Genomic DNA, 227,674 nt, shown 5'->3' on the forward strand with positions numbered 1-227,674 from the left:
TACATATATATATAATGCATATAATATATTAATTATATATAAAATGTATATATAATTATACAATATATTAATTATATATGTATGTAATGTACATAATTATATATATAAAAGAAAAAAGAGCTCAAAAAAATTGCTCCATGCACACATACATGTCACTCGCATCGTCATCCTAATCAATCTACGTAGATTCGTATCGGTACGAATCGATTCCGAGCACATACGGATACGTAAATCAATCGCCCATCCTGTAATCAAAGTCCATCATTTTTAATGTACGTAAAATTTATTATTTCGTGGAGTGTAATATTCATATAACTTGTATAAAAAAAAAAAAAAAAAAATGAGGCGTTTGCCCGTGCCAACGTTCCAATCGTTCTCGCTCGAATCGTCCACGTTGGAGCATAATCTTAAGAACGAATTTCATTATTTTCTTCGAAAATGGTGACAAACCTTGCACATTTCTAATGTACGCCGACAGCTCTGTACGAATAAAGGTTTAGAAATAATCGAGTTCCCCATCGAGTCTTGCATCCATCTCGTGTAAATCCCTCTTCGAAAAACTATTTATTTCAATGTTTATTAAATTAAGATAATTCTATAATTTTTTTTATTTGTTCAGAAAAAGATTTGAATGCACTGCTTTTATATGATCAAATTTTATTTTAATTATTTTAATTAAAATTTTATTTTAATTATTTAATATATAAATTAATTAAAAGAGATTACTTTTGACGTTGTTTTAAATTTAAACTTTTCAAAAGAGAGAACATGGTCTTTTTGAGATCGACTTAATTCGGCATTGAATGCAAATATGCGAATTTTACAATATCAATATATCATATGTATATCATTAATACATCAATATATACTTATAAATCATACTTGCACGTTCTTTGGAAAACTCACGTTAAAACTCTCTTTTATTTTTCGTTTAATTTACATTATTCATATATACTCTTGCATTGCAAATGCGAATTAAATGGCAAATGAAGTCGTCATCTACATGCAAGTGTTTCAAGAAATAGAAACGTCGTTTTTTTTGCATACACACATGACATGGCAATCAAAGTGTTAAACAATTACTCAGCTACCTTGTTTAAATTATAAATTTACCCATCGTAAAATTTTGCGACTACATCTCGCGAACGCACTTTTCATGCCGCTTATATGGTTAACATATTATTTATTTGTGCTGTCGTTGAATAAATTTAGAATATACTTCGCGCGTTAAGGTGGTACGGACACTGCTCATAAATTCCCAAGCCAAAAGTAAATAAACTTTCATCGTCAGGGAGGTTAAAAAGTACAAAGCAAAACCGCACACAGTTTGCGAATCGTATCCACTGCCTGGTCGACCGGGACTCATTACTGTTTTGCATTGCAAATTTAAATTGTTTTTAGCGACCACGGGATGATGCGGTCTTTGAGGATAAAATGCAAAGATGCACTACGTTCTATCTCTACGTAACACATATTTCAATTTTTCTACGAAACATTGCATCGCAAATGGTCGTCGTCCTTCGTTTGAAGCGCATAGTACCTCGTCACATATTTCTGGCACAATTCTGAAAATAAAGATATAGTTTTTGTGCTATTTCATAGAAATATCTCTAGCATCGTTGCTTTGCACACAGATATTAAATCAAGAAAGCTGGCTGTTACATTCAACAATGAGGCAAAAATTAATTAAAAATATTTAACATTAAAACTCTTAAAAATCTAGGACATTGCATCTCAAGTATGCAAGTAGATAACGAAAGTTTGTTTCGCAGTTAACATTTATCAGGTTTTATCTTAATAGAAATGTAATTAAAATGCTTGAGGCATTATTTTTTCGAGCCAAATGTTTAACAGTGAAAATTAAACATTTACAATAAATAAATTAATTTTTAATTAATTGTTAATTATTTGTTATTATTAATTAATTATTTTTTAAGATTAACTTTTATTGGAAAGAATTTGATTAACCAATAAATTCTGATTATCTCGAAATCCTGTCACAGAATTCTCAATTGAAAAATTAATAAATTATATAATATCATTCTCTAAATTGCACGAATTACTCGAATTATGAAGATATTTATTTCTATAATTTAATGTTTAAATATATATATTATATAATATATTGCTAAAAAATATAGCAAAATTTATAACATTGAAATGATTACAAAATGTATATATATTAATATATTAAGACTTCTATAACTTTATTAAAATTGAAATCACATCGCTTAAAAGTAGCTAAAGCTTACAAATGTGTGATAAAAAATTATAGCCTCATTAATTAATGACGATACTGATGATACAAACTGACCATGAAAAAGTATATCTTACCTTATGATTTTCTTAAGAATAGCAGAGAGAGATATATAGTTTCTAAAAATTTATATTATATATTATTTAAAATATTCTAATTTTAATAATTTTGTAATTATAAATTTTTGCATATATAATTATTTGTACAATATACACATAATCAATAAACTTATTTTTCGATATATACATATGTAAAATGCGAGTTATAGATAGAAAAATTAACTTTAAAAAATTTTAATTTTTTTCATAAAGAGATATTTTCGTATTATCTTATAAATATGATATTATATTTTCTCTGGAAATATTTTAAAATTTATACTGAGAAAGAAGTTGACTCAACAATACGATCCGACAAGAGATTTTCCATAAATATAAATGTATTTGTCTTTACGTGTCGTTGTAGATTTAATGTGAATGAATACATTTATATATTATAGAAGAAAATTTTCTCGTGTCACATTGTGTAATATGAAGAAAACTTTAATTCTTCAGAATTTTCTGCGAAAATATGAATTTTGTACGATTTTTTATTCCTTCTTAAATTTTCAAAAGTTACAATGTTACGAACCTTAAACTTTCAGTTTTTAAAAATGTACGAAATTCTTCATCTTTAGGTTTTTGTAAAGTTTTATATTCTCGAGAGAAACTGCTAATCTCCTCAAATTTGCGTCTTAAAACTTCGATATTCGCCACTGCGTACTCATTTCTTCAGGAGTAGAATATAAAATATTTACAATCTTCGTTCTACAAAAGTTTTAATCTTTGAACTTTAGGCCTGCCTTTGAAAGTCCAGTTCTCAGGAGATTAAAAAGCAACTTTTTTTGTCTTTTAATCTCTTGTTTTTCTTGCACATTTAAATTCAATAAATCTTATTTATTTCATTTAATTGAGATCGCATTAATTTTCTTATTTCAATATAGTTTCGAGGAATCCTTATCTCATTTTTGTTCCACACATCATCGGATATTGTCAGCAATGCATAGCGGATTATTATACGTGTAGAAATCCATGCATATATTTTCACGACAAGTTGAAGAAAATATTTCTTGTCTCTATGAAAAATATCAAAATGATACAGTTTGCGCGCGACTCGTCGCAAGATGGGTTTTATATTATAAATTCAAATTGTTTTCAGCAATCATGGAATGATACGAACTTTGAAGACGAAACATAATGTACATTTTTCACATTATACATATTTCAGTTTCATCACGAAATGTATTTGTCTTTGAATCGCGAATATATTCGTGTTGTTTGCGTTTGAGACTTAACACGCAGTAGGTTGTTATACCGCTAATATTTTTGATTCAAAAGCATAAATTTTTTCTAGTTTTATTTTTATTATTATACGCAATATTTATGAGCCCCTTTTGACAATTCAAAATAATTGATTAAATCAAAACTCTTATAAACATCGAAAAACAATTAATGTCATTTCTTCTATTTGAAGAAATTATTTAAGTTAAAAACTTTCCAAATACATGTATTAATTTTTCTCATCACAATACACTTGGAAATATTTTCTCAGTTATACAGATTTGTCATGAATTATCTCGCACATATAGAATTCTTGCTTCTTTGCATATAGATTACAACTGCGTTTGTTTGCGCGCGCTTGATCTCCTGATGCAGTAGTACATATCTACCTATTTCCAGACGCAGTAGTACATCCTCGTGTCTGAGTGGCCATAGCTGCGTGTGGGCATAACTGTCATGTAGATGGATAGCGGCATTCAACATCGATTTCTATAAAGTTTCGCGCATACTGATCCTATCTATATATTAATTAACGATTTCTTTTCATTAAATGATTAATACGTTGTTTAATTCTAATAATGGCTCACTTCAAAACAAAAGTCCCGAAATTATACCGGAGTTTCAGCATTTCAATGGACTTTAATTAATTGAGTTCAGTTTTAATTTGACGATTAATAAAAATCTTCATTAATTAATCATTTATAGTTGGGATAAAAGACTTTATTGTATAAATTAATATTATCAAAGTTTTTTAATGCACAATATAAATTATAAAATGTTTTTCACAGATTCTGTGAGAAATAGAGATTATTATTGAATATACCACATGATTGTTGATCGGATGAAAAATATATGGTGGAGATAATCAATGTAGTGTCAAGTCCGACACATTTTTCATACATAAAAAAAATGTTTTTTTTACTTCAGTTGAGAGTTTTTCATTTTAATTCTTGCAATATAAAAAATTATAAATAGATTAATTGAGTTCAGCTTTAATTTGACGATTAATAAAAATCTGCATTAATTAATCATTTATAGTTGGGATAAAAGACTTTGTTGTATAAATTAATATTATCAAAGTTTTTTTATGCAATATAAATTATAAAATGTTTTTCACAGATTCTGTGAGAAGTAGAAATTTTAATATTGAATATATTACATTACATGATTGTTGATCGGATGAAAAATATATGGTGGAGATAATCAATGTGGTGTCAAGTCCGACACATTTTTCATACATGAAAAGGTAATATTCTTTTTTATTTTTTTATTTTAGTTGAGTGTTTATCATTTTAATTCTTTTTGCAATATAAAAAATTATAAATAGATTTTTATCACGAATTGTACATACACATATAGTTTGTTTTAAGTTTTTTACATGCCAAAACTATTGAATATAATTTAATTGGCGCTGCCACTCTCTCTATGTATATGATTCCACCGAGACTAATTCCTTCGTAGTGAATAACATTATCTTAGGTTCACGCACTGGGCGCATTGCCGGGAGCATTAAGTCAAGTTAATAGTGATATATGACAACGCTGAGCGTGTGGAGAAGTTGTCTCGCACATACCGAATTACATCCTATATCTTCATATGTCGGCTTACCTTTAGGTAGTGCGCACATCAAAGCGGATAGTATATTGTCTGCTGACAACATAACTTATACAAATAACACTTTGCGTGTGCTCTAGAAAATTTGCGGAAATTCTCGAGAAATTTTATATCAATATATATTTAATTTGTGTCTGTCTTTCAAACTCTTTCATTCGAATTATTCCAATTTAGGGATTCTTTTATTGAAGATATCAAAATTTAATTATAAATTTAATCCGTTCTTTGCACAGTGTCTCGATATCGGTTCAACGTTAGTTTAACGTTAGTGTTCGAGTTCTTTGGTGCTGTAATGTGACATTTTCTTAACATCTTTTTATCGAAGAATATTTATCTTTTAAGAAAGATAAATGAGAATTTTTATACAAGTTAAGAATTATTGGATTTTGTCATTATTGGATAATTTTATTTTTTCCCCGCGTGTGCGTCAATTTTTGTTTCTCTCTCTTTTTCCCTCCCTCTCATAGTTCTTTTTTTTAATATCGAAAAACTTTAAAATCTAATTTAATATGTATTCAATAACGAACGGATGAAATATCTGTCAGTGTGGATGCAGCTTTACAGTTAAAGCGCGATCAATACAGATGTACACGCATAGTTTTGTATACGTGAACTGCATATTTGAAATTGTTTGTTGGAATCGAAATCACAATTATGCGAGACGACAGAGATATTTGTAACAAAATAAATTATATTAATATAATTGAAGCGTATTATAATACGCGGTAAGTCTTTATATATTACAAAACCGCTACAGACTACAAATATGCTTCCATTCAGAGCAAGTTGTGCTTGATCAAATAATAACCTTGTAAGTTTTAATTTTAATGCATGATTATCGGAATTTTAGCACGCCTTGGCACATCTGGTAGCGAACAAAAGTTGTCCGAAAATTATTGTGACAGATTCTCAAATGTAATTTCTACAGTATTGTGAGTTCACAAAATTTTGCAAGCTGCTATTAAAAAAAAAAATTAATTGATTAATTGATTGACGATAAAACTAAAAATATACATATGGACAATATACCATGCTGAGTTTATTTATCGCATTCGATCACTTGTAATTTCAGAATATTTTGACATTTTTATTGGAAATGTCGGTTTGGAAATTGATTAAAACATCCATAGACAAAAAAAGGCAACGCAGAGAGATGCATCCGCAAGCGAAATTCCGCAGATAAGCGAAATGTTTTGATATGAAAAACGCACGGTATCAATTGGTTTCATACCCTCGTAGGCTCCCCGTCGAAGCCGCGCAATCCTTTACTTGATACGCTCTTCCCAGGGGGTGATGTAAAAGGCGAAAATCCGCGGTGCGCAAAGTCCGGATCCGATGGAGCGGGGTAGAAAGACGCGATCCGTGGGACAGCGCGAATAATTTATCGAAATCCAGCGGGATTTAGAGCGGAAGGTGTGTGCTGCCGAGCCCAGGAAGGGGTCGTCATTCTCGACGCGGAGCTTTTCGTTCACGCTCTCGTGTGCCATTAGTCGATACTCTGGCGAACGTCTCCGACAGATGGTCGTTTTGTCGAGCGAGGGAAGAAAAAGAGAGAGGACAGGGGACGGAGGAGAGGGGAAAGTGGCACGATTTCCTCTTGCCTCGATTCCGGATCTCACGTCCGCCTCCTCCGCACATCGCCGTCCAACATTAATATCGCTTCTTCGCGTGATCCTTCATTACGATTACTCTCGGTGAGTTCGCTCGAACGGTTTTCCTCCTTCTGCGAAACGCATCTCTGCGAGCAACTCCGACGATTTCTTGCTGCAACGCGATTCGATCTCGCCGGACTGTGATTTCTCACATGTGTCGGATGATATGCTCGGGAGGAAAAACCGGTTAAAGCATTATATACTCCAGAGTCGCTCTTTTCACACTTTTCAGATGTACTTATTCGTCAAATTATCCCCAAATTTTACGTATTTATTACGCATTATTTTTATCGGATTTTTATCAGTTAGATTCTTACTCAATTATTCTCTTAAAATATATATAAATAATATATATAAATAACCCTTCATCAAGCAATCAATTTTTTAACGCCGCCAGCAAATTGGGTCTTTTAAATTCACCCTATATTATTTTTATGTTCTAAATTTTCAAAAAATCCCCCAAAATTCTGGCTTATTTGTTAATATCTCTACTACAATATCCAATAGATTTTAAAGCCAAATATTAAATCCAATTGTTTATAGAAAGCGAAATTTGAAGAGCAATTTGGAACAAATGGAAATTTGATTGTGCCTTAAAAACTCAGATTGTTGACGAAGGGTTAATAATCTTCAAGAGAAATTATATGACATATAACATATAAAATTGATTGATTGTTAAAAAAAATACGTAGTAGGGGCAATTTTATTTTTAATATTTTATATAGCTGTGAATATCGTCAAACGTGACAACAAATCACGTCGGCCTCGCAAAATCATGCGGCGTAAACAAGCTTAATGCCGCACGTAATAGCACGCATATCCTAAGAGCCGATCGCTTAAATGCCAGTTAATTTCTATCGTTTATATTACCGTATCATTCGGAGCAGCACGTTAACGGAGTTAATTAATCATTGGTCGAGCGACGGCCGTAGACACAACCGAGGTAAATACCTCGACGCTATTCGGAATTAATTAGATTTTGCACGCTAGAGTTAACGTTGAAGGATATCTTAATCCGCCGCGTTTCCGGTCGAGCGTGCAAACGTGTATAGTGGAAATCATCTATCTAACTCGACCGATACCGAGTATATGATTGCATTGATTACACGAAATTTTAAATGTCACGCGATCGCGTCGTATTAAAGTTACACCAATCACCAAGAGTTAAATCAAGAGCTTTCCTTCGTTGACGAGGACATATCTCTTAATTGCATTGAATGTATTTTTTCTTTGCCTTTGAAAATTTTATTTTTGAAAGCAGAAATGCGAAATGTGAGAAAGGAAAGAATTTTATTTGCAAATAAAAAATTGAATTATATTTTTACGACTCTGCGTTTGTTATATTTAACTCTCTATTCGATTAATATGTATGTGGTGTCTTTCGGTCCTCTGAATTCCGTAGATTATCTCCGATATATATGCAATATCGACATGATAATTCGACGTGTAATCGGCAGGTAGCAGTCGGTTCATTTCATGATGCATTGACGTTTCTGTAAAATCTTCCCATCTGCATTCCCGCTAGAATAACGCGATGTTTCGTCCCGAGAATACAAAAAAAAGGCGAAGCATATTGGCGGATAAAATGGGAAAATCTAAAAAAATATGTTATTAACTTTTATTTATATATTTTATATTTATATTTTATAAATTATTTATTGTCGTTATTTATTTTTTTCTATTTATTAAAGTTTGTATGTATACATTATTATTTAAGTAAAATTTCTGATTATTGTGTGTATTATTATATATTTATCTCTTATTATTTCAAAACATCTTTAATTCATATCATATGAATATACCATATGATATTCATGCATGAATTCAGCTGTGCATTTTAGTCAATTGACATGAATGACTGTTATTGTGATACTCGGCAGTACAATGTGCACCATATATATTTACGTTTTATTATGTTCACGACGCTGATTAATAATTATATATAATTGTATATTATATATAATTGTTATATATAATTGATTAATAATTATATATATTGTAGTCGCTAAATGTTTACTATACAAAATATGCTTAAATAAAATATGTGATACGCATGATTTAAATGTTTAAGATCAAATATTTTTATGTTCTTCTATGTGTCATGTAGAACACAAAACAATAAGTATAAAAGGAATAATACAGTATGAGATTTATTCAAAATTAACTAAAACATTATTGCATTAACTAAAACAGTATATCTATTCAAATTTTCTCGAAATTCAATTTGAAAGAAGATAATTTTATTATTAAATAAAATCTTGATTTTTTACTTTAAATAAATCTTTAATTAAGCTCTGCTTAAAACGTTTGTAAAGGAAAAGAGTCACCTAAAAAGGAAAAATCTAACAAAGAGGGATTGTCCTGTCATCTTTTTACATCTCGTTAAACATCTTGTAAACGTTTAATTATATGTTAGCGAACATACAGAATTAGAAATAAAGACACAAGAATTAAAAATTAAAAAAAATCCCAAATTATAAAGCTGATTTTTCTAATTATTCTTTCTTTATAATTTAACCGATAGCAGTTTTAGAATGATTTTTCTCAAAATTTAATCAAAGAACTAATCGCAGAAGTACTTGAAATATTTTAACACAACTTAATCTTCAAAGAATAAATATATACAATGTAAATCTTTATTTCTTTAACTTTAACTATTTCTCTAACTTAAGATTTCGTTATCTCTCGAGAGAAGGATTTCTCAATTAAAACTTTATTTGAATAATATAATCTAACCAAGAATCATACAGATTATATTAATAATCTGTTTAATTTGATTTATAATCATTATCTTAATGAGTATATTATTTATTTTAAAGATTATCATAACTTAAATATTTGCAGTATTTCCTGAAATATATATATATATATATATATATATATATATACATATATTGCAGTGATAATCTCTGTAGTTAAAAGTATGAAAGAGTAAAAGATTTGACATTAAGTCAACTAATGAAAGCTTAAAACTTGCGCTTTAATTACGCCATTGTTTCGTTGTACGATCTTCGATCTCAAAACTCTTCATAATATATTTAAGCTCCAATCTGCTTTCAGCCAATGCACTCACTTGACTTGGCAAAATTTTATTCACATCCGTCACAACAGAAATGCGAGCTTGGGATTATACTTATTGAAATTTTTATTTACTTTATCGTCTACATATTTCGTCCTATTGGATTAAATTTTTATACATTTTGGAAAAAATGGAAACATTTTTTATTCAAACAACACAAAGTAATCATGTATACGTATATATGTATATGTCATAATAGAGAATTAAAAATATTGATAAAACATAAGACGGTTCCATACTCAAACTTTGATTAAATCAAAGAAATTACTAAGGCAAAATCAACTTCAAACTTATTAATTCGACATGTAAAACCAAGAAATAATCTTCATCGTCTGTTACGAATAATAAAAAAATTAATTCAATTAATGTTTACGATCGCAACATATTTGTACATATAGTTTCGAGTTTCCCCCGCGTCTTTTGACTCTCTATCGGTGTCCGTTCAAATTTCCGTTTAATTTTTCGTCCGCAATCTCGGATAAAGTGCTTTGGCGGGCCACTCGAAATTTGATCGATGCAGGGAGCTTCGATGCGCGACAATTGGCGTAGAGAGGAGGGTATTAAAAAGAGGGATGCGAATCTATGTCGACAGCGAATCTGCGGGTAGCACGGCTATCCAGACATTGATTAATCAATAGTGCAAGTGTCCTCGTCGCGAAGATCAAAAAGCGTTAAATGCTAAACCGGCCAAACTTTTTGTTGTGAGTCTTCTGACGTTTTCTATCTATTTGTCTGCTTCAGGTTTCGCAATGACATTTTTCAGCATTGATTACTTTTAAAAAGGCGCTTGGTAAAAATTTCTTGTCAAAAATTTCCAAAAGTTATAGATAAAGAACATGATGATATAAAAATATTAAAAATTATGCGAAAAAAAGGGAAATTGAGAATAGAACTGTGTTTTTCATGAATATAATTTAACACAAAAATAAAACTAGCCCATCAATTTTAATTTTCTATTCGATCTCGCGAGAACGAGATTAAGATGCCTGGGAATACGACTTTGGCCAACTTTTAATTTAGTTGCGTTGCAATAACGAAAATGCATTCTGCGTTTTCTGCGTCGTCGGAGTTCTGTGCTCATTTTTTTTATTTTTGCCTGATTTTTTATTTATTTATTTATTTTTTTATTTTATACTCGATGCTCTTCAATGTTTTAGCTTCTTCAGCAAAGGCTCCGCTTTCTTATATTGCCCGCGGCTCGTAATTTTAATAATTTGTAACTCCATCGCGACGCTTTTCGCAGATCGTTTTCGCGTCGTGCATCCGTGTCGATCGCTTCCATTCGATTCCGCTCATCACGGCCCATTACCTTCTCTCGTAAATATCGTCTTTCGAGCACTCGTCTTGAAAAGGATCGTCAGCGCGCGAGGCTGCAGCCCCGATGCACTCAGCCGCACGACTAATATCTTTCCGTCGCGCGCGCCAGCGGAAATTAATTTATTCTCCTAGACGGCGCGCGTTCGATCGCATTTATCATTCGCGACTATGGGACATTCTCGTTTAAGGGGACACTGTTTTTACTCAAATCCGCGATTAAGCGAAGAAATTTCAAATCACTATTCTCTTAATAAATTTTTTTTTATTAAAATTCATCGGGATTGAACACGTGACATGATAACACTTTTTCTTTCTATTTAATCGTTTACTACGTACTAAGATTGGGATAAACAGTTCATAAAATAGAAAAATTTGATAAAAAAAAACAGATACTTTCCTATAAAATTTATTTTTACGATTTCCTAAAATTTACTCGCATTATTATATTCACAAAATATACGGATAATTGCAGACAATATCTTGCATTACTACTTTCATTCATTTATTGCAATATAAAATTTGAAAGGTTGAAACAGTTGTTTTTAAACAGTTCGCATCATATACACAATATATCCATTGTTAAAAAATCTGCGACATTATACTAAATGCAAAATACAACTCAAAATGCAAAAATAATTAAACACAAACCCAAAAAATTCTTTTTCGTTAAAAATTTATCATCAAAATTTATTGTGCATACGTTATTACGTGCAGTTGCATATTACGCACTGCAATTTACAAACAGATAAAGGGCGAAAAATGAAAAGTGCCTATTTTGAAATAAATTGCAATCGTATTTTATTATTAAATAATGCCGAAAAATTTATATATGTAAATTAATATTATATATTTCTTTAAATTAATATAATAAATATATATAGACAATAGTCGCATGATATCTTAAATAACAAAAATGATGGAGATACGATGGATTATTTGTATCCTGAACATTGCACGCTAAATGAACGCATAAGAGTTTATGATAAAAGGAAAATTATATTAAAATATGAAACTATTCATATAAATATATAATTATATAAAGTTGTTTGTTAAAGTACGAGGGAAAATCTACGAGAGATATACAGTAATCCCCTTTCTAAAAAAGGCATGTTATTGACATTGTTGTCGCTTTTCCGCGATGCTGATTGGCTCTCTGCCGATTCGCGTTGTGTGTTATATTCGTAGCATCGAAAGGCTGTCATCACGAGGGTTAGCAGTTAGCAGTTAGCAGTTTGACAGTTAGTCCAAAATAAAATAAAATAAAATAATAATATGTTTTAAATAATATGTTATAATACTTTAAACTTGATTAATATTTTTGACATTCGCCTTATGTGTTATATTTGTAGCATAAAGAGGCTGTCATCGTGAGGGTTAGCAGTTAGCAGTTTGACAGTTAGTCCAAAATAAAATTAAATAAAATAATGACATGTTTTAAATAATATGTTATAATACTTTAAATTTTGATTAATATTTTTGCGGAAAAGAGGCAACAATATTTGCGAGAATCGACTTAATATGTCTTTTTTAGAAAAAGACTAGAATAACACAAGCGCGCGTTATGCCATTCCTCGATTTTATTAAGAAAAGTATGATGTATTTATATAAAGTTTGTTTAAACTTCATTAATATTTTTTTACAGAAATCAGATGATTAAAGCATTACATTGCCAATTAAATTTTAAAATAAAAATATGTTATAAAAATTAAAATCTATATATAATTCCTTAAACTCGATTAATATTTTTTGACAGAAATCAGCTGATAGCTGTTATAAATATTAATCGAGTTTAAGGAATTATATATTATATTATTTAAAACATATTATTTTAAATGTTATAACATATTCTTATTTTACAAATTAATTAGCAAATTAACGTTTTAATCAGCTGATTTCTGTAACAAAAATATTAATCGAGGATAAGATATTACAACATATTATTTACAATATATTGCTATTTTAATTTTTATAACATATTACTATTTTAAGATTTAATTACCTTACTATATTAATATTTTCTAATATATTTATTTAATTAAGAAGTAGTATATTTATTAAGTTAAGAATAGAAGTGAGACATGAATACAAATTTACAATTAAGGTTTCGTAGATATAATTTTTAAAACAAAAATTATTCTCTTAATTAGAGTCACAAATATATTTCGTCCGACACTTTTCGATAATCTTGATATAATTCGAATTCCGAATGCGCAGTAGAAATGAGTTTCAACATATATTACCGCGATATATGCATGCAGTCACGCATAATTCGTAATAATGTGCACACAATGTTCTGTTAAAATGTATAGAACATTAATTATTTGCACGTTTTAAAATATCGAAAATTAAAATTTTTAAGCCGCAAATCCCATACGGCGAAGATTTACATAACGTATTAGACCAAAAAGGTAGTACGCTGGTATGCTTATAGTACAAAGATAATCTGCAAACAATACACTATTGAAATATATATACGATGAATTTTTGGCTCGCCTTTAAATATTAGAAATCGATACTTTTTTACAGTTGACCCTATGCGACGCAATCTTAATCTATGTATATCAAGTTAAAACATTTGTACGCTGGTGTCTGTTTGGTACCAAATGATTCTGTAATAAATGTACTATTAAAATGTATAATCGATGAAATTTTGGTTCGTCTTAAAATATTAGAAATTGATACATTTTTGCCTCTGACCCTATGCGACGCATCCCTTTTTTATGTATATCATATTAAAAAATTTGTACGCTGGTGTCTGCATGGTACCAAAAGATTCTGTAATCAATGTACTATTAAAATGTATAATCGATGAATTTTTGGCTCGACTTTAAATAATAGAAATCGATACTCTTTTACCGCTGACCCCATGCGACGCATCCTTAATTTATGTATATCAAGTTAAAAAATTTGTACGCTGTTGTCTGCTTGGTACCAAAAGATTCTGTAATCAATGTACTATTAAAATGTATAATCGATGAATTTTTGGCTCGTCTTAAAATATTACAAATTAATATTTTTTTGACGCGGACCCTGTGCGACGCATCTTTATTTTATGTTTATCATATTAAAAAATTTGTACGCTGGTGTCTGTTTGGTATCAAATGATTCTATAATCAATGTACTATTAAAATGTATAATCGATGAATTTTTGGCTCGTCTTAAAATATTAGAAATCGATACTTTTTTACCGCTGACCCTATGCGACGCATCCTTAATTTATGTATAGCAAATGAAAAAGTTTGTACGCTGTTGTCTGCTTGGTACCAAAAGATTATGTAATCAATGTACTATTAAAATGTATAATCGATAAATTTTTGGCTCGTCTTAAAATATTAGAAATCGATACTTTTTTGACGCGGACCCTGTGCGACGCATCCTTATTTTATGTTTATCGTATTAAAAAATTTGTACGCAGGTGTCTGTTTGATACCAAATGATTCTGTAATAAATGTACTATTAAAATGTATCATCGATGAATTTTTGGCTCGTCTTAAAATATTGGAAATCGATACTTTTTACCGCTGACCCTATGCGACGCAACCTTATTTTATGGATATCAAGTTAAAAAACTTGTACGCTGGTGTCTGTTTGGTATCAAATGATTCTGTAATCAATGTATTATTAAAATGTATAATCGATGAATTTTTGGCTCGTCTTAAAATATTAGAAATCGATACTTTTTTACCGCTGACCCTATGCGACGCATCCTTAATTTATGTATAGCAAATGAAAAAGTTTGTACGCTGTTGTCTGCTTGGTACCAAAAGATTATGTAATCAATGCACTATTAAAATGTATAATCGATGAATTTTTGGCTCGTCTTAAAATATTGGAAATCGATACTTTTTACCGCTGACCCTATGCGACGCAACCTTATTTTATGTATATCAAGTTAAAAAACCTGTACGCTGGTGTCTGTTTGGTATCAAATGATTCTGTAATCAATGTATTATTAAAATGTATAATCGATGAATTTTTGGCTCGTCTTAAAATATTAGAAATCGATACTTTTTTACCGCTGACCCCATGCGACGCATCCTTAATTTATGTATATCAAGTTAAAAAATTTGTACGCTGTTGTCTGCTTGGTACCAAAAGATTCTGTAATCAATGTACTATTAAAATGTATAATCGATGAATTTTTGGCTCGTCTTAAAATATTAGAAATTAATATTTTTTTGACGCGGACCCTGTGCGACGCATCTTTATTTTATGTTTATCATATTAAAAAATTTGTACGCAGGTGTCTGTTTGATACCAAATGATTCTGTAATAAATGTACTATTAAAATGTATAATCGATGAATTTTTGGCTCGTCTTAAAAAATTGGAAATCGATACTTTTTACCGCTGACCCTATGCGACGCAACCTTATTTTATGTATATCAAGTTAAAAAATTTGTACGCTGGTGTCTGTTTGGTATCAAATGATTCTATAATCAATGTACTATTAAAATGTATAATCGATGAATTTTTGGCTCGTCTTAAAATATTAGAAATCGATACTTTTTTACCGCTGACCCTATGCGACGCATCCTTAATTTATGTATAGCAAATGAAAAAGTTTGTACGCTGTTGTCTGCTTGGTACCAAAAGATTATGTAATCAATGTACTATTAAAATGTATAATCGATGAATTTTTGGCTCGTCTTAAAATATTAGAAATTAATATTTTTTTGACGCGGACCCTGTGCGACGCATCTTTATTTTATGTTTATCATATTAAAAAATTTGTACGCAGGTGTCTGTTTGATACCAAATGATTCTGTAATAAATGTACTATTAAAATGTATAATCGATGAATTTTTGGCTCGTCTTAAAATATTAGAAATCGATACTTTTTCACCGCTGACCCTATGCGACGCATCCTTAATTTATGTATAGCAAATGAAAAAGTTTGTACGCTGTTGTCTGCTTGGTACCAAAAGATTATGTAATCAATGTACTATTAAAATGTATAATCGATGAATTTTTGGCTCGTCTTAAAATATTAGAAATCGATACTTTTTTGACGCGGACCCTGTGCGACGCATACTTATTTTATGTTTATCGTATTAAAAAATTTGTACGCAGGTGTCTGTTTGATACCAAATGATTCTGTAATAAATGTACTATTAAAATGTATCATCGATGAATTTTTGGCTCATCTTAAAATATTGGAAATCGATACTTTTTACCGCTGACCCTATGCGACGCAACCTTATTTTATGTATATCAAGTTAAAAAACTTGTACGCTGGTGTCTGTTTGGTATCAAATGATTCTGTAATCAATGTATTATTAAAATGTATAATCGATGAATTTTTGGCTCGTCTTAAAATATTAGAAATCGATACTTTTTTACCGCTGACCCCATGCGACACATCCTTAATTTATGTATATCAAGTTAAAAAATTTGTACGCTGTTGTCTACTTGGTACCAAAAGATTCTGTAACCAATGTACTATTAAAATGTATAATCGATGAATTTTTGGCTCGTCTTAAAATATTAGAATTTAATATTTTTTTGACGCGGACCCTGTGCGACGCATCTTTATTTTATGTTTATCATATTAAAAAATTTGTACGCAGGTGTCTGTTTGATACCAAATGATTCTGTAATAAATGTACTATTAAAATGTATAATCGATGAATTTTTGGCTCGTCTTAAAATATTGGAAATCGATACTTTTTTGACGCGGACCCTGTGCGACGCATCCTTATTTTATGTTTATCGTATTAAAAAATTTGTACGCTGGTGTCTGTTTGATACCAAATGATTCTGTAATAAATGTACTATTAAAATGTATAATCGATGAATTTTTGGCTCGTCTTAAAATATTGGAAATCGATACTTTTTACCGCTGACCCTATGCGACGCAACCTTATTTTATGTATATCAAGTTAAAAAATTTGTACGCTGGTGTCTGTTTGGTACCAAATGATTCTATAATCAATGTACTATTAAAATGTATAATCGATGAATTTTTGGCTCGTCTTAAAATATTAGAAATCGATACTTTTTTACCGCTGACCCCATGCGACGCATCCTTAATTTATGTATATCAAGTTAAAAAGTTTGTACGCTGTTGTCTGCTTGGTACCAAAAGATTATGTAATCAATGTACTATTAAAATGTATAATCGATGAATTTTTGGCTCGTCTTAAAATATTAGAAATCGATACTTTTTTGACGCGGACCCTGTGCGACGCATCCTTATTTTATGTTTATCGTATTAAAAAATTTGTACGCAGGTGTCTGTTTGATACCAAATGATTCTGTAATAAATGTACTATTAAAATGTATCATCGATGAATTTTTGGCTCGTCTTAAAATATTGGAAAACGATACTTTTTACCGCTGACCCTATGCGACGCAACCTTATTTTATGTATATCAAGTTAAAAAATTTGTACGCTGTTGTCTGCTTGGTACCAAAAGATTCTGTAATCAATGTACTATTAAAATGTATAATCGATGAATTTTTGGCTCGTCTTAAAATATTAGAAATTAATATTTTTTTGACGCGGACCCTGTGCGACGCATCTTTATTTTAAGTTTATCATATTAAAAAATTTGTACGTAGGTGTCTGTTTGATACCAAATGATTCTGTAATAAATGTACTATTAAAATGTATAATCGATGAATTTTTGGCTCGTCTTAAAATATTGGAAATCGATACTTTTTACCGCTGACCCTATGCGACGCAACCTTATTTTATGTATATCAAGATAAAAAATTTGTACGCTGGTGTCTGTTTGGTATCAAATGATTCTGTAATCAATGTATTATTAAAATGTATAATCGATGAATTTTTGGCTCGTCTTAAAATATTAGAAATCGATACTTTTTTGACGCGGACCCTGTGCGACGCATCCATATTTTATGTTTATCATATTAAAAAATTTGTACGCTGGTGTCTGTTTGATACCAAATGATTCTGTAATAAATGTACTATTAAAATGTATAATCGATGAATTTTTGGCTCGTCTTAAAATATTAGAAATCGATACTTTTTTGACGCGGACCCTGTGCGACGCATCCTTATTTTGTTTATCGTATTAAAAAATTGGTACGCTGGTGTCTGCATGGTACCAAAAGATTCTGTAATCAGTGTACTATTAAAATGAATAATCGATGAATTTTTGGCTCGTCTTAAAATATTAGAAATCGATACTTTTTTACTGCTGACCCTATGCGACGCAACCTTATTTTATGTATATCAAGTTAAAAAATTTGTACGCTGGTGTCTGTTTGGTACCAAATGATTCTGTAATCAGTGTACTATTAAAATGAATAATCGATGAATTTTTGGCTCGTCTTAAAATATTAGAAATCGATACTTTTTTACTGCTGACCCTATGCGACGCAACCTTATTTTATGTATATCAAGTTAAAAAATTTGTACGCAGGTGTCTGTTTGATACCAAATGATTCTGTAATAAATGTACTATTAAAATGTATAATCGATGAATTTTTGGCTCGTCTTAAAATATTAGAAATCGATACTTTTTTACCGCTGACCCTATGCGACGCATCCTTAATTTATGTATAGCAAATGAAAAAGTTTGTACGCTGTTGTCTGCTTGGTACCAAAAGATTATGTAATCAAAGTACTATTAAAATGTATAATCGATGAATTTTTGGCTCGTCTTAAAATATTGGAAATCGATACTTTTTACCGCTGACCCTATGCGACGCAACCTTATTTTATGTATAGCAAATGAAAAAGTTTGTACGCTGTTGTCTGCTTGGTACCAAAAGATTATGTAATCAATGCACTATTAAAATGTATAATCGATGAATTTTTGGCTCGTCTTAAAATATTAGAAATCGATACTTTTTTGACGCGGACCCTGTGCGACGCATACTTATTTTATGTTTATCGTATTAAAAAATTTGTACGCAGGTGTCTGTTTGATACCAAATGATTCTGTAATAAATGTACTATTAAAATGTATCATCGATGAATTTTTGGCTCGTCTTAAAATATTGGAAATCGATACTTTTTACCGCTGACCCTATGCGACGCAACCTTATTTTATGTATATCAAGTTAAAAAACTTGTACGCTGGTGTCTGTTTGGTATCAAATGATTCTGTAATCAATGTATTATTAAAATGTATAATCGATGAATTTTTGGCTCGTCTTAAAATATTAGAAATCCATACTTTTTTACCGCTGACCCCATGCGACGCATCCTTAATTTATGTATATCAAGTTAAAAAATTTGTACGCTGTTGTCTGCTTGGTACCAAAAGATTCTGTAATCAATGTACTATTAAAATGTATAATCGATGAATTTTTGGCTCGTCTTAAAATATTAGAAATTAATATTTTTTTTACGCGGACCCTGTGCGACGCATCTTTATTTTATGTTTATCATATTAAAAAATTTGTACGCTGGTATCTGCATGGTACCAAAAGATTCTGTAATCAATGTACTATTAAAATGTATAATCGATGAATTTTTGGCTCGTCTTAAAATATTAGAAATCGATACTTTTTTGACGCGGACCCTGTGCGACGCATCCTTATTTTATGTTTATCGTATTAAAAAATTTGTACGCAGGTGTCTGTTTGATACCAAATGATTCTGTAATAAATGTACTATTAAAATGTATCATCGATGAATTTTTGGCTCGTCTTAAAATATTGGAAATCGATACTTTTTATCGCTGACCCTATGCGACGCATCCTTAATTTATGTATATCAAGTTAAAAAATTTGTACGCAGGTGTCTGTTTGATACCAAATGATTCTGTAATAAATGTACTATTAAAATGTATCATCGATGAATTTTTGGCTCGTCTTAAAATATTGGAAATCGATACTTTTTACCGCTGACCCTATGCGACGCAACCTTATTTTATGTATATCAAGTTAAAAAACTTGTACGCTGGTGTCTGTTTGGTATCAAATGATTCTGTAATCAATGTATTATTAAAATGTATAATCGATGAATTTTTGGCTCGTCTTAAAATATTAGAAATCGATACTTTTTTACCGCTGACCCTATGCGACGCATCCTTAATTTATGTATAGCAAATGAAAAAGTTTGTACGCTGTTGTCTGCTTGGTACCAAAAGATTCTGTAATCAATGTACTATTAAAATGTATAATCGATGAATTTTTGGCTCGTCTTAAAATATTAGAAATTAATATTTTTTTGACGCGGACCCTGTGCGACGCATCTTTATTTTATGTTTATCATATTAAAAAATTTGTACGCAGGTGTCTGTTTGATACCAAATGATTCTGTAATAAATGTACTATTAAAATGTATAATCGATGAATTTTTGGCTCGTCTTAAAATATTGGAAATCGATACTTTTTACCGCTGACCCTATGCGACGCAACCTTATTTTATGTATATCAAGTTAAAAAATTTGTACGCTGGTGTCTGTTTGGTATCAAATGATTCTATAATCAATGTACTATTAAAATGTATCATCGATGAATTTTTGGCTCGTCTTAAAATATTGGAAATCGATACTTTTTACCGCTGACCCTATGCGACGCAACCTTATTTTATGTATAGCAAATGAAAAAGTTTGTACGCTGTTGTCTGCTTGGTACCAAAAGATTATGTAATCAATGCACTATTAAAATGTATAATCGATGAATTTTTGGCTCGTCTTAAAATATTAGAAATCGATACTTTTTTGACGCGGACCCTGTGCGACGCATACTTATTTTATGTTTATCGTATTAAAAAATTTGTACGCAGGTGTCTGTTTGATACCAAATGATTCTGTAATAAATGTACTATTAAAATGTATCATCGATGAATTTTTGGCTCGTCTTAAAATATTAGAAATTAATATTTTTTTGACGCGGACCCTGTGCGACGCATCTTTATTTTATGTTTATCAAATTAAAAAATTTGTACGCAGGTGTCTGTTTGATACCAAATGATTCTGTAATAAATGTACTATTAAAATGTATAATCGATGAATTTTTGGCTCGTCTTAAAATATTAGAAATCGATACTTTTTTACCGCTGACCCTATGCGACGCATCCTTAATTTATGTATAGCAAATGAAAAAGTTTGTACGCTGTTGTCTGCTTGGTACCAAAAGATTATGTAATCAATGTACTATTAAAATGTATAATCGATGAATTTTTGGCTCGTCTTAAAATATTAGAAATCGATACTTTTTTGACGCGGACCCTGTGCGACGCATCCTTATTTTATGTTTATCGTATTAAAAAATTTGTACGCTGGTATCTGCATGGTACCAAAAGATTCTGTAATCAATGTACTATTAAAATGTATAATCGATGAATTTTTGGCTCGTCTTAAAATATTAGAATTCGATACTTTTTTGACGCGGACCCTGTGCGACGCATCCTTATTTTATGTTTATAGTATTAAAAAATTTGTACGCTGGTGTCTGCATGGTACCAAAAGATTCTGTAATCAATGTACTATTAAAATGTATAATCGATGAATTTTTGGCTCGTCTTAAAATATTAGAAATTAATATTTTTTTGACGCGGACCCTGTGCGACGCATCTTTATTTTATGTTTATCATATTAAAAAATTTGTACGCTGGTATCTGCATGGTACCAAAAGATTCTGTAATCAATGTACTATTAAAATGTATAATCGATGAATTTTTGGCTCGTCTTAAAATATTAGAAATCGATACTTTTTTGACGCGGACCCTGTGCGACGCATCCTTATTTTATGTTTATCGTATTAAAAAATTTGTACGCAGGTGTCTGTTTGATACCAAATGATTCTGTAATAAATGTACTATTAAAATGTATCATCGATGAATTTTTGGCTCGTCTTAAAATATTGGAAATCGATACTTTTTATCGCTGACCCTATGCGACGCATCCTTAATTTATGTATATCAAGTTAAAAAATTTGTACGCAGGTGTCTGTTTGATACCAAATGATTCTGTAATAAATGTACTATTAAAATGTATCATCGATGAATTTTTGGCTCGTCTTAAAATATTGGAAATCGATACTTTTTACCGCTGACCCTATGCGACGCAACCTTATTTTATGTATATCAAGTTAAAAAACTTGTACGCTGGTGTCTGTTTGGTATCAAATGATTCTGTAATCAATGTATTATTAAAATGTATAATCGATGAATTTTTGGCTCGTCTTAAAATATTAGAAATCGATACTTTTTTACCGCTGACCCTATGCGACGCATCCTTAATTTATGTATAGCAAATGAAAAAGTTTGTACGCTGTTGTCTGCTTGGTACCAAAAGATTATGTAATCAATGTACTATTAAAATGTATAATCGATGAATTTTTGGCTCGTCTTAAAATATTAGAAATTAATATTTTTTTGACGCGGACCCTGTGCGACGCATCTTTATTTTATGTTTATCATATTAAAAAATTTGTACGCAGGTGTCTGTTTGATACCAAATGATTCTGTAATAAATGTACTATTAAAATGTATAATCGATGAATTTTTGGCTCGTCTTAAAATATTAGAAATCGATACTTTTTTACCGCTGACCCTATGCGACGCATCCTTAATTTATGTATAGCAAATGAAAAAGTTTGTACGCTGTTGTCTGCTTGGTACCAAAAGATTATGTAATCAATGTACTATTAAAATGTATAATCGATGAATTTTTGGCTCATCTTAAAATATTAGAAATCGATACTTTTTTGACGCGGACCCTGTGCGACGCATCCTTATTTTATGTTTATCGTATTAAAAAATTTGTACGCAGGTGTCTGTTTGATACCAAATGATTCTGTAATAAATGTACTATTAAAATGTATCATCGATGAATTTTTGGCTCGTCTTAAAATATTGGAAATCGATACTTTTTACCGCTGACCCTATGCGACGCATCCTTAATTTATGTATATCAAGTTAAAAAATTTGTACGCTGTTGTCTGCTTGGTACCAAAAGATTCTGTAATCAATGTACTATTAAAATGTATAATCGATGAATTTTTGGCTCGTCTTAAAATATTAGAAATTAATATTTTTTTGACGCGGACCCTGTGCGACGCATCCATATTTTATGTTTATCATATTAAAAAATTTGTACGCTGGTGTCTGTTTGATACCAAATGATTCTGTAATAAATGTACTATTAAAATGTATAATCGATGAATTTTTGGCTCGTCTTAAAATATTGGAAATCGATACTTTTTACCGCTGACCCTATGCGACGCAACCTTATTTTATGTATATCAAGTTAAAAAACTTGTACGCTGGTGTCTGTTTGGTATCAAATGATTCTGTAATCAATGTATTATTAAAATGTATAATCGATGAATTTTTGGCTCGTCTTAAAATATTAGAAATCGATACTTTTTTGACGCGGACCCTGTGCGACGCATCCATATTTTATGTTTATCATATTAAAAAATTTGTACGCTGGTGTCTGTTTGATACCAAATGATTCTGTAATAAATGTACTATTAAAATGTATAATCGATGAATTTTTGGCTCGTCTTAAAATATTAGAAATCGATACTTTTTTGACGCGGACCCTGTGCGACGCATCCTTATTTTGTTTATCGTATTAAAAAATTGGTACGCTGGTGTCTGCATGGTACCAAAAGATTCTGTAATCAGTGTACTATTAAAATGAATAATCGATGAATTTTTGGCTCGTCTTAAAATATTAGAAATCGATACTTTTTTACTGCTGACCCTATGCGACGCAACCTTATTTTATGTATATCAAGTTAAAAAATTTGTACGCTGGTGTCTGTTTGGTACCAAATGATTCTGTAATCAGTGTACTATTAAAATGAATAATCGATGAATTTTTGGCTCGTCTTAAAATATTAGAAATCGATACTTTTTTACTGCTGACCCTATGCGACGCAACCTTATTTTATGTATATCAAGTTAAAAAATTTGTACGCAGGTGTCTGTTTGATACCAAATGATTCTGTAATAAATGTACTATTAAAATGTATAATCGATGAATTTTTGGCTCGTCTTAAAATATTAGAAATCGATACTTTTTTACCGCTGACCCTATGCGACGCATCCTTAATTTATGTATAGCAAATGAAAAAGTTTGTACGCTGTTGTCTGCTTGGTACCAAAAGATTATGTAATCAAAGTACTATTAAAATGTATAATCGATGAATTTTTGGCTCGTCTTAAAATATTGGAAATCGATACTTTTTACCGCTGACCCTATGCGACGCAACCTTATTTTATGTATAGCAAATGAAAAAGTTTGTACGCTGTTGTCTGCTTGGTACCAAAAGATTATGTAATCAATGCACTATTAAAATGTATAATCGATGAATTTTTGGCTCGTCTTAAAATATTAGAAATCGATACTTTTTTGACGCGGACCCTGTGCGACGCATACTTATTTTATGTTTATCGTATTAAAAAATTTGTACGCAGGTGTCTGTTTGATACCAAATGATTCTGTAATAAATGTACTATTAAAATGTATCATCGATGAATTTTTGGCTCGTCTTAAAATATTGGAAATCGATACTTTTTACCGCTGACCCTATGCGACGCAACCTTATTTTATGTATATCAAGTTAAAAAACTTGTACGCTGGTGTCTGTTTGGTATCAAATGATTCTGTAATCAATGTATTATTAAAATGTATAATCGATGAATTTTTGGCTCGTCTTAAAATATTAGAAATCCATACTTTTTTACCGCTGACCCCATGCGACGCATCCTTAATTTATGTATATCAAGTTAAAAAATTTGTACGCTGTTGTCTGCTTGGTACCAAAAGATTCTGTAATCAATGTACTATTAAAATGTATAATCGATGAATTTTTGGCTCGTCTTAAAATATTAGAAATTAATATTTTTTTTACGCGGACCCTGTGCGACGCATCTTTATTTTATGTTTATCATATTAAAAAATTTGTACGCTGGTATCTGCATGGTACCAAAAGATTCTGTAATCAATGTACTATTAAAATGTATAATCGATGAATTTTTGGCTCGTCTTAAAATATTAGAAATCGATACTTTTTTGACGCGGACCCTGTGCGACGCATCCTTATTTTATGTTTATCGTATTAAAAAATTTGTACGCAGGTGTCTGTTTGATACCAAATGATTCTGTAATAAATGTACTATTAAAATGTATCATCGATGAATTTTTGGCTCGTCTTAAAATATTGGAAATCGATACTTTTTATCGCTGACCCTATGCGACGCATCCTTAATTTATGTATATCAAGTTAAAAAATTTGTACGCAGGTGTCTGTTTGATACCAAATGATTCTGTAATAAATGTACTATTAAAATGTATCATCGATGAATTTTTGGCTCGTCTTAAAATATTGGAAATCGATACTTTTTACCGCTGACCCTATGCGACGCAACCTTATTTTATGTATATCAAGTTAAAAAACTTGTACGCTGGTGTCTGTTTGGTATCAAATGATTCTGTAATCAATGTATTATTAAAATGTATAATCGATGAATTTTTGGCTCGTCTTAAAATATTAGAAATCGATACTTTTTTACCGCTGACCCTATGCGACGCATCCTTAATTTATGTATAGCAAATGAAAAAGTTTGTACGCTGTTGTCTGCTTGGTACCAAAAGATTCTGTAATCAATGTACTATTAAAATGTATAATCGATGAATTTTTGGCTCGTCTTAAAATATTAGAAATTAATATTTTTTTGACGCGGACCCTGTGCGACGCATCTTTATTTTATGTTTATCATATTAAAAAATTTGTACGCAGGTGTCTGTTTGATACCAAATGATTCTGTAATAAATGTACTATTAAAATGTATAATCGATGAATTTTTGGCTCGTCTTAAAATATTGGAAATCGATACTTTTTACCGCTGACCCTATGCGACGCAACCTTATTTTATGTATATCAAGTTAAAAAATTTGTACGCTGGTGTCTGTTTGGTATCAAATGATTCTATAATCAATGTACTATTAAAATGTATCATCGATGAATTTTTGGCTCGTCTTAAAATATTGGAAATCGATACTTTTTACCGCTGACCCTATGCGACGCAACCTTATTTTATGTATAGCAAATGAAAAAGTTTGTACGCTGTTGTCTGCTTGGTACCAAAAGATTATGTAATCAATGCACTATTAAAATGTATAATCGATGAATTTTTGGCTCGTCTTAAAATATTAGAAATCGATACTTTTTTGACGCGGACCCTGTGCGACGCATACTTATTTTATGTTTATCGTATTAAAAAATTTGTACGCAGGTGTCTGTTTGATACCAAATGATTCTGTAATAAATGTACTATTAAAATGTATCATCGATGAATTTTTGGCTCGTCTTAAAATATTAGAAATTAATATTTTTTTGACGCGGACCCTGTGCGACGCATCTTTATTTTATGTTTATCAAATTAAAAAATTTGTACGCAGGTGTCTGTTTGATACCAAATGATTCTGTAATAAATGTACTATTAAAATGTATAATCGATGAATTTTTGGCTCGTCTTAAAATATTAGAAATCGATACTTTTTTACCGCTGACCCTATGCGACGCATCCTTAATTTATGTATAGCAAATGAAAAAGTTTGTACGCTGTTGTCTGCTTGGTACCAAAAGATTATGTAATCAATGTACTATTAAAATGTATAATCGATGAATTTTTGGCTCGTCTTAAAATATTAGAAATCGATACTTTTTTGACGCGGACCCTGTGCGACGCATCCTTATTTTATGTTTATCGTATTAAAAAATTTGTACGCTGGTATCTGCATGGTACCAAAAGATTCTGTAATCAATGTACTATTAAAATGTATAATCGATGAATTTTTGGCTCGTCTTAAAATATTAGAATTCGATACTTTTTTGACGCGGACCCTGTGCGACGCATCCTTATTTTATGTTTATAGTATTAAAAAATTTGTACGCTGATGTCTGCATGGTACCAAAAGATTCTGTAATCAATGTACTATTAAAATGTATAATCGATGAATTTTTGGCTCGTCTTAAAATATTAGAAATTAATATTTTTTTGACGCGGACCCTGTGCGACGCATCTTTATTTTATGTTTATCATATTAAAAAATTTGTACGCAGGTGTCTGTTTGATACCAAATGATTCTGTAATAAATGTACTATTAAAATGTATAATCGATGAATTTTTGGCTCGTCTTAAAATATTGGAAATAGATACTTTTTACCGCTGACCCTATGCGACGCAACCTTATTTTATGTATATCAAGTTAAAAAATTTGTACGCTGGTGTCTGTTTGGTATCAAATGATTCTATAATCAATGTACTATTAAAATGTATAATCGATGAATTTTTGGCTCGTCTTAAAATATTAGAAATCGATACTTTTTTACCGCTGACCCTATGCGACGCATCCTTAATTTATGTATAGCAAATGAAAAAGTTTGTACGCTGTTGTCTGCTTGGTACCAAAAGATTATGTAATCAATGTACTATTAAAATGTATAATCGATGAATTTTTGGCTCGTCTTAAAATATTAGAAATTAATATTTTTTTGACGCGGACCCTGTGCGACGCATCTTTATTTTATGTTTATCATATTAAAAAATTTGTACGCAGGTGTCTGTTTGATACCAAATGATTCTGTAATAAATGTACTATTAAAATGTATAATCGATGAATTTTTGGCTCGTCTTAAAATATTAGAAATCGATACTTTTTTACCGCTGACCCTATGCGACGCATCCTTAATTTATGTATAGCAAATGAAAAAGTTTGTACGCTGTTGTCTGCTTGGTACCAAAAGATTATGTAATCAATGTACTATTAAAATGTATAATCGATGAATTTTTGGCTCCTCTTAAAATATTAGAAATCGATACTTTTTTGACGCGGACCCTGTGCGACGCATCCTTATTTTATGTTTATCGTATTAAAAAATTTGTACGCAGGTGTCTGTTTGATACCAAATGATTCTGTAATAAATGTACTATTAAAATGTATCATCGATGAATTTTTGGCTCGTCTTAAAATATTGGAAATCGATACTTTTTACCGCTGACCCTATGCGACGCATCCTTAATTTATGTATATCAAGTTAAAAAATTTGTACGCTGTTGTCTGCTTGGTACCAAAAGATTCTGTAATCAATGTACTATTAAAATGTATAATCGATGAATTTTTGGCTCGTCTTAAAATATTAGAAATTAATATTTTTTTGACGCGGACCCTGTGCGACGCATCCATATTTTATGTTTATCATATTAAAAAATTTGTACGCTGGTGTCTGTTTGATATCAAATGATTCTGTAATAAATGTACTATTAAAATGTATAATCGATGAATTTTTGGCTCGTCTTAAAATATTGGAAATCGATACTTTTTACCGCTGACCCTATGCGACGCAACCTTATTTTATGTATATCAAGTTAAAAAACTTGTACGCTGGTGTCTGTTTGGTATCAAATGATTCTGTAATCAATGTATTATTAAAATGTATAATCGATGAATTTTTGGCTCGTCTTAAAATATTAGAAATCGATACTTTTTTGACGCGGACCCTGTGCGACGCATCCTTATTTTGTTTATCGTATTAAAAAATTGGTACGCTGGTGTCTGCATGGTACCAAAAGATTCTGTAATCAGTGTACTATTAAAATGAATAATCGATGAATTTTTGGCTCGTCTTAAAATATTAGAAATCGATACTTTTTTACTGCTGACCCTATGCGACGCAACCTTATTTTATGTATATCAAGTTAAAAAATTTGTACGCTGGTGTCTGTTTGGTACCAAATGATTCTGTAATCAAAGTACTATTAAAATGTATAATCGATGAATTTTTGGCTCGTCTTAAAATATTAGAAATCGATACTTTTTTGACGCGGACCCTGTGCGACGCATCCTTATTTTATGTTTATCGTATTAAAAAATTTGTACGCTGGTATCTGCATGGTACCAAAAGATTCTGTAATCAATGTACTATTAAAATGTATAATCGATGAATTTTTGGCTCGTCTTAAAATATTAGAAATTGATACTTTTTTGACGCGGACCCTGTGCGACGCATCCTTATTTTATGTTTATCGTATTAAAAAATTTGTACGCTGGTGTCTGCATGGTACCAAATGATTCTGTAATCAATGTATTATTAAAATGTATAATCGATGAATTTTTGGCTCGTCTTAAAATATTAGAAATCGATACTTTTTTACCGCTGACCCTATGCGACGCATCCTTAATTTATGTATAGCAAATGAAAAAGTTTGTACGCTGTTGTCTGCTTGGTACCAAAAGATTATGTAATCAATGTACTATTAAAATGTATAATCGATGAATTTTTGGCTCGTCTTAAAATATTAGAAATCGATACTTTTTTACCGCTGACCCTATGCGACGCATCCTTAATTTATGTATAGCAAATGAAAAAGTTTGTACGCTGTTGTCTGCTTGGTACCAAAAGATTATGTAATCAATGTACTATTAAAATGTATAATCGATGAATTTTTGGCTCGTCTTAAAATATTAGAAATCGATACTTTTTTACCGCTGACCCTATGCGACGCATCCTTAATTTATGTATAGCAAATGAAAAAGTTTGTACGCTGTTGTCTGCTTGCTACCAAAAGATTATGTAATCAATGTACTATTAAAATGTATAATCGATGAATTTTTGGCTCGTCTTAAAATATTAGAAATTAATATTTTTTTGACGCGGACCCTGTGCGACGCATCTTTATTTTATGTTTATCATATTAAAAAATTTGTACGCAGGTGTCTGTTTGATACCAAATGATTCTGTAATAAATGTACTATTAAAATGTATAATCGATGAATTTTTGGCTCGTCTTAAAATATTAGAAATCGATACTTTTTTACCGCTGACCCTATGCGACGCATCCTTAATTTATGTATAGCAAATGAAAAAGTTTGTACGCTGTTGTCTGCTTGGTACCAAAAGATTATGTAATCAAAGTACTATTAAAATGTATAATCGATGAATTTTTGGCTCGTCTTAAAATATTGGAAATCGATACTTTTTACCGCTGACCCTATGCGACGCAACCTTATTTTATGTATAGCAAATGAAAAAGTTTGTACGCTGTTGTCTGCTTGGTACCAAAAGATTATGTAATCAATGCACTATTAAAATGTATAATCGATGAATTTTTGGCTCGTCTTAAAATATTAGAAATCGATACTTTTTTGACGCGGACCCTGTGCGACGCATACTTATTTTATGTTTATCGTATTAAAAAATTTGTACGCAGGTGTCTGTTTGATACCAAATGATTCTGTAATAAATGTACTATTAAAATGTATCATCGATGAATTTTTGGCTCGTCTTAAAATATTGGAAATCGATACTTTTTACCGCTGACCCTATGCGACGCAACCTTATTTTATGTATATCAAGTTAAAAAACTTGTACGCTGGTGTCTGTTTGGTATCAAATGATTCTGTAATCAATGTATTATTAAAATGTATAATCGATGAATTTTTGGCTCGTCTTAAAATATTAGAAATCCATACTTTTTTACCGCTGACCCCATGCGACGCATCCTTAATTTATGTATATCAAGTTAAAAAATTTGTACGCTGTTGTCTGCTTGGTACCAAAAGATTCTGTAATCAATGTACTATTAAAATGTATAATCGATGAATTTTTGGCTCGTCTTAAAATATTAGAAATTAATATTTTTTTTACGCGGACCCTGTGCGACGCATCTTTATTTTATGTTTATCATATTAAAAAATTTGTACGCTGGTATCTGCATGGTACCAAAAGATTCTGTAATCAATGTACTATTAAAATGTATAATCGATGAATTTTTGGCTCGTCTTAAAATATTAGAAATCGATACTTTTTTGACGCGGACCCTGTGCGACGCATCCTTATTTTATGTTTATCGTATTAAAAAATTTGTACGCAGGTGTCTGTTTGATACCAAATGATTCTGTAATAAATGTACTATTAAAATGTATCATCGATGAATTTTTGGCTCGTCTTAAAATATTGGAAATCGATACTTTTTATCGCTGACCCTATGCGACGCATCCTTAATTTATGTATATCAAGTTAAAAAATTTGTACGCAGGTGTCTGTTTGATACCAAATGATTCTGTAATAAATGTACTATTAAAATGTATCATCGATGAATTTTTGGCTCGTCTTAAAATATTGGAAATCGATACTTTTTACCGCTGACCCTATGCGACGCAACCTTATTTTATGTATATCAAGTTAAAAAACTTGTACGCTGGTGTCTGTTTGGTATCAAATGATTCTGTAATCAATGTATTATTAAAATGTATAATCGATGAATTTTTGGCTCGTCTTAAAATATTAGAAATCGATACTTTTTTACCGCTGACCCTATGCGACGCATCCTTAATTTATGTATAGCAAATGAAAAAGTTTGTACGCTGTTGTCTGCTTGGTACCAAAAGATTCTGTAATCAATGTACTATTAAAATGTATAATCGATGAATTTTTGGCTCGTCTTAAAATATTAGAAATTAATATTTTTTTGACGCGGACCCTGTGCGACGCATCTTTATTTTATGTTTATCATATTAAAAAATTTGTACGCAGGTGTCTGTTTGATACCAAATGATTCTGTAATAAATGTACTATTAAAATGTATAATCGATGAATTTTTGGCTCGTCTTAAAATATTGGAAATCGATACTTTTTACCGCTGACCCTATGCGACGCAACCTTATTTTATGTATATCAAGTTAAAAAATTTGTACGCTGGTGTCTGTTTGGTATCAAATGATTCTATAATCAATGTACTATTAAAATGTATCATCGATGAATTTTTGGCTCGTCTTAAAATATTAGAAATTAATATTTTTTTGACGCGGACCCTGTGCGACGCATCTTTATTTTATGTTTATCAAATTAAAAAATTTGTACGCAGGTGTCTGTTTGATACCAAATGATTCTGTAATAAATGTACTATTAAAATGTATAATCGATGAATTTTTGGCTCGTCTTAAAATATTAGAAATCGATACTTTTTTACCGCTGACCCTATGCGACGCATCCTTAATTTATGTATAGCAAATGAAAAAGTTTGTACGCTGTTGTCTGCTTGGTACCAAAAGATTATGTAATCAATGTACTATTAAAATGTATAATCGATGAATTTTTGGCTCGTCTTAAAATATTAGAAATCGATACTTTTTTGACGCGGACCCTGTGCGACGCATCCTTATTTTATGTTTATCGTATTAAAAAATTTGTACGCTGGTATCTGCATGGTACCAAAAGATTCTGTAATCAATGTACTATTAAAATGTATAATCGATGAATTTTTGGCTCGTCTTAAAATATTAGAATTCGATACTTTTTTGACGCGGACCCTGTGCGACGCATCCTTATTTTATGTTTATAGTATTAAAAAATTTGTACGCTGGTGTCTGCATGGTACCAAAAGATTCTGTAATCAATGTACTATTAAAATGTATAATCGATGAATTTTTGGCTCGTCTTAAAATATTAGAAATTAATATTTTTTTGACGCGGACCCTGTGCGACGCATCTTTATTTTATGTTTATCATATTAAAAAATTTGTACGCAGGTGTCTGTTTGATACCAAATGATTCTGTAATAAATGTACTATTAAAATGTATAATCGATGAATTTTTGGCTCGTCTTAAAATATTGGAAATAGATACTTTTTACCGCTGACCCTATGCGACGCAACCTTATTTTATGTATATCAAGTTAAAAAATTTGTACGCTGGTGTCTGTTTGGTATCAAATGATTCTATAATCAATGTACTATTAAAATGTATAATCGATGAATTTTTGGCTCGTCTTAAAATATTAGAAATCGATACTTTTTTACCGCTGACCCTATGCGACGCATCCTTAATTTATGTATAGCAAATGAAAAAGTTTGTACGCTGTTGTCTGCTTGGTACCAAAAGATTATGTAATCAATGTACTATTAAAATGTATAATCGATGAATTTTTGGCTCGTCTTAAAATATTAGAAATTAATATTTTTTTGACGCGGACCCTGTGCGACGCATCTTTATTTTATGTTTATCATATTAAAAAATTTGTACGCAGGTGTCTGTTTGATACCAAATGATTCTGTAATAAATGTACTATTAAAATGTATAATCGATGAATTTTTGGCTCGTCTTAAAATATTAGAAATCGATACTTTTTTACCGCTGACCCTATGCGACGCATCCTTAATTTATGTATAGCAAATGAAAAAGTTTGTACGCTGTTGTCTGCTTGGTACCAAAAGATTATGTAATCAATGTACTATTAAAATGTATAATCGATGAATTTTTGGCTCGTCTTAAAATATTAGAAATTAATATTTTTTTGACGCGGACCCTGTGCGACGCATCTTTATTTTATGTTTATCATATTAAAAAATTTGTACGCAGGTGTCTGTTTGATACCAAATGATTCTGTAATAAATGTACTATTAAAATGTATAATCGATGAATTTTTGGCTCGTCTTAAAATATTAGAAATCGATACTTTTTTACCGCTGACCCTATGCGACGCATCCTTAATTTATGTATAGCAAATGAAAAAGTTTGTACGCTGTTGTCTGCTTGGTACCAAAAGATTATGTAATCAATGTACTATTAAAATGTATAATCGATGAATTTTTGGCTCATCTTAAAATATTAGAAATCGATACTTTTTTGACGCGGACCCTGTGCGACGCATCCTTATTTTATGTTTATCGTATTAAAAAATTTGTACGCAGGTGTCTGTTTGATACCAAATGATTCTGTAATAAATGTACTATTAAAATGTATCATCGATGAATTTTTGGCTCGTCTTAAAATATTGGAAATCGATACTTTTTACCGCTGACCCTATGCGACGCATCCTTAATTTATGTATATCAAGTTAAAAAATTTGTACGCTGTTGTCTGCTTGGTACCAAAAGATTCTGTAATCAATGTACTATTAAAATGTATAATCGATGAATTTTTGGCTCGTCTTAAAATATTAGAAATTAATATTTTTTTGACGCGGACCCTGTGCGACGCATCCATATTTTATGTTTATCATATTAAAAAATTTGTACGCTGGTGTCTGTTTGATACCAAATGATTCTGTAATAAATGTACTATTAAAATGTATAATCGATGAATTTTTGGCTCGTCTTAAAATATTGGAAATCGATACTTTTTACCGCTGACCCTATGCGACGCAACCTTATTTTATGTATATCAAGTTAAAAAACTTGTACGCTGGTGTCTGTTTGGTATCAAATGATTCTGTAATCAATGTATTATTAAAATGTATAATCGATGAATTTTTGGCTCGTCTTAAAATATTAGAAATCGATACTTTTTTGACGCGGACCCTGTGCGACGCATCCATATTTTATGTTTATCATATTAAAAAATTTGTACGCTGGTGTCTGTTTGATACCAAATGATTCTGTAATAAATGTACTATTAAAATGTATAATCGATGAATTTTTGGCTCGTCTTAAAATATTAGAAATCGATACTTTTTTGACGCGGACCCTGTGCGACGCATCCTTATTTTGTTTATCGTATTAAAAAATTGGTACGCTGGTGTCTGCATGGTACCAAAAGATTCTGTAATCAGTGTACTATTAAAATGAATAATCGATGAATTTTTGGCTCGTCTTAAAATATTAGAAATCGATACTTTTTTACTGCTGACCCTATGCGACGCAACCTTATTTTATGTATATCAAGTTAAAAAATTTGTACGCTGGTGTCTGTTTGGTACCAAATGATTCTGTAATCAAAGTACTATTAAAATGTATAATCGATGAATTTTTGGCTCGTCTTAAAATATTAGAAATCGATACTTTTTTGACGCGGACCCTGTGCGACGCATCCTTATTTTATGTTTATCGTATTAAAAAATTTGTACGCTGGTATCTGCATGGTACCAAAAGATTCTGTAATCAATGTACTATTAAAATGTATAATCGATGAATTTTTGGCTCGTCTTAAAATATTAGAAATTGATACTTTTTTGACGCGGACCCTGTGCGACGCATCCTTATTTTATGTTTATCGTATTAAAAAATTTGTACGCTGGTGTCTGCATGGTACCAAATGATTCTGTAATCAATGTACTATTAAAATGTATAATCGATGAATTTTTGGCTCGTCTTAAAATATTAGAAATCGATACTTTTTTACCGCTGACCCTATGCGACGCAACCTTATTTTATGTATATCAAGTTAAAAAATTTGTACGCTGTTGTCTGCTTGGTACCAAAAGATTCTGTAATCAATGTACTATTAAATAGAATATAAAACATATATTATATTACTGTATATCTCGTAAATTTTCCCTCGTCGTATTGATAAGCAGCTTTATATAATTATATGTTTATACGAATTATTTCATATTTTACATAAATTGTTTTGTTTTTTTATATGTGTATATAAAATATTTACTATATTACTGTTGTATCTCTCGTAAATTTTCCTTCGTATTTTAATAAGCAGCTTGATGTAATTATACATATTTTGTATGAATACATAGTTTCATATTTTATATAAATTGTTCTGTTTTTGTTGTAAATTTTTATGCGTTCATTTAGCGTGTGATGTGCAGGATAAGTAATTTTTCATCCATAAAGTATCTCCATCGTTTTTGCCGTTTGACATACACATATCATGTGGCTATTGTCTCCTCTCCGTTTATAGACGGCTAGTTTCGAGCTTGTCAGCTCTAAGACAGTGTTTGCTTGGAACTTGAAATCGATATCGCCACGAAACATGCGGATATTCAGTATCGAACGACTTGTACTAATGTACTCGAACGTATATATATCCGAAAACCCGACTCACGTTTACGTCAAAGTCGTCAAGTCAATGTTTGATAGGTGAGTCGCGATAATCGGAAACCGACTTGCGTTTTTGCGATTTACATAATGAATGACATAAATAAAAAACGACGCTCAATCAAAGATTCATTCGTTAACACGTTTCTTTCAGCAAACCGATTAATTAATTTGCTTCTATAGAGGAGGAAGAAAATCGCGGATTTGGTAGCGCATTTTCGTCTATAAATTTTTTAAGCGACTCGCAAAGTTAAGATTTAACGACGGGGATTGAAGAGTCGTCGCTCGCAAAAAGGCGGGCGTTCGATCGAATCGTCGTTCAACGAAAATCGACTTCAAATTGCTTGTAGAATCCGTTGATGGACGAAACGACGACAGTTTTGGAACATCGCGTACATCTTTCCCGTCGTACTTCCTCGTCAGATATACACGAGTACCGATAACTTTCACCTGTCCGCGTATTTATGTCCCTATCTACCTACCCAAGTTTTAAGACGCGAGTTTTCAGAGTATCAGCCCGAACGAAATCTTCCGCGAAGGGTTATTTGTCAATGAATCTCCGAGAGAGCAAAAGACGCGCAGGCGAAATGAATCTTACAGAGGAGAGATGCTCGATAGAAATATAAATCATACACGTTATTTCTCGCACCGAGATATTTAAATTTTATTAAACCCTCGAAACCTATTCATCTGCCGTAAGTTCTTATATATGAAGAGAGAGGTTTGAATCTTTCATGAATTGTTTCTACGGCGCTTATTTATACAATTCAGACATTCGCCGAAAATTTTCGATTTGAAAGATTCGATGTGTGATAAATAAAAATTAAAATAATATTATATTTTATATATTTTATATTATATATAATATGTTATATATAATATTTTATATATAATACTAGAACAACACACAAGTGCGCGCAATGCGCGCACTATTCTTCGATTTTATATAAAAAAAAATGATATTTTTATATAAAGTTTGTTTCAACTTGATTAATATTTTTTAATAGAAATCAGCTGATTAAAGCGTTAATTTGTTAATTAAATTTTAAAATAATAGTATGTAATAAGAATTATAAAATAATATGTTTTAAATAAAATGATATAGTACATTAAACTCAATTAATATTTTTTGACAGAAATCAGCTGATAATTGTGCACCGTATGGGGTCCGCGGTTTAAAAATATTAATTTTCAATATTTTAAAGCGAGCCAAAAATTAATCTTTCATATATTTTATCAGTACATTGTCTGCACATTTTGATGGTACCATCAGCATACCAGCCTACAAACTTTTTGATCTAATATACGTAAAATGAATCCGCGCCGTAAGGGGTCCGCGATTTAAAAATTTTAATTTCCAATTGTTTAAAGCGAGCCAAAAATTAATCGTATATATATTTCAATAGTGTATTGTTTGCAGATTATTTTGGTACCATAAGCATACCAGCGTACTACCTTTTTGGTCTAATAAACGTAAAATGAATCCGCGCCGTATGGGGTCAGCGGCTTAAAATTTTAATTTTTAATATCATGCGTAACTATATACATATATCGCGGTAATAGATGTCGAAACTCATTTCTACTGCGCATTCGCAATTCGAATTATATTAAGGTTATCGAAAAGTGTCGAACGAAATATATTTATGACTCTAATTAAGGAAATATTTATTGTCCTTAAAAATTGCTATGGAACCTTAATTGTTAATTTGGTCTCACTTTATGTCTCACTTCTATTTTTAACTTAATAAATATATTACTTTATAATTAAATGAATAAATTAAAAAATATTAATATAGCGAGCTAATTAAATTTTAAAATAATATGTTATAAAAATTAAAATAGCAATATGTTGTAATATTTTATCCTGGATTAATATTTTTGTTACAGAAATCAGCTGATTAAAACGTAAAATTGCTAATTAATTCTTAAAATAAGAATATCTTATAACATTTAAAATAATAATATGTTTTAAATAATGTATTATAATTCCTTAAATTCGATTAATATTTATAACAGCTATCAGTTGATTTCTGTCAAAAAATATTAATCGCACAGATAAGGCATTATAACATATTATTTATAACATTATTATATTAATTTTTATAACATATTTTTATGTTAAAATTTAATTAGCAATGTAATGCTTTAATCATCTGATTTCTATCAAAAAATATTAACCAAGTTTAAACAAACTTTATATAAAAATATTATTCTTTTTTATTTAAAATCGAGGAATGGCGTAACGCGCGCTTTTGTTATTCTAATCTTTTTCTAAAAAAGACATTAAGTCGATTCTCGCAAGTATTTTTGCCTTTTTTCCGCCAAAATATTAATCAAGTTTAAAGTATAATAACATATTATTTAAAACATTATTATTTTATTTTTCTTTTTGGACTAACTATCAAACTGCTAACTGCTAACCCTCGCGATGACAGCCTTTCGATGCTAATACGAATATAACACACAACGCGAATGTCAAAAATATTAATCAAGCTTAAGTATTATCACATATTATTTAAAACATATTATTATTTTATTTAATTTTATTTTAGACTAATTGTCAAACTGCTAACTGCTAACCCTCGCGATGACAGTCTTTCGATGCTACGAATATAACACACAACGCGAATCGACAGAGAACCAATCAGCATTGCGGAAAAGAGGCAACAATACTTCGAGACTTTCGAGAATCGACTTAACATGCACTTTTTAGAAATGGATATATTTCATTTATGTATTTGAAGAAATTAATAATTATATATAATTATATTAATAATATTATATATAATATAATTTATTATATTTATATATTATTATATAAAATATATAAAAATTATATAAAAATTTCTTGAGAGAAATGTATACGATAATTAATTAAATATCATAGTTTTTTATTAATTCACGAGCCAAGAGTAAGAATCTTTTGATCGAGCACGTGATGTTTCAAGCGAAAAGAACTATAAGAAACAGGATTCCTCTGGCGAGTCTACTTTTGTTCCCGACGTGAGAGAAAAGTTTCAATTTGTCAATCAATACTTTTTACAGCACAATTTGTTAGGTCGCATCCTGTGCCTTCTCACACATGACGGCTGCAAATCGCATACTTTATAAGAGCGACGTATTCCCGGAGCGCGGCGCGTTGTTCTATATATTTCCAATAAACTTATGCAAATACACGACCGCTTCTTTTTCCCTCGTCCCTCTGCCCTTTCCCTTCCAACCCTCTTTTCGCATCCCCCAATCCGAAGGAGCCTAAACAACCTGTCGTAAGTCAATTCTCTTCAGTAGAGGAATGTCGAATTTCCCCGACGGAGCGGCTTCGCTATTTCCACGGCATTTATGCTCTTTGCCCTTTTTCATCGAGAATTTCCACGACAGAGCCTGGAATTCGAGAGGGACGAATAAATCTCGCACGCAAACGCGACTCTTCGACGTCCGCGATGATCGATGTTAGCCAGCTGTTTAGCTCGGACGTATATAATGTACGCCGTGTTCGATGCTAGGAACACGATTACGATCTTATCGGTCAGCGGGATGACAAATTGTCCCTAAGCTGTCAGATTGGAGCGCCGGATCTGAACTTGAACTATCGGAGAGGAAAAGCAGGTTCGAAGGATAATGTTATTACTTCTGTAAATTCCGGATTTAAGTTCCTGATGATTTTAATCTCGATCAATCTTGCTATACCTTACAACTCGTTTCTCGTAATAAGTTTCCGTAAATGTAACATCTCTATCCTAAACGTATCTCAACAAACTTTTTTTTTCATAAATGCAAGATTTAATCGAGAAATATCTGGGGCATATCGAAAAATCGACGTTAAATTCCTTTTATTTAATCTAAAAGATCCTGTTGGCGATGAGATTTAATCGTAACATATTTTTCGCTGTTTGCGTTTTATACTTTTTCCCATTATGTGATTGCCTAATTAGTAGAATACTAAATAAATACTATCATGTTATTATAACTTGATTATGTTGTGCTATGTTAATAGCTTTGTGATATAATATTCAGGATAAAGGACTTTATGCATGACCGCAAGCAATTTGGCAGCAGGACAAACGCAAAGCAGTCACCGGCAATAATGTAAACTGATTGAAAGTTATTATACAAAGTATATCATAGCAAATTCTCGACGTTGCAAAAAACTTCTAATGCGAAACTTCGATAATCATACTCTATTTCTATTGTTTATTACACTGTACTTTGTAGGAACCGTAGCAAATAATAATTATCGAAACTTGTTGCACGACGACAAACTTCATTTTCGGCGAACGGAATCTAGACAAACGGCGAATAATTCATTTCGCGAAAATTTATGATTTGCTTGCGAAAGCCGTAATGCATTTTAGAAAAATTGCTAGATTATCCGATGCAATGATGTGCACATTATATAGATGTATTAGATGCACATTAAAAGAAGCCTTGAAAAGAGAAGTTTTCTAATAATTTGATAGTTTTTGTTTTATTACATATACTAATAAAAATGTGTAATCATATATAATTTTTTAGTAAACTTCAAAGAATGAGTTCTTTTCTGAATTTGTAAAAGCCCGAAAATCGAAAATTCTTATTAAAAGAGTACAAAGTAGGTTAGCTAGAATCCTCTAAATTTTTGAAAATTAGTAATTTTTTTAATTTTATTAAATTAGATAAACAAAATAAAATATGCAAATTAAATGTTACTAAATTTATACTTTTACATTAAAAGAACTGAAAATTTATAAAAATTGCATAGCCATTAATAAAGAGTGAGAAAGAGAGATATTTACAATAGATTTGAATTATAGGATTAATTAAAATAAAATAATGCGGCAAAATTTCAAGTCTTTCAACATGATTCAATAATGTTGCACGATTAATAAAATTCAAACTGCCCTAAACTGCTATTATCAAGTGATATCTTATATTATATTGCACTCGAAGTGAAGAAGATCGCTCATTTGCATCCTGGTAAATAACTTTCTATCGATTCGTACTCCCTCGAGATGCATCATACTCTTCTACCATTACAAGATTCGAAGGAAGCGGTGCAAAATAAAAAGCAAAAAAATACCAATCGCATATAAAATACGTGCTATCGCGTATAAACAACTCTCTTTCAGATTAATTGCAATCTCTTAGCAAAATTTTCTTTGTAAATTAAAAATAATTATTATTATTATTATCACGAAAGCAAATTAAGATATATTAATAAAACTGGGAATACGCATAAAAAAATTATTGAAAGATCCTAGCATTTTTAGTTAAGATATTATGATATTTGATTATAATTTTCCACTTCGCGATCCTTGAAATATTTTACTGAAAAAAACCTGTATCTTTTACAACTAACTTGTTAATGCTATATGTATGTATATAACGTTTGCTCCATGACGTTACTTGTTATAACTTTACATTACGCTAACGAACTTCTAACGAAACAACAATGTTACGCTTGTAATGTGCGAAACAACGCCCGGCACAAACGAAATTATCTGAAGTGTGTTGCGTAAACTCAATCTGCAATGTACGTACTCTCGGAGAGAAAATCGATATTTATGCGATATTTATCGACGTATATTTTATAACACCCACGAACATAAAGTAAGATCCCACGATGCACGTATAAATATTTATAAAACCGAGACATGAAAATATTGAGACATATTCTTATCACATATAATATTATATAGATACAAAGAATTTCGCCTAATTATTTTCGTGCAACGAAATTATCTCATCATTTCGTCGTATGTCTGACTTAATCTAAACTTAACTCCTTGAATGCGTAATGAGTATAATTTACAGTGTATCTTATACATATATATTGTATATATATTTTATATATATATATATATATATATATATATAAAGAATTTCGCCTAATTATTTTCGTGCATGAAATTATCTCATCATTTCGTCGTATGTCTGACTTAATCTATACTTAACTCCTTGAATGCGTAATGAGTATAATTTACAGTGTATCTTATACTTTTATATATATATATTTTATATATATATATTATATATATTTATATATATATATATTATATATATTTATATATAAAAGTATAAGATACACTGGAAATTATACTCATTACGCATTCAAGGAGTTAAGTTTAGATTAAGTCAGACATACGACGAAATGATGAGATAATTTCGTTGCACGAAAATAATTAGGCGAAATTCTTTATATCTATATAATATATACAATATGTATGTATAAGATACATTGTAAATTATACTCATTACGCATTCAAAGAGTTAAGTATGGATTAAGTCAGACATAGGACGAAATGATGAAATAATTTCATTGCATGAAAATAATTAGACGAGAAATTCTTTATATCTACAATATATAATATATATATATATGTATATATATATACACCCCCCCCCCTTGCAAATTAAAAGAAACAGTTTTACTGAATTTGTTTAAAAAATATAAATAAAGAAAAACAAACGTCAGGATCCGCTAGTAATCTCACTCATATTTAAATTTGCTATTGTATATCTCATATTTAATTAAAATATATGGTTAAAATTATCGCGTTTTCTAAAATTAATATTTAATTTCCTTTACCGATATTATTTTCTTTTTTTAAATGTATCAAAGCGTTCTAATAAGACGCATTTTAAAAAACCAGCTAAAATACTATTGCATATTTCACATTTTAATAAATTACATCTATTAATATTATAATTATTATTAATATTAAATAATAATAAAAATAATAATTATTATTAATATTAATCATATAATCATAAATGTAAAACGCATTTATAGTGAAATCGATAGTAGCCTGAAAACATTTCTCAGGCGTACTCGATCGAAAACAGGGAAATTCGAGAAATCTCGGAACGTTCAATCATCTCTAAGTGGATAACATCTTTTGGTCATCCTAGATATAGATAACGTCTTTTCCCAGGATAACAAACGTTTCTTGACTCGAGCGTACGCGAGGCAGTTTAATCGCTTAACGCGCTTACAGTCGTGTAAAGTTCTGCTGCGGACATGTAACGGGATGCAATTTCTCGTGAGCTACACGAGTTTCTCTCCAATGTGCCATTCCTAAAGTTTCAAAGCTAGTACGCTACGATTTAATGTATCACGTCGTTATTTGAAGATTGTTACTCCAAGACGACTCGCTTCCACTCTGCCACTTGCAGTTTTCATTCAAAAGTCCCGAGGAGGACCCTAACTATTATGCTATTTAGTAATCGCAATGATTACGGTCTCTCGACGCATTGTTACGATCGCATTCGCGTCAAAATTAAGAACGAAAAGAGAAATCGACGATTTTTATCACGATGTGAAAAATAAGGGAGAGAAATATTATTTTTCCGCAGCAAACGAATTATTAACGAAGACGTAAGAATCGTAAAATATATATTATGTTGCAGTCGCAATTATATGCAACTGTATTATACAATTCGAATTTATTCTTCGTTAGTTTGTTTTTTAACATCGTTATTGACTTGTTTCCGAACACAATAAATTCAAGCATTATTATATTTTTCTCGCACGTGTTTTAATTGTAGAATTAATTTGTCATTATCTGTATCATATACTGTTTATCTGTATCATATACTGTTTATTATCGGGGTCATTATTGGATTGAAAATTGCGAGGAATTCATTACATTTAATTAAAATAAATCTAATTACATTCATTGAATATTTCGCATTCATATTATTTTATGATATTATTTATGATAAACTGAATAAATAAAAAACTTTGCCCACTTTGCGCTAATATATATTTCTCTCTTCTCGTTAAATTTTGAATACTAGTACTTACAAACATTAATATTCTCCTTTATAGAAATTTAACAAGTTAATTATAATATGTCATTTATATTATATAATGTTTTTGTAATAATAAATTTCATTTAAAAAATGTGTAATGTAATCAATTTCGCAGTTATGTTTTAGCAAAACCACTACATTAAAAACATAAACATTAAAACAAAATTGTATAACAAGTGTGTTACATGTATCTTTAATTTATAATAAAAAAGATTCACATTTTTAGCAGTGCAAAAAATATCTTATTAAATATAAATATAAAGTTTTCTTCTTATAAATATCTTTTTTTGCTTTTTTATATATTATATAAAATTCTGTGTTATAAATATAAAATGTTTTCTTTGCTTTCTCTTGATAAAGAGATGCGAATTGACAAAGAATTTAAGAAAAGTGCCATCAGAACTAAACCTATTCGCATCGTTTCTATCCACCTACCGAAATACCTGCGAAAAGAGACTCTTAGATGTGGTCATTCCGTACGTTGTAACGCTAAAACTTTGCAGGTAGCTATCTATAGAGTGCTCCCAATAGCATCTAGGCAGCATTAGCGGAAGACCACGAAAGATCTACGAGCGCTCGTGGAATGTTTGAGAGCAAATATGTCACTTACGAAATATAATGGCCCCGCACGCGTAATCATAATACAATATCGGAAAATTTATAGTACTTTGCGCCGCCAACCTACGTTACATTCACTTTTGACCCCTCGCACAATCACAATGTGATATAGAAAAAAAATCAACGTATTTTGTATACTGTTGCAATCAAAACACAAATCTTATAAGATATAGATATGATTTTACAAATATTATTATTATCACGATTTAAGAAACAAATTTGTTATCGTAAATTATGCGATACGACACTCTATTTTAATTATAACACGATGTAATTTCTTCTACTTACTTATACATATATGCAATCGAATAATGCGATCAATAATTAATAATGCTAATAAGTAGTCAATGTTGTTTTCATAAATTTGCATGTTTTGCATTTCATCAGGTAAATTTGTTTGTCTTTATTTCTCATTAGGATTAAAACGCGGAAAAAGGAAGTGGAATTTGTGAAGAGAGAGAGAGAGAGAGAGCGAGAGAGAGGCGCAACACAGCCACACATGTTTGGTTTCTTTTTTTTTTTTATATGAAACAATAGTATACAGATATCTATAGTAAATTACATTCATAATAATTCGTGTTTGACGTTTTTTTTTACAGAAATATATAGATTGGTGAAGTCGTGTATCTCTCGTTTCCTTGTCGTGATTTGGTCTTACGTGAGTCATCGCAATCGTTAAAGCAAAGTGCTCTAAGCAAAGTGTAAGCTCTGCCTGGATGCTGAACCATGCAACATACATTTGTGATAATGTATTCATCGATATATTTTCATTTACTTTTCATTCAGATTAATCCAAACTCGCTGATAATTGGCAATAAGAACGTTATTAATTAGAAAAGAAATTTACACGCTGTAATTACATAGGATGTTTCAAAATTAAACATATTCTAACTTAAAATACAAACTTAGAACTTTAATTTAAGTAAGAAAATTCTGCTGGAGAGATACCCACAAATGTCTTGCTTAAAAGATCAACATTTAAAGTTATAATTAAGAATGATAAATAAAATTGTATATATATATATATATATATATATCTCAGTTTATTTAATGCTTTTATAAATTAAATATAATTATGCCTCGTATTGTTACTTTAATAATAAATATATAGATATGATGTTCGTGCACGGTTTTTGTGGAAATGCTGCTGCATTACGAGAAAAATTATTTAAGCATGTAAAACAATTACAGCTCTCCAACTGCTCGGTCATCAAAAAATGTCAAGCTTGTATTCAAAGCTATCACATTAAAGAAAATTTAAAATTTTGAAGTTCTTATATTTTATAATAATAGAGTAAAACATATTATTAATTTATTTATTATAATCTGATAATAATTTCTTGAATAATAATTTCGTTATATTCAAAATGTTTAGATATCTCTTAAGCAAGGTTTTTTGGAGAGAGAGAGAGAGAGAGAGAGGGGGGGGGGGATAGACAGCTCTAAAGGAATTTTCTTATTTATTTTAAATTCGTAAATTCATATTTTAAATTAGGACTTTTATATCGCAATTATAGTAATTTTCTCAACGTCATTATTATATCGTGTGTGTGGGTGCTTAAATATTAATAAAACATTATTATAATTTTCGTGCGAGATAATAATTACTGAAAAATATTTTTTTTAATTCTACAAAAATTATCTCTGTGCTGTAATATGTATGTTCTTGTTGTCGGATACCGTTGAAATCTTTTGTGATTCCACGCATAAGTTAAAAAGCTTATAAAACAGCTATAAAACAGTAGCATATTATAACAATTTTGCATCAAGTGCGGTTCTGCGCTGCCTCGATTTAAAGTTTAAATTATTCGTAATTCGCAACTCACAGCCTAGAGGCAACTAAGGGCAACTAAAATACGCACTTGTTAGTAATTTCCTAGATTAAACTTCTACTTTAGTTTTAAACGGTGCAAATGCGAGTCAGAGGTATTTAGCGTCGAATTGTACGAAGCATTTAACAAGATGCAACGTAATTCGCAAGTACCTTCATTCCATGTAGTATCCTGCTCGTGGAGCATTTTATCCTTTCAGGCTCATTACAATCACTTCGCAATATTTGCACATTCAATTTTTACACAACGATCGACAAATCTTCGTTATTCGATATCTTGCATTCAGATAGTAATCGAATAATTCAAGATGTCGAAAATTTAAGAAAAACAGTCATTGCCTTACTCATTTTTTCTTGCTAATCGGAATTTATGTGCTTGAAATATGTATTAAAAGAAAGCAAAGCGTTTCGATGGACGAACAGTAAAACTTATTTTCTTTTTATAAAAAAATTTAGTCTTTTCATAAAGCGCCGAACCATTTTAGAGCGAAAATTGAAATCATTTTTTTTTTATCAAAAATATAATTAAATGCGTATATTAATCTTTTAACAAATTTTAAATACATTACGTCACGGATTAAGATCTTCGTAAAGTAAATTTCATTTATAATTCACCAAAAAGTAAGAATTCGCTATTTGCATTCTTGATGCGCAATTTCTGAAAATTGAGAGCCTCGAAACTGCGTGTCCTGACATTTTATGGAAAGATTATCTTATCGTATACACGAAGAACGCGAGCGTCATCTCTTATCAAACCGGTTGTATAAAATATGATTTATAACAATACAGCAATTCGTATTCCGACGAAGTCGGTCCCCCCCCCCCCCCCGATCTCGTCGGATAAACAGCGCACAACCTCCGATTTAATAACGTTCCTTATAATTCCTTATTTCGCGCACGTTCGCTTCTGCAATTAAAGCCCATGGCTGAGCCATGAAAACCGTAATCGTTGCGTTCTCGTCGTTCGCGTCAAGGATATAACAAAAGTCGGTCTCCCCGGATGCGAATTCCGTTCGTTCCTCCGGGCTCTGTTTTCTCGGTCAGTCGTTGTCCTTAAACGGTATAACTGTTTTACGGTGTTCATCTATAAACCGAACGGAGAGATTTACGTCTCGCCGCTTTTTATGCGCGATATATATAAGAACGACAATGTCCTGAAAGGATGTACATCGAATTTACTATGCCAAAACACCTATCGACGTTTAAGAAAATCCTCGCTGTCTCGATACCGTCATTTATTAACAGATATATTGCCTCCATTTTTTTACAACGTTCGAGACTGATTTCAACATTCCAAGAGCGATGGCGAACGCATACAAATCGAAAATTCCGTGAAATAAAGGTATATTGCTCGAATTGTGCGTGTCATATCTCTTGATAAATATAATAAAATACGCGTACTATTTTTGCTACAAAATTTTGGCAATTTTTTTCACCGACATATATTTGCTGAAGGAACAAAAATAGCATCTCGTTGCAATTATCTTGTCAATTATCTTTGCTTAATTCTATTGTAAAGATGCTTATTATATAATCGAGTGTAGAAAATGAATCATATTTGAACAATGTAGAAGTGAAATAAAAATAAAATTCACAAAATATTATATTCTAACTTTTTAAAAATAAAATAAAATAAAATAATTATAAAATCAAATATAAAAAATTAGAAAAATATATATATTATTATTTCTTCCTATACAAAATTCGATATATGTTTTTAATAAAAAAAATTAGATCTAAAATAAAAGTTTGATAAAAAATTAATAAAAAAAATAATACAGATCACAATTGCAATCATTTCGTCTATATATTTTTTTGCGTGCGAAACTGAGAGCCAGAGCCAAATATTAAGAAGATTTAAGAATTACGCGTAATCTCTGTGAAATAATAAACACACAAGCGTACTCGAATTCCGAAATATTTTTCGAGTATCCGTTTTTGTTTTTACAAAATATTTTTCGCATTCAAGATAAGCGCTATATGTGTTTTATTTTTGCGTATCATTAACGCCAGCTGGAAAAGAGCTAAAGCACCAGCGATCCGTTGGCGCAATTAGCTCGCCAATTTACAGAGAGGCCGAGAGAATCAAAGCCGCGATTAAGCACGTAAAAAGGCAAATCGAGCGAGCTCGCAAAACACGCACGAAGGCCTCTATAAAATTCGTATCGCCTCATTAAACGTAGAAAATGGAAACTGTGGACTTGGGGAGAGGATTTCTTGCGAGAACGAATTCTGGAGAATTGAGTGGCAAAGGGACTACCTTTCTCTCTTGCAGCTTCCAGCTGCAATTCCCTCGGTGCTAGTCACAAATACATGAGAATCCCGCGCGCCGCGTCGCGTCGCGTCGGCGGATCTCGATTTTCTCGTGTAAAGCTCTGTACATTACGAATGTGCTTCGAAAGACAAGCGGGCCGGGATCGTTGAATTATACATTCGCCCTTCCGAAACGTTCGGACAAATCTGAGAGATTCGCGACGGTTTGTTTTGACTAATTGAGTAAAACAGTGCACGACTCTCTAATTCCTGTTTCCTAAATCCCGTCGTGACAAAGTTGCTTCTAGAAAGAGACCATTCCTAAATTATGTAAGACTTTTGGGAGAGAGGGAGTTAGAATTTTCTTACATGGGGGAGGATGGGGTTGAAACAGTTTTTACGTAAGCAGATTTTTTTTAATGTTCCTCTGATAGGATAAAATTTAATACAAATTTTTTTCGCCCAAAAATCATAAAAGTTTTTAGTTTCATTCGTTGATTAGTCATCTTTATCAACTAATTTTAACTATTTTATAAAAATAATGAAAATGTTACTTGATAATTTGTGGAAATAGATTTACATTGGTACAATAAGTGTATTCAATTATCACTCACGTTTAACCAATTCTTTATTTCTAAAACAGGATTAAAATATTTAAAAAACCTTATTAGTAAAATTATAAAATATTACATAAGATATAGGGGAAGATCGTAGAAAATCTTAGGTCCCTTATGTGAGGGAAAGAGGGAGAGACTCGAAAATCATAAAAAAAAAGCCTTACGTAATTTAAGAATAGTCCCAAACTAATCTCTGTTACGAGAGGCTCGGAATGAAAGTAGTACAAGTCAAGTATAGTCAGACGTAAGGAAAAATTCATTCGCGTCGTCTTTCCTTTCCAATCGCACGGTCCGAAAATAAAATTTGTCGAAGATCGATCGATTATAAATACCTCTCTTTTTCATCCGATTAGAAATGACCATCTGCACAAAGTGCAAAAATTAAACAGACGAGAATCGGGGAATGTCAATGCGCTCTGAGGCGAAGAGTCCGCTCGATTCGGTGATTAAACACTATATCTGTAATTTTTACACGATTCGATGCGAGGGCACGCACGTCTCGAGATATTTATACACATTGTCTGCTTTATATATTTACATTTTATATTTTATTTATGATTTACCTTAAACTCCCCAAAAATTCGAGAGTAATACTTTATGTATTACGGTCTGTCCGTTGGACAGTTTATCGGATCGGTGAGGTCGCGTTATCACTCGGTTCGTTGTAATAAATATTACCTCCTGGCAGAAATATATTTTTTTGAAAATTATGTAACTCTGTGCTCGAGAGACAGATAAATATACAAGACAACCATTTTTTATTTCCAAATTCTTTAATTAATTACAGATCAAGATCAATTTTATTCCTTTTTTAACCAAATACACGCCAAGAATGCCAAGAGTGTTGCATCATTTAATTTGATAAGAATCTCAAGTAAATTTTATAAAATTAACTTTATAAAGTTCATAAATTTCATAATATAATTATTCTTTGAAAAAAAAGTGTTTAATTTCACGTAAATTTTTTACTCTTTTTAACAGATGATTTTAATAAATTTTTATTACGAAATATTAATTTTTAAATTGATCAAAAAGTTCAAAACTACAAAGAGTAATAATTTCGAGATATTTCGCAGAGTCGATCAATATCGGGTCATTATATTTGGTGATTAATCTTCTCGTGCAAGAATTATCTTTTTCAGAAAGAATAACATAAAAGAAAAATATTTCATATACCAAGTATGATTAATTAATCAGTACAAAATGGAAATGTTTAAAGTATATAAAAAAATATAAATCACAGATATAAAATCTCTGAAAATCTTGAAATAATGTGAGCAAGAAGCTTCGCTTCCTGCCTACTTATCAAAGCTTTTCATTGGAGGAGTTTCAGTCATTAGCGGAAAGTTTGTAGAATCTTTAGGTGACCTCAAAGAAGAACGTGTATCAATTAAACTTGCGTGAAGTATAATACAAGTAATCGCGCGTTCCTTGTGTCCCGAGAGGCAGACACCGAGGCTGAAAATACACGAGGGATTTTAGGAATGATAACCGTCCTCCCGGGTGACGTTTTAGCTCTCTCATCAACGTCGCGCATCGATTTTCTCGTCCGAACATCCGATCCTTCAAGTCGATCCGTCAACCGATTCGAATCTCACGGGAAATGCAGATACGCTTTCATTCTCTTCACGACGAAGATCTCGTCGCGAGGGGAATCGCGGCTTATATTAGGTCCTCGCTCTTTACCGAAAACTCACACGCGTATCTTGCTGGTTGCGCCAACAAACAAACTCCCGGTGACTTTCGTCAACGTAATCGCAAACCGGCGCAAACGATATGTTTAACGGTTCACCAGCGATAACACTTGCCCTCGAAACTCGGCCACTCTCGTCCCGTCGTTCCCGTCCCGTCAAATTTACACTGCGGTCGCTCAATCGACCGTTTATTACCGCATCAGGGCACCCCCGGTACTTGGGTGGCTTCTCCACCGTCCGGTACATATACCTCACACTCTCGGACACGCGGAAGAGGGGGCGCATTAACTCGTCCTTTCGAAGGGATACCGGAGAATCGGCAGAACGGGGGGCAGCAGCATCAACAGCAGCAGCAACGGGGCGGCCAGCGAGGAACAACAAGGTGGACCGGCGGATTTCGTGGGCTGATTTCGCGCCTGGTCATTCATCACGTCGCTGGATATCGCCGCGCTGTTGGGCTCCGCCGAGGGACAGCTTATCGGCGCGGCGCTCATTGTGTCGCTGGCGTTGCCGCCCGCAAGATCCCGTGAGCAACGGCTGGCGTGATGGGCCAGGCAGGCGGCGTAGGCGATCGCGTGCGGGATGTAGCTCTGGTCGATGCTACCGGAGAACAGGGCGCTCGCCAAGGGACCGATGGCGAACACCGGCACGTCCTCGCCCCCGTGCGTCGCCCACGCCCTCGGCACACCCGCCGTCTGTAATTATATAGTCGTGAAGTGCGATTATTGTAGGTACTACCTGAATCGAGAGCCGGGAGGGAAGATTGTTGTGCACCGGGTTTCCGGGGCGTCTCTTCCTTGCCTAAGGAACGTCGGCTTAAAAATCGCCTAGAGCGCTGTAATAGACGTGACACGCGAGGACCGATAAGAGTCGTGTTGATTCGCGCTTGATAGATGAAAATGGTACGCTGAGAGAATTTTCTCTTAGAATTTACCCTGAAAATCATGGTAATCGTGGGATAATATGATAGGGAAAGAATTTTATGAAAATTTCTCTAATTAATATATTTATCACAATAAAATATAAAACATGTTTGATTAATTTTACTAAACAATAAATATTAATCAGAGAAATTTTCATAAAAAATTTCCATACCATATTGTCTCACGATTACCATGATTTTCAGCATAAATTCTAAGAGAAAATTCTCTCAGTGTATTTAACAATTCTTGGATATTTAAAGAAAAATGAGAATAAATCATATTTAATTTAATTTAAGATGCGACCGAAAATTATATTTGTTACATTTATTTAAATTAAAACATTTATTTAATTAAAATTATATTTTTACTATTTTTATTAATTATATTTTTTTATTTTTGTTCTTGCGTAAGAGTGAATGTAATAAAGCCAAAAAAATTATATTAAATATTACTGAATATCATACAGAAAGATGAGAAAAATATATGCGAGAATTCTCGAATTTTTATTCTAATGAGAGCAATAAAACATTCTCGTTAAAGATATAAGCATATTTTTTATGGGTATATATCTTGATGCGCGCAATACTTGTGGCGGAAAAAAATGTTGTCTTAAATGTCTTAAAGGAGTGTTAAAGACCGTTCTCCATTTCGCCCAAGAGTATTATTCTGTAGATTGCTGGGTAGTGAAGCATTATTTTTTTAATGAATCTGAGGCTTTTATAACTGTGGTTATATCTACAGAGTATGACGATAATAAAAAAACGGCAGTATTTTCTACTTCTCATCGTATTTTACATTTATATTGGAACAAGTTATCTTTTTATAGCGAGGAACGTCAAATTGTTGCAGAAACATACATATATGTATGCGTGCATATAAAAGTTATTTCCTAAAAATATATAAAAATATATGTTTTCTTTATTTATACGTACATAGTTTATAACTCGTAAAATAAAATGAAAAAAACTATGTGATAGAGTCTCGTATGCTAAAATCAATAAAGACCGTCCTATTGTGCACGATTAAGCAAATTAAAAAAAGAAACATACGAGACAAGCCTTGATTAAGTATCCATTTTTAAATTTATTTCCATGAAAAGAATTTTTTTCAAGCGAAGCTGTCATGCATTCTCTCGGTGTTTAAATAGAAATTAAACATTGTTTCCTGAACGAATAAAAAACTTCACTTCTTGCATGATTTAAACGAGTAATACACGATAGATAGTTTACTTTGAAAATAGTATATCTATCTTTGCTGTAAAAAAGTTTTGTCTAATATCGACGCTAATTTATATTTACATCGTCGCTGTTGCATTAGATTATTTATTCTACTTCAATTTAATTTTACATTATTTTCACTATTATATTTATCTTTTACGTTTCTTACACGCAGCCCGTTCGAGTATCAGTAAAGACCGGCGATAAATATTGTTTTTTTTTCTCAACAAAACGCATATTGCTTTAAACTTGTACCGCTTCTAACGGAAACGGCTCATTTAGAATTAAAGAAGGATGAAATTAAAATGAGAATAAAATTAAAATAACCCGGTTCGCGAGAGAAAGAGCACCGAGAGCTTCAACTACGCCACTCCAAGTCTTTTCCGCATTGCATTTAGCCAGCGGTTCCGCTGCGCGACTCAAATGAGACGCGTTGCTGCAGCAGAATTCTCTCACAATATTTCCCCTTTTCGTCGGGGACACCGTAAACCCTTTGCCGCGATCTCGCTTCGACAATCGGATGAAAGGTCAGGGAAGGAGGGGATGTCCCGTGATGCGGTCGACCCGAAAGGAAGAAGGTGGTTTTGCACAATGAGAGTGGGAACGATGGTCTGTAGCACGCCTTTAGGAGAGACAACGAATGTAGAGGACGCGGTTAGGGGTTGGCGACGATAATATATTTTATCCTCTTTCTTATTTACTTTCTCTCTACGAACTTATCGGTATTCGAGATACGCGAGAGCGAAATTCTCGTCGCGACGAAGGGTATAGTCAAGTTTGATTGAAACTGATCTATAATGCGTTCATAGGCGTCGCGCCATTGAGAGCTTTCGAATTAGTTTCATCTTCAGCTTTATCTTTGCGTCACACTTTCAGTAAAATAAATACACCATTATTCTTCTTTCTTCTTTGTACAAAATTTATTATATAAATTATGTAAAATTATATGATATAATAAAATGAAAGATGTAGAAACATTGATTATTATTATTATTATTATTATTATATTATAATATATATTATATATATTATATTATATAATATATTATATTATCATTATATTATAATTTTATATATATATATATATATATATATATATATATAATAATTGATGCTTCTATGTATATCCGCAACTAAAATAACAATATAAATCATGATTTAGATATATTTCATATTTAACATTTATACTTCCTTTCAGATGTCGAAATTTAGTTGAGATCGGAAGCAAATTATTAAAGAATTTAAAGTTTTACTAATTAAAAATTTTTAATTATTTACGAAAAAATGTTCACTAATCGAAATATAAATTCTACAAGTATCGCCATAGATACTCTCGGCATTTCTGGAGAAAAAAATGCACTACATTCGAGCCGAAATTTCGAGAGAATAGCGTAAAGTTCGGTCGCGTTGCTTTATCTATAGCTACAATTTGTAAAGACATATAAATACACATGGCTGTAAAAGACAAATAATAGATGTAAAAATAAAAGAAGCGCAGTTTAGCTCTCTCTTTCCTCTCTCTTTTCCAAAGAGAGAACCTTTTCCGCGAGATAGTTGCTGGGCAATAATACTAAAACACGGCGAGAGCAGTCGCCGCCGTGTTTGTTCCAAATAAGCAAATAAAAATCCCGCCAGCGTTCGTTCCACGCATCCTCCCCTGAGAAAAATCCCGCCGGCGGCAATGATTGCGTAAGGCAACGTCCTTACGAGGAATACTAGGGTGGGTTACGTCGGGAGACAAGACGTAGTAACTGGGAGATGGCGTCTTAAGGAATTACAGTCCTCGTCGGAGAGGAGCGTTAAATATCGTAAGAGGTTAGCGTTATCTACCCCATCGTGGTACATCGTAAGGTCGGTGTTTCCATCGGATAAGCTCGAGATATCGCGAGGAGCGAGACTTTATTTCCGGCAACAAAATCTACGGACACCAAGAGAGTGTGCTCTCTCTCTTTTTCTCTCTCATACTAAAGCATACAAACAAGAAAATCAGATATAAAAGCAATGATAGCGATAGTCGTTAGACTTGCTCAAAGGACCTTTAGCACTGCGGCAAATTGGACTGGTTATTTAATTCGCCATTATCTCGCACATATTTATTTTATCTGCAAAATATAGAAGAGGGCGGCGATATAAACACAATGTTTACGAGCTAATTTGTAAACAATTTCTACGAGTTACATTTATACTTTATTTGAGAACACTAATATAGTAAATAATATAAACAACCGCGCATAAAATTCACAACTTTTTATATTTTTCGAAGAAAAAAATGTTGAAAAATCGGGATCTTAAATTTCTATTCCATTCCGTTTCTTTATCGCAAGATAAAGCTTGGCTGGCTGGGCAGAAAATAAAAGGGAATATTCGCTTCGCGCCGAGCAAAAACTCTACGCCAATGAACACGAAGAGAACTACCCTTAAGACATCTGCGAGAGGCGGATATTTCATACGAAGCCGGACGAAGTCGGCGATGCGCAGCCGAGCAGATTTGTACTACTTTTAGGAAGACGCAAGAATGTATGATAATATAATGCGAGCGAAAAAGAAAAGAGAAATGCGAGCGGCGAATTATTGCAGCTGAAGCTGAATTCTCTCATTAATTTGCGTGTCATATTTTGCGCGAACGGGAAGAATCGAATGTAAATTAAAACGGCTCGATATCGACTCGGGTATATGATATTTAATTCGTCCCGGATATCAAGCATTAACTCCTAGCGTGTAATTACTGACACAAATTACTGAGATGAATAATAACGTTTATCTGCTTTTTATTGTACGATATCGGTACATATAAAATGCGCTGTGGGAATTTTGTAGAACGTTTATAAAATATATATAGTGAGACCTCATTGCAAAATTGACCCGAAATTAGCGCAGATAGAATCGCATTTGTTCTCTTTCGCAAAATTCGAAATCGCCTTTTCGACGCCAAAAATATCGAATCGTTAATTGAGCTGCCGATTCAGTATCATCTCGTATATTAAATTGCAATTTTTGTTCCGATAAAGTTTCTCCGGCTTCAAATTGGAACAAATTTTAAATTAAACTCTTACAAATATCACGATTGTATTTTACATGTTCTCTTATAATTTTTTTTTTCAAATTGGTTTGTCATTTCAATTAGTTTAAATAAAGATCACAGAAATAAATGGTAATGTTGTCATTTTGTACATGTCTTCTCGAGATAAACTATTTTGATTGTTGTTTACCTTGTCATCATCGCGTGCACGTTTACCGCGTTTACTTCGTATATGATCATGAGATTTGCTGCTAATACCGCTCGGTAGATCCAGATTTACAGCTTTAATGCATATCTGACATTCATCGTGTAAATCACATTCTCGTAAAACGAAAGCAATCTCCCGATGTAAAATACGGCCGCTTCTTGTTTCGCGAAATATCGATTTATGCGAGGGAGAATTTGCCTTTACATAATAGTCCGGAGAAATGCAACCGAACGTGAGACGGGAGCTGCACGATACTGTCGTAGCAGTATTATACGATATTATCCTAAGCATCTCTCCAGACCGAGCTACGGGAATCGAATTCTTGCATTACATACGTTTTAACAGATGTAATTGGCGAAGTAAGCACAGTTTATGGCGAAACTTATTTCCCAAATACGATACGTAAAACGACCCACTAATAAATCACGCTGCAATGCGTGTTTCAAATAAATAATTTATATTAAATAATTATAATTTATTAAATAATTATGATTATATTTAATAAAACTTGGTCCTTACCTGCTTCCGACATCACCAACTTAACACGTTTTCAAGTAATGACCTAAATAGTCACTAAATATTCAATTTTTATATGGCAATTAATATATTAATATTATTATTTTAAAATATCTAAATAAGGTAAAAAATGGAAGAATTTTATAACATAAATTCTCACTAGAGAGGGTCAAATAATTTTTCCTAGAATAATTTGCAGTGTGGAATAATTTCATTTTATATATTTTTAATGGAAATATATATATTTATAGAAAAATAAATATGAATGCAATTAATTTAGATATGAATATTTATTGATGTTACTCTGCAAAATTTCTAGCTCGACAATCCATCTTTAATGTTTTATTGAAAATTGTTTCTGTCATAAAAATACATAATCTTATATTGGAGCTTTTGTAATGTCTGACTATTATGCTTCAATATCACTTAAGGTGACGAAATATTCCGTCCCCCATCCTTGTAATCTATACGATCGTTGGCGAAGAGAGAGAGGAAGGTCGACGTAATTTATCGTCCTAATAGCCATCCAGATTTTAATCAGTTTCTTCCCGGGCCACTTACCGTTTATGACGATTCACTCCGACGGGACATTTCGAGGAATTGAATAAAATCATGCTGGAGAGTCACCGCCAGATGATATTCTTATAACTTCAGAACGAATTTTCTCAATGCATTTCGAGCATTGTGACCGAGAAGATTGCATGAATTGCTACTCTGTGATCCCGACGAAACGGATTTTTAATATCGCGGATACAATAATAATAGATAACAAATTTGATTGTAAAAGGAAATATATGAAAAATATATGATACGTTTAGATAAGCACTTTCTTAGTGTTGATAAACAAAATTAAGAAAAAGGCAAAATTCATTTTTGTTTGTAACTTTTTCGAATAATTAATTCTTAATAATAAATTAAACATCTTGATAATTAAACTTTCAAAATAATTATTATGATAAGTATCTGTAAAATAAAATCCTTTATAAAAAAGAGAAAATATATACTTTCGACATATTTTGTATATTTCATATTTATATGTCATGGTACTCTCTATTAATCAAGATTAATCTTGCAGTGATGCGTATGGTATGTTATGTTTATATATAAAGTACCATAATTATATACAATGCGCGCAGGATCTGCACAATAAAATTTATTTGTATCCACACGTCGGAGACTAAATTATTGCACATACGTGTTCGGTATGATAATGTAAAGCGATGCGCGAATAAAAGTGCAGAATGATCTACCCCGCGTTTCGCGACGTAACTCACAGCGATGTCAAATGATATCCGTAGTGTAAATATACCGGATACCTCTGCCCTTGGATAGTAAAAACAAAACGGAATAAAACTATACGAGAGAAATTGCGGATAGCTGTTAAAATACGCGGCGAAATATTTTTGTTTACAGATTAATATAAATTCAAATCTTTATGTAAATATACGCTATGTACGAAAATACCTGCCGAGAACACGTCCGCGTGATGTAACATAGTACAATCGAAAGAATAAATACGAATTCGCATAAAGCTATTTTCAGCGAAGGAGATTAAATCAATAAACGACGGGAAAATGCGTAGATAGAATTGTCAGGTATATACATAAATATAGATAGAAAATATGTATATAAGTTATAAATAAAATATAGCACATACATAAAAATAAACAAACCAGGTAAGATATATTAAATTTTTTATAAAAAATGTCTCATGTCCTGCTCTTGCAATTTCTCTTCGTAAATTATTCATTTTCTTTAAAAATATTTTATTTAAAAAAATCACTTTTATCTCTCAGAAATTAGAAAAACTGCAAAATTAATTTTGGCAGAAAAGTAATTATCGCGATCAAGTTCAGAAAATATATAATCCCTTCTTTCGAGCAATTAAGTATATAAAGCTAATTTTTGTCATATAGATTTTGATATATAGAATATTATACAATCTTTACACACATAAATATATCTTTTGAAACTTGCGCTGTAAATAAAATTCAACCCGAATATCCTATGATGTGGACTCTGTCTTCTAATTTTACGGCGAGATTAAAAATTGCCAGCGCACCATCTAACAGCGGTATTTCAAGATCCTCGTGGGAGGGAGTCGGAAGTGTTTGGCGGAATATTTCACGACCGTACAGCGATAGTACGTGATGGATTTTCGAGCGCGGCCTCGATTTCGCCACTCGATCATTCTCCGATCCAATAAACACCGGCGTACTACCTTCCTTCCGCGCGTACGGAAATGAGAATGAGGCCCCTTACCTGAATGGAATCCTTCCCAGCTTCCCGCAGGATATTCCGCGGCTGCGTGTAACCCGGGCCGTTGCTGTACAGCAACGTGGTGTAGGGCTGTCCGTCAATGTCCGACAACTTGCTGTCAGAGCCTGAGGGGGAGAAGAAAAAAAAAGAGAGGAAAAATTAATCGGGTTATCATTTTATTTGTCAGCGATGAATCGTTTCGACAAATCAACGATTTGATGCGAGGGAAGCCTTATAAGTGGCGATTCTAAATTTATCAATCCATCACTCGGTTGATTTATCGATCTAATTCAATTAAATTTCATTTCGTTTAAGCGAGTTCGAGTTTCCCTGCTTATAAAGAAAATCAAATGCGTTAAATATAAATACGGCACGATGACTGTGACACTTTCGGCCACCTGGTTTCCTCGTCCGCGATGGTAAACTTCATTACAGAAGTTTCTCGCAACGCGTTTACCTTATTACCGCCACGGTTTCTCTTATCCTATTACGCGATACGGTCCGAATGATCTTGCGCGCTAAGGACGTTTTTAACGCCCGTAAAATATCAGAATCCAAAAAAAAAAGGAAAAAAAGAAAGCAAAGAGAAAAGAAGATGTAGAGAGAGACTATATAAGGCAAAGGGATGAGTCGAGAGACTCTGAGACATGCCCGCCGGTAGATATGTTTTATTCAAGGTGCTTTTTCTTCCTCTCCAGTAAGAGAGCCACCTTCAAAAAATAGACCACCACCACCAACCACGTCCGCGAATGCCGGTTTCAGCTTTCAGTCCGTCGTTTAACAATGTATAATTCGACCGTTTATTTGCGCGGCGTTTCACTCTAATCGGGGACAGTCGCTCTGCCGCTTCTCTTTAAACTTGCTCTCGCATTTTACGCCCGATAGACCGAAACATATACCTCCTTGTTTCTTCGAGTAATTGCACGTTTGTTGCCGCTGCACGCCATGATTCCTCACTGATGCGGATATACACCTACATCGTTTCGCGTGCCGTTTAGTATCTTGGTAACTAGAAATAACGCGAGACGTCTGCGAAAGGAAATTATTCGTAATGGTTTGTCAATCTATTTGTTAATTGTCCCTTAACTTTAATCTCGACAAGCTGATCGTATTTTTCTCCCCGTTACGGCTTTTAGAGAGGTAATATTTAAAAAGTATCAAAAAGAATATTTTGACAACTTTAGGCTCTTCGTGTGAAATTCATATTTCAATTTAACAGGAAAATAAGAGTCAGACGCAGATGTCAGTATGTCAGCTTCAAGGAAGAATTAATTTTTCATTAAAATTTGAGATTTATTTAATTTTTTGATATCGTACCAAAAAAATTAGTGTTCTGTACACGATAAATTACAAGTTTCAACAAAAGAAATTAATTCTTTTTAAAGAAACTAAATAAATTCCAATTTAAGATTTTATTTTTAATAAACCTCTTTAGAAGGAAATTGAGATTTATTTAATTTCTTGGTATCGTACTAAGGAAAATTAATATCCTGTGCACAACAAAAAATTAATTATTCCTTGAATCTGATACACTGACATCCGCATCTGAGTCTTACTTGCCTGTAAATTTAAATAAGAATATTTTAGCTGGGATTTGATTGTTTCTAAAACACACACAACAAGAATTTAATAATTTTTAATTCATAAAGACAAAAATTCTTGAAAATTATTGTTATAATAGAGTCAATTCATAAGGATCTGAAATACTTAATTGGACTTTTTTGCTTCAGCATCGATCGAGCTCAAGTAGCTCGCTGATAAGGCCTTTGAATTATGCGTGAAAAGAAAAGATGCCCCTCGTTACAGTAAACAGCGGCGCATTCCGCCGGTGCTAAGCACTTCACGGGGGGTAGGTTGTAACACTTTAATTGCCCATCTGTAACGTCCGACCTGACGTGTAATGCCCCACGTCAGGATAGCGAAATGCGCCGCTTACATCAAGCCGTCCTGACAGCGCGTCCGGAACGAAATGAAGCTTTGCGTTCCTTTCGGGGCTGGAACTCGCGAATTACACTTGTACAACTGGAAGGGGGAGATATAGGATCACGAAGTCGGCAAAGTAATATCCTGCAGTCTACCCCTAGAGACCTGGTAAAGTAAACTCGTGCCGGGATAAGTGGGTGTATACGTGCGAGCGTGACTCTCGAGATGCGCGAAACGATTTTCATCGATATAGATAAGTCCCGGCAAAGTTCTCGAGCCCGAAGCCGGGCTCGAAAAATACACGAAGAATATAGTATGGCGATTGCATAAATAAAAACGAGCTCTGTGTGTCTATCAAATCCGCGGAATCAACACGGTTTATTTACAAGATTAACTTGATAAAGCGGTTAACGGGACGGAAATTGTCGTAAATAGTTTTGTTTGCATTCGCATTTATGTTATCGCGATGTTTGCTACGCAACGTTTCAAGCGAACAGGGAAAAATATCAATTAATCGATGCGATATAAACGTTGCTTCTGTTCCAATTTTAAAATACAGAGCATGTTGTAATTAACACGTAGCGTGGCTGAGAAAAAAGCACAAGTAAATTATTCGAAATCGCGTGATCTTCAATTTGACAAATTAATCAAGCTCGAGATCGGTTCACTTAAATGTTTAATGAAAATGGCAGCGAGACATAATATCACGGTGAAGTTCTGCTCGCGAAAGGCATAAATTTTTTACCCCGCTCGTTTACATAGTGAGTTTCTTGGTACTTGAGAATGCCACGAAGAATGCGATGTTTCATCGACACATCGTGCGTTATATAAAATTATGTGAAGTAAAGTTAACGACGACTATCAAACGTGATGCTTGAGCGTCGAGCAATCAAGGATGATCCTTTAATTGGTAAAGAAACGTCATATTGGACGGGATCCACTACCACTACCTAACGATATCGAATTGCGGTTTTAGGCCACGCTGTTACGGTAATGCCTTATGCAATATAGCTGAGCCGATTATGCGGCGATATTGTGCCATTAAGTATTAATTGATGCTCTGAAGTATATCGTGCCATCACATAGGCTATTTCGAAAAGCAAATTCAAGCCCGAGAGGCTATGGGCCGTACGAACTAAATTGCACGTCGATAATAGCAGTGTTATGGCTCGACATTCAGCAAGAAAGAAGGGAGACGATATTTTTGTATAATAATATGCTCTCGGCCCAAATCTAATCCGGTAAGTGAGGCTTTTGAGACATAAAATGTATGATGATAAATGAACAGCTGACGCAGATGGAGAAGACTTCCTCGTAAAAACTTAATTTTTTGTAATTGTACTTAACACTTACAATTAGTTAAAATAAAGAATGACTCGGTGCAAACAAACGTGTAAAAGATATATATTTATTTTATAAAAATATATTATAATTATTTTATAAATATAAAATATTAGTTCTATAAATTATATTTATTCTATACATGTAACATATTTAATTTAAATATATTAAATATAATACATTTAATTATATGAATATATTTTATTCTATAGATATAATGTAATCTTATTTTATAAATACATTATATTTATTATTGATAGATTTTTAATGTCCTTTGCATACATCATTATTTGCACCGAATTATTTTTATTTTAATGAAATATTTAAGTCTGCCAATAAAAAAATTCAATTTTGCGAATAAATTTCTTATGTATAGATTATACGAGTATAGCTAAAAGAATATTACCAATAAATAATAACGAAGAATCGAATCAATTTACAGCATCTATAAAATCATAATCGCATTCACGGAGCTGTGAGGCGCATTTTGCGTCTCGCAGCAGAGAGAAATAAATCTCAGCTAATCGCGAGAGCAAGTCTGCATTTATAAAAATGTTCGTAACGAACGTTACAAGAAATCGAGTGCCCGAGATAGGAATCTCTATCCGCGTTTCAGTTCACGTGATCACGTAAAAGTCGGCGATATCGCCGAATTCGCACATAAAAGAATTCTCATAGTCCCGCCAACACACAAAAGTCGAGGATCCACCGTATAATTTAACTTCCACTCGGAGAAGCCGTGTGCACCTTCGTGAGCGGCCGCTATCGCATAACTTTCCGCAACTCTCCGTGATATGCTTCCGTGATCTTATATATTTCTGAGTTAATAGGTCGCGGGCCTCTCCTGCGTGCCGCGAACTCCCTGTCTCCCTTTCCCCTTTCCACCCCCGACCTGGCACGATAGGTCCGACAGGACATAGCTGAACTGATTTACATATACATTTCGCGAATTCCAACAAAGGACTCCCTAAAATATTCCTGTAACGCGGTTCGATTAGTTTCGTAATCACGTATACACTGAGAGAATTTTCTCTTAAAATTTACCTTGAAAATCATGGTAATCATTACAATAGACAATATGGTATGGAAAGAATTTTGTGAGAATTTCTCTGATTAATATTTATCACAATAAAAATAATAATATCTATCACAATAAAACATAAAACATGTTTGATTAATTTTACTAAACTGCATGGTAAAATTAATCAAACATATTTTATATTTTATTGTAATAGATATTATTTTTATTGTGATAAATATTAATCAAAGAAATTCTCATAAAATTCTTTCCTTGTCCTACGATTACCATGATTTTCAGGATAAATTCTGAAAGAAAATTCCCTCTGTGTATAAGCACGTATTTTCCAATTTTTTTGATATACGAAAAAAGGGGTGAGAATTATTTAGACTATATACCAATCAGTTCTACAACCAATCATTTCTCGTTTGCTTTTTTTTTTCGAATGTAATAACTTTTCGGAAATATTTAAAGCAATTATTGGAGGATTTTTTTAAATTTATAGCTTAAAGCGCACACACGAAAGGTCTGTTCTTTTCAGCTGAACTGGCTGTACTGGTTTAGAATTTATCTTTTTTATTCTACCATTGAAAGAAAAGAGATAAACTCTGAACTAGTGTAGCCAGCTGAAAAGAACAGACCTAAAAACGTCAGATTAATAATTCTTATACTTTAATAAATAATTTTTAATTCCAATCGTTCAAATCACTCTCTTGAGGCATTCTCTCTTCTTTATGAAATTAAAAGTGTTTTTCTAAATGAATATTCATGTGCTGTAGAATTTTTGGGAATTCTGATATATAATTCAAATTCCCAAGTTAATTTCGTCCAGCTAATATCGCATGTCGATGGTATCGCGATATACATAATATATAATGTTCCGCTTTAATGTCCTGCGTGTCGATCTGGGCCTGACGTGCCAGACGACTAATTCGAGGTATTCCAAGAAGTTCACGATTCGCTTAACTGAATTTCGTGCCATTTAGAGTAACGCGCGATACTCCCCCTCCGTTTTTCCTCGCGAAAAACATCACGCCACTTCCTCGCACTCTTCTGAATTTATGGTGATAAATTGTCGCGATAGAGATAAACGCACTCCCCGGATTGCCCGGCCGTTGCTCCTCGCTCTGACCCATTTCTACGGGATACCGGGCAGTCAATGGCGATTGGCATAAGGAAGAAGAGGCACTCTTCCGCTCGAGATGGCAAGCAAGTCCCGTCGTAGCTCTTAGGGAATTAATCGCGGCGCAGTTTTCATCTGTCCTCGAGTGAATCCGTCCGCAGATTCGTTCGCGCGAGACTTTTATTCCAAGTGTAATAAATTCACGATCAAACATTTGAGAAAGAGTTGCATCATTATTTCCATATTTCAATTGAATAATATTCTCGTGCACCGGGATATACAGTATATAGAGTATATTACGGCCCTTCGTAATTGCATTTTACTCGTAATAGGCTGTACCGGAGTGCGCAGCTAGTTATAATCAGTCGAATGTTGCACCAAGATCTTTAATCAAACGCAGCTGAGACGCTGCTGTGTTGCTTTTCGCTTTTCCTGTTGCTTTTGCATTCGCGCTCGTGATTTTCAATGACTCCACGGCGAGGCAGGTCGTAAATAAACTCGCCAGATTTCACTTTATATACGTTATGTGCTCATTAGAAGCTTCACGTCGCGATGCTCTTCGTGAAAGCATTAAGACGTTAACTATCTCGCCAAGAGCTTTGCGAAAAGCTTTTACTTCAAAAGAATACTTTATATGCTGTGTTGCCTGTATATTCGCGCAAACTGCAAGTTTGCATGTCTATTTTAATGTCTTTTATACTGTGCCATTTTTCAACAAAATTTAAAAAATTGGATAAAAAACATATTTTCATGTGTATCTTTCTGTTACACTTTATTTTACATCTTTATTCTTATTTAGCATAAAATAATGTATCTGGAATACTGAGGATCTTTTACTCTTGCATATCTAAAAGCAATTAGGAGAGAGCCGGTGTTTCATTAATTTCCATAAAAAGATTTCAAAGGGGTTTTAATTTCGCGTTTTCAAGAAATTTTTGCGCAGCGCTGATTTCTTTCACGTTTTTGCGTTCATTACTCGTATATATTTAACATTTTATTTATCTTCACATCCAACCAAGAACTTACACATATTGAAGGATTTTATTGTAAAAGAAAAACGTTCATCAAAGAATTCAATGGAATAATTGGTTCCGTTCTTGTGTTTTATGATACTTATTAAGTTTTAATGAGACTACTTTAATGGCTTACGCCAGCTGCAATGCATAGATAGCAGTTGCGAGAATCTTTGGATAAATGTGCGCAACATGTGTTCAAATATCCGGAATTAAAGGGCAGAAGGATTATACAAGCTTTGTTAAAAGGTCACGCGGAAATTATTGCGGTCAAACATTGTGCTGCAAATCACATTAATGCGAACACACGGGGTCTGCATCTCTGGAAAGATCCACAGACTGGAAATGGAATGATTTTAGACGCGAGATATTCTGTATCATATGTGCAACTGTTCTGTCTCTCTCTCTCTCTCTCTCTCTCTCTTTCTTTCTTTATGTGACATTTTAAATTAAATTAAAATTAAATAATCCCCCTATATTTCCGTTTTGAAAAATTGTGGTTTAAGCTTAATTGATTGATGCGCGACGATCGGATCATAAATCTCTTTCCGAGATATTCTATAGGATCCCCCGGCAGGAAGAAATGGCGCCATCCTATGGCCACTCTCTGTATAGGACTCTAAAACCGGTGATACATACGCAAGTGGTGACGCTTTTGTTGAACTTCGAATGACCGCGCTCGTTTCATTCAAACCGCATTGGAGACATCTCAAGCTTATACTTTTTCACGAGGATGGCGATCTTGACAATAACGTCTCTCAGTGTGAAAAGATTTTCTTTAGATATTAAAATAAAGTGTGATAATATTACGATAAATTAATTTGTTTTATCATAATATTAAATTGACGTTAGAGAGAAATCATCTGTCAAAATTTTAGAATATTAAATTATTCAATTCTTTGTTTCATTAATTTTATTAGTCTAATCTTAGTAAAAACACAATCATAAAACTTGCAATTGCTTTAAAAATCATTAGAGAAAATGGGAATGAAAAAATTTCGTATAAAGTCACCGAAAACTCGCTGACATCTATCATATTTTATAATTGAAAAATTATTGCATTCTCTCAATTATATCTCTTTCGCAATTTCACGATATATATCGATATATCGAAAATATTTTGTCTAAAAAAACTTCGAATGACCGCGCTCGTTTCATTCAAACCGTATTGGAGACATCTCAAGCTTATACTTTTTCACGAGGATGGCGATCTTGACAATAACGTCTCTCAGTGTGAAAAGATTTTCTTTAGATATTAAAATAAAGTGTGATAATATTACGATAAATTAATTTGTTTTATCATAATATTAAATTGACGTTAGAGAGAAATCATCTGTCAAAATTTTAGAATATTAAATTATTCAATTCTTTGTTTCATTAATTTTATTAGTCTAATCTTAGTAAAAACACAATCATAAAACTTGCAATTGCTTTAAAAATCATTAGAGAAAATGGGAATGAAAATATTTCATATAAAAGTCACCGAAAAATCGCTGACATCTATCATATTTTATAATTAAAAAATTATTGCATTCTCTCAATTACATCTCTTTCGCGATTTCATGATATATGTATATCGATATATCGAAAATCTTTTGTCTAAAAAAATGCCTATATACGCAAATATAAACGTTAATCTTCTAAGGAATATTTATAAAGTTTGTTACATAGTTTTCTCTCTTCGAGCTAATTAATATAGCGAGAAGTACGAATAATTTCAATGCAGCTCGGACATTTAAATGAGAGCTGCTTCGCTTGCAGAGGAACGAAAAGCGAGTAACTGAAAATTTTCTTGCTCCACTTGCTGTCCCACATAAACGAGTTTAACCATCTCGCCCGAATGCGGATACGCTGCGGGCGAGTTTTGCAAGTCCCTAAGAACTTGCGTTTATTTCCTGCTTCGGTATACATCGGGTACATCAGCCATTCTCACGCCGAGCACCTCGTTTGTCTGATTACTTCGTCGAACTGCAATTCTTATTCAACTTGGACAGTGTTTACCGAACAGTTATATTCCGTAAAATCAAGGTAACGATGCGCTCTGCGCGCGAGAAAAATAATTATTTTAAAATATTTTTAAAATTATTATTCAAATTATTTTTTTAATTTAATTTTAAAAATTATATACATCGAAAATATATACGATGTTATTGTATTCGCAAATATATAAAAGATTAGATGTAAAAGTACGTCATAAAATACGACGCGATATTTGTTTTAGAATCCCATATAGGAAATGGCCAGAGGATAACGCATTTTTCCCATCTGACGGATTCTATAAAAATATATGAGAAAAAAATGTATAACCGTTGCATCGATCAATTAAGCTTAGACCACAACTTTCTAAAATAAAAAAAACGAGTAGAGATTATTTAATATAAATTTTAGTTTGAACATATGCAAAAAAAAGAAAGCCAAAGAGAGAGAACAATTGCAAAAAGTACAGAATATCTCATATCTAAAGCCATTTCTCTTTCAAAGTCTACAAACTTTTTCAGAACCGATGTACTCGCATTTTTATTCTTTATGTGAGAATCGATCACGCTCTATATTAATTGCCCAATTAAAATTTCTAAAAAATTTTGCAACTCAGCTTATTTGATTGTTAACACAATTACTGATTTTGGATCTAATTTTGCGACTTTATGCAGAACTGCGGGATTAAATCTTGCACAACTTTTTCGCGGATTCCAAGAAGGTTTTGCAAGTAAATTAAATTAAGAGACACTGAAAGAGATCTCCCTTCCTTCCCCTGGTCGCACTCCATTTCATTATATCTCGAATCCTGTACTGATGCGCGAGTTGGATAAATCAATGGAAATCAAGCCGCTTGGCGGCAATGTAATCATGAATTCGATTAGTATCGGATAATTACGCGCGCGAGCTTGTATTTTATCACAGACAATAATAAATTTGAATTTATTTAAAGCCTTGTTTAATAGAGAAAAAATTAAAGATTTAAATTAAACTAACTAATCAAATATATTCTTTTTTGTGCGACTAATCGGATATATATAATACATATATGAATTCCCCAATAGATTTAATTTTGATTAAATAAATCGTCAATATATGTCTTTAAATTCATCAAAAAAATATTACATATATATTTTATATATATTTTATTGTCCATAAATCATAATATAATTTATGAAAATGTTATATTTAAAGATGTTATTAGATATTATTGGAGATGATAAATTAATAATAGTAAATATATCAATTTATATATAAAATTATTTGAATAATAATACTTTGTTTATTTTGCACAAATCCAGGAAAGGAAAAATTAAAAATTATATATAGATATTATTTAAAAATTTGCGATTCAGTTATCTAAATAAAGAGTGCCTGTCACCGCGCGATATTTCTAAATATTGCATACGGGATGAAAAAGTTTGAATGTTATTTTTCCCAAGCTTATCAATTTTTAACTGAATTTGATCCTTACTCAAAAATATACAATAATGATTTTTGTATCCAAACATATTTCCTTCACTGTGTGTCGGTGGCAAAATTGTCGAATTTATAAAAAGAACGAGCACGTTCGCCGATTCCAATGACAGGAGTGACGCATTTCAATTATTCGACAAAATTGTTGATATTGTAGATTGGAATGTCGCGATTGACTGCGTGCAGAGAAAATTGGCCCGTTAAAAGTATCAGCCGTTATGCGATTTTGTTCTGCCGGTCTCGTCGAAAAATACCGAACTCGAATCGCGCGACGAATCTCTTTACGGTCACAAGTCGCAATTGTAAAAAGCGGTTTTATTCTAGCAGTTATGCGCACATACACATACGCGCTGATGTGTATAATATACTCTCGCGTTGCGTTGCACTCGATAATAGTCTTGCATAATTTTGCGGAAACGCTTCGTTTTTATAGCAGCGGAAACCATTATCCACGGATGGATGACACGCGATTCGAAACCCGTCCATTTCGGTCGAGCTCGCCCGGGATATTTGCAATTGCGATATGCCAGGAACATATATACTCGTATGTATACGCGCGACTGGAATTTCCAATGAAGATGTAAAAAACAGTTCCATCTTCCGTCTACCGACAAATATTGTGTGTATAAAAAAATCCAAGTGAGAAGATTTCTTTCTCTTTTTTTTTACGACCGATCGTTTCTTCGCCATCTCACGAAGCACTTAAAAAAAAGAAAAAGAAGAAAACGGTTCTCCAGACGTCTTCTCCGGAAACATATCGCTTTTCGTAAGTAAAATATGATTTTTAATGGAGAGAGACGGAGAGTGACTTGAATTTTCCGACACGCAGCTCTATTTTTACGACTGCTGTATAATATAAAAACTTTTCCGCGCGTCTTTATATACGAGATAAAGGCGCGAATAATTCAATTTTCGCCTGCGCGTTTTATCAATTACGAGTATGGCTCCAAAGAGAAAACATACCGAAGGGAAATGCCTGAAGAGCACGAGATATCCCTTGCTTTATTGACGATCGCGATTATGGCCCCGCCGGAGAACATGGAAGAAATTACTTTGCATATGCTACTACTAGGCAAAACACCTAGGCGCTATACTAGCCTCCTCCCGATCATCGCACGTGAAAGGGCGAACGAGATAAAATCTCTAAACGTTTCTGTGAGGTGAAACTCCTCGAAACTCTCCCGAGTAAAAAAGCGAAACTGGGCGTTGCATCTAAAAGGTGTCCTTAAAAGCGCCGTTATAATATTACAGATTTTCGCTTCGAATACTCGCGCGATTCCGGACAAAAGCGAAACCTCCGATACGATTTTTTTATCCAATTAAGCGTGAAATTGAAATGTACGTTTGCAATCAAGTGTGTGTCTTTCGATCGTGTGCTAATTCGAAGTTAAATTTAAAAAAAAGGAAAATTTTTTTAACGCGCCACACACGTGAAAATAATTTTGTTTCAGTAACAATTTATTTAATCGACATATGCGACATATATTACGATATTTTAGTTTAAATCGCTTTATTGACAAATTAAAATCCTCTGTCTATATTGAATAAATTCGCGAATACAAAAAGTTAAAATTACAAATTGTAAATTTTTTTGACAATCAAATCTGTCTTATCGAAAAAAATTTGACGATGATAGTATATATACATATAAATGCGAAATACGCGAAAGTCATTGAGATTTTTTTTCAAGAGGGTTTCTCGCTCTCTTCAGTTCATTCGCAGAATAATTAACCCGAGAGTTCTTATCGCTTTACATAGACTCGCAAGTACCAATAGTCGAACCGAAAAAGTTGGCAAGTACCTGGCTCAATAACCTCTCTCCAAAACCTCTCCCGACAATGTAAAGAAACGAATTAACTACTTGGAGAGTTCTCTAGATTATTCCGACATAGTGACCCGTATCGGGCAAATAATTAGGCCGACAAAGAATGCGATTTAATTGTTCGTAAAAACTTGATTTCGTCACTAACAGCGTGTAATTCCTTAAGTTTCCGTCAAAGTGTTTATAATCTCCTCAATCTTAACTTTCATAACTAATCCTATTTATTCTAAACCTGTATATTACTAAAGCAAATAGGTTTACGTAAATGTAGTTTCAACAAGAAATAAGCAAGTCTCTTGAAAATAATTAGCGTCTCCGTATCATAATATTCTAGATATTTTAGAGAATTTTCATGAAAAGTATAATAAATTTTCTCGTTAACGAAAAGATTATTTCTTTCAAAGAAAGAGAGATAGTCATCCTCCCTGTTTCTTGAGCAAGCTTCGATTAACCGATCGACATCTGACAGTTTAATATCGAAAGAGACAGTTCCTGGGGAACGAGTCTGTTATTTTATCAACAAAGAGCTGCTAGTTCCAAGTCTGTTTTGTTACACGAAGCTACAACGTACACACACACACACGTACGATCTCGTACTTTATACAAGACTAACGTAAATAATTTTCCATCTGAGCGGCACTTAATCCCGTAGAGCGCGACGGATCGCGAGTTAAGGACTCTCTAAAAGCAGTTCGCATCGATATCGGCCAGTCAACGTGGCGTAAATGCAATTAAATTCTTAATGGGCGCCAAGGTGGCCTCTCGGAGCGCGTAACTCTACGTAACTCGCCGCGGCAAATAAATTATATCTCCAACTGGCGCGTGCTTTAATTGCTTCATCCAATACTCGCGTGAGCAAAGTAACCCGACTTAATGAACGCCGAGGAATATAAAAGCCGTTCGGAACGCTACGTCGCGTGAATCGCTCGCGCATTTTTCTCATTTCTTTTAACTTTTTCTTTTTCCCTGTGTCTTTTCGTCTTCGTTTCGAACGTAGTCACACAGTTTTTCTATAATCTCGAGATTTTTTCTGTTAGGATAAATGGTGCGATAAGCGAATAAAAACGTAGTATATGTTAAATTTCAGTCTGAATCTACCAGTTCCTTCCAAAGAGAAGATAATAAATAACAAATTTTGTACGCAAAAAGAGAATTAATTTCGTACGCGATCAGTGAAACATAACAGTTTTAATGCGGTATGTGAAGGCTACAGTGCGGAAAAGTTACACGGGAAATTTGCAGTGCATTAACGTATATTGAAAAAAAATACGATGAGAAAATAACTTTTTTTTGGATGATACATATTATACGCCGCTCCTTTTCATACGAAACTATGAAAACGGTTTCACAATTTTAAATGAACCGCTGTGTGTATAAATGCTCGCGAAATATATTCGTTATTCCAAATATTTAAGTGCATACACATTAAATGTTCTTTTGTACATATATATATTACTTAAAGCGAGACACGAATTATAATAAAACACTGCAATCAATTTTAAGTAGACCTCCAATTTATACATATTTACATGTACTATTTTATTTCCTAATATTTTCCATTTTATCTCTCCGGGTATTTTTTTATTTATTTAAACTATTTACTTTTATTTTAGAATATATTTGGAATATATTTTGCAGATCGAGATTTTGTAGATTTCTAGCTCTATTTTATTTTATTTTTTCAAATATTCTTTCAAAGTCTGTATTTCTTTTATTAAACATCCCCGGAAGTATGTGTATATATAACACGGTCTTACTAAAATGTATGGATCTTCGAAAAAAAAATGAAAAACACGAAATATAGCGTAATGTTATATAGATACACTGATATCGCGCTTTTCGGTCAAACGCGTCATTCAACTATCGCATCGGTTTAATTGATTTTTTTTTATATCTCAAACACTCACATACAAACAAAATTATCGCTGCAGGCATTGAGCATGTTTGTGAAGCACGATTTTGATAAGCTTTATCCAAAATATGTTCTGATTATTGCCGTACGGTAAAATGTCTGAACAATCATGTTTGCAGATCCGACCAGCGGCATAACTAGGTTGCAGGCGAGATTGGGATTGGATTACTACACACACGATACGCGATAATTAATCGAATGTGACAATGTGCATTTATTGATTTACATTTACATAATTATTTTGATTATTATTCTTTACAGGCTAATGTGTACGCGTCAAAATGGGGGAAATCGGAGAGCAAGGAAGATAATAGTGCATTATACTTATACGCTGCGTATATTAATGTCCGGTTACTATAAAATCTAAATTACTAATTTGTCCAGTTAATGAGTTTACCTACAATATTCTATAAGCATTATGTAAATATTCGATCAATTTCAATTTTATGTAGCGTTTACGATGCAATTTATTTCGCGAAAATTCAACTAAAAGCACTTTCAATTATTCATAATCCGAAAATCAAATCGGTATCTCTAGAAGTTTCTTGTGCCTTCGATTTATTAAAAGAAAAGTCCATCTTCGACTGTTATAAAGATAGTTATTTACGTTAGTCTCGGTAAAGATAGAACGCTTCGTTCAACAAAGAAACAGAGTTTCACATCTCCCTGCATGACATTTCTGTGTTAACAACTTAAATTTATCAAATAGATATGCGCGCCGTGTAAATGCATCGTTTTCGGGTCACCTGGTCTTTTCGGCGAAAAGGAGAGAATATCACACTTCATACACATTAATATCCGCGCAATCTCGTTCGTAGTTCGCGGACGACGTCGGCAAAATCTGACTAAGTCTGAAATAGCGGTCGTCCATCTAGTTATTCCGGTTGTAAATCTTCCCCGAGTCTCTTACCTGAAGAATATTCGTTTTCGCTCTGCGATTATAATCGTGCAAATACACAGGAGGAAAACGACTGCATATTCATTTCGGTTCACCCGCGATTCGCGATTCAAACCGTGAAACCTTGCAATACGAAAACGCGATATCCCTTCCTTCACCCCTAAACCGTATTTCACGCGAACAACGTCAACCCCGCGTGATTTAACGCCGCACTGCTTACGTCCATTACTTTTATTATGCGCGAGACTTCTTGCGCGACCTCGTTTCGGAATTTTGATGCGACAAACAACGCGTTTCGCCGAAGCGAATCAAGTGTCGTGACTGTTGCGTACCTTGTATAGATCCCGCAAAAACGAGGGAAGGAGGTAGGGTTAAATTACGACGAGAGTTAAGGCCTTTCAACGCCGATCCTTTACTCAGATCGGTCGACATAAATTTGAATTTTTCGCTACGCCGTGAATTTTCTCACGTAACGAACACGAAACCCTCTGATTGTTCTATTTGATTCGCGAATACGAAATTACCAGCGGTTTCCAATCTAAAAGTGGCGCGATGTCGAATCTAATTCGAACCAAGTGTCAGCACGTCCAGAATTGGGTGACATCGATACGTCAGTTATCTCCTCTTCCTACACACAATTTTTTATTCTTTTTTTTTCAATTACAAATGCAAACGAAATTTGACGGAGCAAAAATTAAAAGCGTCCGATACACGCGTTTTTCAGCGCAGCGAAGTCGATTGCGCGATTCGCCGGCTCGACAACCGCTATTTATTGATGGCAATCGACACATGAATAGGAGAAAAGCCGGGAAAAAACGGATGCATGCAAATCTTTCCGCTAGAGATCTATCGCCTATCTATTATATATACGGAGGAAAAAAAATACTCCCCGAATAAAGTGGATCGATACTATCTCGATTAGCCGAGCGTACGATTTTCTTTGTGATAAAAATAAATTATTAAACGCTGTTTACATATACACATGCTCGCGTGCCGTCTTTCTTATACGTACACGAAGGATATATTCGAGTTTCATGCTACATTATAATAAAGATAAAAACGTAAAAAGTTTATTATACATATATAAGAGCATTCTAAGCTAAATGTTTTTGACAAATATTTTAGAAGGCTAACTTTTTCCAATTTACAAACAGAATTTAATCAATTAACTAATCATATAACTTATCAGTTATGTGTATTATTAATTTTAGATATATGTATATGATACGCGTCGAGCGCTAGGAGACTTTCCGGGTCTCCCCGGAAGTCATATTAACGCATTTTCCGGGAAACCCCCGTAAAAGCGCTAGAATAGAAGACTATCGTGAGGTTTTGGTCGTTAATTAGGCCGAGTCTCACATAACTCCAAACCTCCCCCGAGAGAAGGAGTACCCATAAAGGGTTTCCTCACGCAAAAAAAAGTATATGTATATGATAAAGTAAAACAAGATACAAAATATCCTTGGTCCAAAATGACTTTTCAGCTAGTTTTCATTCTATTCTAATCGATTATAAAATAGCTTCGTCAAGTCGGAGCTTCGATTCGCGTTTAATTAACAAAAGCTATCTCGCTTGAATTATATCCACTATCAAGCGTATAGATATAAATTTCTACTAAATCATGCGGAATGTTATTAAATATAATCATAATGAGGGATTGCATTACTGGATATCTTCCGCTCGAGTAATTCGAGTAAATTTATCGGGGACCTATTGGGTAAATTTACGCAAGCTTGCAGTGTCAATGAAACTGACTTAAAAATTATAGAATTATTACTTTCATTGCATAAACAAATATTTCTCCCTACGTCTGAAAATTATTTACTGCAAAAAGCAATTTGCATCGTAAGCTATGCATTTTTCAAGTCGCTTCATATTTATGTTTAAGATGATTGTGAATGAGAATGATTAAAAATGAATGTGATTAAGAATAAATCTAGTTTCATTATTAATCATGTTTTTAAAAAGTCAATAAAGTGAAAATAATCGAAACACAAAAATGGAGTTAATGGAGATTTTTAAAAAATTAGATATATTCTTACTTCTATTTTTAAAAACAGCGAAATTCTATTTAAATTCTTCTATAAATGCATGGATGAATAAAAAAGGAATTGAAATATTAATTTTAATTCTCTCAAAAGCCATGTTGCTGGATTTCGTCAGTTTCTGTCTGAAATAAAGCAACGTGTTTTCTTTCACTTAAAAAAAGAAAACAGAAAAGCGGCAAACAGAGGCAAACCAAAATATATCAAATTTCAAACACGCGTTGAGTATAACAATAAAATTTTGTGCTTTAAAACTTACAATTCGCAAACTCGTAAACTCACCGTCGACCGACGTGAACGGATTAATTTCTCAATGGAGGGACAAGATGATCCAACAATTCCGCGAAAACGAGGTACAAAACGAGCGATAAAATTCAAGATCATCGAATTCGGAAAATCGAGCCAGCCAAAACTTTCAGCAGCATCTCCCTCCCCCTCTTTCCCTCAATGTTCGCCTCCGTTTCGGGTTATTTTTTTCGATCGACTGCTATCGGACAAACGAAACGAGCCGGCTTTTTGCGACTGCACGTATGGCCGAAAAGCCATCCTTTACGTTTCCCGACGATTCAATTTAACCGCGACCGGGCGAACAGTCGACCGGGCGCTCACGAAGTTGTCCAAGTAGATTGGATCTTATTGAATCCAGAACTGTCCTGCCGGAAGAGAGGAGAGAGACCCCGGTCCCTTCTCCCTCGCTTGATGGAGAAGACGACTTCGCGTCCCCATATAAAACAACGCGTCACCGAGTATTGGATCGTAGACGCCAGTTGCGAATCTCGAGTCAACATCTGCACCTTCGGTGGAGACGAGAGAGAGAGACAACACGTTAAACTTTTACCTAGCGAAAAAGTTGGACGCGCGATCCGGCAGAGAGAGTCCACTTTTGATTGCCGACAATTGGACGGTCGTCGCGGATCAGTGGACCGCTCTCGGCTTCTCTTCACGGATAAACGAGTCGGGAAAAGCGGCGTAAACGAGAGATCGAAAAAGAGAGGGAGGGAACGAGTTCTTCTCCCCGGAGACGCGGGAATATCTCTATAAAGCGCGGTTTATATACACACGACGTCCTCGTTTGCCCGGCAAATGGCAAGTTTGTCGAAAAATATGTCACGAGTGTAATACAAATATTGCATTAGAGCGAAAATATTGTCCGGGTACAAAGTACTCGCGTGTTTTTACAAAATATTTGCCTCCATGTCCGCGGGGAGCATTTTACCAAAAATCGATTGCAGCCGATAAGTACAGTATGATCTCTCGAAACGCAAGTCTCGATAAACCGTCCGGTAGTTGTTAAAACTAGATAGATGCACGAGCTATCCGTCGTTTTTTTTATGTCAAAATTTGTAACATATATACCATATGGTACGACAGTATCCTGCCAGGTGAAAATGACAAATGACCTATCAGCGGAAATTTAAAATGCTTCTTCAATAGTTTCCGAACTCCAAAAAATTGTTCAATTTTTTGTTTAATTTAAGACAGCGAAGAAGGGAGCAAAGAAACATTTTTCGCATCAAAAAATCTAAATTATAGCACGCTAATTTTCAAATGTCAAAAATTTCATTCAAATAAATTGCACCGCTAATATATTATGACCTAATTTGTATTTGTTTCCGGTTTATTTCTGACCTATTTTCTCGATTCCGCCGAGAAGAGCGCAATTTTTTTAATCAAATTGTCAGAGATTTGGCGAACGCGAATCTGATTGGGAAGCACCGTGGCTTTAGCTTAAGCTCGCTATTCGCTAATGAAAAAAAGGGAAAGTCGTATTAAACTATTCCGCGCATAAAGCAGCGAATATATATATATACTAGCAACTCATTCGGTTAATTTGAGCGTGTGATCGAATAATATTTTTCTGCGAAGACTGCTTTTCGGGGCGCAGAAGTCGGTTGTCGACGCATCCTTTCCGGATATTGAAAGGCCAGGAACCGTGCAACAATGAAAAGGATGCTTTTTTTCCCCGACGGCCAAGAGAATTACGGCAGTTACAATCGATCGTCGAGACGGAGTTTATTAACACACGCACACACAAATACATGCACACACTCACATACATATTATATTCACGCCGACGTGTGCATGATTAAAATTCCAAACGGGGGAAACAGATGTCGAGATGAGCGAAGTTATGAAAAGTCGAGATATTTTAATCTCCAAGAAAAAAGTGCAACGAGCTCGTACTCTAACATATACCCATTTCTATTTATTGAATCAATAACTGTATATAATGCAGTTTAATTATAAAATGAAATAGAATGGATATATCAATGTAACAATGAATTATTATATATATAATAATTAATTATCTATCAATGAGAATATAATTACTGAATTTGAAATAGTATTGATTTGTAATTGTGACATAAAACTATTAATTAAAGTAATTATTCAATTAAAAAATCATTATTTCGTCCCCGTCTCCTAATTTCAAGTAGTACATTTTTATATTAACTCGAGCTTGAAAATTTAAATACCTAAAGCAACGAATATAATGCTTTCATTTAAACGAAAAGAAATTAAATTGTCTAATCATTTGGGTTTATTAGCATATTACGGTACATCTACCCCAGGAATCGGAAATGTTGCATTTATTTCCGGCCGGATATAACATACTAAAGACAGAAATATATAGAAATATATATCCATTATCTATCAATGAGAATATAATTACTGAATTTGAAATAATATTGATTTGTAATTGTCATAAAGCTATAAATTAAAATAATTATTCAATCATTATTTCGTCCCCGTCTCCTAATTTTAAGTAGTATTTATTATTTTTATATTAACTCGAGTCGCATCGTCCGAAAATTTAAATATCCAAAGTTTAAACGAAAAGGAGTTTTATTGTCCAATCATTTGTTTTTATTAGCATATTACGGTACATCTACCCCAAGAATCGAAAATGTCCCATTTATTTCCGGCCGGATATAACGTACTAAAGACAGAAATATATAGGTTGGCTCACCGAATATGGGATTCCCGCGATGTGTCGCCAGTCCACCGAGGGTTAATACGTGTGAGTGATCCGCCGTTACCACGAGAAGCGTTTCCGTGAGATCGACCTCCTTCATAACCGCCTGGACAGCTTCCTCCAACGCCAGAGTCTCATCCAGGGCGCGATAAGCGTTGTTGTAATGGTGAGCGTGGTCGATTCTTCCACCTGAAACAGATCCCGCTCGGTGAGAGGCGCTCATGAGATGCCGTCATTTATTAAAGTTATCTTCGACTACTTCATAACGCAACGTCGCAGCTCGGATCCACTTTAAGACCTTCACATTTTCTTCAAGTATTGCTACTCTTGGACCAAGTCTCTCTGCTAACCCATATCGTGTCAAAAAAAATTACATCCGCAGCCTTTATATCACAAAAGTGAAAAATAATATTTAAGTAAATTAGTTAATAAATATTTTTCAGCCACGTGTTCTATAAAATTTCTTTTGTCAAGTTTTTTAATTCACACAGCATCGTTGAAAATTAAATTTAAATTTCACGAGTCTCGTGTTTATACAATATATTACAGCAATAGAATTAATTTTTGTTAAATTGATTCTTTTATTTCAGTGTCCGCAATATTCTGCCTGCAAGAAGCGTATTGTATTCCAGTTTCCGCTTTGTCTACCTTTGTGTTCACATCCGCGCTTGTGCAATGTTTGTCACTTCGGGGCTTCATTAATAGTTCTCAATTGGATTTTAATCAGCGGTGTCAATCATGGGCGAGATATTGCTCGTTGCCCACATAGTTACGGTCGGCAACAGCGGTGAGAGAGCAGCGGTTCTCGTTCTCTCGAATTAACAAAGTTACACGAATGAATTTAACTCGATCATCTAGATAACTCTATCACGACAAAATTGTGGCGTATCGCACACGCGAGCGTAATGGTGATGATTATTTGATAAAACCAAACAATCGAAAAATTTTTGGAGAGTGTTTCAATACGTTTCAATTACAGATATAACACAACTTTTTTTTACTCTTTTATAATTCATTAAAATCATATATTTGAAATCGACCATTAAACAATTGGCTATTTGTTAAACTTTGTAGAAGAATTAAGAATTAATTTTATTTAGATTACCAATTAATTATATTAAATATATTATTTATTGTATTAAAAAAAATTCGTATGATTAATGAAACTACGAAGGTAATATAATATAAAGAAATAGAAAAACCGATTTTTTTTCAACGAAAATATAGGCGAGATAATGAAATTGTATCGCGCAATAATCGCTCTTTGCAGTTATTAATAATCCGAGTTATCAACATAGTTACGCACATAGATTTAGCTAATCATGTTTCAATTCACATAAACAGGTCAATGTATCGAGTGCATTGCTTGATGTTTTGTCAACCATTATACGGAACACAATTTCTCTAGCTATGTAACATCACTGATATATGAATTAGAAACTTTATCACTTTAAAAATGTTATAACACGTATATAATTAGTCCATGAGATGCAATTTTATTTCGGCAATTATATTTGTAAATAGTGTAATGATAATAATAAAAGTTTACGTATGGATATCTTTGTAAATAGTGTAATGATAATAATAAAAGTTTACGTATGAATATCTTCCCACGACAGAAAAAACAACTGTTGCTCCCAAATTCATCAAGAGATTTAGTTAATTTAAAATCTCAATTTTTATTGATTGCATTTTCGCGTTATTTAGAAATAACATTATTTCTTTAAGTCGAATCGACATTTGAAAACGTTTTTTAATTACATTATCGTGTAAGGAAAATTTATCTCCAATAAATAAAGAGTTGAACTAAACTTTCTTCGCGCGGATATATTTCGTATCCTTGCTTATATCATACATGATCGCGAGATGCAGCCGAGGAGCAAGACTGCCAGCAAATAGATAAAGATCATCGGTTCTACAATCTTTGCGTATCGTGCAATATCGATGAAAGTGGCTGTAAAGAAGCTACAAAGATAAATACCGGGGGGGATATGACGCTTACATATAAGAACTGCATCGTCTGCTCGTCGCTGCATCGATCCTCTCGTTACGCGCCGTCTCGTGCACATGCAACATAACGAACCCTCGTGTTCGACCGACTTTATGCGATTTGCTGTGCACCGCAAGAACGAGAGAGATAGAGAGAGGGAGAGAGAGCCAAGGTTTTAGGTATTATCCTATAGGGTTTAGTCGGCGCCAGACGGCGCAACGTAGATAAACGTAACTGTTGCGTTTAACCCTCCGCTGCATCCGAGTCTCGTTCAAATCTACTTGACTTGGAAGTAATACATATGAGCTCTCAGTGTGCACAGAGAGAACTCGTTTCGTGAAGCATTTAAAGTACCCCACGACAAACGCAATGCAAAAGAAATGCAAATCTGTTGCAGTACTGTCACTATGCATAAGGGGACTATTAAGAAAAAGATAGTTCCAAGACTGTTTTCTGAAGACTGATTTAAACGGAAAATTTAATTGGAAAAAATATCATACAATTGCATATAAATATATAGAATAAATTCATATGTTTTCCCTTTTTCTCTCTCTTATATAATATCTATTCGGTTCTATAGAGAAAATAATAAGAAGAATAATTAAAAAATAATTAATTTTTATTATTTTTCTTCTATAAATAGATAAAGAGTATATGAATGAAAGAGAACATATATTTTCTATAAATAATTATATGTATTTATATATAATTTTATATAAATTATAGTAGAAAAATGAGAGAATCATTTCAACATAATTCGTGATCTAATTTTTCTAATAATTTCAGTATCAATTATATAATAATTCGGTTTAAATTGATATTATATCATTTTCAGATTTTAATTATTACAGTTGTAATCTCTTTATATCGATTGCAATTGCAATCATTAAATTCGAATCTCGTTACTTTCGTCAATATTCCGCAAAATTGCATTCTACGGAACTATGCTTTGAACATACGTCATTCTCTGGTGTATGTCGCGCGTTATAAATAGTAAAGTAATCTCAGTACATACAAAGAAATCGAAAACTGTTATCGAGAGCGTCAAGCCCCCCTGGATACCCGGGTACACGTCGCAAATTCCTGCCTTCGCAGGATCGCATATTCCATGTGGCAAACAACGAAGTCGTCGTGAAATGAAAAATATCGAAATATGTCACCGGGGAAATAAAAAGTCGCCGAAAAGAGAACTTGCGATTCGCGACCTGTAAAGAAGGCTATCGATGCGGAATATAATCTTCGCTTAGCTGTTAGCGTTTCGCCGAAGCGTAATTTAACGCGCAAACAATCAACAGCGCGTTTCAACGTCGCCTAAATAAAGTAGATTCTATTCTTCATTCCGAACAGTCGCCATTAATGTGGGAAACGATAAAAGAATGGAAAATATGAATTTCGTAGACCTTGTTTGTCTCGTTATCGACGTTATGATTAATATGCTATCTTGTAAGAATGCACAGAATCAGATGTTTTGTGTCAAAATGTGACACGATATTTTTCAGGATGGATCCCTCCTTAAAAAGATTGCAAAAATTTCAACGAAAAGTTATCATTTGCTTCAATTTTCATTAAATGTTTTAATTTTAATTAATTTTCTTAATTAATTTAATTGAATCTATATTTTAGCTGCAAATAAAATTTATATTATTGCTATCACAATGATTGCGATATGAGAGAATTCTCTTATTTCATGTTAACGCCAGGATCTTGATTATTCTAGAATTCAACCTCTATTCCTGCTATTCGATACAACGCGACGCGACACTATCTTAGTGATGACAGTCGGCGAATGGTCCGACAAACAATCGCAGCACTTCAATTATTATGACAGCCAGCTCGCCTCTATCTCAGATTGTGCTGATTTCTGGTAATGGCTACTAAGATCAATAAAGACAGAATCTATAATATAAATACTAAGAACAACCCAAGACATTAACATTAAAAAACATAAATTTGTGTTTATATGCCAATAACTGATACTGCATAAAAACTAGAAAAATAAATATCAATTTATATTTTTAAAAATTTCTTTGTGTATGTGTATGTGTGCAAATTTTTTATTTGTATATCTCGTTTCTGAAAATTTACTTTTGTCTCTACTTATAAATTGCTAATTAATTAAATAAGCTATCGCATAGTTTAAAATATCAAGAATACAAATATTGTCGCATAACGTACTTTATATTTTTTAAAAATAATATACATATAAATAAGTAATTAAGAATTTTCTTTTAATTTATTTTAATACTCATTACTATTTTACTTATAGATCATACTTATATATTTTAATTATATTCGATATATTTAATTATGCATCAATACTGGAAAGCCAAATAATGTAAGTTTTTTATATGGCATAATAAGTATAAAAAAATATTCTTTTCTTTTTTTAGAAAATATACAAAGTAATTTTCTCGTCAAAGCGTGAATGATAAGATATCCTTTAATTATCTTGCATTTTTTCGACAGAATATTAATATTTGCCTTCCATAATGTAACTTCTTTATGAATTTGACGATTGGCTTATTAGACCTCGTCGATGATTGCGAGATTAACAGTGTCCCGAATATTGACTTATTTTCAGAAGCCGTTTAAGAGCCGCGGGGAATTGAAACTGTCGCGTTCAAAGATTTGCAGAAAAGTCCCATAACGAGTTTCCAGCCGGCATCTTCGGTCGCGTAAAACCCGCTTGATCGAGCTTTAGATTTTAATCCGAACGACGTCCAACAAATTACATTCGTGCCGTTAATTTCGGGAAACTATTTTATATAGGGATTATCGAATACTCGTTGCTTTAGCGACTCGTATCTGCATTTTGTCAATTTCCAAACTCAAAGTAAATATCGTGACGTTGTCTAAAACAGCTCTTACTGCTATTAAAATCAATTCTACTGTTTTCAACGGGATAAACGTATAAGAGGATTAAATCGAATGAAATCGATGAATTCGAAAGAATATAAATTTGAATTTGGAGCAATATTGTTTCCAATTATTACCGTATTACGTAATTAAATTAAAATGTTATCTATTCGTGTATGCGATAAATGGAAAATGATGAAACCGGCAAATTGTACGCGGAGCACAATATTGTATGATTTTTAGTAATTAATATTGATATGGCACGTATATACATATCAATGTGTCCAATATATGTATATATACATAAATGGGAAATAGAATAAAAACTGAAATAATTCATATCTGTATATGTAACAATACGATACATTATAACAAAATATCATTTTCTCGAAATATATATTTTTTTAATAATATTATATATTCTACATTAAACGAAGAGACGCAAAAAGAGCGTTTACGTTTAGACACAAGGCTATTCCTTATCTAATCATCATTCCGGAGTCATATCCTTCTATTTTTAATGTTATAGCGTTACATTACCGCTAAATGCGCTGCCGGAAGTGGATTCTCTCGTCGGATTAGGGACAATGTGATAGGATATTAACCACAGCACTGTATATTATCGCACTTTTTACGAGCAACTTGAGCCAACCATTAATTCGTCAAATAGATGACGATCTATTACAGTGCCATTTCTATTATTACGAAAAATCATGAAATTACATTTTGCAGCTTTCTCGTCCCAATTTAATTTCACGTAAATAGCTTTCATTATTCGCGCGCCATATATTAAGAGATCTTTTATATATAGAAGTAATATCGGAGACGAAAATTGAAATTATCCCATCTCGGGATTAAAATCTGCAATAGACAAATTGCTCTGATATAATTATAATATAAATAATATTATAATATATTATATTATAAATAAAATATAAATATATATATATATATATATATATTATATATATTATATTATAATATAAAAATATTATTAATCTTTGAAGAAAAAAATGTGTGTGTTAACACATACGTAGACATATTGTGAAACGCAAAAGTTTCCTGCTTCGCGAAATCGTACAGAGTGTCAGATGGGCCGGGTGACATTTTTGTATACCAGTAATAAATAGAATTGACATCTGGACTTGCAGTAAGTGCGCTAACCTTTTCGCGAGAAATTTACGGACGGCCCGTTTGGACCGTTTGGACCGTGAAAGTATGGTTTTAAGAGGCAATAAAGATACTTTATCGCCCAGTAATAATACATGTTCTTGCTTGTTCAATGACGCAAAGCCTTGGGGATGAAAGAGATTACGTGGTGGAATAACGCGTCGACTAAGCATCGTAAGCGGGTTTTGTTTTTCCGCGATAAATTCTATGCGAGAACACACGGGGGTATACACACATATATTGTATATCACGCAGCGCACAGAAGCGAGAAAAATATTCTGTGCGTCGCGATGCTGCATACTTTTGTGTATATATTCATAGGAGGAAGGTACAATAAGTAGATAGCATCCTATCCCAGGGATTATTCTGCTCTAATTAGAAACAGATCAAATTATTTCAGCAATATAGTAAAATTTCAATTATTTTAATTATAATTATTTTAATAATTATTAGCAAACAAATATATTCGGATGATAAATCTGTACTGTATTAATTAAAAAAAAAACTCTAATATTAAATATTAGAAAATGTTAAATAATTGATATTTATAATTATTAGTATTTTTTATAAGTAATATGTTTTAAGCGTAATATTACAATTGTTCTTTTTCTTATTAATAAATATCAACGTGGTTGTTTTGTCAGAATTTAAAATAATTTGAACCGCACCTTTGCAAACAGTCTATGCAGTAAGACGTATCACAGTATGCAATGTTCGGAATTAATATTCAGATGACCCATTTAGCTTCCGAGCTCTCGTCTCTCTCCCTCCTTTTCTCTCTCTCTCTCTCTCTCTCTCTCTCTCTCTCTCTTTCTCTTGACATGCTCATCCTACCCAAAACCTGACCGCGTAACTATACATCAGAGAACGTGACGTGTAAACACATCCATCGGCTACTGAAACTCAGCCGACAGCGGCCCGACGTGCAAACGAGGCCGGCTTGAGGTTTATCTCGGATAAGAGCTTAACAGGAAGTTCGGACGTTATACATTTATCTTTGCGGACTGACGAGAAAATATGACTTCCGGCCCAGATTTGCTATTTCTTCTCGAATAATCAATGCTAAACTGAAAAGCATAAACGCGATGCTTTTAATATTGAAATACCGTTCATTTTCATTTAATTTCTCCCTTTCTCTCTTTAAAAAAAAAAAATATTTTCTTCTAAAGCAATATAGCGAATAGTTATATAAAGCGTAATTTCAACACGATTTAAATTGAAAAGAGAAAGAGAGGTAGATAAAAACTTTGCCAGGATCCATACATCGGATTAAAAGTACTTGGTGCGGCCGCGACGCTATCGATGATCCGGATTAAGTGCGATAAGTCGCATCGAAATGTATTAACACGCAATGAACGTTGATAGCTGGTAGAGCAACAGTTGTTTCGAAACTTTGGCCGCGGCGTCGAGATCTCAATGCCGATTACAAGCAGCGGGGAAACGGGACTGTGCGCGAAATGGGGACAGTCCCTCTGATGAAGTTCCCTTTCCGGAAGTCTAGTATACGTCGGTTCTCTAAAGCAATTGGCCCCGCATTTACCGCACGACGTACGGTATTTTAACGCATGCCGCGGACGCGTGTTTAGATCGCTAATCCCGAAATGTATTTGCGGCAACATATTGGGTCTGTGTTTGATGTACGATATATTAGTTAGAAACTTGGCGCTCCAATTTCAGAACCGAGCAGAAATGATATGGAAGCTAAATAACATGTTTCCGCGATACTTTGTTATATTTGCAACACACAAATATATGAACTCTGTACGAGGGGTGTCTCACTCATCAAAAATTTGTACATGTATTGCGAATTACCGAGAATTCTAAATAATTCCATGTAATGCATGTAATTATGTTAATTCTTTTTTTTAAATAAAATACAATATTTAAATATTAGTATAATACTGTTGTGTAATTTAGCAAGAAAAATGTAATTAGAATGATTTTAAAAAGAAATGTTAAGAAAAATAAATTTATAAGATATTGTAAATCATATAGTACCAATGTATTATGCAAAAAATTTTAAATTAATATTTTTTTTTAAATTAATGTTGCAAATAGTTGGAATACCTAAATTAAAATATTATATTATAATAAAGATATAACAAAAGTTACGTGTTCCCAATTATAAGTTAAAAAATGTCTTGTTTTAAACTTTGTGATAAAAAAATTCAGAAATTTTTTAAAATCAATTTAAAAAACCGTTTTTAATAAAAATTTCTTTTATATAAACTTGAACACACACAAAATACAAATTAAAATTAGATTAGATCTGAACAAATTAAACATTAAATATTAATGATTTCATAAATTATAATACTCAGTAAAATATATATTTAAAAAACGTATATATATATTAATCTTGTCTGGGATATTATTGTTTTATGCTTGTAAATCAATGCGAAGTAATGCGAAGTAATGTGTGTAATTCCAGAAAAAATGTACATGTATTGCGACAGTGAGACACCCCTCGATTCTGTAATATATTAAAAATATTCGTATATAATGTAAAATACTCCTTGTTTAAAAGTGTTTTTATAATTATATATATATATATATATATATATATATATATATTTATGTGTGTAAATTGTGTGTGCATTTATATTAAAGTAATAATCAAATGTATGTCATGGTTATACATATAATGCTTTTTTTTTGTGCTTGCGGGTTTATGTTCATATATCACATGAATATTTTATTCGCAATATATTGCCGTACATTCCATATACTCAATAAAACTGTATGCTGCAGATGAAAAATGTTTATAAGTTAAAAAGAAAAAAATCTACAAATTTATATGACCTTTTTTCATTTTCAAAGTGGGGAAAAATTGCTTTCAGAGTTAAGCAATCTATATTTCAGGAAGATCTTGTATATATAAAAATATATATACATATATACTAAATATATATTTATATGATTGCAAAATTTATTCTTTTACAGAATAAGAATAACCATATACTATATATATCATTGTATTTATTTAATCTAATTTAATCGAATATAATTAAGTGCGCGAAGTGAGGTTATATATTCTTTGATAATAAAACATAAAAAATTGCAGTGCATGCATAAAAATATATTAATTAATTATGCAATGCATAAAAATGCAATATTTAAATCTTTACCAGAAAGTGCGAACAAAGAAATAGAAATAGATTTCTACAAAAATCTTTCGAATCAAAATCAAAAATACCTGTGCTTCCTTTAAATTCACCTTATTTGTCGTTTCACGTTGTCGCGTATTAACTTTTTCACGTAACTCTTTTAAGATTTTTAAAATGGAAAAACTTACATACATACACTCTATAGTAATAATAGTGAACTTCTTTACGTTTGTATATTTTTGTTTGTATGTTGCGCTTTTGTATATTATAATAAACATATAATTACTTTTAGATTCGCACATCGCCATATGTCCGTCATGCTGCACACTGGACATCTCGCTGATCTAGCGCGAGACTTCACGGTGTCGCCATCTGACGGCGAAACCTAACTTCACAGCCAAGAATGACAGAGACAGGCGAAGCGCTTCAGCTGACGAGACCTAACATCTCTCTCTTTCTATCCTTACCATTAGACTAGAGCGTCCCATGCGTCAACCACGTTGCACATCTCGCGACAAACTAATCCCCACCACCGACCACAATATTTTGCGCAGCGGTGTCGCCAACTGACGACAAAACCTAACTTCGCAGCCAAGAAGCCGAGAGTTCGAGAGTCGATCCACAGTATGTGGCCGAACTCGGCAGAGATCACTTTGTTTGATTAGATGTAAAATTTTTTTTCTTTTCTCTTCAAGTACCAAATACCAGAACCTGCTGCTTTCTACTGTATTATGTATTATGTATATATATATATATATATATATATATATATAATACATATACATAAATGTATAAATATAAGTATATATATAGTATGGTTATTCTCTGTAAAAGAATACATTTTGCAATCATATAAATATATATATTTATATGATTGCAAAATGTATTCTTTTACAGAGAATAACCATACTATATATATATACTTATATTTATATATTTAAATTATAAATATATATAAATATATAAATAAATATATATATATAAATATATATATATATATATATATATATATATATATATATATATATATGTTTATAAGATATTCTTGAAATAGCTTAATTCTGAAAGCGATATTTCCCTACAATATTATACCTATATTATGTTTTCGATAAAATTATTTTTTTCAGTTACATATTTTACCCACTTCCGTATACTTTATACTTTCTAGATATAGTGTATACAACATTTTACTTATTTAAAATGCTAAAAAAACACTGCAAGCAATATATGAATTAATCGAATACTTATTATTTTTTTTATCCTTTGTTGATCTGAATTGTTTGGCGACAGAAGAAGAAAGAGAAAAAGCGCAATAAATTGATAAAAAGTTTCCAAAAAATTTAACTAAAATAAGAGAAACAAATTCTTGTTTCAAAAGAATATCGATTTCGTCGAGTGCATAATTGCTACTAAAGTTGGAGTATATAAGCAAATTTTTACTACTTATAAAGTCAACAGAATTCATTCCAGTAAAATACACGTACGGTAGTTTTTCAACATAGTAATTTCCTCTCTCGGCGATTTACAGTTTTAATTTAGCACGACTGACGAGCTTTTATGTCCATTAAAGAAAATGGTTTGATAAAAAGCCAGTTATGTAAATTTACCTTATTTGTCGTTTCATGTTTTCGCGTATTAACTTTTTCACGTAACTCTTTTAAGATTTTTAAAATGGAAAAAGTTACATACATACACTTTAGTAATAATAGAGTGAACTTTTTTTCGTTTGTATCTTACGTTTGTATCTTACGTTTGTATGTATCTTATAAACATATAATTACTTTTATACAGATTTCCTTGTAAAGAAGTACGACGAATTCTTCAAAAAACATCATATATATATATATATATATATACCAACGAAATTTAACTTATACTGATGTTAATGAAAATAAAATAATCAAAATGTAATGTAAAAAATTATGGTAGCCAACTTATTTATCATCTTAAATATATTTTATTTTACGTAATAGCCATTTAGTAAAAATAAATAAAATAAAATAAACGATGCTCTCTTTTTTTTAATTAATTCGAGAGACGTAGCATATAAAGATTAAAAATAACAATCATAATATTTTTTACTGAATTTTTTTAATAACGGCGAATCCAGTTTTTTACATGTATTTGGCAACGAAGCGAATATAGGCTCGTATGCGGTGATTTTAATTTGTTTGAAACGTTTTTCTTTTTTACTCTGATATTTTTTCAGTAGCAAGTAATACATTTTCCGCGATACAACCCGAGGGAAGCTTTACAAATATGCAGTGTACATGCTTGTTGCAGTGCTGCGTGTCAGTCCACCTGAAGGATGATAGCACACTCTCGCGTATCATCTAACCGGAAAGTGTTAATCAAATTGTTGCAATCTACAAGCAATGTACGCGAGTAGCTACTTCGCGTAAGTAACTTCAGCGAGTTTGAGTTTCCCAAACTTATTTATATATATATACGTATATAAGAGAGAGAAAATCCGCAGGGTGGAGAATTCCAATCTCCTAACCGAAGATACATTTTCGAAAACATGTTCCGTTTAAAAAAAAATGCCACGTCAATTTTGGAGATGTTCTCTGAAACGTCAGATAATATCTCTCGATAATAATTGCTGAAAATAATAAGCGATAAACTCGATAATTGGAAACGTTAACTTAATTTTTGATATAAGAAAAGAAGACGCGCTTCTTCTTTTTCATAAAAGAAATGCTTCATCGAGCTGCAAACATCTATTCCTGTCATTCTTGATCCAAATTCACGAAAGTCATTATTGACTTAAAAAAGAGAAACTATACCTGCTAAATATAAAATTGTTAAACTCTTCGATGAGAAGTGTATATATATATATAAGGGCTGAATGTTTGACAATTTTTTATTTAGCCAGCATTTTATTATAAGGACAGTGTATCATCTTTACAAGTTAAATTTCGCGTTAAATTCAAGCAAAAAGGTAATGTATATATTTGAACTCTGTTAAAATAGAGATAAAATTTTTTTCTAATTTTCGATAAAAATTCCACTCGAAAAACCACGCAAAATATTCGCAAATGGCCATAATTCTTGGGCGCTCGATATAAATAAAAGTCTCTCGTACCGCGATTAATATCCGTCGTGCGTTTGTATATTAATGCGTGATTTACTTCTATTATAAATCGCCCGCTATTTGTCATCTTCTTGACGTTGGATGGTTTTTCAAAAATCACCGAAACAACTCGCTGATCGCGCGCGTTCTCAATTTACAGAATCAAATAATTCGCGAATGTGTGTATGGATGGAAAATGATTTATCCATAATGCGCACTCGAGTTGTTTATAATCGCCCTTTATTGCATTGCTGACTAAATCGAAATTTCGACGTGCAAACATGCATAAAAAGCGCGTCGCTTTTACGCAACGGACAGCTTCATTGAATTGCAAATGATTTTTTTTTCTTCTGTACGTCATTCATGTATATGCGTATGCATGTGTGCATGTACTTGCTTTTTTTTTAATTCTTTGTCATTTTGAGGCAACTTGCACGATGGTCGGGACGATAGATCGATGAAACAATCTGCAGTTGATGTCATTATGAATTTTGATGCTACCACGCGTTCATTGATCATCATTATTCATTCTCATTTGAATAAACTATGTATTTATTTTCGCCTCGCGAAGATCAAAGACTAATGAATTTTTAGGTTTTTCTCTCTGTAGTATGCATTATTCGTTTAATAAAAAATGCAAAATTTGTTTATATATCTAAATAAAAAAATTTATGAATTAATAAAACTGAAGAATGTATACGTATTATCTATCGCAAATATACTTTGCAAAAATTTATCAGTGTATTTAAAAAGTGTCAAAATATATTTTTGAGAATCACTGATCAACAAGAAGGTGCGATGTTGGTACGCACTGTTTATGCATAAAAAAACAATCTTTGATAAGGTAACGGAAACCATAAACCGCGGAAACCATAAATCGAGGAAGCGGTTAACTCTTAAGAAACCTTCCAGTTCTCTCCAGTTCACGAACAGAGAATGACAGTGATTTGTTTCGACACTATTATAAAAAATGGCTGCATTGATATAATAGCATATTGAGTTAAAGAAACAAGATGAAAAAAAATTCTTTCCTTTAGCGCGAAATCGTTGTTGCGAAATTTCTTGTCGAGAAATGCGGGCTTGAAATTTAAAGAGCTATGGTATCGATAGTTCTTTAAATCGTCACAAGAATTTCGAGTCTCATTTCTCACAGAGTAATGTCTCAATACGGCTTTTGGTGTTGATGCCTTCTCGCTAGAGATATATCTTTTACCTCCTTTCACCGGCGCACAAAGTTGTAAAAGTAGCTCTTTCTCTAGTGTTCTAACTTCTGACTTACCTTCCACGAAGAGGAAGTATCCCTCGGGATTGTTCTCAAGTATCCGAAGTGCCTTAATCGTCATCTCGGCCAAAGAAGGATCGCCGGTGTCGTTCGTGTTCCGGTCGACGTCGAAGTCCATGTGAGAATAGGCGAAGAGACCTGCAGCGAAGAAAAAAAAGGGTAAGAGCAAATAATTGAATCGTGTTACGCGGAAACAAGTTCACAATCGTATTGACAAATAAGGAAACGCGAGGGAGAAGGAAATAGAAAAATCAGGACATCAAGAAAAAGAAAATGAAGGGAAAAAATCAAGAGAATCTGGGGATAATCGCGTAAGATACATGAGATAAATCGTAACAGATTATTTTGACAAAGGTGTATTTTCTTCGCCCACATTTTTTATCGCATTTTGTGTTCAACGAACTATTAATCGATTGTATACGCGACGTATTAATAAGTCAAAATTTCACTCCATTGACTCCATAGTTAGTATTTTATCTTATTAACTGGGTACATAAAGGTATCATCAATGGCGATCGATAGACACGACGTAATCTCATATTCCAAACACTGAATATCTAATAATTACTCTGATTACGGAACTGTCAACAGCGTGCAATTAATATGACACGACTACCAATCGCATTAATTTAGAATGTCGAATGATGAAATTAACTTCTTGCAAGCCGCCGCAATACTCGCGATATCCCGCAACGAATTCGAATTTATAATTTAGTGCGCGTGCATTTTTTATGCAAATTAAATCGTTAATCAAAAATCATACATTGTTTTTGTCGGATTAAACTCATCGAGCGTTATTGTGTTTATTCTCCGTTAAATTTCAACGCAAGCACACAATGAAAAAAAAATACCAAAAGCGGTTAATTCGCAATAATAAATGTAAAACTGAAAATTGTAAAATCCTCCAGGTTGTAGATGTGTAAAAAATTTATTGAAACTTACCTAAGAGACGATTTACTTTTCGCGGGTCCACGTTCTCAAATTGCTCCTTGTTATAGACGTATTTTGCGGGTATGTTCTTTCGACGATGATTCCTGGACCATTCTTCGACGAGATTTCGACCGTCCAGTCGTCTGCCCTCCTTATCCGGCTCTTCGGGATCCAAAGTCACTTTCGGTACGAAATGACGTCTGCCGCCACCGAGTATCACCTGATTATGAGACAGAAATAATAACTTTATTTGCGTGTATGTGTCGAAGTTTAATTCTTAATTTGATAAAATTCGATTAAAAATTCGGCGATTAAAATCTTCTACAAAATTCGTTCGTCCTATCTCCCATAAGATTCTCTCCCTTAAATCGAAAAATTCATCACAAACGATATATAATCATCGACCCTCTGATTCCGCCTATCAGTAACGTCTGAACGACACGGAACCGACTTTAATGAGAAAGAAAGTTTTGCCTTAAACTTTCCCGGGGAAGCAGCGCTCCAATGAAATCGCCTGCGGAATTCTTTGCTTCGTTCAAACTTTAAGGCAAAAACTTTTTTTTTTTTTTTTTTTTGCTAAAAATAGGCACACGAGGCATCTCGAAAAGTAGAAATAGCTAATTAATCCGCACTTAATTCGCAAGTTAATTTAAACGTAGAATGTAATGTAAGCATCTTCCTAATTAGGCTTAATTCAATCATTGATTATTTAAATTTTAAAACTAGTCGACTTAAAAACTTCGCGAGAAAACAGCTTTGGATTTAAAAAAAAATCACAAATCGTAAAAAAATGCTCTCTCTTTCAAATAAATAGTGACACTCTGATTCGAAGAAATAAAAATATGCGCCAAGCTCCATTCTTTTCTTCGTTTTGATAGACGGAAAAATAATGCGGAACAAGCGTGTCGTGTGACAAAAGGCGTGAATAAAACCGCGACACGTATATTTTTACGTCTATCGATATAAGATAGAAGAACGTAATAAAATATGATAAAAAGGAGATAAACGAGCCACGATAGGAATTTTATGTCCACTCGTATGCAGGGAGAAATCATAACTGTAAAAATCCCTGTTCGTCATCCGGCGCGAATGTAACCATATCGGACAGGCTTTACATCTCTTCGACCGTTCGCATCTTTCAACTTCTCGCAGAAGTTGGACGAGCGACACGATATATTTTTAAATATTTCATTTGTAAATTTCACCGCATGCAGAGCGAAACTTGCCTTCGGCTCGAACGAAACCTGTTTATTCGCAAATAATTCTGTCGTCCAATATTACTGTTTATCAATCAAAGTTTTGTAACTCTCGTAAGAAAAAGATTCAAATTGTAAAATGTATCGATGTCGAGTTTAATATACAAATAATGTTATTTAAAATATTTGATTATATTTCCGATTGTTAAAAAATCTTATAAAATATCTTATGCAAAATTAAAAATATATTAATATATAAATATATAATAATATATAAATATTAATTTTATATATTATATAATATATAATATACAGAATGTATCTAAATAAGTGCAAAAAATTTTAGATAATTCTTTGTCGAACATATACTCTTATATATTCCTCCCTGAGGAGTTACACTTTTCTAAAGAGGGAGGTAAAAATTAAGTTTTTATTTTTTTTCTCAAATTGCAGACAAATTAAAAAAATGAAACTTGATGGATATTTTCTACTAAAAAGAATATTTATTAATATTTTTTTTTATCTTCCTGTATCGTTAAGGGGATGAAACTAACAACCCCTATTTAATTTTTAACTCCTCAGGAAAGGATATAAGAGTATATGTTTATATAAGAAATCCCCCTTAATTTTCGACAAAGAATCATCTCCTAAAATTTTTCGCACTTATTTAGATACACTCTGTATACATATAAATATTATATATTAATAAATAATAATATTGTAAAGTGAGAATCGAGGTTTGCGTTGAAAAAGGCATAAAACAAGCAATAAGACATAAGTATCAAAATGAAATATACGTATATATCGATTTCTTTCGCTTCTGAAATATCCAAGTTTCGTGACTGCATTCAAGGAAATATAGCCATCGAATCTACATAAAGCGCAAAAAGTACCGCCATACATTTTCGCCTCACATACACGAGCAAACACACACACACCCCAGGATATTATTACGTACGGTGATGTTACGGCCGGGCTCGTCCTCGAGCAGCTGACGCGCGATGTCTTTGCAGGAGGTACGTGCAGCAGGTGGCACCTTGCCGTCGTCCTCCCAATAACGGCTGGCTGCATGCGCATAAAGAGCCGCCGGGGTGGCGTGTGTGACCCTGGTGGTTGTAACCAGCCCTGTCGATTTGCCTGCGAACAGAAAAAAATCGAATTATATATTTTCTTTTCGCGATAAACTCTTCTCACTTCCTTCCTTTCTCCATCCCCCTTCTCTCTCTCTCTCTCTCTCTCTCTCTCTCTCTCTCTCTCTCTCTCTTCTTGTTTCCCATTGGAAGTTTTCGGCTACGTGCTTTCGTAAATCACCCCTTCGGATCCTCGCGGTCGTCCGTATCCGCGTCCGACTTTATCGCATTTAAGCGAGAGCCGAGCTCGCGCACCGGTTTACTTGACGTAGACCCCGGAAGACAAATTTCCCCGAGTAGCGATCCCCGAGGCGAATCAGTACGATTTATCCTTCATTGGGGGCGAAGTGGATTTTAGAATGTCGAACTAGAGAATCGCTCGTGGAGATGCGCAAGGATTATTACCGGAGAACTCGGCCGATGTATATTATTCACAGGGAATCTCGTCGAATCAAGTGAGAGCGAGTGTACCGCGTTTAACGGCGAGATGTGGTTGGGTTGTGCGTCGCGGTTACTCGATCTCTCTTCTCTAGACGAAGTTAAACTCCCGATGAAGATTCGGAACCTTCAAGATTCGGGAAACGGTGTCTCCCCAAAGGACGCTTAACGTTCACCGCATACGAACTAATATTCTCGTCAAATAATATTCCCAACTTCCTTTCTTCAGAAACTTAAGCCGAAATTTATCTGTGTGAAATATTCGGAATATACAAATAATTATATCTTCGACAAAATTATTTTTCACATATATAACTAAATTAAATTAAATTAAACTGAATTAATTTTTCTCGATATTACTTCGAGATTCACAGATATATTTAAATTACATATGCGAGGAATAAAAGTGGTGATTAACGATTAAAAGTGGCAGAGGGTGATGTTTGATAACTCAATCGAGGAATCGGAGCGCAGAATTGGATCTTCGGCCCGTGATATCGCATTTTAATTACAGGAGCATATGCAACAATCTTGCCAGCCGTCTCGGGGATTTCCCTCAGCCCGCGAACGAGCTAAGGAATTAAGTTGGCACGCAGGATTCGCTCTCTGGCAAACGTGTGCAACGCGTTGCCGGAGGCCAGTAATTACGAGAGTGGCACTAGTGGGTAGTTCGATGCTAATCAACCCGAGTTAATGATACGTGGTCCTCCATTAAAGGTACGCCGAAGGAGCCTTTGATCTCAATATCTCGACTTGAAATTATTACCATATTGTCCGTTTGAATTGTGATGTAGCTTTACTACATCGGAACGAAAAATTCTACGCTATACATATAAAATTAGAAGAAGAATATTAAAAAGTTAGAAAAGAATTATTAAAAAATATAAAATTTTGTTATCTCTCAGAGTATTGTATTATAAAATTTAACTTGATAAAATACTAGATTATTTGCGTGAAAAGAAATTAATGTGACTTATAATAATGTTATAAGATATAAATTTTCATGCAAAACTTTTATCGTCGCTTTTCTCTTCACTATCTTCAAAGATTCAAAGCCCGATTTCCTTGTTTATAGCAAAAATTGAATAAAAATAAATCGTTATACGGAGTATATATTTAATTATATTTGCATCTCTTGTGTTTCGCGCAAAATTAAAACATTTTGGCAGGTTGAGCTTTTAATAATGGCGTAAGGCTATTGCAGAACTTTGTTCCTTCGTTAACTTCCACTTTGCTTTAAGAGGAATTTAATTTGAGGCTTAACTGCCGAGTTATCCAAAGTTTCAAATTGAAAAGTTGTGAAAACAGATGGCGTTTCGGTCGATTTTTTGTAAGAAAAGTTTTGAAAATCGGTCCTTGACTTATATTCGAAGAATGTAAAAAACCCCGAAGAATGACCGAACTCGTTCGCTACTAGCGCTAGAGCAGGCGAAAAAAAAAAAGGAAACTCAGCGATCGATCTTTTTCACGCGCGCCTATAAATTTCACCGAGAAGAGAAACGAAGACATCCTGCATCAGGATCGCGAGAGGTTCGTAAATATTCCTGCGGGGAATCATTCGCCGAAGATCCTTTGGCGGTCCGTTTCCAATTCGTTTTCTTCCCCCTCTTCCTCGGGCGAAACGTCCGATTCCTAGGTTGCGCACGATTCGAGATAATAATTCAAGGAGTTTCGGAGTTCTCGGAGTGAAGGAACTCTCGATTTACCTCTCAAGATGCGCGTAACCGTAATGGATAGTAAGTCGCGAGGACAGCCGCTACTCATCCCTAATTTGCCCCTTTCGCGAGTCGAGTCCCCTTTAAAGCGCTCCTCAATCTTTGGATCGCGATATCGCGGGGAAAACAATGTTTCGAATCTCTGGATTTATAAAAAAGGCTATGGACACTTTATTAATTTGATATAAAATCCAATATATCCATGATGACACTTGAAATATCGCTATTTTACAATATTCTATAATCACGTGTTAATAACTTTGACAATAATTAATAGACATCGATACGCACAATAAATAAAATAAAATTCTTTTTTATATTCTCATCTATCTTATATAATTTATTCTCTTCTTAAGGTTTATTTTACATTTCTTATTTCAGAAAAAAAAACATAATTTCTCAAGTAATAAATAATCATCATTTTCAATCCTGCAATAGCCTCTGTTAATCCATCATTATTTTTCCGTCCCCATTTATTTTTCATCCCCTACTCGTTTAACTTTTATTTCATAATCTCTCGCGCTTCTCCTTATTTCACCATTCCGCGAGTGATAGATAATCCTGTCGTTCACTCTCTCTCGAGTATCCTAGCGCAGTAGTATAGCTCCACTATTATCCCGCCATCGATTTTTAATTCTCTACTCCTTCTCGCTCGTTCCACGTCGAATTTCCACCGCGTTCCGTGTATCATCTCTCGCGTCGCGATGTCGCGTTGAAGAATGTGTGACAAACCGCCGACGTAGGCGACGAGAGGAACGAAAAAGCCACGGGCCGGTGGTCGCGCGGAAAGCCAAAGGTGTCAACGACAAACGGCGCGCGATTAATCAGTCCGGCCATTCATCTTAATGATCGCGAAGCAAGCTCGTCCTTTCATGCCGCGCGCGTACATGTACATACACACAGCATCGCGTGTTTCAGGAGAGCATACATACATATGCCAGGCCGCGCTGGTCGGTCTTGGCAATGTGTCAACTATTGAAAACACAATGCCGCTGTTTGTTACGTGGATACCGGGGAACCTGGCTCTGTCGCGACATATTGCACAATATCGTAAGGAAGAAACCTCAAAATCTCTCGCTCGGTCTCGATAATCCGACCAGTGACGTTCGTAATTGGCAAAAAAGAGCGCACATTCCCCGATTTCGAGGATGTTATTTCTGGGACTCTTCAATTTAATAGGTCGTTTTCATAGAATTTTTTATCAGAAAAAGAATGCCGCAAACCGCAATGCGCTGCGAGCTATATTTTTCGAGATATCAATTTTTAAAAGCAATTATTTTCGTCACAACAATTGATAGTATTATAAATATACAGAGAGAATTTTCTCTTAGAATTTACCTGAAAATCGTGGTAGTCGTGGGACATGATATTTCGAAGCATTTTATGAGAGTTTCTCTGATTAATATCTACCACAATAAAAAATATTAATATCTACACAATAAAATATATAATGTTTGATTAATTTTACTAAAAAAATATAGTAAAATTTCAATCATTTTAAAATATATTAAAAACTTATGATTCTTTAAGTTTATTTTAAATAGAATAGAAAAAGTAATAAACACATAAAATATTTTATGTAAATTTTATAATGTAGCATAATATTTTCGATCTGACTTAATTGCTCATGATAATTTTAGCATACGCAGCATGGTAATTTTCCGCTTATTACCAAACATGATAAAATTTGTAGTGAATTTTGCGTAAAATATAACGAAAAATTCTCTCCGCGTACATTTAAGAAAGAATATATTTGGTGAAATAATTTAATGTGTGCGTATACATATATTTATTATAAAGTGAGAAAATTATAATCTAATCCAAATCCATTTCTGGTTAAATTAAAATTACATTTGCTATATTAAAAAATTTTAATTTCTGTGAAAATGACCTCTTGTCAAAAATTATGTCAATATATTAAAAAAAATAAGTAAATAAAATTTTTAAATCTTGAAAACTATGATTGTAGAGCATCGTAGTTTATGACATTCTATTTCTTAGTAAAAAAATCTATTAAACTGAGAAGTCCCGGAAATAACATATTCTTTCCCCCTCAAAAGAGCGAGTGAAGAAAAATATCTAATTCTCTTGAAAAGCAACGAAGTTGTGAGAACGAAGTAATAATCATCTATATATCACGTAATTAACGAGACGCTCTTGTCGTTCCAAATTCATAATGCGTACATACAGCGGTGTGTATTTCTCTTTATTTATTATTTATTCAACGCAAGGGAGGGACAGAGAGAGAAATTCTCACGAACATCTGCGCACCGTCTCGTGCGCGCGGGGGCAAAAAATTACGTTACAACCAGATTACAACCGTGCTTGCTCGCGCATCGCTTTTTGCAGTGACCGACCATCGTAAACAACCGTAAGCAATTACTAATGACTCGCAGGAGCGGGAGGGTAACTCCCGGGATGTAACGTTAATTCGCCGCCATCGCCAGCACGACCGCTCATAAACTTACGATTTCGCGGTTAAAGCAATTACAACGGCATCGCCGATAATTACCTCCGCAACAAATTCACCCCGCGATAGACCTCCGCGACGCGGAGATATATCGCGTATATATATATATATAATATACCCCGGTCGCAATAGAGTTTCGGTTTTACGACGTACGTTTTAGTGATGTAATAAACCCCGGCTCCATTATGGCCTTCGTTATACAATCGTGCGTTTTATCCAATTTGCGGACGACACTGTTTAACGACGACGATAGTGCTTTGCTGTCCGACGTTGTCGTGTCGTGAACAACGCTTTTCTCTAATTGCATTTTCTATCCCCGTCATCGATGCATAAGGCATCGTCGAAAATACGAGGCCTCGCCTTTGATATACAACGCACCAGAACAGGTTTCCTTTTACGATATCAGGATATGCATTCCGAATATTCTGACATCGTAGATAAACTGATTGTATACGAGATGAGATTATTGTCTTCTGTCAGATATACGCGTATATAAATTACATTGTATTTGTATACACACAATTAGCCGCAAGAATCAATGCCTTAATTTGTATATCTCTTCGTCAAATTCTCAAATATTTTAGTTTTTTAATTCTTTGAAATTTTGATTCTCATACATATAATAGCATTTTTTATATAGAATGTTGTAATATAGTAGTTTGTCGAAAATTAACAAGATTTTTCGTAATGAAAAAAATGTTTAGTTAACCGGCCAATTTAAGAAATAAAATTTTGATGAAAACTGCCTTCAAATTAATAACAAAATCTTATCGTATAATTATAATTTTAAAATTGACAGCATCTTTATTTAAAGCTTTTGCGCTTTTTCTAATATTAATATTATAATTGTTAATATTAGTATTTTAAAAATATGATGGCAAATATAAGAGACAACTAGTCAAATTTATTTAAAGAAGTTATTTTAATTTTTAAAAAATTTAATTTCTAAAATAAACTATTTAAAGATGCAATAAAATCTTAAATAAATCATTTGATTAATTTTAACAAAGTCTTTATTTGAAATGCAAATATTCTTTCTCATAAATATGTATATATTTAATATCAATATTTTTATAATCGCAATAAAGAATGATTTAATTAAGCTCTTTTGAAAAATAATATTTTTTAATTCGCGATAGGAAATATGATTGATGAAAAAAAGTTCTAGTGACGAAATATTCATATTATCGAATCCTTTATCTAAACAAAAGGTTAATTAAACCTGATTAATTTAAAATGTGCATATCGATGCATCGATTGCACAATAATTGAACTTCAATTAATATTAATTCTTCCAATATTTCTACTTCCCAAAAGTACATTAATTAGTGCACGATTTGCGCGTCAAGTCGTAAACACGCAAGTTTTATTATACCATCCCCCGAAGCTTCCGAAGCGTGAGCCATGAAACTGCGAAAGTTCGACATCCACCGCCTCGTCCGCAATATTCTCGCGCGTTACGAGGCGAGTTAATAAACAGCACATGAAATCTCCCATTAGGCGAATCGCTCTAGCTTGTGCAATTAGCGCCGCTCGTAAATTAGATATCGGCTTCCGGTCAAGCGCCGATGCGCGCCAAGAATACGATGTGCACCGCATGCGCGCGAATTCAATTTATATACGGTGGGCATTTAATCGCGCGACCCCGTGTTTGGGCAGTTTAATCGTTCTAACGCCCGTTCCCGGGCAAATTGGATGTATGCGCGGATTAATTACGTTTGCTCATAATGACGAGATCGCGGGACCGTAAATGTCGCGCAATGAATTTCAGCAGGAAGTAACAATCTGATTAAAAAGATTAATCTGCATCCGTCAACCCTCCTTTTGTTTAATGGCAAATCGATAACGAATGGTCTTTCAGCCATATGTGTTTCAATTCCATTTGCTAATAATAAATAAAATAATAAGTCTGTGTCCCCCTTATTATTTAAATTCCTGATCCATTAAAAAAATCAATATATGTATATATTATATGATTCAATTTTTAAAATTAAAATAATTTCTTCAAATTTTGATTAGTTATCTCTTATATTTGCCATCATATTTTTAAAAATATTAATATTAGAAAAAACACAATTTAAATGAAGATGTTCTTAATCTTAAAATTATAATTATAGACGATAAGATTTCATTATTAATTTAAAAGCAGTTCATCAAGTTTTGTTTCTTAAATTTAATTAGACATTTTCTCGTTAAGAAACATCTTGTTAATTTTTGACAAACTATTGTATCGCAACATTCTGTACCAAAATGCTATTGCATATGTTGCTCAAAAATACAGCGATGTAATTTAGCGAAATTTCTAAATACCCTTTTCTTTTGCAGCACAATTCTATAAACATTAATTCCTTACGGTATCGAGTGCAGAGACTCACCTTGATCCTGGGCCCAATTAATAAGCGAAGGAACGCGCGCCTCGGAACTGGAGTAACAATTCTCGAAGCGCGCCGACGAATCCAGACCAACGGTCTCGTAATTGGCTTTAACTCCGCAGAGAAGTGCCGTCGCGCATGCCGACGATTCGCCAACTTGGGCATCCGTGTTGTACGTCTGGAAAACAAGATGACGACGATTAATTACGTATTTTCGCGTAATCGAATTACGACCATTTAATACGGATTCGTGACTCGAGAAACGCTTTTATTATATTTTTGTAAAAAAAAATTTCTCAATTAATTATATCTTACACGTTTTTTAAAAATTCTGTTAACATAGGGTTCAATTTAAAAATACAAATAAAAAAATACGACTTTGTTACCTGTTTATATTCGCGAGACTCTAGTTGCAAATACACTCTCGAAATTCGATCGCTTTTAACGCGGAAGCTTTTAAGATTATTTGTCATTTTGTCATTCATTGTGGTTCATGGCAGCTGCTTTAAACCTAGAAAAATAAATCTAGAAAAACGAGAAAAAGGGAGAAAAGTTTACAAGAATCTCAGAACGTTGAATTTCTCACTCAATTTCGTGGCTGTTAATGAGAAAACCCGACACTTAACTCACGAGTCCTTCCGAATTCAGGCAGATTTCAGCCGCGATATATCTTATACTGCATACTCTATATCATTCAAGGCGCCGCAATTCCGTTGCTTATTCGCGGTTAATATAACCGCGGTCACGTAAATAACCAATACCATACATCAAGTCCCGCAACGTCAGGAACATCGAGGTAGGAATGATAAGATGCTAAGGTAAAGAGAAATTCTCACGTAAGTGGACACCGCGACAATGTGTCATGACTGGCGATTTTCCACGGGTAACAGGTTGACGGGGATGTCGGGGATCGAAGAACGCGCGAGGGAAAACGCTAGAAACCGTACGTCGCACCTAGAATAAGCACTGCAACGAGAGAGAGAGCAAATGGGACATTTTCCTTCGGCTCGTTCGTCTCGAACCCGCCTCTTTTGCGGAAACGACAGCTGTACTCTATTACTGCTGACGCGAATATGAAAATCGCGTATTTCTCATATTTCGCGGAAAATTAACGAAAACGTCGACTTATGACGCGAATATTTCGAACGATATTTCGATATGAATTTTTATCGATAAAAAAAAATATTACACACGCGCAGAAGATAACAAACGCGAGGAAATTTATTCTATCTTAATTATTCGCCCCAGATATGATGATATATCGCTGTCTATGGTTTTTGTGACCAAAAGAAAACTTTTATTTAATAAACGAACTTAATGAAATTTTATTAAGTTCGTTCTTTCGCTTCATTTGTTATAGATCGATTAAGCGTCATAATAATTGACCCAGATTCGCGCATATAAATCCCGATACTATTCGAGAACGGCGCTGTTGCGTAAAATACTGCCGATATCCGGTAGTTTTCTTCTTGTTCGCTTGTACGTACGTATATATCCCTTCCTTCCTCCGTAGGGAGCCGATTGATTCGCTCAAGTGTGCGTTTCCCTACTTGGGAACGACCAGACGACGATTTCCCCGACAACATCGGCTGGGAAATGTCGATTCCCGCTCGCGCAAGAACACCCATAAAGCACACTCGTCATTATCATATTGAAAGCCATGCATCGTCAATTCAAATACCGGATTGTGGATTAACCGCAGAAATCGTACGACACGGTCGATCGCCAAGTGGCGGTAGAAGTAGAATACACCCGAAATGTAGGACTCTCTCGTGTATGTCAGGCAAACACAAAACACATACACACACACACATATGTATGTTACGTTCATCCGATATTCTCGGTATAAAACTGCGAGAAGAAGGGAGGACAAAACGCGATTGTTGATCTTTGACGACAGAAAAGACGATAGAAAAGCGGAAGACGTGATGTCTCGGCAAAAAAGAAGAGAGAAAAAATTGCCTGCGAGAGATATTTCGCGTTCTTGAAATTTTATAGTTGGATGGATTTTTCCACGTCTCGCGCATATTCGAGATTTAATCGACGATTTTCCTATTTCAACGATTAGAGAGAAAATATTGTATAATAAGGAATATGAGAAATCGTAACATTTTTAAAACCGCAATGATATTAATGACAATACGAATTATACGCTCCATTAACGTATGAAAGTTAAATAACAGATAAAATTTTAAACGAGATTGAAACCTTTCAAATTTTAACATAATTGACATTCATTTTCGAACTATTACACATATATGTAAAATCCAATATATTTTTATTATTTAATAGTTGATTAATTGAATAAAAATTAATACTTAAAATTAATTATTAATACTTTTAATAATTAATAATTATGTATTAACAATATTATAAATCATATATTATATATTATAATTATAACAAATTGTATATATATAATATACACGGAAAAAAGAAGTTTACTTTCATTAGTGTCAAGCAAATATAATTTAGATATTTATATGTCTTGTATGTGATTTCCATTTATTTATCCGTATAAAATAAGTCAAAACGTCTACTTCAGTTTTCGTAAAACATTAAAGTATTAACGTGAATTATTATTTTTATTAGCATGTCGAGATGTCATCGAATGCGACAAACGCTAATACATCTCTCGCATACGATTGATATTTAAAAAATCCATCGGGCGACAAGGTACCAAAATTTCCCTCGTGTGCCACGCATTGCCGTTCACAGATATACACGTGACCGGGGCGTTTTCACGGTATCCTGAGAGGCGCGATGTCGCAAAAAGCGAGCCCCGATATCCGAAATCCGTGCAACGGTATGCGTTATGCAGCGATATCGGGGCAGGGTTAAACGCTTTCGATAGGCACGGAGATGCTATAGATTATAGATTATCATGCTGGCATTATCGCCGGCGACGCTTTTATCGGGCGTTTCCGCGACGAGGCACGTCGATAAGATAAATTTGAAATACGAAGCGCGTCCTCCGAAACCTATCTCTCTCTCGAACCGCAGGTGAGAACGAGCGGCGGTGAACCGCAGATCGTGGGATCGTTAAAGGAGAAATATTCGGCGGGGACATCACGGATGGAGACGGACAACGCAGGGTGCATCGCTGATTGCGAGCGGAACGATGTTCGGCAGCAAGATGTCTCGGATGTACCGGACACGTCGCGATGGAGCGTGCCGGACGGATGGCCGTTCAGGAAAGCAAGGTAAGCATCACTCGGTCATATCACGTCATATAAAGGCCGATAGAGAGCCTCGAGATATATCGAGGTGTTGGAGAAGTAAACACGCGCGAATGGCGCTAAAGGCCTTCTCGGAGTCATTTTACGCTTCCTCTTGTGTATTTTTTCTTTCAGAGCGTTGGAGCAAAAAGCTAAATTTATATATAATTTCCTTTTATTTTGCAAGAATTTTTCGCGATGCTGTTCATATTTTTTTTTTTTTTTTTACTTGCTTTATTTCGCAATAGTTAATTTTTTTACGTCTAATAAAGTATCTCAGAAAGAGATAATTGTGTTCCCTCCTTGGTTTGTTTTTCTACATCGTTGGTAGAGAAATATAATTAGCTAACTGTTGAACGATAGAGATGTTTTGACATTTTTGAAAACTCGCTGCAACTTCCTCGATTGTTTAACGTATTTTGTTATCTTGTGTTTTATTCGCAAATATAAATGCGAGTCTTATTAAAATTTGTATTTTTTTTATTTTGCTTTTTATTTTATTTCTATTTTTTTTATTTTAATTCATCCTTCACTCAGCATAAATTAAATATTACTGTGGCATTCATATGTATATTCTATATACCCTACATATTGTATAACGTATGGTTCTCTCTCTCGCAATATTTATTTTTCCAACTCTGTACTGTTTTTTATAAAAAAAACAAAAAAAAACAAAAGTATCACTTTTCAATACAAAAACAATGCAATATCTCTCGCTTTAAGACTTTCATTTCATCATAATTCATTGTTATTTCTCGCAAACAAAGATCACCTTTCGATAATGACTGACGTTTTAATCGAGATTATCGCACGCGTGATAAGAGAAACGCATTTCAAAGTGTCTTTATCTACTCAAGATAGAGTATTATTTTTTCTTTTTCTTTATCGCAAAATCTCGTACAAAAATAAAAGCGATTGACGCGATAATTTGTTCCTCCTTTTATCGAGATCTCGCGTGCCCACGTAAAAACGATATTCGGTGGTTCTCTGACGCGATTATTGTTGCAGCCGCGCATATAACGTACGGTGGATGCAATTGTCGGATACCAGAGTAGAGGCTGCGGGCAGGAGGAGGAAATTTATATTCATAATACCGGTTGTGTTGTGTGCGGTCGGGATCTGGGGGTGAGAGAGGATCTCTGTTAGGCGCAAAATGTTTTAGAGGTCAAAGTAAATGCCGCCGCGAGTCCGTAGTATAATGCCGGTAACTCACTTCTCCCACGACGAACATTTGTCTCGTAATGGCCACCGGCTCACCACGTTTATGACTAGTTCGTAAGCGCCCAACCGTGGTTTTGTCACATCCGTTCTGTATTCCCTTCTCTCCCGGCTAGTCCTGTTCCCGGCATATTTGGAGTGTTTGTGCCGACTGTGTGTATGTTGTATGTGTGAGCATGCCTGTGTCATTTTCTCATTGTATCCAACAGTGTACGAGAGCTCCTCATTGATGACTATTGCGTTTTCTATTTTTATTTTTTCTCTTCAACCCTACACTTTTGAAGATTTGATCACTTCGATGTATCGCACTTTTTTTGCTGATGCGATTCTTAACGAAATTAATTCTACGTACAAATGTAGCGTACAATATATCTATGAACTTCAGTTTTAAAATATATTTATAATTTTTAAAATATATTTTTGTTTGAAAAAAATAATTATAAATATATTTTTTTAAATGTATTTGTTAATATATTTATAATTATTTAATATATATAATTAATATGTATAATATTTTTTGTATGTTTTTTTATACAACTTTTTAACAGAAAAGAAAATTCTAAAGCTCGTACTGTTGCTGAATTTTGTTATATGTACTCTTTCGGATTAAAATGGGGTGAGGGATGCAATGTGGTGTGCAAGATAAAAAATTTCTGCATCATCAATCTAACGGCAATAAAGTAAAAGCGTTTCGACAAAACCATGATAATACGAGCTACATTTATATATACGAGTAGAACGCACACTGAAACGTATATTTCGGACGGGAATTCTGTATGTGTGCACATAACACATATTCATCGCTACACATGTGTCATTTGTCGCAGACAAAACGTCGCGAGTATTGCTTTGTCATTCCGGTATGTGTCCTGACTAATGGCACGCATATACAGCATACAGAATGTTTGGTAATTCTCGGTATATTCAAGAAGCAAATAGCTCCTTGTCGGTAGAGAGTATATTGATTCGTCAGAAAGAATAACTGTAAAGAATTAAGGAATTACTTTTCTCTCAAACAGGAGAAGAGGAAAATTGGCCCAACAGTCTATGAATAAAAAGGCAGCGCAATTTCCTCAGCTCTCGGAAAGAATATTACAGTACTCGTAATTTATTTAATCTACGATTAATTGTGTTTCGAGTCGAAACGTTTATTTTCTTTTTATACACAGAGAGAGAGACATGATTATATTCGATATAAATATAATCTTATAAGTAATCTCGCAACTATACTTTCTCACACAATCGAGAGGATATATAAATTTAATCACCGATGCGATTTTTTATATACGTTTGTAATTTCAGCAATTTAGAACTTTTAAGAGGCGCGCGCTTAAATCCCTCGCGCACAAAGTTTAAAGGTCCAGAGGTTTACGGCACCCCATTCAGGTTCAACCCTCGCATCACCTCGCGTCATCCTCTACAATAGCGCCGGTTTATTTTCCGGTGCGGCCGTAATCGCGGCAACTCTCGACTCGAAAGTTGGCGAGAGCCGCGAAAAGCCCCATCTCGCCCGATAAAGCGTCGCGGAAGCTCCTCCCTCTCGCTCTCTCTCTCTTTCAATCGCGATCTAAGTTGAAATTAAATTGTGCGATCGCGGTATGATCTCTAAACATCCGTCTGCGTAAGAGCACGTGAGCGGAAAGTATACGAAACGGACCGGGTTGCACTTTTCCAAGGGAGGAAAAGGTGCCTCTTTGCTCCGCGTTCGCCTTAAGAAGAGAAACGCTTTAATATTTTTCCAGAATACCGGCTGCAAAGAGGCAAAACGTACCGGAAACGCTCGTTTCTCTACCTCCCTTTCTCTTTCTCTCTTCCCTTTTTCCTCCCTTTTTCACTCGTCGTCGTCCACCTCTTTTATTTTGTCTCTCGCATCGCGCCGGACCATCCATTTACCGGCGACTGTCTTCAAGTTGAGATTCAGCAGCTAGCTGCCGCCTAATTACACTGACTGTACGCGGAGACGTTGCTACTAAATACCGGTGGCATTTATTCCGTTCGTGACGTCGCGTACTGTATTCATGTTTGTGCGAAGCGTATTACGAGGTTGATGCGCGTAATTACGCGATACCGACTGTGCTTTCTCGTCTTCTCCGCGCAAAGATATAGATATATATAATCGTACAAAGAACGGAAGTTAGGAGCCATCCCTAAATTATGTAGGTAAAGTATTTTGGGGGAGGGGGTCAAATTTTCTTACGCTTTCTTACATGGCAGAAGGGTGAGAAAGGTTGAAATAGTTCTTACGTAAGATTTTTGAAAATGTTCTTCTGATGAGATAAAATTTAATAAAAATTCTTTTTACCAAAAAATCATGAAAGTTTTCATTCACTGATTAGTTATCTTTATCAACTAATTTTAATTTATTTTATAAAAATAATAAAAATGTAATTTCATATTTTGGAAAAAGACTTACTAAAATATTACGTAAGGGCGGAAGGGCTCACAGAAAATCTTACGTAGGGAGAGGGGAGGGGGTCAGGTAAAAAATCGTAGAAAAAAGCCTTACATAATTTAGGAATGGTTCTTTACTTGTGTGTGTGTATTTCCTATATTTTCTCAAACAGAACTTATACCTAGTTCGAATATTCCGTTCAAAATTCATCCGTCGAGAAAAATTCCGCCATCGAGCAAAAGACTCATCTTTTTAGCTGGATAGTTTTTTTTCTGTTTTTATGCGTAAAATATTCCAGCAAATTATCACGGATTCTTTCATTAATGCCGTGTTGATTTTTCCTTAACCAGGGTACCCGATGCATCAAGCGCTTTAATTTGCAGCAGAATTTCAATAAGAAAAAAAAGAAAGTATTAATGTTGATATTATAAAATTTTTCTCGTGCGGATATAAAAACGTTTTCCATCACGGAGAGAAAATAAAAGTACACTTAATTAAAATCTCTAACCAGAATATAAATAATAAGTAGATATATACCGAGTTCCGTCCATTTCATTCCGCGGCTCCGTTGTGTTATTAACGACGGGAGCTACTAGATTAATTGTTTCTCGTGTAAAACGCAGTAAATTTCGTTATCCACGATATCTCGTTCAAAATCATATATGAAAACCTCTCAAAGCTTCAAACACATTTCAACATTTTCCGAGGTAATACAGTAAAACGCCATTTCCAACGTTAATTTATGGAATACGATTCAAAGAGTTAAACACCATTCAATTCGTCTTCGGGGAATAACATTTTACAAACTTTCCATGATAAGATGACACGACGGAGTGTAACGTTAAAGCTCTTACAAACTTAATTACAACTTGCAAAAAATGTCGACGCTAGAATCAATCTTACATTTCACCCTTAAGTCGCGAAGCGAGATAGATATATTTCTGTCAATGCGTCTGTCTCGAATAATAACGCAATACTTTCTTCCAGTATAAATTCTTCGCGGAAACTCCATTATTCTTCATTATCTCGACGATTTAATCCGAATGTTCGCTTAATGTATTCCGATGACAGTTCACGCAGGGATTCGATCGATGTCCAAAAGGCCGTGAAAATCGATCTCGACCCGCTCGCCGAGGAATACGACATGAACCATAAGAGGAGAGGAGTGGCTCTGATACTAAACCATGTTCACTTCGAGAGCATGAACACGAGGACGGGCTCCGTAAAGGATTCCCTAGATCTGAAGGTATCATTAGGCAAGCTCGGATTCGACGTCCGGATTTACACCGATCCGATGGTCAAAGCTATAGCCGCGACCTTACAGTCGAGTAAGTATTATATGTATATATATACTACACTTCCTGATAACTCTGGTATCTGTGTGCAGTTATAACCGGTAGCACTTCGTTACGTATGATCTGTCTCAGACGAAAGATCAAACGAACGGACGATGAATTGGTACTGTTTCTAACTGAAATAATGAACAAAGCGCGCGTCAACATTTTCGAAAAAAAAAAAAAAGAAAATAATAACAAAAACGAAGATATCATTATTTCCGTTCATTTGCAATATTGCAGACGTAACGCAACCGTGTCGTTAGTTCTCTTATACTCTGTCGTTTCTTACTCTTCTACAATGAACGCCTTCTTTCGTTCCTTCCGTCTCTCGTTGTATAAAATATATAAAAAAGCAATAGAGTTTTCCCAAGACGGAGGAGAAAATACGAAATGTCTCAGAATCCCCCTGATCTCACCTTTAATCGCGTAAGAAATTTATATTCAATTATCTCTTTGAAAAGAAAAAGAGTTTATGAAAAAATATTTTTCATTGCAACACTTCTTCGGCGCGCGCTTAATATTTTTGTAATTAAATTTTGAAATAAAAATTGCATTACAAAAAAGGCTACTCGAATATATAAGATGTCATATAACGGTTCACTTGATAAATACACAATATAGTTTAAACCCTGTCGCTTAATTTGACAGATAATCGAAAGTATATCCGGAAGAAATTAAAAATATCTAAGAATTGCAGAAACCCAAAGTTTTTCGCTTGCTAAATGATTACTCTTGCTTAATTTTTACGCTCGTAGATATATATATCTACAAAGCAGTTCGCCTACAAAAAAAACGAGAAGCTTCCAGAGCAAAATTTGATAATTACCGATGAATTCTTTGTGAAGAGCCTCGCGTAGGCAGGCAGAGAGATATTGATAGCCTGAAGGATAATGATGCGAAGGGGGTCCTCCGGCCAGAGAAGTTATACAAACATTTTACAACAGAACGAGCTCATTAAATGTCTATTCGTCGCAGTGAACCGAGTTCCTCAACAAATAACTAACAAAGCAATCTCGTGAATACGGCTGCGACAGGTGCCGCGGAAAGTGAGGCGGAAAGCCCGATGATTACGGAACTTCTCTCGCTCTGGATAAGAAAAGTTTTCTCGCGCCTTCTTTGCCTTAGTGCGAAACGATGCGCTCCAGCAAGCCTAAAACGTCATATTCATTTGCCGCTCTTATGGTTCTATATTCGTGCTTCGTGTATTATATTAGACATATATCGCTGTTACGCAAAGTAACAAATGATTCGAGAAAATATAATAGAAAGTAAATAATACAGATGCAGTTTCGCGCGAAAATAATTTAGGAAGCTGTAGGAGATATTTGATAACTTTTTTTACCATTTAGGAATATTGGAAAAATTAAAGAATATAAAGAGCATTTCTTCGATAATTGTGACAATTTTCATATATGCAAAAGGACTGGACTTCATGTGCAAAAAATTCTGTTTAGCTTCATTTTTTAATTTATATATCATAATAATTAAATTTCTGTTTGTGTTTAAAAAATATTAAAAATATTAATAAAATTATTAATAATGAAATTTAATTTATGTATATTATAATAATTAAATTAAGAATTATATTTTAAAAAATTTTATATTTATACTTTTAAATTATATACACTTATTCTATATTACCCGAATTAATGTAATGAGACAAATTTCTTCTACTCTGAATTGGAGTAAATTGAGAAAATAATAAGAGGGAATGAGACCAAAGTTGGCCGTACAAAAATAGCGAATTATTGTTCACTACTCTCTTCCGGGAGAGAACGGAAGCTTCAAGCGAGCTTTTCATCATTTTTCTGTTGATATAAGAAAAACAACGAGAAGAAAATACAGTCCCAAGTCAGGAAAATCCCGTCGGATTCTTCCTCTCGCTGCTAGACTTTACACGTATTCGATTACTGAATCGAAAGTATCGGAAGAGCGTCCGTTTACTTTGGAGAGCCGCGGCTCGGCCCAGCCGTGTTATAACTACGCTGTCACATAAATAAACCCGTGCGGCTTCGTATTTTGCACGGTTACCTTCCCTTCCGCCAGTACTCTCGATGCTTTAATTTTGTCTAGCGGAGTTTCGAGTAAAGCCCAGGCGAGAGAGATAGAGAGAGCGGGGGCTGGCTTTTCCTGGTTCCGCGAGTTCCGCAGACGCGTGTATCGACTGCCGAACGAGGGCCGAACTTTTCAATCGGAGCGACCTGCGTGTTTTGCGGATAGTGTTCGTTTTCTCTCTTCTATTTTTCTCTTTTTTCCCTCTCTCTTTCTTTCTCCTCCATTGATCAGCTAACAATACGAGAGGTACACGTTGCGCCCGCAGCATTTTCCTCTCTTTCACGTGTATATACCAGCAACTCTTACTCTTCATCCAAACTGTCAGAATATCCGATAAACATGCCTGTATCATATGCTGTATCAGAGCGCGCAAACATAGAGAAGATCATCTACTACCTAAAGTTTTTCTTTTTAAAGATCTCTTTTTAAAGATACATTAAAGATTGACACTTAAATTAACATCAGATTTGGCTGCTGATGATGTCGCTAGAGGTGGAGGAAATATGATGCTTTTATTTTTTTTTATTTAATAAAATTTATAAAATTAAAAGAACACAATCGTCTAGAAGTGCGTTATCCACTTCTTTTATAAATATTTATTACACCTTGTTAAAGACTAAAGAAGAATAGTTAGGAGAATATAAATTAAAGCTTCATATCACACGGACGTATATTAAGTTTCTTCCGCAAAGAAAGTATATATCTTTCAAACTCCATTTAACAAAGGCTATAAAAGCAATTAATGGTCACAAAACCAGATACTAAACCTGTTCAATTGGCTGAGATATATATCGACTGCTTTATAGTGCATTGATTTTGCGGAACAAAAAGTATTCATTCGATGCAAAGTTTTCAAAATATATAAGAATTAATTAGAGAAAAAATATATAATTATTTTAACGATTTTCTTTATAAAAATTATTTTCATAAATTATCTTTAAAAATCTTACAGCTCTCAAAGTTATTAATTATTACAAACTATTCATAAGCTACGAAGCTGCTTACGCAAACTCTATCCGTTTAGTAAATGAAAACTTGATATTATTCAGTAAACAGACCCGCTATCATCGCGTTAACTTTATTTGTATAAAATTGCCAGCGTTTACCCCTGTGAACCGCTCTATGATTCTTGAATTTTATCGAACGACGCACAGCGTACTACATTTCGGACAGCGTTTAATAAATTGGAGAATAAAGCCGCGCGGGCTCTCTTTCCCATATGCACCGCCGGACAATCAACGAATTCGGCGCGTCCGGGCCATTTGGCTGTTTGTGTTTTTTTGATCTCACAAATTTTTCCGCCACCGCACCGAAAGCAGAGAAAAACAAGTTTTTCCGCGTAAAGTCGGTTGTGTCAGCGCGACAGATGTTATACCGTCGCGAAGAGTAACAATTTACATGTGACACACGTCGCCTTAGTCCGTCGTCCCTTCGTCTTCCTCATACGTGTCTCCCAAACGGAAAATATCCATATATACATAGATACAGTTTTTAACCCCCCCCCCCAGGGTCCGCCAGTGTATATATATATATATATATATATATATATATTATATATATATATATATAAAGATTTTCGTCTAATTATTTTCATGCAACGAAATTATCTCATCATTTCGTCCTATGTCTGACTTAATCTATACTTAACTCCTTGAATGCGTAATGAGTATAATTTACAATGTATCTTATACATACATATTGTATATTATATATTATATAGATATAAAGAATTTCGCCTAATTATTTTCATGCAACGAAATTATCTCATCATTTCGTCCTATGTCTGACTTAATCTATACTTAACTCCTTGAATGTGTAATGAGTATAATTTACAGTGTATCTTATAGAACGAAATGATGAGATAATTTCGTTGCACAAAAATAATTAAACGAAATTCTTTATATCTATATAATATATACAATATGTATGTATAAGATACACTGTAAGTTATACTCATTACGCATTCAAGGAATTAAGTATAGATTAAGTCAGACATAGGATGAAATAATGAGATAATTTCATGCACGAAAATAATTAGGCGAAATTTTTTATATCTATATAATATATACAATATGTATGTATAAGATACACTGTAAATTATACTCATTACGCATTCAAGGAATTAAGTATAGATTAAGTCAGACATAGGACGAAATGATGAGATAATTTTGTCGTACAAAAATAATTAGGCGAAATTCTTTGTATCTATATAATATATATTATATAGATATAATATATATTATATAGATATAATATACATTATACAGATATAATATATATTATATAGATATCATATATATTATATATATATATATATATATATATATTATATAGATATAAAGAATTTCACCTAATTATTTTCGTGCAATGAAATTATCTCATCATTTCGTCCTATGTCTGACTTAATCTATACTTAACTCCTTGAATGCGTAATGAGTATAATTTACAGTGTATCTTATACTTATATATATACATTAGCGGATCCTGACGTCGATAGCTCTTTAATGTTTGTTTTTCTTTATTTATATTTTTTAAACAAATTCAGCAAAACTGTTTCTTTTAATTTGCAAGGGGGGGGGTTAACCCCCCCCCCCCCAAGGATCCGCCAGTGCAGATATATATTGCAACAAAAATATGGTAAACATTTGTGCGATAACGCAACACACAAGCGCGTGCAACGATGCGCCAGCACGTACCTAAAATATTCCACATAAAGTGTTTGTCGACATTTCCTACCGAAAGTATGATAACGTGTCTTGATGAGCTCGTCACGCAGCTTTGGCAGCCGTACTGAAGTTCAGCTGACAGGCAACAACATACGCAATTCACATCCGAAACGTGAAACTCTAGAGTCTTTCACGCTATAATCTGTCTTGTTTGAAAGAGTACTACGCGGTCAATATTAAAAAGATATTTTGCATTGTCGCTATTTTTCTTATTAGAAATATGACACATTCTCTCATAGCTCGAATGATTTATATTATAAGATAGTTTTAATATATATAGGAAACCTCGACATTTTTATAACGTAGTCATTGAAAATGTTGGTATTTCGAAAACACTAATAATGTTATATGGAGCATCTTTATCATGACAATGTACATAAGTGGACTAATTGGAAATGTTGTGGAGAATATAAACAATTTTCCAAAAATTTTTGTTATAAAAATTTTCGTGCATACGAAATAACTGAACTTTATGTACGAAAATGTTTTTATTAGCTTTATTCATATGATAAAAGATCTTTTTTTATTATTTTATTTCAAAAGTTATATTTAAAAAAAATATATACATACATATATTTCATTATGCATATAATAGTCGAATAAACTCAAATATCCAAATCTCTCTTATATAATATAAAATGTAATAAAATATAAAACAATAAAAAGAGAACAGTTTACTTTCATAAATATTCAGCAAATTTGTTTTTAAAAATTTTATGTTTTATGATTTCCTTTTTTTTAAATAAAAAAAATATTAAAATATCTTTTTTTTTAAATTTTTTTTGCAAAATATTAAAATATTAAATTATTTAATTCAAATTATTATTTTTATGTTAACATATCCCTAAAATAATCTATATATTAGTATATTATACAATATAATTTCTTAATTTTCTTTTTATTGTTATCAACAACTAAAACTCTTTGTCATCGGGACTTAAATCTCTGTCACTTGAATCGTTTAAGCCGGAAATGTATAAACATATTTATCTTCTTTAAAATTATTTAATTAAAATATAAAATAGGTAAATTCATTTTTATCTCACATTTCAATATCAAAATCTTAATCATTTCAAATATCATTAGTTCAATTATTGAACTTCAATGATGAAACTAATCTATTCTCTCTTTTTTCATTTTTTTCTCTGTTTTCTTTTTGCGTCGAAAGCCTGATATACTGCCTTCTGACGAGCTCATCACCCGACTTTATCAAGCGGTTTGCCGAAGTGCAGTTGATTAATCTTCAAATATTGAACGACAGCTATTTGCACTAAAACGTGAAGCTAGAGTCTTTCGTACTATATTTTCTCTATCTTGTCTAAAAGAATGTTAAAAAATATTTCGTTCACTATTGCCTGCACTATTGTCACTACTTTCTGACATATATATTTAGTTGTTCAAGAGATATACCTATAAAATATATTTAATTAAGTATGTTTGATAAATATCTTTTTAAAGTTAATGAATCGAATACAATTCTGATAATTCTGTCATGGATAAAAAAAATGAAAAACCCTCTCCTCTTTCTGATACGCGCCTATTTCTGTTGCGGTTTGGCGAATAAGTACTGGCTTCTTCTCTATTTGGGATGATTGAATTCTATAGATACGACAAGCTCATCAAGAGCGGCATTCATTTTCCCAAGTTGCAGCCGGTAGCTTCACATGAATGGTACAGATTGGCATTCAAAGCACAGATTTTCAGAGCTAACGTGTCACGAGTATCTCGAACACTTTTACTTTAGATAAGAAGCTATCATAGGAGGAGTAATCTTTTTTTCCTAACATTAGATGTAGATGTTCATGAATATACGTTCGAAAATATATACGGAATTTATTTTTTATTCGCCGAATTTATTTTACGTCCCTTGACAAATTCGTTAAAACAGCAATTTTTTGATGTGGCAGTCGATAACTTCATATCGGCATATCAATACAGACTTATGCTCGAAGCGTGCGTTTCCCGTGTCAACGTGTCGAATAACGCTGACACCTTGAAATGAGAATATTACACTTCCGGTAAAAACATGTTACACTCCAAGTCTTTCGCGTATCAACATATATCGCGCGCGCTTCCGTGCTGATGCAAAATAGGGTTACAACGTCGCAGAAAACACACCGTTGCACTCTATACTCTTGTTCGATTGCATTATATTGTACAACATGTTGGACCGTTTCTACTTTCATTTCCAAACCACTTTGCCAGCCCCCGCTCCGTATTGCTTTACGAGTTTTACCTTCCTTGCACAATCTCGAAGCGTGTCTACTTCCTCATACAAAGCCAGTTTCGTACAATTTTGAACTTTTACCTCCATTCAGAGTATTGTACAACTTTAAACTGCTTCTACAGCCTGCAGTGAAAACTATTGTACGACATATAATAGCGCAATTTCGGAATTACAGTCAATATTGTATTCAAGCCCGCATTTTCTGCAATGTCACCTTGCATTTAACGATAAATTAACAAACGTCAGATTTCGATGAAATAACTCGAGGCGTCAGTAGAGGAAGATAAGAGAGACAGACGTCACTAATTGCTTCCATGAATAAATATTTTGAAAACGAAGGGATATAGAAGAGAAGATCGAGAGGGAAAGCACACGGCTCTGTCATAGGCTTTATCCACGCGAAAAGGTTCGCCGTACACTGTAACTGTATAGTTTTACGTACATAAGTGACAAGTAGAGACTGCGGTTTGTAAAAATGCAACCCGTTACTCCACACAGCACAAGCCGACCGGCAACATTTCCCAGTTTCACCGAAGCGCGGCCACACATAGTGGCGTCATAAACGTCGAGACCGCAAAAGAGCAGAAACAAAAGCAAAATATATAAAAAAAAAAAAAAAAAGAGAGAGAGAGAAGAGAAAACAAAATGCACGCGAATTGTTCGGTGTATGTATTTCGAAATTCCGTGCGACGCGCGCGGCCGGTGGTTGATTACAGTCAATATTCACAGTAGTTCGACTCGACAATGCGACGCGACGCGATGATCCAGACGCGGCAGCAACGAATCCTCCTCCCCGCGATTGCGAAACACCATGGATGGATATTGGCGGACACGAAGGGATACCAATCAACCGCGGCGCGCATAACAACACGCGATGCGATTTAATAATTCCATACGCGCGTTCGTTTCCAGTTGCATCGAGTAGTTGCAAGAAGGATATTCATTACAATTACAGGAAATGCGGCGTGTTTCGTTTGCCGTTCGTTGGTCGGCGAAACTTTTACGCGTTCTGAAAGAATGATCGCCCCACTAATGCGAAACCCTCGAAATTGCGGAGAAACTTTTAATGGTGATATGAAAAAAATTAGCATTTTCCGGAAACATATATATTAAAATAAAATTTAGTAAAAAACATTATTGAAAACTTGCTCTGAAAATTTCGTTTCGGCAGTATAAAATTTGGTTTCAAATATATATGTATATATCGAGAGATTTTACAAAAACAATTATTAACCAATTGATTCTGTATAAAAGATGAACATATGTAATTGAATAATTTATATATTTTTATTTTTCTCTAAAATGTTTATTATACAATTATAAATCTCTAACACGACAGATTAACAGTATGAACTATATCATTCATCGATATTGAAAAAATTGCTGCAACAAAGACAGAATTTTGAATCTAGCATAAAAATCAGATTTCGCATTACTAATATAAAAAATAACAGACTCAAATATCCGAAATAATTGTGTCATGTATGCACTGCTGCACCTGTTGTTTAATTAGTATCAAAATTCAAGTTTATTTATTTGTACGTATTAAATGTTTTGCAATCTAAAAATTTCACAGGCATATACATTTTCAAAAAGATAAAAGAATAAATACATTACAGACGCAAGCAGATTTATATTTTAATTTAAAAAATCTGCCAATCGTTTTTAGAGATACAATGGCGAATATAAGTTATTGCAGAAATTTAATTATTTCAATTTTAACATAGAAAATATCACGACAAGAAAAAATAGAAATAAATGCCTCCAGTGACGATAAAAAAATTACGATTATTACAAATATTGGAAACGCGCTATTTTGCAACATTGCTTAAATAATTTTACTGAAATAACTTTAAATAACGACAAGTTTATATATTCATGAAAATACCAATGATGAAGAGTGCATCGCATAGTCGCTTCTATTTCAACAATATTATCGCGAAAAATATCTCATTGACAACAAATTTATTAAATTTATTCACGGAAAATATCTATCGCGATATATATTACGGTAACAATTTATCGTGTACATAATTTAATACGGACTGCAATAAAATTCGAATAAAAAATTCAAAACATAAACAACATCGCGCTTAACATTATATTATACCTTTAAATTCATATTATAATTGATATTAATTGTCAAATAATCAGATCAAACAATGTATCGCGCCCTCCTATATTTTATCAGAAACACGTGCGTTATTATACGAGAGAAAAAAAATGTTTCGCAAAATCTGTCTCGATATACATATATAAATAATGCTACTTCACCGCGCAAAATTGTAACTGTTTTAACGTGCAACAAATTAAAAAAATAGCCAGGATGATCTTCTAGAGAAAAACGACAAGAGCAGCACCGTACTGAATTTCCGCTTAATGTATTATTCCACCCTCAACCCCTTCCTCGAAGTACACGTATAAAGCGAAAGAAAAGAACGGAGATATATGTAGGTAAACTACTTTTCGAGTTACACGCAGCCGCGCGGTACAAAATTCAATTATATAATAGCTCCGCTCTTATCCGATTACAACGGTATTGGTGACTTGCTCGCTTTAAAGGATCGTCACAATATCCGCATAAATCGTATTGGATCATGACGTCAGAAGCGCGGAAATATACGCGACCAACCCTAGTATCTTATGTCCACGCGCGAGTTTACTCTTCGTCAATGAAAACCGCTCTGTTCGGCCCAAGCAAGATCGTAAAAAGTGCCACAAATTCTACTGTCAACGTCCTATCATGTCGAGTGGAAAAATGCGTGATTTTTTTTCTTTTTTTTTCGAATTGTTTTGACAACTGTGCTATCACACGTTTCGTCGTATTCATCTATCTACGGGATGCGAACCACAATATCGATTTATAGGCTCCGTCACCAGTGAAAAATATGTCACAGACAGATAAGTAAATAGCAGAATTTCTCATCTAACACACACACACACAATAAGAAGAATTAGATTTAAAAACCTAAGATATAAAAATCTTGAATCTATGTAATATTTAGTGACAACAAATTTTAAAAGATCTTTTACGCGATTAAATAAATTTAAAAATAATCTTGTCTTCAGATGAAGAATAAAGAATTTTTACTCGGCAATATTCTATGCCAAAACATAAAATTGGGACAAACAATAATCTATATAGGCATAAAAAAATCATTAATTTCGAATCTAAAAACTCCAAATATTAAAATAATTTATTTTGCTTAATGATTAAAATATCTTTTGAATATTCTTTTTATCTCCTCTCCATTCGCACTCAATGTATTAATATATATAAACAGTCATCTAGCTAACTATCTATAAATCTAGAATCTATAATTCTGTAGAATTCTTTCAGCTCACAAAACGAGATATTTCAATATTGTGATGAATCGCTCAAAATAAGCCATTAATCGAACTGAAGCGAAATATAAAATTGTGTCGCCATTCAATGCAGATATTTTCGCGGACATTACAGTTTTTACATTGTTTGCGCTATCCATTTTTCTTTCCCCCCGAGAAATTCCTGTACATATTCGTCGTTGCAAAGCGCGAGCATATGAAATATTAATTTATTATTGATTCTATATATTATCTATATTTTCCCCACATAAAATGGATAGTCGTGTTATAGTTCATGCACGAAGATACATAATGGAAAAAAAACACATGTAAATATAAAATAATTATTTGTACTTTAATTACAATTTCTATTTTTTTTTATTATTCACGACAAAATTGAAAAAGATATCAATATGTGTAAATTGATATTTTTTTTAAATATCAATATCAATTTCTAATATTTAATAACGTTTGTTTTCATTCAAAAGAGTTTCATTTCATTTTCAATGCATAAGTTGAACCATCTAAATGTAAAGAATTTCTCCATTTTTTGCGAACGATGGTTTCGATGGTAACATGAATAATTAAAAGGATAATTAGACGAAAGATGGAACGACGCTGTAAAGTGAAGTAATTCTGAAGCTGTCTTATGCCATGTTTAAGTGTAACGAGTTTAAAACTCAATGTAACTATTTGCATTCGCTTAGCATAATCTATCGGAATGCGATATGTATAATATTACTCGTTTATATATCCGCAGATTTCATTTATTATGCCTCAATATCTCGTTGATAACTCTTTTCAGTAAATCCTTTATATCTTTAGCCTGGATGTCTGCTTAAATCATCAAAAGGAGAGGATTTTCGCATATATTTAATCTTTTACTTTGTAGAATAAAGTAATATACATACATGCTTATCCGAATATTCTATTAAGATAATTTTAATTTATATAATGAAGATAAAATATTTTGTTTTTATTTTATATTATAATTTGCTCTTAACTTTTTCTCTAAAATATCATAATACAAATAGTTTTAATTTTGAGAATATATCTCAAATTTATGTGTTTTAAAGTATACAATTTCAGAATTATGCGGAATTATAACAGGAAAACGTATGTATATTGCAAATAATTCGTCATAAATGAGAATTTCGAGTAAAATTGATAGCTAATATTTTCAATCCTATAATGTTTCAAACAAAAACATATATTTTTCATATTACTTTTGCATGTATTTTATTTATTATTACAAAATAAATATTTTTAATTTAAGAATAAATTTATTTGATTACAAATTTCTATAAAGAGCTAAATATGTGTGTCTGTATATGAATATATGTAATATGAAAACATAAACTGAAAAATATACTTTAATAAAATATAAAACCCGCGCGTATAAGATATTAATTATAATTCCAAAAAAATTGATTACATAGGTATGCGGATGTAAAATCATATTTCATACATTTGCAAGAAATAAGAAGATCATCATTAGAAGATCTTTATTAAATAAACAAATAAGAATTGGATCGCACAGATCCAATAAGCTTTCCGAAAAAATTAATTAACCTCAGCTGTGACAAATAAAAATTTTGTTGATCAGTCGAAGAATAGATTCGAGAATGAAGGACTGTATACGGATAGCAATTTGAAACGCTCTTTACATTTCGATTCGCAGGGGCAGCTGCGCAGAAGAAACACTTTCATTCCTCGATTCGTGCGCGTTCGAAATTCCATTTATAGAATCCGCGAGGCGCGAACAGAGATCGTAAACACATCGGCGAGAATTCTTATTCCGCCGACAGAGAATGGAAACGTAAAAATTGGCGACGCGCCAAGAGCGACATGTCGGCTCTTCCGCGATTTCATTGCGTTTCGCAGAGAATAATCCGGCCTCTCGGCCGCGGGCTCACGAACGCGTCGTAATTATTTGCATTTCTTAATTCACATAATTCACTCTCCTCCGCAGACTTGAGGAATGATATCGTCGCTGTTCGCGTATTCCGCGCGGGTATTTCACATCTACCTCATACCGCCTACTCTCGCCAATCTTCTCCGAGATATACAGGGTGCGCGGAGGGTCGTGAATCTTCCTTAGAATACAGATTACTGGAATACCGAGTAGTGAATTTTCCACATTAAAAGTCTAAATATATCCATGAGTCTAATATACGGAGTATCTCGCGATTAAATATCCTAACTTCAATTTGGAATTTTTAGGAAAATCCAAAAATAAGCAAGAAAGTTTTCGTATAAAGCCGTGCCCTCGAAAAAAAAAAAACTGGTTTAACTTAATTTTAGATCCTAAATTCAATATTTCACTTTTTCTCAGTGTCAATATTTTAAGTTAGAATATTTAATCCAGAAATATCCTATACATCATATCTTTTCACGTCTCTCTTTACTTGTCGCTATTAAATACCTCGACCTCGAGAGTCTTGAGTAAACTTTTGCAAATACATGTACACGTTAACATGTATATATAACGTTCCCAAGATTACAAGACTTCATCACGAATGAAGGAGGGGAAAGGGAGGAAAGGGAAGTGACCTTATACTCTATCCACTATTCACTCGGATACCGTCCGTGTTTCTCGACATCAAAACGAACGATATTCTGCGCGATTCGATCTCTGGTATTTCGCAGTCGAGGGAAGATACGCGACGTCCATTTCACCCAGTACATTCCCGGCTACGAGAAATTGGAGAGGATGTTCCGCTCACGCTGAAAACTATCGCAGCCCCAACGTCGATATTAAACTCTCGAATTTATAGGATGCGTGTCCCGGCTATCGATCGGACTCAAGGGACAATCGTCACCGGAAGAGAATATTTCGCTAGAATATTATTAGCGGGAGCTCCTCTTTCATCGGGTTGTTAACTGCCCGTTCATATACATGTGTGTATGTATGTGTGTATCGCGGCAGTATTCACCGTCGACTCGAATTTACGGAGCGCCGAGGCTGCACTTTGGGCGATTTATACTTCGGTGCTCGAGCGACGGCGATACCTGCACGTCGACCGCTTTGAATTATGACAGATAGAATAGAGAATATGTTGTTCGCAGCTTCGCGTTCGTTCACGAATATGATTTTGGGCGATATGATTTTAGATGACGGTATTAACATCCAATCAAACAGTTAAACTCTCTAAATTATTACTTCGTTATAAGTATGTATTGTTATAATTAATTATTCAATTAAACATTTTATAAAATTTTTATATTGTGTTAATTGAAAATAAATAAAAATAAAAATAATAAATATAGAATAAATATATTATTAATATTTATTATTTTCTATATATTATATGTATTTAATTAATAATATCTTATTATCTATATATTATATTCAATATATATAAATATATAATGCTCTATATAAATTAATTTTTATAAAATATTTGGAAAGGAGGAAACTCTGAAATCAGTACAGCATATCTGATCTAATATTTTCAAAATGTTATCAAGCTAAACAAAATATATTGCACTTTAGAAAAGTTATATCTCACGAAATATATAAGTTCAATAATAATGGAATTTTTAATAGATTTTATTTATGTATTCATATATTTTTAATGTGTACTTTCTGAAGTAATTGTGATATAACAATTGGCGATTTTTAATTAAATTATTAAATGCATCCGTTGCTAATTGGAAATAACGTGATTAAAATCCTTGATGTAGAAAAATACACACGAAACATAAATTATGTTATACGTAACAAGATCGATCGATAAATTTAGAGCGGACTCTTCCTTTATGCAAGAGAAAATAAAAGAGAGCAGAGAGAGAGAGAGAGAGAACGGGTCGACGAACGAGCAAGGAAAAATAATTCGATTGCGAGATAATATCAGATAATTGGCTCGATAATAAAAAGGTATTGTCCCTCTTAATTATTTTTATATACGACCAGTGGTGATAATTAAAAAATCGCTACGAAACATCACAACGTTCTTTTCACACGATAGAGATTCTCCCTTTCTCAAGCGAGATTGTGAAAAGTCAGGGTAGATTTCCATTATGGTTTCCAAGGTGAACTCTCAAAAGGAGAAAACGCGCCTCTTCTTCAAGGAACAGAGAGGAGAAACGTCGTTTCGCGTAATCACGCGAGCTTTTTCGCGAAACAATTTTTCCCTGACCGCGCACACATCATGTGTAACTCACGAGCTGAATATTCGTCGATTTTCGCCACCGCCGCCATAGGGGCTCTCCTTTTTTATACACGATTTATATATATCCCGCTCCTTAATTACATCCGTGCACCGGGATTACCGGACCGAGGCAGTACGGATTAATTGGATTATCGACCGTCCTTGAATGTAATGCTTTTGCGCGGGAACAGGCTCGATGTTTCTCTGTAAGAAAGGTCCTTTTGGGAGAGCTCTCGGTGCGATTGCGTTAAAGTCGGGGAAAAAGTCGCGATCAAAGTATCCAATATAATCTTATCGCGTGCGAAAACTCGCTGTGTGATTTCCAAAGAGAGACGGAGGGAAAAAAATGTTTTCTCCGCGTCGAATTCTTATTCGCATATTCAAGATAAATTCGCTATAAAAATTCAGATTCGAGATACGGTACGGTAAAGTCACGCATAAGAGATTCGGTCGTGTGACAAGAAAAAGAGCCGAGTAAATAACTGCGAAAATGTAGGATAGTTAATAAATGATATTGGGAAAAAATGAAAAAACTATAACGATAATAAAAAAAAAAAAATACGTGAAAATGTTGCACGTTCGGACAATATATGTATAACGACTGTGTACATTTGCCACCCATACATATGCATATGCAACATACATATGTATATATATATATATGTGGCGGCGCAACAAAAGGTTTTTATACATATCCGCCGAGCTCTCTATTGTTTGTGTGTAATTTTGTAATCTTTTTTAACTTGTTTTCTGGCAGCGCGACGCAAAGAAGGGAAAGAAAATAAAATTTGCATTGTTGCACGATTTACGCGGTTTACCGTTATTTTATTTTGTAACATAATAATTAATACTATAATCGTCTCAATCCGCTATGAATGTCATCGCAGTATGTTATAGTATATAATAAACAGTTCCTGGTTATCGCCGGAATTAAATCAATCTTTTCTATTAAAAGCCGTCTCGAAAATCCACGCGACTCGCCAACGAACGGTGTTCTGAAAAGAATGCAATATCTCTGCATTTTATTAAAATTTCTCCAAAGTTATGAAGCTACCGCGAATAATACGTAGCTAATCTCGCGTAATGAAAATTTTTACTTCACGGCCGACAAAAATAACTGCAAGCGTTTATATAAATCGTATACCCACGTTTATACATCTGTTTGTAATTAATTTGCCATTTTTTAAACAAAGAAGCGCATCAAATGCGCTCAAAAAAGAACGCAAAGTTAATTTAAATAAAATTATACACGCACAAAGAAGAAGAGTAAAGAGAAGAACAAATTATATTTTCATTTTTCGAAAAACAAAGCAGCCGTCCATATTTTGTTTGATCAAAACAACTCGTTTCATATAATCGCAGAAAGAATTTTATTTTATATTGTTTTTGCATATGTCCCTAAACTTTTCATTCAGGTCGTTTAATATATTTTACATTATTATATTTTTCTCTAGTAAAAAAATATAACATAAAATAATTTATAAAAATATATATCAATGTTTAAATATCATGTATAATGTGCAGTTATCATATCTAATCTGTTTCTTAAATGTCTTTTGTTTCAAGATTGTTATTTTATTATCGCATCAAATACTTAATTATATAGTTGTTATATATAATCAAAGAATTAAATCATAATATTTGATCAGTAAATATAAAATGCAGAAAATAAATATATATAATGTAGAAACAAGGGATATGTACGTATTAATTCAAAATAAAAAAATATATTTTATATATCTATTAAAATAATTATATAGTTATCAAATATACAACTCTTTTTCTTTTCATTTTATGAAAATTATAGATTTGTTTTGCTTATCTTCTTGTTATTTACTTAATTTTCGCTTTGTTTCGTAGAACACATTTTACACGTATTAAAGAGATAAAGTAAAATAAAATTAAAGTAAGTAAAGTAGTTTACATTATGGTATAATTATTCGAAATGCGCTCCGTGCAAATGTGTATCCTCGAATTTAGATTTTATACATAATAAAAATATAGAAAAATCGATATTTTCATCCCTTTCAATATCGTAAAAGAAAATTGCATATAATATTCCTATTTCCGTAAATTCACGATTACAGCCGGTTTAGAGACCTTAATAATAAATTGCTCCGTGCGATTTTGCTCGACGCGAAACTTCATTTAATTCCTTAATGCTATCTCGCGTAAACCCCCGGAAGTACAGCTGCTCGCGCTCTGTGTTTCGATTTCCTCGCCGTGGAAATTCTCGCGCGACACAGCCAACAATATCAGAGAACGAGATCTCAACCCCCGGCGACTCGCAGCGTTTGTTTGTGCATAGGCTATTAGGCTAGCCCGTCCGAAGGCTATTAGCGGCGACCGCGAGGAATTAATTAATCCTTTCATTAAAGCCGCTGCGGAAGACCACACGGATGCCGACTGTCTGATCGTGGTCGCAATGTCACACGGTGAGTCGGGTCTATTGCATTCGACCGATAGCTTGTATCCAGTCGATATGCTCTGGACTCCCTTCACCGGCGATCGATGCTCCACTCTGGCAGGGAAACCAAAGTTGTTCTTCATTCAGGTACATCTGACATATATTATATACACATATATATATACAGGGTGTTTCACGAGGGATGATCAGTATTCTAGGACATGATTATATACATTATTTTAAGTAAAAAAGTTTATATAAATACGTATCCTATTCTGGACGTTATAAAGATATAATGTGTTCAATCTTGAGAAAAATGCTGACCATTCCTTCTGAAATATCCTGTATATATATATATAGGCTATAGAAAGAGAGAGGTATATATGGATCACGAGTGAATCGCGAACAATATAATGAGCCGCGTGCGTTCAAAGAGAAGCAACTCTCCACTTTCGTTCATCCCGGACGATCTCGTTCAGTGATGGATCATCCCGAAGTGAATCGTTCAAGCGGTGTTACATGCTGAGTAATTCGAGGGAGATTTATACAGATCGCGTAGAGTGATTTATGAGTTAATATAAGCTATTGTACAAACTGGTGTTTGTTGAAATTAATCGTGTCTTTCAGATAGACAGAATATGGAATATCTCCTCGATAGTTTTCACTCCTGTCGATGTATTACGGTATCTCACGAAAGCGAAATTCGAACTGCTTCATCCTTGAAAATATTTTTGTTTACACATTTACGTTTACGAAAAATTATATTTATTTTTATTATTATATTTATTCGGATTGATTTTACTGAATGCGCCGAGAAACTTGAATATTTTCGTGTGGCTCAAAGACTGTTTATCTACTTTGGATAAAACGAATCGTGTAGATTGGTCTTTATAATTCTTGCATTGCATTACGTTTACGTTTTCCGCGAAAATCCGATCGTATTTTAGCGACTTTGCCACTAGAGAAACGAGCGAGAGACGGAAGAGGAAAAGAGGATAATTACGTTTTCCGGTAAAAAATGTAGATATACGATATTCTTGCGCGACAGATATAAATTCAGTTAGTCAGAAATGCGATCGCGCATACTTGAAATATAACGATAAAAGATATATCTGTATCGGTTGTCCTGAAAAATCGCTTGTCCGGAAAAACGAAAACAATTTGAAATTTGTCATATAGAGTGAACACTATCTCTTTGTTTTCTATTCTATTTTATCAATTCTAAATAAAATATAAATTTCAAAAAAATATATGTAAATATATTTTAATTATATTTACATATATTTTTTTAAATTTACATTTTATTTAGAATTGATAAAATTTTAGTTATATTAGTGTTGCTACCAATAATTATATTTGATACTTTGTTCGCTTGTTACATTCAAAGACTTGATATTTCGATAAGTTTAGATTGCATTTCCTTGTAAGGGATTATAAATCTATTATTTCGATATCCATTCTCTCTATCCGCGTATTTTTCATCGATTCTCGCCACGCGGGCAAAGTTTTCTTCTGAATTTCCGCAATTACGCGAGATGGGAATAGATGACGTTGTGAAATAGATGATACCAAAATGGATGATGATCGCGGCGAAAAGTTTGCGGAGAGAGTAAGAAAGTTAAGCATAAATACAACTACTCAACTTCCTGATGATGATGATGCTCGCTGCTTCGTCGTCGAGCAACGATAGAGAATAGCATAATTGCGGAAGATCTGTAATCCGCGTCTCAAAAAAAAAGAAACGATTAAGTCGACGTGTAGTTGTGCGCACATAATTCCGGTAACAATGCCCCGGGCCAGATCTAATTCTTTCTCGGGCATATAATCCAGCCAGGAGATCGTTTTCCATTTAGAGACATTCCCCATTTATCTGCCTCACGGCAGATCTCCGAGGGGATTTGCGGACTCCTGCACATTAGTGCACCGTCGGGTTTTTAGCGGCCGCGGCCAATGAAATATGTGCATTCTGCAATGTAATGGAACCTGTTCGCGCTCTAGGACGCCGCGCAGTAATTAAGATTACTCTCCCCTCGCGTCTCCGCCCTTTTCCATCTCCCCCCGCATCACGCGCGCTCGAAAGGGAACGACGGTAAAAACTGTTATTTGCATAATTCCCAAAGTAATGCACGCGTGCATCGTTTCGAGGATTTTTGCCGCCGGACGAATTAAAAAATGCCGAGCGACAATTCGCCTCGTGCAATATTCCACGTATTTTTGTTTCGCGTTTCTCTCTTCCTTTTGTGTTTTTTTTTTTTTTTTTTTTTTTAGATCCGCGATGATACTTCCATCGCGCTCTTTTCTCTTTCCACATTGCGCGAATGCATTTATGCGAAATGTTCGGCCGGACACACGAACATTTTAATCGGACAATTTAAAAACACGCGTATCCTGTGTATAGATATACATACGTCATTATCACGCGGGACATTTGTATTACGCGGTATATATATTCAAGTAAGGGAAGATACAAGCAATTTCGCGTAATTTCGCTACGGGACATGAACTATAATTATATACAGTATTCCATTTTTACCAGACCAATTTATTACTCGTTACATTTACAATTTCGCGACGAGAAATTATACACACACGCAAACGATTTAATTTCTCAACTTGCCGCAATAAAGATGAAAAATGACCGCGATAAAATTATTTCGTACATTATCGGAGAAAAGAAATTGTTCGTTGTTTTTAAAATTAGAGGATGATATAAGGAGAGATAATTAAAAATTGACACTTAAAAAAGACAACGCCCGCAGCTTCGGATCATTAAAAATCTCTGATCGATATATCGAGCAGAGATAGCAACCATTCCGGACAACGATTGTAATTTAGTTGCCATCTAAAGAAAAAGGACCGGAAAAGGTCTGCCAACTGGCCAAATACTCTTTCGAAATTACCGCTTTCGTCTCGAATAGAGTCAGTGATCCTGAAGATAAAGTGCGACAAGGATAAACGAGCACGATAAAGTCAGCGTTCGTAACGATCGAAATGATTGGTAATTTAATCCTGTGTCTTCAAATGCATGGACGATAAAAAAACATCCGTTTCGAAATTCCAAAAAGATATGTAATAATTCACGCAATTCAATCGCGCATCTCTCGGACACTCGTATAAAAATATCAATTGTGTAAGATGCAAAAAAAAAGATATATATCTTCTCGCAATATTTTTAATTTAATATTTAATATTTAATAAATAAGATTAGTTGCATAATGATTTAATATTTGTGTGATGCAAAGGCGTCCACAGGGGAGAGGGGACATTTGTCTCCCCCTGGAATCAGCAAAAAATTAAGCATTTGCTCTCCTTTTAAATAAACGCTCGAATTTATTTACATATTTAATATAAAATAAAATAAAATACAATAAAAAAATTAATTTCAAAAAAATTTTTTAAAAACAAAAAAATTTTTTGAATTAAAAACGCAAAGAAAATCTTTCTCGGACACACACAGTAGAAGTAACATTTTGAAACAAATTATGAAATAAATTATGCGAGGTTATCGCGATTTGTCGGGGACATCAATCGAGCGAACGTATATTTCGAACCGCGTTGTATATCCGTATATAAATCCGTATCGAAATCGGTGCCAATTTCTGGCCACACTGCGTGTAGCCTCGAGTAAGTGGACCCTATATTTCTCGCCGCTCTTCCGCTCAAGTCTCCGCTCGTCTTTCCTTTAACGATGCCGTAAACATCGATAGATCTGCGTGTAATTGTCTCGTACTTGTTCCACTACCGGTTTATCGATTACAAAAGAGAAAACAATCGTAACGCGGCTTTTGTTGGTCATTAAACCATTTAATCTTTCAATAAATTCAATAAATGCACGCTCTTTTCCCATAAAAATGAAAACAATTTTTAAATCTTATCGAGATCAAATCTAACAAAATCCGTTTGATCCAACATTGTTTTATTATCATTAATAATATTGAATTATTATTTATAATATGAGAATACGAATTTTACATATGATGAATTAAATCTGCAATGTAGAATAATCAGATACAAGCTTTTCATTAAATTTATGCTTGAATATCGTGTTATGTAAAAACATTACAAAAGCTTCCTGAGCAACACATTCGTTTATTTACAAAATACAAAAATAAATTGTAGATAAAGATTAATTAATGCTGCATTATATACGATAGAGAGTAACGTATATTATCCGACTCAAAAATGCTAAAACTAATAAATCTAGCAATTTGTTATGTTTCTACATGTTTGCCGATTATATTTGTGATTGCACGTTTGAGTATTAAAATTCAAATCCAAATATCGGGCAAAGTTAAACAATTACAATAATTGCATTTAATCAAGTTTCGTGTTTACGTAAATACCCGTGAATATAAACTGATAACGGTCCACGTATCGATTTTCTTTTTATATTACGAGAATTTACACAGGGCGTGGCGTCGCGATATAAATTAACCGCTCCATTCAATTAAACGTGAAAATAAATTTTGAAAAAATTACGACGTTCGGAATCTCTTGAATATCGACTGGTTAATTACAAGGATGTGCGATGCGAAATACGTTTTAATAACGTTCCAAATCGAGTTACGATTAAAACGCTTCGAAGCGTTTCAAACAATTCGCGGTGGGTTCTCGCGAAGGAAATCCAACGAATTCCATGCATCTTTTATTCGCCGGAAAAATCTACTATTGTTGCTCACGCGCGCATTTTTTCTTTCCCTCAGGCTTGCCGCGGGTCGCAACTGGACAAAGGGGTGAAAATTATTCATGAGACGGATAGCAAGAGGACTACATACAGCATTCCCGCTTATGCGGATATCATGGTCGCATACTCTACTTATGACGGTATGTATATGTATAATGTATATGAGTGTAATACGTAAGAGTATACAGGAGGTTTCAGAACAGGTTGATCGGAATCAAAGTTCGAAGCAGCTTTCAATTTCAATTTGCCTCTAATTTTCGAAGGATTATTTCTTTGCTGTCGTATTATTTTTAAAAAATTCTCTCTTCTCAGGCGATTTTTTATTCGTTTATTTGCACGTATCTACACAGAGAGAATTTTCTCTTAGAATTTAAAATCTGAAAATCATGGTGGGACAATATGGTATGGAAAGAATTTTATAAAGATTTCTCACAATAAAAAATAATGTCTATCACAATAAAATAGAAAATATGTTTGATTAATTTTACTAAAAGTTATTAAAAGTATGGTAAAATTAATCAAACATATTTTTAAAATTCTTTCCATATATATACTATATTGTCTCACGATTACCATGATTTTCAGGGTAAATTTTAAGAAAAAATTCTCTCTTTGTAGAAGTTCGGATAATAATTTTGGATCACTCTGTAGATACGCGCGAGCTAGATGTTGTCGCGTACAAGTAAGCCCCTTTATTCGAGACAGCCTCCCCCGAGATAATGCAAGGAATCTGAATGAAAGGAATGCCTCTTTGAAAATAGTAGGTGCGACGCAGAGTTATATTAGGAATGTCGGATATGTGACGGTACTCTTAATTATTCGCGTATAGATAATCTGTTTGGCGACTGTATTTTTCTCCCGACGTGATATTTTATTTAGTTTATCGAAATAAAAATTTTAAGTAGCATAAATATACTCGAATTTTTTAGAATAAACAAAATATCAAGATTAGGCAAGTATTAAAATTAATCATTAATATTTTATAGTATCTTCTCTCTATATTTATGTTGGAAAATAATAAAGATTCTTCGTATAAATCATAATTGGAGTCATATAGAAGTGTCGATGGTGTTGCATTAATTAAAAGTACATCGCGATTGAAAAAAATAACGCGACGATTACCGCTTGAATGAAGGTGTACAAATAACGAATGGCCTCGTATACAATGCTCGCTAATGAGGTTGTTTACTCAAATTTCAAGCCTTTAGGTAACCATCATTAGCGCACATAATGCGGACCTGCATTTGCAAGGATATGCGATAAATCAAACAATATCGTCAGCTCGTAGACGTGTCGGAAAATAATTCAGGTTATCGAGTTCGCGATACAGATCTATTAAAGACATCTTCGGAGAGAGAAGGAACTTGCTTCGAAAGTCGATCAGTCGATTATTAGAAAGCATCAATAATTTCTCGCAATAAAATATACAAACGTGTCACAGATTCAAATAATTGAATTACAACATCAAAATATAAAAAATTACGAGAAAACCGATGACTTCTCTTGAGATAATCTCTCTCCCAACATAAAAAAAATCCTTATTATCAAAATCTAAAAGATTTTAAATAATTGTGCATATTAATGCTATATTAGAGTTTGAGAGAAATAAAATATATGTAATACTATGCGAAAAACTACGATGTTTCTTTTGATTTGTTTTCTAATATTTTTGAAAGAAATATTTGTTGAAAGAAAAGAGATCTATATATAAGTCATATAAGTAAAAAAATTTATCTTTAAATTTAATCCGTCACAGTGTAAAGGTATGCCTTATGCATGTCCTGTGTTACGTATCATCCTCACGTCTGTATTTCTTTATATTCACTACCTGATGCCTTCCCGAAACAGCTGGCGACGTTCGAAATCCCGGGCGATAATTGCATTGAAACGCGTTTCAAGCCAGTTTTCATACTCCGTCAAGCGTAAAGAACCAAGTATTAACGAGACTATCTATATATCCTCGATTACTGAACAATAAACGGATATGGCGAATGCCGAGTTAAGCGATCCTTCTTGCACACGTTCGTTTCTATAGCGTCGTATAAGCTGCTTATTCCTGAATAATACAGATTATATTACGAACGTAATAGACGCGCGCGATGCATATAGGTAATCTATGTCAATTTCTTCAATTACATCCTGCCTTCCGGCCGTCCTCCTCCTTTCTCTTCCCCTAAAACTTGTTAATGAATGTAAACCAATATTATTTGCAACTCAATGCCAATCCGGTACCGAGTCGGCTGCACTTTGAAATTTCCAATTATTATACCAATTATTGCGCTCTCTCTCTTCCAATCCTCCGCAGCGCGTTTGATTACCGTAGTCTATAATTCGGAAATCCGGGATTTCGTAGAAAAAAAAAAACAGATTTCAATGGAGGACGGCTGCTTTCGAAATTCTGAAACGCAAATTGTTTTGCGCGAGTATCGACAACATAGGCGCATAATAATGCAACGCGTACATTTTCGCGCGATTTCCGCTCGCGTGCATATATTTGACCTGCAGTGTTGTTGCTAATGGAGTGCGAGAATTTGTGTTGACAGTGGTGCAACGTCGATGACACAACAACGCGAGATTCTCCAACATGAGAACGTCAATCGATACACGCGCGTAATACTATCGGGGGGAATCGAGCAACATCTAATATATGTATACATGTAATCCAAATATGATTACAACGTACAACCACCTTTTCGAGATTTTATTTAAGATTTCTCGCTGTTCCATTATCTTTATATAGAAACGAGTTTTCGCGGAAATGTTATCCGGGCTAACATTGCTTCAATATATAATAAATTTTCAAATAATCTCTCTCTTTTTCTCTCTCGAAAAATTTAACAAAAAAATCCTTATTCAAAATATAAAAAATTTTTAATAATTGTATATTAGAGTTTGAAAGAAATAAAATATATGTAATACTGTGTTAAAAACTATGTGTGTCATCTTTTCCTTTTTATTTATTTTCTAATATTTTTGAAAGAAATATTTATCGAAAGAAAAGAGATCTATTTTAAGGTGAATCTATGAGAAACAAATTTTTGATAGATCCGAAACAATGAAATTTCTCAGCGATTGCGTCCGCGAAATCATGTAGCTATGTATTTTGTTATATAAGGTACGTTGAAAGCATTGTCCAATGAATCGAAATAAACCACAAATTGTAATACAAGTATATTTATGGTATATGTTTCAATGGGAAAAAGAATTCGAAGACTTTTTTAAAATATTGCATTGATTGTGAGATGTAAAATGGTTTATCGATACTCACAATTTATTACTGCATTTATTATTGTCATTATTATGCGGTTACTACGAGAAACAGAGGCGCATTTAAATAAAAAGGAGCTATCTGTGCTATATCGATACAAATATCGGTATTTTTGCGAAGAACAATCCGCAGGCTGGATATCGTCCAAGCTCTTTCATATGACTATTTTAATACCATTCGTAGCCAAGTTTCACATACATTTTTTCGTCTTTCATTCATTGCCTTTCATACACGTCGATGTATAAAACAGTACATCCGTTTTTCTTCTGCAGTTTTATATTCTTCTCGCATATATATGTATAATCATTAGCTAGCAAACGAGAAAATTGCGAATAAAGAGTGCGGCCAAGTCTTCATAGAAAAACCTCCCCTTTTTTCACCACCTCCAATTTAGCTAAATAATGGCTTAAATGAAAGTTTATGACTAGTAGATTAACTCTTAGAAATATTATGTTGAGTCGAGCAAACGTTCCAGAGAAATAAATGATCCAAAAAATTAATTAGCAACAGATAACGACTTAAAATTACTACAAAAAACACATTCAAACTTTTCATTAAAATGTGCTTATTCAAGCAAATGCTTTTTATGGCCAAAAGTATTTATAAGCTACAGATGTCTCGCAAAGTAATCAAAATTTATTTTAAAGGAATCGAGTAAGTCTCGCTATTAATCATATTAAAAAGAACTTATTTTGATCCCTTTAAGACGAATTTTAATCACATTTTCATGATTTTAGCAACAAATAAAAATGCTATCATCGTATTCACGTTATTCGATTCAAGAAGCATAAGATTACTTTTTATATGTATGTTACATTTTTTAGGCAAAAATGGGCGCATTTTATTCGTGGTCCTTTCATTTGTATTCTCGTAACGTCATTTCGCAAGAGATGATCGAGAGAAACGATCAATCTTAATAAGATCTAAGCGCAACTTGGACGAATAACGCGATAATTGTGCAAATCTGATGCAAATCTGCTACACTAACAATATAGATGAATATACACGAAAGATTACGAAAGAGAAATATTGCTCTTGACTGAGAGCAAATTTCAAATTCCTAAATTCAAAATCGAATGGCGCAAACTTTGTTACGATTTGCAGTTTTCTGCTGATTTATTGCGAGCAGCAGTCCAACAATTCGCAAAAAAAAAAAAAGAAAAAAAAGAAATTGGAGAAAAATACAGAAACTCGGCAAACCAACAAACGCAGGTTAGCAGGTTGTTGACCGGACGATTTCGCATAGCGACAAAGCATACCAAGCCATGATCAATCACGTGGAATTGGATTAATGAAAAATACCTGTCGATTGTCAACGCGAATTGGATCCGCGAACATTAGCGAACTGATATCAAAGTAATCGTCTCTCATTTTTAAAAGTATATAAACGAATATAAAACCTGTTACGCATTGCCCTCATGTAATGTAACTCTTCTTCATTACACGTGTCGTGTGATGTTAACGTAATACTCGCGTAAATACATACATATCTATAAGAGCTAAAAAAAATCATTGTTTCTTTTAATTAAATTTAATAAAAGTCGTTACACAAAACACTTATATATCATTAAGATCTTTCACTTTGAAATCAGATTTAATTGTAGAATAATTTGCTTGCAGAAATAATTTAAGCCGCAAAATTTACCCGACTGTTGACCATTTTGCTCATGATATCTAACGCGTATATAGATTAAGAAAAGTAAACATTTGTGTAATACACGTGTATTCTACGGAATGTTTACGGATATATGTATTCTGCCCATCGTATTAACAAGCCCGACAAACAGGATTTGTTTATGATACGAAACGGAAGATACACGCCCGATGTATAACGGTTCATGTGACGTTTCCTATAATATTGTAATGCACTTTTGCATCTGCATATTCCATTTCCTATAATCGAGCGCGTACGGCCGATATTAACGGATTAATTTTCTAGATTAATTTGAGCACGAGTAAATACGCAATCCAAATAATTTCCCAATATGTGTATTTATTTCACAGAATCTAACGATTATTACGCGTACGCACTGATTGCGTAATAGATTCATGCAAAAATATATTTTCGTCTTTTTAAAATATTAATATTAATATATAATATAATATTATTATTAATATAAATATAATAATAACCTCGATAAATATAATATTAACCTGACAAATCAGTGAACAATTTTTTTGCTTCAGAAAAATATATTTTCGTCTTTTTAAAATATTAATATTAATATATAATATATAATATTATAATTAATATAAATATAATAATAACCTCCATAAATATAATATTAACCTGACAAATCAGTGAACAATTTTTTTGCTTCAGAAAAATCGCCTTTGCAAACGATAGATAGCAATCGTTGCTATCCTTGATAACTAGTTACGCGATATGATAAACATGGTATGCGAATGATCACACATTAATTAATTTTATTTTATTTAATCCCTATTAATCCCTCATAAAGACGAAGATTACGTGTTCGTATACGTATGTATGTATGCGTGTGCACGTGCGTATATGTATGTGTTGTCCAAGAGGAAGTGGATATATTGTTAATAATGTGGATAATACTGAATTCGCGGATAACACCTGGCCCGATGCTAAAGGCATCGTTAATATGCCATGTAGAAGATAAGGGCATAGTTAACATACCGATGGCGATAGGGGGACGTGCATTTAACACTTCGCTATCCAGAAACATATGGTTAATACATCATCGAGTACGTGTACGTCCGGTTAAGGTTAACACCCCGATTTCACATCACATTGCGCTCAAGATTCTCGCAAACCAAGCCAAAGTAATCGATAACTATGTGATTTATAAGTGATTGCGTCAAAAATTATCGCGTCGATATATGCGTTATTAAATTTGGAAAAAATTACCTCTCTTTTTTCAAACAATTTTGACACTTGATATATATTTTTGGAATTTTAAGACTTTTAATATTATTAAAGTAATTGAGTGAAAAATAATATTTCCAATGTCTGAAAATTAAATCAACAGGTTTCTATTATCGTCCACCTTAATACGCTTAAATCTTCCAAATAATTGCCAGTTAGATTTTCGCGATTTGAAGAGGAATCGACCTCGTGTATTAGTGAAAATAAAATTCACAAGAGGTGAAAATAGCCGCGGCAAGAATCTAGCGCACATTGTATACGCCATTTAAGGAGAACACGTTGTCAGAATATATCAAGAAATCGATTTCTCTTACATATTCTCGAATGGTAAGCAGATGCAAATATAGTTTTTACCTATTCTAACAACGTGTTCCTCTTGTAAGACACTTCGATCCTACAATGCAACTTACTTGCCTTTTACACGCGCAACGAATTTCGAATCGCTGCAACACTTAATCATATACTCGTAAACGTCCAATTATTACGATTTATAATATCAACGCGAAAATATATCGAAGTTTATATATAAAGTACGTATAATATATATATTGCGCAATTTAAAAGCACTTTTGTCCGAAGAATCGACGACGAAATGCGACTGAAGTAGCTTTCAACATCTAGAAAATCGAATCCGTTGAAGCGCGCTTAAAATTGATGATAAGCTCTCATCGGAGCAAAAGCAGAAGTAATAACGAAATAAGAGACGGAATCATTGAACAGTTTTCGAAGCAACAATATCCGTACATGTACCTGCAGTGCATATATATGCAAAGTAATCCTAGATCAAGGAATCACGAACGTTGCAATTCTATCTGTGTAATCCAGACGTGGGAAGGAGAATAATCTGATCCTGAACTAATAATAGGCATTGAACCGCTGATAGTGGATCAGTAGTAATGCAAGTGGATCTAAAGGTAGAGTAAGCAAGTATAAGCGATATCGTCAAAAATTATTACTACTCCTGGTGACCTATTTTAGACGTCGCGCGTTTATTCCGCTTGGGCTACGATCCGCGCTGAAAGTTTCATGTCTATAATTGTGTTCGTTCCGCTGGTGATTCCACATCGTTAACGAGAACCGCGATATAGGCATTGAATATCGAGTTCGAATATGCACTTTCGAGCGATTAAAGTCACGTACAATAAACGAGATCGTCGACTAAATGAAATAGAGTGGCGTAACAATTGTTTAATAGAATAAAATATTAATTTCCATTTTTCTATTAACCCCAATGACCTAAAACGAGGATATCAATTTCACGTTAGTCGCATTTCTATCTCCACCGTGTTAGTTTGCTTAATTCCACATCCATTTAGACGAGGCCTAAAACAGGACGCCATCTAAATGTAGGATACGCGGCTTTCCTAAGAAGTTTAAGTGCTACGCCGGAGTAACTTTGTAATTTCAGGTTAAAATATACCTGTGTTCCGTGCAACACAATTAGCGAGGAGTGTGCTGTTGCTCGTGTATGCGCGGAAAGTTGAAATTAATCTAAACTTATTACCCAGGGAAGGTCGCAACTTTTTATTAGGGACAGGGTTAATTCGAAGTCGTAACGAATCTGCGCGACGCGAACTATCTGACACGGCGCTGTAAACCTCAATTAATTCATTTTACGAAATTTTAAAAATCTTTCCAAGCATTACCAAGTATTACTCTAAGATATATAAGATTGCCAGTTTGATAATTTTGTATTAATTCTTTTCGGTAAAAACGAGAGAGGAAAAAAGAGTTGAACGTTGTTGAAAAAATTGCATTTAGATATTTTCAATTTAAGAAGCAAATTAATTAACGTTAATGCCGCATCGCGCGTATAATTGACGTATATACGTGATATATTACGTTTTATCTCTCAGAGGTATTAAATTTCTAACCTGTCTCATATTACTAGCACCCTCTCTTCTCTTTTACACGGGTCATGGGTCATTCGCTGATGCAGCCACCTTATCGAGAGCCTGGCCACCGAAGAAGCATCGTCCGCATCGTCTCGCGAAGTGTATCTCATTACATACTCGGAAGCCGATAGTAATCCACTATCCGCAACCTCTGTGAGTAAACCGCGCGTGTTACTTTCAGGTTTTTACTCGTGGCGGAACCCGGATGTGGGCTCCTGGTTCATACAGGCGCTCCGCGAGGAGCTGGATCTTCACGGACGCAGACGGGATCTACTCAGCCTAATGACTTCCGTGAACCGACGCGTCGCCATCGAGTATCAATCGTACGTGCCGCAGAACGAGAGATTTCACGGAAAGAAGCAGATCCCGTCGATTGTCTCGATGTTAACCCGACTCGTCTACTTTCGCGATAAGTGCGCGTCGATACCCGACGAGATCGAGGACGAGTCGGAGGGAGAGAAGTCGCAGGTTTGTGAAAAAGTTACGTAAGACGCGAAAGTTCGCGTTTTCTCGAACGAAGGAACATGATGGATTTGCCGTCAGAAACTGACAAATAGATTTCAATTATTTTCTATGCATCGAATGCGTTTGAAAAATGATCGCAGATTCGTATGACTCATCAAATATGTTTAAATCATGTGTCAATCAAGCGTATATATACTCAAGTCGAAATTTTTCTCCTATTTTCAATCTCGTTCTTTTTTTCACGACTCCTAGAAGGTTTCGATATGTTTGATTTAGCTTATCCTAAAAAAGCAATAAACAAACAATTTTAAATGTGCATATATAGGTTAAATAGTTTCAAAAGAGAGTGTGATATGACAATTTAAAATATCAAAGTAAATGTTACATTAAAAATTTAAATTAAAAGTAGGAGAAAAATTTCAACTCGGATTTCAACGATATATAGTATGTATAAAAAATAGATTATCTATTTAGCTAAAAAATGTAGATAGTTTTCTACTTCTTTAATGTTATTTTAGTCAGACGAACGATGAATACTTCCGAATACTTTAAATATCTATACTGCCACCAGATTTAATTAAATATTATTTTATTGAGATTATCTCATTCGAAATTTTTTTGAGATTTATTATTGTCAATATCTTTCTTGAATTCTCTTTAAATAAGATATAAAAAATATGCATTATTAGAATATTATAATTTATTATAACTGTTATTGTTAAACCGAAATAGCAAATTAAATGGGAACATATTGCAGAATTGCTTAATGTCTAGATAATGCCTATTTAATGCTCTATGCGTTAATTGTACAATCGATTTAAATTGGTAAATAAATTATGGAATATCACGCGTAAAGAGCATAATGTTGATAATGCAAAGTAAAATAAATCGCCGGTACGTATTAAGCAACATATTATACTGAATTATTATATTATAATCAGGTTCACTATATTATTCTGAATTAATATGCTAATTGCATGCGGGCTTCCGGATGCGATAAAGGCTGTTATCATGACGACCAAGAATAATAATGATCGATGTTCTTCTCAATTTCACTATTTACTAGATATTCACCCCGATGATGATCGACCGTAACCGGATGAAACAATATATAAAGCAAAAATTTCGTTTCCGAAACGTTGATCGAAATTTAATTCCAAATTAATCGACAAGTTTGTCGCGAAATATTATGCGCACGCGTTTCTCTGAATTTTCTCCGCTGCAAGATGGCGGATTATGCGAGAGAGGAAAATTTCTCGAAACCATTTTCCCGAGCATAACGAGCGCTGAACTGATAATTCACAAGCGTTTGCATGAGAGAAATCAGCGAGGATTAATTACATCCCCATACTGTTGGCGGGTCTATTAAACGCAGTGCGTACGATTGAGATGGCATGTTCAATGTTCAATGTTGGATTAGATACCTGCGGTCAAAGGAATTAGACGTACGTACGTATATAGACGCGAATTAACCTTTGTCTTAGAAGATGCAAAGTGGAGAATCCACGAATTATGCCGTTAACCAGATGCGAATTATCGCGAATTGCAATCTCCTTCGTGAGCACGAGAGTAGATCGATCTACTACGATAATATACAGACAGCTCCGTATTGCGGAAATCTCAGCATCGCTTAATCACGTCGTTGTACACATGCTACGTTGTATAGCTGCAAAGCAGCTTTGAGAGATAAATAAAAGCGAAAAATAATAATGAGCATAAATAGCCGTGCATAAATATATACAGAAAATGATGGAACATGTCGCGATTTCTTTTTTTTCTTTTTTTTTTTATAAATTTGAAAAATATATTTTTATTTTTCCGAATTATCATATATTTTCGATACTGAAAATTTATATAATATCTCGTGTTTCATTTATTTTAAAAACAAACTGTAAGAAAAGACCTTTAAAAATATTGCAAAAGTTAATGCACTGTGTAGATTTATTTTACAGTTCAATTAAATTTATTTAATGTTTCAATATATTAGCTATAAATGATGCAAAAAACGATCAAATTTTATGTTTTATTTCTAGTATAACTTTTTCAATAAAATATATATAAAATTCTTTTAGGCTACTAATTGATACTGTTGTGGATTAAAATACGCGAAAAAATGGAATAAAAAAAGCGCAAAATAAGTAATAAAAATTATATTTTTCAATTGCACAAATTATGAAAGATTGTCAAATGCAGTCATGTTAGTTTGCAAAAATCATCCATTATTTCTTAACGAAAAAATACAATATATGATTATCTATTTCGTTTGTTTTTTTATATCATTTTTGATCCGCGTATTTTGAATGATTTAATAGCTTTTCTGAAATAAGCTAAAAAATATATTCACGTAACTCTAATCTTTACATAAATAAAATATTTTTGATACTTCATGAAAAATCGGATTTCTCTCTCCCCCCTTCCTTTTCCAAAATTTAGCAGAATATTTCTCTTTCGAAACATGATATTAACGCTATATATAATACAAAAATACGAGGCAAAATTTTCTTTTATTTCTCCTAAAATCTAAAATATTCCTACGTATCTTCGAAATTTGTCACGGATTTAGAAAATATTGCTCGCAATTTCGAATTTTCGATCAGAAGGCATTTCACGTATATAAGCGTAAGAAGCGCAAACGATAAGAAGACGATTCAATCACTGACGCGAGAAAGGGGGTCTAGCTGTCGAAGGAATTTTTCGAGCCGTTTTGACTTTCCGGACCGACAGCTGGAGCGATTGCGAATCGACCTCATCTCCTCGGGTTGCTAAGTGAGGCTCTCTCGAGGAAAACGAGCACTCGAAACTACGCGGATGGCTTGTCTCAAACACGATCAAAGGATTTCGGTTTTGCTAAAAGACTCCCTCTCTCTCTCGTCTCTCTTTACGACGTTTGTGAAGTGCACCACTTGAAATATAGAGGTGCACCGCGCTCGACGTGATCCTGCCGTTGTTACGATCAATATGGATGCGTCTAAGAAGTTGCGCTTTGTACGCGGATGAGTACAAGTTTGCATGCAAACGCATCGCTTTTTCATATTCTTAAGTGTTCGATATTTCACAGCTTATATTCACTGCCGAGCGACATTAAACTTTATTCTCTCGCGTACACTGTCAATTCTTTCTCTCGCTTTTCGCATGATTTTACCACAAATACAACGCTCCGACATATTTTTTTAATCCGCCAGCCGTTGTATTTTGTAATCTTATAGAATAAATCATGCGAGATGTCTCTAAAAATGTATTTCTACGGATAAAATATATGAATTTATTTATATATAGGGTGTTATATTTAATAATAATAATAATTATATAATAATAATCAGCTTATTTCTCGTGTGCAAATAGAGCGAATTAAATATTCTAATTTTAGTGAGATGTCGTAGATATGTAATGTGAACCAAGTAGATAAAATTATCTGAATCTCTATAGATAAAATTATTTATGTAATTAACTATCAACTACAAGTGAAAAAGGGTATTTTCACGAGTAAGAAGAATTGTAACGTGAACGGTGCAGTGTTGCAAGTGGTATAGTATTTCATTTTCGAAACAGTTTCGACTCGATACGGTTAAAAGTAATAAATCAATCCTACACACACACACACACACAAACATAGATAAACGGCTATATTGTCGATACTACACGAGAAGAGATAAGTTACAAGATGTTACACTATGTGTGCAACATACGCGCGGCTGTCGACGACATAATTTTAGAAACTCTCCGCGATACAAGAGGGTTAATCCGCTCTCATCCTCGAGAAAATCGAGAAATCGTGATCGAGAAACTGCACCGTGTTCTTATAACTAATCACCCTTTTGCTGCGGCGCAATCTGCAGTGTACATCCAGTGTAATTCCGGGAAAATGAAAGCAACGTGGCGGAGCATTCCGAGACGGCGGTAAACTAAGGTACCATTCGTCTTAATCCCATTTACAAGCTCTGTGTGTGAGTGAGTGCGCTAAATTCTATCTCGTTCGCACTCGCGGGTATTACTATCTCGGTTTTGTTTTGCTCCAGAGTGTCGTCTCTCTCTCTCTCTCTCTTTCAAACCCTACGCAATGCCATCGCACTCGTGAAATACGACGCGACAGTAAGAGCACAACCCCCGCTTTTAGAAATCGCTCAACCTCATTAACACGCGAGTGCATTGACACGCAACGCGAGAAGCACCTGTCACCGAGTGCTCCGGAGCTTTGAAGAAATTACTCTCGATTCGTTAAACGTTGAACGAATGTGAGACACGTCTAGGCAAAATGCGATTGTCTCAAAATAATTCTTCTGCCTTTTAGATGGAGAATAGTTCGAGGTAATTTTTTTTATCTTTCAATAATTCACCCTAATAATGAAATAAATTTGATGAAACGGAAAGAGAGATATATAGTGACATTTTTCAACCCCGTTCGTTTATAATCGTACGAAACGCGAGAAAGGGATCCGCTTACGCGTCAAAAGCGAAGGTAAATTATGCCAATTTCTCACATCGAGTGATGTCCATCGATGTTACGGATTAACGCGACTATGGAATTCCGTCACGATTGACCATCACGATGTTATTGACCGCCGCTAATTCTCCGCCGACCGTCAACTCGCCACTAAAACACATCGCGGCTCTCTCTCTCTCTCACACGGAAGTGATGACCGGATAAAAGGGAGGATGAAGGGATGGAAGCTGCCTGGAGTGACGCAAATTAGCGCGGACGGTGTGTCTCCGTGTCATTCGACATGGGGATATAATCCGTTTTGATCCGCGAATGCCTCTCGCGATAGATCGCGATAAATCGCGATAGCCCTGGAGCCCCCGGTCGGGGGAAGTTTTGACGCGATTCGCGAAACGTCATCGATTCGCCCTCCGTCGACGACCTGGTCAGCATTTTCACCGCGGCCACGTAATCTTTTTGCCCGACTCTCTTCCGGTACTCGAGCCATAATTCCGGGGACCGACAGGATATCCTTCGCGTTCTGGCTGTCGGCGTGTAAATGCGGTGGCCCTTATTTTTTTCTTTTTTCTTTCTTTTGTGGACGCAACATCGAGCGTTAAGATCACCGAATCGTTGCCGCAACACAGTGCTGAGGATCATCCCCTATCCCCGTTTTCCGCGGTCATCATCCGTTCGCGTCTATCTAGCACTATCCCTTGTGATATGTATGTATATGCAAAATATAAAACTCCGGTTTTCCAATACGTTGTATCCGCTTTCATTTTTACTACGTTTCAACGGTATATGGTTGATTACATTCTTCAGTTGCAGCAAACGACGAGTGGGATATAATACGCTTCGGAGATATTTTTATAAAATGATCTCTCTTCTCTTATATCTGCCTGATAACAAAACTCTATCGTATACATATATATATAGTTATGTATCCTACATATAACTATATACTGTATATGAAACTTTTTCTTATGTTTCTTGTCTGCTAAAAATGTGATCAAAATGTTTTAACTATGTTTAAAGTTTTATAAAATAATATTTGAAGATTTTGTCCTATAATTATTGCGCTCTTATTAACTCGTATTCCTTTTTCTTGATTGTATATATAAGAATATATATTTTAAATATAATGAATAAAGTCAACCTTTGTAAATCATCTCAAAATTACATCTCTAGTACTATAAATTATAGAGAAATACTTAGAGATTATACAATTTATATTAAGCAATAATATCAATATTACGAAATGTAAAAATATATATAATTAGAATAGTTATTATAAAATTATATTAAATTAAAATTTTTAATCACATACATGCACTGGTTTAATAGCTACTTTAGTGTAATTTGAATCGGCGATGAAAGAAATTCTTATTTTTTTAAACCAATTAAATTTCTAACAATTAAGTCTAAACAATAATAAATAGAATTGAAATTATGCAAATTATAAAACAATAAACATAAAGTAATAATTTCAATAAAAGCTAGAAAATTTTTTGTAAAATAGATAAATATATAATGACACATTTTTTATTCAGTTAAAGTAAATAAAAAAAATGAATAAATAAATTAGAAGATTTGATATTATAGAATAAATATTATAAAACAATCACTAATATGATTAAATTGTATTATATTTACAAAATACTGATATTATCGTTCTAGTATAAATTATAATTTGAATATTTCGCAATCTGCAATATTAGAGATATAATTTTAATGACTTGCAGATTACCTCAATTCGTTATGTTATATTTAATAACAGTGTTTCAACGGGATAAACATTATATGTTACTGCGCAGTGAGCGAGAATACGCTTTGACTATTATTATCACTAATTACTGTACAAGCGACTTACGAGTAAATCTAAAGTAGCTATAGCTAATAATAAATCCTTATATAATAAAAAACCTTCCATTATAAAAAACTACTTTTAGAATAAAAAATCGCAAACTTCATTGTTAATTTTTCAATTAATTTTGTTTATTTTTATTTTCTTGCAGTATATTGTTTTAATTTTAAAACATCCTATATATATATATATATGTGTGTGTGTGTGTGTGTATATATGTATATACATTTAATATAATAAATTAAATATTAAATTTATTTTACCTCAAAAAATTATAAAACAAAAAATTTATTATTAAACTCACCAGTAAATGTGCAACAATAAAGTTGATTAATATTGTGATCTGTAAAATTTAATATATCTACATTATATATAAAGCAGTTGCAACGACATTTTTTATTTGTTCTCTAAATAACTGTTTAATAAAAAATATTGCATAAATAATAAAAAAAAAAAATTTTTTAGATTAGAATGAATTTTTATAAAATATGATTATACATATATGATAAAAAAATTTTAATATTTTATATAAATACTCTAAATAATTATAGATTTTAAACACTATGTTAAAATATTTTACACATATATTTATATATAAATATTCATTAATATATAAATATTTTATTAGACATATTTTTTAATTATACAAAAATATTTATTTGTAGATTTATAATGTAAAATGCATTAGTAATATACAATTATGTAATATATAATTTATATATAAAATGGATCTCTAATAATAAACAAAGAAATAAAAACAAGACATTAATTTTACAAATAAAAAATAATAAATTCAATGAATAATATGAATCGCCTCACAGTTGCTCCACCGTTGCCCAATATCTCCCCAGACTTACTCCTCTATTGTTAATTTTTCATTACTTCTTCAAAACGACATTCTCTATGACATTTACTCGCGAAACATAATTGACTACGATCCTGCACGTACTAAATAGTAAAATTCGATAATCGCACGATACTTTGTACAGCACTTTCGACGTTAATCACACTCAATGCACACTTTATTATATTACAATGAGAGAACAGCGTAAAAATTATAGTCGCAGCTTTGGTATTTGAGCACAGCTCGAGTAAAATTAACAACTTGTTAAAAGACACATTGTCGTCCGAAAATACAATATTGACATTGAGTATTGCATGCGCGATATATTTAAACACAAAAATCTCGCGATATTTAATTAATTGGCGATCTGATAATTTGTATTAGTCTATGCTTTTGATTCGAAAATAACGTGTAAATTATACTAAATTAGTCGCAAAATTTATATCAAAATAAAGTAAAATATATTCGATTCATGCGAAGTAAAATATATTCAAAACCTATTTAAAGAAATTATCATCCGTAAATATCCGCAGTAAAACAATTTATAATTTATCCTGTTGTTTTGATTTCTATTTCAAATCAATATATTGTGTGAAATAGATACTTCGATAAATAGCTTCGTTATCGCGAAAGTTATTCAATTGCATAAACTGATAATCGCTAATTAGAGTAAACATGATTGCAATTATATCAAAGTTTCGTATGACGATACACGAGCAAATAACGTTACCTTCGCGCTTGAGCGATTGATAGCGAAGCTGTAGGATGTAAACAATGTATAGTTCGCTATATCAAACACAGTACAATAACATTCAATTCGATACCACCACGAAATATTGAACATACCACAAAACAAAATTATGCGAAATATTCTATTTTCCTTTTATATAAATTATTATCAATTTAAAATCAATTATTAGTTAATGGATAATCATTAATAGTATATATCACAACTTTTACTTAATTCACTTGATTCATCAAAAATTTAAAACGTGATACGAGATATTCGAACTCAAACCGAATCGTTAAAGGAACTGAAATTTGCTCGTAAAAGTTGTAATGGAACGATAACTTACAATTTCTATCTCCTCTCACTTCGATTCTTACTTAAAACCCACTTTAAACGATCTATAATTCGCGATAAAATTCGGAATAAAATTCTATTTGTAATTTTATGTATATCATGTAATGCATGCAGAAAATAAAGAAGAATAAAATAAATACGTATGTAAAAATACATATTAGAATAGATACATCTACATATTAAAATTATAAGTGAAATATTTTGTCTTGAATTTTTAAGCAAATTATTGTCTAAGGCCGGTATTCATAGTCCATTCTTATTTCAAGACCGTCTTAAGTAATGTCTTAAGATGCAAATACAGCTCTGTGATTGGTTAATCACATCTTAAGATTGTACTTAAGACAGTCTTAAATATAAGAACCGACTATGAATACCGGCCTAAGATTGTCTAAAGCGGGCTTTAAGTAAGAATTGAACTGATTTTTATGGACAATTATAGTTTCTTTAACGATATAAAAATGTTTGAATTAGAATGTATTCATCACATTGTACTTTTCATTGATTTTTATTGCCGATTACTTTTGGATTTAAAAAAATACATAAATCTCGGAATCAAATAAGTTAAAGTTAAGTAAAAGTGATATTATATTCACTATTAATTAATAATTGATTTGAAATTCAAAGAATAGAATTATTACTTCTGTAGTACCTAAATATTTCGTGACAAATATTAAAATGTCATACTATGTTCATAGCCTTTACATAGCCTTTATAATCTTGTCATTCATTCAAGCGAGAAGGTATGAATCAGTCTGCGTATCACCATATTACATTTTGATATGCTCGCAATCATGTGATTCCTATAATTAGCGGATTATTAGTCTGCGTAATTCAATAACTTTTGCAATTAATGATTCGTAAGAGCATCGCGATAACGGTTATTTATCGAAGCATATAATTTCGTGCATAATATATTCGTTTTAAATAGAAATCAAAGCAATGAAAGAGGATGGAATATACAAGTTGTTTTACACTGCGATATTTACGGGTGATAATTACTTCTTTAAATATACTTCGAATATACAATATTTCATTTAACACTTTTAAATTTAAAACTTCATTCAACACTTTTAAATATAAATTTTTCGATTATTTTATAATATGTATATACTAAAATAATTTACACGTTATTTTCGGATCAAAACACAAAGTGATAAATAAATTATTCGGATTGACTAATTCCAATAAACGTAGAATCATGGCATACCACTGTTCATTAGAATTAATAATACATATATTTTGGGGCATTTTTGTGCACAAAGTAAATACCTCTTAAATAGCTGTTAACTCGACTCGAGTTACGCGATTTTCGAACACCAAATATAGCTTTATACCATTATATAATTTTCGCCTTGTTCTGCTCTCATAACATAATGAAGTGCATATCAGGTTAATATATTGGATGTGATTAACATCAAGAGAGTGTCATGCAAAATGTCGCGCAATTATTGTATTCTACTGATTAGTGCGTGTATGGACGTAATTAATCATGTATTTCGCAAGTGAACGTCATAAAAGAATACCATATAGAAGCAATGAAAAATGAACGGAGAAGGAGCAAACCCGAGAAAGTATCGGGCAACGACGAAGTAACCATGGAATGAGCGATTTATATTACTGCTGAGTTTATTTTTTATTTGTAAAATTAATTTTTTATTTACTTCTTCCTTTTATTAAAGATCCATTTTAAATTATATATTACATAATTTTATGTATATATAAAATATTTTACATCATAAATCTACAAATAAATATTTTTGTATAATTAAAAAGTATGTCTGATAAAATATTTATATCAATATTTATATATTATTAAATACATGAAAAATATTTTAATGCGTAAAATTTATAATTATTTAGAATATTTATATAAAATGTGTGTTTTATCAAAATTCATACTAAAAAAATTGTTTTGTTATTTATGCAATCTTTTTTATTAAACATCCACTTAAAAAACGTAAAATAATAAATATCATTGCATGCAATATTATATTTTTTAAAGTATTAATTATGTTAGATACTGCTTTATATACAATTTAGTTATATTTTCCAGGTCATAACGTTAATCAACTCCTCTGTTGCGCATTGTATTGATTAATTAAATGACTTTCTATTTCATTTTTTCAAGATTATAAATTCATGAGAATTAACATCACACATACACACTGACGGATCCTGGGGGGGAGGGGGGGTAAAAACCCCCCTTGCAAATTAAAAGAAACAGTTTTGAATTTGTTTAAAAAATATAAATAAAGAAAAACAAACATTAAAGAGCTATCGACGTCAGGATCCGCTAGTGTATATATATCAGTATAAGATATACACTGTAAATTATACTCATTACGCATTCAAGGAGTTAAGTATAGATTAAGTCAGACATAGAACGAAATAATGAGATAATTTCATTGCGCGAAAATAAATAGATGAAATTCTTTATATCTATATATAATATATATATATAATATATATTATAATATTATATCTATATAATATATATTATATAGATACAAAGAATTTCGCCTAATTATTTTCGTGCAACGAAATTATCTCATCATTTCGTCGTATGTCTGACTTAATCTTTACTTAACTCCTTGAATCCGTAATGAGTATAATTTATAGTGTATCTTATACATACATATTGTATATATTATATAGATATAAAGAATTTCGCCTAATTATTTTCGTGCAACGAAATTATCTCATCATTTCGTCCTATGTCTGACTTAATCTAAACTTAACTCCTTGAATGCGTAATGAGTATAATTTACAGTGTATCTTATACATACATATTGTATATATTATATATATATATATATATATATATATATAAAGAATTTCGCCTAATTATTTTCGTGCATGAAATTATCTCATTATTTCATCCTATGTCTGACTTAATCTATACTTAACTCCTTGAATGAGTAATGAGTATAATTTCCAGTGTATCTTATACTTTTATATATATATATTATATATATATATTTTATATATATTATATATATATATATATATAAGTATAAGATACACTGGAAATTATACTCATTACGGATTCAAGGAGTTAAGTTTAGATTAAGTCAGACATAGAATGAAATAATGAGATAATTTCATGCACGAAAATAATTAGGCGAAATTCTTTATATATATAATATATACAATATGTATGTATAAGATACATTGTAAATTATACTCATTACGCATTCAAGGAGTTAAGTATAGATTAAGTTAGACAGGACGAAATGATGAGATAATTTCGTTGCATGAAAATAATTAGGCGAGAAATTCTTTATATCTATATAATATATATATATATATATATATATATATATACTAGCGGATCCTGGGGGGAGGGGGGGTTAACTCCCCCCTTGCAAATTAAAAGAAACAGTTTTGCTGAATTTGTTTAAAAAATATAAATAAAGAAAAACAAACATTAAAGAGCTATCGATGTCATTGATCCTGGAATAAAAGCTCATCATAAAACCAAAAATATTAAATAAAATAATTTTGCAACCCCCCCCCCCCCCAATTATCGACGTAAGGATCCGCTGATGCACATACATATATATAGGATGTTTCAAAACTTTCAAAACAACATACCACAGCAAGAAAATTAAAAATGAAAAACTACGATAAATTAAATAATAAAATTTATGAGTCTTTATTGCAAAATATAGTTTTTTGAAATATAAGAATTTCAAGCTGAATAATTACAGACTATGTTTCGACGGCCGTCTATTTACGAGTACTTTGTTTATGTGTTAATTGATTTATGATTATATAAATTCTAAATTATATTTGTATTACAAATATATTGCACTTCACTAATTGAGTAATTATTGATAACGCAATTGAAGTGTTTCCTACAGCTAATCAAAAGATCATATGAATGTTCTTCACACATTACTACGCTGTGACGTATAATATTCATCACGATCAAACGTAGTCAAATAACAAATAAAATTAATCTGATTAAAATTATATCTTTAATATTGCTAATTATGTAAAATTATTTAAATTAGTTTATACTAGAACAATAATATATCAGTATTATAAAAAAATGTAAATATAGTTTTAAATATAATTGAAATAGAGAGAGAGGGATTTAATTGATTTATAATTATATGTATATAAATTCTAAATTGTATTTCTATTTGTATTACAAATCTATTTGTATTGCATTTCACTAATTGAGTAATTTTTTTAAATAAATTGTTATTAAATGTAAATTATAATCTGGATATATTTCTCTTTCTTTACAATTTGTAACAATAAAGTTATCATTTTAATAATTTACAAATTTACTCTATTCGTTATTTATTACCAATATCTTATATTCTTAATTTGTAATGTGATGTCAAGCAACAAATGATAGATTCAAGATATTTCAACTCATTTGGGCGATTATGACTAAAATATGATCTTTTTGCATATCTATATAATGTCTATGCAAAATATTATTTTAATGATTGATAAAAAAATTAAATAATCAATATAATAAGTTAACATTAATAAGTTAATATTGATAATAATTAGTAATAAATTAGTATTATATTATATATACATATACATTTTTCTGTAACATTATCATTTAATTAATATATATACTTTTCTGTCATTCAAAAAATATACTGTCATTTAAAAAAAAATCATACTCAAAAATTTGTATTACGTAAAAAATAAATGTGCGTAAAATTGCATATTTTAGAGACACGCGGAAAAATGAGGGAGCTTGGCTTCCGGTAACGATTCGATGCAGAGAGAGAGAGAAATCAAATATTCAAAAACAACAAGCAACGTATCCCCAAGAGGATAATAAACGTCCCGTCGAAACGTCAAAATGCGTCGCAAACGTTTTGAATTAGCGATATCGAGGTAGAAATTCGGAAGAGGAGAGACAGTAGCTAGCCGCGCGCGCAGCTAAGCGGGTTTTATTTATGGCGGAAGATGTATCTTCCGTTGTGTCGCTCGACGTTTTCGAAACGCGACCGAGCCAATTACTGAGATTTCGCTTAATGTCGGTGGTGGTGCGCGCACGCAAAAAGAACAAGCGATACCCGCATTTACTCAGCCAACGCCGTTTGTAAAATATCCGCGTCGGAGACCGCTATATGGTTCGCCACCAACGGAATGCGAAGTAAATTACGCTGGCACTTAATTCTCGGCAAAAACTACGTACAAATGAATATCGGAGTCGCGATATACAGCTGTGGTTTATTTGAAAAACAAAAAAAAACAAATTTCTCTATTAATTCATAAATGAGATTCAATCTGCACAGATTTCTGCGCAATAAATTTGCCTTTGTCTGAAGAAGAGACAAGTTGTAAAAAAAGAATACAAAATGAATATAAAAAGATACAATGATTCTCTCATATTGTTCTTTCATTATTATATAAAGCGTATTTATATAAGTTGAGTACTAATTAGCGTATTTGATTCATGTTAGATAATAGAGAAAACTTTGAGAAAATCTTGAAACATATTTAAATCTAAGTAAATTCAAAGATTAAATATAAAATGAGAAACAAGAAATATGGTAAATAAATTTCTCGAAATATATTCTAATATCAATAATATTGCAATATTTCCAAATAATACGAGAAGAAGCACTTTCGCGACTTTCGTTTTCCTTGGCACAAGAAACATACTTTTAAATTCTCGCTTTTGGCAAACGTTAAGATATTTCCCCGAGTCTTAAAAAAAGGGAGAAATCGAAATGCTGTTTATATCGACATTATTCTCTCTCTTTCTCTCTTTTTTATTTCTTTCATCATCGAAATGGAGCTGAAGAGAGCGTCGTGAAATTTAAAGACTTCGCGTTGTGCGTAAAGCCGCCGCGGCAGCAATTTTCAAGGATTTTGCGCTATATTCTCCTCACGTAATCTTCTTTCGCCTGCTCTCCCCCTGCGACCCCTCGCTTCGCGACTCTAAAAAACGTCACCCCTGTAACCTGGCCTGGCAGTTAAAAATCTTTCCGTGCATTTCTCGTATCTGGACCGCGATATATCTAGTTTCCCGCCGCCGATGAGATTTTCTTTGTTTCTCGGACGGATTGCATAAGACAAACGCTTTTAAGTTTTTGTCGCCGCGTCAGTTTCTCATTCCTTGCCTTGACGAAAATAATAAAACTGACAAATTTCCACTGTGCACTTTCTAAGTGATCATTTATCATAAATTCGCTTCGCGTTATCAAATGGCTGACAAATATTTGGTGTCGATTTAATTAGACTAGCAAGGAGATTTATTCCCTTGTGCGATGGAAAAATATTTTTATTTTTCTTTTTTTTTTTTTATTAGAAAACCTTTTTTTCAAAAGAGCTAATATTAGGTCGCGAATCCTTTTCCCTTGATTGGGAAAGCTCGCATTAACCTAATGGAAACACGCTGATTGCCTACAGCGATATGTCTGGTGGTAATCGTGGTGAATCTATACACATCGATGTTACCTCGTTACATTGTTACGCGAAACCATAATTCCAACATTTCGTTAGCAAACGAGATTCATGTTCATGCGGCCTCGATGTGAGTTCAATTTGCCTATTCGTAGACAACGCTTGCATTTTATGTGAGCATGTCCGACATTTTATAGATGGCTTGTACTACGTCCGTATCGTCGAGGATAAATCTTTTGTTTTATATGCGGAATGCGTAATAAATAAGAGCTCCTCGGCTTCTCGCTTAGCCGCGGAATTTATCTGCCGCAAAGTTTTATCGATTCGCAAATCAATACGAGTCTTTCAGCAGAGGTAAATTATTATAGGGTCAATGCTGCAGAGAGACGCGCTAATCTCCCTTGAAAATTCTTATCAAAAATATAATCATTCATATATTCTGCGGATTCTATTAAGCGATTAATCTTAATAAGATTTTATATATTAATTCTCGCGAAGAAATATTTTCTTTTGCGTAACTATACAGATGTCTCTTAAAATTTTTAATAAACATAAAAATAAATAATTGTTAGATAAATTATTCTTTATACGTAGTAACTTGTAGACCACATTATCCATGTTTTAGTATGAAAGATGCAGACATTTCTTGTATGTGTGTAATCGCTTTATAGAAGTACTTGTGTAAATAATATAAAAAGTGGCAAAAGTTTAAAAGTCAAGTATGCTCGGGAAGTGGCAGTTTATCGAACACAACGGACGATCGCTGCGGAAGACGTTGAGAAAAGAGGATATCGACTTTACAAGTCGTCCCACGCGAGCACGAAAAGCAAATCTCTCCCGAACGGAAATACGTGACGTGCAAGCGTACTTATTACTCTTCTCCAAAGTCTAATTTGCAGGGCGGTGTCGGTTGAACAAGAGACAAAGATCGATTCCAAGAAACGGTCGCCGTCTGCAAGAAACGGTCCGTTTGCATCTTACACAAAAGACATTAATGTTTTATGGCGCAACGTCACTAATATACTTCAAACAATTCCTCAAATAGTTTAATTGGAGAGCGACGCTTTCTTCTGATACTGTGAGACATATGAATCGAAGTTATAACAATTAAAATAATTAGTCATTAATCATTTCTAATAAATTTATAATAAATTCATAATAAATAATAAATGATTTATTTTCGTTATTAATTATGGATTTACGGGTGACTACAAATATTTAATCGTATATCAATTTCTGCGAGCAGTAACAAAATGCCCTGATAATCTTACATTTCTATATTCTTATAAAAAATTTATATTAATCATATATTGTAAAAAAAATTGTAGAAATTCAGTATTACGTGTATAAAAATATTAAATATATGTGTTACAATATTTGATATTATTAATCAAATATCATACATATAATTTAATATTTTTATATATTATTAGTCAGAATACAAGGAAAAATTTTGCAATTATTTTTACAATTTGCAATATCACAATCTTCTTAATGTCGCAACATCTTACTGGATGTATTGAACGTTAGGAAGAGGGGCAAAATAACTCTGTTGAAACAATCGAGAAAGTTGCGAAAGGAGCGGAAGCACTTGCTGGCTCAAAGAAGGAATTATAAACGAAATATAACAGCTCTCGTGAGAATTGTAAAGGAGTGTAAGAGACTGTATCCTTTAAGACTCCGTATCCTCTCTCGAGAAACGAAATTTCGGATTCTTCGATTCTTTGTAGCAGCGCGATAGCAACGCGGGATTAACAAAACATGCATTACCCGAGTTAATGGCTGCATTAGCATTTATTACCCTGACATTTTGCGCGCGAGCGAAATTACAATCACGCGCATTACATTTATCATACATGGCGCATATACGATTCGCCGCGTGCTTTGACACAATAACAAGAAACAACTAAAGAGATTAGAGTGGAGCGAAGTGGTATTAGTATCTCAGAGAGAATATTAGGATTAGGGGAGAGGAGAGAGACCGGTGGGTTAATCGCATATTCTCTAAGAGCCAAATCTAGGACGATTCAAGGACAAAGTGAATCGCCCGCGATACGATCGCCGTAATTGAGGTAACCCTATCGCGTTTTAACTGATTAATTCCCGAAGCAAGAGAGAGAAAGAAAGAGAGAGAGAGAGAGAGAGAGAGAGAGAGAGAGAGAGATGGGGTGGAAAGATAACTTGGCGAATAAATTTCGCGGTAGTATAACCAGATCGATCGAAATCGGTCTTCCGAATGGGCGGACGTCAACGGGATCGCAATCAAAATGCCGTACCGCGGCCTAAAATAGGTGTACGTCCTGTCGTGATGTATACGTCCGATAAGGATACCGGAAGATAGATGCGTAATTAGCGCCGCAGACTGGGAACTAACGAATATGTAGCTCTATCCGGTAGTCCGCGATATATATCCGCACACCGTCCTTTCGAACCCAAACCTGATAGTATCTGCACGCTAGTTACACGTTTGATAACAACCCCCGCGCTGGATATAAATGCACGATTTACACTTCAGTTTCGGTGCATCTGTCGGCGTCCAGTGGCGCGACCGGATTAGCAGCCCCCGAAATAGTCGAGCCCGGTGACGGATGCTGCTTTAACGCGTGACGTTGCCACGCAAATATAATCCAGAACACAAATACCGGACGTATGTATGTCCGCTAAACACCGACCATCAATCGGCCCCGTTAGAACTCGAAACAGAAAGACCTTTAATTGAAATAATAATAAGAGATCGATATAATCACTTCAGACTTTGACTGATAGCTGATTGTGTTAACAATCTGCAATTGTAGTAAAAGAAATCCTATTATTAAAATTATTTATTTCTTTGCATTATATAGACAATAAATTTATTTCTTTGCATTATATAGAAAATAATTTAAAAATTCTAGAAAAAATGAAAAGAAGGATTTAGAAAAGAAGATTATAACTATAATTTCAACAAACGCATCGAGAGAGAGAATTACTTCGACTTTTATTCTTGAAGAAAAAAAGTTTTTTTTTATTTATCGCAATGGCTTTTCACATTTGATAAATGAAATGTAATACATTGTTCGATTTAGCTCTATATAGGATACTCCAATGTAATCTAGAGAGTCAGCAAATGACAGACATGTAACACGAATCCTGCATGCGCCATCAATAACTAACGAATAACGTTCCTAAATGGGAACATTCTGAATAATATGAAATGTATGTATAACATGCTCTGCTAAATTAGAACTACTAAATTTTGAAAATCGACAAAAACTTTTTGCGAAATTTTGCAAATTTATAACATTGCGTATAATATTGTTGCTATTATAAAAAATAGCAATTAAACTGTGCTACATAAATATTAAACCATATGATTAAATTATTTTTTTAAAAGATTAAAGCGCGGATTTTCAATAACATACAATATACTAAATCGAAATTCAAATTTTTCTGTAAGAATTATTAATATGACAAATCTCTCTGTGAGAATTAGCTTTAAAATTAAACATTCAATTATACATATAGCTTTAAAGTTTAACATTTATTAATATTTTATTTATCTGATGCAAATTTTCTCGTTAAAAAAGTCGCCTTTACAATTCACTGTAATACCATTTAAAGAAAATTTGTCACTCGCATTCTACAATCAACATATTATATTTTTATGTAGATGAGACAGTTTTATAATAAGAATTCCTTCTCTCTTATTCTCTCTATATATTTGTATCCTTTTTTTCCCCGAGATTTTCCCCATTTTCCGTGACCTCCTTTATTTATCTCGTGTCCACATCCTTATCCAAGAAACGATTTTCTCCGCCCCGCTCAAATGGCACTGCAGTTTCCATAAGAACCTCAATGGTGCTACTCTCGGAGTGATCCCATCCTCATTTAACCTCCTTTTGTTCCTCGGTATTAGCGACTTCTTTTTTGACTCTGTTGAACGCTCAATTGCGTCCGTTCCACCCCCCGCAAAAACTTTATAAGCAATCCAACGGTTTGATTGCCCTGTTCGCAAATCTTACGGAAATAAAATTGCGATAGTATTCGCAAATTATCACGTAGTTATTGAATTATTATGTAGTTTATTAGATAATTTTAAAAATTTACAACGAGTCCTAATATATGATATTTCTATCGCGTTCGAATTTGTTTCACGTCAAATTTTCATTCATGCAGGATAGATATTTTTAAGAGTCAATCTAGGTCAAAAAAATTTAATATGACAAACTATTTCATGTGTGTGTCATTATTATTTTGTGATGGTAAATGTGACATTATGTAAGCCTCTTGTACCCGTCTCAACGCTTCATATGTCGTATTAAGAGACGACTGTTCCCGTTTCAGCGATCTTGGATTATAACGTCACAGAAGCGAGGAAAAATTCGTGCATGCTATTCTCGCGATTTCGCACAAATTTTGTTGGAAATAGATTTTCACGAACAAAATTGCGTTAAATCTAACATAGCAAACATTTAAAATGTATCAGAAATCCTGCCGTTGGCGTGGATCGCCCAGATATGCCCAGTTATTAAAACGCTTCACGAATCTAGAAAAATATAAATTTTTCGATATGTCGATAGGTAAATACAGTAGACTTTGTTTTATCGCAATAAAGGAATTTTATGTCAAGAAAGTTATAAGTTGCGTAAAAACCCTTTGTCTGTGAATTTCCCTTCCCTGTGAATTTTCCTAATTCTTTTGCAAAGGTAAAGATATTCGCTATAAAGAGCCGAATTATTCCGTTCCGTTAAAAGAATTAAGGTAAACGTAGAGAAATAAAATAAGATTAGAAAAAGCGAATTTTAACATCATCTGTGTGATGTCAAAGATTAGAAATTTAGAATTTTGCAGAATCAATTCTCTCTCTCTTCCCCCCTTCCTCTTTCTCTCTCTCTGTCCCTCTCCTATCAACTTTTTTCGATTAACTTTTATTTTTCATAAAACAGAACTTGAGGAAAAAATTATATTTTGACGGCGAATCTGTTGCCTTCGCCCGTGAAGGAGGAAAAGCGCAACCTTTCTGTCAGACATCGTGCGGGCGGATGTCACTGTACCCGCTATTTATCAAAATATCTGCCTAAAGAGAATCTGTACAGAAAGTCTGTCTACATTCGCGGAATCAGACATGACACACTTTCACACGTGACAACGTAACGCGCGGAAATGCCGGCATGCGAAATAATCCCCTCATATCCGAAGTTTCCCGGCTTTAGATTTCAACTCGTTCCCGCATATCTGCTGATGCCTAGTAGAAGAAGTCACGTATGGGCGAGACACGCCGCCGCGATTCTTGGATCGAGTCCCGCATTCGCGCGCGGGGCAAATCGAGATACCGAATTTACAACTCGAGTGCTGTGTGTAGCACCGAGATTGATGAAGTGTAAACCGTAGAAACGGATGGTGGTGCCGGTAAAAACATCAATTGTACGAAAGAACGCGGGATTCGCGATACGGGCGGGCTCTTCTCGAAACAAAAGATTTTTTTTTTTTTTCTAAGCCGAACTATTAGTAAATTACAAAACTATTTATATATTATTATTACAACTGTTTAAATAGTTATATAAATGTAATAATAATTTTATCAAGGGAAATATACCTCTGTATAAAATTATATTTCTTTAGGTATTTATAATTCATTTTTATAATTAGTTTAATTCATTTTTATAATTCATTTTTATAATTAGTTTGCCGCAATTGCTGGCAACTGTATTTATTAATAATTAAATTGAATTTTCTATTATAATTGTCATTAATATAATTATTTTAAATATTAACTTTATAACTAAAATTTTTCAATTAATTTATTTTAAAAATCTGATTCATATTTAAATTAAAAAATTAATTTTGGCAAAATTAATTTTTAATAATTCTCCCCTCCTAAACTAATTATATTATTTATATTCCTATTTTCCTTTCTGCTTACCCTTGATAAAATTATAATTACATTTATATAACTATTTAAACATAGTTGTAATAATAATATAACACAGAAATGCAATTAATGTATGAAAAGGGAATATATCTGAAAAAAGTCAAACGTTGCAAACATTCAGAATTAAACAGAATTCTGTTATTTATCGCCATTTAAATTTTTTTAATAAATGTGTACATTTAATTCCAAACAAAAAAATTTCCATATTTCCGATAATTGGAACCCATTATCTGTAAAAAATGTAAAAATGCCTAAAAGTCATAATTCAAACGTGAGGCAGAGGTAAATTTTAATCAAGTCGGCGTAAAAAAATTATTTCCGCAAAACGCAAACGCTACATGGGAGGATAATTGGAAAATTAAAGATCTCTGTGTATAAAAAACGATTGCATCGCTAGACGATGTAGTTGCACGACCGCGCAAATTCGCACCGCAAATTTTTCCGCGCAACGAACGTACCGTATTTCAGCGAGATCCCGAGATAATCCAGCCGACCCGGGGAAAACCGTCGTCGTCACCTCTGCATAAATCCGTTCCAATGCGAGAGTTACAGAGGGAAGGAAGCCGAAACCGCCGCCGTGCGGCGGGCGAAAAGTTGGTCAATATCGGCGTGTGTAGATTCGCTTCTGGTCGCTCTGGTTGTCGACATCAGCGTGAGTCAACGAGTTTTCTTTGTCCCCCGGTCGTCTCTCGTCGAAAATCGAAGTGTTTGCGTTTCGTTCTGAAATTCTCTCTCGCCGATACCGGCGGGACAGAGATAGAGCGACTGGGAATGGAAAGAAAGGGGTAAGAGAATTCGACCAAAGTGACAAAGAGAGAGAGAGAGAGAGAAAGCATGAATGAAGGAAATGGTCTCTCATAAAACGGAAATGCAAGAGGTGACAGAGAGAGAGCGGGAAAAAGAGCGAAGAAGGGAAGAAAAGAGAGGATATTTCCGTTATTTTATCGCGGGGCGAGGCTTTTCTCGAGTTCGAAGCTGTTTGGTCTCTCTCTCGACCAACTTTTAGAGCTTTCGCAATTTTACTGACGCTATTGCCTGTTCCTTTCTCACTTTTCGAGCGCTGACAACACGATCGAATGACGAGACTTCGTAATACCGACGTAAATTTGATTTTATCCAGCAGGTCCGCAAGTTGCTCTCTTTGCTGAGGGGAGAGAAGGATACTTCAATTATTTTCATGCCACATTAACGCTAAATGTATCCGTCTGTATTTCCGGAATTAATTTTTTTCATTGAAAAAATACCGGATTCGATATTTTTTTTCGCCGTAAGACCAGAAGCAGATAATCCAACTCACAATATGAATGAATATGTCCAAATTTTTTTATATCAATATCAATATCGAGTAGAATATAATATTTCAATGATATATCGAGTTCCGTATTTTATTTTATTTTGATGGGAATAGACATGCGAGAACAATGATGCATGATAAAGAGTAACAAAATAAATTTGAATGACAATGATGCATTCAGAGTAATTACGGAAAAAATTGTTATATTGCAAAGGAATCCATAAATCTAAATCTTTATGCGCAAAATTCATTACGAGATGATTTATACAGTGATTGGATATCGATAAAATTTTCTCGAACTAAAAAAGTCAAGCCCGTCATTATTTAATATCTTTCGCTCGATGGAAAAAAAATAATTTAACTTCTCCGTTGCTAAACAAATGCCTTCTGAATTATTTTTTTTCTAACTATAGCGGGTGCTAGCAAGGAACCAGGAACTTATTACGGAGATTATCTGGTTTAAGGGAGGTTATTATCCGTCTACAACGACCACAGGAAGGTTAGCATCAGTGAATTTAAGAAATATTGTTTTCCGCCTGAAATAATTCGCACGTTGAGAAACTTTGTTGCGGTTAAGCTCGCGATTTATCTATAACAGTAAGAGATGAAACGTCGCGGAAGATCGGCACATTTTTCAGACCTATCTCTATGACGAAAAATGCAATTTTCCACTTATGAACGGTCGAGTATATATCACAAACCCTGATTATCATGTCCCCTAACAAGTCCCCTGACAGGTCGTAAATACGTTAACTCCTATATTTTAAAGATCGTTAAAAACGCTGAGTGCATTTCCGTGCCACGAGAAATAAATAAAATAATGAAAAATTATGATATTTTGCCTCTCTTCAAATACGTATATATAAATGCGATTATAATATTTCTTCAAATAAAGGTAGTTTTTTAATAATACATAATTGCACTCAAAATATAATATGTATAATAATAATTATATTCTTATGTTATAAAATTGCAATTATTGATATAATCATATCAATTATATAAATAATAGAACATTCATGGCTATATTCTAAATGTATGTATATTTAAATAATTGTTTTGCATTATAACTATTGCTGCGTTCATATCTTTCTCATAAACCGCGATTTATTAAATAATGATTCAATAATATCAAATATATGCTCTCGTTTTCATCTAGATTGATTTAATTTCCTATTTTCAAAGAAGCAGAAACAAATGAAAAATCATAATTAATATAAAATAATATTATGAAACAAGAAAAATATTGAAAGTAACGAAAAATCTTCGATATAAACAAGATTTCCTATATCATTTAATAAATGTATTCATTAATATTCTATAAAGAGAACTGAATTTTAATTAATTAAATCTAACCACAGAGTTTGATAAATATATTCCCTCACACAAGATTTACAAATACAAAATATAAATATCGTGCACATAAACATAAGATCATACAAACATATTGAGGTCAAATAATTATTTCTCCGTTTTCTATCTCGCTAACTGCCAGACAAAGAGCAGGCATTTGCTCGACCGACTGGCACTAATTATCAAAGGATTCGGAGGAATCCTGTTCGTGAGGATTCCTTTGAGACGAATCCCATTTTAACCGAATCATTTCGGCTTCGTTCAGTCCGCGAATATAACGTGGATCGATACGAGCGTCACCGCGGATATAATTTCCATTTGGGTAGCCTTAGCGGTGCAACTTTTGTTGCAAAGTCGCTTTCTCGTCACGCTCCAGGTAAAGTTTTTGATGTCTTTTGCGCGCGATATGTTCTTATATCAGGCCAAAACTCTTGCTGTTCCGTCGAATTAACCCTTTCGTCCCTTTTTCCCTCCCCTTTTTCAACCCTTGTGCTTTTTCCGCTCATAAACATAAAGCTTTAGAGTTATTTAGTGTGAGAATGAAGAAATTTTAAGATTTGCTGCTTTTATTGTTAAATTGTTTATCTAAGCGCAATAAATAAATAAATGTGATTAAAAACCGAGAAATTTTTAATACATGTTGAGATTAATTCGTTCGAAATTCAGCAATCAGTCTAACAGAAAGTAAGCGTTGATGAACAATTAAATATAAAATAATAGTTTCTTCCAGAAAACTGTACTATGCGAAAAATTAAAATATATAATTATTTGTAGAAAAAAAATGAATTTTGCGAAAAAAAGTATTCCGATTATATCAATAATTTAAAAACATTTTATAAAATGTTGTATAAATGTATTGTTTACTCTTTACTTTTATATATTTTATAAATGTGTAAGAGTGAAGTAAAACTTAACAGAGCCACTTTTATCAAATACTGGCTTGTTCTAGTTAAAAAAATGGTTCTCTAGAGAAATTTTGTGCTCTGACAAGCGGAAAGATGAATTCCTAAGCGTATTCACATCAGGAATACAAAATTCTGTTGTAAGAAAGTGTAGTAAAGTTACGGACTATAGAATATTCAAAAATTTTTAGTTTTCAAAAAAAATAATGTTATATTTTAACATATATTTTATCTTATCAATTTTTTACCTTATTTTTTTCCTCATTGATTGCATATAATATAAATCGTTCGATTAATTATACATTTATTTGATTTGATACGCAACAACTAATTAAAATTGTAGTTAAATAATAAATTAAAGAGGAATAATAAATAAAATTAAATAATTAATAACAAGCTAATGATTATTTATTAAATATGTAATAATCGAATATATGTATTTAGCAAAATTTCAGTCATATCAGTTTCCAATTTACAGGACTATCAAGCGTGTCGCAAATCGTTTTCCGTTATAAATGAAATCCGCGCATTCACGTTACATCCGTTAATCTAACATAAACTATACATATATGTAACTCTACCGTAAAACTTGATATCATTACTATGTCGTAAATTCGTTTCAACATTATCGTTAATTATTGTATATTTACACCCCGTGCCCTTTGCGAAAACTGCTTAGTGGATCTTGATGCCAATGTTGCAGTGAACTGCAGTGCTATGCTATTATTAAACTACTAATGTCGAAACACATTAGGCAGTAACGAGACCGCTGAAACTATAAGTGGGTAATCACGTCGTATAGTCCGGCGAGAAAGAGAGAAAGGAAGCCGTCAAATGTGAAAAAAAAGGTGAGCTCATCTTAAACTCGTGAAGAGAAAGACCACCTTAATATAACACTGATACGCGTTATAAAGGTATCAGACTAAAGTGAGACTAAAGCGTCGTTTAGACTAGATGCGCGAAAAGCACTCGACAAATACTTGAAAAGTGTTGAACACGTGAAAACACGAATATACACATCTATACTTATCCTCTATATTATTTCAAGTTTTAAATTTATATTTATCATTGTTATTATATATCTATCATAACAAATTATTTTCATATATCGCGTGAAATTTTCTCCTAAAAAATCAATCTCTCAATCATGTGTCAGTTGTTTTAATGAAAATAAAAACTTGATATTTTATTTTCAACTGAAATAAAAACGGTGATGTGATGAAACAATAAACACATTTTATTGGAACATTATGAATATATACATATATTAATAAAATATATGTGTATGTGTTCACGCGTTTTAACTATTTTATAAAAACTCATCTCTTAAAACTTATCTCTTAAAAGAGAGCAGAATATAAGCTAAAATCAAATTTATAACTGTACGAATAAACAATCTTGTAAATAAACATCCGCTTTATAAGAAATGCAAATGGACAAACAACCTGCAGATAGCTTTTTATAACTTGTTTATCTAGATTAAAGCGTCACTTCAACATCGGCGGAATTTTCGCAAGAACTTATTAAAACTTTTCTCTTTCTTGTGCTTATCCCAAAGAAACACGTTATGCGATTAATGTGCACTCGGCCAAATTATGAAAAAACCTCTTATGTTAATAAGAGCATTATTGCTCGACGAATCTGTAGTTACACAAAAGATTCTCTCGAGACTACGTGTATCATCAATTATCTTTCTACTTATAAAAGATAAACGATAAAAAAAACTTCTGTTCTTCATATAAATTGGTCTACGAAAATTCTATGTAATACAAGAGTCTAGAGCCTCGCAATAAAAATATTTCTCTTAAAGACATACCGTAATTTAACCGTTAATTATGGGAAAAAAAAATCTTAATTATCTCTTTAAATTAATCTTAATTTACTCTTTTTGTTGTTTTATATAAAATTCTCTCACACTATAACGTATATCATTGCTACGCGAGTTTGTTAAATATTTTTTTCTCGAGATTTTATAATTTTTACTAAAATATTGAATAATAGATATTAAAAATTTGTAAAAATTTGCAAACGATAACATTTCTTGAAATTGTCTTTGAAGAAATTATGTGCAAATCTATTGAAAAATGTATTATTTGAATTATGAACGAGATATCTTATATATATGTATAAAGCAAGAAACACTTGTCTTCTCATTAAAATTTTACATAAAAGAATCGACCTTTCCCTAGACTTCATATTAAAAAAATAAAGAAAACTAGAATGCAACGTAGATGTGTTGTAATATTTTGGTACAATATTTATTTTATTATTTATTTCTCAGCCGTGTAAATAAACGTTGCTTATATCATGCGAAAAATTAAACTGCAACAGCTGTAACTGAAAATAAACTAAGAGTTTCGCCATAATATTACTCCACAAAATTTTACGTGCCCAGTTTGACAATCTACGAAAGCTTGTCACGACATTAACCGAGATGTGAACTGATATATCCTGTGTAAACATTATTATATTTGCATAAAGTAAATTCCTGCAAATCTTAATGTCGCGCTAAACAAATTGTTAAACAAGATTATATATCAGAGAAGCGTTTTTAACAAGTTTTTATCTCGTCCCAATTTTAGTTCATACATACTAATTTTAACTTTACCTGATACTAGCTCGAATAGACGTAAACCAGTTTTCGGTAAATGTGATTAATACTGCATTAAAAATATTCATGCGATTATGTTTCGCAGCATATAACATCAGATCTGGTTACCGTGCTTCATCTTCTCGTTGATATAATTATTTTTTATGAAAATACATGTATATTCACGCGCGCGAGTCTATCGCTTATATCTTACATAATGTACGTGAGGCAACATGTACTCAGATTAAAACAATAATGTTATTAACGGTGCGTTTACGTTATTTTAAGGATAACATCATTTTGCTTCTCTGGTGCTACGTTTCTGAATTTCAAATTATTATTATCGTATTATTATATATTCGTAGATTATATGTACGACATATCACGTAGAAATCTTTAGCATTAAGATTTATAATTCCATAGCAAAGATAATTTCATAGGAAAAATACACATATGTATCTATTAATAGAATTTCTAGAAACTTTATCTTACAATTTGTAAATTTGTTTTAATTGTACGAATATTCTTTATGTTTGTTTTGATTATTTAATATTTGATTACAATCTCTAAAAACCTTAATGTAAAAATATATTAAATGAGCACGCGTGTCAGAGTTAGGTTTAATCTAAATTAAAAATATTTAAATAAAAATGTAAAAATATAAATTAAAAATTATCAATTATATCAACGAAGAAAAGCAATTACGTAATATAAAAAGAGGAACACACAAAAAATGTCTAAAGATTCCTGCACTAAATAAATGCATTTCCCCAGCTAATTAACACATCGGAAGCTAATTTACTTGTACGGTCGACTAACGATTCGATTAATGTTGCTATTATTCGTCGAGAATCGTTTATGTAGTTGTGCCCTGTATAAAACTTCGCGGATGCACAAGCAGAGCGCCGACAGAATCGTCTTTTTGGTTTGTTGTTGTTACACAAAGAATGCTGCTATGTGCGACGAGGAAACTTTAGCGCGGAAACACTCGCGTGCTGTCGCGGGGAACCTGCTGCTTGCACCTTGCTTCCGCAAAAACAATTAACTTTGCACCGCTTCCTCGAAGCCTTTGCAACCACTTAACTACGTGCGAGAGAGCGAGTGGGCGTTTCCCCGCGACATGGAATAATTTCACGTCTTGATATAATTCGCGCGGCATAGCGCGTGTTTACAGGAGCCTTTTCAATCGCATTAAATTATTTGACTACATTCCTGAAACTTAATTCGCGTGGAGGAAACTTCAATCCTCCAAGTTGAATCCGTGTAATTAATTCGAATAAAATTACGTTTCATAAGTAGAATAATGAGACATTTTCGAATACGACTACTAGTAATCTATGCATAAAATTATATTTTTCAGATAAACATAGAATTTAAGTATATTAATTTTTAAAAAAAGAGAAGAATGGTATATCTATGCATGTGCAAATGAGTAGGCAGATATGTATAATATTAGAATATAGAGAGACAGACTACATTGAAATATACGTGAATTACGTCAGAATTAATTAAACATAGTTCAACGCCGGAAGGAACAAAGATTCAAATTCGAAACTCGAAACATTTCCCCGGCTGGATAATTAACGAAATTAATGCGCTATTCGATAATAGCGCTCATTACGAATATATCTTGCGAAATCCAACTCGTTTTCAGACAACCTAATTTCACCCACAAAGTTGTCAAAAATCAAAAATCGCCTGTATTCTTATAAATAAATATCGAATCGAGGGATATCGATTAACGCGGACCCGGATTACGGAACAAAATTTCGCTGAAAAGACTCTTCCCCTCTCACGGTAAAAGTTTGTCTCGATAAGATGGGGCGAGACCATTGGATATTCTAGGAAATATTCGAGAAAATCTTGATTCATCGCGCAGCTGCTCGAAAAAGCGCCCACGAATTGGGTTAGGTAGACAAAGGCAGCCTCGTCGTTGATTCTCGAGCGCGAAGGAGAAAGAACGATGAGGAGACGGAGAGGAGTCGCGGAGCTATCTCGATAAAAGGAAGGAAAGCGCTGAATGTGATGAACGACGTCCCGTACCTTTCTTGAAATTCGCTTTGGCGGATACGAACGAGTTGCAGCATCGCCCGCGACCGCGTTTGCCTTCGTGATCGCGAAACGTTATTCCCGTTTGTTCCTTTAAGTGCGCGCGCAAGATTATGGTAATGCATACCGGTTTATGCTTATGAAACACGTATTCTAGAAATTGCGGATCGTATATAGACGATTCTAATTGAGGATTCCAGATGCAAGTGGCCGTAAGTGACAAAGCTTAATAAACTGGAATTGGTTTATTGAAGAACCGATTAAACGATCGGTGAAATTAAAAATTATTGGAAAACAAATTTTCCTGCACGGTACAATTTGAAAGAATATCTGTATTAATATATCTATATTCGGAAAAATCTGTAATAAAATAAATAACATTTGCATTCTCTTCGAAAAATCTAATTCAAGAATTTATGTCATCTGTAAAACAGATACAATTTTTAGGAACATCGCGATATGTAAAAATAGTGATTCTGAATTAAATAATTAATTAATAATTAATTTTAATGTTTTACAAATTGAAATAATAGTAGATACAAATCCATAATTTTGCATTCAATTTTATAACAAAATGCATTTTTTTGAGATTCAACATTATTACATTATAAAAGTATCAAGATCTCTCACTCGAAAAACTATGTCCTCATATCTATTTCGAAGATAATAAAATTAAAAGAGAAAATAATCAGCTTGATGAAATATTTCAAAAGCAAAAAATGTATCGATTGTCAAGAGAGAGAAATTATTATGCAAACTAGAGCGATATATGTAGAATTGAAAGAATAATTACGTATACTGTAACCACAGAGAATTCACAAAGAACTCGAGGAATGTTTCTACAGCATAGCTTTGCTGGGAATTATCCAACTTCGCCCTTTGCTAAGTATTGCTAATCGAGCGCGAACACAACTCTGATCCGCGAATTTCCGCGGATTTACCAGGAGGGTGAAGAAAGGAAAGGGAGGCAGAGGGAAGAGAAGGAGGGTAAAACGCTAAATTATCAATGCTTCTGAAAGCGATTACACGCGTTTCCTTAGCAAGACACGTTGAAAGAGCCGCGAACAATAATTTGTTGTTACGAATATTGCGTCCCCGAGTTACACAGGAATCGCCGCGACCCTATTTTATCGGGTGGCGACACGGGAAGGCAATTCGGGGAGAGGACGAGCAAAAGCGAACACACTCGATTGCGCAAACTTGGACATGCGAAATGGGCGAAAGCGACGCGACAATAGCCGTCTCTCGCAAACATCTGCGCGCGCGAATCGCGTCCACTTCCGATGCGTTCGCGTTCGAACAAGCCTACTTGCGCATTTCCGGTGCGCGCGGAATCTCCGCTGCCTGGTTCGACGAAATTTATCACCGCTGCGTTGATTTCGTGTTGCACGTCTCGCGGGAAAGGTTCTCCCGCAGATTGGATAAAGCGGCGGAGGAGAGAACGATAAGGGATGGGAAAATTATATACAGTTGTTCTCTCTCTCTCTCTCTCTCTTTCTCTTTTATATAGATATACTTTCATATAGATTTCATATAGATATGTACAGTGACCGGCAAAAATAAAAAGCAACTTTATTTATAAGACTGGTTTGCTTCATAAAGGTAAAAAGAAATATGTTATAGATTTTTTATAACTGAAATTGAAAATGTATTAATTAATTAAATGTTTTTAATTGAAAAGGAGAATTATTTTTTATTACTATATTTATTTCTAAACAATCGTATATTTAAGAGTGACAAAATAAAGAATCTGCATGGATTCATAATACATTTGAAAAGTTTAATTGAAAGCATACTAAAAAGACTTCAAAAAGTTATTGAGGCTAAAGAAAATCATATTAACTATTAATTAAAATAATGTTATTTCTTTAAATTAAAATATATTATAATTAAAATCATTATAATTATAATAAATTATAAATATAATATTATGAATATTATAATTAAAATATATTACCCCAACTTGCTTTTTTATTTTGTCACTTTTAAATATACCATTGTTTAGAAATAAATATAGTATTAAATAAACAAATCCTTTTTAATTAAAAACAATTAATTAATAACTTTCAATTATAAAAAACATTTTTTTACCTTTATAAAGCAAACCTGTCTTATAGATGAAATGGCTTTTTATTTTTGCCGATCACTGTACCTTCGCCGCATCGCGCGGAAGAAACACATATGATAAATCGAATGCGATACGATAAACGACCCCCCGGAAAAAGCGGGATATAATTATTTATTATTATAATAATGACGTGTAAATTATTAATGACGCTTGTTTAATGTTTCTTGAATAATTAAGTATAAAGCGTTGATAGTTGTCCGTTATACTGATTTCGAGTAAGAGATGTTACCCCTTTCAACTATCATGGAAATGAACAATATTAATTTTCATTTGAATAATTTTCATTTTCGTTTCATATACATTACGATAATATATAGCACATTATAGCATATTACGTAATTTTGTTCCGATACTTGTGTGGGAGACATAACAAAATCAGATAAATATTAATTGCGTTAACAACATTATGTCAGATTACATGTATTAACGCGCACCACGTGTTGCATTAGCACGTAATAGCGTAATCCGTTTTATCCGCGTTTCGTTAGTTAGCAGAATCCAAAATTAATGCTACGTGGTAATCGCAATTTAACTAATTCTATAAATCGGTTGAATAAAGCGCGGAATCGTTAATGGTTTAGAATGATATAGGCACGTACGTTGAATTATTTTCTAGCTTTATCGATAAAATCCCCATCTATACTTCGTTAAATGCCACGATACTATAAATTCTATGTATATCGTTTATTAAAGCGAAACACCGTATTGCGCGTATCGCAAAACGTGCCACGATTAAACGATTTTTTAAAACAGTTTGTCACGTACATTATAATATATGTATATATAAAAATGCGTGATATTAAATTTGTATTGATATGCTGCAATCTTTGTACTACGCTGATCTCATTTCCGATAAAATATCTCCAAGTATTTTAGAAAAAAAAATACCATATCTAAAGTTTCTTTCGTTAGTCTGTCATTTACAAGAAACATATTTGTCTCGCTAACTGAAAATCATTTCAAGGAACGTACAATGTTTAATTAAAACGCCGTCGGCGTCTCCATTAATAATGACAAATGTAATCAACAAAGTATAAGAGAAATATACTAAGCTTATATTGTTCCTCTTTTCGCAAAAACACCGAACGTATAGACACATAGATGTAGACGCGAGACAAGTCAGGGGAAAGTTTTTATACCGCTGTTGAACGACATACATTTTCCCCGCATCTCTCTCTCTGTTTCGTTTGAAACTTCTTTCTCCTCTTTGTCCTATTTGCGTGCGATAAAGAAGAAAAAGGAATGAAAGCCAACGTGGAAACGTGGAATGCGAAACCGGAATAATTAATCGGAAGCGAGAAAAAACATACTATTGCGAACGTATTGTTTTATACATCAAGCATTGCATTCATATAAATAAATGAATACGCATACGATGTGAATAATAGTACGCGAGAAGTAACCACGCTTGATTTCGCTATAATTATCGTGCCATTATGCAATGCAATAATGTTACTGTTGTTATGTGCTGTTACATTATGTATATTTATGTATTATTATGCTACATATAAATACATAAATCTTTTTATACATACATGTTTATGGCTGAATAAGTTGAATAATAATTAATCGCAATCTTGAAATATGCTAGGTATGTAAAAAAATTCCTAGGCATGTAAAAAATTTTGAACGAATTTTAAAGAATTTTTGCGGCGTGTTATGCGAATTTAAAATTTATTGATTCAAAAAACGGCAATCCATTTTCTTTGAATTTTTCAGTGATATTACAAGACTATTTGCCTTTTATACAGTAAAGAGTATTTACGCGACGGAAAATACAGTCTCGAGCACGTTGCAGCACAGTTGATGCAAACGAAAAAAAGAAGTTTAATTTAATATTCTCGCAAAAATCCATCTCGCATTCGTATAAAAAGACCCCTCTTGACATGTTGAACAATAACATTATTCATCAATTCATGCAGTCTATTATTACACCGTTACGTCATTATAATGCAAACAGAGAGTTGCTCGAGAGATTAACGTGACGATTGTGATTTTATGCACGTATATACGAGGGAAAAAGATACAGAGAAAAACTATTATATAGTATACTCCACTATCATTAATTCTAATTATTAATAGCTACGAAAAATGCAAAAAAAAATATTAATGTAACTCATTTTAAAGACGCGAGGCGTAAAATATAAATTATTACGTACATATAAGTATATTATTTATTAATCGCTGATAATATTGACACGACTAATTGCACAGCAAGCAAGAGATAAACCTAACTGAGACAAAATCAACAGTGTGACCGGTATAATAGTTAACAAGGGGAGCGTCGTATAAAGTGATACGTCAGCTTCCGGCTATTATTACCGTACGATTACGGCTTCAAGCGCGTACGATAATGACACGGGAATTTAAGCACAATTCATCGTTCGTACCACTGAAAGGGAGATTCACCGCTGAATGATGTACATACACATTGGATTGCCTTTCGTTAACGTATTCACGAAACCACACTCATGTATGTAAACGTGTGCAACAAATGCATTATAATTGAAAACTGTATACAACAATATAAACATGATCGACAATCGCTTTACTTCCAGTCGACCAACGTCATTAAAGTAACATTTTAATTATTATTTAAGCAGTTTAATGAATAAATATCACCGATCAATTTGTGTTAAAAAAATTCCTTCAAATTTTAGAATTAATATTAGAATTAAATTATACACGATATCTCGCGATTTTTTAAAATATTTATCAACTATCTTCAGCTCAGTCAGAAGTGTAGATGATAATTATTCTTTGATAAGGGTATTCAGATCTTAGTTTAACAGAATTTCAATTGCATTAGTAAGACATCTCTTAGAAGCTATTAAAATATAATAATGATTTAAATTTTATATCAACTAGTTACATAAATGAAATAAGTAGCCAGCTGATATTTTCAATGTGTATTAATAAAATTTATATATAGCCGAACTCTCCCACATTTACGCTTTCAAAAAGTGTAAGTTCAAATTTATTTTTTATATCCGTCATTATCTGTTAATATCGTACGGTTAATTGTAAATGTATCTTTTCATAAAACAGTAAAATAATTTGAAATAAATTTCTCATTTCGCACGATTCTCGTTCTGAAAAAGGACAGTAATTGTCGTCCAAAAGGCAAAATTTTAAATATGTCACGCGAAGATCAATTTTGGAGTTATTTAACTAACTAGCGCATCCATTGCTTTGTAACACGTATACATATGTGATCCTCATTACGTCAACGAAATGCGTTGACAATTCGAACAAAAATTCGTTAAATAAAACTCAATTAGCGAATCACTCTTTCACACTTTTAAAAAAACATTTCCATATTTCTAGAACTCTCTCTCTCTCTCTCTCTTTCTCCGTCCGTTTTCCCTTATTCAGTTATTATACAATTCCACGAGAATATTTCCGCGAAGTATTCGCGGACGCGTCGAGAATATTCTTTTTCACATCCATATTTCTTGCTCGGTCGCATCTCTAGAACTTGTGAGAATATTTTTAGATCCGCTAATGTTATTGTCGCTCGCGCTCTCTTTTTCATATCATCGTCGCAGGAGTTATAATCTGCTAAATATTCCGTCGGTTTCGCGATCGTTAAAAAGTCGTAAAACATCATTAAGCGGATTCCCGTCGTTCTTTTAACTTTATTCATCATGATGACCCTCGAGAGAAAGGAGCCCCCGCGCGAAGTGACTGCCCTCCAAATCTTCTTTATAGGGGAGCAACTTAGCCAGCGCGTTCTGCCCTATTAAGATCTAGAGCTCACCGGAGACTTATCGAACGAAAACGGAACGTTTCTAGGCAACTATATATGGATACGTATAAGCTGACTGAACTGCGTGAATAGTCTGATCCTGGCGTCGTAATGCCGTGACTGATCGCGAAGAAAAAGTCTCGTTGTGCTTGAATAAAGTTCTTATTCAAAGGCAACGCGATTCTTGCCGAGGAACCGACGTGGATGAACGTCGTCAAACAAACTTAACGACGCAAGCGGGAATTAAACTGCTACATCTCCAATTCCTTTATGCCGATGAACATTTTCCTCATTTGTACACCGACAAGTACAAATAAAACTCGATACAGTGTCAAAAATTCACGAGAGATTTCCGAATTATAAATATAGGAATATATACATATATTGAAAGATTTTATTGCTAATAACTAAAAATTTGAATTATATATTTTATATATATATATATATATATATATATATATATATAATATATCATTTTCTCGCCAATATGCTGATTTACTCTTTTATACGAAGATGGTTTTAAGCACAATTTAATTTCGCTGTGGAAAATAAATTAACTATTAAATTTGCAAATGATAATGAGATATCGAAATATGAATAATACGCTAATTCATTAGTACAACTTTAATTAATAGAAAAATTTTTTAATGGATTTCTTGCGGTTCAGCAGTGATCGACCGCACGCGGTTTTGAGTGCATTTTGTTCGATTGCGTAATTAAAATTCACCTCGTCAAATTCATTGGTATTGCCAATTAGTAAAAAATTAATAGAGCGTGAAACGTTTCTATATTAATTAACGCTTCGTTTGCGTGCGTGTATGTGTGTATGTGAAAAAGCTGAAAATATTATTAATCTATAAAATGAATCTAAATTTTATATTACATAAAAGTGCAAATATATATGTATATGGATCTTGATACACTAAATTTTTCTCTGATCTCCGTAAAAGTGAATTGCATTCGTTGCAAGTTTTTCACGAGCTATACATCAAACAGTTTCGTTTCAATACTGCCCTCCGATATTTACCCTGATAGCTACCAAACTATTCTACCTTTTCAAGTTCCGCTTCATAGAAATGCAATCGTATGGTATTCTTTTTTATGGCAATAGTGCGTGGAAAAGGACAGCGATACGAAACATATATATATACGAGTTTGGGCACAAAAGATTCTTTTACATTTGAATTCATACAGTGCGCGATATAAAAAATGCTAAATATTTAACTTCATATAATATTCATAAAAAAATAAATAAAGAATTGTGCAATTAATTCAGATTTGCAAATTTAAAGTTTGCTATATATCGATATTTTTTAGATTATTGCACATTAAAATTCGACAAAGATTTCAACCACGCGAGATCTTTTTCAATAAATCGATTAATTTAGAGGATCATTGTAACAAAAAGTTTTTTATAAATTTTTTAAGATTTACATGTTTATTTTTTCGAATTTTATTGATCTATATATTTTCATGCTGAAATGTAAAGACGATCTTAAAAATCATGATAAAGCGTCTAAATAAAACGTTATTAATAGAGAAAGTTGCAAATGTAAAACGGCGAAGATTTTATCACCCTTTTTATCATCCCGATATTGAATTTAATTCAGTTATCGATAGGCTATAGCGATACGAACGGAAGAGCTAATATGATACCGCAAGCAACTCTTAAGGATGCGATTGCAGCAAGTCATCAAATGAGGACGCGCTTTATTACGTTCTCGGTCGTGAAACCGTAGGAAGTGATACGATTCATAAAGTCGTCCCGAGATCGATTCATAAATTGAGAGGAATCGCCAAGCGGTTTCCAATTGGCTCACAAACTCTTGTAACACTCTTCATTCGATTTCTCGTTCAATAGGAAATGTAAATGAAATACTCTTTCCGCTGTATTCTCTCTCTGTTTCATTTTCTTTTCCTATTCTTAGTCAACCCCTGAATATCTAAATTATAATGAGTACATCTGCAAGATGTCTCTGATCAATTTCCGTCGATGCAACCCGCGAAGTTTGTGATAATAAATTTCCAGAATTTATTATCTATTCATAAAACATATTTAAGGTTGCAAGAGAAAAATGATTACTTAAAGTCATATAAGATATAATTGTCATAAATATAATTAATTTTCTAAATGCTGATGATCGATTGATAGTTATCACGTTACAATTTATAATTGAAGAAAAAAAATAATAAAATCCATAATAACAATTTCGAATCCAACTTTATATTTAAAATAAATCTTACAGAGGTCCATTTTAGTTTTATATCGAATTCTTCAATTTACGAAATGAAACGACAGATTGCATTTTCGTTCGAAATAGAGGCGAACCTTTTAAACAAGTTCGAGTTTCACTTTAAATCATACTCTATTTCGCACAAACATAGAAATACTCAATGCACGACTTCTATCTGACGCATGAACTGACGTTACATAGCATACTGATATCGTGGATATTCAATGAAAAAGAGAGTGCACGCGTTTCGCTGCTCTTTTCGTTCCCGCATAATTTACACATAAAATATTCACATTCACGCGTTTGCGTTTTACGTGAAACCCATCGGCCGCAACTTCCGCAACCATATGGTACACGCCTTTAGTGCATTGGGGAGGAAAAGAGGAGCGATACGAAGGTCATACTTAATCGAAGTACCGTCTATACCTCGAAACGGATAGCATCATAACCCCGTGCTGTTATGAACTCGAAATCTCGGGCTATCGAGCTAGCCGTTGACATATCCGTTATTAGAGAACCTCGAGGAGGACCGCATGGTTTACCGTATTCACTCTCGCGTCAGTCGGCTGCTTTGATCAATCTTGACCTTTCCTCGGAGCAAAATGTTAATCCAACATCTCTTCTTAATTCGAAGACGAAGCATTAAATTGCAATTTTGATCAAGTAAGATCCACTTAAAATTTACAGGAAAAGTAATAGATGCTAATCTTGATTTAGAAATTTTAGAAATTCTAGCTTTAAATTAATCGATCAAAATTTTCTACTAAGAGATATAATTCTGCGCACATACACACGAGGTCGTCTAACATGCGCTATCAAAATTTTACAACGCTTTTTCGTGCCCTGATCTCGTTTTTTTGATCTTGAACCGTAAACGATGTCTCCAAAGTAACGAAAATAGGATAACGCTCGAGGAAAATACGCGACGAGCAGCTGTTCCGTCCAAAGAGGTTCATGCACGCGCGACAAAACTCGAGATATCAGCGTCAAGAGTGATTTACACTTTTAGTATGAGTCTCTCCTCTGGTATTATACTTTTCTTCGGTTCTTCTTCGAAGAAAGAACGTGCTTTGGCACCGCTCATCTCATACGCTGCGATATCGACACTGTGTGATAACGAGGCCGCCGACTTTCTGAATAATTTTCGCGACGCGTGAGGCTCTCTGCATCTCCCCGGTAAAATAAAATTAAAAAAAAAAAAAAAAAAAAAGACCGCGCATATCAGACCTCCGGATGTTCCTCTCGTCCGCTCGATATACACGGATGATACACGAGCGCGGGACAACGCTCTACAATTTTCCGGAAGAAAGAGAGGGAGGGAGATACGAGTCGCAATTTGTAGCCGTTGACGGCTCCCGGCAATTTACGATCCAACAGCGCAGGATGTCATAGCTTGAGGTCGGGCTTTAGAGAGCGCGGTGGTTTTCCGCCTACTTACCCGCAATTCCTGCATCGCGGAAAAACGCGTTGCCTTATTGCACGCTTAAGGATTTATATGCACGTTACCGTACGACACCCTTTCCGACAAATGTTGTTACACATTTACCGCGTCGCGGAGCTTAACCGCCCCCGCGATTAAGTTGCTCGCCAAGGTTGCCCGTAAAACGTAAGCAAAGAATACTAGGATCCTCTTCTGCGACCGTCACCCCTAATTTATATTTGAGTGCTTTTTCATGATATATCGTATAGCGTTTTTTACAAGTTGCTGAAGTATAAAAATTTGATTAATCGCGATATTACTCGAGAATTCTTATCACAAAGTTTTTTTTTTTTTTAAGAGAATTATATTAAATTAGACGTGGTTACTTAATAAAAAAAATTATTAAAAAATTGAAAATATCTAAACATAATCTAATATCAAAATTAATATTTAATCACAATAAGAGATATCAAAAATTAATTACATTAAGGTAATTTGAAAATATTTTGATTTATATTTTAATGTTTCAAATTATAGATACTTAAATCTTCATTTTATATTAATAAAAAAATAATTATGAACATTTAAGAGTAAATTCGCTTGATATCCATGAAAATGAAGAAGAAACACTGTCTCTTCTTAACAAGAAAAAAGATTTGAACTCATGTGAAAAAATTCAGACATTCTATGTTAATATGCTAAAATAATATATCTCTTTTCAGACATATAATTTTTTAAATAAAATTACTGTTATACGAATAAATAGAATTTATTTTCGCTGAAAAAGTTCAGTCCTGCATGTGCGCGCAATTTTCGTAGAATTACCTTTAAAATTCTTCACAACATATTGTGTAACCGGATTTTATATAAAATGTTACCAGCTTTTTTAGAGCTCTTCCAGCTTTTTTACAGAATATTATTAAATTATAAAAGCGCTGAGAGAAAGAGCTCTTTCACGTGTCGAAATATTCCTAAACTATCCGACCTCAAATTGCGCAATAAAACTATATATCCACGTTATAATCGAGAATATCACATGCATACTTTACGAGTCAATGTAACATGCGTATATATGTCGGCATTCGCATGCATATGGTGCATCGTACTTAAAGAGTGATTAATCGATCGCGTGACTTTGATGTCTGTTTAATTCGCGGCGAGATATGAATCATCTCGCGAATAAATCCGCGTCACGCGAGCGAAGCCTGAAAGCCTTTTATGCCGATTGGTCTTTGGGGGATAATCAAAAGTTCCAATACGCAGCACCTTGTATAATGCCTTTCAAATTCAGTGAAATTTGATTTACGCGAGTATGGTAGCAATTCGCTTCGAATCCTTCTCTTTCTCTCTCTCTCTCTCTCGAAATATTTATTGCAATTTCCTTTGATGACACGCAATCTGTGTGATAAACGCATGTTACGGAATGCGATGTAAATATTGATGCGTCCATCCGAAACGGCATTGTTCCAATTTAATTAACCAATTTAATTATTTGTAATTAATGTTGTTAAATAACTCAAATTTTTATAAATTTTACTTGGAGATTATTTGAAAGTTTACAAAAATATATTTGACATCGAACATCATGCAAATAGCATTGAGTAATTAAGTTTCAAGTGTTAACTCAACTGTAAAATCCTTTTAATGGACTTCCTATAATTGATTTTTATTGGAGTTCCAAATTAAAACTTGACCGTCTAGATATTTAATATTGAAAATTACAATATCGCGGCTAAAGAGATAAACTTTCATAAAATAATTCTGCGTTATAAATAAAGTTAAATGCATTAAAGACACAATTAAGTTTGTGTAGACATATCCACTCGATAAATTTACCGATAAACATATCAGTATAATTAACAGTTTCATATATTAATTCATTAATTTGTGACGTGAAGAAATTAAATCCCAATATATGGAAGCAGATAACCGCAAGCATTCTTTATCATAATATATACATTCCTAGTTTTATCTGAACAATGGGGCGATCTAGATTATATGTTTTGTACACAAGGGTGCTTCGGAGGATTATCGGGCAATTTTTAAAACTTATTTTTCCTGTTAGAAGAACAGGCTGCGATGTGTTAATTATTGAGACGCGAATTATTGGTAACGGAAAGTATAGCGGAAGTATTGATACTTTAATACTGTCGAAGTATATAAATACAACAAAATCTTTTTTTTTTTTTAATTTACTAACTTTATAACTAGTACAATTTATATCTAGCGTTAAAAAGTTATTTAAAAAATTCTCTAAATTACACTTAATTAAGAAATAATAATATTAAGACAATATTTTGCGATAAGAAATATTCTACATAATTAAATGTTCGATGTTACATGAATTTTACTTCGTCATATCAAAAGCTTGATTTTCTCGCTGAATAGATGCAAATATCCTAAACGGATGAGTATTTTCAGCATGAGTGAATCTTTTGATAGGCGCTTTTAGAGTAAAATTCTACTCTTTGCAGAAACATAAGCTTTCGATATTGGTATTTGTGCGATGACTTTAAAGACGAATATAAAAATATCAGCCTCGTTGGCCTGACAATGATGCGCGTCATGTGGAGCAAAAGCCAAGTTTGCCTTCGCGTCGACCCACAGACAAGGATCCCGCGACAGGAAACCGCGAAGCGGATATCGAAAAGAGATTCCAAAGAGAAAAATGGGAAGAGAGAGAAAGAGAAATCGAAAGCACTCGAGCACGCGAAGTGAAAACTTGTTCGACCATGAAGAACAGCTCGTAGTACCGGCACGTAGCCACTTGCTAACGCATTTCTGAGCATCGCTATAGCGAGCTCATGACGCCGCAAGTATATCAGAAGGCAAACGAACGGAAGTGTAAGCATTGCACGTTTTACGGAAAGATCGATATCGCCACGAAATCCGAAATTGAGTTTTTCCGCTGGATCCTTATCTTCCCGTCCCTTTTTTTCGCTTCGGAAAAAAATAGCTCTTTCAAAACAACTTTGTCCATTACCATCCCATTTCCTAGAGTTTATTAGGTTTTATGTACAATTATATCTACGTGATATCGCCTTCTTTCTCTTTGCGCATTGAAATCAATAGCTGCTCGTCTTTTAAAATAGACAATATGATTCTTTATTTAATCGTTTTAACTCTTGAGAATTATTCGCTAAGATCGAGAGACTCAGAAAAACCAATCCGATGTAAAATTTTCCCGTAAGAGAAGGGAAATCACTCCGAAATTTATCAGCGAGTCTGTCACGGGAGATTACGTAGTACCTGAAACTCCCTGTGTAATTGGAGCGAATACGAGTATCAGAGAGGGGCAGGGCAAAGATTTATATCGGCATTATTACCGCGTTTAATCTCAATTAGTCAGTCATGTGCAAGTTCTAGACCAAATTTACGTACGAGACTGGCTACCCGGCACCATTCATGGGCTACACTAATTCACAGCTGATAGCATAAATCAGTGAATGAATATTCGACGGTGTGTAACACAAACCTATTATATTTTCAGGAGCATCAATAGAGATGTAATTATCAATAAACCGATATTACGAGCTCACCTATATCGACATTAAAACTAGCTACGTATTATTTCGGTACCGTAATTCGGATAGGAAGGGTTGAAAATACGCGTTTAATCAGTCTTCAGACTGAAGACTCTATGATCGTTATTCAATCGGGATTAATGATAATACGGAAAATCACTGGATTCGAAAATACTGGGTTTTTAATTGCGTTACTCGAGACGCTGTACTTATCTAATTACCTCGAGAATGTACCAAGACTCAATCTCGAGCTTTACTAGGCCGAAAGTTCCGGCTCAACGCCGGAGGGCGAAACGCGTACGTCGAATTGGACGGTTACTAACACGAATTACAGACGCTATATACACATTACGTTTGCACTATTGTTAAGTAGACGAAAGCATTATTGCGTCGGAAAGGGGGCCAATGGAATTGAGCGCTTGTTCACGTGTTTCCAAAGACCGCACACTCGGAAACTATTCCGATTATTCCGCGCGCTCGAGTTACGTTGAAATGCCAAAGCTCAGTCCCGCAAGCACACAAAGAGACAGACGGTCGAAAGAGATGCAAGAGCGAGCAGGTATCCACGGTTACCGCCAGGCAGTCAACGGCGACTCACTTCTAGAGGAAAATATCTCTCCCTCTCTCGAAAGCGAACTCGTATCGCGCCGATTCTAAAAATGTATAAAAGTCGACGCGGTGGTACAGTTTTGGTCTGTGAGCGCAATATATATACATGTTTTTAAAAAACCAATAGAGAATGTTTGTTCTCTTCGTACACGGAAAAAACATACTCTTCCCTCGTGATTCTTGAATTTCTACGTTCGTATTTGTTTTTCTTTTTTTTTAATAAAGAAGCTTTTTTCGGAAAAATTGTCAAAAAAAGGATTAGTGTGATTCTTGTTTGTATGATTTTTTAGAACGTTGAGAGAGAACTTTGATTTATTAGTTTGATTAGCATTAAATTAATATCTACTTTGTACAAGCATTTAACAGAACTGTAAATAAGTATTAATATATAATAATCTGTGTTGAATGTGTGTCTTGGTATAACTGTACAAGATTGTTGATGATTGAATTTGATACTTAAATAAAAATCTACTTTTTGCTTTAACTGATTTTTAATACTTTGTTACACAATGGTAATGCAATCTCTTGACATGTTTGTGTAATTTAATATTGCATTTAAGGATTTTATTTCAATAATGACTTTGTGATCAGTTGCAGATACCTCCTCGAGGCAATTTCTTTGACGTTGCTTTAAAACAAACATATGCTACGTATTACATTGCTATGTATATTATTTCGAAAATATAATATAATAAGATTATCTTATTAGCTCCTCTTATTGTTTATATTTTCATCGAAATGCTTATTGTATCGATACGCGTTTTCTTTTAAGCGTGACATATATATGTAACGCACTTATATAATTTCGTATTTTATAAACGCCCTCTGCGTTATTTCACAAATCTCCTAAAAATTCACGATAAATTATAATCGACAGCTGCGTTAATGAATAATTCACGAATCCTTAAAAATTTACGCGGCACAGGAGAAAACCGATTTACGCGAGGGATGTTTCGCCGATAAATTTGCTGCTTTCGTTTTAAACTAAGCTACAGAAAAACGCCGATCAAAGGCGATTCGATAATTCATAAATTTTCGGCCAATATCGCGAGTTTTTAGGTAGGAAAAATCGTATAAGCCGCGATATCGGAAAAATTACTTTCGTCCAGGATGACCAGGCGAACGTTATTTAAGGGGTCGTACGGCCATTAGATAGTGGGAAATTCGCGTTTCCCTTGTGGCAAAGCATCGCGATAGATAGTAGAAAATCACGAAAATTCGAAAATAAAGTATCAATTAAATTGGAGAAAGAGAGAGAGAGAGAGAGAGAGAGAGAGAGAGAGAGAGAGAAATGAATTGTTTAAAATAAACTCTTTAAATAAAATTTTAATTCGAGGAAAATATCTAGTTGACATTTATAAGATATTTAGATATAAAGATATGCAAAAATGAAAAATTGCAACTAACGCCCAATTGTTGCCAAGGAAAAATTAATTATGAATTTACCGAGATGGGGGAGATAAAAGGGTTGGAGGGTGAAAACGATACAACTCCTGCTATTTTAATATTCGAAGAATTTTTTGTGTAAATATATTTTTTTTAAATATTCTCGCCTCGCACAGCGTTTGCGAATTTTTTTTTTTTAGTCATCGACCTCGTTTCTTATTAGAGTGTCGATCTCACGATGCGGGGGGATGATGGAACGGTGTCAGGAATTGTACCAAACATTATCCTGGATCTCTGCCAGGTGTTCTCTCACGTGTACTCCTCCGGGACTCGCCGCTTTGTATATATCGTCGCGGTTATTTACGCGCGCCGCGCCGTCTATTAATTACAATTTCAACGACCGTATTTTACCAGGAGAATGGCAAGAGCGCTATTTGGAAAACAAACGGCAGAATGTTTCCGCATAATTATATTCTGTTCGGATATAACCGCACGTCATTGGGATACGTAGTTCTATTTTGGTACTATGCACTTGATGATGCAGGCGTTAACTTCGGATGAATAACGTCGAACGTAAAACATATACCGTTTTACAACCAATTTATTTTACAACCTTTTAGATATGCCGTGTTTAGTCTTTCAGTACTATAATACTAGGAATGTCTCTAAAATAATCTCAAGTCCTTACTTCTCCTATTAATTTGTCCAAATAATGTATCAAAATAATGCAGCTGCTTTATATAATATTTTCAGAAATGTATTAATTTTATACAAATCGATAATCCGAATTATTAATTTATTACTATTTATTTTCAATAAAAAAATATAAATAAATTGTACCAGAAATTTTAAATTTTAACAATTGCCTAAAATTGTCATGAGAATAATTGACAATAATAAATTCTTTAACGCGTTTAAAATTTGCCAAGAGAGAGAAATGCACCTATTTATAATATATTCAAATATTAAGTATATTCGTAAAATAAAAAAAAACTTAATACAATTTTGGGAGAAATTATCTTGTGAGAAAAAAATTTACAAGTATAATTTCGTTTATGATTCTTACATTAGAAAGCTTTAGAGATTAAAAATTTCACATTAAAAATTTCAGAAAATACAATCTTATAAAACATACCATCCTATAATGCTATCAAAAATAATAACGGGAAAAATGATATTAAATTGTATCATACTTTAGACCAAGAAAAAAGAAAAACGGTTGCCGCATTTCTGGTCGCATAGCCGCATCTCTGACCATAAAACGATGTACAGAAAGAAAAATAGATTTTTATCCGTTACGATTTTCTTGCGAATTTATAAAGCGTAAAAAAGAATTTACATTTTTTTCTGCACATTTTAAATTAAAAGTAAAAAACTTTTCGGAATAGAGAGATATCAAGAGAATCATTATCCGAGCAATTTCTATATCGAAGATTAATTCGGCATGCTGGCAATTGCGACACAGTTGATAGAATTGCCCTCAATTCCGGAAATTTCTCTATTCCCAGCTGGGAAATGTTCGCAATACCTTCGCGTAATAACATCTTATCAGATAGCGAGTAATATCGGATGAACACGACACAATTCATTAAACCATCAAATCGTGTCTCGCATTAACATTGATTAAGGACTCTGATTAATAATTATTCTCCTAACATTTGTGATCTCAATTACGTTTCCGTATCATCTTCTTATATTCTGTCTCTCACAATAGCATTTCGATCGAACAAAGAAAATTATTTTTATAGTTATATCGAAATAAGAAACTATGCTGCCCTCTCGAAAAAAATAGAATAAAAGAAATACATTACTAGAATTAATTCCAGATTAAATCAGACATTTTATTTGCTCGAAGTTACAAGAGATCCGTAATTGTGGAAATTACATTTCGCGTAATTCACCGAAACTAATATCTGTCCGATAGCCAATGTCGATGAGAAATGCATGGCTCTCGGAAAACGTTCACCGGAACGCTCCTGATTTAAATGCAGAAATGGTTTTCAGACGAGCGAGCGCTATTAGTTTGTGCTTACATACAAGAAGAAGAGAAATTTCGGTCAAAGAGCGATTAGTCATTAGGAGAAATTATGTTTGTCTTCCTCTATACACGCATACACGCATACACACACACACACACACACACACACACACACCTTCTCTCCCTCTCTCCATCTTCGATATACAGTTCATCCTTGCCACTTGGGAGCTATTCACATCAGTCTTCTTGTCCCGAAGCGTGGATTACACGGCCATTGAATCCGTAAGTGAAACTGTCTGAGCTTTTCGCCGACTAATCTACTTACGACCTTCTCTTCTCTTCCCCACCCTCTCACTCTCTTTGATAATCTTATAGAGTTCGCGTGTGTTAATTATTCAGAGCGGAGAAACTGACTTCTATCTTCCGTTGCTTTTAGTTTCAACGCAGCGAAATTTAGATTACATAACATGTATATAGTAACAGGTTACTATATTCAAATTACACCAAACAGTAGTATCAGATTTTTACGGTCTCGATAAAATGATACAGAGTTTTTGTTGTTTCGATACGATTCCATTAAATGGTTAACATGATATCGGTATATGTACTAGAATTCAGTTTTTTCAATTTTAGAGAAAAATTTTTAACTTATTTAATTTAAAAGGTTCTAGTCTTATCATCTATTTTCAAGTCTTTCTCGCGTAGAAGTGTTTTATGTTACTTCTCGACATAAAAAAATGTACTACGATACAATTTCTTTAATAAATCTTCAGAAAATGCACAGTTGCAAGGTTTTCTCAACAAAAATAATACAATCAAAGATGAACGGTTTCACATATTATTCTTAGAGGTGTAAATTATTACGTTATATTTTTTTCTCTAAATAATATTTTTCTTTCCATTTTAAAAATAAAATTACATATATTCAATTTTAGAAAAGTCTACGATTAAGAGAGAAAAAGAAAGTAATTCCTACTTAATAATTATTTTAAATTCTTTTTAATAGCACATTAAAATATAAATTTTCCAGGAGAGAAGAGAGAGAGAGAGAGAGAGAGAGAGAGAGAGAGAGAGAGAGAGAGAGAGAATCTTTCCCATTGATTTAATATTTAATACATACATGGTCGTTTCACATGCAAATCTAGTAAGCTCCGTTTTAACGTGGTACATCGTTTTATGTTATCAATCGATCGATCGAGGTTCAAAGGTTTCGAGAAAGAAAGATTGATCTCGTCGGTGAGTCATGATAGGTCGCGGTGGGATTTCCAGGACAATCTATTGTTCCGCTTAGGAGACTCTAGTACCTAGCGGGAGTTAACAAAGGATTTACGCCTCGAAAGGATAACAATATTTATTGTTCCTTGCTAATGTATGCTATCGAACGAGCTATTAAATTAGCATAAAATTTCAAGCTTAAAATATCTTTAAATACTTTTTAAAAAATTAAATGTAAATTTAAACACCAAAAAATAAAATTATTTATTTAAAAAGTAAATGAAATATATAATTTATATTATAAAAAAATCTTTATATATTTTAATTCTAAAAAACTAATTTTTTAAATTTTGTATATACCCGGAATATTAAATTATACAAATATTTTGAAAATCTAGGCTAAAATAATTCTTTATTAGACGATTAATGTATCGGAACTCTCTTATCTTTACTTTATTTATTTCTTTATATCTGTATATTCGCGGAACTTATCCTTATTTAATTTATTATATAAATTCCTTCACACTGCAATTTCTCTAGTGTTAAAGTTTGCGTACTATTATTTTTTATATTAATATGGCATGCGCTTAACATCTGTCATAATTTTAACACTTAAGAATCTTTTTACAGAACTAAATATCATCACTTTTTCAAAAAATTATACCATACACATTCTTATGACATGCGTAATAATTGATAATCAAAATTAATTTTTTAAACTTATTTTACAAAACACATTTGTGCGGAAGAGAGATAGTAATCAAATATTTCAAAGATTCGATAGCTTCCAAATATTCCTAATCCTTACACATACACTAATTGTGGCGACTTGGGTTCGAAAAATCGTGTGTACTCGGCTCGTAAGCATTGGCGGACTTATCGAAGCTTAACATAACAAATGAAGTTAATTACCGTCGTTAATGGTTCGTTTAATGAACGCGAGTTAGTGCGAGTATTACCGATGCTGAGCGCGCTAAAACCCGTGCGATAATCTGGAAAGTATTGCAATGAGATGCATCTTGCACATGCAATTCCAACAAGCTAGTAAATATGTAGCAGAGAGATATCGAGAAAATTGTAATATATAGTAATGCTGCATTTGACAGCTCTCTGAAATGTTTAAATCGCGATCGATATTAATTAAATTTTGCAAAAAAAAAATGATAAATTCGGCAATCTGTCGTTCACATTAAATTGCAATTTTATGTGCCAAAGTTATTAATACAATTTATATACAAATCAAAAATGCATAAATTCGAATGCAGCGATTGACAATTACGCCATAATTAATCATGCATCTACTATATAGCGCAAATAGTAACTTCGTATTAAATATTTAATACGTAAAACCTGCAATAATTAATAATATAATTCTAGGAACATTTTCTCGATATAAAATGCAATATATTTGTTCATAATAATTTGGGGAAACTATTTATAAAAAAAAATATATATAAATAATAAAAATTCAATATATCGTGAAAAGAAAAACCTCAAATTATTTAAAGGATTATCTTAATTTATTAATTTGAAGATAAGATTCCATAATTTTTTCGTATTTTAATTAAATTATGCTCCTCTAAAAAATTAAAGAATAGAAAGCAAAATTCTCATATTCTTCTTCCAGGATTTTTGATGAAGTTAAAAGAACCTCAAAGAGAGGAAGAAAATTGAATTTTCAGAATGATAAAACGCTGGAGTTTTGCTATGCAAATGTAACTGATGTTCTTACATTAATATAGAAAAACTTTAAAGATTTTTATTTGTGAATTTTATTTTTAAATTTCTTTTATATGATTCATTATTATGGATTCATATCACTATTCCACTCTTAAATCGCGTTGGAGCGACGGCATGTGACGCAGATCGTTTAAAGTCGCGAGTTCATTAAACGGAATCGAAAAACGGACGAAATAGTTAACCGTAAATTTTCCTATTCCCGCATTAGTCGGGTCGTTATCACTTTAATATCGGCCCGGGGATTGATAGAAACTTCGACAGCAGAAATCAGCCTAGGTGACGAATTCATGAATATAAAGCAGACGCGTTAAATTTTATGGGTGTCGACAGGTATTAAAGTCGACATGGATTGTACACGCTGGCTCCTTCGTTTATGTGAACTGAGAAGATTGACCTTCCTGACACAATAAATGCAATCGTAAACACAAGCTGCGAGCTACAATAAAGTTTTTCTCATTTTGATATCCCTAAATTTATATAAACAACTTTTTTTCTTTTTAGAAAAATATATTATTACCTCAGCATAATTTAAAAAAATTTTTTTAAATTACTTTTGACACTTATTTTTGAACAAATATTAATTTCTAAACACAATTTTATACGTGAACTCATATTTTTTAGATTTACTTGTTTTATATTGAATATTTTAGTCTATAAAAAAAATTGATGAAAATTTAAAATTGATATTCATAATTCATAATAACGAAAAATTTTATAAAATCAATATATGTATTTAAATTTTATATCGTTATATGTGTGTTGAATTATTTAATAAAATAATAACTTTAGTTATTTTTTCATTAGCTGAGAAAATAATTTTTCTTAACAAAACTATTATAGTTTAAATTAGAATTACAGAATATGTATCAGAGACTGCATGATTAACCCATAAGTTCTTCATTACATGAAATACTTCCCAAAAGTGGGATATATTTTTACAATTTGCCGCTGTTTTGACAGTTGCAACTTCAGTGACTAAAGTTCAGTTACTGACTTTCCAACTCGGTCCCTTTCCCAATATAGTTTCTGGCATGTTCTCTAAGTCTGTTACAAACTATGATCTACTTTTATTGACGAAAAGTCATCAGTTCGAATGTAAGTTTCAGAAACGTTCCTTTTTCGTTTATTTTGTCGCCTAAGATGCCGCAATTTCAAAATTATCGACTCTTATAATAGTTTCCCTTCTTACGCATTTTTCTATTCCATCATCCCTTCTCATTTCTATCCTATCTTCATTAACACGCTTACTAATTTGATGATGTAAAATCGTCATTCGTATTATTATACAAAAGAATAAGTTACTTTGCAACAAGTGCAAGAATGTCTTCATAATATTATAGTACAAATTTTACTTCGTCTTAATTCTTCCGTAATTCCGATAACAAAGATACGACGAGTTTTACGGCATCGCGTCGATCTATATGCGATAATTGATCGATCCTTTGAGAATCTATCGTATTAACCGTAGAAACAGAGGCTAATGCGAACCTTTCGTCGCAGGAAATACCGGCTGCTCGACAGTCCGCCGAAGTTTACATCCACTAACGTTACGATAACACGTGCGAATGCAAATCGCGTCCGCGTACTTTAACTAGCAGTACACTAGTCCGCACAATGAAATGGAATGTAATGGGACAATAGAAAGGAAGATTCAACGTAGGTAATTCCGGTCCTATAGCAAAATTTTATCCCCGCCCTAAAAATATCTTGTAATATGTATATGCATCGAATGGTTGCATTTTCTGATAAAAAAGAATATAAAATTGTAGCCGAGAACGTGCAAGAATTAATGAAAGTTTCAAAAATATACGTGAATTGAACGGAAGAAACATTTTATATTGGAAAGAAAAATATAAATATATATAAAAATATAGAAATAAAATATATATATATATATATATGTATATAAATTAACACTAGACTAACAAATAAGAAAGATTCAAGACCCTTCTCTAATATCATCTTTCGTAACATTGACGCGACACCGTCGTCTGACCAAAAAGTACTTATACTACTAGTCTGCCGTTCAACAGAGATGTACTTGCTTTATTTTGTCTGCTTTAAAAAAATCGATATTAATATAATATCAGCGTTTCATTTATCAATCACTTTGCAAATTTACTATCTTATCAAAATTGTTGGCGTTTATTTCCTAAATTTTTATTAGTTTTTTGCTTATGCAATAATAATGAAATAAATACGCGATTTTATATTAATAATTTATTTATTTTTTTCTTGATAATAATTTATTTACTTATTCCTTTGATTAATTCATTGCATAGTTAGTTTTTAAACTGAAAACCAACAATTTCCTGCATTTACGCGTTATAGTTATTATATTTGGAAGCATGGAAAGAATTATTAAAAGCATCATAATTACTGTCATATATCGCTGATTCAATATGTCAAATGCCTCGATAACATGTTAGAGAATTATTATATATTAAGATGATAAATTCAAGTAAGGAGAGAAATGTGAAATCTTACAAATGTATATATAATAACTTTGAAGAATCCTGTCAAATGCTCTAAAAGGTCGAGTAAATACTATGTTAATGCATTGCAATTATTTCTGTATATTAATGCAAAATGTAACATATAATTACTATAATAAATCTAATTACTATAATAATAATTACTATTATTATAATAAACAAGATTACTATTTTCAAGCATAATAATTAAAATAAATGAATTATATATAATATAAAATTACAATGATTTAAATTTAATCATTATTATAAATAGCGGGATATAATTTTGTTTTATAATACTCTTATTTAGAAAGTAATAATGATCTAATTTACAATTACAAAAATTATCGTATTTATAAGATATTAATTATATATATATATAGTCGCGAGAAAAATTAATATAATACCTTGCCTTTATAGAATACCTTGCCAAATTTTTATAAGAATTTTAAAATTGCAATGCACTCGAGCAACAAAACACAAAATTTTAATATTGTCAATTTATTTATTGTCAACTAAAGTTTTGTTATTATTCTTAATAATATAAATCTGATAATTGTTAACTGATATAATTTCTAGATACATGTTATATAATTATTGTCTTTTCGCCCAAGAGATTCACCAGGAAAGCAATTTTTATTATGTGACTTTACGCTTATCCTAAAACTGCTCATGCAAAAATATGAAGAGCTTAGCAGATGCAACGCTTTAAAGATGTGCAAGTAGGAAGCAAAGCTATGAAAGTAGCAACGATCAAATATGAAAATGTAAACAGGAGAACTTCAATAAAGAGCATTTTCAAACAACTTTCCGAAGATGCGATTTTCCGAGCATAGCCGAGCGCGTAGTCAAAAAGAGATTATGAGGTGCGTACCTCTTAAATTCAATTTCTTTGCAAATAGACGTCCTCGGCACATACGCAAGATAACAAGCGCCAATATAATAAAGAGAGAAGGAAACTGAACAACGAGGAAATTACTTGAGTAATAAGGAAATACCTTGTTTTTAGAAAAATTAAATATGACTACTATTTTTTACACAGTTATGTTTTTATCATAAAAATATGAAAATCGATTATATAAAGCTGGCGGAATAACATTTATATTTGTTCGATGCAATCTCTAACATTAATCATTATCATTGTATATATATCATATAATAGTTGATGATTAAGTCTGATACATTTTCGATTATTCAAATATTCTATTCGATTTAGTTTACACGCGTTAAGATCACGAAAACTATAAATATAAATCTATCTTAAGCGAAACAGCCAGGAATATGCGTGAAACACATTCCAGCATGATTCATGAGAGTGATATCGTAGCTATCTTATTCTATTTGTTTCAATACACGTACTTTGTCTGATGTAACGTTCAACTGACACTCAACAGAGAAATAATAGACGATTCAAATGACAAAATAAGGCAATAATAATATATGTATCCGTAAAGCGTAATTTAATTGTAAAATAAATTAAATTTTAATTACTAAGAAGCTACCCCAAAACATGGCAATAAATATCAGACAGATTCCAAAATGACTTAGATAAAAATAACAAATATTTATTTCTTCTCACATATTTTGAATCCACGAATTAAATTTTAAACTTTAAGTTGTAATTTTAATTTACAAGTGAAATAAAAAAGATTTAGGAGATCAAATAATAAATATAATATATGTTATCAAGAATTTAAATAATTAAAGAGAGCTATATACTATATGTTATCACATGTCAAAAAATGTTATGAAATAAAGTTTTATTTATTCAATGTGCCACTGTGTATGTAAATATTTCATTGAACCAAATAATACAAATGTTAGCTTTATGTCAAGGGAAAAAAAGAACACACAGTTCCATGATATTTTATGAGAATTAATGTCATATAAAAATATTGTTTCGAATACTATTTGCATTGTTAAAGAAATCATTGTGTCGAGTCCTTTTACATTTTCAAGGATAAATAAAAAATGAGAAATATACAGTGTGTAAAGGGATATAGATATGTACAACTAAAAGTTAAATAAATTTTTGTTAAAATTTGCCAGAAAAATGTTGCAAAAATATAAATTATTATTTTTTTTTTCTCTCACACAGTGACGCTATTTGCTTTCATGACAAGGAAATAAAATGAATTATTGAGTTCTTTATTGTTGCCAACGAAATTATGTGTCAATAAAATATCGGTCACATCAAAACCCCCAATAAGCGGAAATTCTCGCTGTCAGCGAACTGTACAAACGCAAGCTTACATTAGACATCTGTAAATTGCATTCTACCGCAATTTGATTACATATCGTATTAATATAATATTGTCGAATATGAAACGTAACGCACATGCGCGGATGCATTTCATCTGTTTGAGACGTAAATTCAGAGAGCTGTCGCGTTTAATCGTATTTTCTTCGCGTGAAATATTACAACTAATTTGTTTCGACGAGCCGGGATTATTGTTTCACAAAACGCTCATCGCTCGCTGCGACGCCATCAAACTGTGAATTTCTCGTTGGTCCTTGCTACGTGATCGATTTGCAAGTTTCATTAGTTTGTCCCCGACCCTTCATTTGTTTACGATACGTGCCCACCTCGGTCGCTCGGAAACGAGTCGTTTGTTACAATGTATTTTCGCTTTTCGGCCGTCCGGGGAGATCGCGGCTGCTGGATGGAAACATCTCGCGGAATCGCAATATGCACGGAACGTGTTATGCATACATATACACAGAGACAGGAAGAGAGAGAAAATCGCGGCACTACGCTCCATCGCGTCGGAAGCGTCAACTCTCGCCAGATTTATTGTGTTTTTACTTACGCCGAGATTAACCCCGCGTGAATAATGTATTCCAATGTGTAGAGAGTCTGAATTGAAAAGAGGGTATCATAAATTTCGAAAATAACAATTATCCGAGTTAAGATGTTATGTTATATTTAACATTGTAAATAAACATATCTTTCTTGTCGCATCTGTATAAAATGTGAAAGGATCTAGCGTGCTAAATTCGGAAAGAGAGTTCTTAATATTTGACAAAAGTCACTTTTTTAGCTTTTTGCTCGCGAATTGGTAATTCCATGAATGAACGGCTCCTTTTTATCTTAGCTTTTCAGTTTAGCAATCCTAATCGTTGATGGAACCAAAGAACTGAAATATATTTGAATTCAGAATTAAAGATGTTCTTTTAAAATATTCCCGTCGAACTACGAAGATGCTATTACCGCGTGAATAAATTACAAACTTCTGTCATAAAAAAATGATTGAAGTCTCGAAAGCTAATAACTTTTAGCATTTCTTTTCCATATACATATATATATATATATATATATATATATGTACTCTTTGCCTCTATGTAACAAAACTGAATTTAATACGTATTTATGAATCTTAAATAAATTATCCGCGTCTCTCTCAAAATATCCTCTTTGCGTTTCAATATCGTTTGAAACAGTTCCCTCTTAAATGTATTATTCGAAAACGCGTCGGGGGAAACCTTTACGTGGAAAACGATGCAAAATGAAATGCACGATTGTAAATTTCGCGCAATTTGTCCGATATTTAGCGGACCGTGCCTCGATTAAATTGACGCAATTTGCGATGAAAAACGTGAGCGTTTCAAGTGTGGAATTATTTTTATGTTTGCTCACCGGAGAGGGAGAATGGAAGCTCGCCATTCTGGCTTTCGCTTTATCTCAGTATACTCGATTCCTTGTTACCTCTCTCGCACTAGGTGTTAAAAAAAAGAGGATTCAAAAATTTAATGACGCATAGCATCATGAAAGGAAAATTTAATCAGCGTACGCCTCTGCAAAAATCTTTATAGAATATTTTGCAAAATACTTTATGCTACAGATTTAAATAATACCCTTGCATGTATCTCCTCCCCTTTTAATGTTCTCTTTATAAAACAGTTATTACTATTTATAATCCATCTTTATCGTGTCTATTTCATTAGCCACTGAGACATATGTTTGTATATGTGCAATAAAACATAAAAGAACGCAATAATCTTTTACTAATCAGCACGTATTGTTATTTCATATTCATGTAGCTCTTTCATTTGCTTATAAGATATTAATTTTTGATAAGTTAATATTATTGGATATATATATTTAATTTATCTCTACATGTTTCAAAATTGTGCATAGTATATATATATTGTATATATATATATATTTGTTTTTTTAACTAATCGTCGATTTGATCATACTATTAACTTTGTTAGTACTGGAATTTTGCAAAAATTGAAAAAAAATTATAAATGCTTATAAGTATTTTGTAAGAAAAATGATATAATATACAATAAAATTAATTAAAATATATACAATAATTCAAAGATATCGTGAAAAAAATGTTTGAACATGTAGAAGATTCTAAATTACATGGATGTAAAAGAATTAATAAAGAATCATAGATGATTGAGTCTCGCTCTCTTTTAAATAAATTATTATAAAATTAGTATATAACTTTGCGCATAATAACTCACGTGAGACGTAATCGAATAAAGCCTTAATTTAATGAAAATGCTACTCGAATGAAATAGCTACTCTTTCTACAGCAATCTAGCTATAAACTTTGCTTTCAAAATAGCAGGATAATAATTTATATTTCGCAAGGATTTTAAAGATATAGCAAATAAGCGAATGATCGATGTCGGTTCAATATATTCAAGCGGCTTAACCATTAGTCATCCACGCCTGCGTAACCCACAATTAATTATTATCCTGATAAATGTCACATGCTAGGTGTTTCGAGGATAAATCGTTATATTCGGTGAAAAGCGCGCGATTGTCGAAGTGTATATCCAATCGTGCAGGTGTCATGTAATTTAATAATCGTTTGATGCCCGCTTAAAGTTAACAGCCGATTTCATATGATACACGTGATGAGCATTCAGAAAATTAAAAATGCTGTTTACGAATAGTAATACATATACATATATAAAAATGTTAATAAATAAATATATATATATATATAATATATATTAATTAAAATATTTATTTTAATTCATTTTGTACGTATGCGTGTATATGTATGTGCAGCGATAATTTACGTATTTATATATATAAAGTTGTAAATTATTTTAAAATAGTTTATAAAAAATAAAGTAAGATTTCATGAAGAATAGAAATATACAAATTTTATAAGTGTAAAATGATTCAAATCTTTTGAATTATATTATAAATTTGAAATATATTATTATATAAAAAATTTAGCAAAAATCAAAAGTTTTTCTCTAGTCTCATAAATACGATTAATTAACAGAAGGTACATTAACTTTCCGACAGCTAACTTTCTCGTTTCATTATCAAAGCAAAAATTACGTGCCTTCTAATGCTTGTTAAATTAGAATGGCCTTTATTCATTAAAATAAACCGAATTTTGCATTACGTTATATACACAAATTTGCGCTCACTAGTTTAACGCTAAACAAACTTCTTCGCTACAAACAAACTAAATATGACTTTCCAGAACCCATATTTACATAATGCGACTTGTACTTTGTTTTTGTTCATACCGTTGCGTACATATACACTGTCCTGCTTTTACGTCCACACGAAAATAAACAAGTCCCCTATCAACGCCGGTCTAGTCCCCTGAGGAAGTTCTCAAGGGACTATTCAGAGAACTTTGTTTCCGACCAACAACGGTTCTCAGGTGTGTGCCATATAGGGAGAAGAGCACTGGAGAAAACGGTTGAAAGGAATGAGAGGGGAAACCGTAATATCACTTGACAAAGGACAAGAAAAATTATTATAAGGGAAAGAGAGACTGATCCGCGCGCGCGCGCGCATTATGGAACCGCAAACATGCGAATTGTTCCCTTCAATTCGCAGAAATAATATTTAGACTTGCGAGAGGTAACGCGATGGCAGAATAATCGATATTTTTGCAGATTAAATTACCGTCAAAACAACATAAGTTTGAAGAGTTCGCCAAAGTCAAAAGTTTATATAATGTTTGGAGTATATTTCTTTCTTTCTCTTTCTTATATAAAAATGATCGTGAAAAAAAAAAGAAAATAAAGCGAATTAAATAATGAAAGAAAAGTTTCGGCGACGTCAAACGTCATTATATGAGCGAGCTTTATTCTGAAGATCCTACGAATTCAAACGCTTGTGCATTGACTTCGGTTCGCTCGAATCCAACTCAAGAGAGAATGAAAAGCGAGATTATATCAAACGGATAATAAGCAGGTCTGTAATCAGTGCGGGGTGAGTGCACGAAATCCACGGAGACTTTACTTGAAAAGTTTCGTGCTCTATATTCTCAATAGTTCCGAGACGCGTCCCCCCTCGCGCTCGGGGGGAAGAATAAAAGGAAGATTCGAAGGTATGAAAGGTACGAAAGAACCGTAGATGCCTGAAACTCGGTAGATGGAAAACAGAACGATGCACGGGGAATAAACGAACGCAAGAGGGATAACACATATACACATATATATGTATGTGTGCATACGTATGTACATTCACGCAAATACCGATATTATCCGTGATGGATGTTTTGAATCCCCTTACAGGAAAACGAGTTTCGACAGCGGATCGCTTCTACAATATGTATAATTTCAAGTCTGAAAGTGCATCTTAATCTCCCGAATGTATACTGTAGCATTTCGCTGTAAATTTGTTACGTTTTATCTTTACTGGAATAATTTGTTTAATGCTATAATAATACAGTTCAACAAAAATAACGATTTTCTGTCGTTTCTTTTATGATAAATATAATTCCAGATTTTACATTGCTTTATGGGTCACACAATTTTGCCAAATTTATAATTAAAGTTATAAAAATAGAACATTTTAATGCATATTATTATAATTACGATATATAATATGTTGGAAAAATTTTGTTGCAATATAGATTAGAAATGTTGCCGATACTTCTAGTCCTCAAAAGAAATTTATTCACTTTTTCAAAATTGACTCTATATTTAACCATGAATAATTTATTAATCATAATCACAATATATTTTTTTGAGCACTGAAAGATCTAACAATATATTTAACTTTGATTACAACAAAACTTCTTCAACATATCAACCGTAACTATAATATAATAAAATGCATAAAAAATAGATTATTTTGCAATTTTAATGACAATTTTTCAAAATTGTGACGTCATACAATTTTAAAGCCAGAATCGTATTCAAAAAAATTACGAGAAATTGTTATTTTATTTCTCTCTCTCTCTCATGTATTCGAAAAAAAATTTATTTTTGTTGAACCATGTAATAGTGGAAGAATGGTTCAAAGCAAAAATAATTATAAGTATATAATAATTATTTTATATTTTATATAATCTTTGTTCAAAATGAAAAATGAGAAAAAAAATGTCATGTAATTAAAAGTCGTGAGACAGCCAGTTAATAATAGTGCATTTCTGGGATTAATAAAGATTAATATTGACCCCCTTGATATATCATTTTAAAGATCTAATGTGTATTGGATATATTCGTACTTATTTTTATGTAATAATTTAAAGCGTGCTTATAATCATCGTCAGTATCATTACAACTGATGTATAGCTTTTTAAAATTATCGAATATCTTTTTATAGATTCTGTGAAAAATTTAGAACTGTCACATTTAATAAAATCTATCTAGGAAATTTTAACTAATTGTAAGTATTTTTAATAAATAAATCCTAATTTCTCTGTTAAAGTATAATTCAGTTAAAATTACCCACAAAAGACAATATCTTTCTTATCAGCTATTTAATTACTAAAAATTAAATTAGCATAAATAGTATTTTATTTTATTAAAAATTTAAAATAGATGACCTAAAGTAAATTGCTTTATTTAATTTTTACACATAATTAAAATAAATTTTTTAAAATATTTTTGAAATCTCTTTTTCTCGTAGATGGTGGATTGTCTTGTGTGAATAAAGGAATAAAATTTTTGCATAATTAGAAAATTAGATTGAGATAGCACACTATGTATACCTATTGCGTAAAATTTTAAAATATAATTATCTTTCGTAATATCTATCGAGATCTCAGTTTTCTTTATTATTGTGGTATATAAAAATCCACAATAACAAATGATGATAATAATAATGTACAAAAATACGATTTACGATACTCTTTCCTTATGATTCTTTGCCATTTGCAAGATCAAAGGAAATGTCTGAGTACTTATTTCCTACCTCTCTTTCCCAGACAATCTTCACTTCATCAAACTAATTAGAATTATGAAAATTGACAGGGAAAATTGTAAATCTTCAATCATCTTTCTTACGATGACGAAGAACTGCTAGTAATACGTAAATTTCCAGGCAATATAAAGACGGTTTCTTCAATTCTAAAGGGTCTTTGACAAAAGTTTTTCTTCGTTATCATTCAACCATTGCCTCCGGGCAAAATAAAGAGAAATTCGAAAGAGAATTAACAAGGAGAAGCATAATAAATATTATGGGATGAAAATTAAACGGAAAAATACGAGTTTGAGCGAAATCGTTGATGAAACGAAATTAACAGATTTTATGCTAAAAGCGCCAACTGACAGCACGTATTTAATATTTTGGTTTGCAATGTGCAAAGCAGGATACCTGCAGCGAGCAGAAAAAAACGAACGCAAGCGCTTGACCGTGAGCTTAATTAAAATAGGAATATGCAATCTGTAATCCATGTAGAAATGTGTGTACGCGCGTTTCGATTAAATTTGCATGCAAATATCCTGCTGCTGCCTTAACGAAGTGAATTCAGCACATTGGATTTTTCTTTCGCGCGCGCACCGCTTATTATAAACGAGTATCAGCGATTTCTCGATATTATCCGCGTCGTGATCGGAAAAAGACACGTTTGCACGATAGTTTTCAGCGATATAATTCGCGTACGAAGATCGTACGCAAAGTGTCGTATAAGCATTGTAATTATTTTCGACTATGAAAAGGACCCCCTAATTAAGAAAAACGTCAAGACAGCAAAATCTTCTTAATTAAAACCTATATCCAAGTTTTCCGTTCGATGCAAACAGATAACAAACTCTCATTTTTTATTTTATTTCATGTGAACTTGTAGCTCTCGATGAAATTTTTATGTCATACATAATGATCTAATCATTTCAGAAAATTGAATTCTGAACAATAATATCCAAGAAAAAAGAGAAGAAGGGAGAAAGAGAGAGAGAGAGAGATTCTACAGATTGTACATACAAACATCGAGTATTTAATTAAATTATAAATAATACACAATGTTATCATTTATATATATATATTCGCAACAAAATTTTTAAACAAATAAAAATACAATAACAATAAAAGCTTTGATTTAAAATAAAGATTTCGATCGTTCAAGATAATCAATATTCGAAGATATAATCGGCATTTTATTGTACTAGATAATCCTATAAAAATTGTTCCTATACAAAAGGGCAAAAAACGCGTTAAATCCTTATTCGTAAAATATGAAATATTGGAAATTCAGGTTTTACTGAGAGTTTCATTCATTTTATAAAACGCTAGTTTTTTTTTCATTATAGGACGACATGTGTCAATTCCGAGTTTATCGCGAACTTGACGCACCCGTAAAACGTCGATCTTACGCGCACAAATCCAACACAGAGAGATTTGCGACCCGACTCAAGTTTATTGAGAATTTGATGCACGTGAAACGTGGATTTTACGTGCCGCGTCTCTCTCACTCTCTCTCTTATTCTTCAAAAGAAAGAAGGGAAAAAATATTTTCTCGCTGGCACTCACCCTCGCCAACGCCACCGCCGGGAAGCTGTCCCACGCGAGCTGCGTCTCCTCGCCCGGACTCCCCCGACGCTGACCCGCGAGAATCCTCGCCGCGGTCAGGGTGCTCATCCCCATGCCGTCGCCGACGAAGAGGACGACGCCGCGAGCCACCCCAGCTGGCGGCGTCGTGCCGCTCACGCTGGAACTCGCTGCCGCCCTAATTCGCGCCTCGATCGCCCGCGTCGCCGCTTCATACCAAACCTCTTTCTCTGCAAACAAAATAGCGATATATAACATTAATAAATATATAATATTAATACTTTGCGACGTGTGCCTTTTATAATTTATTTATTTTATTATTTATTTATTTATTTATTTATAAAACATATTATAATTTCTTTATTTATTTATAAAACGGGAAAAAGACTTTAGTATACAAAATACATAGATTAAATAAGATCAATAAAAGTAAGCATATAAACAAAAATAGGGGAAAAAATTAATAATATTGTCGAATTTTATAACTGCGTAAACATGTACGCAAAATACGTTTCTTAAATATTATAATAGATAGATTTGACTATCCGGTATATGAGTCCGGTATATGAGTTGACTAATTAGTATTAAAACTCTCAATCGTATATAATGAATCATAACAACATTGATACATACACACACACTTATAAAATGAAACGCCATTGTCGTAAAAAAACTTAAGATATAACGTTACTACTTTCTTTTAAAAAGTTGTTTAAATATAAAGTTTCTAAAATATAACTTTTATTCTCTCTTTCTAAATCTCTCTTTCTCTCTCTCTCTCAACTGTGTTAATTTGACAAATAAGGCATACTTACATTTCCATTAAAATTTTTTTTCTACCTTTCATAAAATGTAAACCGCTGAACTCGCATAAAATGAAAAAAAAAATCTCTTTGATCCTTTATAACATATTCTCTACATAATCTCTCACACTGCAAAATGTATGATATAAAGTTACGGTATTTCATTTAAAAAACATTTAATCTTTTTTATGAAAAAAACGATGAATAGACAGATTTCGTTAACACTGTAAAGATATTCAAAATTGCGTTGTAAAATCACACAAGATTTTACTATGTGTGAAAGATTAATAGAAATTTTATTTAAGAAAAATTTATTTTAGCAAAAATAACTAAAATATTAATTTCATCATAGTAAAAGAAAGAAAGTAATTTTGTCTAGTACTAAGTAAAGTAACTATTTCTTAATGCAGAATATTGAGAAATAAACCGATTTAGATACATACTTCGGAAAAAACATGATCATATAATGGAAAACAAAATGATTGATAATTTACTGAAAAATATCGATCATGTCTCATGTATCTACTCCGGAACTTTCTGTGATCATATCGAAAATACTGATAAAACATACTAGGAAATTAATTCTAGGCAACTTATTTTTTTCATATTAGAATGAATAATAAGAGGGATAATATATATAATATTACCAAAAAGATTTATTTCTTTCAAAGAGTTCTTTCTTATCGTTTCTCCTTTCCAATTAGAAGAAATGCTCATACCAAATCCTTCATCTTAATACCGAACAAATGATCCTAATTGTCTACTTCTCGATGGCTCTCTCGAAAAGTAACGAGTAATATATATTTTACTGACATACTAATTATCGTATCTGTTTTCATAAAAACCTGGAAAACAAAAGAAAAAACTGATCTCTTAAAATGAAAATAAACAATAATAAGAAAGTAATTGCTTTCTTAAATCACTAGATATTTAATAAATCTTTTACGAGACAATGTTACATCACTAGTACATTCATTACACGAATATCTTACAATTAGTCGATGAAAGATGAAATTATATGCGATTAATATTCAACAAGAGATTCCAAAAAATCCAGCAAAAATCCGCGTAACCAATTTATAGCGGAAAGATAAAACGCTGCGATATATGTGGGCGTCTGAAGTAGAATCGCGTGTCAAGAAAGTTTTAAGACCGAACGATTTCGTTCCAAGCTCAACGGCGATATTGCCGGAAGCAATAGGTTCAGAGGAGAACGACGGTTTATACGAACCGCGGTGAACGAAACTCTGTTTCGTGCGGTTTCTCCGATTCTCTTGCTATACTCTTACTCTGTGTTACGACTCGATAATGGATAAGTTGAGGAAACATCCCATTGTGATCTATATAAAATATCATAAGTTAAACGCGCGATGATGAATTTTCGGAAATAGCGCTTAAACTCAAAATCGGATTCAGTCGAGAGTACACAAAACGTTCCTGATAAAAGAGAGAGACCCTCGTCTTTTTCTGCCTCAAATAATGGTAATAAATCATATCGAGTAAAATCATCTTCGACGATGTTTTTACGCCAGCGATTTACGAAGTGCCTATCTATATTTTTTCGCGTAATCTCAAAAACGATCGGGGATTCTGGAGCGTGAAACCCCATCTTCTATCTCTAGTGAAACCTATCCTCCATCTATATCTCATCCGTGCGTTTATCTGTCCGTCTTCCCTGTCGAAGAAACATGAGAAAACGACCGCTTCCGCAGATGCTCGTGTTGAGCTAACCCATCCGGAACTCAAACCGGAGTAGGTACACGAAGAAACAGAAATTCGCCGCAGCTATTCGATCGAATTCATGGAAAATTTAGAGAGAATATAGCGAAGCGCGCGACTTGCGCGCGTGTTTATCCGCCGACTCTTGCACTTCCACCTGATTCTTGCGAGTCGTTAGACTCGCGAAAGTCTGATGGGTTTTCTGCGCGAGAAGAGGTTTCGAGAGATTCGCATAACGTGTCAAATGGAAAGCACAGTCGGCATAGGAATTGCGCAACATTTCTATGCATTCTGGACGTGACGAGCTCGCATTTGCATATTTCAGAACGAACGACACGGAAGTAGCGCTTGACTTTTTAACTCCATCACAAAGTTTGATTAATAATATCCTCCGTGTGCGAACTGACACAACTGCTATTCTAACGGTGAACAAAACCAAGTACGATCCGTTTCCTAACGCTAATCATATTCTACAAATAACAATTATGTGCATGAGTTCCATACGATTAATTAATTCTACGATTAAACGAAATTTATTCAACGTAGAAATCAAAACGATAGAGATATTGGAAATTATAAATTATCGTTCAAGTGGTTATTATTTCCTTAATGATTTGTGCATACATTTCTTGTATTCGAATATATCTAGCATCACACTTAACAATCAAGTGATCCAAATAATGGGAAATCGTTATGTATCAATTATTTATGAATAATGAATTTCTTATGCATGAACAAAACATTCAGCATATTTTATATGTTTCGTATTATTGTATAATATATCATAACACATATATTATATATAAAACTTTATAATATATGATATATTATTTAACATATTTTATTTCATCAAAATTTTAATTAATTAAATTATTTAAAATAATTTATTTTATAATTAATATTTTAGCAAATTAACCAGTAAAAACGGATGGGATATAGAAGTTCGTTTTTGGAATATATTTATATTTTATCAGCTCTTTGCTGTGATGAAAACCTCCAAATAAATATCTACACTTTGATATTAATGAGAGAAAAAGCTCAGCACCCGAAAGATTTTCCTAAAGGAAATAGTTATTTAAAACTCGTTTAATCTTGATATCTTTTCTCGTTTTTATAAAATCGCCAACAACAACGGTCTACATGATTTTTTATTTCTATATTACTTTTTATTAATTGCGTAGGTGTTTTCCCATTTATTTAGTTGATATATTATTATTTAGTTTATTTGAATTATTTAAACAAAAGTTAAAGAAAAGACTCACATTTTATGAAAACTTATTTCTAAAAAAATTTTTTTTTTTCAAATATTATATACAATTATTCTATTAAATAATATTTTGTTTCTCTTATCTGTTTGTTAATTATTATTAAAGAAATATTGTACTATCCACCGTGCGCGAAGTCTAACAAAATTCTAGGCGATGTTGAAGTTTTATATCTCGCAGTAAAACCCTTTAAATGGTGGAGACCATTGGCCACAAAAACTGCAATAAAATTTCTAGCTTAAGAATTCGTCATACACTGGTATGCTTGGAATGGATTACGTACACTGGTGTACTTAAACGAAATTATAATTATTAAGTGCATACGAAAGAGATAATACAGAATTCTTTAGCTAGATCGAGTAGCACTGAGAAGAATCGAAAAATGAAAAAAGATAAAGAAATGAAAGGGAATCGTTAAAAGATTCATTCGAGAATCCTGAAGTCTAAGAAAAGTGATATACTTATCCCACGAGAGAACCTCTTACAAATCAGATAAAAGATTTTAATAAAGATTTCAATAATCTCTCTTTCTTCTTGAGTAACACAATACAATAAATTACTAAGAAAGTTGCGCACGCAACTTTAACATGAATAATAAGAATAAAACTTTTTTTAAATTTTGATTGCGACATTACGAAAAGAATGAATTTTGGACTAAAAATTCTTCTCTAAATTCGATACTTTTCATTAAAACATAAGAATTTATCCTTTTTAAATTTTTCTTAATTAAGATTAATGTATCATAACATTTCTCTAAGAAAAATTTAGAAAACTAGGAACTTTTATGACAACCCATAATGCATAATCAATTTTATGAAGAACGATTTGTCTTTCAATCTATGACCAACCTGAGAAAACACAAGGTAAACCATTCATGTCGAAGGACAAACTTTACTTTTAGAAAAGTCCTTTTTTCCGTGTTTTCTCTACAATCTAAATTTTCATCATCAAGTGGGATGTGAAGGGCGCGACTATGATAAAAATTATTAAAACTTCGACGGAATAAAGAGTAGGTCGCGCGCCAAGAAAGTGTAAGGGAGAAAATACGGATTTCATCACAGCTAGCAGTCACAACGTAGCTTTCGTGATTAAATAAAAGTTGCCGCGAGTGTATATTGCTTGCTGCTGCTTCAAACTTCTTTGAAGACTCTGCGAAAGGCCTAGTGATTTGCACATGGCTTTTTTTTAATTGCATTAGCATCCAAGATTAAAGTCTTTTCGTATAGCCTTTGAATAGCTCGCAAAAGTCTGTAATGGAAGCGGCATAATGTCGCTTTGACGCGAAGGAATATACAAAAATGTTAAGTGTATGTGGAAGAGATCAAATTATAATTTTTGTCGAATAAAGAATGCTTTTAATAAAAATTATTAATATCAAAAAAAAACATTTTTTAAACGTCTTTAAATTTTCCGTCATATGCAAAAGTTCAGTCGCAAAAACACAAAAAAAAAGAGAATCATAATTTCATATTTTTATGATGACATTTATCCTAAGTTTTATGTGAAAGCTACGCGTATAAATGTCTTGCGTACATAAAATAATTTAAAAAAATATATATTTCTACGAAAACGTAAATTTATTTTATGTATTCGACAAAATTTAATTTAATCGTTTCGCGATGCAATCGCATATGATAATTTCATTTAACATGTAATGGTCAGAATATTTACAATCCGTATTTACATTAAATCTCGATTAAAATATATTTTATTTTATTTCGAGGATATGCGTAGAAACGATGTCTGATATAACAACTCGCGGAAAATGTGCAATATTTGGTATATTTATATGTTCGATAAATATATAAATCCGCGAATTTTCCTTTCGTAATATATCGCTTTTCTAAAATAACATACGTAATTTCACTAAGTATACACAATATTATAAAACGGACTTTAAGCCCGGACTCGAATCAATTCTCGACCTCCAGGCACATATAAATTGCGAAGGCATATATATATGTATAGCTTATTGGCCCATCTCGCAATTAATATAAGCCGGACTAAGATCCCCGAGAGACTTCAAGTTGCATGAGTTTCATTTCAAATAGCTTCTGGCACGCATCCTACTCTCGTCCCGATGGGAACAGTTTGCATATTATGAGCAAAAATAGCGTATTAAACGGCAAGTACAGATTTCTTTAACGATTACTCGAGTCTGATTGTAAAAATTATAACAATTTTACATCTTTCAAACAAAAGCAAGAGAAAATGCTTGTAATATTCAACAGCGTTCTTATTTAAAATAATTTTTCATCGTTGTGATGAATTCAGAATAAAGAGTCAGATTAGCTTCGACGTACTTCTCATAAATCTGCGCAAATAATAACAAAACAAGAGAAATATATATCTCTCTTTTTCGCGAAATAACGATATGTTCAAACTTATCAAAATTGAAGAAACTCGCAAACGCTTTTTGCTACTATTTCTTTTTTTTTTTTTTTTCGTTCAACTGAGGATTGGAAATAACTATATGCGTTAAATAATCGCGCAACGATCCGTGAGATTTATTCGTAGATCTACCCGTGCAATCGTAAACGATGATGTCGGATGTACGCGAGACGCATTTCCCATCGGTTTTTTCACCCCGTGACAAACTATTACATCCGTACTCTCTGTCTCGGACGCAATCGCGGATCGCATCTTTATCGTTGTTGCTACGTTTCTGCCGGAAGGTTTCTCCGCGGGTATACAGTACACAACTTGAAACGAAAAGAACTTTATTGCTCCCCTCAGGTTTATCGCGGCACACTCAACTTGGTTTTATTTATGAATTTAACGTGCGGAAGTCACGTTTACGAGAGTAACGCGAAATCGATCCGTATATATGTACGTGCAAGGCAAACAATTGTAACGGAAGTTTATAGGGTGGCATTTTTTACATAGAGAACGTGCGCTCGCGGCTGAATCCCGCAAATTCGTAGAGACGGGAGAGAAAAAATTATCGGCGAGAAAAGATTTTCGTAATATCTACCCCAGCGCACTCCGAGGAGCTACTGTAATTACCGTTTACTCAGGTCACTGCTCGTATTAACGCACAAGAGGTATAATACGCCGGTTAACCAAACGTGACTGTCGTACATACATAGCTCGTATCTATTAATTATTCAGTCGTAACTTCTCGTTTGCAGCAGGAATTAACTATTCATACGCATTATATATACGATTTATGTACGCGTACACACGTACGAAGAAATAAATACACGTACACACATACACAATGTACGATGGTATTATGCGAGCAGATATATGTATGTATGTATGTATGTATGTATGTATGTATGTATGTATGTATGAATGCAGCGATGAAATATGAAATATCGACGATTGAATTCTCCCGAGAAACGTGGTCAGAAATATTTAAGGAATAAACACCCCGAGGGCGTCTCCGGGGGAATTACAACTCCTGCGCGATTTGGAATTATGCGAATGTCCCGTATAGCAACGATATATATATATATATATATATATATATATATGTATATATATGTATATAGTACGAGATTCAGACTTTTCATCTCGAAAACTCAATGTAAAGAATTTGCATCGCGCAGCCAATAGCTAGAAATATCACTCGACAAGCAAAATATATTTCAACGTTTCTATTTTTACCATTATATCGCGCATGTTGAGTTACAGTAAATAGAAATTAATATTTCTTGAAATTTTTACTAAAAAATTGTGAAACATCACTTTTATTTTGTAAAGTATTGATTTACATATAGATTAAATTTTAATTGTAATTACATTAGGTAATTACACAATTACAGACATCTCGATATAAAATAATAACGTTGATTAAGTAGTAGTTAAAGAATTTTGATGTTTCTAAAAATTGAGATATAGATGCATTAATTTAAAAAGATTATTGGACATCCTGTATATACGCGGAATATTAAATTATACAAATATTTCAAAATATAGAGATTAATTATTTATTAAATATTTAATGTATCATGGAGCTTATATCCTTACCTTATAATAAGTTCCATGATACATTAATCGTCTAAGTAATTAATTTATAATTTAAAATACTTGTATAATTTAATATTCCACCTATATACAGAGAAAAATTAATTTACTTGATTTTAATCAAAAACAGAATATGCATACTGTTTATTTTATATATAAAATTATTAAAAAATTTGATCATTCATTTTATGTAATTGATATAATATGCTAGTTTTCAAAATATGACTCTTGAAAATTACCTTAAAAATATTTTTTTTTAAATATATATATATGTTTCTCGATCTAACAAATTCATGGCCAAAGTAGCCGCCTACAAATGAATTGAGAGACGTGAAAATTAAATATTTATAATCGATCGACGAGGTTTATTATAATCGACACCTCTGTGGCTGCAATGCAGCAAGCTGCAGAAAGCTGTGCGGAGAGCTTTTAACGGGCCGCATCTGCGATGCAGATGTCTGCACGACTAAGGGAAAAGTTGCGGGTAACCACGCAGATTTTCTCACTATGGTCCCCAAATGGGATCGACGATTTCGCCTCCCATCAGATGCGGCGTCGCACGCGATTGTCATTTACAATGCAGAGCTGCACCGGTTGACTAGTTTCGCGCTTTTAAGATCGCGGACGCGTACATTCGACCTGCCCACTTTTAACGATCCATTACCATATTCCGTTTAGAACGCATTCGCCGAATAAACTCCGAACGAACACGTTCGAGTGTCGGGCAGCTGCGAGTCCCCGTTATAGTACATTTCAAGCTGAATCGAATTCCCTATACTATGCAGCAAAATCAATTTTGCGAAAGTATCGCGCGTCAAAGGCTCGCAATAAAAATATCGGCCTCCGAAGGATTTCGCGCACGCTGCGTGTGAATTTAGTTTGCGCATTGATTGCCTCGAAGCCTATGACAAGTTAATTGCCTCGGTTGAAAGACGATACTTTCCGTAAAGTTATATGCTGTTGGAATATTTCAAACGCACGAATACGCAGTAGTTTATATAAGCGATATATACGTGCGATTCTCGAATCTGCTTTGTGCTCGCGAAAACTTTTTTTGTACACAGATTTATCGTGTTAGAATAAACAAGTCACTTTTTTTTATTTTGCAAGCAAAGTTTGCTGAATAAAGTTTTCATAACATGCATTATTATTATTGCATTATTATCGTTGCATTATTATTTGACGTAAGTCGAGAGAATCATTAGTTACGAGAAATATCTCAAGTTCTCCGCACTTCTTCGCGCGTCGATAGATTCTTTGAATAATTTGAAGTCGACTCTCCCTTAACAAAAGTTTGATCGCATCTCCACTCTTCGCAACTTTTTAATATTCGAGATTAAATATCTTTATAATTAATATTCAGAATTCTGGTAAAGTGAGGTTCATTTAAGCTAAATGAGAAATAAGACATTGTGTAAAACCTAATTTATAAGCATTTAAAGCAGTCGAACAAAGATTTCAATTTTATTTGCGCGACACGTGTAGACATATTCCTCTTCTTTAAACAAAAAAAATTAAATAAATAATTTATAAATACACCTTTGCTGATAAAATTGTTTTCCAATGAATTCTTCATACTTTTGAAATATTTACAATGGCAAAATCTACGAGTAAGCTGTCATATAATCGCATTATATATGCAACTATAATTGTCTACTTTTCAAAAGATATTCGTAAACAATTGTAATAATCCACGAAGCAAAATCAGCAAAATCCAGCTTGTGAACTTATAAACTTTTCCTACTAACATTCATAAGTGTATAAATTTAAAAGAGAAGTGTGTCAAAATATAAAAGAGAAGATAAAAAAGTATTTTTCTGTCCAATACACATCTTTATAAAAATTGTTTTATTATTTAAATAAGAATAAAATTTACCGTGAATTTTCACAAATAATTGTTATGTAACAGTTTTCCCTCATATTTATTATTTATGTATTAATAATATTAAATTGGATTATTTCGTACTCGTATCTTTTATGACATATCCGGAAATGGATTTCGCATAACCTGCGCAATCTAGGCAAAAACAAACATCAATGGGATCTGTCCATAGATCTGGCGATTACGACCAACAGATGCAGTTACCATTTAAATCCGTCCATTTCATTCCGTGAAATATTCGCGCACTTTATCCGGACTCGTAATATACGCGAGAGAATATTTACGTGATCGCGCAGGATGCTCCTATCGCGGAACAGAATAAAAGTGCGACGATAAAGTTTTTCGGCTTATTCGAGACATGGTATATCTTATGTATCCTGTCGTTGAATACACGAGTAATCATCGGTGTGGATAAAAATGAGCGTGAGCTCACAAAATATAAAAAATTTTAATAGATTTATATTATTGCTCCCACAAGTTTATTTCGGAGCCAGATTCTTCATTTCTCGTCATTATACATATAATCGCACGCGAAATTAAAATTCTAGCAGCAAATACTTCAAACTGAATACAGAATTAAAAATCACGCGCAGAAATTAAATATGAAAATATTAAAGAATGATATTTCTTAAAAAATTTAGTTCAATATATTCCGTAAATTGAAAATGTACAATAGAAAGGTCAAGATCCAATAGAATGATTATAAAACCGTATAAAAATTGTATATACTTTCTGAATAGAAGCTTACGCTCATTTTCATTTACCCTACCTGCCTCGCGGTCGCTCCAGAAAATTAAATTTTGGGGCGCGACAGGTCATTTATCTAAAACTCACTTTTTGCAACATTTTGTCCTATCAATGTCTATCCCAAGCGACGCCGCGCTTAACCCGAGAACGCTGCTATTAAAATCGTATCAGTATTTCGAACTCGATGGCGCTGATCCGCTCCGAAAGATTCACTTTTCCTTACGATATCGTAGAACCGAATAGAGCGACTGCCGCGAGATAACGTTTACGATTGCCGATTCTTTCGCGCGATGCCGATAAACCCAGGGTGAATAAATTTCGAACTTCGTAGAAACTTCGCACGGCCGCAAAGTTTTATGTAGGTTGTAACGACGTTGCGGCTGCTCTGACATAGAGCGAGAAATATATATATAGAAAGATCCAATAGAAGAATTCAGAAAGAAAGAAAACAAGAGAAAGAGAGAGAAAGGAACAAAGAAAATTAAGCGGAACTAAAATCGAGCGATCTATATGCATGGAGGAAAATCGCCCGATAATCATGACTTGGGTCTATCATGTGGAGAAACAAACATGGAATTAGAAGAAAACCGCGAGCGAAATTCGCCAAATCTATTTAATCTGCCAACTGTGCAAAATACAGACGAGCGAATCGGGGAGGCTTGAAACGAGCAATTCCATTTCAAACTATGTACATAATACTCGCGTTGCATACATTTATCCTAGTCGTTTGTACGTTATTTCTTATTCCCTGAATCCGTTATTTGCAATGTAAATTTACAATATTTTTAAAATATCGATTTTTTCGAACGATATTGGAGAAATAAAAATATAATATATATAAAGAGAATTCGATAAAACGCGACAAAAGATTTTCAAGATCGCACAATTTTCCAATAGTTCTGATAATCTTAAATAACTGTTCGCATCCAATGCTCAGAAGTGGAAAGAGTGTTTTATAAAAAATTAAACTTAAAAGAACTTGTCCGATAATTCCAAAAGATTAAAATTTTTAATCGCATATTAATTTTAAAAAAAACTTATTAAAAAATTTAAAATTAAATATTAAACAAGTTTCATTTTTTTCAAGATCGAATATAATAATTTAATATATGTGTGATTTTTAAAATTGTGCGTATATCAAGATTTCAAAAAGTTTGTATATATTAAAACATTCTATACATCTGTACATGTACATATCGTATAGAGGATTTATTCGATTATATTTTATAAGAGAGATGTAAGAACGAGGGAGGAATAAGAGAAAGAGAGAATAAGAAAAGGGGACACTTAAGCTGAACTATATATTATTTATAATGTAATTTCATTTATACGTTTGGCGATATAGCTTGCGTTATAATTGTGTTATTAAGTAACTAATCCCCACACAAAGTCAGTATACGAACATAAAATAAAATTAGCCGAGGAATATAATTCAATATTTGCGGCTAGCAAAGCTATACCGGTAGGTGATATAATTTATTGATAGCAATAGAATTACAACGCATACAAATGGAGTTATTTCCCGTATAACGAGCCACATGAGAGAGATGATCAATTCGAAACATGATTTAAATACGTAAGATACGGAAATCTCTGTAATGAGTTCCGCGAGTTCAATGATTAGCGAGTAACAAAATTTGGATAATCTCCATAATTTTTCAATCACTCAAATTTAATTGGTTAAATTGAGATTATTGAGATTACAATTCGAAATAACTGTAATTGAGCGAAATTTTGGCAGCTTTCCTACAATTACCAACGAGAATATATAGCTGAGGTTTATTTGGTTGCATCCGGATGAGACTCAAACCGGATATTCGATTATTTATTGATTACACAAATGCGCCATGCAAAGCAAAGCTCTGGAAAAATCAGAAACAGCTGATGCGCAAAAAAAAATTATTCAATTTTGTACTTCATGTAGCCTATATTTTAGACGATTCTATTTTAAACGTGAGTTAAAACGCGATTAAAATTCAGATTTGACTGAAAATTGAGATTTTACGCAACGTGATAAACAACGTGATAAACAAACAGAAATGTGTGACAGTTAGTGTAGTTAGTAATAATCGATTTAACACTGCGCATCTATATATGATCACATTATACTTTTAAAAAATGCAATATTTAAATAAAGTTATATTTATGCATGTTTCATATCACTACAAAGTATATAAGTACAAAGTATGAAGTATATAAAATTTAATAATTATTTTTTTAATGAATTATAAGTATTTTTAAAGACGCGTGTCACGTTGTCAACTTTACCAAGGTAGCGGCAGGTGATATTCACGAAATAAAATTATTAAAAAATGCATGTGCAACAATTTTTGTATAATATCTTTCCCTCTATATAAACACAACCATTAGCATCTTCATTATTTTCCTTCTCGCCATTTTTTTAGCACTTTACGACACCCGATAAACCGTCCCGGAAAATGCCGCGTGCAATCATAAAGTAGAAACGTGGACCTATGGCCGGCGTCATGAGAATAATCTCACGCTTCTCGCGCTTTGCTGCCCATCCCTGCGGCGAAATAAAGAAAGACTCCATTGTGACAGAGAAATACCGACTATAAGATATGATTTACAATATAATAGTCGATTTAATTGCGCATCTAGATATATTTGTTATACCGGAAATTTAAAAAAAAATATATAGACTTATATAAGCTTACACGATTTTTTTTTTTTTAATAAAAGAAGCGTAGGTAGATTAAAACTGAAATCTTTTTAAATCCGCGTTTTTAATCTCTCGCCGCAAAATATAAAAAACATATTTTGAGAAAAAATGTTATATTTTTCGAATGCTTGAGATATGTCAATATAATAGATTTTCTCTAGTTTTTATTAGTTTTATGAATTTTCACATTTTAATCAAGTAATAATATATTGCTCTTCTAAGATTTCTATATTACATTCTTTTTAAATATTACATGCTTTTATAAAAGCATACTCTATGTTATAAATATTTTCGTGAAGATTTCCGTATAAATACACAGAAAGAATTTTCTCTTAGAATTTATCCTAAAAATTATAGTAATCGTGGGACAATATAATATGGAAGGAATTTTATGAGAATTTCTCTGATTAATATTTATACAATAAAAAATAATAATATCAATCACAATAAAATATAAAATATGATTCATTAATTTTACTAAAAGTATAGTAAAATTTACTAAAAGTATGGTAAAATTAATCAAACATATTTTTAAAATTCTTTCCATACCATATTGTCCCACGATTACCATGATTTTCAGAATAAATTCTAAGAGAAAATTCTCTCTGTGTATGATTTATATAATTATATAAATCAATTTTTATCACATATCTCAATATTACTGTGTGATTTTAAAAAGCAATACAGAAAGATAAATACGTCTTCTTTTATTTTCGATCTTGAAGATTAATAGAACTATATAAATATATGTATATATATGTATTAATAACAATAAAATAAACATATATTTTCGCCTGTCGCAGCTTCTTTTTTAAGACATTGTTGCACAACAACATGTATATTATAATCTTTCATATTGCGTGAGATAAAGCCAAACAATTCTGTGTAGTCGCGGAGTCCGAATTTTAATGCGCGATACAAAAGCACTCCGAAGAAAACTTTAAGCGACGTGAGATAAGTGGGACTTATTCCCTCCAACCGGACGATTTACGTAACGTTACTTCCGTCTCTCACCGTGGCACGTCTTTTCATCCTAGCACCAATACTAACGCATAAACTGCGAAGTCTGATAAGCTGTACAGTGGCGGAAAAGGTCCGCTAAACTCTGAACGTGACCGAATATATTATACGAGATTGTCGCGTGTTGTGTGCTGGATTTATATGTATAACTTTTATGATTTAAAGCCTACAGCATGTTAAAGTTCGACATGTATAATTCCATGTAAATAGCGTTATTCTAAAAAAAAAGCCATAAATATTAAGTCAAAAATAAAATAAGTATGCTGTTATCTCTCATCTAGAATATTTCTATCTTTAATATTATATCTTATTTACTATTTTTCTATAAAAAAAAAATTATTACTTTTTGTAAGTAAAGCCATATTTGAAACATACATAGTTGGTAAACTGCACAACACTCTTTACAATATTTAAAAAATTTAACTCTCGTTACAACATAAAGTTTTGTGAATTCAAAAAATTTAATCGTATTAACGACACACAATTTTGCATCGAAATTAAAACTCTCCATTCAGACGTGAGTTTTAATTGAAACAAAATTTTATACGGTGTTTCTTTTTGCTATTAAAGAGGGAACAAATTCTAGTTTTTTTTTAATCGAAAAATACATATACATATATATATATATATATATATATATATATATATATAATTACTACGTAAAAAGGATTCGATAACTTCAATTCAAGATCAATTATTTCTTAGGGGAAATTTCTTATCAGAGAATATTTGAAAAGAAATCAAAAAAGCGCTTAACGAAGGTTCGTCAAATGTAATAGTTCGTGCAAAAAATCCGATTGTACACTGTCATCGAAAAAAAAATAACTGATCGAAAATAACCATCTTTCCCGCTCGAATTCGATCCAATTATTATACGCAATATACGGGACAGCGCGTTACGTCACGCACAAGCCGAAAACTCGCGCGTTATTTTCCGGATGGCATTACAAAATTTCACTCGCTCGCACGCGCGCGCCCCAACGTAAATTATTGTTTCAATATTTAACGCGCGAGGACAACCGCGTTTTGTGATTTTCATGACGGCGCGCCATTCTCAAAATCACGTAATCAAGAAATAATTCATATTCGTTACTCGTGCGTGCGATATAAAATTCCAATTGTAATTTTCCTTTGATTTACCGACCGTACGGTGTTATACTCCATTTGTCGGATGCATAAAAGCGCGGATAGCACCCAGCCACCACTAAGCCCCGGACATGATGGATAATGTAGCGGGGACGGGTGCTCACAAATTGCGCACGTGACAATAGTTCTTTCTTTTTAAATGACACTTCTTCCGCATTTTTATATTATTTTTTTCTCTCGCAAAAGTACGAGCATATACTTTCGTTTTATTCAAAAGAAAAAAGAAGAATAAAATAAACATGTAAACAGGCGTATCTGAAAAATACGCATGTAATGTCCTCTAAAATAAGAATTTATTTTTCAGAATATTTCGAAGAAAGAAAGAATCGTTGGATAAAAAAATTATTTCACATCGGTCAAAGAGAGATTCTTTCAATCACGTATTTATACTCAAACCTTTATCAATGTTCGACTTCATCTAGCGTATACGGTTTTAATATAGTCACTTAAATGCGCTGAGAGAATAGCGGCCATCATATTGGCCGTAATCACTCCCTCATTAGGTATCGCGTTTGTACAATATATAGGCAAATTGATGATTATGCCTAGCGAGCAGCCATGCTCTTCCGCAAATAAAGCGATGTGGTAATCAAAATTAAACGTTAGATACTACTGTAATTAACAATAACCACGTATTATCGAGTACCTTCAGATCAAAGCAACAAATAAAATAATTAAAATCTAGCTTATTTCCCGCATGTTATAATATAGCAGTGCAATATTAATATTCTGATACTTTCTGATTCCCAATACTAAATATTCTTTACAACGATATTTTACCTCCGATAAAAAGTATCGATAATTCTCTTCTCATCGACTTAATGATTAATGATTTGCATTCCTTTGTACAGCAAGAGATTTTTATGATTTTAGGATCTCGATATTGATATTAATTTTAATAGATTTATCGTAAAACTTTTCTTTTCTTGAGATTGTACAATTTTGAAAATATCTATAATATTAACCTTTAATTGATGAGATATAAAACTCGATGCAATAAATAAAGACTCTTTTAAACTATTTATTTCTCTCATTTAGATTTGTTCATAACTTTTTAACATAATATTAAAAAATTATTATTATCGAAATTTTTTATAATATCAGAAATAGTAGAAAAACAGAATATTACATTGAAATTAAAATCATCAGCTATTTATTTCTTTTTTTTTTACAAATAAAAGCTGAAAGATCTACGCCGTGGGATTAAACTTTGAAAGACTCTACGTAGCTTATTAAGGGTTGAGCTTCTATGATCGTGAGGTGCGATACGAAATGATTTGAATATCCAGGATTACGGGCGTAAAGGACAAGCTGGATTTAAGCATCTATACTATAGTCATGTGGCGTATCGCCGCATGGATACGACAGTCTGGTTATGGCTGGTCGCGTTTAACGGCATAACCGCGCTACGAAACGGCGCTTTCCAGTTACATCGTCTATCACCGGTATTTGATGTACAATGGTGAACTAATATAAGCTCGAATGGCCACACTCTTCGAGCCGTTACGTAACTCAAAACTAGTTCGCATTCAACTTGCTTGCCGATTCTGATACGTACCAATTAAGTGCGCCAACCGCACGGAGATGCAACGTTAAACTTGCTAGTATATACGATACGTAGAGAGATGGTACGAAATTATACCATTTGCGTAAACGGAATGACGGCATAACCGCAGATGTAGCAAAGTGACGCATGACTGACGGCAACTAGACAGAGGCTCGAAATACAGAGAGCGATTCGAGATTACTGTTTTTCCTCTCGTTTGTTCACAAAGGATACGATATATGATTTTACGGAATACCTCGCCAGAGAGAGGAATGCCACGAAGTGTCGAAATTCGCGTGTTGACGGTGTATCGAATATACGACCCATTGTGCGCATATAATGGTTAAATCAATTCGTTAGTGATTCCCACGGACATTTCCACCGGCAATACGAACGTCAGCATCCAACAGATAGAGCCGAGAATCACGCGTGTGATGCACGATTACGCAAACGGCTGACATCCCCGTGTAATTATCCCGTTCGGGCATTGTGCGCCCGCGATGTTCCACGAATCCTACGACTAGAGGGATGCCAGGGACTTCTCGAATGGAGACTGCGAGCTCCATCGACAGGAAGCGACCGGATAAAGCGACTGAGACACCATCCCATTACCGGTGGTAACGATCTTTTTGTCCGGGACAATAGTTAGTATATATCTCGAACGCGTAAGGGAGAAAAGCGCAAAATTGAGAAAAACAAGAAGTATCGAGTCAAGATTTCCACGATGTATAAGAGAGTTCACGAGTCGCGATTGAAAAATATATTCTGAAAATTTTGACATGCCTAAAATAGTAAAAGATAACATTCATTAATTTTAGATTTTTATTTGTCTATATAAACATCCTGTAATATATAAATGAGCTTTTGCTCCGTGAAAATTTCGCTCTCATTATCGCGATATTACGTGGAAAAATTAAACTATTTTGGCGAGTTTAAGTATTCGTTACCGCAAAATAGATAAAATTTTATATATTCCACTTTATTCCAAATTAACTTTACTTTAACAGAATTTTAATCTGAAGAGAAATGTTAAAGACCAGGAATAATAGAGAAATTCTAATTACGGTGGAACTATGCTTAAAATTTCCTAATATACGAATAGTATTAGTGTAAAAATGCGAATATTACACGATATCTAAGTATTTGCATTTAAAGAGCGTGAAATTAAAATTGACAGATCGATGTGACGTTAAACAAAATGTATGCTATAAATCTGCCGAGAGAACTATGATCCATATCTTATATCACGTTCGCTATTATAATACTATAATCAACTGTGGATTACTAAGGGGATTTTGCAACTTGGCATATTCATCCAACCTGGGCGTGCAACTAACGCACAAATCGCATGCACGTCCCACATAGCCGATGTAATGCAACATTTTACGTTCAGGACGCGGCGCAACTATGTTCGCCAACTGCCATGATTACAGGCATTATTATTACCGCGTAACTGCGTAGATTGCTACTGCAATCTCTACAAGGCATACATGCTTACGAAATTAAGCAAATCTAAAGATATCAAGGATTTTGGCAGTTTAGTAAAAGGAAGCAACTAGTAAAATTTGAAGAAAGTAGAAAAAAGACAGATATATTTGTATATTTATACTATGTGCACTATATGTAATATTGTGTGTTTATTATATTTCCGAAAATAATGTATTATTGTATAGTTATCATCACAAGTGCTTCTTATACAAGTTATTTCAAAAATTCACTGATTAACTGATGTAAAAATTTGTGGCTGCTTTGAATTAGTAATTACAAATTTATTCAGGATCATAAATTAGAGACAAATTAAGTAAAACAACGCAAATTAATAACTAAACCTTATTTGTGTCGGAGAGAAGAAATTTAAAGTTCAATATTTAATATCAAAAAAGAAGTTGTGATACACACAAGGATCTCATTTCAAACTAAAGTTCACAAATTATTTACAAACTCAAAACATTGTGTGTGCTCCGTTTTCCCATCTCTTTTATATAAATTAATATCATAAGAATAAATATATATATTAATATTCTGATATAAATTAATTTCATAAGAAATATTTTTTATGCAATTTAAAATGAGGTTATTAAAACAAGATTGTTTTAGAAAAGTCTAACCAATGTACATTTACTGAATCTGAGGGAATTATGTTTGAAATACACGATGCAAATATATATATCGGCGTGTTTTTATCCTGAAATCTTGGAAACGCAACACGTGACACGACCGCATGACATCGTTTTAACGAAGAGCACTATTTAATAAGCCCTCTTGTATGCGCCACTCATAATAAAAACCGAATTATCTCACTGCGTGCACGCATGTGTGCTTTCGCGATTTCTACATATGAAGGATAAAAAGTCATATGAATACATGTCGTATGAAACTCTGCCATTGTTAAAAAGTTAATTACATTTCATTTAATAAAAGCAGGCGCGACAGCTGCTATGATGAGAGACCCGTTTTAACACGAGTTATAGCGATAATTGTGGTAACTTGGAAATAGATAACTACACACGAAAATATTATTGCTTCTTTCATCATTGTTTTAATTGCTACTATCACATGCGCATGATAATCATACGTATAAAATCAACGTATAATAAAATTATAAATAAATAAATTTGACATCACAATTCCCCATTTATTATTTTTATAAAAAGAACCTCTCTCTTTTTCTATCTTTCTCTTCTCTCTTTCTCTTTTTCGTAGAAAATAGAAGGTATCGTGAATCAAGAAAATATTATATTTAAATTTATGTTTTATATATACTATTTAATTTACAAGAAACAATATTAAATAAATCTTTCATTGAAGATTAGTTTAAATCTTTTTTTGATATATAAAATATATCTCTTAGAGTTTTTCAAGAGCAATTAATGTTTCTAATATTTGCATTATTTACATTTATTATAGCAGCAAAAATCAAATAATGTGATTTTGCAGTTAATATTGCAGTTGCACGTTTGCAGTTAAACATTTGCCATAGCACTCAAGCTAAGTGGAAATGTTTGCTTTTATTTATTGCGGCATTGAATGGGAAAATAGGAACTCACACACAATGGGCTCCGCTCAAACAATACAGTTGGTATATTAGTGTAGCGTTAGTCTAAATCGTTGACTTATCAAGTTCAATAAGCCTATTCCTACAATAAACTTTGCTTCTAATCTTATGTCACGTCATCGAATTGAAACAGGACTATAATTATCAATGCTTATCATTATTGAAAAATAGCAACTCGGAATATACTCAAATTACAAACGTAAGAGAGAACATATTCAGCAGATTTCTGTTTCGACGAAAAGAGAATAATATTATAAATTTTATAATATATAGAATATTATATCAGCAATATTAGAAACATGTGCTGTTTTATAGTAATATAAAAGTTACACAGATTGAAAAAATTTCTTAATTTATTTGTCCACAAATTAAAATTATTGATTTTTGAATATCAAAACAGATAACAATTTTCTCGATTTGATACGTATACGATATTTTGTATATATATTATTCTGTTAAAAATAACAAGCAATGTTTTAATTAAGATTATTCAATCAATCCCGGGGTTCCTAACAGAATTATTTTTATTTGAAATTCCATAACAATTGATTCGTAATAATAAAATATTATTTTAAAGTTTTATGGCACTTGACATTTTATAAACAAGAATTTTTTATCCATAGGTACATTGCTCCATATTGACCGCCTGTATTAAATGCAAATCAGGTATCTCCGGTGTTATCATCCAACTTATTAAGTGTCCCCGATACACGTGAAAACTTTTGGCTGCACTAGAAACTCGGAAATCCCCGAAGAAAACTGTTATTAGATATCAAACTTGGACGCAAACTATCGGGCTTAAGAATATTTACAAAATCTAAACATATTTTGTATAACAATTTTCTCTCTCTCTCTCTCACTCTCTCTCTCTCTCTCTATCTATCTATCTATCTATCTATCTATCTATCTCTCTCATTCTTCCTCTCTCTACACATCTATAGAATATATGCCGAAAATTTTAATCTTTTGCTATTAATAAACGACATTGATATTTCATTTTATATTCATGAATAGCTCTATCCGACCAAATAAGTAAACTTTTCGTCTAATTTTAACTTAACAAACTTTTTTCATCTCGATCATATATATAGTTGCTGCAATACTTGTCATAAGACTATATTAAATTTTTTTAAATAATTTAGTAGTAAAAAGTTTGTCAATATTGGATTGTAATTCTCCTTGCGCCTTTGCCCCTCTTCATACTTTATACCGTCTTTATACTTTATACTTGCGAACAAAATAATCTTGAAAAAAATAAATAAATAAATACAAGTTATTAATTTACATTATATTAAGCAACAAATTATGCATATTTACATAGATATACCATTAACGGTAACTATACGTAAACTCGATCAAGTTGCAAGCGTATTATGTAGTACAGAATGCATAAATTATACGCTAAGCTAAGCTGGATCGTCTAAACGGCGGCCTAGGATGCGAGGATGACGAACTGACGTTCATTAAATCTACAGTTGCAACAATTAATTGATAGAACGCCGCAGGGTTGGCGGAACGTTATCATTGCGTGAATGAGCAAAGTGCTATTTGACATTGAACATATGAGAAACGCTCTTGCATATTATTTCTGCAATTGTATAGCAGTGGTCACACAATTTATATTATATTTATATTTGTATATATAAATTTAAATATTTCTGAATTATTATATCTGTGCATTATATTTTTTATCATACGTTAATTAATTTTAATTATCGCACGGCAAAAGCTGTTTTTTTATTAAAAAAAAAAAAAAAACAGTACACTTTTCTCAATTATATTTCTCTAATTATGTGTCCTTCTAGAATTGTAAACTGTTAACAAAAATTGCTACTTAAAATAATTAATTAAAATTTTGATATTTAAAGTCTTTAATTTTAATTAATTTAAATTTTCAATTATACATATTCTAATTATTATAATTAGAAGCCAGAACAAATTTAATAATACAGACACTTCTGATTGCAATATTTATTAGAATTATTGCAATTACCCGTTCGATATAATAGGGCAACTTTGTCACGTCATTCCTATGAGCCACATTTTCCATGAGACGTACTATGTCGGCCCAGACAATGGCTTTAGAATTAGGATTAGGATTACCTATTGTAACGTAGTTTATGTGTATAATATGTATCAACTAACACGTGCATGATATGATCGAAAACGCGGTTTGTTACTCTCTCTCTCTCTCTTTCTCTCTAGTTAAAACGATTAAATGTATATCAAAATCTATCAAAGAAAAAAAAAGAAGAATTTTGTAGTCACTTTTTCTCCCATCTTTATTATGCTTTATTTGAATTATTCAGCGTCCCTTGTGGTGAGATTAAAAATTCTGATATCGGCTTTTAAAATAGCAAAGCTCGCACAATACGATATTTGTGATAGTTTGGCTATCCTCTGCTTCATGTTCCACCGCAGACTGAATCGTTATGGAAGCGGTGCCGCATAGTGAGAGAAAAATTCTGCGCGACCTGGCAAGCATACCGAAAACCATCTCAATCGGAAATGTAAGGATAACGAATCGACGATACACAATACGCGTCCATTGTGCCTGCCAAGAATCGCGGAACTATATTCACCTGCAGACCGTGAAAAACCGTTTTATGCGCTGAAAAATACGTTCCACTGGCGAAATTATTTCCCTGATATCGCGATACAAACCTATACTATTCATCATTGAATAATAATAATGAAATTCGAGCTGCGTTACATCTGATCAGAGATCCACATTCGTATAGGTTATTTATTTAGAAGCCCGTATTTTTCAGCTTTTTGATCAATCGTTTATATGTAATTTGTATCTTATCTAAAAATTGTTTACAGCCTTTATATTCTCTGCTTTTTCATTAGCACTGCAATTCATTTTCATAAATACGATAACGCGATAAGTGATATTTCAATACGTCAAAATTATTAAAAATAATATAAAAAATAAAATTATGCAAAAAAATGCATGAAAAAGTTAAGATAAAAATGCGAAGCCTATAATTCAAAAGCTTTTTGATCAATCATTTAAATAATTTGTATCTAAAAATTATTTAAATTATTAAATTATCTAAAAATTTTTTACAGCGTTTATATTTGCTTCGTTTTCATTAACATTGTAATCTGTTTTGATAATATTTCAATATGTCAAAATTATTAAAGATACATAATAATAATTAAAAATAAAATAATGCAAACAAATGCATAAAAGTTAAGATAAAAGTGCACGAAGTCTATAAAAGTATAAATTGTATAATAATTGTTACTTAATATTCAGAATAAAACTACACCTGTAATTAATTCATCAAAAAACAGTATCGCAAAATAATTTATAAACAAAAGGTACTCATGCATTCTACGGAAAGAAAGGACCGTATAATCAATTTTTCGTTTCTCTCTCCCATCTCTCGCGTTCTTGACTCATTTCGTTCCTTATATAGGTACGCAGGGAGAATTTTCTCTTAGAATTTACCCTGAAAATCATGGTAATTGTGGGACAATTGGTATGGGTGGTATGGAAAGAATTTTATGAGAATTTCTCTGATTAATATTTATCACAATAAAAATAATATCTATTACAATAAAATATAAAATATGTTTGATTAATTTTACTATGCAGTTTGATAAAATTAATCATATGTTTTATATTTTACTGTGATAGATATTGTTGTTTTTTATTGTGATAAATATCAATCAGAGAAATTCTCATAAAATTCTTTCCATACCATTTGTCCCACGATTACCATGATTTCAGGGTAAATTCTAACAATAAGAGAAAATTCTCTCAGTATGTACTATGTGCTCTATACAATGTTTTTATTTTATTACCTAGACAATCACGGATACAATACGATCGGAATAGAGAGGGTCGGCGATCGTTTACCTTGTTTGCCGGCACGCACGACGACGACGACGGTTGCACAGATCGCCGATAGAACGACGGTGAGGGCTACGTTGATATGCAGTGGATAGCGCCGCATCTCTCCAAAACGAGAACGGGCCATTCGCGGACTACGTACTATCCTCCCTCATACCACCCCTTTACACGTAGTAGTCCTTCCCGGATCGGATCCCGCCGTAAAGATCACCCCAGCTCTCGAGTGGAGCTCGACATTAGTCACACGAGTACCCTTATCTCTCACTGTACTATCCTCCTTAAATCGCGTCCAGTATTTCACCGTCGCGTCGTTTCGTCGCTCTCCCTGGATCCCGAAACACGCCGCATTTATCTGACACTGAGTCTGTTCTCCGGTACTCCGGTTACCGAAATGCGGAATCACTCTTCCGGTCGCTCTTTACCTGGCGATACAGGTGCGAACGGCGCAGCGCGTCGAAGAAGAAGGGGACGAGGAGCGCCGACTTGGCGAACGCTTCCTGGGTGTCGACGCGAGTTATCTCGCCCGGCGAGAAATTATCCCGGCGCGACCCGGAGTCGCGGCGACTCGACGTGACCGCTCGTCGTTGCTGCGAGGACGATGATGATGCACGGCCGGTCGTCCACGGCGAGCCGGACATGGTGCGGACAGACACGCCAATCGGTTGTTCGCGCCCGCTCGTCGACCGAGTCCCATCGATCTGTCGCGAATTATCGAGAGACGAGAGATTGATTCGACGCCTGGATGTACAACGAGATCCGATACTGGTTCAGATTTTTTTAAATCCTTTAATATCAACATATACGTCCGCGTTAATCTCGCGTCAAATTTTTTGAAAGTGAAGAAGAATCAGCGAGAATTAATATTCAGTTAATGAAATTATTATATATTTTTTTTAATAGAAATATAATGCAAACTATATCACTGATTCAAAATATAAAAAAGATCATCGATGCAGTTCAATCTCGGATTATGACAGTTCTTATAAAAAATATTAACATAGCTATTAACATAGCTTTATGTATCCATGCTTAAAACACGCTGACGTTGAGAAAGTTAATAATTCGATAACATGCGCGATTACATGATCGTACACGGATGGTACACGTTTAATTTCCGTTCTTCTCGCATCCTCGAAGAAGAGCCCTCTCTCGCTCTGGCCTTTTTTTCACCATAAATCACCGACCTTGCCGTACTTTCGTATCAAAATTCTCTGTCTCTCAAAGCGAAAGAAGGGGGCGAGCGTCGTTTATCGAAAATTCGTAATCCCGATGAGAGGAGGCTTACGGTTCGAGAACTTCAAAGTCGACGCTTCTTCATTGTGTCTAACGAACATGAATAATCCACGCGAACACGCAAATGACGACGTAATCACGCTCCTCTTTAATTCGCCGTTAAATGAAGTATGTCACGAGAATTTGGTCGCAGCACTTTTGAGTCCTATTGCAAAACACTTTGATTCTTTCAGAGAATGGCAAGAAAAGATCTCCTCCTCCTTTACGTTTTGTGCTCACTTTTTCCTCGAATCGTACACACTTTTTCGGCTAAATTTATTCAATCAGCAACGAGATCTATTCACGAAAGAGTGTACTCTTTCTTTTTTTTTTTAAATATCGAGAAGTTCGAAAATTGTCATCGTCTACTTGGATCAACACAAATCGAATATCGCACCGCGTTCACGGGCTATCGATGTCGCGGATCACCATCACCCTCCGCTTCTCATCGCGGCCGCGATAACACTCATGCTGCGTGATATCTATTTGTCGTCGCACGTTATAAAGAAGAGAGAGAGAAAACCCCGGTCCCACGCGCATCCGCGCCCGATCTCCACGAGGAGCGGAATGAGGATGAGTGAACGCGGCGTATCGCAGGCCCGGCAGGGATACAGGCGCGCGTGCGGACGGACGGACGGACGAGAGCGCAGTGGCGCGAGCTACCGAGGGCCCGCCGCTTTCGGCGCCGAGCGGCGACGACGCAAGTCGTGCGAGCCCGAGCGTTCACCACCCGCTGCGACCGTCGTCGTCGTCGTCACGGTGCAAGAAACCATTGTCTGATTTTTTGCCGAGGAAAAAAGAACAGGAAGACAGTAGTTTAAGACGGTAGTTTAGCGATATTTCGATCTGGCGACTTTGGGGAGAGCAACATTGATCATGTCGCGAAAGCTGAGATCTCTCAGAAACGCTGATAATTATCTATCGTAGAATATTTTTATCACAAAATGAATTAACAATATTGAATCGCGATATTGAGAACGTTAAAAGCAGTTCTATAAAGATGAAATATTTTTTTTTAATTAATAAAATACTGATATATATTTTTATTTATACACAGAGAGAATTTTCTTTTACAATTTATCCTAAAAATCATGATAATCGTGGGACAATATGGTAAAGAAAGAATTTTATGAGAATTTCTTTGATTAATATTTATCACAATAAAAATAATATCTATTATAATAAAATATAAAATATGTTTAATTAATTTGACTATGCAGTTTAGTAAAATTAATCAAACATGTTTTATATTTTATTGTGATAGATATTATTATTTTTATTGTGATAAATATTAATCAGAGAAATTCTCATAATCTTTCCATATCATATTGTCCTATACTATTTGTCGATTACCATGATTTTCAAGGTAAATTTTAAGAGAAAATTCTCTCAGAGTATATATCTTTAATACTAATATATA

At 32.9% G+C, this 227,674-nt stretch overlaps 2 protein-coding genes across 3 annotated transcripts; one reads left to right on the top strand and one right to left on the bottom strand.

Moving 5' to 3' along the window:
• Window positions 1-44,889: 44,889 nt before the first annotated feature.
• Window positions 44,890-226,889, bottom strand: LOC145935545 (alkaline phosphatase). The gene is made up of 9 exons (XM_083037007.1): window positions 224,989-226,889; window positions 201,262-201,509; window positions 102,151-102,325; window positions 94,981-95,159; window positions 92,839-93,046; window positions 91,894-92,034; window positions 78,413-78,607; window positions 58,897-59,018; window positions 44,890-51,446 (listed from the first exon to the last, which is right to left on the bottom strand). Exons 1-9 carry the CDS (start codon window positions 225,107-225,109, stop codon window positions 51,036-51,038), a joined length of 1,800 nt encoding a protein of 599 aa, XP_082893133.1. The 5' UTR covers window positions 225,110-226,889; the 3' UTR covers window positions 44,890-51,035.
• LOC145935548 (caspase-1-like) lies at window positions 105,154-140,881 on the top strand. Of its 2 annotated transcripts, none has more exons than XM_083037011.1 (5): window positions 105,154-105,350; window positions 110,047-110,303; window positions 127,177-127,352; window positions 131,909-132,029; window positions 139,948-140,126. In XM_083037011.1, the coding sequence occupies exons 1-5, from the start codon at window positions 105,223-105,225 to the stop codon at window positions 140,106-140,108; spliced, it is 843 nt and encodes a 280-aa protein (XP_082893137.1). In that variant the 5' UTR covers window positions 105,154-105,222; the 3' UTR covers window positions 140,109-140,126. The 2 variants fall into 2 exon arrangements, with proteins under 2 accessions (XP_082893137.1, XP_082893136.1); XM_083037010.1 differs by lacking the exon at window positions 139,948-140,126 and adding an exon at window positions 140,133-140,881 and having other exon boundaries at window positions 105,159-105,350.
• Window positions 226,890-227,674: the final 785 nt, after the last annotated feature.

The sequence above is a fragment of the Prenolepis imparis genome, unplaced genomic scaffold, assembly GCF_030444845.1.
Source record: "Prenolepis imparis isolate NDT839.2.m4 unplaced genomic scaffold, iyPreImpa1.0 SCAF_4, whole genome shotgun sequence".
NCBI lineage: Eukaryota > Metazoa > Arthropoda > Insecta > Hymenoptera > Formicidae > Prenolepis > Prenolepis imparis.

What these genes read in the sequence shown, in the direction of transcription:
- LOC145935545 (XM_083037007.1), bottom strand. Translation starts at nt 225,109, where the DNA reads ATGGCCCGTTCTCGTTTTGGAGAGATGCGGCGCTATCCACTGCATATC. An exon ending in AGCCCGGCCGTAACATCACC is followed by an intron (nt 93,047 to 94,980) that starts GTACGTAATAAT and finishes TCTCATAATCAG; the next exon opens with GTGATACTCGGTGGCGGCAG. An exon ending in TCGCGGGAATCCCATATTCG is followed by an intron (nt 59,019 to 78,412) that starts GTGAGCCAACCT and finishes TCTCCCCCTCAG; the next exon opens with GCTCTGACAGCAAGTTGTCG.
- LOC145935548 (XM_083037010.1), top strand. Translation starts at nt 105,223, where the DNA reads ATGGAGACGGACAACGCAGGGTGCATCGCTGATTGCGAGCGGAACGAT. An exon ending in TGGCCGTTCAGGAAAGCAAG is followed by an intron (nt 105,351 to 110,046) that starts GTAAGCATCACT and finishes TTCCGATGACAG; the next exon opens with TTCACGCAGGGATTCGATCG. An exon ending in CAAAGTTGTTCTTCATTCAG is followed by an intron (nt 127,353 to 131,908) that starts GTACATCTGACA and finishes TCTTTCCCTCAG; the next exon opens with GCTTGCCGCGGGTCGCAACT.